Source organism: Podarcis muralis, chromosome 1 (genome assembly GCF_964188315.1).
Source record: "Podarcis muralis chromosome 1, rPodMur119.hap1.1, whole genome shotgun sequence".
Lineage (NCBI taxonomy): Eukaryota > Metazoa > Chordata > Lepidosauria > Squamata > Lacertidae > Podarcis > Podarcis muralis.
The window spans coordinates 89,724,163-90,012,520 of NC_135655.1; the positions used below are offsets into that span (position 1 = coordinate 89,724,163).

Below are 288,358 nucleotides of genomic sequence, written 5' to 3' on the forward strand. Positions count from 1 at the left end.
CCCTCAGAACAAATGGCTAGGCTCAGAATTCTTTGATTCTAAATATTTGTACCAGACTCTGGTTCTAGTAAAAAAGACTGGCCAGAAGCCTTAATCGCCCTTGCTCTAAACTGACAGGCAACAGCTTTCCAGGATTTCGTACAGGTACCTTTCTCAGCCTCCCCTGAAGATGCTGGTAGTTTGATTTGGATGCTTTTGCATGCAGAGACTGGCCTGTGGTCCATTTCATAGAGTTCTGTGGAAAGACCCTTTGCTGGTGCTATTCTGCCATGTTAACCCGGTGAGATTGCTCTGAAAAGTAAGCCTCAAGCAAATAAATCCGAGAGGCGTTTTCTGTAGTAGCCCTGCCTAGCGTGGCCCTTCACCAGTGAGAAGCAACACCAAGAGGTTAAGAAGGTCAGCCCCCTCGGATTCCAGTTGCCAGGTGGGATATGGAGGAACAAATGTTCTGGTTAGGTACACCTCACACTTATTTAGGCCTGCACATGGACTTGGAGCGGCTTCATACTCTCACAAAGGCAGGAATGTAGCACATTGTATCTCTCAAACGAGAGGAGGGAGAGCTGTGACTACTGGTATGTGACCTTCACTGTTGGGCTGCACAGGTCCCACTCACAGGTCTCCCTCTTCAGGATGTGATATGGAAACCAGACTCAAAGGGAAGAGAGAGAGAGAAACGAAACTCAGTCATAAGAAGGCTGCTCTGTTTTTCTCCCCTCTTTATCTCCAGGAACAATTTCCCCTTTGATTTTGCTTGGGTTTGTGGGCTGAGACACTGTTCCCTTTTCAAGGACTTACCCTTGAACTGTGCACCCCCCCCCCTCTTTCCTAAGTGTAGCAGTTGACTCAGTGAAAAAGGAAATGGAGCAATTTGGGGTGTATTTCTGTTTGTTTCCAGCTCATTAACTATATAGCCCAGTGTGGCTCTATGCATTGAAGGCACATATGTCTGCAGCTAATGTATCTACGATATGTGTACTTTGGGCCAAGTCTACATATACAGGTTCATCATCAAGCAAAACAGCCATAAAGGGGATATTTTAGAATCTGTGATCTCCTACACATGACCTGCTTGTTGAGTAGTCATCCTGATTTGCTTACGCAAAGACGAGATTATATCCAGCTTTTATCAAGTCTTCATTCTGATTCATTTGTGTTGGATGCGTGGGTTAATACAACAAAGAGCATTCGTCCTCATTTGCTTGCTTGCATTGATAACCTGTTCATCCCACATTTTCCAGTGCATTTCCATGTCACTTTCCTAACCACAAAAGTCTGTTTCTTTTTTCTTTTTTTAAATAAAATTTGTTGTGCTAGTTCAGCAGAGCTTTTCAATCCACTTTAAGTCACTTTTACTATTAACGGAACAGAAAAGTAGGATATACTGTATTGGCTCAAATATACAGTAAGCCGCACCCGAATATAAGCCACACTTTTAACATTCAAGGTGCGAGGGGAAGGAAAAAAGATAATACCCAAATATAAGCCGCTCCCTTAAAATTCTGCAGGCACTCACGCCCATTCTGTTTTACTGTATGCCTGTTTCAGCAGCGATATCATAAAAGCCAATTTATGTAAGGTTGCGAATTTAAGCGGCACTTTAACTTTTCATGGTCAGAATTTGAAAAGGAAAAAAAAGCGAGGCTTATATTCAGGCCAATACGGTAACTAATGAAGATTTTTTTAAAATCTCAAAATGTATATGCAAAAAAACTAAAGTGGTTCTCACATGTAGGTTGATACCATGATCTAAGTGTAGGGTTGGAACAGTGATCAAACCCTATCGTATTCCTGCTTATTTTCCCCACCCCACCCCAAAGCAAATGGTGCTTATTTGTCATCTTAAGCTTGGACTATCTAAAGGGCTACCTTCTCCCATATCAAGCCACCAATTGCATAGGCTACGATCATCAATGAAGTACCGTATTGGAATTCCCCATTTTGGGGCTTTCTTTTGGCCTTCGCTGGTAAGGATACTATCAACAGAACTGCTGCCTGCACATCTGACAGCTGGCAGGAGGTTGGCTCAGCCAGCAGGGCTGAACACAGGGACACCACCACTCAATTCAAACCCTGCACAGCTGGGTGTAAAGAGGGCTTAGCTTACATTGACTGTCAGGAGAGAGAAGCATGTGAAGTCTGCTCTGCTGATAAAAGATGGAAAGCAGAGAAACCACTTAAAAATCAAATGCATATTCTGGCTAACGTGGCCTTTAAATCCACATCACATATGCAGAAAATCAAACTAGCTGAGAATCAGATGAAAAAAAGCCAGTGGTATCATTATAGTCATTTCACATGTAAAAGGAACTCTCTTATGCATATGTTCCCACTTTCCTATCTCAGTCAAGCTCTGTATCTGAATTGTCCTCAAGTAATTTAAGAAGCAATAAAAATCAGGGCAGGTGTCCTTTTCATCAAGCAAAATTCTCAGGTATGGGTGATGATGACCTGTAAAGATCAATAAAGAAGTAAACAGATTTATTACTCAAGGGGGGGGGTGTCTCCAAACAACTCTCAGCACCCTTAACAAGCTACCATTCCCATGATTATTTGTGGGGAGTCATGATTGTTTAAAGAAGTATTATACTGCTTTAAACGTATAGTGTAGCCAGAGCTATTGAAATATTTATTCCACCACCTTATTCTAAAGATATCACAGTAGCTTATGTAGGATTCTCGAGCAGTCGCTCATCAGACAGTACTTAAGACCACACTTACTAAACTTCAACAGAACTGCATAACTCACCATTGGACCATTCTCAGGCTATCTCCAAAGGCATTGTGCATATTGACAACAAACCCATATATTTGAAGCTGAGCCTGTGGCCATATTTACTACCTGGACTGGTCACATATTAGGTTTGGATCAGGCTGGACTGAATTGATAAAAATTCTAATGTCTCTATAAGCCCTTGATTTTTATTTGTATTTTGTTTTCAACACTGCTCAGTTTTACAGCAATGTACAGCTGTGCCTTGTTTTTAGGACATTTTATTGAATGTTGAATTTGTACTGTTTTTACATAAACTGCTTATATATGTATATATTTATGAAGACTGGTTTACAAACTTGATAAATCAATGATGATTTCTTAGATGGCAGATCTAGCCTCTCAGTCACCCATATTATGCTGCTCTTGACTTAGAACAATAAACAAGATGCATAAAGAGCATCCTGGCAGAAAACAAGATGGTGTCTTTCCTTGACAGCCATTTGGAGTGCACAGCCCCACACTGGTCACACTTAGGGCTCATCTACACTTCTGTTTGCCCTGCCAGGTAAGCTGTGATTTATCTCTGAATTGGAACAAATGGCAATGGGGTTTTCCATGGGTTGCTGTTTGTCCTGATTTAGCACTAAAGAATGGGTTTTCTGGGGGAAAGCACTGGGGCAAAGGCAAAACTATTTGGACCTATACCTAGAAAGCACAGGACAAGTGTCTCTCTCTCTCTCTCTCCTCCACTCTCAATCACACACACACACACACACACACACACACACACCTGCCATATAAATGGGTGTGCGAAAGTACAAGATCAAATTTCTGTCCATTTGGAATTCAGTGAATTATATGCTTACTGGACCCCCTTCCCAATAGCCAAGCATATGTGCCCAAGATATGAGCACAACAGCAATGAAGTAAAGCAGAAATAAAATCTCTCTCAACCACTCCAACAACTAGAACAAGTCTAAATGTGCCAAACTTTCCCCAGGCTTATATAGCTAAGTAGATGGGATTTTTTTAATGGTCCCCAAAAGCCAGCTTACTCTTCTCACTGCCCTGGAAAAGTCTATTTCCTTCCTTGTTGATAATGGCAGTGATGGGTTTTATATAGTCCCATAAAACTCCACTGAGGCCCATGTGTCTTATCTGCATGGAACTTAGATAATAATAGCAATCATAAATACTTCTCCCTTTGACAGTTGGTTCCCTTTCCAAGGCCTCAACAATACACTTGGTCAATTAAGTTTCTCAAAGTTCCCTGAAGGGGGAAGAGAATGAACTATATAGAGTGATTTCTCTAAAGACACACAGGAATTCTGTGACAAAACAAGTAGTAAATAGCTATGGAGCGAAAGCAAATACAGTGTTCGAAATTCACGAGCTGTTCAGTCCCATACAGGTCTATGCAGAGGCAAATCCCAGAGTTTAGTGGGGTTTATTCTCTGGAAATCGAATTTGGGATTGCATCCTAAATTTTCATATTTTGCCAGATTCAGAAAGCGAAGTTGGCAGTCATCAAATCTCACAAGCTAACAACTATCAAACTCTACTGCTGACATATGCTCAATACTGTTACTATCAAACATAATCAAATATTTTCAAAATCAGAGATAAAGTCAAAGAGGGATGAGCCAAACCTCTTAATCCCTATTAAAAAGAAACTCCCTTCATATAGAATAGGGATGGGGCCCTCTGGATGTTGTTGGGGTCCATCAGCCCCAACCAGCATGCCCAATGTTTGGGGCTGATGGGAGCTGGAGGCCCAGAGCTTTGCCACCTGACACAGAAGATGAGCATGTCAGGGAGAAGCCTTCTTTGGGCTGTTTTCTTCCTGATATACAGCTGTGGTATAGTTGAGAGAAAACTTTACTAAATGATTTCTGCCCCTGAGGTCATGTGTGACCATGAACTAAATCTGAATCATGGGAAGTGTGACTGGAATAAGTAGTGGAGGCTACACCTCCCCTGTCCCACCTAGCAGAATCAATTTTGATAGCATGCAGGTCTATTGAAGTGAGGTAAGAAGCTATTATTAAGTTAGGTGTTAAGCAGTGCTGTTTTCCGGTGGGACACAGGGGTACGCATATCCCTAAACATTTTGTGAATCTTTGTACAGTGGTACCTTGGGTTAAGTACTTAATTCGTTCCGGAGGTCCGTTCTTAACCTGAAACTGTTCTTAACCTGAAGCACCACTTTAGCTAATGGGGCCTCCCACTGCTGCCGCCGCGCCGCCGGAGCACGATTTCTGTTCTCATCCTGAAGCAAAGTTCTTAACGTGAAGCACTATTTCTGGGTTAGCGTAGTGTGTAACCTAAAGCGTATGTAACCTGAAGCGTATGTAACCCGAGGTACCACTGTACTTTTGTCCATTTACTGTATTTATTTTTCCCAATTTGAACTATAAAATTGTGATTTTCGTGAGTCAAAATGAGAGTACCCCTAAACATTTTTTAAGAAAAAAAGCACTGGTGTTAAGTATTAAGATATTGTGCTGCCAGTGGCTTAGCTGCATGCTCCAGCACCGGGTGCGGAGAGCAGGCAGGGGCAAGGTGCACATCCCGGGGGCATGGCATGTCGCTCCTTGGGTGCATGGCATGCGTCCCGGGATGGGGCGTGCTGCCCATGGGGGCATGGTACCCGGCACAGTGGGGGGCGGCTTATGTATGGGGGGGCGGCCGCAATGTTACCCCCTCCCCGATGGTGCCGGGGGCGGTGCACTCCCCCCACCCCCCATTCCTCCGCCAGTGTGTGCTGCAGTGCTTAAGGGTACTTTGCAAGTATCCATTGCAAGGGAAGAGGATGGGGGGGGGACCCAAAATTAGTGGGTTCTGCCTGCCATTGGCTTTGGCACCACTTTGCCTACTGTTGGCTCTCCTACCCCCCACTGTGCCAACCCTAATGGGAACCAGCCACTACTGACACAACTGACTTTTTCACCCAATTTCATGCCAGACTGGATGGACAGTGAAATTCCTAGACTGCTCTGTGTGAAGCATCAGTGTTTTTTTTAAGGTTATAGTTAATGTATTTTAGAAGACTTCTGAATGCTACAACTGGTGTACAACTGGGCTCTTCAAACAATCCTTTGCACACTTAAGCAACCAAATCCTACCAAACACACTGGGACTTCCTTGCAAGTAACCCTGCATAGGAATTCTGTCTGTTTATTCTTTGGGTGGGGAAGCAGATACTCAGGAAGGGGCATTGTGTCTGCTTTTTATTTAAAAGAAAATGGCATCACAAGCCCATTCAGCCACGTGGCATTGCTTTTGTGGGGATATAAAGCCTCTACTTGGGGGTCTGGCATGCAAGATCAAAAGCATCTTCAGAACACTTTGATGTTCGGGGTTTTTTTGTGTGTGTTTTTGCTTATGCTGCCTGTGGTAATGTAATGGCACATGAATCATGCAGAATGGCCTGACATTTGCTTATTTTATCAAGTTCATTGTCAAGGTACAAGTGAATGAATCAGTAAGATGTGGGATACTGTAATCTCAGAAAATCCTGTTTAATAACAAAGTTGATATTTCGCATTTCAGAAACACAGTGTACAATGCTTGCCTATATATCTTGTTTCCACTGATGTTTCCCAAAGAAAGAAAAGAGTAAGGGTGTATCTAGGGGAAGGGTGGTGGCGGCTGCATAAAACAGCATACATTCCAAACAGATTATTTTCTGCAGTGAATCCTAGAAACTGTAGTTTACTCCTAAGAAAGTTGCAATTCTTAAAGAACTCCAGTTCCCAGAGTTCTTTGGAGGAAAGAATGTGCTTTAAACGTATGCTGTGGATGTTACTTCCACACCCTACCATTTCTGCATCTGGACTGAGGCTATGCTTGTTAGATGAAGAAGTTTATTTTACTTTCTTTGCTCACACTTATATACAGACTGTATATAATCCTTCCAGAATTCTCCTAAATCCTTAGGTGGAGCAGTCTAAGTTTAGTTCAGAGCATTCTGGAATCCTGGCCTGGATCAACAAATGGATCTAACATAGCTGTTACATCCATCCTCCCCCCCCCCCCCCCAGACATATAAAATGCAAACGTAACTGAAAACTCAGAACAATTTTAAACTCTTCAGCAACTATATAAGAAACCTACAACTACTATAACAAAACCACACAGCGAAAGGAGTAGAACAAGACTGGATGATTGGTATTTGGTTCACAGGTACAGCACTCTATTGACTATCATGCTATTTATCCTTGTGATTTGATATGGTGCAGGATAGAAAGGCACCGAGAATTTGTTGCAAGGCTGGATGTTCTTAACAAGGACTGTGTGTCCCACTTTGAATGGCACTACTATGGCTCACCTGCATGGATTGGGGCCCTGCCTTTTCATAATGTTGGTGCAGGAGGACACCCTTGATTGGTACATCAATTTGATGTAATTGTGTATGTACCTGTCTGCCAAACATGGTAGCTGATGTCATGTCAGTGGAACAACGAGTACTGTAGTTTAAAAACTGCTGGGAAATTGAAGCAATTCTTGTTTTATATTGGCTCCCTCTGCTGTAGCAATCTGTAGGAATTTCTTGAGTTTCGTCATAAATATCTGTTTCCCCATTTGCTTGAGCCCAACGAGGTTTGATTTTTCAGTGTTTGAATCCAAGGTGGTCTGAAAACAGCAAATTGCAGACCTTGAAAAGGTTGGCCATAGTTAATTTTTTGCAATAGCAGGTATGCTATAAGATTGGGGAGGGGGGTCTAATTTTGGGGTGACAGCATTTGTAGTGATGACCATTTTTACCTCTGGATAATAGCTGCAGTCATCAGTAACAATCAAAATATGTCCTCCATTGGGGAGGTTACAGAAATTAATGCTGCCTTCCACCCATGGTGATGAAGGGAAGAAACATGCGGTGCTGCAGAGTGGTTCTGTGGAATTGTTGCTTGGCATAGTGCACAGGATTTTACAGTTTGTCCTGTATGATCATTACTAGCCAGGGAACCAGACTTTCTCCCTCAGCAGAGCTTTAGTTTTAACTTCTCTCTGGTGGCCTTCAAGAGCCAAATTGATTGCATAGTTCCATAGAGAACATGGAATAACAAACGAATGCCACAAAAGAAGAAGGTCCTCGTTAGTACCAGTTGGCTCACTCTTTCTGTTAGCAAATTACTGGATGACCACTTTTGCTTCATCCTAGATTATTCAGGAGGTCTTTGCACCATTCACTGTGGACAGTCTTGATTGTTGTCTGGATGCATGCATCAGCTTGTGTGGCAGCCTTCATGCCCTGCAGAGAAAGAGCTTTAGGAGTGGCCTAGGAGAGCAGGAGGTTGGCATGTGCCCCTGCTTTATTTGTAGATGCATGATCAGCAGCCGTGTCGGATATGGGATGCCTGGAAACACTGTCAGCTGGATTGCCTTTACCTGGTTAACAGATGGTGCTGTAATTTAAGCATCCAGTGCTCAGGTGAACAGGTGGTTTAATAAAGGATGGATTGTGATCGGTTATGATTGCGAATGGGCAGCCGCATGTGTATGAATGAAAATGAAAGCATGCCCAGGCTACTTTATTTTATTTTTAAAATTTCTACACTGCCCTTCACTTGATGTTCATATTTCACTCGATGATCATATTTTATAAAAACACAAAAATGCATATCATAGTAAAAAACAACAACATTACCTTCCACACACACAGTTTAAAAGGCCATAGATAGTTCATTTAGCCATAGGCCTGGGAGAAGACAAATGTTTTTGCCTAGCATCTAAAGTTATGTAATGAATGCACCAGGGAGCCTCCCGGCGAAGAGCATTCCACAAATAGGGAGCCAACACAGACAAGACTTGTCCTTCTGTTGCCGCCATCTAGATGTCTTGCTGAAGAGACACATGAAGGAGGGCCTGAGATGATCTCAGAGTCTGCATAGGTTTATATGGGGAGAGGTGGTCCTTGAGGTATTGCAGTCCTGAACTATTTAAGGCTTTATAGGTCAAAACCAGCACTTTGAATTTGGCCTGGAAACTAATTGGCACCCAGTGCAGTCAGGTCAGTATTGGTGTTATAAGCTCAAACCGTCTTGCCCTGGTGAGCAACCCAGCTGCTGAATTCTGCACAGCTGAAGTTTCTGAGGTAGCCTCATGTATAACACACTGTGGTAATCTAATCTAGAGGCTACCAGATCATGGACATTCTTTCTGTCTAAGAATATCGCTGTTCTGTGGAAGAAAGAGCTTTGCTGGCATATGCAACAGAAACATGGACATCTTGATAGACCTGTGAGAGTACAGGCAACAAGGTCAACAAGGCTGGCATCCACTACAAGTTCAGTTCTCTTGCCTGGATCAAGGTACAACATAACAAGGTTACTCACAAGTGCATTTTTAAACTCTATAAAAGCAGTTTGAAGCTTTTCTGGCCATTCCCATGTTCAATCCGTTTTTGTAAGATCCCAGAGAGGCCGTGAGATTGCAGCCTTGATATAAATTGACCACAATTGTTTGCAATGTCTAACAGGCTTTGAATCTCAGTAGGATTAGTAGGTATTTCAGCATTATGTATAGCTGTTACCTTGTGGGGATTAGCATATTCTTTGGAGAATATGCAGCCAAAAAAATTCAAAAGTAGGTATTTTTGAACTCACATTTGCTTTGGTTTAGTGTCAGATTCTCCTCATGCAGTCATTTTAAGACTGCTTCAAGTTGATTATCATGGTCCTCTGATATGGCAGCAAACACCAAACACTCTAACGTGGTAGAAAACACTGAAATTTTATCACTTACATTTAGAACTGTCATCTACATAGGAGTACTATGTCTCATTTGTTTCTTGGATGAATTAGGGAGGTGAATATTCCTCCCTGGATTTTTCCTGGTAGTTTAGGTATTTGGACCACTACTGTTGGAGAGATCAAAAGGGTAGGGCCTTCTTGTCAATAATTTGGAGCTTCTCTAAATGTTTTGATTCTTCTTTAGCTTATTTTCTGATGCGGAAGGGAATAAGTCTTATGTGGAGGCTCACTGGTTGAACAATGCCATCAATCTGAAATTTTACTTGTTTTCTTTTTAGCTTTCCAGTTCTTTGAAATGTTTCTTCATATGTTTGCAGAGTTTGAGTCAGTCTGTCAGGCTGTGCCTGGATCTCTGTCTTGCAGCTAAGCAATGCATCAATGATATCAGTTACTACATACATTGGACTTGGAACAGATATGCTTCTGTAAAAGTGGGCTCAGAACATCCCAACACTGATATTAACATGGATTTCCATAGGCATATATATTTACTGCTGTGCTCTGTAGTAGTGGCTTCTGAGGGAACGCATCTTTTGCACATTGAGTCGTCACATTCATGGATGCACCCGTGTCAAGTAAAACTTCAGTGTTACATCCTTGAATTTAAATGTGATGACAGTGCAGGCAATTCTGTTTGTAAGCATTTGTTTGTGCGGAGCATACTGTGCAAACATATGTCTCCCCTTTCTCTTTTGCTTGGCTTGTAACTATTTGGTGAATAGCCAAGTTGGTAAGTAGCAATTTCTGACCCCCAAATTGTGGCAGATTGTGCCTGTGACTGGACAAGTGCCTTTATGGGGATACAACCCAGTTGTAGCAGGTTATCTGAGATGTCTTGAAGGACTTCCACTGTGCTTTGGAAGATGGATGGCTAGCTTGAGGATGCACCAACAGCTTCTGAAGCATATGTGCAATTGAGACTTCCTTTCTCAATTTCCATGGCATGTCTTTCTGACATTTTGTTTGCTTGAGCAGAGTCCAGCATTTTGGCGAGCAACATCTGGGTCTTATGGAAAATTTGCTTCTGGAGTATTGCTGAAGAGCATCCTTGCATTATTTGTGCTCTCATCTTAGGACCTGTGTTTGCAAAGTCACCAGATTCTGCAAGGAGGCATAAATGGGTATGACTTTCGCCCTCCTTTTGGTGTGCCTGTCAAAAGCTATGCCTCTCAAAGCCTGTGTTTTTGGGTGGTTTTAAACACTTGCTTTTTCATAATCATCACTGTGTCCTGTGTCAGGGAATGTTTTGAAAGTTTGGTGCGCTTCACCACCGGCAAAGTAAAGACATGGCTCTTTTGGTGGTGAGTTCATTGTCTTTCATCACAAGAATTAAATTTTCCAAATATTCAAGCCAGAGTTCCCATCCAGGCCATATAATATACATGCAACAATATTTGTGTATAGGACAGTCGGGAAAGGTGGGGAACATGATGAAGGCAGGACCTAAACGAATAGGATTGTGAAGAATTAGGAGAATATCTTGCACTCTGAATGAAGGTCTTTAGACAGGGAGCAGGGAAATCCCATGGAAAATGTCTCCTGTCCAACCTCTGCATGCAGGACTAAGATTATGCAGTATGGAAGATGGCTGCTATGATTAGAATAATTGGGTAGCTTAATATGAAAGCTTCATAAGCAGAAAAGCAAATATCTTAGTTGGGAGGTGCTGGCGCTATGGGCACAAAATGTTTGTGTAAGCAGTTGTCAGGGTGATTCTGTTATCTGTTAGGGTTAGGTAATAAGGATTCCCTTTCTTCCTTTCTTTGAACCTGGACTGAGGCTGCACTTGTTAGATGAAGAGGTTTCTTTTATTTGAGAGCTCTTTCCTGCCCCTGTGTGGTGAAATCCATCACATTCAACAAAACGTTAGCTCAGTTGACAAAGGAAAACTGAGCCGCTGCATAAAAGCGGTCTTTTTTATTTCAACAGGAGCTTTAAATATGGGGGGGGGGGAATGTTTCTCACTTAGAGATAGTTTATGTGAGCCAACTACATGCAATGCTAAATTGTTTTGCTGAAGGGTGGGGATGAGGGAGAAATTTGATGCAGTTTGTATTTAAAGGTAAACCTACCAAATTCACACTCTCCCCCCCTCTCCAAAAAAACAAGCAAACACAGCTACCCTGTGAAATTCACACTTCTCTGAATTTTGCCATGCAGATCTCCAGCCAAGTAATGTGTACAAAAATACATTGCCAGTATTGAAATATGCATTGAAATGCATATTTTAATTTATTTTATTATTTTATTAAACGTAATTTTTTATTTTTACAAAAAGTAACTCAACTTCGTGAAAAAGTGCTTGATTATTACTGAAAATAGCATACAAAAATGCATTGTATGAAGGGAAATGTTTAGGAAAATGTGTGTGTGTGTTTTGTGTGTGTTTCTGTTGCTCTAAGGAATCTTCTTACACTTCCAGTGTCAGCAGAAAGTGGTGAACACAATTCTCAAAGCCAAATTTATAAAAGCTTACATATGCTCAAAAATGTTGCAAAAGAGAGTAGTTCGCTTGGCAACTGTGTCAATAGAACATGCCCAGGTTACAGTATCAGCACTTGACCTGAAGGGACTGGTGACAAATTTTGCAAAGGAAAAGGCACACAAAGTGATATTTTGATGTACACCTGAAATTGAAACTTTTAAGAGACTAAACTTTTAAATTTATTCAAAATGATTTGTATGCTAAAACTTTTTATTTTGTATTTGAGAAAGGTAGCCATAGATGGTTGTGTTACTCATTGTTGCAATTTAAAATAAATTTAGCAGTTCCAAGTTTTGTGCTTGTCATTTTTTCTACATCTGTTTTTAAACATTGAAGTTAGCAATTTGTTTTGGCAGAGGGTGCTTGTAGGGCTCTTTGCCTAGGGCACAAAATAGCTTGGCACCTGCACTGACCATACACAGAACCCCGTTTTTGTTTTATCTTTAATCCGCTGAAAAGCTTAATGACCTTTTGGTTAGAATGAAAATTAAGCATGACACTGCATAAGTGAGGCCCCTTTTCTTACCTTTTTCCTCTTTTACTATCAGGTGCTGAAAAGTGCATCTGAACATAAGAATTGTTATGTTGACAGAAAGCACATATGTTGTCGATATCCCCTGATTTTCATCCAAACATTTTGTCTTATATATATATATATATATATATATATATATATATATATATATATGTATATGTATGTATGTATCTGGCTCATTGGGAAATATGCCCCTGTCTAGAAAACTGAGTTTGTATGACGTGGACTCATGTGAGCGGTTACCAGCGGTCACTGTTCAAAAACACAAGGATGAGAGATTAAAAGACTGTCTTAAATGCAGTGAATGAGTTCCAGGAATGGACTCTAACTGCACTTTATCTCAGAAATAAATCGTCTTCTGCAATGCAAGTGCTGACCTGAAATGGTGCAAACTGAAAAAACAAATAACAAAACAGCAGTTCGCTCGAAGATCATTGGGTGAATATTTCCTTTTCACTCACATTCTTCCAACTTTTTCCAGCGTTGCTTCAGAATGAAATGAAGCTGAGGGTGGGCATGGAAACAGATGAATTTCCAAACTGTCTTTGGGGCCTTTTGAAAGCCTTTTGCTATGGGTCATTCATTCTTCTCCCCACCACCACCTCTCTCTGGTATTGCATGGGTTAAATAGCATAAGCAAGAACAAGAAAATGTTGTCAAAGAGAAGTTCTTGGTGAGAATGCTGGACTAGATGCATCAGGGCTCTCTTCTTACATTGTCTGCATGCTCTTATGTGCCCTTTAAGGCTTTCCCTGCAGCTTGGTTCTTAGGGGGATGACAGAAGCAATTAAAAATACAGAAGGAAAAGCAAAGAAATATGTATCACTGGTCTTAACGAGGTTATTTCCATGCACTTTTTGTTTTGACAAGCTTTTCCAGCTGGGTGAAAGAGGTCTCTCTATCTTAGGTTTTAAAACACTACAGAATAATCACCTGTTGTTAGTTGTCATTTTTGGTACTGTTGTTAAAGCTGCTCTTTTCCCCCCTTCTTCTTCTTTTTGGTTACTGTGTAAATTGCCTTGGGAGGCATGTGGAAGGCTATTCATAAATTTAACACACACATACACATATCCCAAGTACGTTTTGTGCATTTTCAGCTGTTATGCAGCCTCTTCAAGTGGCCTCGGGAAATGTGTGTATCATAATAGAATTGTAGAGTTGGAAGGGACCATGAGGGCCATCTAGTCCAACCCCCTGCAATGCAGGAATCATCCACCCAACATGGGGCCCGAAACCATGACCCTGGGATTAAGAGTCTCATTCTCTACCGGCTGAGCTACATCTTGACTACTTCTTTTCATTCTCTGGGCAATATGCATAGTCTCCAAGACACATGTCCTTGTTTTCTACCTCTTGTTCAGAAGTGTGCAAACTGCACCCTGCAGGCTGCTTTGGCCTATTGCATAACATGACCCTGCAAGATACGCCCCCCATGGTAAGCCAACCAGCAGAAAGAAGAAGTGAAGCTCCGTATAAATATTAACTTTTTTCCAGCAGTCTAGCCTCAGAGCCTAGGGCTTGCCGATCAGAAGGTCGGCGGTTTGGGACACAGGTGGCGCTGTGGGTTAAACCACAGAGCCTCGGACTTGCCGATCAGAAGGTCAGTGGTTCGAATCCCCACAACGGGGTGGGCTTCCGTTGCTCGGTCCCTGCTCCTGCCAACCTAGCAGTTCAAAAGCACGTCAAAGTGCAAGTAGATAAATAGGTACTGCTCCAGCGGGAAGGTAAACAGTGTTTCCGTGCACTGCTCTGGTTTGCCAGAAGTGGCTTAGTCATGCTGGCCACATGACCCGGAAGCTGTACGCCGGCTCCCTCGGCCAATAAAGTGGGATGAGCGCCACAACCCCAGAGTCGGTCACCACTGGACCTAATGGTCAGGGGTCCCTTTACCTTTACCTTTAAGCCTATTGAACTCAGTAGGATATACATCTGAGTAAACATGCATAGGCCTGCTATGTAATGTATCGATCAGTTAGAACCGGAGCAGTTAAAAAGTTAACTTCAACAGTAAATGGTTGCACAAACATCAGCTGAAGAACCTTAAAATTGTTGGCAACCTTAATCAGGAAGCCCAAGATCAATCTTACATGATACTCAGTTCCTTTCCTCCATGTTTTGCACTTCTGTTTCATTAATATTTTGTGTTTATATTCAACAATGCTGTGTTAAAGAGGGGGAAAATATGTGCCTCAGGTTCCACCTTTTCTGCCACTGCCTACATCCTTGGGACAAGCAGCTATTTCACACCGTGGAAACATTGGGACAGTTAATTTTGTGGAGTTTAAAGAAAGTCCAAATAGCTGAGCAGGGTACCCGTCCGATGGAGGCTTGACATGGTTGCAGAATCTTTGTACTCAGAGTCAAGTGTTAATACAGTCGCACCTCGGGTTACAAACGCTTCAGGTTAGAAACGCTTTAGGTTACAGATTCCGCTAACCCAGAAGTAGTACCTTGGGTTAAGAACTATACTTCATGATGAGAAATCATGCCGCGGCCCGCGGCAGCAGCGGGAAGCTCCATTAGCTAAATTGGTACCTCAGGTTAAGAACAGTTTCAGGTTAAGAACGGACCTCCGGAACGAATTAAGTTCTTAACCAGAGGTACCACTGTATAACCTTTCTGGACGTAAAAATATGTATGAAACACGTGCACTTCTTTATATTAAAACAACACAGGCTTTCAATAATACTGAAGGAATATATTCATGGAGTCCCCAGGGTCTGACAAAACTGATCTACCAGCAGCTTCACAAATACCAAGGGCTTACATTTGTGTGTCTTTCAGCCTCTGCTTGCTTGAACTAAGGTTCTTCCTTGGGGAGTAACTGAGTGCTGTGCTATTCTGTCCATCTGCTGCTTGAAATTTCTCTTAGGAGCACTCATTTCACTTCCTCATAACTTCCTTAATAACCCTCTCCTGTTGTTACCATTGGGCGTCATAAACTCTTGTGTTACGTTCCATGAAACACTGAGACGAGTGAGTGTCTGTCTCTCTGTGTGCATGTGTGTGCGGTGGTTGTGAATATCTACAGTTTTTGTAGACAGAGGGAGTCTTGAGAGAATCCGAGGGTCAGGAGCCAGGCTGGGAAATGGTATTCATTTTGGCAGTCTGTGGAGCAGCTGCAAAAATAAAAGAAGCCTTTTTAAAAAATAAAATAAAAAGTGCACCTCTCATAGCTCTGCTACGATGCCCAGAATATTCAGGACCTATGAAAGGGCAAGGATGTCCACAGATGGAGGGTGGATGGGGTGGACCACTGACTAAACCAGGGTAGCCAATGTAGCACCCTCCAGAAATTGTTGAACTATATCTCCCATCATCTACTTCATGGATCGCTGCCTTGCTGTGGTGAAGGGGCTTGAATAGCTCAGAGAAGCTATGAGCTATGCCATGCAGGGCCACCCAAGATGGACAGGTCATAGTGGAGAGTTTTGACTAAGCATGATCCACCTGGAGCAGGAACCGGCAAGCCACTTCAGTATCCCTGCCAAGAAAACTCCATGGACAAAGGCTGATTGCCGAACAATTGACGCTTTTGAATTATGGTGCTGGAGGAGACTCTTGAGAGTCCCGTGGACTGCAAGAAGATCAAACCTATCCATTCTTAAGGAAATCAAGCCTGAGTGCTCACTGGAAGGACAGAACCTGAAGCTGAGGCTCCAATACTTTGGCCACCTCATGAGAAGAGAGACTCCTTGGAAAAGACCCTGATGTTGGGAAAGATTTGAGGGCACAAGGAGAAGGGGACGACAGAAGACGAGATGGTTGGACAGTGTTCTCGAAGCTACCAACATGAGTTTGACCAAACTGCGGGAGGCAGTGGAAGACAGGAGTGCCTGGCATGCTCTGGTCCATGGGGTCACGAAGAGTCAGACACGACTAAATGACTAAACAACAACAAATCTCCCATCATCCTGATACTGGAAGGGGCTAATTGGTATTCAAGTTCAACAGCATCTGGATACCTTAGTTGGTTAGAGTGTGGTGCTGAAAACATCAAGGTTGCGGGTTTGATCCCCATATGGGACAACTGCCTATTCCTGCCTTGATGATTCTCAAAGTCCCTTCCAACTCTACAATTCTATGATTCTATGATTCTTTCTTCCACACAGTTAAAATGTAGTAATAATAATAATAGTAGTAGTAGTATTATTACTGGTGTGTTTACAAATCAGTTAACTGGACGGAAGCAAAATTGGGGGCAACATGATGCTTGGGTAGATTCTAGGCAAATGGCCTGCATACCATGACTTTCTCTCTGCATATTTAGTATCCTTTTTGGCATGATTGAATGGTTTTTCTCTGTTCCATACCGGCTCATTTGCTGCTGATGCCCCCCAAAACTTTGAAATAGCCATGCAAATCACAGAGTTCCTAATGTACTTGCAAAGCTTAAAAAAAAAATCATCTCACACTTCTCCTAGCTCCTAAAGTTGCTGGGTAACTCCTAATTCTTCACACGTTTCGCTCTACTTGTGTTAGGCTAGTCATTGCTAAAAACAAAAGTTCCTGCAGGCCATTCTGTTCTCACCTTCAAAGCTGTGTGACTTCCTTTTCTTCCCTATTAAGTTACAAAGCTCAGGTGAGGTATTTGCAAGAGGGAGAGAAAGATCTGGTTCTTTCACTTCTGATCTCAGAAACTCAACTAAGAGAGAGAGAGAGATACCATTTTGAACAGCAAGAACAGCCTGCTGTTTTAAGGAATGCCTTGCAAATGTAAATAGCTTTGTTGTCCTTCAAGCTCCACCTCACCACCCTTCCCGCTTCCGTGGTAACACCTGTGATGGTGCAGGGTTTGGTTCTGGGGTTGAGCCCAAACAACCTTTCTAATGTGCTTCCTACTATGCAATAGGTCATTGGGAAGTATGACCATACCCATAGCCTGAGCAAACTTAAATGTCTTCCACACATGCTCTCAGTGCACACTGGACTACATGGCGAAAGAGCTTCTGTGAGTGCTCTTTCATGTGCAAGTTTTAAAATGGAGCACCCTTGACCCAAATTCAAAGGATAGGGCAACACTGCATGCCCTGCCCTCCCACTTCACCTTTCTCATTAACATTTATTCCTGTTTTTGTTTCGGCCACTATTTGCAGCCAGCCTGTAAGATTAGTTACCTCTTCACTAAGCTTCATAATTATCTTCTAGGGGTTTTTTCCCCTGGAAAAGCTTATTCAAACCACGGCACACCATTTGTCTGCATGCATGGCTATGGGCTGAAATAAGATTTTAGCACACCAATGCAATCCATCCAAAACATGAATGAATTCAACCCATGAAAGCGCAAACAAATTAAATGCATTGCATTCATATTTGCACACATTTATTTTTGAATGAACCTGAGCAGTTAAGGATACTGAAAGCAAACCCTGGTAACCTTTTTTTTAATAAAAAGAAAGAAAGAAAAAAGATGGGTAAAACATCCACTAGACACATTTTCAGCAGACCTTGAGGAAAAGCCAATTCTGCTGTGTAGAAACGTATGCAGAATCTGGAACTAATTCAGTGGTCTGGCTTGGACTCCAAGTGGAGCCTACATGCATGGTGAGGCCTAGATTGTATCTCCACATCACATTAGACCCTACTATGCAAGTAAGGAGACTTCCTTCTCTTGAAAGATCAATAGCCTTTTAGACCCTTTGACGTGTGGGCAGGTGTCTCCATGTTCCTGAGGTCTGCTGGGACATCTTGAAACCCTTCTGGACTTCCGTAGATGAGGTTGCCATTGAATTAACCCAATAACTTCTCCTTAGATTCCTCACAAACATCAAGGGAGAGAGCAGAGCTTGGTCAGGAGAAGGTTAAAGTTCAAACTGCAGACAAAGTTAAACTATGGTGTTTCCAGAGAAAAGGTTTGTGAAATAATTCATTCCCTCTGCTTGCCCACCATACTTAGATTAGAAGCCCTCTGGGGGCAACATCTATGTCAGTTCTATTTTCTAGGTGGGATTCACCTAACAAGCCCCATCAGTGATGGGGTTTTGCTCCCTCTCCTCTCCCCACGCACCCTCACTCCCTGCATGCTGGTGGAGGAGAGGGGGAATTATTCCCATCTGGTAAGCTGCAATGCTTGCACAGATGAAACATTTGCCACAATGTGATGCTGAACTCCACCCACCGTACATATCAGGGGTAGGTTAGTGATGTTGCCAAAATACACAATTTCCTGATCCAGAAGACAATTTTCACTAACTCCTGCTGTTCACTTCCAGCTGTCGGCAAGAATTACAGCCCCATGACAGGATTGTAATTCCAGCTGGCAATGCCTACTTACCTGGCACTGGAGACTTCCATTCCTTCCTCCCTGGAACTTTAAATGGTGCTGCTACAACATTCCAGGGGCTGAAATGCAGCTTTCCCAGGATGACTGAATCCTTTGTCTGTTTGACAGACTCCTTGGAGACCTCTGGTTTCCAGGGTGCCTAATAACCATACAGAGAGCTCAGAAGCCATAGGAAAATGACACTTCCCAAGGTCCCTGGCATCTGGGGCACTGCCATAGCGGTGTTCCAACAGGCACCACGCCAGATATGTGAGAAGGGCATGGCCTGGCAAGGGCAAGGGATAGGGGCATGGGTGCAGCCAAGATTTTTGTTAGCGGGGACAGAACTGACGCGATTCATCGGTTAGTTAAGTATTTCTGTTGTTTTACTTGATCATGGAAGCAGTGCCCCCTGCCCATCCCTTGGCTACGCCCATGGCTTGTGGGCTGGGGCTCACAAATAGCTGTGTGAGCTGCTTATACACTGTCCTGGTCACACTTTCACAGTGATGTAATTGGGAGAACAGGGGGATTAGAGTTATTTATCCGCTTAGCTTGTTTGTCACTTCACACAACTTACAAAATAATAATAAAATAGGCAGTACAAAAATATTTAAAACCAGTGCTTTTTTTTCTAAAAAAAATGTTTAGGGATACTCTCATTTTGACTCAAGAAAACCACCATTTTATAGTTCAAATCAGGAAAAATAAATACCGTATATTGACAAAAGTTCAGATTCACAAAATGTTTAGGGGTTTTCGTACCCCTGTGTGCCCCCAGAAAAGAAGCTCTGCTTAAAACCTATACACAGTGGCAAACCAAACCATAAAAACAATCCTTTTACCCTGCCTCCCACCATCAGATACCACCATCTGCCTACTGCAAAGGAAATTAACACTCAGAAGCTTTGAATAAGAGAAATATCCTCACCTGATTCTGAAATGATATCGGTGTTGGTCCCAGGAAAGTCTCCCTGGGGAGAGCATTCTATAAGTGGGGGCCACCAAGGGAAAGGCCCATTCCCTTGTTGCCATCCTCTACTGCTGGCTGGGGTTGGGCCTCCTTTTGAAAGGAGTTGGGCTTAGAATAAACTATGAGTTATTTGCTGGTTTCCCATTTCCCCCCGCTAAAAGAATAGCTGTTTTCCAAACCCAATTCCATCGGAGGCAGGAGGGAACGCCACCCATTTCTAGTACAGCTGGAGTTAAATTCACGTGAAAGTGTATTAGGGCTTGAGAGTGGCCTGCAGTGGTGTGACTGGTGCCAGTCACTAAGTGGCATTCCGGGGCTTCCCTTGATTAGATCTGCACTGTAGGCTGCATGTGTGTCAGCCCCCATAAGCTACTAGGCAAATCTCAGGGTCATTGGGTCTAAAGGCAACTGTTTTCATGGATTCAAGGGAAGGAACTACCCTGACTCGAATGCACTTTATCCAATGTTAGAAAAAACCCACTTTCCTTTAACTCCCAACGGAAGCAGAAAGTGAGCTGTTTGAAGTAGCAATATAATCACAATGAATAATTCATCTTCATTTTATACTCCCGTCCCCCCGCCAAGGTGCCCAGGGCTGTAAACATTCGTGTGAGCCAACATGAAAACAAGAACACCATATAGTCCCATGAAATTAACTAACGCTGCACCAGTTTTCTTCCATGCAGAAGTTGCCTTGGAAAATGGGAGGAAATAAAAGAAGCTTTCCTTTCTAACTTTTGTACAGGTTTTGACTTTTTAGCCACAGTCTTCCAGATCTTCCATTTTCCAATAAATACTTCAAATGGCTTATTGGATGAGAGAGGCCAGCCAGTCATGGATCACGTAGGGAACACAGGCATCGTAATGAGGTGTAGCCATCAAATGTGGCTGTGATGCCACTGAGGGCCGAACAAAGCTGTCGAGATAGGGTGCATTCCCATTGGTCAGGCAACCCGACTGATGTCATGTTCTGTTGTGCTGATAGTTGCATGGCCTGCCAGCACTGCTCTTTTACCCAGCTGAAAAGATCATCCATATGCCTTACTTTCAATTGGGTGTGCATTGGAATGCATACATTTCCAGCTATATTTTGCCCCACCTAATCAATTGTGCACATCTGGATTGGGGTGAGGGAGTTTCAGCCCAGTTGCCTCAATATTTCCTCCATTATCAACAAACTCCCTGCAAGCAGTTTCATATACTTTCACAACAGGATGCAAAAGGGGGGGGGGGGTCACCAAAAAGGGAAAATACATTTCACTGGAGGTAAAATTGCACACTCTGCCATTTTATCTCAGCACCAGCACACACATTCACCAAAATAAGTATCATGGAGTACAAAATAAAACTGTTGTATTAGATTCTTATAAAAGCCACAATCTATATCACAGCAATCTATATCACAGAGTGTATTTTTTAATGAATTCAAGGTGCTAACCTTTATGTTTAAAGTCCTTCCTGGTTTGGGACTTACAAACCGAGACTGCCACTGCCTCCCTCCCTCCCTTTATGAACCCCTGTGCATTCTCTGCTTCTGGGCTTTCTCTGAGTTCTCACCCAGGACCCCTTAACACCTAGCTCATATGGCTTTAAAAGAGACTGGACTGTGTATTTCCCTGTTCCTACCTCAGGTAATTAGCTACTGGTGTCAAAGGGCACTTGCAGTGATGACATTACATCACTGTATGACTTGCATAAAAGTAAGAAGAAAAGAGATTTGGAACAGTGGCTGCTCATGTTTCCATAACGTCTAGGTAAGGGACTGAATAAACAAGCTTAGAATCACACTGTGTGACTTTTTAAGACAACTGTGATGACTTCTTCTCGGCTAAAATAGGGAAGCTGTGGCCCTCCAGATGTTGCTGAACTTCAATTCCCATCAGCTCTGATTGACATAGTCAGTGATCAGAAACAATGGGAGTTGTGGTCCAAAAACATCCTTAGCTTCCCCATACCTGTCCTACACGCTTAAATTTTGCTTCTTTTCCTGGAATGTTTCCATGTTCCTTTATAGCTATACTTTAGTGCCACCTCATGGTCATTGCAAGGATTTTTGAAAAGAATAATGAGCAAAGTTCCCCCACTTCAGTTTCTGTGGTCTGTAAGAAGAGAATAGCTTCAACATTCAGGAGCTGGCATGAACTTCCAGAAAAGATGCTCATTTAATTTCCATTCCCCCCCCCCCCTCTTTATATTCACTGCTAGGAAGAACATCACAGCATTGCACTGCACTGATTTCCCAATCCACATCTATATAATCTATGTAAACAGTGAAAGGTCAGGTGTAATGTTATGCTGGTTTTATTTGCTCAGAAATCAATAGGAAATATAGGTGTTGATATCAAGCAGGAGTTTATATCAGGCACCTGGAAATGATGGCCAAATCAGCCATGTGCACTGCAGAGTGCCTAGATCTAAGGGAGGTCAGAGGTTTTGCTTGGGAGAGCAAGGGACTTTCTTGGGTCAAACTGGTTTTGCAGAGTCGGGAATGCTTCTCTGCTGCAATTCGCATTCTGCACTGAGATAGAATCATGAAGGGATCTCGAGGGTCATCTAGTCCAACCCCCCGCAATGCAGGAATCCAGGCTGGAGATAGAGCGTGTTTCTGTTTCAGAATGAATAAAAAGTTGGACTGAGCAAGTAGGATCTGCAACAAAGTGTTGCAGTGTGGAGTGCTTCAGTATACTGTTCCAAGCAGGCCGGCACACCTCCCCCATGATACTTCATTCCACCTGATACCCAGGATGTTGCATCACTTTGCAGGTGGTGAGGTAACTGCCAGAAAAACAACTGCAACAAAAACCAGGCAGCCAAGCAACAACACATGAAACAAATGTGGCTTCTGCACGTGGATTAGCAAATTAATGGAGGATCAAAATGAGCAATATTTCTGTGCCTCTTAGGTAAATTGGACTAGAAGCTTGGTTCTATCTGCATTTATTCAGATGTAAGCCCCACAGAATTCGATGCCACTTATTTCCAAATAAGTGTACCTTGGATTTCAAGTTTGGTTTAACACTGGGGAAATCTTGGCTGGTAGTTGTGGGATTTACAGTTTCTCTTTTCCCTGCTGGGTGACTCATTGGAAGTTTATTCTCTGAGGGGACATAAAGAAACTCAGCTGGTTTCTCTAGGGCCACCTGAGGACCAACAACAAACTCTCATCTGCACCCAAGTGCAAAGCTGAGACAAAGAGTGTTTCTTGACAGTGAGATGCTACTGCTGAATCTTTAGAGATATACAAGGAGCCATGAAAGAGAGAGCCAGAGAAAAACAAGCTAATTCTGCCAGGAGATATGCTTGTGTGCATGCGTTAGACTGTAGTGAAATCCTGACACTAAGGCTCTCCTTTCCCCTCCTGTAGCTTCCCTCTCCCAATACATAGCTTTGAACGGAAGAATGAAACACCTGTGCTTGTGAGACTCCCACCTGCCTTTCTACATCCAAGGCGCTGTTCGATCAGAGAACCCAGGCTCAGACTGCGACTCTCTGGAGCTTTGCGCATCATTAATCTGAAAACAGCTCAGAAGCAACAACCAGGAGAGATGCTTCTGGTGCACCAAAGTCTTCCTTAGCCATTCCAGTTCCAGGAAAAAAAGAGGCACAGAGCATGTCTAGATGGTCCTTTCCTCTTGGGCCAAAGAGCATTCCAAATGCAACTTTTGGAACGCAACAGAACTCTTACACGGGGAGAATAATGCCTTTGGAAAAACACCCCCTAACCTTGATGTCTTTGGTGCCAAGTGATACTGTTGTTCCCAGTCCAGCCCACTCTCTAAAGAATTTTTTTCCTAAGGAGGGAGGGAGGATGCAGTCCCATAATTATGTGAAGCACAGGCTATGTGCTATCAAGTCTTCTCTCTTCACTCCATCATCCTCAAGCATGTTCTTCCTAGTAATAAAATCAGCTGTCTTCTCACCACCACCACCACCTCACCCCTGGGGAAGGTATTCATAGGCATCTGATAGCTGCAAAACAAACAGAAGGTGAAGCTGTCCCTATCATTGTATTTGCATGCTGTGTGCCAGAGCAAATAATGTACTGCATTTCCAGTTGTCACACAGCTGCTGAAGGAAGAGGAGGAGCCTGTGTCAGGAATGGAAGCTGGCAACAATAGCCTCTTCTTGACCCGTTTGCATGTTCTCTGGAGTAATGCAGGTCTGTTCTCTGCTAATAGTTCTGCTTTTCTGAATACTGTGAGCAGGATGCTGACTTTGGCATTCTAGGACTGCATAATAATAAGGAGCAGCCAGGAGCGCCATCCTTTTTCCTGTGCGTATAAGACACATTTCACAGAATCGTAGAATTGTATTTGTTGGCTCTCACATCCCAGACCTATATCCCCAGCTACTCACTTTCACATGAGGTTGCTACCACCTTTTAAGTGCCTTAAAGACATGTCTGTGTCCTCAGGGCTTTTTCCCATCCAGAACTTGCTGGAACTCAGTTCTGGCACCTTTCAGGTGAGCACCATTGCCAATCTAAGAGGATGAGGGAGGTGTTCATAGTGAGTTCCGGTACCTCTTTTCCTAGAAAAATAGCACTGTGTGTCTTTAATAAATAGTTTTGTATTGTGCAGAACAACAGCAAAATATTGGGAGTGATGCTAAGTTGATTAGCCATATCCAAACGGGTCCATTAGGGGGCAGAGTGGAATCATTTATTTCTTTTTAATGACTGCCGCTGTAGCTGCAAAACTTAAGGGAGGGTGACATTAATCTCTTAGAATCTTTATTCAGCAAAGAATCATAGAATCTTTATTCAGCAAAGAGAGAGTTACCCATGGAATAACAGAGTGAGGAAATGAAATTGTATAAATTGGCAATGTGTGGATCTGACTCGCCAGATGCAGTAAATTCCAAGCCCACTTTTCATGTTCTGAGTTTTATGAGCTATATCACAAGCCGGGGAAGAACTGCTGCATCTGGACAAAACCAACATTGGATATCTGTGGAGTGCTGGTGGGGGGTGGGGGTATATAAATAATACATTCCCCCAGCACATGACATCCATTCAAAGAATTGGGCTGTGACTGAACTGAGCTGTTAACATCTGGCTGAACTGCTAATGACCCTAATGGGAATCCAAGTGTTGCAAACCCACCTGTGTATTGCAAACAATATATTTATGAAGCACATTGCAAAACAATCACAGTCATGTCATAAAACAAAACAATCAAGCTTAGACCCTTTCCCTCAAACCCGGTCCCTGTCTTGGGACACACCCCAGAGGTCCATTCTGCCTCACCCCCATCTCCTGTGCACCAAGTGCACAAGCCCACCTGTCAGTAGCCAGAAAGGCAACCCTCTTTCCATTTTGCCAAGTACTCAGAGGTCACCAGCACAATTAAAACAGTGGAGAGGGGAGCCAAGTCCTGCACAGTGAAGCAGATGCAACAATTGTGTGGGAGGAAAACCTTGGAAAAACAAACTACCTGTCTCTAAGCCTCCAATCTTTTCAGACCCAGAACCCACATGTAACCCAAACATGCATTTCTTAACCTTTTACCATTTATTTGCATGGTGGTAGTGCTGCTGTCGAGACTCACCTTGGATCAGGGCAGACGACTCATTAGCTATCTGGTAAAGCTTCTGTTCATATGGACTGGACCAGTCCTATCATTAGGCAGACTGAGGCAGTTGCCTCGGGTGGCAGATTTACATAGGCAGGGAGCAATGTTGGCAGGGATGGAAGAATCTATCAGTTTTGATTTCTCTTGGTTTCTCATTTTCCTATCATAAATTCAGTTCTACACATTTCTAAATCATTTTTTGGGGGGTGGAGAATTAAGTTATTGTGAAAATTTGTCAGCCTTCTAGTGCTAATTAATATTAATCTGTATATGCCTAACATGTACATTTTGGGCATGTGTTTCCCCCCTAATACATTTGTTGTGCGTTCCTTCACTAGTATGTGGGTTTTTATGCACATTGCCACTAACAAGTGCATTTTCACACACATTATTTGGTTGGAAGACTGCATTGCGGATTTCAGAAAAGTATGACAGAGAACTGCATTTCATTTTGCCTATTCAGGAAGTTCAGTTTCGGTGGGTTTATAGTAAAATGTGAACCACACTGAGTTTATGCCCCATCCCGCTGTGTGCCCTGTGTCCCGTAAGCTAGTTTTCAGGTGCAGTGGAGAAACTGGTCCCATTACCAGTGCTGGCAGAGAATTAAACTGGCAGCCCGGTTAGCTTTTGTGAATGGAATGGGGGAGGACTCAATCTTGTCAGCCCTCCAGATAGGAAAGCAGTCAGTTTTTAACTTTTGCATCCTTCATAGACAATATTTCTTTCTCTAACAGATACACATAGCTGTAAAGGTACATCCTAGGGGAGGGTCCAGATCAGGATGCTCAGAATGTTCCACTGTTTACCTGGCTTCTGATTGGCTCCAGCAAATCTCACAAGTGGTCAACACACATTGATACATAGATTGAGGGTGGCCACAAGTCCTGCTTTACTGAGGACAGCTCTTTCTTTGAAGGGCTGCCAGACAGAGGGCAGTCCTTCCCTTAAAGAACTGTCCAGTCCAGGTTTGGTTTAAAGATGAAGAACTATGAGATGACACAGGAGGGGCAGTGAAGTTGTCCATCAACAGCTAGCACCAGGAACATCAGACTGAGGTCACCTGGTCGGTCTTGGCAAGATGTATTGCATTTCTGTTTAATCATAGTAATTTCTAATTTTGCATCAATACATATAAGATGATTTTGTGAAAATCTGTGTCCTCTTTCATCCTTTCTGAGTGACCAACTTCATTTTTCAGGCCTTCAATCTGAGATGTCCATATCAATCAAACTTACAAGAATATTTTCATGTGCTAACTGCTGCCTCTGAAGTCATACTTTTCTTTTGACACAGGGAAAGATGCATGTTGTTTGCTTGTTGCTGTAACACTTATAAGTTTTCTGCAAACAACATTTCATTTATTTTTCAAAATACAGTACACTTTTGGAATATTTTGTCTTCTCCACTAGGTGGCAGATTATCATAGTACCTTGATTATTAGACTCTGAAACGTCCAATTACAGTAATACAACCATTTCACGAGTGTAAAGGTAAGAAAGTAAAAACAAAAGTGGAATGGCTTAGCAAACAACATTTTAATCCAAGTAAATCAAATTCCCAGGCTCAAATTAATTGAGAACTAAGCATGACTGCATTTATGTCAGTATTCATCCTTCTCTCTCTCTCTCTCTCTCTCTCTCTCTCTCTCTCTCTCTCTCTCTCACACACACACACACACACACACACACACCTCCATTTACCTAGGAAATACTGAAATATATACAAGTGACTCTCTGCTTATGCTGGAGTTACATTTTGGAGATAGTGCATAAAGCCAAAATGGTGTAAAGTCAAAACACAATGGATGCAATGGGGGGTGGGATTGCCAAAGGTTTTATTATTATTATTATTCCTTGATGCCCCTCTCACTTTCCACTCCCTCTGGGAATAACCATCTAAGTAGGACCAGTACCACTGCAAAGTGGTACCACCCCACCCAACTTGGACAGCTGCTCCTGAAGGATGCCACAGTCGATGGTATCGAAAGGTGCTGAGAGGTTGAGGAGAATTAACAGGGACACATTTCCCCTGTTTCTCTCTCGCAACAGAGGCCATCATATAAGGGGCCCAAAACAGTTTCTGTCCCTAAACCCTGATTGAAATGGATCTAGAAAACCAATTTCCTCCAAGAGTGCTTGGATCTGATCATGTTTTATCATTCATATTTTATGTAAGTCTTGTGTACATTTTGTAAGAAGTTGTGGTATAAATGAAGTCATGATAGTAACAACAACAACAACATATTTCTGTTTCACCAGTGGTCATGGAATACTTCCAACATTTGTTTTACACATAGGACCACATTGTAGCAATCAGAGTATGTTTCAGAATATACTACTAGTGGTATTTGGCCATGTAGCGAACTAAGCAAATGAGAGCAGGAACTTGGATCATTCATTTGCTGCTCCGGCCTGTAGGAGTCATTCCATTCTGCAGAGAGAATCATATGCTTCCCAAGTGTGGCATCCACAGGCTTTCCCTCGCTAAAGTCATGTCCCTTATAGCTTTGTGGGTTAATTGGCAGTGATTTATCATCACTCCCATGACAGGATAGAATTCCTCTCGTCTTTTGATGGCCGGGTAATGAATTTAACAGTTTGCAAGGATGCTAATTAGAATCTCTTTACAGCTTAATTGATCTCCGTTGCTATTAATATGCTATGGAGGCTGTAACAAAGTCTTTCGGGACAGAAGATGTAACGTAACAGACCAACACCCTCAGTTGAATGGAGTGTCAGAATTGGGAAACTCTCAGTTTTTTATGCGTTGCACAGTTGTGAACCATCCCGGAAAGTATTCTCAAAGGCTGGTATATTTTAAAAAAAATTTTAACACACACACACATAGATATATCACCAACATACAAACTTTATGAAGAAAAGGTCCCAAAATAGACACAAAGGAGACCACAGAGCAACAGGATGGAAGAATAGACAGCAGTAATCAGGAGAAACATGTATTTCTCCCAGTTTCACTTTCACTTAAGGGAGAGTCACATGAAACACACACACACACACACACACACACACGAGTAAAGCATAGTAGTTCAGCCAGCGTGCCATTTCCCTTATCAGTTATAGTGGTTCTTATAGGAAGGAAGGACTTCAAAATGCAACTTTTAAGAATAATAACCGTAGAGCAGTGGCGTAGTGTGGGGGGTGCAGGGGGGGCCGGCCACACCGGGCGCAACATTTGGGGTTAGGGCAAATCCACAGGTTAGGGGGCGCAAATCCACGGGTTAGGGGGCGCAAATCCACGGGTTAGGGGGCGCAAATTACTTGCCTTGCCCCGGGTGCTGACAACCCACGCTACGCCACTGCCGTAGAGTACACTCACATGTGAATAATGTAATCACATCGGCTGAGGTATTCATCCCACAGGATGGGGACCTTGTCACATGGTAACGGTCTCTATGCCACATGGGCATGTCTGAAGGGAGCCTCATTTAAGAGGATTAAACGCTAACACACGGAACATAGCAATGTTACCTCATTGGTTTTGCATGCCTGTTGCTTTTATGTTTTCCATGGTGACATCCACACCATACATGTGCTTTAAATTAAAAAAATAACCATGGAAACAGTAGTTTACCTTTCGGAAGTCTACAATTCCAAGCACTCTTAACAAACTACAGTTCCCAGGATTCTTTGAGGGAAGCCATGCACTTTAAATATGCTTTAAACATATGATATGGATGTGAGAAAGGTGAGGATTTGGCTTTCTTGGATACAGAGTTTAATTATTCTTAAGTTGACGTAGAGAATGAGTGGGCGAAATTATAGTGTGTGAGGGTGTGTGTTTTTTAAGTTGGCTTCCAAAAATTCATGAAATGCATTTATGTAACATAATTATAGGAAAAAGAAAAACACAAAGGGCCATGACATACAATTCTGTTTTACATAATTGAAATTTAGGTTAGACTGGCAGCTGTGGTTGAGGTTTATTTGGGAACAGCAGTCTAAGGATGTTTTCACACGTGAAACTTAAATCAGCTCATGCTTCAATCAGCTTGGGAAGTCTTCTGTTGGCAGAACACTGATTCACATTACAAAGCACCACTCTTGCCACATCAACAATGATTGGAAGGTTACAATAATGCTTTAATAAATAACCAGCAGCAGGAAGGGGTTTCAAAGGTGAGTTCAGCCTCATACATAGACACAAAATTCAGCAAAAATAGGGCAGGCAAGGGACAGCCAAACATCAATCCCTTAGGGTAGTGCTTCATAAAAGGAATATTGGACAAAACTGTGGCAGGAAATGAAAGTTTTCTGTAAAGCAGCACTAGTTTGAAAGCAACAAGCAGGCACTTGAACTGTCATCAAAAATATTTAGGTACCCACAGGAGCATCTATTAAAACTCAAGACAATGGAATAAGAACAAAAACCAAGAGAGAAATATTAGACATGCACAGCCAACACATTACAGCTTCTCCTTCCTGACAATAACCCAAAATGTCATTTGCTGATGGAAAAATGGGTTATCATGAAAGGAACTCCAGAAATGACCTGACACCACAATCCCAGTCTTCTGTATCACAAGTTGGTGAGAAATGGCTTCTTTACTGCCTAACAATTCAAGGAATAATGACCTAGCCATGTTCCACTGTGTATTGGGGCCAAGAGAGAGATATATTCTTGCAGGGAGCAACAAATAAGAACAAACGCTCATGAACAGCAAAGATGCGTAAATCCTCCAGCACACCAGAGAATTCCCATGTTGTGACAGAAGCAATCTATAAACAATATAACCAATCTGAAATATATTAGGCATGATTGCAAACATTATTTGTCTCCTTGGCAGAGACAAGCGGAACTCTGATTGGCAGAGGTGCGTTAAGGGCAAAAATAAGTAGGTGACAAGGGGCTTCCTCATGTTTACTGGGCATTGATCCTTGCTCCTTCAAGGAGAACTGGGAGATGGAGTATTGGGCTGAAGGGAGCTTCTTCTGTAAGCACAGCAGTTCCTCAATGAGAGCTAGTGTAATGCAATGGCAAAGAGCCAGGAAGGTCTGGTTCATATCTTCTATTGTGAATTCTATAGGTTGTCCTAGGCATGCTACTAACAACCAGATGGGCAGGGTGTAAATAATAAAATTATTATTATTATAACATTGCAATTATTTACATGTCTGTTCAGATGTAACCACTGGGCTATAGATGTTGAACCACTGGGTTCAATAGGGCTTACTCCATCTCCTAGAAAATGGGTGTAGGAATGATGGCATTCTCATTCTCTTCTACCTGCAGTATAATAAATAGATAGATGAATAGATAGATAGATAGATAGATAATGATAAGAAGAAGAAGAAGAAGAAGAAGAAGAAGAAGAAGAAGAAGAAGAAGAAGAAGAAGAAGATAATATTTTTCCTTTAAGAGTTGTTGTAAGGAACGTCTGTGAAAGAAACGCTCTAAAGCAGAGTTGGGTAGAAGATAGACTGGGTTCACTAGACGATCACTGGACATCCTGCAATAAATCAGCAAGAGTTTCTGAATTCCAATTGTTTTACAACAGCAGTCAGGAAGGGCATTCCCACTTCCCGCCCCCCCCCCCCATGGCAAATTAGTCTGTTAGAATCTTTGGATCAGTATGCAAGGAAAGTGAAGAATTGTATACAAAGACCATTTCATACAACTGGAACCTGCAACACGATGTTGCGGTGTGTAGTGCTCCTGTTCACACCCTCTCCAGGGCATTCTATCCCATTACCCCTCATCCCTGGTTCCCATCCCCCTGCTCCAACCACCAGCCAGTATCCCATGATCACTGTCCTTTGACTGTTTGGGGCCTCCCCTTTTAGTCTACCCCATCCCTTTACTTCAACTTCTGGTATTTTTGCAAACCTAGGGATTTCCCGTATCTTGCAAATGCATTCCTTTTGTGAGTGGATGGTGCCATTTGGGGTACGCAATGATCAACACTCAGAGAATTGAGTTTGTTATTAGTGTAGAGGATGCTGAGTTTCAGAGTACTGTTTGAACTGAATATGCAAAAATATACTGGCTAAAGGCTGACTTATGCCATGATTGCCTTGTCTCTAGGACTGGATTCACATGACGCACACAGAATTGTTTGGGGCATTTCCAAGCATTGCTGGCCCTCAGAGGAGTATGGCACTGGTGGAAGATCCACAACATGTTGACCATGGTTTTAACTATAGAAAGGCGTCATACAGAGAAAATGGTGGTGGTGGTGGTGAAAATGGAAGACCCTACAGGAATAATTTCTCCCAAACGTGTATCATTAGCATAAAGGGTAATATATGTCCTCAGTTAAACATTGCATAACTAAATAACAAAGCAGGTTCTGCATCTCTTTAAAGTTTTGTCTTCAGCTGGTGTTTCTGAACCCAAAAGAGCAGAAGTAGAGCCCTGCAGGGTCAGACCAAAGCCAACCAGAGTCCTCTGGGAAGTTCACAGGAGGGACCTGAGCACAATAGCCCTCTCCCACTTTTATTTTCTAGTCTCTGGCATTTGGAGATCTTCTGCCAGTTCTGGAGCCACTATACAGCCATTGTGACTAGTAGCCATGGATAGCTAGATCCTCCATGAATTTGACTAATTCCATTTTAAAACCATCAAAGATGGCCACCACCACTACATCTTTGGGGAATGAATTCCACAGTTTAAGTAAACTCTGTGTGAATAAGTACTTCCTCTTGTCTTTGCTGAATCTGTCACCATTCAGCTTTATGGGATGATTTGGGGTTCTAATACTATGGAAGAGAGTTTTTTTTAAAAAAAAATCCTCAATTTACTTTATCCATTTCATTCACCTCAGTCATGTGTTCCCAAACGTTGCAGCCTTTCTTCACAGGGGAGTTGCTCCAACCTCCTGATAATCTGAGTTGCCCTTTTCTGCCCTTTTCCGCTCTATAATAACCCTTTTGCCGTCTATTGCTGTTCACAATAGCCACACTATCACCATACAAATATATGGTTAAAAAAATTAAGAGGTGGGTTTTAAATGCGTGTAAGACTAAATATGGTTCCCAAGTCAAATAAACTTCTACACACACACACACACACACACACACACCCAGCAGGAACATTTTGGAAATTATGTAAAATTATTATTATATTGAATTATTTTTGGGGTGTTTTTTTTTTAAAGAAAAGGTTTGTGAAAGGCTCCCCACCACCAGCAGAAACTGTACTTGTAGCAAAATAGATTTTTCTTCAGAATATCACAGTACATATGCCTGCTCCATCATTCTGTCTGATCCTCCTATGCCAATATCCCTGTGACAAGCCTGCTTTTGTTGTTGTTGTTTAGTCGTGTCCGACTCTTCGTGACCCCATGGACCAGAGCACGCCAGGCACCCCTGTCTTCAAGCCTGCTTTAAGTCTACCTAAATGGGCGGGGTATATTTTTTCTCTTAACAGCTTCCTTATCTCGGTCATATTCCAACTACAGTAGCAAAATATGTTCCATGTGGTGGTTCAGATTAGTCTACCAAAGGTAAATGTTGTTGTTTTTCTCTCTCCAATATTTAAATTACACTGATAGATATCAAACTTTCCCGCCCAAGGCCACATTCCTTCTGTACACTATGCATCATCCCCAATAAGAGGGGAGGAATTCAACATCACACACTTCTGGTTGTTCAGCCAGCGCAAGCATTTGGGCTTGCTAGATGGAATGGTTCCCCCTCTTCTCCCCACTGGCGTTCTTCTGACTATCCCCAAACCAATTTTGAGGTGAGGGGGGGCACAGAGAAGAAGGAGAAAAGCCCCATTGCTCAAGTGGAAGTATAACACCCTTCCTCAATCAGGCACAAACCACATCCTATTCTAAGGGATATGAGCTAATGCTTCTTTCAAACCTACCGGTAATTTATTTTGGAGTGAGGGGTTCCTTTGGGTACCAAGGAAGGTCTCTGCAGGAACATGTGTGCCCACAGCTGCCACCCTGGCAGAGGAGAAGGCTAAAGAAACTACTCATTTAAAAAAAACAACACCCAAAAGGTCTGAGTTAAACAGGCTCCCTGCTTTTTTCTACACAGAAGACTGGGTTATACATGCATGAAATAAAATATAAAATAGAAACAAGCCCCATTGGAATGAAGTAAACCTAAAGAGGAAACAACCGTGCTCAGATATTGTTCTTGGCTGTGAATTTACACGCATCCCTTCCGACTCTAGCATTCCGCATGGACAGTATTGGTTGCCGGTTGAGTATTTGTAATGTGGAATGGGAGCTTCATTTACGTGGCAGCTTTAATTTCATGGGGTCTGAGGGTCTGCCCAAATGAACAGGCAGCTCTGGGGCTTAGGGCCAGCATTCTGCCACCAACAGCCATCCATCTCCAAGTAAGTGGTGAAGCTGAAACTAACCTCTGTATGGGATACTATACCACATCCATATTGCCCAAACAGTACATCTGTTGTGAGGGGTGGGAACTTAACAGCTGCAGTTTCCCAGCATTTTGGAACTTGAGTGAATGTGGGAAACCATTAACACTACAGGTAAGACAAAAGCAGTTTTAATTTGTTGGTTAAATTGAACACTATATGGCAGGGACTATGTAAGTGGTGGTTGTTTTTTATTTTCTTCATTTTAGCCTTCTAAAATATTTGGTAATCACTTGAGCCATGGAATAATGGCATAATGGTTGTATATACTTTTATTTTCTCCCTTGTGTTGTTTGCAATCTGATAAATACTTCATTTACAATTTACAATTTTATTTTAAATACACTGGAAATGATGTCTCTAGTCTGTCAATGGCCCCCCTCTGGTCATGTTTAGTTTGTAAATGCGTGTGTGTGTGTGTGTGTGTCACACACACATACAAACACAAACTTATGGCCAGAGAATTCAGCTGCTGTTTTATTTCCTTACCAGTCCTATGAAAATTCAATTTTTAAGAAAAAGGAGAGGCGGGAACAATGTTCCCCTGGAAGCAAATATGCCATTGCACAATATGGAAATGCTTCATTTATCCCCAGAACTGTGTCCTCAGTCAATGGAGCAAGTGGAGGTACAAATGGTCCCATTTACCACTTTTGGGGGCCTCTTTATCTGCGTTTTGTCATAAAAGAAGGGCCTCAGATCAAAGGCCCACCTAGTCCAGTGATCCAGATGCCAATGAGAAGCCCACAAACAAGGCCAGAGTACAAGAACTCTCTCCTCACTTGTGAACCCCAGCAGCTGGCATTATTGATATGCACACTGCCTTCCAACACTAGGGGTAGAACATAGCTATCCTGGCTAGTAGTCACTTATAGGTAGTCACTTATAGGCCTCCGTGAGTTTCTGTCATTCCCCTTTAAATTCATTTTAGAGTTGGCAGCTATCGCTCCATTTCCAATGGTTATTTCCATAGTTTTAACTATCACTGTGTGAAGAAGTACTGCATTTCGTTTGTTCTGAATGTCTCACCATTCAGCTTCATTGGAGGACAATGGATTCTAGCATTATGAGAGAGGGATAAAAAAAAATAATCACCAGACCCAATCACTAGGCATATTCATAGATCCAGTGCGACTCATGCAATATGTTGGCGATTAATATACACAGAATAATAAGTTATACATTCTTTATCAACCTTCTGAGAAAAATACAAAACATTAAACAAAGCCACAGAGACTTGCGAACTACCCAACCTAAGATGAACTTATAATGTCTGGTTTTAATAGATTTTTCAAATGCTTAACTCAGTCTTTTAGATAAGTTCATGAAGATACCAACAAAAGGTAGTGTGTGTGTGTGTGTGTACACATTTCCAGTATGATGCCTTTGTCAAAGAATGTTGACCAACACTCTTTGGTCAAGATAACTCACACTACCAGCCCAAATTGTTGGAGGGTGTGTGGAGGTCTAGGTAGTACATTTCACCACATGTAATGGACCTACCCAATGACTGAGAAGTTTTGGTAGAAGTTTTTTCAGGAGCTCCAATTAATTACAGGGCAGCTGTTGACAACATATACTTATGGCACTGTTGCCCATTTTGGATGATGGAGGCAAATAGATGCTTTATAAGAGTTCATCAGCTTCCTTTAAAAAAATAATTATGGCCCATTTGGTGGTAGCATCAAACTGGGAATTAATAACATTTAATTTGGTGAAGGAGTGGTATTCTCAGATTTGATTGGTGGCCTTATGGGAAAATACATTGCTTGGAAGAATCCAAGGGGAAGAAAAATATGTTTTATGTGAAATTGTGTTGTTTTATTAAATATAATTCAGTCAAAGAGCATGATTGGCTTCCTCCATCAACTGATGCGGCTTTATGGAGTGATATTATAATAGGCTGACTGAGTTAATTCTGTCGTCTTTTTATTGCTTGGCTAGCTGATTATTTCTGTGATGGTTCCCTGATGGCTTCACACAGTATTTATTTGTTTGAGTGTTACGGATTGTATATTTGTGGGAGATTTTCTGATGTCTGCTTGTTTAGCTCTTATGTCTGCTGTAACCAAATGTATATGTGTATATGCTCCGAGTTTATAGTGTTTGTTTGCTTGTTTTTCGTTGATATGAAAAGTCTTAATAAGCTGTTCTTAAAAACAAAAAAGCATGCATATTCATTGGTTTGTAAGGGATTGGAAAGGATTCTAAACCAGCTTGGCCAGTGCTTGTCCTTCATTAGGAAGATATGCCCCATAGTTGGAAAGTTCAAACTCCCCAATATGTTTGTTTATTAGCCAGTGTGAGTTACGAATGGAGTTAAATTAAGGATTGAGGACCTGTGACCATCCAGATGTTGTTGGACTCAGGGATGACAGAATTGTAGCCCAAAAACATCTGGAGGGTCACAGATTTCCCATCCTAGGCCACAGGGATGTGAAACAGGGTCTCGCACTACCAGACCGTGCATCTGTTGAACAGTTAAAGGTAAAGGGACCCCTGACCATTAGGTCCAGTCGTGGCCGACGCTGGGGTTGCAGCACTCATCTCGCTTTCTTGGCCGAGGGAGCCAGCGTACAGCTTCCGGGTCATGTGGCCAGCATGACTAAGCCGCTTCTGGCGAACCAGAGCAGCACACAGAAACGCCGTTTACTTTCCCACCGGAGCGGTACCTATTTATCTACTTGAACTTTGACGTGCTTTTGAACTGCTAGGTTGGCAGGAGGTTGAACAGTTAGACTACAATATATTTCAAAAACTGAAGACCCACTTGGGAGCATTAATGTGCTGAAATGGTCTTTAAAACACAACACATCATCAGGCCTCATTCACAGTAGAAGCTAAACTGAATATTTTTAATGGTTCTGGGTATGAAGCATCATGTCAGCTTAATTTACTTGCTCTGGCTTGAGAGACATCCACAACAATAGGAAAATCAGAATTTTGCAGAAAATAAGGTAACAGTTGGGACGCGGGTGGCGCTGTGGGTAAAACCTCAGTGCCTAGGACTTGCTGATCACATGGTCGGTGGTTCGAATCCCCAAGGCGGGGTGAGCTCCCGTCGTTCGGTCCCAGCTCCTGCCCACCTAGCAGTTCGAAAGCACAATTAAGTGCAAGTAGATAAATAGGTACCGCTTTCAAGCGGGAAGGTAAACGGCGTTTCCGTGTGCTGCTCTGGTGCCGGTTCGCCGGAGCAGCTTCGTCACGCTGGCCACGTGATCCGGAAGTGTCTGCGGACAGCGCTGGCTCCCAGCCTCTAGAGTGAGATGAGCGCACAACCCTAGAGTCTGTCAAGACTGGCCCGTACGGGCAGGGGTACCTTTACCTTTTTAAGGTAACAGTTAACAGGGGGTATTGTGATCTGGGGGCTGAAAACAGGAGATCTGGGTCATATTTACATGTTGGTCCCAAAGCATTCCCTGAAGGCACATGACGCAGCAATTTTGCTGAAGTCAATAGAAGTGGCTGGTGAGGAGGGGTGGCCCTCAGGAACTGGCAATGCAACAGGGGAGGGGCAATGGTAAGGTTTGGTCTCACTGTCAGAAGCATCAGATTGGGTGCATTAGCAAAGCCAATCTGCTCCATCCACACAGTATGTGGCTGTGACCCCAATGCTGGGGGCCAGGTCTGTAGCAGCACCCCTCCCCTCAAGCCGCTACTAAAAGATAAACAGTTTGGAGCCCTGTCAATGCCTGGACAAGAATCTGCTTTGAGCAATATGATGGGGGGAAATAGACAGGGTCTAAACGAAATAAATAAAAGGTTATGAATTTTGCCATATTTTAAATAGTGGATGTCCGATGCCCTTCAGACTCTGATATCCACATTTGCACTCCAATTGAATTTATTTCATCAAATCACAGGGTGTGTACATTATATACCTTTAAAGCACATTCAAAGCACATTTATCCTCTCCCCCCCCAAAAAAAACCCCAAAATATGTACACTGTCGTTTGTTACGGGTTTCTGGGAGTTCTGGTAACTCTGGAAGAGGGAAACTATAGTGCCCAGTATTCTTTGAGGGAAAGAATGTGCTTTGAATATGCTTTACAGGTGTCCGCAGTCATAAATGACATCTAATCCAATCCCTGCTGATGCAGGAAATCCATTCCAACTTCAGCATCCCTCCTAGGTGACCATCTTAGAAACATCTAACAAAAAAGTCTGTTCCACTGTTGGACAGTTCCTTCTCTCAGGTAGTAAATTCTTCTTCCTATTGAGCAAAAAACCCTCTTTCTTGTAATTTGACTCAGTGGTTCGGGTCATACCCTTGAGAACAAGAGGAAATAACTTTGTTCTCATTAAAATATCTGAAGATGGCTATCATATCACTTCTTGGTATTCACTTCTCCAGAGTCTGAAATGTCAATATGCTGTGGTTGAGCTATACGTTGAAGATGTTGGCTTCAGAGATTAACAGGTAGGGAAATTTGCTGAGAGTGGGTGATTTTAGGAAGGAGCTGGTGGGTTGGGGACCTTGACTGGTATTATTTATCTGTATTAAAAACAACCTAACAAACTTGAAAAACAATGGAGTGGGTTGAATTCAATTATATAATAATATTATAGCAATGCTAACCCGATGCGTCCCCTTTCCATCTTTGTTTTAACCTGGCACTGAATGCTAAATAATAGAATCCCGATTAACCAGTAATGGTTAATGAGGGGCAATGGTTAATCAGAATCTTAGAAGAAGAAAGTGGTTCTCCATTTTGGGAACTGCAATTTTGGGTGCTGCTGTTGATTTGGAGCAAAAACTGCTTTGGGACTACTTGTCACTATACGCTTATGCTTCTTACTTGCTCAACCTGTACATCTGTAAATAACCAAAAAAATATAAAACACCATAAACATCCATTGATCTCCCACTAGGCACTGATGCTGTAAAACAACCCCAAGCTTTCTCACTTTTTAGGAAAACACAACATGATATAAAATCCTATTATAAATTGCAGATTTTGAAAATAACAGTAACAACAATGTGTTACCTGCATGGGAATCAGTACTTTCAGCTTTGATCTCAACACTAACATTTCTAATTCAATAGTTCACATCCAACTCAGAAGGCACAGCACTTAGGTTTAAAACAGTTTGATCCAGTTTACAAGAAATAAGATAGAAGTTAAAAGTGGGAAATTTAAAATCTGAAGGGAGGTGGATTTATCTGTCAATAAAATCATTTCCCTCCTATCAATATTCTTTTTCTCTTTTAAAAAAAACCCAGAGTGAGTGATGAATGGTTGATCAAAATGGCAAGATCTGTTGCTCGCTTCTTTTTCAATTCTGACACTCTTTCTCTGATGCCTGCTTGTCTCTAGTCCTCGAAACTTTATCTGCAAATGCTTCAGATCTCCTCTTTGCAGCAGCATTAGACTAGAGGGAGGAGGAACATGGCAGCTCAAGGCTTGCCCAGCCTCATTCCCATGGCACTAAACTATGGCCTAGGATTCTTGCAATAGAAAAGCAACCACCACAACTGTGAAGCTTTTAAATAATCCTTAGAATGGTGCCAGGTCAGCCTGACAATTTAATGAAGCTTGATTTTAATAGTTGCATGGCAATGTATTTTTTTAAAAAAAGAAATCCACTGGGAGACTTCCATGTGTGCTGCCTTTGGGGGAGGGGGGTTGTATTCTAAAACTGGTCCCAGGTGATGATAGGTAAACTCATTTTACATACCTAATCAGGCTCAGTACAAATGCCTTAAGTCAGACATCCCCAAACTTGGCCCTGCAGCTGTTTTGGGACTACAACTTCCATCATCCCTAACAGGACCAGTGGTCAGGGATGATGGAAATTATAGTCCCAAAACAGCTGGAGGGAGGGCTGAGTTTGGGGTTGCCTGCCTTCAGTGGTCAGCACCACTGCAAAAATAAATGAGGTCCACTGAAGGGAACTTTGAACATGTATGGCATCCTTTCCCTTCCACACGATAACCAAGCTCTAAGTGCCTGAGATCAGAAAGAAGAAAGTGTGTTGATTTGACCCATCTTCTTTGATCTGCTTCTGCCTCACAAAGTAATTATGTAAGAGTCAATTCCTATGGCAACTTAGATTCACAAAATGTTTAGGGGTATGCGTACCCCTGCATACCTCACAAAAAAGCACTGGGTTTATATACACCCACCACACACACACACACACACACACACACACACACACACACATCCTCTAGCTAGCAAGAAAAATGCATTTATCACAGGTCAAGCCAGGCAAAAGCACTTAAGGATGGACTGTACAGGGTGTGGTCTGGGGATGAGGAGAGACAGAGGAACCAGAAGGGACACATTTGGCTGCAAACCTGAGGTTCTCCATCCCCGGATTGCATGTTAATTACCCATGCCAACACCGCTGGCTCACCACTGGGAAATTCTGCTTTGATGAGAGTATGGAATAACGGGATCGGCTACTCCTCATGGAAGGCCAATTCACACATTCCGCATGGTGTTCCAGCAACAGAGACATTTTACTACCAAAGGTCAAGATAACACACACACACCCTTCATTCCTTGTATAGAAACTGAATGGATTGGTATTTGACTCTTGAATTGTAGAGCGGGGGAAGCTTCAGAAAAGGAGTACAAAAATGATATGGGCTAGAGCAACTCTGCTACGAGGAAGTGATACAAAGTGTGTGGGCTTTTTAAGAGAAGGAGAGTAAAGCAGAGGACATGATAATGGTGTACAAAACTATTGAGTTTGGATAGAGAAGTTTTTCTCCCTGTCTCATAACACTTTAACCTGGGGCCATTAGCTGAAACCGAATGTTGGAAGATTCTGGACAGGCAAAAGGTAAAGTTAAAGTATGGAATTCCCCCTGCTGCCACTGCCCAAGACAGGCTGGCCACCACATCGGATGACTTTAAAAGTGTTTTAGACAAAAGCATAGAGGATAAGCCTATAAATGGCTACTAGCCATGATAGCTATGTCCTCCTTCAGGTGCCAGAGGCAGTATCATTCTGAATACCAATTGCTGGGTATCATAAGTGGATTCTCCTTACAGGCTCCCCATAGGCCATCTGTTGGTTCAAAATTGGGAAAGGAGTACGACAAGGCTGTATTTTGTCTCCCTGCTTATTTAACTTATATGCAGAATTCATCATGCGAAAGGCTGGGCTGGATGAATCCCAAGCCGGAATTAAGATTGCCGGAAGAAATATCAACAACCTCAGATATGCAGATGACACAACCTTGATGGCAGAAAGTGAGGAGGGATTAAAGAACCTTTTATTGAGGGTGAAAGATGAGAGCGCAAAATATGGTCTGAAGCTCAACATCAAAAAAATGAAGATCATGGCCACTGGTCCCATCACCTGCTGGCAAATAGAAGGGGAAGAAATGGAGGCAGTAAGAGATTTTACTTTCTTGGGCTCCATGATCACTGCAGATGGTGACAGCAGTCACGAAATTAAAAGACGCCTGCTTCTTGGGAGAAAAGCAATGACAAACCTAGACAGCGTCTTAAAAAGTAGAGACATCACCTTGCCAACAAAGGTCCGTATAGTAAAAGCTATGGTTTTCCCAGTAGTGATGTATGGAAGTGAGAGCTGGACCATAAAGAAGGCTGATCGCCAAAGAATTGATGCTTTTGGTGCTGGAGGAGACTCTTGAGAGTCCCATGGACTGCAAGAAGATCAAACGCATCCATTCTTAAGGAAATCAGCCCTGAGTGCTCACTGGAAGGACAGATCGTGAAGCTGAGGCTCCAATACTTTGGCCACCTCATGAGAAGAGAAGACTCCTTGGAAAAGACCCTGATGTTGGGAAAGATGGAGGGCACAAGAAGAAGGGGACGACAGAGGTTGAGATGGTTGGATGGTGTTCTTGAAGCTACCAGCATGAGTTTGATCAAACTGCGGGAGGCAGTGGAGGACAGAAGTGCCTGGCGTGCTCTGGTCCATGGGGTCACGAAGAGTCGGACATGACTAAATGACTAAACAACAACAAAGGTCAGGATGCTGAAGTAGATGGGCCATTGGCCTGATCCAGCTGGGCTTACTTTCATCTGGTGTTCTCCTCTCACTTCAGAAATGGAGGTGGGACAGCATCCTCCGCCATAACTGCAGGTGCAGGGCAAGTGGCACACATGGAATTGCCATCCAGCAGAAGGGAGTACATGGGAGTCAGAAGGAATGGCTGGGCAGGTGATAGTAGCATTGAGAAACAGTGGCAAACAGACTCCCCCGTCCCACACCAGCATTCTCTGCCTGAGCCAGCTGCCCCACTCTGCCTAATGGGAGGGCCTGCCCTGCACAGAATTCATTTCAGCAGTCACTGTGCCACTGCAGGCACGCACCACTTGGTCAGTCTGTTGCCTTTCATATGTTACTCCGTGGTGGGCTCCCAAGTAGCCAGAGCTAATACCTACTTGGGCAGGACCCTTCCTGACACAGGAGCTAAAAGGTGTGCCTGTTTATGGGTTGTGTGCACACGAAGTCTCCAGCTGTGTGTGCTTAACACTCATCACCTGCATCCCTTAGGAGAGATCAACCTGCCCAGCTGTGATCACCTCTCTGCTCCTTCCAATCCAATCCCACTAGCTGCGTCCCGCTTCCAACTTCGGTTATGTGGAAAAGGAAAAAGTAAAAGCGGAAGGAGAGAGAGATCCCAGCCTATCTGGAACAGTTCATGGTGCAATTGACGAAGGGCGGGGAGAAACAGGAGGCGCAGGCGTGGATTAGAATGAAAACAGACCAGTCAATGGATTTGGACTCCGGAGATCATCTGACTTGAGTTAACAAACCCCAACTGGATTTCGAAGTGTGGGAGAGAGAGAGGAAAAGTTTCTTTTCCCCCTCCACCTCCTCTTTCTTTTTTAACTTTCCTCCACTGGCGGCGTCAGTGGTGGTGGGGAAAAGCAGAACCCTCCGCTCTCGCGCGCTCTCCTCCCCCTGCTGCGTTCCTTAATTTCTCCCCGAGCGTGCGCGTCCGGGGATGTCCTACGCTGGGATGATGGATGGCAGGAGGGCAGAAACGCGGCGGCAGCCGAAGAAGCGCCCAGCACTTTTTTGAACTCTCCCTCTCTCCCTTTCCCGGACGATCCTCAATGAGCCTTCGAGAAGGAGGAGGAGAAGAAGGAGAAAGGGGAAGCTTGCGCTCCAGCCGGGATTTTTGGTAGCGGCAGCAGCAGCAGCACCATCAACAGCAGCAACTCCCGCTTTTCAAGAAGGGGTAGAAAAACGACGCACAAAAGGACTGCAAGCGGCAACAACCCTCCCTCCCTCCCTCTCCCCAAGCCCTGAAGTGGACGATGGGGCGCTGGATTCGCAGCCCTCTCCTGGAGCCGGAGCAGCCGCTGGCCCTGTGAAAAAGCAAACAAACTTCTCTTTGGGTAAAGTTGCTTCCCTCCGTTTCCCTCCCCCTCCCCACCCCCCCACATTTTGGAATGCTTTGGAATTCTAAAGAGAGGTGACTGTCCTTCAAGTGTCGATTGCCTCCCCCCCCCCCCGTTAAAGTGTGTTTGTTTGCGTCTTGGAGCAGACGAGGGGGGTCCGCGCGCTCTTTCCCGCCGCCGCCCCCCCCCCTTGGTGGGTGTGACGGTAAAAGTTGGTAACAGGCGGATCGGTACTGCTGTGGATTGATTGATCTGAAGCAGGGAACCTGCGCACGTGTGTCCTCTCTCGCTCTCTCTCTCGCTCTCTCTCTCTGTGTGTGTGTGTGTGTGTGTGTGTGTGTGAGAGAGAGAGAGAGAGAGAGAGAGAGAGGCATTTTCAGGATCTGTGGCGGTGCCTTGACTTTCCTGCTACAACTAGGCAGGAGGGGAGGAGCAGCAGCAGATGAGAGATTGACCAACGTTCGGCTTGGAATGTTGGGAGAATTCCTCCCCCACGGGGGTGCGTGGGTGGTGGGGAAGGTGGGGGCTGCCCCAATACTAGTGAGGCTGCCGCTCCTTCTGGGGAGATCCGTGCTGCTTTCTCTCCGCCTCCCCCCCCCCCAACCTGTGTGTATCTGTTGATTTGAAATCTCCCATCTCCGCGGAAGACGGGCGCGGGGGTGCCTGGGTGGGAGACAGTTCCTTCCACAAGAAGCGGCTTTCCTTGCCCTGCTCCACTCCCTGCCGCTCCCACCCACGCGCCCCAACTTTCCAGGAGTTTGGCGGACATGTGACGGGCGGTGTTGGTTGCTTTTCCCCGCTGCACACCTTTTGGACTTCAAAGCGTGGCGCGGATATTTCATAGCGGTATCTTATGCATAAGCCAGATATCCTACGTTCATCTCCCTCTCTCTCTCTCTCTCTCTGTATATACCAATCCCGCAGGGATCCGTGTATAGGCATTTTCCAGAAACAAGACGGTAAACTGGCGGGGGCTGTGAGCCTGCGATTATAACGGGGAGTGAGTGATTTGCAACTTAAATTTTGGTGTGTGCGCCATTCCCTAAAATCTTTTACAGGGAGAGATGGAGAGGCTCTTGGGTTTGACTTAACCCCTCGCAATTGTCTCCCTCTGGCCACTTATCCACCCCCCCCCCCCACTTTCCCAAAGCAATCTTTCGGCAAGTATATTTGCGAAGGAATTTCAAAAATCCACCCTGCAACTTGATCCCTGTGTGATGGGGAGCGGCATGGAGTGAGCTGGGCGCCAATCCTATTAAGGATTTGGAGAGCTGAAGGGGTGCTTACCCCCCCTCCTCCAAGAACTCAAAGGCTTGAAGACAATTGTGGAAGGAGGGAGGGAATCGTTTCTTCTTGTTTTTCTTGTTGCCCCCCCCAAAGAAACCCTCCACACATACTAAATTGCTGTCATTTGTTGAGATTTTCCAGGTGCACCTTTGCCTAAAATAGTTACCTGAGTTTCAAACTATTATGCTTGTGTGTGTTCAGATTCTGGCATTAAAGATGTGTTGTTTGGCCTGTTGAACACTTTCCATCCAAGTTGCACGGGGAGTCAATGTAGAGGTTTTCAGGCAGCATGATAAAGAATATAGCCAATAACAACTTTGGAAAGGGTGGGAAAAAATGCAGAAGTTTCACATAGGCTATCCCTGGGGTGGGGGGGATTACAGGGACCCTTTGGAGCTGTAGCACTCAACCAGATAGGTGCTGAGGATCTGCAATGTTCTTGCTGCTTATGGTCCTTGAGAGTGTAAAGTTGTTAGGATATTCCTCAGTGTAACTCACTGAGAGCACAAGACGACTTTTAATAGACTGTTGGTCACCTTTTATTGCAAGTGCCACAAAAATAACATTGCACTGGCCCATCAAAACACCACTCTTAAGGGGTGTAGAGACTGGCAAGATAAGTCTTCAGTTGTAGGGGGATTTTAGCTTTGTGTGTGGATGTATGAGAGGGAGATCCCTGTGGCCAAGATCCTCACAAAGAGAAGCACTCTAAATGCATAGGGCATTTGCCTTGTAATGAGAGGTGTGGTGCAACCCAATACATGTTTACTTGAAAGTTAAGTCCCGCTGTGTTCAGTTGGTTTTACTTCCAGAGAAATGTATGTGTAGAACAGCAGCTTAGCAGCACAATCCTATGCATTTTTACTCAGAAGTAAATGAAGTTGTATCCGATGAGAGCTTTGGCTGGATTGTGCCCATTAAATAAAAGTAAAATGCAAATGCATAAAGTAATACATTGGTTCCTTACTCTTTTAAAAAATAATAATCGACAATGCACATAGTCTGTTATGATCTCTCTTATTTTATGTAGTTTTTCAAAACCTGCGCATATTGGGGTACCCTTTCCACAGCTGATGCGTTTTGAAGTTTATGTATTATTGACCGTTACAGATAAAAAGAGCAGTTGTAAAACTTTCTCTCCTTTTTATGCAATAGAGGTCTCTGGGGATGTCCAAGAATTTGAAAGTAAACGTTGCACTCGCATGCTGCATAAAATAGCATTTAAACAAATATTGTATTGGCATGTCCCACGGACCCAGTGCCAAAAGAGTAGAGTAAATAAACGGTGAAATCCAAAATATACAGACGTGGAAAAGACTGATTTCTTGCAAAGACTTACTGATTTGATCTGTTTGTTCTAGCTACCTTAGATTTAAGAGAGAACCTTATGGGGGGGGGGGTTAAAAACAAATTTACGTACCTTTTGCTGCAAGGAAAACAAATTGTGCTGCCTACTTTGACCTGGAAAAGGAAATCTTTTAGATATATAGTACATCATTTACAGCTTTGTAAAATGCATGTTGATTGTTGCATACTGCTCAAGCTGTAGTCGTTGGGGTTTTGTATTAATATATCTATATATATCTTGATATTTGCCTGGAGTTATTTATATTTTGTTCAGAGTGCCAGGAAACTTTGACACCTGTCAAACTTTGACTTGCCCCCAACATAAATGGCATATTGAGTATAACTTCACATCTGGTTTTATATATATATATAATCTCTAACAAATTACCCACAGTGGAACTTTTTGTGGGGCAATTAAAAAATAAGGCAAGTTTCCAATTTGACAACCCACCCATAATTTTGAAAAGACAGAAAATCAGCTTATACTGAACTGTTTCTCTTTGGTGAACTTTTCAATCCTCTGGGGTGTGTTTGTAAAAGAGATAATCTTTAAAGCAAGGTGTGGGGGAAGATTCACTTGATGCTGAATCCTGTTGTTGCCTTAAGCGCATAACTTTGAAGTGCCCAGAAATGTAACCACTGTACTGCATAGGAAAACATATCCCGGGGACTCTTTCCAACTTCCTTTTAATGTCTTTATTTCTTCATGCCTCAAAAGGGTTGTAGGTTTGGGCGGATTCATATGGATGAAAAATGGTTGCAGCTGGACATTTGTGTATATGGTATGTGCGCTGAAGGCTGGGGCATAACACTTACTTAAATCCGATGATGCTGATTTAAAAGTGATCATTCTGATTTAAATCTAGAGGCAACTTGGAGGATATTTCCCATCTTATTATGAAAAGCTGTGCGGGCATATGCTAAGCAACTGGTGTCAAATTCTTAGCCTGTTTTATGTGGGAAGAATCTTGAGAAGCATCCTTATTTGAGCCAACTGGTGCCATTTTAGAAAGGGTGGGGTGTAAATGTTTAAAATAAACCAGGCTAGAATTTATATCTGCTTTTAATTTGACAAATGCTATCATAAATGATTGCAGAAATCAATTTCCTTTTGTTTATGCTAAACAAAATTTGAACAGCAGCAAACGGTATAGAATATACTTTTTGTCAATATAAATTGGAATGAAATATTTGAGATACTTGACAGTATTTCCCCCCTTAATTCAGATTTCTTAAAATTATTTAGTTACTTGTTTAAAAAGCACCTGACGATGGGTTGGGTGCCGTATGTGGGTGAACTCAAAGGAGGGATCTGTCTGCTGATTTATAATCAAACATGGCACAGGTAAAGGGAAGAAGACATTTATTCTGAAAAGCAGAGCCAAGATAAAGAAGTAGGTTTTAAGCCACTGGAAGGAAAGGTAAAGGTGATGGCAGCAGAGATGGAGCTGCACAGCTGGTTCAGTCTGGCCTTTTAAAACCTGAGATGTGCAGCCCAATCCTATGCACGTCCGTTTAAAAGTAAGTATTTGAATTCAAAACAAAAAAATTCCTTCCAGTAGCACCTTAAAGACCAACTAAGTTAGTTCTTGGTATGAGCTTTCGTGTGCATGCACACTTCTTCAGATACACTGTATCTGAAGTGTGTATCTGAAGAAGTGTGCATACAGTGTATCTGAAGAAGTGTGCATGCACACGAAAGCTCATACCAAGAACTAACTTAGTTGGTCTTTAAGGTGCTACTGGAAGGAATTTTTTTGTTTTGACTATGGCAGACCAACACGGCTACCCATCTGTATTTGAATTCAATGTGACTTAGTCCCAAGAAGTCATGGAATAGGACTGCAGCCTTACAGCCCAATCCTATACTTCTTTACTCAGACATCCTACTATGAAGGGCATTGCTCCCAACAAAGAGTGTATACAGCTGCAGTCAAAGGAAATCACTCATAAAGATTGTAAAATAATGTTGTGCTTTTACAGTACTTTATTTTAAAATACTTAATTTCCGGCCCGGCATACTGCACTGCCACATTGTTACCAGTGCCTGATTGCTATTTAGGATCAGGATGTTAGGAAAAAGGCTGTTCCAAGGCATTCTAACTTTAGATTATTTTGGGGTTTGATAGCGTCTTAGAATCACCCTTCACGCATTCCAAGGTGCATCTTTTACACAGACAATCTCTTTCCCAAGCACCTACGAGTTTTCTAGAAAAGTGAATAGACATTGCTACCCCTTGCTCCCTCAATTCCTGGTGGCCTACTGTAAGCCAGTTGTTTGCTCTGCATCCTGAAAGATACACAAATCCTTCAAGCTTTTTGTGCTCTCAGAAGTGCCTTGTTCACAGTGGAGTTTCCAGTACGGATTAGCGAAGAAAGCAAATTCAGCCAGCAATCACACACAAAACTCTATATTTATTTGTGTAGCAAACACCCATCCATTGCTGTCCTTAGAATGAGTACACTTAACAGTCTTACTCAAGTTGAAGTAGAGGGTTAAAAGGAGAAGGAGGTGGTTTTGAATGGTTTGGATTTTGTGTGTGTGGTTTTTTTTTAAATACTCTTATTCCCTAAATACAGCTTCTCTAACACTTCTTTGGACTGTTTGCACTTGAGCTACTTCTTCTGTTATCTGAATTTCTATGAATGAAGTTGACTGCACTGCAGTGTGTTAATTTACTTGAGCAGTGTTTGACATACACTTGAAAGCAGGGTAAATATAGAAAAGAACTGGGGTTTATTTTGTTAGCATTTCGAAGGAAAAGCAGCAACCCAAAATTGAATCTTGAGAGTTAATTACTTCCTTTAGCCACACTGCCACAGTGCAAAAACATCTTATTTAATGGTCTTTGGTTAGATACCTGCACACTTTGTGAATTCCCATTGGACACTTACAGATCTTATATAGGGCAATCATGAAAGCTCGGAACATATGGCTGCATATGTAGAACTCGAGGGTAAATTGCTGGAGATCTCTTCACTTTATTTGGAATACCCAATGAATGGGGAGCCAACAATAATAACAGTTTGGATAATTAACAAAAACTCTGTGTTTTGTCCAGAAATCCACTTGAAGTATACCAGAGTTAAAAGCTTTATTGGAACCTGAAGGAATGGCAGGAAAATGTCCCTGAATCTGTTAATCCTGGTGCAGTTGTTAGGGCTTTCCTTAAATAAATGAAAAAGTGCTAGGAACTGGAAAACGATAAGCCCAAATTGCAGCTGAAAAAGAGGGGCCTGATAATACAATCCTATGCATGTCTACTCAGAAAAAGGTCCCATTGAATTTGATAGGACTTTTCTTCAACCTTAGTTGGTCACCAGGATCTGTATATACTAGGTATCTGGACCTCAGTTCAGAGTCTACTAATGATGGTTAGAAACTTTGTTTCCACACACCGCGTCCCACTCCTTCCCTTCTTGATTTATTACATTTTTTTTAAACTGGCCATTACTATTTAATTTCTTAAAACTGGGTGAAGCAAAATAATACAGGCCAGAGTACTAGACACTTGCTGCTATGTATCACTTCTGCTCCTTTCCCACTTTCAAGGTCTGAAAGGGCATTTAAAAGAAGCCTTAGCCCAGCTCGAGACTTTTCTCCCTGTTCCCTGCTAGAAAGGGGGAGAAATAGAGAACCCACATTAATTTTGTGCATCTGGGAGGATAAGCTTTTAAAGCAGGCTCTGGCGTTTTTGGGTTAACTTGAATAGGTTAATGTTTAAAAAAAAGAGGGGGGTGGACACATTGGTGGGGAGTGGGTTTTAACAGAGTACCCAATCCCATTCATTCATTAGCATAAGAAAACCAGTTTTAGTGCATTTACTATTGTATTGAGTGAAGAGTTCCAACAGTCAGGAGGAGAAAGAAAGTGAAAAGCTGCAAAGAAATGATGGGCTATTCAGATTATTCAGCAAGCCCCCCTCCTCCCCAGCTCCGGTCATCTGCCTTCGAGATCGGGGGATCGGGGATCTCACTTTTATCTCCCCCCTCCACTTTCGCCTTTCTTTTGCCTTTTTCACACGTTCACTTTTGTCAAGGTTTATTGATCACGTTTTTTTCTTCTCCGCAAATCTGTGGAAAATTTAATGAACCAAAAACAACAGTGACATAAAAGGAACTTTTAGCACCAGGGCTGAATTCTCTCTCTCTCTCTCTCTCTCTCTCTCCCCCCACATTTCAGCTAGAAATCTGCCCCTCCTCCTCATTGTGTAGTTACTGTAGGAACATACAGTAGAAACTGGGGGAAACAGCTGCACTGGTAACTGTTCATTGGGGGGGAAAGTTTGTATAATGCGTGTGACCTGACAGAAAGCCCAATTATAAATGCCTTTCTCTCTCCTTTGATACCTTTGTGAGGGTCAGATGCTAGACACTGCTCCTGCTCACAGGACTGCATCTGATAAAGTATTTCCTTTGAGGGGAGAATGAAGCCCATTAGTTGCCTGGCATTTCAACCCAAGTCGCAATGATTGCGGATTACCAGTCCTTATTTACAGCTCCCTCAATTGTTTTAGTGGCCTGCTCTTTGCTCGGCCCACATCTGCCCTGCCTCTGTGCTGTCTTGGCGTGTTTTATGATGCAAATGTTTTTTTGTTGCTTTACAAATAGTTTCAGTATCTGGATGATCTCAGGTGGCGTAGCTGAAAAGCAGCTTCTTTTCTCCCAGTTGGACTCAAACCCTGTAATTAAGCGGGGCTTCCAGGGCGATTATATATTTGGTTCCAGTACCCTTTCGGAGCAATTTCCCTTTAGGAAACCAGTTGAACTTTCGGCTCATTAGGATTCGCTTGTGGTTAATCTGAAAGGCTTTGGACAATAGCAATTCTTAGCCCTCCTTCTCCACCCTACTGCCTTTTCTCTTGATTGCATGAGTACCAGAATAGCGGGGAAATGGAACTGAGCATATTTGTGACAAACCACATTAAGATTCACCTGGATATACTGTAGAGTAGTTCTCTTGGAGCTGTTATCTTGCTTGTTTCACAATAACTTCTGAATTCTTGTTTAACTTCTTACTGTGCTTGGTCTTATACGCTGACTCCCCAAATGTGAACGTATATATTCCACTTGCATACAAGCACATATACTCCTACTGTTACAGATCTAAGCTAGTGAATGCTGGAGAGTGCAGCTATTTGTCAACATTTGCTTCTGCCTCTCTGAGAAGTCTTTTCAAGCATTCACAAAATTCACATGGGGTTGCCTACATAAGGGATGGGTAACCTGTGGCCCTCCATATGTTGTTGGACCTCAACTCTCAACAACTTCAGCCAACATGGTCCCTGTTTGGATGATTGGAGCAAGATTTGAAGGGCCACAGATTTCTTCATCCTTAGTCCACACTCACATGTTACCAGTTTTTTTACATTCACTCTTGTATTAATCAGTTTTCCAGCTGGATTTTAAAAAACCCAATGAAACAAAGGGAGAACACAGGAGCACAGGAAGCTGACTTATACAGAGTCAGAACAATTAGTCCAGCAGTTTTCCAAGGTTTCAGGCAGGAGACATTTCAAGCTCTGCCTGGAGAGGCTGGGGATTAAACCAGAGACTGTATGTGAAACAGGTAGCTAAGAATGGAATGGAGGAATATACTACAGTGGTACCTCGGGTTACAGACACTTCAGGTTACAGACTCCGCTAGCCCAGAAATAGTACCTCAGGTTAACTTTGCTTCAGGATGAGAACAGAAATTCTGTGGTGGCGGCGGCAGCGGGAGGCCCCATTATAGCTAAAGTGGTACCTCAGGTTAAGAACAGTTTCAGGTTAAGAATGGACCTCCAGAACGAATTAAGTTCTTAGCCCGAGGTACCACTGTATTCATTGATGAGCATATGTTGGGGACGGACAAAGGATATAACTCTCTTTACAATGGCCCCACTTCTTAGTTTCCCAGGAGCATCTGGCTGGCTACTGTTGGAATTACCGTGATGGGCCAATAGGTTACCCTTTGGTCTGGTCTAAAAAGGGAATAATTACTATGGACCATGACTTCTTAAGATAAGGGTTTGAAGCCAGAGGCTTCAGAGGTTCAACTTTAAAGCCTACATCACTGGTAACAATTACTTTCAATCCATTCATGAGTGGGGCTAGGATTCTTCCCTGGAACAAATGCATAGCAAGAGAACTGGTACTAGCAAACAAACCTTTCACCACAGATCAGACTAAGGATGGTGGAATCACACCACCATTTTATGAGTGTTTGTATGTTATTTGCATTGATACTGTATGGCAAATTGAACACCCTCCCCCAGGGAACATTGGTTAACTAACCTGTCTTGTTAATGGTCCAGGATATGTTAAGACCAGGATAGCCAACATGGCAGTATCCAGATGTGGATGGACAATTCCCATCTTCCCTGGCCATTGGCCATGTTGTCTGCTGGGAATTTATTTAATTGAGCACCTGAACCAAGCCTGAAGTTCAAACATCTAGAAAACTTTTAAACATGGACTGTGGTGGGAAAGAGGAGCTAGGAAGCTGGCCCAATTTACTGCACCAGAAGCTCAAATTTCCTGATCAATTCACAGTTACCTCCCTACCTAACCACTATATAAATGATGCTGGGGAAAGAACAAAGATGTTAATTTCATAATCACTTTGTTCAGCATTTGAGTATTTCCCTCCTTCCCCCGAGGCCTCAAAAGGTGGCTGTCAAAAGAGACTGAATGTTCTACAGGGCTAGACAAGTGCTGAAGTTGAAAATGAAAAGAAAATACTCTTTTGCCTGCATGTGTGGAAAGGAAAAGAGGCTACAGCTCAAGGAGTAGAGCAGACACTTTGTATGCAAAAGGTTCTGAGGACAATCCAGTTAACAAGAGAATGAGCAGTCCCTGCAAAGCCATGGCTAGATAGAGTAGACCACTGATCACCATATCAGATGCTAGAAGGCATTATTTGCCTAGATTAATTAGGCTATTAATGATGGCTTTTTAGGAGACACCTCTTCCTCTCATAGAGTTACAATTCTCAGAGTGGTTTAATTACTCAGTCCTCCTTCCCGGAGAACTCTGGAAATTGCTGCTTTTTGTCACTAGGGGCTGGGGTCCTTAACACCACTCAGCATTCTGAGCAAATTTTTTAAAGTGGTATGATACTGCTTTAAATGTAAAGTGGAGATGGGGGCATTGGATTCTATGGATGAATGTAAATGCCTCTTTCATCATCCTGCATCTGCCCTTAATATTTATTTTTCTGCATTCATCTGTGAAAGGAGGGATGGGATCAAGCCCACAGGCCTCACCCCTCACTTGCCAAACTTTTACCCAAACGCAAGCAGAGCCTAAGGGCAAGCTGTGTGAGTGTAGGCTCTCCTTAGAGGTTCAGGTGAACACTCTCAAGTGGTGCCAGCAGGCATGATCTTGCTCTCTCAGTATTCATCTTCTACATGAATGAAGATATGGCCCTGTAGCAAATGGTTCTTTGTACCTCCTGCATGGCAGTTCGAGGCATTCAGAGATGTGGTCAGTCTTCACTAATGGCCTATTTGGATCATTTTTTCACCACATAGACTGATGACAAAAAATGTAGGGGTAGTCAAGTAAGTTTTACTCAGAGTAGATGCACTGAAATTAATAGACCTAACCTAGTTGCGCTTATTACTTTAAATGGATATACTTTGACTAAAACTTACTTAAGTGTGACCTTTGTTGTGCTTTTGTAGTGCTGTACATGAAAGTCATCAGAACCGGTAATGAGTGATTTGATTGACTGATGTTTATTTCTGAAGTTCAGGGCAGTTTATGTGGAGAGGCCATCTCCCAGTCCCATCCAGAGACCTTTGATGCTGAAACAATAGGACTGTTCAGAGACAGCCATGTGTTCAGCTAAAGCAGTAGTAGGCAGGGCTTTTTTTCAGCCAGAACTCAGTTCTGGAAACTTTCAGGTGGGCGGCATTGCCATTATAAGTGCAAGGGAGGCATTCATGGTGGGTTCTGGCACCTCTTTTTCTAGAAAAATAACACTGCCGGTAGATGACCATGTTTCTTGGGCATCATTCACCTTTGGAAAAGTGCATGGGCACAACCAAAAGAGGGTGAAGCCACAACACACTTTCCTATGCATACTTTTGCATGCAAACACACACAAAGGCCACAGAGAGCCCCTGATGTAGCAAGTTAGTCTCCCCATGTTAAAGCATGAAGGGGAGCAGGATTAGATTCAGTAGTCATTCCTCCCTGTAGTCTTGGCATTACTTTTCTCAGTGATGAGTGTACAGCTACTAGGCTGTGGTGCATTGGCACAATGGCAAGTGGGCACGATTCTGCTGGATTCACTGAGTGCATGGGAAGCATTCATGTAGATAGCCCTAATGATTGGTCTCATATGCTCACAGACCATACTCTCTTTAGATTGATCGCGAATATTGCATAACACTAAAAAAAACCAAAAGCAACCCCACTAATTTTATTAGGCTTTTATGCTGAAAAGTAGTTTGATGTCACAAATGAAAAAACATTCAAATATCCATTCCACTTACCCCCACTCTACATGAAAAGAAACCACATTAATTAACACACACACACACACACACAAATCTGTGGGGCTTTATTACAGCCCTCCTCTTCTTTTTCTTGGTAGCTGAGAAAAAAGAAAACCCTGTTGATTAAGGACATATCTGTTAAAAGAACATCAGTTTTAAAAGACTGCGGTTCCTTTTCAGAGGGACCCTTAGCGAGCCCTTTTTGTGTGCGGAGGACAATGCAATAAGTCAGACGGGACTTTTCGAGCTGCATCTGTAAGGAACTGTAAGGGCCCCTGAAGTACACTTGTGTTAAGTTGAATTGATTGAGATTTAATGGCCGTTAGTGGCTATGAATGGTAATGATTTTCTTGAGTGTCTTCAGTGCGCTTGACATTAATAACTGGTGGACTTGTATATGTGCATGAACCAACTGCATGATTTACTTATAGAGATGCTTTCGCCCACCCTCCTTTTTCATAATTTAGTTGTTTTGATGGTTTGTTGGGTTTTTTTTTTTTTGTAAAAAACAACAACAACATTGGCTTCAAGGAGCGTGTACATCTTGTCAATTTAATTTTGTCCTCTTGATATTTCACCCCCTTTCCAGCATAAATCAAGCCATTATATAGCCGGGTGTGATGAATTTGTTTTACATACCATCGTGAATTAATGTTATGCAAATGGAAGCTTTACAGGTACCATGATTTACTTAATAACAAGTTCCAATATTTAGGCTCATTCATTTTGTTTTGAAGGTTTATAGGTTGTATGCGTGTGTGCCTATGCGTGTGTGTGTTTGCACACAGGTACATAATTACTTTTTCAAATGTGAGATTTGTGTGTGTTTGCTGTGTAAGCACATATTGCTGGTTGTGAATCATGGTTGTAACATGCTTTGCCTACCAAGGCATTTCAAAGAGAATATTCAAATACTGTGTGTGGGTTTGAGAGAGAGAAAAATGGAACCCGTGATTATTTTAGGTAACATTATGAAGAGGCGTCCCTTGTATATCATTTGAATCTTTTCTTGTAGGTCACTTAGATAAACAGCAGTTTTTTATTCTTCCTATACTCACCATGAAGGCTAGCCTAAGACAATCCATGGAAGTGCCATACATTCAGAATGCTTTGAAAAATCTGCAAGAGCAGTCCAAGGGTGGGTGTCTATATTATTGCAGATTTTCCAACTGATCATACCCCCACCTGTTCTTACTCAAGGTTAAGGACAGTGGAGAGTGACACCTGACACATAAATACACCTCAAATTGCTGAAGATGAGAATAAATTTTTAGCTTTGCTTTCAAAAAATTGAGGTCTTGCAAATCCAATGATTGACAGTCTTTCAGTCTGTCATTTTCCTTCTCCAGATATACAGACACAAGGCACCTTGGCTTGATACATTGGTCGTGTTTGGGCTCGTGACAATATATTCTGGTCTTGATATTTCAGTGGCCTCAGGCTCAAGGTTTTAAGTCTGATTTTCCCTGTCCATCTAGTATTAAGTCTGTGACAGTTTCTAAAACTTGCAATAAAGTTAAGAATACAAATAATGTGAACAGTTTGTAAAATTCAGGACAAGGGTCCAAATCAGTCAGCAACTTGACCAACAGAAGCCCAAGGAAAATGACTGAGGGTTGTCTAACAACACATCTTACCATGTGCTCTGCTTTTGAATGCAGCATTTGTTCCAGGCGATTTGAACAGAAATGGATCCCTGTGCATTTTGTCTGCTGTTAACACATCAACATTGGGCGCATGTGATTATGAATCATACCTATCACCCAGATGCTGGAAGCTTGTCTGGACCTGGAACAGGCAAATGCAAATTGGATGCTGGTGGGATACTTGTAGAGCAGGATACTGTAATAAGGCAGGGAGGGTGATCACTAAATAGCCTTAAAAGTTATACAATAGATTTAATCAAACAATAAGCAAAAGAACGTGCAAAACTTGTGAGGGGGAGGGAGTTGCACCGTTGGAAACTGGCTATTTTTGTGTGAAAGGGAGAGTATAGGAAAACTGGCAGTTCTTAAATACAGCAAAATATTGCTTATCCGTCTAATCCAAACACTTCCTTGTTCTTTATGGACACACTTCACTGCAAACTGTCCTGCTTTATGAACCCTCTTTTGGACATCCCGTTGTAGCAGACAAACTTCATGTTCTCCCCGCTCTCTCCCTCTCCCTCACACACCCCAAGGACATCGGGGATTTCTATTGCAACTTGTTTTGCCCTTCACCTCTGAGGTGACTACCCTAGAGTAGATGTAGTGCCTTATTTTCTTCCGCTGCGTGTCATTACTTGCTAAATTAAAAGCTGTGTTTCCTATACCTTCTGGGTGTACTAAAACCACCCATCCTTAAGAACGGTTGTGTAACTCTTGCTGTGTATGGGCTGGAGGAGCGCTCAACCCCTGGTGGAGAAGTTCAAACAAAGTGCATTGCTGCAGGGGCCGCTGCTTTTATTGGCCAGCTTATGCTCAATGTCACACCTTCTTTGTTCCTTTTTATATCAGTTGCGTGATACCATCACACAGGGGCGTGGTGGGCACCCTGTGCTGCTTCGCCATCTATTTCCTCCTGGCGATTACTCTCTCCTAAGCATATTTGCATCAAAGACACAAGTTGGCATTTTTAGGTTGCAAAACTGCAGCGTATGGCATCCCCATCTTCTCACCGGCTAACTGCATGACAAATTAGGGGTGTCATGTTATCGCATTCTTTGCCCTCCATTGAGTTCTGCTTTAGCATTATGTTTATTCTGGGCACCAAATGATTCCTAAAGGGCTCATGATCTAAGGAATGAATGCACAATTTCCTGCACTTACAAGTAATTGAGGGTCTCAGAGGAATCCTGGGGAACTTAATTCATTATCAACTGATAATACTTTCTAGAGTCAATATGCCCAGGTAGGTCTTACTTGCATCATTACAAATGCATCCCAGTAATCACTCGAAAGAGTTCAAACAGCTGCCGAGTTGGAGGCATCGGGGAAACATGTGGGATCACTGCTGAGCTTAGACTGGCACCATCCAAAGAGCAATGAGAGAAGCTCTCAGGTGCAGTAAAATACCATCCCACCATACACTTGTCATCAGGGCCACCGGAACCCTAGATTTCTATATACTCAGCGGGAAACTGGTTTTATTTTAAAGAGAAGCATGGAAACTGAATAAACCATATTTTTAGTGCATTTGTGAGCTTCTCTCTTCTGATCTGATGCCTGTGCTCCTTTTGTCCAGCATTTGCATTGACGCCATTTGTAAGAAGAACCTGCACTTCTTTCAAGATGCTATCTATATGTGTGATTGAAACAGCTCAAGGTCTGAGCACAGTTGCGGAGGGCATATAAACGCTAATAAGAGATAATTGATTTTCAGACCCTGTTAAGACTTAGTGACTTAAAATACAAGTTACTTCAGGGGCAACTGCTGGTCTTGCAACCACAAGTAAATTTAGAGGTGCCATTTGTGAGAATGGGCACCTGTGCCTCCGTAGGGATACTGTCTTCATCAACACAATCATGGGAATGAACTTGTTCAGCAGGATGGAAAGCCCCCATGAGGATGTTCCGACACCAATTCCACATCTAAATCCTTTTTTAAAAAAATCTCATTAGATGAAATCAGAAATTTTAAGCATATCTATGTACATTTCTCAGATGTGACCCATAACAGACCCTAAATTTAGCGCGCCCCCTTTTGACTACATGAGGTTTTTCTCTTCTGTCAAAATTCACAGTATTCTGTATTGAATTACATGTTTATTAATGAGTAAATAAAAACCTCATTCGAAAAGCCTCGGACTTGAAAAGTGCTCATAGCTTCCAAGTGTTGTTAATTCAGAACGTCTTCACCCAGCTTCCCTTCATTTGCTTGCTGCCTACATTATGCCTCTTGGTTTCTCACACCACCAAGAGCTCCCCAGTCCTCACTGACTTCTTTAGACCTGCCCGTACAGCATTGTCTTTTCAAATGAACCTGCCAGCCTTCAAATCAGCCGAAGATCCTCAGTCCTGCAGCCAATTGTTAAGGACTCATGTGGCAGAAACAGCACATGTTCAGGTTGTGTTTTTGATTAGCTCCTCGGCATTTCTCAGAATGCCCTGCCCATTTCTCAGAATACCCTTGTAGAACATTCCTCCAGGATGGCAAAGGCCATTGTGGATTATGTATATAGGATGTCGGTCAACGTCCGTTGCCTCTGACACATCCACAACTTTACACAGTATTGACTTCTGATTTGGATAAACTGGAGTTCTGTAGATGTGAAAATGAGGTTTTTTATTCAGAGATGCCCTTTCCAGCTAGACAACAAGCTATTCCCAGAACTCCAGGATAATTTGAGAGTGGTCTCTAATGCAGAGTGAGGAAGTGTTGATTGGAACTGGAACTAGGGAGAGGCCTGGTAGGGTCATGTGGGTGGGAAACTGTCATGTGGGTGAGACTCTTGGATCTCTGCAAGCACACAATGAATGAACTTGTATACCTGGGAGAACCAAATGGGACAACTGAGGTTTTAAATGTGCATGTCGGAAAATAGGGTACCATTAAACTGTCCCATTATACCTTTTGTAACTTTATCATGCTGGGCACTCTGCGTATATCAAAGCCACCTGAGTAGTGCTCTTCCCCCCTCCCCTCCCCACTTCCTCAAGTTCTGATGACATCTGCTAGTGACAGATGCTTTTTGATAAAGCCATCAGATCAACATGCCTTTGGAGATACCAGGCAGGCAGGTCTCCATGTTGGTACTTGCAGACTAGAGAGGGATCCAAGAGTCTTTCTTTAATCACCTTCTCAAGTAGAGAATTAAGCTCTGCGTTTCAATCGCTGTGGTGCCAAAAGGCTTCTTACGACAAGATCTAACATAGTCCCTGTGTCTTCTTTTCTTCTCGTTTTAAAGAGCCCGTTTCATTTTAATTATGTGAAAAAAGGAACTGGAGCATAAACTCAAATGAGAACAATGACTAATATCATATATGGTACATAAACTTGGATTTTATAGCCCTTCCCTTCAAATGTTATTTGGAGCTTTTCGGCTCCAGCATTTGTGATGATTTCTCAAATCAAAACCAGAAATCCGAACTTTTGCCAGACCACAGGCTCCTTAGCGCCAGACTTGGGAGACAAGCACCACATGTTTTGGTATGATTTGAAAGCGGAACATGTGTTATTTTTAACCCTCCCCCTTCCCTTCCCATTCCAGCTGCATAATCCCTTCCCCTGCTAATCCAACAGATTAGCTTCAGTGAAAGCTTTGATGATTTTTAACAACCCACTCATGAGCTGCAGTGGCAAAGCAGCCTACGTGCAAGGGACTGGTAGCCTGATTGTATGATATCCCATCAATTGCTCAGGTAAAGATGAAAACTCTCCGTTGGGTTTTCAATCTGCCTTGAGCAGGACGGAGCCTCTTCTGCTATTAATCAGAATGGCGTCAGATTCATGTGGGAGCCCATATTGTGATTTAAGATCAAGAACTCCCAGAGAACTAAATGCATATTATAATTTTCTCTTATGTGATATAATTTGTTCCAGTTTGGCTTTAGATCTGCTGTACTATTGTTTTCTAAGTTCCATGTGAATGTTGCAGTTGGAACGACTATATTGTAGCCCTTGAGGCTGGAATCCTATACACACTGACCTGGCAGTAAGGGCCCTTTGCACCCAGTGGGGCTTCCTTCTGAGTAGGCAAGTAGAGGATTGCTCTGCCCATTGCACTCAGTGGGGATTACTTCTGAACAGGCTTGTCTAGGCTTGCAGTAACAGAATCTGAAGTGTTCATAAAAGGCGCAGGTTGTGTCTAGAGATACTTCTCTACCCACCCACCCCTGTTACTCCATCTGTTGTGAAATAATTAAAAAAGACCCTAAATAAGGAGAAATCCTTGAATATCTCCAGACCCAAAATTTATCCTGAAGCAATGTGGTTACAAAATGCTTCTGCCTAACTTGTACAACAAAGCAAAAGCTTTATATTTTTATGCCAGCATTAAACCCATGCTGAATATTCTCATTTTAGGGCATAAACTGGAAATTTTGGTGGGAGAAACCACCAAAATTGTTCCTGAGGGGAACAAAAACTTAATTTTTCTCAATCCAGTTTACTTCCATTACTCCCCTCTTCTGTTCTATTGGGGCTTCCTTGTGAGTTAGTCACATGAGTGATTCTACCAAGAGGAGGTCATGCAGTACATAAGATGACATCACACAGTTATGTAACCAGTCAGGTTTGTTTACATGATGATGTCACTGTTGGCAAGTGGGCAAGTCAGAATGAGGTCAAGTAAATTAATAAGCAAAAAAAAGGGGGGGAGGCGTTAAAAAATCCCCATGCAAGTAAAATGCTTTTTAGTATTCCCAATGATGTTCCTAAAAACTGAGTAGTTTTGGCTTAGCTTTAACCAATATCGCAGTAGCTTAGAGACCAGTGGTTAAGAAGTTTTGTCTATCACACCTTACTAGTGTTGGGCATCAGATTTATGGGCAACAGTGCCTGCTTCATGTTAGTAAATAATTATAGGCCTGTGGGGGCCAAGTCCCCCCCCCCAATATGTAGTTTGGGCACAAAGGGCAAATGTCATATGTTCTCAGGGAAACAACAAGAGTTCAAAAAGATTGTGATATGTGGCAAGAGGTGGGAGAGAGGAGGGGAAATCTACCAATGTTCTGTGAAAAAAATGGTGGGAGAGGCAGTAGACCCCAAGGCTGAGCACTCTTGGTGGAATTTCACACTGTTGGATGTCCAAGCTGAAAGTGCTGGGCATCCATCGTAGATGATCTCATTCCTTAGCAATGTCAGTCTGGTGCAACCGCTTTCGCACAGCGAGCAATTGTTTAAATTGTGGTTTTACAACTCATGAACTATTTTAAGGACCGTCCCGGTAATATTTGTTCAGATCACTTAATTAAAGCTAACATGTAGCAGGACTTTTCTTTTTAATTATTATTTTTACATGATGGAAAAAGCAGCTAGAGATTTATGACAGGCCAGGTGTTGGACATATTCCAGGTCAGGTTATGAGCTTACATTATGTGCTGTTCTTTTTATTTTTATATGGCCATTAAGCAGTTGCTTAATAAGCAGGTAAGTAATGTAATGAACTGTGTGTGGATCGAAACCTGCACCTGGGGGTTTCATGGCTCTCTTAGTCCACTTTACACATTTGGGGCATTAATAATCGGAATTTTCCTTAGGGCAAATCAGTACTCGGGAATGACTAGGAGTGCATGAAAAGGTGGTTGTGCTTCAGCCTTATCAGTATCAATGGGGCAGGTTAGTAATGATCAACTTAAACCCTATTTAGTTGGATATATGAAACTGCCTTGTACTATATCAGACCATTGGTCCATCTAGCCCAGTATTGTCAACTTTGACTAGTAAGAAGCTCTCCAGAATTTCCAGCAGAGGTTCTTTCCCATCCCTTGCTACCTGTTTTAAGCTGTCAATTTCTAGTCTGCATCAATTTCACATGTGTTCCTTCATGAATCCATTCTGTCTCCTTTTTAGCGTCTCTGTTTTTCTTTTGGAAAATGCACAAAAATTCACATGAGTTTTGTACACATTTGCAAGCAATGCCCTCCCCACAAAATTCACATTTTATATGCTTTTTCAGTACTTTTTTGAGCTGAGAACTGCAAAAATCAAGGGATAATTGTGCTCCGCTCTAGGAGACGTGGATCAGGTTCATTTACTTAAATATGCAGACTGAAAACAATCCTCAGGCATCTGTAGCTGTAGTCCTCTTCCTAATTTCAATGTGCCCTAAATGTGACTAACTTTCTTGGAATCAAAGCCAAAATGTTTTAGTGAGAATGATAATTAGTTGCGTGACAAAACTTGCAACACTACTAGACATTTATTTTTTTGTTAAGCACACAAATATCTTTCCAAATTCTGCTTCTGGATGACTTTTTGAAGACCAGACATCTTCTTTCAGCTAGTTTGGAGCCATTTCATATTAATAACTATAAAGAAATCATCACTGTAATTAATAAGAGACAAGTAATAAGCCAACACCCTAAAATTTGAGAGAAGTTCAAAAAATCTGGATCCATTTGCACTCAGAAACAGGGTTTTTCTTTTCTTTGCGCTTGCTCAAAGCAAGATAGCACATGTCTTATCAGGAATCCACTTTAAAATATTGTTTGACTTTAGGGACTTTGGTTAGAATCCAGGATTATTTTCCCCATCAAAAGTCTGCAGAGACGCAGACAGACCTAAGCGCTCTTGCTGTTGACACTTCAGAGCAGATTTCCTGCCAAAGGCTAATGTATTGCTATCAATATTATGCACTGTTGAGACTTAAAATAATCGGCGGCATTGTGCAGTGGGACTTTTTGTCTTAACGTAGATATATGAAAGGGCATGTCAAATATTGTACATTACTGGCTTCCTTACACTGGCTCTACAGAAGCTGGTGAGAACTGCCCACTGGAATAGACCATAAGAGAAGCTTCTCTAGGCTCACCTAGTCCAGCAACTTGTTCTCATGGTGGCCAACCACATATCTATGAGAAGCCTGCAAGCAGCATCTGTTACCCTGCGTCAATCAGCAGCCATTCAGGATTTCATGGATAGCCAAAGAATGGGCTGAGAAGCTACTATGAACAGCACAAAGCTATAGTAATGCTATACAAAGCTTGCATTACAAAGCTTGTCCAGAGTCCTAAGACTGGGCATGTCTACCATTCTCTAGTCTACCCACTGCTAAAAACTCCCTGTTTGACCTCTATGTAACCTTACATATGTAACCTTCCTGAAAATGTGCCACCTGACAGTCATTGTATGGGCTGTTACTCCCTCATGCAGTACATAATTCAGTGACTTTGACCATATATGACCACTCCTTATTTACAGTGCCAACAGAGCTGCTAAATATGGCATTTAACAGTGGCTTCCCTGCTCCCTCCTAATAAAAAGATTCTCTCTGAGTAGGGGAAATAACAGATGTTGATTGATATGCCGTGCAAATGTGTGTGTGCCTGTTCATCCTGTAAATACACAGGTATGGAAACGGGTGCACTTCCTTACCATGTTTTCCCAATGGAAACCTCTGCATGTTTCCTTTGCCCTTTACTTCAGACAATATGGTGCACATATTTTCCTCAATGGAGCTGAAAGTAACATATGAAGTGACCTCAGCAGAGCAAGTAACACAGATTTCTCAGTGAAGGCGGGAGACAGCATGTGTGGCAAAGCACAGGCAAAGCACTGAAGGAGACAACGTATTTAAAACCCATTATGGAAGACAGTTTTAGCTGTGGATCTAATTTGTGATCTAAGCCAGCCGACACTTTCATGTTTGTTTGCCTGTCTCCCCCCACCTTCCTTTTCATGGAAGAGCCTGAATTACTGGTGTGGATGTTAAGAGCTACGGCTGCATTTGTTTCTCTAATTACATGAATCTCCACCATCCAGCTTGTGCAGAAGATAAACTACCATTTTGCCAGAGATGCTGTAGCTTGATTTAGGTCCCTCTTTTTGCCTCATTTCCTCAATTGAGGTTTTCAAGATACGGAAAAGCAAGGTGCGATCTAGGAGGCACACTTTGGGGCTTCCTGGAATCCAAGAAAGCAGCTCTTCCCTTTGGCCTGCACAAAGGATGTTTTAAAAGGACTGGCAAGGGGTTATGGGCAGCCTGTAAGAGAGTGAGCCTTTGACCTCCGTTTGCATTTCAAGTGGAGCGAAAGGATATTGAAGCAATGGGGGTTTCTGAAGCAAAAGTGAAGGTACTGCATTGTAGGTTTCATAAAAGACGTGGGGCTTGTTTGTCCCCGTTTCTTTGAAGCAAAGTGAAAGATTCCTTAGTCTGAATAAAGAGCAGAATGGTCCACTTTGATTCCTCTTTGCACCAAAAGTGCCAACTGAACTAAACTCAAAATGGCAACGGTAAAATACCCCAGTGGCCAGAAGTGCAATATCTGAAACCTTGAAAGGCCCAGATCATTATGGCTTCCCACTATGTGGCTGAAACTTTTTATAAAGGTGAGGAGGGGAAAGAGCAAACTCTTGGATTCCATTATTTTATTTTATTTTTTAAAAAAACTTTTACCACCAAGTTCTTCTCTTTTTCTCCAGTGTCATGAAATCCTCATTTTATTAGTGATTGTAGTTTACTACCCTTGTTCTCCTGACTACCTCAGGCCAAATGAAGAAAAGAGGCGCCAAGCTTAAACTGAGGAAAGGTATTGATTGTCATTTATGTCATTTTTATCCCACCTTTACTCGAAGCAGCTCAAGGTGGCGTACATGGTGCTTCCCTATACTGCTTTATCCTCACAACAACCCAGTGAGGTAGGCTAGGTTGACCCAAGGCCACCCAGTGAGCTTCATGGCTGAGCGGGAGTTTGAAGCCTGGTCTCCCAGGCCCTAGTCCAAACACTCTAACCACTAAACTAACCACAACTAACCCTTGCTTCAATGGAAGTTGGCTAGAAAAAGCCTGAGTGAGCCAGAAGAGTATTTGACCACTAGGACCATGTGTAGAGCAGGGGTTTTCCAACTGGGTGCTGTAGAATAAATGTGCTTTGAAGTTGCGATAGGGTGGTCATATGTCCTGTTTTACAGAGGATAGTCCTCTATTTGCAGGTGCCCTCTATTTGAGGACTGTCCAGTCCATGTCTGGTATAAATAAGGAACCTATGAAGGGAGAGTGAGCAGGAACCTTGAAGTTGCCCATCAACAGTTACAGGCAACTGGTCAGCAGATAGAGCAAGTACAGAAGTCATCTGGTGACTTCTTCACTGTGATATGACACATTGTATTTCTATTTAAATTATTTCTAAATTTGCATCTATACATAAAAATATTATGCAAATTTTATGCAGTTTGTTTCCATATTTTTTTTTTGCCTCTTTTTGTGGTGCATAACTGGGCACCCTAATTTGAGAGAACCTTGAGAAATCCATCAATTAAAAGCTCTTGGTATCTCTCTTTTCCAGTGAGCTTCGTGTAGAAAGAATGGCTGATGCAGAGGCAATTAAGAATGAGGTGCCCCACAGGCAAGACTACCTACCCATTGTCTCTGTGCATGAGTCACTGCTCGGGGTATGCCTCTTTCCCGTTTTTTGTGTGAGTCAAGTGTGCCTCCAATTTTAATTCCAAGCAGCAGCATGCCTCTGTTTAGGGAACACTCTGGTGTGCAATGGAATCATGTGCTCTGGGAGGGACTTAAGCAGCATCTGGAGAAGCATCTGGCAGGCAAGCTTTAAGTAAGGGATGGGGAATGCACAGCCCACAGGCCAGATCCAGCCTGGGAAGCAATTTTGTCTGGCTCCTAATGAAGCTCAAGTTTTAATCAAGATGTGAAAAGTGTCGTCTGCATTTTCACCCCGCAAAGAAAAGAAAAGAAAAGAAGAAAAAAATATTCTTAAAAAGTTTGTGAGAGATTCAAGTTCATGTACTAATCGTACATCTCCCTGTGATTTTGTGTGCAAGGCTGACATTATGGTGGAGCTTGACTTCTCATTTAAAGGCTGCAATGTGTAGCAAAGACTCCCTTAGTCCCTGGACCACTGTCCAAAGAGCCAAGTGACTCTTGGCTGGGCAGAAGTTGGTTGCCTCTGATTTCCCAGTGCTTTGACCAATTAGAGGGCCATGTGTGTTAGCAGAGGTGAAACAGTGGCACACGTTTGACCCACAGAGATTGGCAGGACTGAAAGAACATTTCTGACCTCCAAAATTACAGCCAATTATAAATGGTTTATAAATGGTTTAAGGGACGCGGATGGCACTGTGGGTTAAACCACAGAGCCTAGGACTTGCTGATCTGAAGGTCGTCGGTTCGAATCCCCGTGATGGGGTGAGCTCCCGTTGCTCAGTCCCTGCTTCTGCCAACCTAGCAGTTCGAAAGCATGTCAAACTGCAAGTAGATAAATAGGTACCACTCCGGCGGGAAGGTAAACGGTGTTTCCGTGCGCTTCTCTGGTTCGCCAGAAGCAGCTTTGTCATGCTGGCCACATGACCCGGAAGCTGTACGCCGGCTCCCTCGGCCAATAAAGCGAGATGAGCACCGCAACCCCAGAGTCGGCCACGACTGGACCTAATGGTCAGGGGTCCCTTTACCTTTACAAATGGTTTATTGATTTGTTTTATGTTTTGCTTTCCTCAACTGCTTCTGTGGTTTTTAAAGAAAATATAGCTATATTGATGGAATTGTTGTTTGTTATTTTTAAATGGGCTGTAACTTGGTTTCTGGAAAAGTGGCATGTAAATATTAAATCAAATTGCCTATCTGGCTTAGCTCAAAATGGCCAGCACGTTAGCCTGTGCCTTGCCATAAAAGTACGTGGGGAATGGAGTGTGGTTGTCCCACTTGTATTTGCCACCCTTTGCTTTGTTTTGATTTGGGGGAGGTCTAATAATAAGATTTTATAAGGTATAGCTAGGTCAGCAGTTCTCAAAGTGGTTGTAGCCTCGTGGCCACAAGTATAGTCAAAGTAAGATCATGGTGGCCACCATTCTGAAAGATGATGTGTTTTCTGTATGCCTGTAATGGGACATTCTTGGCGTTTGGAAGCTTGTGGATTTTGCCGCAACCTGATAACTATCAGCTTGTAGTAAGAGGCTGGCTTTTTCATGGGCGGCACCAGTGTTGTGGAATCCTCTCCCTGCTGAAATATGAGAGCCCTGTTGGTATTGACATTCTCCTGGCTCCTGAGGGTACACACCTGCTTACACAAGCATCCCCCTGATCTCCTGACATGAAGTGCCTGTTTTAATTGTTGTTTTAACTGTTATGCCGTTTTAATGGGCTTGTTTATTATGCCTTTTAATTATGGATGTTTTACTGATGTGATGAAATCGTTTTACTATATATTTTAATTATGGGTAGCTATATTTTTATAATTGGTTTTATACTTTTGGTTTATTTTTTGATGTTAGCTGTTACTTGTTTGGGAATTGCCTTGGTATTTCTTCTCTAAGTGAAAGGTTGTATATAAATCCTAATAATAATGTTATGAGTTTGTGGGTGCCGGCACAATCCTAGCAAGTGTTAAAAGCTATTCAAGCCAGGCTAGCGTCCTGATGAGGTAACCGTCTGGGTGATGGGCCATTAAGAGAACAAGAGGGAGGGGCAGCAAGTTAACTCCTTCTGAAGCTACAGCCCATTCTCTACACTCCATTAATTTGGATGAGATGGGAGAACAGGGGAATACACTGAATACGGGGTGCCAGGGTGTTCCTCACAAGGGTATTTCCCAGTTGTAGGTACCGTATTTTTCGCTCTATAAAATGCACCAGACCACAAAACGCACCTAGTTTTTGGAGGAGGAAAACAAGGAAAAAAATATTCTGAATCTCAGAAGCCAGAACAGCAAAAGGGATCGCTACGCAGTGAAAGCAGCAATCCCTCTTGCTGTTCTGGCTTCTGTGATAGCTGCGCAGCCTGCATTCGCTCCATAAGACACGCACACATTTCCCCTTACTTTTTAGGAGGGAAAAAGTGAGTCTTATAGAGCAAAAAATATGGTAATTCTTTTGCCTGTAAGTCAATAGACCAAATGAAGTCCTCTGGAGATCAGGGGGAAAGGTTTGACATTTGCACGAAATACACCTGGTGAGCACATTTGAGAAATCACTGTCAAGGTTTGAAAGTAGAAGCAAAGATTCACTTACCCCCATTGAGTTTCCTAGTTGCAAACTCCCAGGGCATTGAAATGCCAGCTAAAGTGACTTGTGAGTTGAGGAGACAACCAGGAACAGCTCACCTGGTGGGGTGGAATTGCAGCAATACCATCCCCTCAGAAGCACCGTTTCTGCTTACCAGGAGGAGGAGGGTGGGCAGGAGTGGCAAGACATGGATGCCCTGGTAGAACCAGCCTGGTGCTCCTACTGGTGCATCCATGCAGCCCTGATCTCAGTGTTGCCACATTCCTCCTCCTCCTCCTCCTCATAAACAGCAGCGATGCTACTGCTAGAAGGCTATTGTAACTCTACCCCACCAGGTGAACCACAATCTAGTAACAGCTGGGAGTAAGCACAATTCAGCTCCTAGGAACTTACCTCTGAGCAGACATGTATTGGGATTGTTCTGTGGGTTGTGTTGGAAACCATGGGCCTTAATTTAGTCATGGTCATCTTGTTCCAACAATTTCAGTCCACAGATAACCTTTTAGCTGGGCTGGAACTCCTACCAACAACTCAGATGTGTGATTAATGGGATACTCTTGAGAATAAAACGCTGAAGAATTCAGCACAGATACCATATCCTGGCTCACATCAGATTATTATCTATTTAACACTGACATGATTCCTTATTTGGCAGTGTTATTCATGTTAGTAAGTTCCGCCCCCTGAGTAAAATATTCATGAAACTATTCAGATGTCCAAGTATGATGTGTATCCAGACCTCCCTTGTTCTGAGTAAGATATTTTTTTCCTTCTCCCCCTTCTTCCTGTGGTTTAGACATTATGAAGCCTGAAACCAGTTTAAGCCAAACTTTATGATGTGAAAATTAAGTTTTCTCTTGTAAGCTGCAGTTTGTCAAAACAACAGCATGCATTCCAAGCCAGGGCTGCAATTTGGCAGGCTAGGAAGAGTTCTCCCTCTCCTGCTGAATATCTCTACAAAATGGAAACCTGGTCTCTTAGCTCTTTGTCAGTTTTGATGCATTCCCCTCAACAGCTGGGATCAGCTTCTTGCCATTTCCCCTTTTGGAATTGTGACTCACTGCTTTAACACTGGCCGGTTATCACACAGGATCCTTCCCTGCTTCAAAGCTCCTCTCTTTTGGCTAAAGTCTTTGGGATCTGTTCAAGGACTTTGTGTGTCTCCCAAACAGATTAGATTAGAACATGGTTGCCTTTTGTATCATGGCGGCCAACCCCAAATATTACAAATAGTCACGAATCAGTCACTTTAAGATGATTCATTCAGCTTTTCAGTGGCGTATTTTTTTAATAAACAATTATTATTAATTCTTCTTTATAGTTTGACTTGCACTTCCAAAATAAAAAGAAAATGCTGCATAGTCATGAGGTTTTATCAGTGATCATAAAAACTAGTCTTGCTTGACTTAGTCTCCATCTGCACTATACTTTTTAAGCAGTATGATAGCCCTCTAAACAGTCATACCTTCCCCCTAAAGTTTATTAAGGGTGTTGAGAGGGACCAGGAAGGTCTTATTCTCCACACAGAACTTCAGTTTCTAGATAGACTGATCATTAGAATGCTCTGTGAAACATAACTCTGTGAGAATAGAGCAGTATCCTAAGAATTCTCAGCACCCTTAAGAAGCTACAGTTCCCAGGATTCTTAGGGGGAAGCCATGACAGTTTAAAGTGCTATGATACTGCTTAAACCCTAGGAAGGAATGGTACATTTGTAGAATCATTCAGTGAATAACATCCATGGGCGTTGGGTAGAGAATTGTGTAAGGGCATCAGAGTGGCAGTTCTTTGCAAGCTCAATTTGCCAGGGTGTGATTGAATCCCACCGGCAAAATAACAACAGTCTGGAAGCCCCCTCAGCCTGGATCCAACCCAACATATTTCACATCACACTGGAAACTGTAGTATCGCACAACATGGGAACAGCAGAAACCACAATTTTTACAAGGAACCGCTGCATTCCCATTTGTGCCCCTTGCCATATGCTTAAATATTTTACAGTAGAGTTAGAAAAATGGTCTATTGTGCATTTAGGGAAAGTTACAGGCTTAGCCAGATGAGCTGTCAGCAAAGTCCTCTGTTATTAACATTTCATTGAGACCTGGGAGAAACATGCTATGTCATGTGTAGGAATGAATTACAGGCTGTGGGGCTCAGCAACATGCAAGTTACAGTAGCTTCGTGGTGCTGTTTTACCTTCTTACTATTGTGCGAGGGTTCAGAAGTTCACTGGTTGTGCAGTTTGTGGGGCGAGGGGGGGCGGAGGAGAGAAGAAGGAGAAGTCTGGTCTGACTTATTTGTCCTGTTAATAATGATGTCTGGAGCAGAATAACCCCTGGTGAACTTGTATCCTCCAGCCCAGCTGCAGCTCTTCAACAAAGACCCATCACTAAATCCAGGAAATGGACTGGCGTGTGGGTGAGTTAATGACTCCACAATCACACCCTTTCGACTGTTCCTGAGGGGATGGGGCTCATCCGTTATAGATCACCTGCAAACAAGAGTGTGTGTGTGTGTTGTGTAAGGTGTGTGGGGAGACTTGTCAAAGTTCGTACACATAACTTTTAAAAACATTCCCTTCCTGTTTGGCTATTGTGGAATTTTCTTATTCTTTGATATTTATTCTGTATACAAGCTCAAAGCAAACAGCTGTATATTTTCCTGAAAGCTGTATTTATAGACATAAGAGGACTGCACACACTTTAAAGGAAGCTAATACCAATTTTCAATTTTCAACATCAGCATTTAACTGGAACACTGGGGGGTATATTTCCTTCTCTTTGATGATTCTCAAATATTTAGCTTCTCGGTGCCCATGTGACTGCATCTACACAGTACACACATATCCCCCCCAACATAGAATTATGGGAATTGTAGTTTACCCCTCACATAACTACAATTCCCACCACCCTTAACAAACTACAGTCCCTACAATTCTTGTGGGAAGGTGCTTTAATCATATGGGGATGTATGCAGCCCATGGCACCATCTTTTCTAGCTCTTCTCTCTCTTCGTATGCCTGCTCTCCTATACTGACGAAGATTGAAGGAAGTGTATGCTGAGATGGTGGCTTGGACAACAGTAACTGGATTTATTCTGGCAGAGAAGAAGCTTCTTTTCAGTGTTTGGGAGGGAGGAATATTAGTATTGTTGACTCAAAAATGTCAAAGGATTATGGTCAGTTGTTTCCCCCCTGGGGGGAATGCAGTGAATACCAGAGATGGGTTTCATGGTGGGGAGCTTAATTGGTTTTTGCTTCACCTATCACAGAGTTTCTAAAAAATCCTTCTCCCTTCCTCTAATAAAGCTTAGAATCTCTTCCTTGGCATCTTGACAATGGTTTTTTAAAAGAATGCTCTTGATTCCTGCCCTGTCAGTCAAAGACTGGCCCACCTATTTCTGGTGATTAACTTGTGCTAGTTCTGTGTGGGCCAACTTGTATTAAATCAGTGGTTCACAAACTGGTCTTTGATAGGTGCCCAGGATATTGGTGTGCTACATTTGATTCAATCAGGGATGGGGAACCTATGGCCCATCAGGCGCCAGTTAGCACTGCTTAATAGCCAAGGATGATGGAAGCTGTAATCCAACATATGGAGAACACGAGTTCACCTGGGAAATAGTGATGGGCCCAGGGTCATCCAAGCAGAGCTTCATGGCCTAGCTGGACACCATGGACATGCGGCTGCCACTCTAAAGCATTCACAGCAGGCGTTGTAGGCATCTGCTGCCATCTTGGGATGTGGTTCAGTGGCAGAGTGTCTTCTGTGTGGAAGGTTCCAGGTTCAATCTCTGACATCTCCAAGTAGGGCTGGAAAAACCTGGAGGGCCACTGCTGGTCAGCATAGACAGTACTTAAATAGATGGACCATTGGTCTGACTCAGTAGAAGGTAGCTTATTATACAAATAACTAGTGGCGGAGCAAAAAGGTGTCAGCAGTGGATTTATTTCCAGAAAGTCTGCCTTTAATCTCCCACCCCAAAGAGTAAGCTTTTAAAATAACCTAGCAATTAGAACTCAGGGCAGAAAAGGGTTGCATGTTGGAGGGATTCCCAATACCCACACCTGTATCTGCATTATATCACGTCAAATTCTTTACTGAGTGATGTTTCCTGCCTTGTCACCTTTATCCCAGATTAATGAATCACTTTAGCAGATCAGCTTAGCGCTGAACTGAGCTCAAAGGCCGTATCGGCTTTGAGTCACGCAGGGGCCTGTGCCTCTCTTGGTAGGAGATGCGCTTTGCTGTTGCTGATACTTGATCCACTGCGTTCAATGCCTTGCCACCAGTTTTCCCTCTCCTCCTCCCTTTCCAGATATTAGTGTGTGATTCACCTTGAGTGTTTCATGAGCGGCTTTGCAGGGAGCCTCAAGTATGGAAGTGGCACTGGCACTGAAAAATCTCGGCACCTTGTAATTAATTCAGAGACAAAAGGAAATGGTTTTGTGACAGCTAAATGGAGACCAAGTAATGTGATGCGATGAAAGATAAGTTTAAGTGGGCTGAATCAAAGTTTGTGGAATATTTAGTGCTTTGGGGTAAGATGGATGGTGTGTAAAGAAAGCACTTTGGGGAGTCCAACTCTACCAGAGATCTTTTAAAAAGCAACCTGACATGGGGGTATGATGCAAAAACTGCAAATGGCCAGTTAATTACAGTATAACCTGAATTAGTCAAAGTAGGGCCAAAAGATGCCCAGGAAAAATGTTTTACTAAAACGCTGTAACCCTAGGCTGGAATTTACAATTCACTGGTTCTGGCCCAGAAATCGTTAAGTTTCTCCCAACAATGCTGAAAGATTGGCATCACTGCCTCTTGGGGGGGGGGGAGTAGCTCTAAGCAATTTAGCCCTCAAGGATGCGGGTGGCACTGTGGGTTAAACCACAGAGTCTAGGACTTGCCGATCAGAAGGTTGGTGGTTCGAATCCCCGCGATGGGGTGAGCTCCCATTGCTCGGTCCCTGCTCCTGCCAACCTAGCAGTTCAAAAGCACGTCAAACTGCAAGTAGATAAATAGGCACCGCTCCAGCGGGAAGGTAAACAGTGTTTCCGTGCGCTGCTCTGGTTCACCAGAAGCGGCTTAGTCATGCTGGCCACATGACCCAGAAGCTGTACACCGGCTCCCTCGGCCAATAAAGTGAGATGAGCTCCGCAACCCCAGAGTCGGCCATGACTGGACCTAATGGTCAGGGGTCCCTTTACCTTTCTACCTTAAGGACCACCTGGTTCTTTAGGCTCCACCTAAAACACTGAGATTTTCTTATGGGGTACTTTTGGTGGTTCCCTCCCCCTGCCCCTGAGGTTCAAGAAGGTGCGATGGCCACCAGCTTAGATGACTGAAAGAGGATGAGGCAAATTCATGGAGGATGAGGCTATTGACAACTCCTAGCAGCAATGGCTATGCTCTCCGTCCGCTGCAGCAGTATGCCTCTGAATGCTAATGGCTGGGAATCACAAGTGAGCAGAGTGCTGCTGCGCTCAGGTCCTGCTTGCAAGCTTCTCATAGACATCTGGTTGGCCATTGTGAGAAGAGGATGCTGAACTATTGGCCTGATCCAGCAGGCTCCTCTTATGTTCTTAACACATGCTGTCTTAGAAGCAGCTCATTTGCTGCATTGTTATTTTTATTTTTTGTCCTAGGACAACACAACATCTAGACCAGGAATGGCCAATCTGTGGCCCTCCAGATGTTACTGGGTGACAAATCCCATCATCTTTGGCCATTGGTCATGCTGGATGGGGCTGATGAGAGGTGAATAATACCTGTAGGGCCACCCCTGCTCCAGATTTTCCTCAATGGGATATGGTCTGTTGTGCCACATAAGAGAGGACAGCATCAGTATTTCTAGGAATATAAAAATGATACTGTTGGGATATGTATAATGCAAAATTACAGGAGATGTGGTTTCTTTTCCTAGCCTTGATTTCAGATGTTCCAAGAACCTCTGCTTTTGATTTGCCTGCTTTCCCAGCAGAGATCTTGCAGTGTGGTTTGCTTTGGTCTAGCAAACGCTGGTTTCAATGTAGCAAGTTGACCCTCGGCGATGTGTTATCACAATTGCTAAAAAGAAAATTGTTCAGGAAGATTCCCTTAAGAAATGACACATGCAGGCGCAAACACATATTTACAAGCCCACACACTCCACAGGTAGATTGTGAAAATGTTCGATTGCTAAGCAACATCCCCTGCACACCTGAGATAACAATTGTGTATTGGTTAACCAGTCCTACACAACTTCAGTTGTGTATTTGTTAGGTCAGGCATAGGCAAACGTGGCCCTCCAGATGTTTTGGGACTACAACTCCCACCATCCCTGACCACTGGTCCTGTTAGCTAGGGATGAGGGGAGTTGTAGTCCCAAAACATCTGGAGGGCCGAGTTTGCCTATGCCTGTGTTAGGTGCTTGGTATTACTCTCGGGACTGGCGTCAGGTTTGAGAGGGGCTCTGAGCAAGCCCTTACATATCACTCCAAAGTGGGAATGGGTGGCATGTAAGGGCAGGAACAGAGAAGCAGGGCAACTCCAGACATCTGGCAGTCCTTCTATGGTAATGCTGATGGGGCAGCTGCAGCCATCACCATCTTCATTTCCTCAGAATGTCTCTGGGCTCTGACAGAGTGTGCAACACAAGGCTTGGAGGAACTAGGTAGTAATGAAGATGGCAGCTGCAGCCACCATGTATGGTGATTCTCTTCTCAGTGCTGGACCCTGAATATCTGAAACAAGGAAGAGAAAGAGGAAGGAAGGTCAGCACCACCTGCATTGGGTCCTGGCATTTGACCAACTTAGTCATGAGCAGACTTCAGGCCGGGTTACTCGGTTTGCATGCAGCAAACCTTAGGCTTTGAGAGCCCCTAAAAAATTCTGAGCCAGGGTCCCCAGTTGCACTTACACAATCTCTGTTTGAGATGAAAAGAAGGCTGTGTTCTGCTTCTTCAACTTAACCCCTTCATTGGGTTAACAAATCTGAGAAAGTTCCAAAGCTGCTACCCCATGGCAACAGTCCATATAAATATTTCCAGGGGTGCCAAGTGAGCGGAGGGCCAGCCCCCCCAAATATTTTAAATTAAGGGTCCGGGCCCTCTCAGAGTTCTGCACTGGCTGTGTGCACACACACTGTGGGGTGTGCTCATGTAATGCGGGCAAAGCCACAGGGTGTCTGCATGACACGTCAGCACGCCCCGCAACATGCACACATGACATCAGCACATTCCGCGGCGTGCTGAAGTCACATGGCCCTGGCACCCTCAATTTTTATATATTATTTATTTATTAAATCGATTGAAGGGGGCAAGACAGTGCATGTGAATATTTGTTTTTCTTTTCTCTCCTTTTCTTTTTTGCCAGTTATTTGTATTTCTGTTTCACTTCCACTTTCCCCTTCTGTGTCTGCTGCTGCTTCACTCTTCCAGGCACCTGTAGAAGACAAGGCAGGCTGCTTTTTGAGTTCATCAGCTTTAGCTTCCTGTGATTGAATCTGCTGCAATTTAATTTTAATTGAGACACACACACTGCTTAAACAGGTGCAAGACGGCTCCAGCTCATGCTAATTAATTTTCCTCCAAAAAATGACAACATTTAATAATTATATTCCACATCATTTACATTAGGTATACAAGGTTTAACTCTGGAAATAGTTTTAAGAGGGCATCAGCTGTGAAAGAGTAATATTGCTGTGACTAGATAGGATCTTTATTATGATAGGACTTGTACAGTGTATTTGGCACTAGTTGAGACATCTTGCACGCTACAGGTATAGGTATGTTCCGGGTTCCCAGTGCCATAGACCCACCCAATCAACACAAAAGGGGAGCTTTTTAGCCACCGAGAAGAAGGCATCTTTGTGCTCATTGGAGCTAATCAGAGTGAAAGGACACATCAGACAGTCACTGAGGATTGGCTCCTAGGGTCACTCTGGAGAAGGTGCAGAGGAAAGTGTGGTGTTCCAGCCAGGTTCCTCTTACCAGAACTTCTCATGAGTGGAGCCCAGCTAACATGTAAGAGGTCACCAAGCAAGTGATGTGGTGCACCTCCTCTCCCCTATGCAGGATGCAGTTTTGCCCTCCGGGATGTGTATCTCCTCTTTTCCCCTCCTCAATCTGGCCAAAAGGGTTCTCTGGGCCCACCAAAACACATTCTGAAAAAGGGTGAAGTAGGATCACAGCAGGATCACACCAAAATTAACCAAGTTGCAGACTTCAAGAAATAAGGCAAGCAAAGAAGGAGGCCTGTGGACTTCCTTGGGGAGGTTTTCCCAAAGATGTTGGCTCACCAGAGAAAAGGCCTTGTTTATGAGTAAGACTTTTGAGAGCTCAGTGGTGTGACAAAGCCTAAAGCAGAGGCGGAGCTAGCTGCGCTGGCACATGCTGTGCCCCCAGGGGTGGGGCCATGGGGGTGGGGCGAGTGTCCCAGGGGGTGAGATGCCCGGGGGCGGGGCGGAGTAAGCCACCCATGGCAGGCTGCTTCCTGGGTGTGGGGGGGGGGAGCCGTGCCACTTTGCCAGCAGCCTTCCTCCCTTCCCTCTTCCTTTTGACAGCTCGGGGGATGCACCCCCCCTGGAAGCAGCCTGGGAATGGGGGGCAATGGCATGCCGCCCGTGACTCCCAGGCCTCCCCCGAGCTGTCAAAATGAAGGGGGGAGGGCACTGGATTAGAAAATATGTGGTTATTAGCGGTAATGGATAAGCTAAAGAGGAAAAGTAAGATTAAAATTAAGTTAAAAATAAGGGAAGGATTTGCTGAAAAATTAGTTAGAAATTGGAATACAGAAAGGGGAGGTATGAGGAAGTTGGGAAAGTAAGTTATAAGAAATTAAGGGTTGAATTTATATGTGTTTTTTATATATATTTTTATTTTTGTTTGTCATTTTTATTGTATTGTTTTGTTTTGTCTTTGTTGTTATAAAAAAACTTTTGAAACTCTAATAAAAATTTTATTTAAAAAAAATAATGAAGGGGGGAGGGGGGAAGGTCGCCAGCAAGCGCAGCTCCGCACCTTCTCCCGATGGCTCGGGGTAGGCTTGGGAGTTGCGGGTAGGTGGCATGCCGAATGTCACCCCCTCTCAGTGATGACACCCAGTGCGGACCGTCCCCCGCCCCCTTCCTCTGCCCCGGCTTAAAGTATAGGCATGTGGTGCAGAAGTTCTGACTCGTACTTCCCCCAAGGTGAATGTAGCCCACTAGCGACATGCATTAGCCCACTAGAACTTTAGGAAGTCCCTTCAGTTTTCTTCCTGCCTGAGACTGCAAATAAGAGAGCTTGTCAACCTGATAACATAACTGGAAGGCTGCACTTGACCTGGGAGTTCACAGGTTGCACATTCCCATCCTAAAACTGTTCCCTAATCAGTTACAAATAATGCTGCGGCAAATATGTGGCATTGGCTGTAATTCCAACAGCTTGTTAAGGAGACTTCACAGAAGGGACACAGCCCCTTCCAACTGTGAAATATCTGTTTTTACTATTCTTATTGTCCCCTCTAGAATGCAGGATGAAATGTCTCGTAGGCCAAAGAGGCTCCCTGGGTATTTGACTGGTATGAGGTAAAATGAAGACTAAATGAGGAAGGAGGGAGGGGGCTCAGCTAGTTTGCAATACTGTTATAATGACTTGGGATCAGATGCCAAATGGCTTCTAGCCAACTTTGCTTTAAGTTGGAAAAATGCCCTCCAGGGCTGCTGTTCTGGGTTTTTGTTTGAACAGGGGTATGTATTTATGTGTGAGGGGTGTAATGGAAATACTGACAGAACTCCTAGCCTCAGAACAGAACAGCTCATGAGGTGAACAGATCCAATTACATAATGGGCCAAATTGAGATCTTTTATGAGGGATAATTCTCTGGCCCAATACTCTCCTTTTATGTGCAAGTAAGTGAAGGCACCTGTGTGTGTTTGCTTCTTGAACAATTCTACTGAAAAATAAGCTTTTGGAGCTTATGAAATATGGTGTAATGGACCTCTCCTGCTCCTTCTCTTCTTCCTCCCACTTCTAGACAATTCCTGCTACATCCTCTTCTTCTCTTTTTCCTATGTTAAAACTTTTGTTCAAGCAAAGAATCATCTCTCATTAAGAATACTGAACCCTCCTCTTCATTGGCTTTCCTTCCAGTCCGCTCTTCCCCCATCACTTGATGCCTCAGAACAGCTGTGATAAGATCACCTTTTCCTCCCATTGCTGTAATAATTGTGTAAGATTCATCCATCACAAGATCCCATACTGATTGTGGCTCCCCAGTCATAGATCTTCTCATCCAGGTCATTCTTCTTGCAGTTAGGACTTTCAAGCAGAAGTAGAGCCATTCATGAGGACACAGGAATGTGGTTTGCTGGGTGATGGAAGGTGACTCGGAGGCCTTGGGAGAATCCTCTTCAGTCATACCTCGGGTTGCGAACGCTGCGGGTTGCGCGTTTTTGGGTTACTAACTGCTCCAAACCCAAAAGTACCGGAACGGGTTACTTCCAGGTTTTGGTGCTTGTGCATGCGCAGAAGCACCAAATCGCATCACACACATCACATCACACACAATACTCTGCACTATGTTCTCTGGGGGAGAGCAGGATTGAGGCCTGAGTGCTGAAAGATTTTCTTATGAAGAAACTCTGTTGAGGCATTTATTAACTAATGCATAATCTATATTAAAAACTAGCTTACGGTCCACTGCTATGATGAGCCATGACTTCTGATGGCCCTGAACAACCTTCCTCATTCATGTGTTTTTGTCTTCTATGATTGCCCAGTTTCTCTTGAGGCCATTGGTCCAACATCTCTGATGTCACATAAAGTTTGTATTGGTACATGTGGGAAAGGGCACATTTATAAATGTAGTGTAGTGAAAAGCTTTCTATAACAAATTAAGTGTAGTATTTTGGATGGGAAATGGATGGGAATGGTGACTTCTGCTTACTGTCTGGAAGTGATGAGCAAACTTTTTCTTTCATAAGCACAATTTGCCATTGGGAAGCGGAAAAGGTGCAACTCATTTGTCCCATGCTTTTAAAAACAGTGCTTGATTCCTGTCCCAATTCCTGATAAGCAGGGTGCATGGCGATCTGACAGCATTTTACTGTCTGCAATCTTAAGCTCATTCAGAATGGAATCAATAAGCCCCCTATGCATGTGCGCACACACTCGGCACATGTTGACAATTGCACAGCAGTTAAAATAATGTCAGCACTTCGGTTTGAGGAAACACACACACACACACACACACACGTTTTATACCTGATGGGTGTTCACTTAGGTTCACAAAGTTGCTATTATGCAGCCCCTTGTCGTGGGAATCCTATTAGTGTCAGTAAAACTCCTCTGGGGCAAATGGTTCCATTTCCCAGATGCAGGGAAATCCTTCAGTCCATAGCCCTGAGCAGGTATTCTAGGCAGTTTTGCACAAGCCGAGCAATAAGAGAGAATCCTCCGTTGCCTCTTGTCATCATAATGTAGAGCTTAATGGGAGGTTGGTAATAATGATGCATGGTTTCAGAGGCTAGCTTGCACAGCTTGATGGTAGGAATCCTCTTAAAAGCACACATTATATTAACCATATAAATAAATGACAAACACCAAAGAGCCTGCCCTCCCCATGAATCCCTGCTGGTCTGCTCCCTCAAACAGTAACATAGTGTGGTTGCCATTCACCCACTGCTACACCCAGAACATGGAAAGCAGGGGGGGAAAGCTGTGGCTTCTGGGGTGGGGTGGGGTGGGGAAGCACCAACCACCATGGGTTACAGGCAGAGTATATTCACCACCACTAAGTGAATTGCTGACTTCCTCCTTTAGTTGTACCACAGATTGCTGCCCTTTCCCTCAGAGAGCTGAAAAGTTTTACATCTGTTGAAAGAGAGCAGGATCATGCAAGTTCCTCATCTCCGTGGTTTTCCCAGACTTTACCCAATCCCCTCAAGTTTCAGAGGTGTTAGCATATGGTGCCTTTGCTATCTAGAAAGCTAGATTCCTGCTGTATTTTGGAAATGAAAGCCAAGGTTCTCCAGAAAGTGTGTATAGGTGACAAATATATGGTCCACTTCACCATTCCAAACCAACAGTGAAAGTTGCACACAAGGTACCATTGCATAAGACTGGGAGATGTATCAGGAAGGGACTTATATCTCCCAAAGAGCATATATGTCTTCAGAATACACTCAAGCTTGGCTTCCTGTAGGCACCAGAGAGGAAGGAATTTCATACCTAGGATCTATTGCAGGGAACATTTTCTATATGTGGCATGCCAGTGGTCTTTGATACATCATTTTTGATGTGTCCTAGGCAACACACTGCTGTATCTCTTCAAGGCATCTTGACCTCAGTTCCAAGAAACACACCAGCAACCTTGGCCATCTCTGCTTTGACAGTTGTTCAGCTTGAAAGAATTTTGCAGGGGAAGAATCTTTTATGATTAAGGCATACTTCTAAAAGTACAAGTGTGACTTTGTTTTTCCCCGTGTTCCATCACAAAAGGCCCTTTCCTGCCTCCCTGTTCTCCCTCCTCCCCAACAACCTCTCACCTCTTCCCAAGAAGGGAACAAAGAAACTCCAAAAAGAGAAGCAAAAGTTGTCCCCCCTCCCACCTTCCAAGCCTGCAAGTCTAGGCAAGGACCTTGGCCTAATCTGTGTCTGTCTCTTGAGCCTTTTTATGTCTGCTCATAGGTTGAGATGATTTATTGCTATAGGTTCAAATCAGCATGTGAAATATAATTTAAGATCACAGCTTAATGCCAGCTTCTCAATGGTAGTTGCTGACTCAAGCTTAAGGCGACTTTTCGTTTGTTCTTGGTTGCTTATTCACATAAACTTGCAGATCAATATATGGCTCTAATCTTGTTTACTGTTGTGAGAGACAGATGAGTCAATGAGCATTGAATACTTTACCTTCTTAAATAACAAAGGCTGTAGCTTTCAAACAAATCCCAAATAAGTCAATGAGAACCTTCAGCATACATAAGCATAGTGAGGGTTCAGGGGTGTTGTTGTTGTTGTTGTTTATAAAAAAAAATGGTACCTAAATTTTCTAAGTTAGTTTAGCCGTCTATAAACTTCACTGATTAGGTGTTTGGAAATAAACACTGACAGGTTTACCTGAAGCCATGTGGTCAGTCCCACCATCTCAATCTCTAAATTTTAATTTAATACCTAAATTTCCCAAGTTAAGAACAGTTTTCTATGAGTTTCAAAATCAGCAATATGGAAATAAGCAATGACCACTGAAGCCCATGTGGCTAGCCACTCTCCCACCTAATCAAATTTAATAACACTGTATTTCTGGGATTAGGCATTAGAAAACCAATCTCAAATCACAGCATTTTCCATACTAATCTCCTTGCCAGTCATACGTACTCCAGCACAATGCCTTATTTGTTTCATTTTGCATGAGGAAAAGACCCTGCTGGAGGTTGTCATTCTTCATATATGACTATTGTGCTGGTCACCTTAGGCGGATCCTTTCTCCATCTCAGCATTGCAAGTACACTTTGCTGTTAATATGTAAATAGAAAGAAGAGTCCTGTTTTGAGGAATCCAGTAGACGTTGCTAAGAGAAATCTGTGAGGTACGATGCTGTTAAATTGTACCAAGTTAGATTTGTTTTTACTTCTGCAGTGTAGCTGGCATTGCACAGAAGAGTGAGATGAAGAAACGGATTTGGTTCTGGAACAGGATCTTACGAGTTGCAAAAGATAGCACAGCAGTCACTGTGTTGAGTCAGTGTTAAAACACTTGGCTGGAACTTTGTTTTATTCATAGGAAGCTAGAGAAGTATGGCAAGGCCATTTCCTCTTATCAATAGCCCCTGGAAGAGAACAGATGAAATAGAGACGCCTCATCCTTTCATTTAATTTTTCAATGAAAATGCTGTTTTGGCATCACTGAGAGTTATAGTTAAAACAAAAATTCCCTATTTATTATACTTTTTAATAAATCCACATTGGAGGAAGGAACATGTTTAGTCTTGATACAAGGTGCGATGAGCTAAAAAAAATCACAGAATGTTCACATGTCTTGAAAAAGCTAGATAAAGTTGGCCTGGAATATGTCATATTTTCCAAAATTCACATGAAATTATTGTCAACATGACCTAATGGCTGTAGGAATATAATACCCCAAACCATGGTCTAAAGAACAAGCCCTCCATAGTTTGGAGAATTATATGGATGCAGCCAGTGTATGCTGGTTGAAACGGAAACTCATGGATTCATCCATGCCTAAGCTTTGTTAAAACTTTGTCTCTACAAAAAAGGGACTGTTACTGAGGGATGGGCAGTGTCAGACTAGCTGTACTTCAGCAATAATCAAATTGGTTCTGATTTTGTGTCTATGCTGTGTTTCAGATATCATGGTTCTGTACACTTAGAATATTTTTCATGAATGGGCAGTATGAGAATGTTGTAAACAAATAAAAGACTCCTTTAGCAGGCAGCACATGCTGTTTTGGACAAATCCAAATGACATGCATTCTTCCTGGGATGCTTGTTGCTCCCTAAACCATTATACGCAGACCAAGTGGGATGTGCTTAACACTCTTTTGTTTTCCTCAGAACATGATTCTTAGTTGTTTTCTTTGAAATCCCGTTGGGATATCTCTCTTTCATTATATATGATGCAGCTGTTAAAATAGCTGGGGTCACCCAGGGCAAATCATAAAGCAGTTTCCTTATTGAGATCTTGGGCATTTCTGAATATTTTAGCATCACAACAGATTTATATACTGCAGCTCCAAAATGCCACAATCACTCTTGGTGTCAAGATCAAGTGCCTAGCTTTCTTCCTGCAGAGAAAGTTATGCAGTTGAGCAGGATTGGTAATGTGGTTAAGATTTTTTTATTATTATTTTGAGTAATGGCTGAGGAAAGGGTCGTGTCTGAATACCACACAAGGTCTTCTGCTAGGTAGCTACTTCTGAATTACCTTAACTAGTAAATAAAATGAGGCTTCCTTTTGGAATTTTTTTTTCATGCTTAATGGCTCTCTGTAGGGATAATCCATCAGTGGGTTTATAAATTATGTTTTACATATAGCAGTGGAAAAACTTGAGGACTGAGTGCATAAAAAGCAATGTGTGGGTAGGAGGAGGGGTGTTAGAAAGGTTTTGTTTTTGTTTTAAATAAAACTCCCTCATTAAAAAGATACATTTGGCATCCTCAGAAATGTAGACTGTGGTCTGATTTTGCAAAAGACAACTTTGCACATTCTTCAGTAACAGAGAAATGTAGCCACTGTAATGATTGATAATAAAGCTGCCTTAGTATTTTTATTAATAAAGCCATCACAAATTTAGCGTCAAGATGTCAGGCGAGATGAACAATTTTAAAGTCATTTGATGCGTCCTGCCATGAAAAGGAGAAATGGAAAATCCTTGACATGTCAGCTGGCTGCTCATAAGCAGTGTCTCATCGAAATCTGCATGCTTGTCATGGTGCCACCAATCGTGGGGTTGGGAGGCTTCATCAAACAGTTGGCATGTATTCCTTCTCCTAGTATAAAAAAAGCAAAGCAAGACATGTGTCCAGAATTTGGGTGAGGGAACCTGGTTGTGTGCAGGCTTGTTGTCCTGGGTAGCATTCTGCCGGCAGGTGGACTTTGTTTCAATCAGGTGGTCAGAAAAGCCTATGGAAGTTTCAGTGAGCAGAATTACAGCGGTACCTCGGGTTAAGTACTTAATTCATTCCGGAGGTCCGTTCTTAACCTGAAACTGTTCTTTACCTGAAGCACCACTTTAGCTAATGGGGCCTCCTGCTGCTGCCATGCCGCCGGAGCACGATTTCTGTTCTCATCCTGAAGCAAAGTTCTTAACCCAAGGTAATATTCTGGGTGAGTGGAGTCTGTAACCTGAAGCCTATTTAACTTAAAGCGTATATAACCCGAGGTACCACTGTATATGATTACTGTATCTGAAATCTGAACTCCCATTCTATTCCTTAAGAGACTCTGACATGGATTTGATAGTATTGTTTAGCAAAAAATAATCTCTCACAAATATATCAACTCCACCTCTTCAGGCCGGTATTATAAACTATAATAAATAATTATAGCTTTGGTCAGGATGCTAAAAATTGACTCTTTAAAAAATTGACAGCATAAGCAGGCAACAGACATCTTGACTGATTTTGATATTTCCAAAAGTAATTTCTGAAGCTCCCATTCTTGATATGGTTTTGTGATGAGTGAAATATCAAGGATCATTTCAGCGACACAAACAGGTATGTGGAAGGCCTCCGTGACTGGCTGCTTTCCTTCAGATTGCAGAGTGGCTCAACTTGAGCCTCATTGCAGCTGGGTCACTCCTTGGCCCATCACTCTAATTACTTTCAGTTATTGCTTCTTCGATGGGGCTTGGCTGTCAGTTGGGAAGAACTTTTGGTCATTACTGACTTGCTGACCCCATGACCTAGAGGTGAAAGACCGTGTATTCCCTTTCTAATTCGCTCAGTCAGCCAGTACCCTTAAATCAGCAAATAATTATAGACTTATGTATACTAAGTCGCTTAAATCCCAAAGATTAGGCGACTACATTCTTTATATATATATTTCCTTTCAGTCTAGCACTTGAGAAGGATTTAACTGTTAAATGCAAATATTTAATAATCACTTTATTATTTCTTGATTCACATACCCTGCGCACACTTGCTAAAGTCAGTAAAGACATTTATTTATTTTTGTTTTTTAAAAAACTACCTCACCTCTTTCTCAGAAGAGACTCAAGAGGGCTAACAAAGGATAATGCAAACAGATTAAAATTGTTCTGTTTGTTTTATAACACCAGAAAAACCAGAAGTATATACTCCAATTAATAACTAATTAACAATAGCACTAACAAATAATTCTGTCTATGTGTTAGTAGCTCTGAACAATCAATTCTTTATGGCCCAACCTTGATGGTTTGATTTTCTTCTTATTCAGCATGACTTGAAATAAACTCATTTAGGACTAAACTGAAAGATGCTGCTCTAAGGCAATCTTGCATCCCCTACAGCAGCAGTTGGGGGTGAATCCTGGCAATCACTTGATGGTGAAGGACTTGAAGAAACACAATTGGGGCTGCAGCTCAGTGGTAGAGCATCTGCTTTGCCTTCTGAAGGTCCTAGGTTGCATCTGCAGCATCTTCAGGTAGGACTAGTCATGACAGCAGCCTGGAACCTGCAGGGTAGACAATACTGGACTAGGTGGATGAATGGTCTGATTCAGTATAAGGCAGCTTCTCATGCTCTGGGGCTTGAGATCATTATGCAAGGATTCACCTACCCTGTAACAGCTCTCTCACTTCTTTTCAATTTCCTCCTACAACAAAAAACAAAGAAAGGGGAGTAGGAGGTGAATAAATTTCTCAAGAACCGTATCTTGTATGTTCAGCCTACTAACCACAAATATAGAAGAAGGATGTCATTTAGACAAATATTCAGCTGAGAAGCTTGTGCAATCGTATTTGTGCGCCAACATCTTACGGCTTGTTTAGAAGAGCTGATATCTTTTCATATGGAGGTTAGAATGGCCTCTATGAAGGCTTGCTAATTGTTTAGGAACTAATATCCAGGTGTTAACTCTTCGGATCTTTTTAGGGTTTGTTTGTTGTGGGTATACCAGAAACCACAGAAGATTGCAAAGCCGTGTCATCTTTTTATTGTGCTCTCAAGTTTTGCATCTCTTGACAGTGAAAGTCTCACTTATTACGAGTTACTTTGTGTGCTTTCCAGGAAGCATAATGAGCTCCAGTCCTAAGGATGTCTAATGTACTACTGATGTCCTTGGCTAAAATGTGACTCTTAAGAGTTGTGTGTGAAAAAGGGGGGGAAATGCATGATCCATTTTTGATAAGAAAAAGACGCTTTCTTCTTTATCTCTTCAATATAAGAAAGAGTGAAGTGTTTAACAAATTTGAAGACATGCATGGTTCCTTTGTAATCATGAGTTTTTGATTAAGGAAGTCAGGACAACTCCGCCTTGCTTAGTATATAGTGAATTACTTTGCTTTTTTAAAAATACAATATTTATTAATTTTTCCATTTTAACAATCCAATAAAAACCACATTAAAACATTCCAAATTATAATACAATCAAAAAAGCCAAATATTCAATGCCAAATTATATATCTTTTGGGTGACTTCCCATGCTCTGAAGTTCGGGGGGTGATGATCTAATCTCATACTGCATTTCTTAATTAGTGCAAATAGCCCAAATAAAACATTTCCTATGTTGATCCTTCATTTTATAGTGAATTACTTTGAGTGGTGTGTTTGTTGCTGCTCAGTTGGTAGCTTTTTTTCCTGTTCATGCCAGAAAGGAAGTTAGAACCTCTATGGCATCCACTTTGTGAGCACTCTCTTGCAACTTCATTGAAGTCTTTGTAGTTGGTACAAACTTTGGTAATGAATATGTCCTGTGCTCCTCATACTATTGATTGGGGGAATAAAAGGTAATGACAGCAGAGTATGTTAACCAAGGAGAATATTTCGAAAGCAATGCATAGCAAAATGCTTTTGGACTCATACTATCATGCCTCAAGTCATAACTTTCTGTAGGAGTCCAGCATTGTACAATTCTACCTCGGGTTAAGAACTTAATTCGTTCTGGAGGTCCGTTCTTAACCTGAAACTGTTCTTAACCTGAGGTACCAATTTAGCTAATGGGGCCTCCTGCTGCTGCTGCCACGCCGCCACAACGCGATTTCTGTTCTCATCCTGAAGCAAAGTTTTTAACCTGAGGTACTATTTCTGGGTTAGCGGAGTCTATAACCTGAAGTTTCTGTAACCTGAAGCATCTGTAACCCGAGGTACCACTGTATAAGTTCTTTTGAAGTGTAGTTCCTTATAGCTAGTCTTTTTCTGTCTTTCAAATTGTACAGTGCTGGTAGCTGCCTCGGTATTGTCAGTGGGGATATTCCCATTTCCTGCCCCTGCTTGAACCTAGATACTGTCTCTTTTGAGGTTTACATCATGGTTGCTATTTTAACATTTGCAGAAGCAGCATCATTAGGCAAGAAGAAGAAGCTTCCATCTGGCCCAGGAAGGTTCTCCTTCAGAAAAGTGCAGAGAGTCCAAGTCTGGCAGCCACTCTCAATAAGTGGCCTGAGAGATCACTCTAAGCCTCTTATTTACTTGGTGGATGTGCATGTGTCTGTTAAAATAAAGAAATACATTGAGGATTCCAGGGAGGCAGTATCCCCCACCTGAGACACCCATGAGTTATACTCAAGAAGTTAAATTGCCATTTCTGTTGTGTGTGTGTAAGGTTGTGTTTTCTGGGCAGGATTCACCGGAGGACTCCCATTCCACCTGTGCAGGGGGGTGGGCTTCACCCTGCCCACTCTCCACCCCCTCACGTCTCTTGAAATTGACTCTGAGGGGTTTGGGAAAATTCCCAGAACAGCACACAGTGGGAGGAGAGGCAGGACCAAGCTGGAATGCTTGTGCAGATAAAACATTTGTAATAATAATAATAATAAAATAATAAATTTTATTTATATCCCGCCCTCCCCAGCCGAAGCTGGGCTCAGGGCGGCTAACAACAATCAAAATAATCCGACATTCTAAAACATTCATTATAAAATTAATTAAATCAAATTAAATTAAAATCAAATTAATGGCAACCATCAAGCCAAATTCTGTGCATATTGCCGATTGCCAGAGGAGGGGGTCAGGCTGCGCCCTGACCAAAGGCCTGGTGGAACAGCTCTGTCTTGCAGGCCCTGCGGAAGGATGTCAGGTCCTGCAGGGCCCTAGTCTCTTGTGACAGAGTGTTCCACCAGATTGGAGCCGCGACCGAGAAGGCCCTGGCTCTAGTTGAGGCCAGCCTAACCTCTTTGAATTCCACCCCATGTTGAGATGCGGATTTTTCCCCCCACATTGTATAATAATTTAGTACTGCCATCTCTCTCATATGCTGAAATGTATAAGGCGTGAGGATCCAGCCAAAGTTAAGCAAATTTGTCCTGTCAGGGTTGGCCAGCCCATGAAGCAGGGTGAGGCAATTGCTTCAGGTGGCAGATCTGCCCGGCTGCAATGGATTTGCTACACCACTGCATCCCCACTCACCACTGTCTGTCTCATTTTACTCCCCTGGCTGCCTCATGTGTGCATATATACAGCGGCATTTTTAGTTTTGCCTAGTGTGGTAAAACGTCCCAGGCTGTGTCCTGTTCATTCAGTGGGAAAGTTAAAGTACAGCCTTAGTTGAATTATAAGATCTAAAATGCTTAAAGCTGGCAGAATCATGTGCATTGTTGTTCTCCCTTTAAAGTAAAATAAAAATAACAAAACAAACCGACAGTAAATTTTATTTAAGCTCAAAATCCGTAGACGTGGTTTCCCAGAAGTGTATTTTCTTTACTAATATCATTAATTCCTGCAATTTTATGCAATTGCTATGGCTGTGGAAAGCTTTGAGAATGGACAATTTTCAAAGAATCCCCATTGAAGGATATAAAATGTTTTAAGATTCTTAAGTGATGTTACCTATGCAATTTTTAATAAATAGTCCAGACCAAAAGCTTTTTCTTTTTACCTTGGCTGCTGGCACACAAGGCAACTTTAGATTTACAAAAGTAAAAATAATTCTACTGTTGGCAGGAAGTCAACTCTAAATTATTATTATTATTTTAAAGTTGAAAGCTTGGCACTTTTGGGGATTCGTGCGCTTTCTGGTAATAATTACAATAGCTTAACGAAGACTTGGTGAGCAATTAAACAGATCTATGAATGTTTGTGTTTTTAATTATTTTTTGGAATGGGATCAATCGTCCTCCATGAATCCAATTTTTTTGCATCTTTCACAGAAGAAATGTCTGAACTGCTATTTTTTTCTTTGTTTTTAAGGACTGGGGAGCTGGAATATGTATGTCTAAGATGGAAACATCCACCTCAACTGCTGCTGGAAAGAAAGAAGGGAAAAATGCCCTTCTGGAAGGCAATGGTTTTAATGAAACAACGAAGAAAACAACTCCTTTAGGAGCAGCCGCAGCAGCAGCAGTGACACAAGGAGGTACTTTTTTCCGTTGTTGTTTTGTTTCCCACACTTTGAAAGCAACAGGGGCTCTTTTTCATTAGACTGTTAGGTTTTAATATGAACAGAGGCATATGTTCATGTGTGAATATGCTGAGTTTATTGGGGCTCTTGGTCTTAGAAAGTTAAAGCAACTGGAAGTTGACAGACTGCAGATCCCATGCCTTCACAGAGAGTATATGTTTAACGAAGCAACCTGGACCTGTTTTGAGACGCATGTGGCTTTTGCATTCAAATTAGCTCTAGAGATAGTACTGATTGTCAGTTGTTGCTGTTTCCTGGATGCCTGTGTGGAATGAACAGAGTAATTCATCTTCAGGAGGGGGATGCAAAATGTTCTGTCTTCCAGCAGAGAACACTATAATTTACAGGTTTTGTGGTTTATTTTACTATTGTCCTGTCCTGTCCTGCAGCAAAAATCGAACTATTCACCCAAACAGCTGATTGTTGTTTAATTTAGGTGTGTGTGGTTTTTTTTTTAAAGTTATAGTTAATATAAAAGCATAAAAGGAATTCAGATCATGATGGCCCCATGCTGACTAACGTGAATCAGAAAGAATATGGGGAAAGTGGCTAGCCTGAAAGGACTAAAGACTCTTATTAACAGAGGATTATATCCAAAAGATCCATTGAAGTTAGTCCATTGATTTAAATGGCTCAACTCTGAGTATGACTTACTTCAAGGGGCTCACATTCCCTCAGGAGCAATTTCCCACAGGCTGCATAGAAATAGTTGTCGTAGCAAAAGTGAGTGTAGCCAGACACACAACTCTCCACCTTCCATCCTGGCCAGCAAAAGATACTATGACACTTGAAGGATACATTCCAGCCAGGTAAAATGATTTGAGGGGAATGCAAAGCAGGGCCAGTAATGGTTCTGGCCCAAAAAGAGGGCATAGCCTGGGCAGAGTACGGAGGGCCAGTCTGAGAGGTCTGGGGACTGCATTTGGCCTGTGGGCCTCATTAATTGGGTATCTCCCAGAGAAACCTAACTCTAGTAAAAATAGGGTTTTGCAAACCGGAACTGCCTGGGAATATGCTATGGATTGCTCACTGAACCCTACATTTGTGTACAGCTGACTGGGAACTTGTTGGTATTTGCTGTTGTAAGAGAGAATCACACACAGCAAAATCAGAGAACTGTTGCTTGCTCTGGTTAGACACCAACCACTCCTTGTTTTCCTTGCATGGGACAGAATGACCTCTCACAGCAGGAAATGAAGGAACAAATTAGCTGAGACTTGACCGGTGGAATGTGACAAGTGGCATTTTCAGCTGTATAAACTTTTTCAGCTGATTTTTGGCCTTTCAAAAATATTTCTCATTGCTGGACAAGACTGTGTTTCAGAATATATCTTTGCCTCATTCTTTTGACACTACATAGTCCCCTGAACAGAAGAATGTAGGAAAAGTTCCCCACCCCCCTTGCCATCAGCTTTCTTTGTTTTCTTGGCTATTTGGTAGATAACATGGGCTTGCCAGGGGAAGTGAGAAAGTTTCCCATCTCTCTCTTTATAACTACTTACAATTTCAAAAGGTGTAAGTCTATATTTCACCTGTTCAAAAAGAAACCTCCCAGTTGTTGTTTTCTGTGAAAGCATCAAATATGCAGGACAACGGTTAAGGGGTGGGCAGTGGGGGAAATCTTTTAGAGATCACTGACGAAACAGAACAACAGCAAATGTTACTCATAAGCTCTGGAAAGAACATTATTGAGAGATGTCTCAAATACAAGATAAAACCATTAAAACCAGCCACACAACTGTACACCATGGGTTGTACTCAACATAGTTCTAAGGCGAATGTTCCATCAATGCAAGATTTTCTCCTTGTGAAGCAGAAAGTTTTCCCCCTACGTTACCTGTCCCCTGAATCTGCTCTGGGGTTCCTCCCGTCCTCTGGAGCAGATTTGTGGACAGCGCAGGGGACAAGCAGAGGTGGGAAAAGGAAGGAAATCACCTTGCACTAGCACAAAACATTTGCATAATACCACCCCATATTTTTGAACAACCACATAATACTGCTATGGTACAACAGTGCTGTGCTTACCACCCACTACCCTAAGGGAAAGCCAGGCCCAGCTCATGATGCTTTATATTGGTATAAAAGCACTGAAATGTTTAGTGTGGATTATAAAATGACAGCTTAAAATTTCAGGTACAGTGGTACCTCGGGCTAAGAACTTAATTCGTTCCGGAGGTCTGTTCTTAACGTGAAACTGTTCTTAACCTGAAGCACCACTTTAGCTAATGGGGCCTCCTGCTGCAGCCACGCAATTTTTGTTCTCATCCTGAAGTGAAGTTCTTAACCTGAGGTACTATTTCTGGGTTAGCAGAGTCTGTAACCTGAAGCGTATGTAACCTGAAGCGTCTGTAACCCGAGGTACCACTGTAATTGGAAGTTTAGAAACAGTAGCGTCAAAACACCGATTATGATGGTAGTCAGTCAGCAACATTTCCCAGATCTTAGTTGAGGGCTGTAATATGCCTGAGAGACTCCCACCAAAAGAAGTCAAGAAGAATGGCATCTGATATTGCAGAAGGCATTGCTAGCCCTGCCAATATGATTCTAGGCTTCAAACTTACTTTGAAAGCCATTTGAAAAGGATCACTATGTCATATTCACCAGTATCTGGTTGGTATTTAGTAGTATTTGATGGCTAATATGTAGTAGTAATCAGTATTTGACAGTTCATATGTGAATTCTGTCAAGCTCAAAACAATCAAGAGATACCATATTAAAAGCATTTATATTTTGAAGTGAAAGAACAATCACATTCAAAATATAAATTTGAAATTGAAATGCCTTGTTTTAAAATCTGGCTGGTCAAATTAGAAAATTTAATGAATGTTGAACGTTTGTAAATATTTGTTTCAGCTCTTAATTGAAAGTTAACAGTATGCCCCCCCGAACCCCACAATAATGCACACCCCTCATGACACAAATACCAGCTTGGAGAATTGATGGTGTTTACGTTGGCAGCATTTCCCCCCTGATGTCTAGCTCTGTCAAGACTAATTTTAGCATTTCTAAAGCTGGGTAAAAATATGGCCTCATTACTTTGATGTCAGAGCATGGTTTACTATTAGTATATTCTGGGGTTTATCATTTTAGTCATGTTTAACACGGCTACAGGAGGCATGCACTATTAAATCTGGCTTATTTTACATTCCTGTCCGGGATTATTTATTTGGAACAATTTCCTCTCTATCAAAAGACACAGCTAATGCTGAGTTTTAATGTGTTATTTACACACAAAATAACCTATTTACAACTTGGTATCTGCCGGAGGGAGAATGAATGGGCTGGTGCTCCCTCCATTCTGTTCTATCGGAGTTTAACAATCTGGATTGCTAATAGAACCATTTATCATGGGGTGGTAATTTATTTTATGTTAGTTGCATAGGTCTCACTGCCTCTGATCTATGGAAATACTTCGTGTATAATGAAGTCCAACAAGTCATTTGGTGTAAACATGGGAAAGCCAAGGTTGGAGCCAGTGAAAACCAAGATGTACTCTTTACCCTAGGTAATATTTCTCAGAAATTAATGCCTTGGTTGATTAAATAAAAACCCATCACTTTGCACATGTGCTTTTAAGTACAGAACTGTTGGAATGGAATTTTGTACAGGGTGCATTAATGCTGCAGAACGAAGAATATTCTGTGTGGGGGTTTTTTAATTTGAGGCTCCAATAGACTACTTCTTCAGATCAAGGGTCTAAAAGGCTGTTGTAGATGAGGTCAAGAAAGCATTTTCTCCCCTGTCCAATTGATTTGATATCCCAATTGAGTTGATATCCAATGGCATGCCAACTCCCCCTAATAAAATATTTGAGGGGGCTGGGCCCTCCGAAAGTTGATGGAGATTGTGTGCTGGATATTATATGCATTGGCTGACTTCAGATGCACCATCACTGAGGGGAATGGATGACCAGCATGCCAGTTGGGCAGTGGGAACAGGCACCTCCTAACTCAGCTGCATACAGTGGGTCTGATCTGCCAAAATTATTGTCCAAACCTTTCCCTTTGCTGGGCTGAACAATCAGCCCATAGAAATGGAGTGGGTACCCTAGGAGACTCTGAACACTAATATTGCCTGAGGGGAGGTTGTACATTTCAGGGGGACAGACAAGCTTTATTTCAGAAAACCTTGCCCACCATTACCAAGCTTCTCATCAATGAACCCCTAATGTGCTTCTAAGGAATTATCTAGTTTTGTGGGACACACAGTTGCAAAATGGCTGCAGTAAACTCTCAAAGAGCTTTAAAATTACACCCAATGATAAACAGACCAAGAGAGACACTTAGAATCACCTGTTCAGCCTCAATGATACAGCTGGGGCTAGAAGGAAGCAGCTTTTCCCACTCTGGTTCCCAAGCAGTCTATGTAAGCAACACAGATTGAATCGTCCCCCCAAAAGTCATGAGGATTGACAAGATAGATAGGTGGGTCAGCCATGAGCATGGGAAAGAGAAGGTAGAAGGAAAGGAGAATCCCAGCAGACCTCATATAAACAAACCAATAAAAATGTCAACTGTGTGTGTGTTCCTTAGAATTAAAGGAATAAGAAAATAGAAACTGCCACTTAAAGTCGCCTAACCTATCCTCCTTGGCAAGCCAGTGATGGCTCTAGAGAATTGTTTGCCTGGTTTCGCCAGAAAAGAGCAGCAGAAGAGATACTTATATACTGCAAATTACTTCAAATTCTAGGCCTCTAAAGTTCTTTTCTCCTTAAGCTGTTTTCTGTTGGAGTAGATTGGAATGTGTTAGCCTGAGAAAACTGTGTGAATAAAGTGTTCAGATCTCTCCACAGGGTTCACATTGACTAACATTGTTCAGGCCATCTCCTGGCCTTTCCCCCAACCATCTTTGGGTTCCTGAGACCTCTAATAAGCAGTCTATGCCATCTAAGTTCATTCTTCTCTTATTTTTTCTTATGATGGGACAGCCCAGAGGACCAGGGACTGGGACAAACTACTGAATCAGGTGCTCTCTACCTCCTGCCCTGCCTCTCCCCTGAGAAAATTTCTTCCTCCTACCTCAGTCAAGGTGTCAGTGCAAACATTAATTCAGGTTAACCAGGCCTTCGGAACTAGCTAAAGATCTGCTTTAATTGCAGCACTTGATTGGTTTTAACAATGAATCCCTTAACTGCACTGCAGATCAGAAGGAAATTCATTCTAGCAAAGGAGCACTCAGTCTCATGGCTTGTTCCTAAACTCTTAAACGTAGTTAAGGGAACCCCAGAGTTAACATCAGCACAGGTTCTTTCCCCAATTAACTGCATAACAGATGTAGCTAATCATGGCACACTGTAGAAGAGAGGAAATGGCTACAAATTTAGACCAATTCCTCTGGTGTTGAAGTCATGGAAACAGACTGTAGTGAGAATGCAGGATAAGGAGATACACTTTGTGAATTATTGGCAGGCAGCTGAAATGTTGTTTGAAGCTATCTATGTGGCTGTGAAGTGGTTTAACTGATACCCATCCTAGGTGCATCTCTGAAGGCTGAACAGAAATTTCCATGGCCTTACTAAATGCCTTTTCCATCCATCATCTCTGTTGCTTTTAGTATGTCCATCAGCAGCAACATCCTAAAGTGAAGTTCATTCTGTATGACGCATATTGCAAAACGTGCCCTTGGCAATTTGGAAATGGACACTCCTAAAAAAAGGTGTGTGAAGTCTTGTTCCATGGCCTAGAGACATTCAAAATGTATGATTTCCACTCTAAGGGTTTATAATCTGCAACTGTGCATTGACATGTACTGGATTGCCATAGACATGATGAAGCTTTCAGCCTCCCAGTGGAGGAGAAGCAGATGCCAACACTCTATGGATTGGCTGGGTGTGAAGACATTTTTATTTCAGCATGAATGGGGGGGGCATTAATTTTATTTGATTGCACATAATACTTTCTTGTTGTACCTATGATGTTGTCATGTATTTTAGTTTGTTAGAGATTGTAAGGTAAAGGTAAAGGTACCCCTGCCCGTACGGGCCAGTCTTGACAGACTCTAGGGTTGTGCGCCCATCTCACTTAAGAGGCCGGGAGCCAGCGCTGTCCGAAGACACTTCCGGGTCACGTGGCCAGCGTGACAAGCTGCATCTGGCGAGCCAGCGCAGCACACGGAAACACCGTTTACCTTCCCGCTAGTAAGCGGTCCCTATTTATCTACTTGCACCCGGGGGTGCTTTCGAACTGCTAGGTTGGCAGGCGCTGAGACCGAGCAACGGGAGCACACCCCGCCGCGGGGATTCGAACCGCCGACCTTGCGATCGGCAAGCCCTAGGCACTGAGGCTTTTACCCACAGCGCCACCCGCGTCCCGTTAGAGATTGTAGATGATTCATAAAATGTTGTAAGTTACAGAAATGTTGTAAGTTAAAGAAATAAATTAGAAAAGCCTGGTGTGGAGAAGTGCTATGGCTGCCATATGTCCGGAATACTGCAGCCGCAAGCAAAACTTCTTTTCTGTCCAGAATTTCACTTTTTGAAATATGGCAACCCTAGGATAGACAGAGGTTTTTCTCCTTCTCTTATAAGACTAGAAATGGGGACATGTGATGAAACGGAATGTTGGAAGATCCCAGAAAGGCAGAGGGAAGTTTTACCTCCATTGTCAGAGGCAGTATGCCTGAGTACCAGTTGCTAGGAAAAGCAAGTGAGGAGATTGCTGATGTGCTGCATCTGCTTGGCCATTGGGAGAACAACATGCTGAACTAGGTGGGCCTTTGGGCCTGATTCAGCAGGTTTCTTCTGATATTTTTATTTTTTACTTCCAGGAGAATTCCATTAACAGGTAATTTAGAAGAGGGAAGAGTGTACAGTCATACCTCTTGTTACGTTCGCTTCAGGTTACGTCTTTTCAGGTTGCGTCCCGCAGCGACCCAGAAGTACTAGAAAAGGTTACTTCTGGGTTTTGCCACTTGTGCATGCGCAGACGTGCACAATGACATCACGCGCATGCGCAGAAGCGGTGAAATGCGACCCTCGCATGTGCAGATGCGGGTTGCGTTCTTTTCAGGTTGCAAACGGGGCTCCAGAACAGATCCCATTCGCAACCAGAGGTACCACTGTAATAAGAATGAGTGAGCAGTGAATTTTGCTGTAGATCTATCCTATCTAATAACTACAGTATAGACTTGGGGGGTTCCTTTTCCTTTGCAATTAATCTGAGAGCTTCTAGACCTTGTGAGTCTTTCTTGGTAGAGCACATACTTGTCACATGTAATGTCCTAGGTTCAGTCCCTGGCATCTCCAGTTATTGGATGTTAGGTAACAGAGCTGGCGAAAATCTCTGTCGAAGAACACACAAACCTTCCATCAAATGGAGTATGCAGTATTGAACTACCGTAGGTCAGGGGTCAGCAAACTTTTTCAGCAGGGGGCCAGTCCACTGTTCCTCAGACCTTGTGGGGGGCTGGACTATATGGGGGGGGGAATGAACGAATTCCTATGCCCCACAGAGATGCATTTTAAATAAAAGCACACATTCTATTCATGTAAAAACACGCTGATTCCCGGACCGTCCACGAGCCGGATTTAGAAGGCTATTGGGCTGGATCTGGCCCCTGAGCCTTAGTTTGCCTACTCATGAACTAGGTTGTTCTTCACCAGCATGGTACCCTTCAGGTGTATTGCACTGCAACTCCCATCAGCCCCAGCCAGCATGGTAAAGGATGAAGAAAGTTGCAGTGCAAAGCATCTGACACACACCACGTGGGGGGGATACTGAACATAAGTTAAGACAGCTCACATAATTATATTAATTATGACAAAATCAAAATAGGAAGAGCTCTCACCAACCCTGACCCATGCTATTTCAGCAATACCCCTGGCTGAACATATGAGCTGGAGGCAATTTTATTGAGGACCAGTGAAAGAATCTTATATGGCAAGTTGGTCCTGTTAAAACACCTTCATCTTAAAAAATCACAGGTTACCATGTCCTGGATATCCCGCCCCCCCCCCCCCCGTCTTTAAAGAAAACAGATGCTTTTGTTTTAGTCAGTTTTGCTTCACTGAAGTTTACTACGTTTCTTAGTCTGCAATCCTAAACCCACTTACCTGAATGCAGTAGGACTTACTTCTTAGTAGACACGGGGGCAGATTCAACAAAACCAGTTGCACTGGCAGGAGGTCATCGCAACAAGTCCCACTTCCACCCATGGTTAGGATTCGCACTGTATGTTAAGTTCAAAGTTCAGTTTGGTTTCTAAGAGCGGAACTTAATGGTTTAAAGCATTTTCAGAGGCAGCCCTTCTACAAGCTACAAGTCTTGCAAAACCTGAGCTCCTGGATAAAGTACAGCTCCTTGTAAGACCACAGCTCCTTTGCAAGTTAAGTAGAATAAACTCTCTGAAACCACAATTTCAGGGTTGGGATTTGAGCAAGAATATGGCTTGCTATTCTTTTGGAAGGGCAATTCTGTTATTTCTGTACCGGTAGAGTATAGTCACTGATTACTCCCTTGGATTTTCTCCAGCTGTACCATAATGTTACTTAAGGACTGCTCCAGATGTTCAGAATTTCTTCAGTCTCCAGAACTCTGAAGTTGATGTTATGCAGCAGGACAACTCGGGGGCTCTTTGAGATTAAACGTGTATAAAGAAGATTGACTGTGGAAGTTGCCACAGTTTAAGGAAATTATGGGTGCCTGCCCATACACTGTGTTCTCCATAGCATGTGAAAGACATACTTGCATTTCTTGGGTATGGAGACCCAGGACCAAGTACCAGTTTGCAAGATGTGTTTGGCATCCCTTTTTACCTGCTGTCAAGTATCAGCATGTAGGTAAATGAAATGTCTTATCTGATGCAGACCTTAACATCCACCACCCTATCTATAGATGGATAACTCCCATGCATGGAATAAATATTTTAAGGCAAAGTTTGAATGAGCTGTAAGACTTGCATTCCCCCCCCCTTTAAACAGTGAAGCTTTATTCGGGGGGGGGGGGGATCAATAGGGACTTAGTGGGTTTCCCCTTCTCCTATTTAAAGGCTGCAGCAGATAAAAATAACCGGAGCTGAAGGAAGGCCGCTAACACAAAATAAATAATTACATTATGGAAAAGGCCTGGAGAGATTGCTTGTGTAAATCACTTTTAAACGAGAACAAGCTCCAGATAAAATCCATTCTTTTATCTCACAGATTAAGTCTTTTCCCTTTGACGCTAAATAATTGATAGGGTTTGGCAGAGCGTTCCACAGCTGCCTTTGCGGAGCAGTGGGACTGCTCTCGGGGTCAGGCGAGTGGCAAAGAAGAATGCTCTTAAGAAACGCTGCGCTTCTACTACTGACACCTAGAAATGGGGCTTGAATTCCCCACCCTCCTTAAAGAATGGCCGCTGTGCCTTGAAAAGACAGGGGAGCGCCAACAGAGCAAAGGGAAGGATTGTGTTACTTCCTTGACACCTAACGGCAAAGCCTGAGGTGGATTTGGTGTGGTTCTTTTTACCCAGTGTGTGAGTTTAATTAAGCACAGTGTAACACCTTGCATAGATTTTGTATTTCGTGTTTCTATTAGTGTCGTACCATGTGATCGCGCTCTCTCTCTCTCTCTCTCTCTCTCTCTCTCTCTCTCTCTCTGCTTAATGTGGCTCTAGACAAGGACTTGTGGGACCCTCACTTCAAGGTCAGAACACTTGAGAGGATTTATTGAGAATAAATGCAAGTAAGCCCCTCCCACCCGCCGGCACTTTCCAGTTTCAAAAGTGGCCAGCGTTAACCATTACACAAGCCACACTCCTTCCACTGCCACTGCTTTTGCTACCACTGTCTTCATCACAGCAGTGTGGAAACAAATAACTGAGCAACAAGTCCCAATAAGGGGTGCTTTTTTGACACAACAAAAACTCGTACAGCTGCTACACAGCTCTGTAACTTTGACCCCTTTGCAGTCAACTACAGTGGTACCTCGCAAGACGAATGCCTCGCAAGACGGAAAACTCGCAAGACGAAAGGGTTTTTGGTTTTTTGAGTTGCTTCGCAAGACGATTTTCCCTATGGGCTTGCTTCGCAAGACGGAAACGTCTTGCAAGTTTGTTTCCTTTTTCTTAAAACCGTTAATACAGTTGTGACTTGACTTCGAGGAGCAACTCATAGCATGCGGTGTGGTAGCCTTTTTTGAGGTTTTTGAAGACTTTGGTGATTTTTGAAGGTTTTCCAAAACTTTTCCAAAACCGTGCTTCGCAAGACGAAAAAATCGCAAGACGAAAAAACTCGCGGAACGAATTAATTTCGTCTTGCGAGGCACCACTGTATTCCAAAGTGTGTGCTCACACGCGATACACCAGTTGCCAAAGTGTGGCAGAAAGGAGTTTGCACGGATCTATCTAGGCCTTTGGCCCTCTAGATGTTGGTGGACTGCATCTCCCACTATCCCTGGCCATTGACATGCTTGCTGGCACTGATGGAAGTTGTAGTTCAGCAACATCTAGAGGGCCAAAAGTTTGTCATACCATCTCTAGGCCCAGATAATTCTCATTCTTTCCCGGGTCCTGCTTTCTGTCTTCTCTGGTTAGAAGCCTACACAGACAACTGAGCTACACTGGGGTTGTTGTTGTTGTTTTTTACCTCTCATCAGGTGCAAATGTGTAAAATGAGTGGCAGAATGGACGGTAAAATGGTAATCAGTATACACCCTGCTTCCCCCAACAAACATTCATTTCAGCTTTAGGTAACTCTTTCTCAAAACACCAGATGGTCTTGTTTGTCCTCTAAGCAAAACCTAAGCATTGTTGCCTACAACTGATGGCAAGTGTTTCTTGGAAGATAGAAGGTATTGGGGCCTTCCTGCGTCAGTCAGAAAGCAGCTCTGGGATTTTTGTGACAGACCCTTTTCCTGCGACAAGGAGAAATAAAAGAAGATTCCAGCTCTGACCACTGGCAGAGTCCACCTTTCTCTCTCCACTCAGTAACTACAACCCCATCCTTCACACATCTGAGGTTATGGGGAAAGACTCACAGGCCAGGAATGTCTCAGTAACCTCATTTTACAAATAAGGTGATGCTGTGAGTGATGTGATATTAAACACCCTTTCTGCAAAGAACCAGGTTGACTGAAGAGCCCCTTGTCCCAGTAATAATTTCCTAAGGGTGGGTGGGATGATTGACACTTCAGTGCGTAACATTTTCTCAAAATGGGGAGGGTGGAGAAGAATTTGGTAGACCAACCTTTGCCAGCCTTGTGCCCTCCAGATGCACTGCCTGGGGCTGTTGGGAGTTGTGGTCCAGAACCTCTGGAGCAGTGGTCAGCAAACTTTTTCAGCAGGGGGCCAGTCCACTGTCCCTCAGACCTTGTTGGGGGCCAGACTATATTCTGAAAAATATATATGAATGAAGGCGATTGGGCTGGATCTGGCCCCCGGGCCTTAGTTTGCCTATCCATGTTCTGGAGGCTGGTGAAGGCTGATATATGTAAAGGCTGAATGGCACTCCAGAATGATCCTGAAAGTTTTAGAAAACTGGCAAGAGGCATCCCGTGATCTGGTTCAGTGGAGGCTCTGAGGCGCCTCGTGGCTGTCTGATTGGCGGGCTGCTTATTTATGTAAACAGCTTCAAAACTTTTTAGCATCTTTCTGTTTTCACAGAGTTCCGAGGGGAATTCTGAGCAGGCATTCTCCAAGTAACATCCTGAGGAGATCAGAATGCTGTTTGTAAAAGAGCTTTTCAGTCTGGGGATCCACAACATTTATTCCAAAAGAAGCTTTCTGCCACATGAATTTACTCTCTGCTCTGAAACAGATCCAAGAAATGCTGCTCAGAGCAGATGCGTTTCTAAATAAACAGCTAAAGTCAAGGTTTTGATAACTTCCTTTGTATCACTATAGAAGTCCAAATGTGGAGTTTAAAAACAAAGCATGCCGTAGAGGGCTTTTTCTCTCCCTCTCCTCTTCCCTTGAAGCTTTCACCCTCTTTCTGTTGTGCTGAAGACTAAATGGACTAAAAGGTCATAGAAAGTTAAAACCAGACGTTAGATATTTCTGCACATAATTAAATTATCCGAGCCTAGCTCATGTCTAAAAGGCCCAATGCTGTAAGTGGCTTCGCAGTTTCAGATCGGTTTGTAGACATAAAGGAAATGTCAAATCATAACGATGAAAGAGGTCAAAAGTCATGTAATCCAAAACATACGTGCCACCACTGAAACCAGAGATCCACAAAGCTCTGGATCAGGCTCCTTAGATAACAATGTGCTGCAAACAACCAGTAAGCAAGCTTAGAATCAGGGCCCCAACCGAATGCAGAAATACGTTTTAAGCCCAACTGAAACCAATGGGATTTAAGCGCCTTTAATTCTGTTTTGGCATTTGGCCAGATTCTCTATTAATCTGTGTGTTCTGGAGGAGTGAATAAAGGGAACAGACTGCATTTCTACTGGCCTTTATATTCCTTCAACGGTGTGCCTCTAGCTACAGTCAGGTACAGCATTCTGAGGTAGGCAGGGCTTTACTTGATCTTTTGAATGCGTAAGTTTAAACTAGATCTGTTGAGTGTCCACAAGTCCCAGCTTCTTGGAACTAATTTTTCAATGTAAAATGCAAAGGTTAGGTTTAAATATTCAGCAGAACAGTCCTGACGCCCATAATCCATGCAACTGGGGAAGGGTTAGAATGCAATGGAAGACCTTTGCTGGTCAGGGTCAATACTACTGTGCAGGCTCCCATTTCACTAGAGTGGTGTGAGCTGTTGGCAGCCTGGTGCTACAGATGGTACGTAGACAGTGTAGAGCTGGGCCAACCAAGAATCATTTAGATTAGGGCTTCCCAAACTTGGGTCTCCAGCTGTTTTTGGACTACAACTCCCATCATCCCTAGTTAGCAGGACCAGTGTTCAGGGATGATGGGAATTGTAGTCCAAAACTGCTCAGGACAGAAGTTTGGGAAACCCTGCTTTAGATCCTCAGCTTGCCCAGCTCCTGGAAAGGAGCCTGATCTCAGTCTGCCTCTGCTGCATCAGCCTGGAACTGGTTCATCAAAAATCAAATACTGTCTCCCAGCCACACCATCTTCTATCCTGGCTGGTGCAAATGGCAGTGCTTGGCAGTGCGGCTCCATTCAGCCCTCTTGTTCCTTGAGTTAGGATTGCTTCCTTAGGTTAGGCAATTATCTAAGAATTACAATGGTTCTGAGAACGATTTTGCCCTTGGTTACTTTGTACTGCTAGTTTCATTCACAGATAACTGGAGTGAATTTGTGTGCCCTCATATTTTACGTAGGCTCAACCTGTTTTAACCAAAGTGAGCAACATAATACAAATTGGTCGGTATCCTGTTTTTGCCAATGGGGACTTGATTCCTCCCACTGTTTATTCAGGTAACATGTTGCATCTTGGCGCTGCTATTCATCTTTGCTTCCTTTCGCATACAAGTAGGAATACACTGAGACAGCTTGCTTGCTAGAACAGTACTTGGCACAGGAACTTACCTCTCTAATGCTGGCCTGTAATTAGAGCCACTGGTGCTCTCTCCAAAGTGTTAGCAGCTGGAGAAAGTAGCAAAACAAAACAACACAAAGGTGATGATTTTGCTAAGTGTTGTTTTTTATTGGTGTGTATGTGTGTGTGTGTGTGTGTGTATGTGGGCTTTCGTGAAAGTATTATGACGTACTCTCTCTAGTAAACTTTCCTCCTTTCCAGAAGTTTGCTTTGGGAAAGGAATCAAACTGCATTTGGATCAAACATTGGTGATACTTGTTGTGTTACTTTTTGCAGCTGCAGGATGTGAAGCCTGTTGATTTTCCTGTGTCATCTGTATGCACATGAAAATGTCTTTTTATATATAAAAAAGAAAAGTACAAAAAAGTGCTGTTGGCTCCCTGACAGACTCTTGGTTGTTCAGTCAGGCTCACAATTCGCCAAGCTGAGTGAAATCAAAAGCACTGTTCTGCGTTAACAAAATATGTTTTTTTTAGTTAGTTAGTTGTGATCCACCTTTCCACAAAATGGTACAGAAGGTGGTTAACAATAACAACACTTCCTGTCTGACTTTCTGGACAAATCACATGGGGAATAAGTTTCCAAAGGCCAATCGTGGGATCAGAACAGTGGAACATGTAGCTCTCTTAACACCAGTTTGTTTCCAGTTGTATCATTAATATGAACACTATAAGAGCAAGAAAGATCTGTTGACCTCAACAACAGCAGATGACCAGAACTAAAGGCAGCACATAAGGTCCCTGTATGGAGTTGTTCTTGACGCCTAAGAACTTTTTCTGTAGAGAAGCTCAGCTCCCAGGTTTTGCTTTGGTGGTTTAATTATATACCTGACATTAAAGCTAGGTTCACCAAATGATTTGCTGAGGTTCCTGAATATAGGCAAACCCAGATGAGCATATGGTTTTGGGGTCAAAACCACATATGACTTTAGCTTTTAAATGAGGCAGCATTTAGTGGTTGAACGTGAGTTTTTAGTGGTTAGACAGTCTGAGCAAATGCATTAAGGTGAGCATGTTACTTTGAGGGAGAGATGTTCAGAAGGTCAGACCATGTTCACCTTTTGCCAACTCTTTTCAAAGCCAAGTATGAGCAGCAGCACCTGATACTTTATCTTTCCATAAGGACAAGGACCTGACAGTATTATCCTCCCCTCTCCCCAGAAGACATCTGACAGATTTCATCATTTAAACAATGCCAAGATTTAAGTAGGCCTTAATCCATATTTGAGGATCCTGGAAGAAAGGGCATGCTGCAATGCTGCCACTACTAGTACTGCCCCTATTACAAATATTGTTAATAATTGCTAACACATAATTATGAAAGACCACCTACATCCATACACACCTGTCTTAGCTTTATGCACTGCCCTCTGATACTGTGTTAGGCTAACAAGTACCAAGGACAGGACCTTTTCAGTGATGGCCCCGCACTTAAGGCTCATGCTTCCTCAGGAAATATGACTGAGGAACACAGGGGTGTTTGAATTTTTTTTAAATAAACTTTCAAGCACTTTTAAAAGCACTTTTATTTCAGTCAGCCTCTTACCAATTGCTGTTGCATTTGTTAATTTCTGCTACGGTTCAGCTTTAAGGGATTATAATGTGGTTTTCATTTGATGGTTATTTTATAATTTTTTAGCACCATTATTCTACTTTATGAAATTTTGTACATGACCTTGAAGGAGCAATTGTGTCCAAAAAGGCAGTGTATCAGTCACATAAGTAATAAATGTGTAAGTGGCCCAGGATGGAAGTATCCTGGGAAGCAAGTCTGGGCATCAGATTTTCCAGGGCGAGCTTCTCTCAAGTCACTTACTCCCAGAATCAAGAGACGGAAGGTTGTTTGTAATGAGCACCACAAATTCTTCCACAGGGGAGTGCTCCAGTTTAAAGCCTCATTTTCAAATACTCAGTTAATGCATTAATTAGGACAGTTGTCTGAATGATTGCATTCAGTTCCACAGATAAACAATATTTATAACGAACTGTTTGAATGGAACAGGACAAAGTGTGCTAAGGCCAATTTGATTGCTGCCTTTTATAGAACCAGCTACTAAAACAGTGCCTAAGCAACATCTGGAAGGCAACAGATTGTCACAGAGTCACTAACATCTGAATCAAACCAAATTTATTGCTGGTTGCTAAAAATATATAGAGGAAAGTAAAAGTTCCAAGCATTAACTATGTGCATTGTAAAGATAAGTAACGGCTGCTATAAGATCACTTTAAAAAATTCCCTTTGGGACATGAAAGAGGTCTTTGAAGGGAGCAAGTTTTAATGCAGAAATGTTTGGGTCATAAATATATATTTGAGATGGACGGAGTGGGAAAATATTGTTCTTATTAAAGTGAGGATGGGTTTCCTTTTATGATAGGCAGTAACAGCTCTTTAACCTATGTATCACTCCAACAAGCTAGCCTGGGCATTAGAGTTTTACAGAAGGCCCCATGTCTCTTGTTTCCATCATAGCAAAACTACAAAGTCAGTTACTAAGATGCTTTTCTGTACATTATGCTTTGATATAACCAAAATTTTGCTTACAGGGTATGAAGCTTATTTTGCTTACAGGGTATGAAGTCTTGAATCACTAAGTATTTCAGTTTATTATTAGAAAAGGTGTGTGCATGTGATGTATTTGAATATTTGTGTGAAAAAGCAATAAGCATGCATAAGGACATATTTCAAGTGCACAAAGGTTATCTCATGTATTATCTCAGCTTTAATCTTTACAAGAGCCCTGCAAAATAGATCAGTATTAATATCTCTACTTCTGGAAACATAGCTGCTATGCTCAGCTTAATTACAGTGGTACCTCAGGTTACGTATCCCTTTAGATACATAATCTTCGGGTTGCGAATGCTGCAAACACGGAAGTGTATACTTCCGGGTTTCGTCATGTGTGCGCACACAGAAAGGCGCTTCTGGTTACAGACTTTTCAGGATACGGCCGGGCCTCCGGAATAGATCCCGTACATAACCAGAGGTACCACTGTATATTGTTAGCAAAGAGCAGTAACAGATCTATTGATTTCTGCCTGTGTCATTTTCCTTTCATGAAGAGGACGCTGGGGAAAATAATATTACAATCTGATCATAGACAATGATCCATTCCTCTGTGGTCTTAGGTATCCAACAAACAAGCCAGAGAATGGAAGGGGTGAGCCACATTGGAGCAAAAAATATACAGAGAGCTATATCCACCGAAATAGGAAATGTGAACACACAAATTGAAGAGGAAGAAAGACCACCCTAAAAACAGACTATCAAAAGATATGAGCTGTATATACTGTTATAGAGGGAATCTTTCCAGCTGTTTATATTAAACTCTGTTCAACCTAGAGGACATACTTGCAGGATCAGGACAATATCACTCCTTAAAGAGTTATAAGGGTGGCAACTTCTGCAGTATCTTTAGCCCAGTCCTTATGAAAGTTGCAGCATTGATAGTAGGCAGTCATCTTACACTGTAGGACTTGCTGACTAGTAAATACCTTAGAATAACTTTGTGTTTTGGATTTTAACTCTCTGATTATTGTTTATTTGTTCTGATAACCTTTCTTTCATTCTTCAAATCATCTCTTCAGTGGTCTGTACTCTGCAGCCTCCCTGGGTGCCCACTTTTACTGGGGGGGAAACAATGAACATTCTCATTTTGTCTCAGTGTGTGACTTCAGGGAAATGCTGGCAGCTGGATGGAGGCAGCTGGCAGCCAGAGGTTCCTCACGCCCACTGTAAATCATACCCATAAAACTGCAGTCTGTGCTCATGGTCAGATCATGCCATCTAAACATGTCTGAAAGGACTCAAGTGGGTTCATTCCAGAGCTCATGCCCCTGTTTGGTTAGAACCAGAAACATGCAGAGAAAACAGAAAGGGAACAAAAGAAGCTACCACTGGATCCTGCCCATAGGAAAGGCTACAGAGCAATAACACGGAAAAGCCAATTTACTGACGTGGTTTCTAAGTATATGTTTTCAAATTCTGTTTGTGACTAACAGGATTTTTAAAGAGGATGTCATCTGCTTACGCTGTAACTTCTGTGTGGCCTGCAAGTGGTTTCAGATTCTTAGCCAAAACCAAGTAATCTCTCCTCAAGGAAAATTTAAAAGTATGCTCATGTTGCAAAGAGTCTCAGATTGAAATGACATTTGTTCTCCCTGCCCTGTTCTCTTGCATGATCATGGCACTGTTGTTTTTTTGTTTCTTGTAGACCTTGTAGAGCTGTGGTGTGTCTCTTGGATAGCATTCTAGAACCACGATGTTATGATTTGCACTTAGCTCAGATAAAATATAGACTTCACCAGATTGTTTCCCCCCAAAGTGCTAATGGAGGAAAATGCCCAGATATATGTTATGTTTTGGAACGTAACAGGGTGCTTGTAAAAAACAACCCAAAAACCCCCATAATATTTCACATCAGAAAAATAACAGAATGGAGCAAACTTTCTAAAAGGAATGAACATAAAGATAAAGTTGAAATTTATGATAGTAAGGCAGATTTCCAGTGTAAAGCTTTGATGCAGGGATGGGGAACCTGTGGCCCAACAAATGTTGTTGGATTTCTATCATCCTTGGTCATTTGCCATGCTGGCTGGGGTTGATGGGGACTGGTCCAACCACATCTGGAGGGCCACAGCTTCCCCATCCCTGCTTAATGCCTAATCCACCTTCATGCCAACAAGTTTATACATCTTGTTTGGGTTGACTAGCACATTTAGGTACTTGTTATATACTCCAAGTTTCATATTATAAAAATCGCAGCAGCTAGCAGGCTCTGATTGCTATTTGGACCTTTGATTCTAAATATTTTAGTAAATAAATTGCTCCACAGAATATTGTCTTTTCTCAGAACCTAGCTATGAGATCTTTGTAGTGTTCTGTTTTGGGTGCTGCACAGCAAGGAAACAGACACACTCTGAGATTGCTGAGGAACAAAGATTAGAGAATAAGGAGAGGGCTATCAATGACTACAGGAGGGGAGAGACCTCTTGTGCTTGAATCCTGCTTGCACAGGCATCTGGTTGACCACTGTGATAACAGGATGCTGGACTAGATGGGCCATTGGCCTGATCCAGGAGGCTCTTCTTAGGTTCTTACGTTCACAGTTATTGAAAGCTAAGAAAATGGGCTGGTCCACAAAAAACCAACCAACCAAACTAGTCTCCTTAATATGACAAGGTTTGCAAATGGATGTCCCATCCCATATTCTTCCCAAATGACTCAAGTTATTTATATTCCAGGTGTATCACTTTTTCAAAAGCTGTAGTTTTGCCTGTGTAATCTTTTCGGTATGCCATGTAATCCCCAGAGTTAATGAGTTCCGCAGGGATGCACCACGGTGGCTAAAGATCATTTACCTGAATTGCTTTTTAATTTCTAGAATGTGAAGTCACTTGTGCAGCAGTATAATTATAATATAATTTACAGCAATCCTGAATCTATAAATTTAGTCATAATGGGGCAGTGGAGGAGGGTGAAAAAAATCCCCCTTTATTAAATTATCTCACATTCTGAGGTTGATGTTCCAAGAACTTGACAATAAAGTGAGGGCAGTAGGAGGGATGGAGAGGCATTCCTTTAGAAATCCTGCGTAATAAATCATTCCATGCAGCCAAAGAGCTTTTGCAGTGTGGCTGACAATGCAAAGAAACAAATGTTGCAAAGAACTGAATCTACACATCCATATTGAGGTAATACACAGAAATCACAGCAATGATTGGGTGAAGGTCCAGAAATGGTTGGAGAACCCTTAAACAATGTGAAGGGTGGTGCAGGGGGAAGCGGGAAGTCAAGAACTGCACCCCCATCTGTTACATTGGTGAACTTCTCTACTAGATCAAAAGCCATTCTACAAGAAGAATCGTAGCATTTGATCTCAGAGGCTGTTGAGTAGTGTGGGAACGACGACGTAGATGCTACCTATGACAAACTCACTGGGCATTCAACCACCGTAAATCTGTTTCCAGAATTGCGCAAATCAGACAAACTTCACATATACATCCTGGCGCACCATGCTAAGTCTTCACAAAGGCTCTGGTGTATGCCAATGATCTCATGTCAGGACCTGGAGCTTAGTGGAGGGCGGGTAAGCAGTTTCCTAAAATGTTATCACTGCACATCATGCTTACTTAACTCATGGTGCCAAGAAGAACTAAAAAAATATACCACAGGCATGTGCTTGTAGACTCCCTCCCTTGAAAGTAACATGTCTGAAATGAAATGCATAGAACGAAGGTATGGCAGCTCAGCAGTGCATGATGGCAATTTCATCTGAGCAGCGCTTCAGGAATTGAGCCATGAGTGCCCACACAAGTGAACAATGCATTCTCTGGCTGCTTTAGGAAGGACTGGCATTGCCGCCTGCTCCTACGAAGACAGGACTTTGTGGTTATGGCTGTGAACAAGAAAGATCATGACGGCAACAGAAATGTTTAATTGCACGTTCTAATACCAAGCACAGGTGGTACGTGCCAACAAATGAGGTCAAACTGGGTCACTGGGAAACAGGAAGAATTGGCATGATGAAGCAAACTCTGAATACTGAAAACTTCTTTTAAAAAGACCCAGAGGAGGCAGATTGCGCACACCTATATATGTACCTGCATGCACACAATCTATGGATGTTTGAGCACACTCACTAGCCACATAATGTTGCGGGGGGGGGGACGGGACCTTCTCTGCTTAGAAGGAAAACTAGTTGAAACCCCAAAGAGCAGCACTCCTGTTAGGAGGTGAGGATACCCTCTAATATGTTCCTTGCAGCTATTAAGGAAGACCTTAGATGAATTCACTATGTTGCCTTTTTGATTTGTCATTCAGCTTTGAGCTTTCTTAGATGTCAAGGCAAATGAAAGAAGCTAATCTTGTGGCTCTGCAGAGTACAACAAGGGCACGTTCCTACACCAAAGCACAGCAGGCAGTTGCCTAGGGCAGCAAAAAAGGTTTAATGAATGTGGCCAAAGCAGGCTGTGCCTTTTCCGGTATGTCTAGAGAAGCAAAACTATACAGCCAACACTGGCTGCTGATGACTCTTTGGCATCTGTTCCTTATTCAGCTCTTTACAACAAGAGACCAGTGTTGGAGATGCCACAAACCTCACTCATCCTGGAATTTTGAAGCCTGATCCCTTGTTAAATAGAGACTTGGACTTCTGTTGATGTTTTTCTTGCTTGATGATCCTTTGGTAGAACATTTGTTTCTACTCCCCCACTGTTACTTGGCAGAGTCGCCAACTCCTGGCCCTGAAGGATGTACCTGGACCACGAATAAGTTAATATGGTGCTGCTTTCCCCCATCACTTCAGTTCTTTTGCTGAATGTGCTGCACCTGTTGAACTTCTCCCATCTTATACCTAAAAGGGAGATGTCTTTTATTAGAATTTGATACAGTCTGCCAATAAAGGTCTGGTTGGCTGGGGAGGAGGGGTCCTCTGTTTTTGCAGAAGACTGTACTAAGTGTTGGCAAATTCCAAAAAAGAGAAGCTTTCTACAAGAGACAACAAAAGCCAGTGTGATGTAGTGTTTAAAATATTGGATTAGGAATGGGCAGATCCAAGTTCAAATCCCCATCTCAAAGTTAATTAATTTGCTGCCTGGGGCAAAATGGCTCTCCTATTCCATGTGCAAAAGCTGACTCAGTTGGTAGCTGAATCTTATTTCAACACTGGCAACAGGACAGCATCCTCCACTGCACCATAGGAGGATATCTAGGAAAGTGTAGGTCATACTATCCCTGTCCACCAACACCTCACCACTGTTCCCCACCATTCAGCATATGCAGCCTGAGAAGGTTGTCTCACTCTGCCAAATGGTAGAGCCTGCCCTGGTTGCGATGATAATATGAACGGGAGAACAACGTACACTGATGTGGCTACTTTGAGAAAGGCTGGGATAAAATGATGTTTGCGATCATTCACACTTATACCAGCATTATATGTACTAGTTTAATTCTCATGATTTTCCTAAAGAATCTTGGAAATGTGTAGGTTTTTTGGAGAACGGATTGCCTTCACTCCCTGTATGAAAAGTGTAAACATACTTGCCTCTTTACTCACCTGCGTACATGCTCCATAATGTCTGAACATTGGCCATGCTGACTGGGAGGGCCACAGATCCCCCGCTCTCTGTACAGAATGCTGATGCTGGTTTCTGCATTTCTTGGAATCTGGAGGATTTAGTGAAACTGCTACAGTTCTTAACAGGCACTTAACAAAAATTGCAATAGGATTGGTGCTCCAGGAGTGGGGTGGGATCCTGTGAACCTTTGCATCAACCCTCTTTGGAATTCTAACAAAACACACACTGGTGAAACTGTTACATCTCTCTTTCAGGACAAGCGAGAGGCCAAATAATTCAAACACACTTATATGTCGTCCCTTCATTTGTTACATCTCTTCCTTGTTTTTGTTACCCTCTATTCATCTCACAGGAAGGAACTGCGCTTCAGTGTACATTTTTTAGTTTTTCAAAAGCCGTGCCCACCTTAAAACTCAACAGCATTTATTTTTCCTTTCAACCACAGCTACACCCATGATTTCATTGTTTTGAAACGAAATCACTTTGTTGTATTTGAGAAGGATTACGCTCTAGCATGAGCTCATGAGGGCATATGTAGAAATACCAATTAAATCCTCTCCCAGTCTTAAGTGCCTCAGCAGCATGGGTGAGGTTTGTCAAGTCCACTTCTGCTTTTTGAGAGAAGTAGCATTTTTACCCAGGTGTTGTCACTTGTACTAATAATGAGAGACCTGTTAAACTAATGAGACCTTTAACGTGATGAAGCAGGATTTATATTAGCCTTTCCCAAGCTGCTGTTCTACAGATGTTTTAGACTCCCAACTTCCATCAACCTTGACCAGCACGGCCTAGAGTCAGAGATGATGAGAGTTATAATCCAAAACTTCTTGAGGGCACCAGAAGGACGGCTGCTTTAGATGTACAAAATGTGGAGATGTTCAGCGGTATATTACCATCTGGTTGTGATACAGATTTAGTGTTGCCAATTTCATAACTATTGTTAAGAAATCTAGAGCAAACCAGGGTCTTGTGCTGGTTTAGGGTTACTTCTGCAGTAACAACAGCCACTGTCAGTGATACTAACCAAGGCACTGATCAATGGTTTGGTCTGTGCAACCTCTTAAATTTGACCCTCTTGTGCAGAACTTCCCCTGTGTATCAGTTCTCCTGCCCCCCTGGTGGTGGGTTAAACGGGTGCATATGGGGCATTAGGGTATACTGCAAAGTACAATGGTGTCAGAACCCCAGACAATCATCTTAATTTTCAATTTTTTGTGCCCCTAGTCCTTTAAGTATCTAGCAACACCTCTGAATTGTATTTACCAATTATACCTAGTCCTTTGAATTATCATATGTTAGGGTTTGTTTGTTTGTTTTAAAGGTACTCTTTTCAGACAAAATAAAATAAATGAAATGAAATAATTAAAAAATTCCTTCCAGTATCACCTTAGAGACCAACTAAGTTAGTTATTGGTATGAGCTTTCGTGTGCATGCACACTTCTTCACATACTAGTCTTTTCAGACAGACTTTTTTGTTCTGACCTGAATATGAAGTGCAGGACTTCAGAAAAAGGCTCTGAGGCAATCTACACATCTCGATAGCCGTGTGTGACAGCAAACTCCAAAGCCAAAAGTGCTGGCAATACATGAAGACTACCCATACTTATTAATGGCTCTATTGCATCGCTGCAAGTTATGCTTAAAGTTATGCTTAAACTATAAGTGCATAAGCAATAATGAGAGTCAGGGAATGCAAGTCTGCAATTTTTATAAAGGATCACTGAAAATAACCTGCAGCTCGCTGAACTATTAACAATGACCAAATAGTTTATTCAGAAGCAATGGCATGGAGTTGTTAGCGAGAATGAAAACTAGGCTCATTCATTTTGGTTTTCATATTCTTTTAACCTCTAAGTGCTATACCTTCTGATCCACCAACATTTAGAATAAAAGGTTCATTATTTTTTTTAATTGTGTATGCCAGAATGCTGAAAAATGTAATAAAACTGATGATGATGGGGGGGAGGGTCAGGAGACAGGATTTAGTAAAAGACCAAAAGTGATTCACTGATTTTAAAAAATGAAAGTCCCATTCCTCTCGAACCAGGCAGAAATTACTGCATGCCGCCAGCCTTTGAAATGAAGCCTGCCTTGCTTCCTTAACGTCCAGATGGGGAATTCCAAGGGTTTAGCCTAATCCAGGCAAATCTGAAATCTAACCCTGTTGGGAGGAAACAATGTGGGAAACAGATTCATATTGAGAACTGCTTTTGTGCCTTGAAAAGTGATTAAGATAAACTGTTGAGTGTCTTTCAATAGAGTTTGCAAACTCAACAGTGCTTATATTTCAGTTTGGTCACAGCCCCTGAAATATCAGATGGAGCTGATCTGGTTACACTGCTAACAGTACCGTCTCCCCCACCGCAATCTAATAGTCATTGTTGAAAATGCTGTTGATTTAGATTTGCAGATCATGGAATTACAGAATTATAGAGTCGGAAGGTACTCCAACAGTCATCTAGTCCAGCCCCCTGCAATGCAAGAATCTCCCCCCCCCCCCCCGGCGTGGGGCTGAAACACAGGACCCTGAGATTAAGAGTCTCATGCTCTGCCAACTGAGCTATCTTGACCTAATTCCAACCCCTGCTATGTTACTTCAACCTTATCAATCCCTTCTGAGATACGATGGGAGCAAGTCATCCTCCTTAACCATTGCAACACTGATGTGGCCGTCCCATGGTAATTTGCATTACAAATGGACAAGCACAAAACATTTTGCTTTCTAAAGTGTTTATACTGCAACTCACTGACCACAAATTGGCAGCCAGCAGATTGAATGGGGACAGGCACAGGTTCCCCATTCTCTTTATACTTTAAAAAAAAAAAGACATGGGGGATGTCTTTAAAGGGATGTTGTAGTTTCAAAAAAAAATCTATATCAAGTTAGTGTAAGCTATCTATTAATTTCTGGTAGCATAAGACTCATTATCTTAGGGTTGAATGAAATATTAATTGCACATCTAAGGAATGGTTTTAATTGTTTTTAGAGTTTGTTGGGATGGTTTTAATTGTTTTTAGAATTAGTATCATAATTTTCTTCTGTTGTGTTCCATTTGGATGTTCAAAGCCCACATTGGGTGGAAGATTCCTGCATTGCAGGGGTTGGACCAGATGATCCTCATGGTTCCTTCCAACTCTACAGTTCTACAAACTGAAACGTTGGATATGTACTTAAATATCTTAGCTTAGATGGGCCATTGGTCTGATCCAGCAGGCTCTTTCAGTGTTAATGCAGCACACATGGTTCTCTCCTCTAACAACATCTGCTCCTCGTGCTACCTAATGGTAAGGCCAAGCCTGTCTCCGCACAATCAGTGACCCTACCTTCCCAGTTGTGCAGAGAGAGGTCTCCCCCTGTACACCTTTACATACAGGGGCTCTCAATAGATGCTCTAATGAATGTGAATAGGTGTGGGGGGAGTCCGCTGGTGCTGCAGTAGCACTTCTCTCACCCCCCCTGCACATCTGTCGAACCCAGTTAAGGGTGTCTCTAAGGAGCTATTATGTGTGCTGTTCTCAACTAGTTCCTGTTCTGTGTGACACTCAATGAACGAAAATCAATGACAGGAGAGTGGCGTTTTATGAAGCAGTTCAGCAGTGTCACAACTCCATGATGAGGCTAGCGGTGTCTGCCACAAAAGAGCTATGCATACACAGTACACAAAGAGTTGAACAGTAAGTGGCAGAGAGCTTTAAAAATATTTCTTGTACACTGTTTACTGAGCCAGCGAGAGCAGGGGGAGACTGAAGGGCCAACTAACTTCTCTTGCCCTCTTGACTCCCCTCTGACCATCTAACTTCTCACAAATGATTTTTTAAAAAGAAAAACATGGTGTGATTTGCTTGCCAAATCTTATAGCTACATTGGGATCAGTAGACATTTATTTATTTAAAACATTTCTACATGACCTTACATTAAAACAAATAAATTCCAGGCTCTTCACAAACACTAGAATAAAATCTGAATAAAATCAACACATAGCAAGCCATAAATACAACTACACCCACAATAAGGATTACATATAGTGATTTCACTGTAAGTCTGCTTTTGTTCTGTTTGGATGCAGACTCCAATTATATTGCCTACAGACAAATATGTAAGCCTCCTGTTAATGTTGATGCCTTTCCTTTTAACAGAAAGTGGTTTCATGAGATGTTCAGTCTATCCACCCACCCCAAATGGAATCTCAAGCAGAATATGAGGACTGGTTTCCCTCTATATTATATTTGGACTAGTCTGCTATCACACTGTTTTCATTGACTGTTTCCCAAGGTTCTAAAGGGGGGGCAGGAAGAAAAACGGGGAGACTTGTGTGTAGCAAATGACTGTGGTATGATTAAGGGAAGGTTTTGGTGTTGGGGGGAAAGGGTCTGTCTCTCTGTGTAAGTCCTCCAATGACAGGGGGAAAGGCAGGTGGAATTGGTGAAGGGGCAGGCGAAATATGAAATATGTGTGGGAATATGGGAAGTAGGGAGGAAGATAGGTTTGTGTGTGTGTGTGTGTGAGAGAGAGAGAGAGAGAGAGAGAGAGAGAGAGAGAGAGAGAGAGAGTGTGTTTTGGGACATGTGATGGGGGAGAAGAAATCTGGAGAGGAGCTGGAATTTGGGGGGGAGGTGGAAATGGATGGGGTTAAAAGGGGCACTTGTAGTGCTGTGGAGGAGAAGTCCTGTTGGGAGAATAGGCCAGAATATCAGTGTCCCTCCATTCTCCTTCTCAGCTGCCTCATATGAGAGTAATAAAGGGTACAGAGCTCTCAAATATTCCATAATACTTTCACAATGTATTTCACTCCTGGTACTATGTGTTGTCTTCAAAATGAAGTTCCAAATTCTATGTAGTGGCTTACAGTGGTTATTTTATTAACAAGTAAACATCCATGTATGTACACCATTCATCAGCTGAAATTGATGTTCTCTAAGAGTACAGATTCTATTCATCTTAAACATACAGTAACATAGGGTGTGTGTACAAAGGGGGCTGCACAATAGGAGAGAGAAGGAGCATGGAAATAAGGCTGGTCTATGTGCAAAGGAGGGACGTGGGTGGTGTTGTGGGTTAAACCACAGAGCCTAGGACTTGCCGATCAGAAGGTCGGCGGTTCGAATCCCCGCGACGGGGTGAGCTCCCATTGCTCAGTCCCTGCTCCTGCCAACCTAGCAGTTCGAAGGCACGTCAAAGTGCAAGTAGATAAATAGATGCCGCTCTGGCAGGAAGGTAAACGGTATTTCCGTGTGCTGCTCTGGTTCGCCAACTGGACCTAATGGTCAGGGGTCCCTTTACCATTTACCTTTATGTGCAAAGAAGAGTTGAAAGGAGGAGAAAGTAGGAAAAAGTGGGTGCTGGTGATAATGATGTGTGTCATAAAGGGAGGGCTGCAGAATAAGGGAAAGGAGTCAGCATGGAAATGGAGGTGTTTCTACAAGGGGGAGTTAAGAAAAAAGGACCCTTGAGAAAAAGGGTGAAGATGAAGCTGGAGGTGCAAGAAAGGAGGGAGAGGAAAGTGTGGGTGCAAAGGGGGATGCAGAATAGGAGGTGGTGGCGGCTTCATAAATGGCCAGAAGGTGAAAAGGGTGTTTAGTAGGTATAATGTGTGGGAGGAGGTAACTGGGATGTGTGTGGCCTGTATGTCCGGGTGGGGTTGTGAAAAAGGAGGGTGAGGAAGAGACATGGGGATGGGGTGCAAAGGTGAAGGTGAAAATGGGCGCAAAGGGGGATTGCAGAATAGAACAGAGAAGTAGCTTCAAAAAAACAGAATTGGAAATTTGACAAGGGGGTTCATGAGGTGGGAAGTGGGGTGTGTGAGAGAGAGAAAAGCAAGCAGGTGACAGAGTCCTGCCTAGTAAAGACCATGCAAACAGAGTAAAAACGAATGATCGCAGCCAACAGTTACATATACAATAGTTACAAATCTATTTAATCCTTGTCACTCTTATCTTTATTACCCCGGATAATTAGGGCTGCCTGCAGGTGGTAGAAATGTCTGTCAGTTTGTGTTCTGCAATTTTGCAGTCTGCAGTATGAAAAGCCTTTGCAACAGCTGCGCAACCCCAGCTGTACCACCATGGAAATCCAACGCTTAACCCAATTAGACTGGAATGCTTAGATTTAAATTGGTTATGGTCCCACTTACTTCAGTGGGAGCAAATCAGTTTAAACCTGAGGGTTAACTGGATGCTGACTTGTTTAAGAAAAGCATAACTTATGGATATGGTTAACCCAATGCAGAAATAGCCCCAAACCAATTTTATCTGTCTAATTCTTTATTAAAATATTCTTAGTATGCATGTTTCCTGGGAAGATCATTTCATAAGCAGGGGGGCCACCACTGAAAAGGCCCACTCTCATTTTGCCACCCTCCAAAACATCCATGGAGGGGGCACACGAAGAAGGGCCTCATATGATGATATTGGGGTCCTGGTTGGTTCATGTGGGGTGAGATGATCCTTGAGGCATATTTCCCAACTGTCTCTACTTTTCAGAAAATAATATTGTCAGCTTATTGGTTTATACAACCAGCCTTTATTGCCCCAAAAATATCACATCACACTTTGGGCTGTTGAATTGTTATGTATTTAAACAGTTGCATGTATCAATCTTTTTTCCTCAGAGAGCCTATAACAAAGTTCCGCTTCCAACCAAGGCAAATTAAGCACTGGCAAATTGAAAGCCAGATTTTATTTTCCCCTCTGAAAGCAAATTTTCATTTTTACATATAAATTAGCATATGCATATTTTATGCAAATTTGTGCTGTGGGCCTGTGTTACGTTCCCTGCCCTGAAGACTCTTCCATTGGTGGAAACCAAAGACCTGCACCCGGAATTACCCTGAATTATGTTGTCAGTTTCAACTGGATTCTGCTGAACCACACCTCACACATTTCAGCTGGAGATGTGCTGGCACCATGCTTTGAAACTAGAGCATCCTGCTGCTATGGAGCCTTTAGAAACTTCCCTTAAATGTTGGAATGTTTTCAGAAAATAAAATGAGCAGCATTGCTTGTGCACGCACTGTAAAAACATGTCATGGTTCTTTGAAGAGCATCTGTGTACCACATTGCTCACATTCCTATGTATGTTTTTCCCCCTCTTATATTAAGGACTTGATTTGCACAGAAGGCGGCATAGTAGCCATTTGCATTTAATGTGCTTCCACAGAATCCATCTTATTCCCACAGTACATGGTTTATATGGCTGGTTCTTTCATCTGGAGAACCCGCTTGGCTGGATGGCGTTCAGGTTCACAGAGTTCTGAATTTTGCAGAGCAGAATCCCACCCCTTACATGGTAAGAACTTCAGAATGCGACCTATTTGTTCTATACAAGATTTGTTTCACTTGCAGTTGCACATCTTGCCCATCAATTGCTGCGGGATCATTGAAAGCAAATCCTTATGAAGAAGACTTTAGGCTTTTCATGCAAAGTCAGCTTAGCGGTTTTATTAGTTGTTTTCTACCACGAATGACTCCTATAAAGTTCATACTTCCTTTTCTTCTTTAGGTGGAGGAGGGTGGGGAACTGGGAATCAAATATATATTCCAGAATATATCATTCCAGCGTGTAATACTTTAGAACTCACCAAAGGGACTCATTTGTCAGGATTACGATCCACATAAAATTGGAAATCAACACCAGCCTCTTCAGAAGCTATTCATACAGACTTCCATCTTTCCTCAGAGTGGATTCATCGTTAAAGTTAACATAAAGGGGGGAAACCATATTACCACCTGTGAGGACATCACCTCTGAGTGCAAAACAGTGTAAGTGGAGGTGTTGGAAATAAAATGTTGTAGTAGGATAAAAACATCCCTCTCCATAACTATTTGCACCGTGCCTGAATCTCCTCCTCCTCTTCTTCTTCTTCTTCTTCTTCTTCTTCTTCTTTTAAATAAAGCCTTTCAGCTTTTACAAGGCTTATAGAGCTACGAACAACAAGAAAATCTAATAGCCAATAAAAGAACAACTGAGGTCTAGAGCTTTCCACATCTCTGACATGTACCATTCATGCCATGAATGAATGCAACAAACAGCAGCCCTTCCACACATCCCCCGTCTCCAATGCTGCGGATTTGTTCTACCCACCTCTGAAGCACATGGCAATTTAATGTAGACCAGAGTTGAAATACTAGGTACCTATTTCTGCCTAGTCTGACTCATCATCAAAGCAGCAGAGCTGTTGGCCTGGTGATGCTGGAACTGGAGAAGTACTGCAACCTAAACAAAATAAAGAGCCAGAGGCTGCAAGTGGGGAAAACCACCCTCTGACCTGACTTGGCAAATCCCTCTATAAGAAACCTCTCTCCCCACCACTGCCGCAGCTCAAGCCACAAGGCCTCCCAGACTCAAAAGCAAGAGCAGTGTTACGAGAACACTCGGTTGTTGTTTCCTTTCAACATGATCCAAGTGGGACCGTAAAAAAATATGCAGATTATAGCTAAAAACTAAAGCATAATGTAATTTTAATTTTGCTTTGCTGTCAGCTTGCCTATTATGACCTTTTACACTGCATACTTGCAGTCTGAGGTTACGTTTTCTATTGCCATATTGGCATAGATTTCTGGCAGTATGTCATCCATTCTCAAGAGTATCTACTGATCTGGGAGTCAATTGTCCTCACTAAATGTTACTGTATGTCAAGAAGCCATACCTGTGAGCTTTCAGGTGTGGTATTTATTCTCACAATGAGGACTAGGCTTTTCATATTGCTACTTTGAGCTGAAGTACAAAGGGATGAAGAGTGGCCAGCCAATCAGGACTACTTTATAATATGACTACTATAGGTCAGCTGGTAGCTCAGAGTCAGAGCTGATATTGGCCAAGAACCCTTTTTCAGCAAACTGCAACCTTCCTCTGACTATCAATATTTATCAATTCATCCTGGCAGGTTTAGGAGGATGAGGGAATGGAATGGAATGGAATGGAATGGAATGGAATGGAATGGAAAGGAAAGGAAAGGAAAGGAAAGGAAAGGAAAGGAAAGGAAAGGAAAGGAAAGGAAAGGAAATTGAAAGGAAAATAAAGTTAAGTTTAACTTCATAAACCTTTTCAGCACCATTGATGACAGTTGCCTCATGGGGCATAAGAGTTTCCTGGATCAAGTCAATGGTCCATCTAGTCCAGCATCGTCATCTTCTCACAGTTGCCAACCAGATGTCTGTGTGAAACCAGCAAACTGGCGTGGGATTATTCTTAGTAGTCTTAATGAGATATCTAGCTGCTGGGCATTGCAAAAGCTTGCGCACTTGCAATACCACTTACAGCAGGTAAGCTAGCCAACCTAACAGAGTTGTTTCCCTGCACAGTCTGGAGTCAAGGTTTTTTGACCCAATAGTTTTCATATTAAGAATTGTTTTACACTGTCCAAGATATTACCGATGGCAAATATTCTTATAAACAAGAAAATTAACACAGTGAGAAGCCAAAGGAATCATCTACTCTGGATTGTGGAACCACAGCTCACAGTCATCTGCTCCTGAGACTGGTTTGCTGAGTGCTTAAAAAATATGCTTGGCAGAAAATAAGTTCCCAGGTAGGACCGGCCTGAGGCTGATTTGGCCCTGTATTATTTGGCCAAGATTGCACATCTATGCTGGAGGTGGAGAGAGGGAAGAAATTTTTTTTTTATGCTGTTACAACGAAAATCGGGACGCGGGTGGCGCTGTGGGTAAAAGCCTCAGCGCCTAGGGCTTGCCGATCGAAAGGTCGTTGGTTCAAATCCCCGCGGCGGGGTGCACTCCCGCTGCTCGGTCCCAGCGCCTGCCAACCTAGCAGTTCGAAAGCATGCCCAAAGTGCAAGTAGATAAATAGGGACCGCTTACTAGCGGGAAGGTAAACGCCGTTTCCGTGTGCGGCTCCGGCTCACCAGAGCAGCGATGTCACGCTGGCCACGTGACCCGGAAGTGCCTTCGGACAGCGCTGGCCCCCGGCCTCTTGAGATGGGCGCACAACCCTAGAGTCTGTCAAGACTGGCCTGTACGGGTACAACGAAAATCACAATTGCAATGAACATCTGAAGTAATACTTCTATCTCAAACCTCCAGATGCACATCACTGCAATCCAATTTTCCAAGCGTTCTTCAGTGCTGGGATGTGTCTGTCTCCTTCAGCTAATTTTATTTAAAGCAGCTCTGGCCAGAAACTAGCAAGATCTGTTTGGCTTGCAACTGCATTGCCTTGTAGGTCCTCTTTTTAGTGTAAAAAAAGAGGAGGAAGTGAAAGAATCAGTAGGTGTTGTTTATCTCGTATTTCCTGGAGATATTTATACAGGGCAGGTCACCATAGCTTTTGCGCAGAAGATCCAAAGAGCAGCAGGTTTTACTAACCAGAGGAAAGCAATATGAATAATGCAGTATTCTCTGTATATTTATTGACAATGTCTAGGCAACTCCCACCAGTCCATTTAAGGAATAAAAGAAGAGGCTTTGAATTTCTTCCTGTTTGCAGCTTGTTATAATTCAGGTTCTAGAGCAACTTGCAGACTTCTCTCACATGTTAGTGAAGCTCCAACCTTTGTCGTAATTCACCTATGACTGGACCACAGCACCTGGACCTCCAGATTTTCCACCTCATTCATTGCGATATTTGCCACCTTCCTTTGGGATATCAATTCCCAAGTTGTAATGCATCCAAGTTGCGAAAACAGAGAGCAGCTGCAACCTCAGTGCAAGCCACTGGCTATAATGGCTTCTTCACAGAGTGTAAGCAGTTACTGGATAGCTAAATGCTTCTTACATTTGCAGTAGCAGTGGGCACTAACAACACTGAAACCTTGCAAGAAAACCTAAAGGAGAAAGTTCCTGTGATGGGAAACACTGATCTAATTGGTTGATTCCAAAGTATTTGCCTGAGCTCCTTCTGCTGTCTGGCCCATCTTTTTTTCTTGTCAGCTTTCAAGTCTCATTTTTCTTTTCAGCCAGAATATTGTCCTTTTACCATACTCGCTCTCTCTTTCATATACCTCTTCCGCGTGTTGTCATTTATTCTCTTAATTGTGTGAAGCATTTTAGTCTTCAGTTTGCATGGAGGAAACACTTGCCAAATAAAGTTTGTGTCGTATATGTGACATTGTGGTCTGTAATTTGTATTTCCTTTGCCGTAAAACTCCCAAGATTTATTCAGATAAGGGAGGCATGTTGCCTAGCAGAATTATTAATATCAAGTAGACACTGCAATTTGTTTTTTTATGAGTTCCCCTTGCCAATCCCTCTTTATTACTTCTCTATCTCCCTGGTGATACGGAATGCCTGATTAATTGCATTGTGAGTATTGTAGATATCTGTCCAGTCTATAGTAGTGAGAAGCAGTTTAGACAGATCATTGCCAAACATTTATTGCCCTGACTAGCCAGCTCCTGGTGGAAAAGCTCTGGGGAAAGCCCCCCCCCCGCCCCCACCACCTCTGCAGCTTTCCCTCTCCTTTTAATTTGCCTTAAATATTCAGACATTCTGTATTTCTGAAATGGTCTTAGGTGGCATGACGAGTTGGGAATGTGATGGCCCATAGAGCTCATTGCTATGGCATGCTGAAGCAACTTTTGTTTCCTGGGGCATTCTTATGACTTGGTGACCCTGACGGTACCCCCGCTAAGGCCTCTGATCCCTGTTCTTTGTTAATGCGGTCGGGGAAGTCATTAAAATTAAAGTCATATAACTGTAATGAAAAGGTTATTTCCTCCTCATGCAAGTTAAGCTCTATTCACTCTTCCTTTTGTCCTCTCTATGTAGAAGCTTCATTATTTGCCTGACCACAGAGGAATTGGGGGGGGGGAGGGGGGAGAGAAAGAGGAGGAGGAAAAGGAGTGAGGGACTGGACGGGATAGGGTATTTTTTGAGAGGCAGATATTCTGGCATGAGCTATTTCACCTCAATCATATTTTGTCAATTTTTATTGATGAACAGTACCTAATTCAATATAGATCTGTGGGTCAAGCTCAGGCAGTAACAACGGGGACTGCATCTGTTGTTAAAAAGACCCCTTTCTGCCCCCCTCTTTCCCATCTTAATGTTTTAACGATTTCTCTTAGAAGACATACTCTTTGACACAGAAGAGGGGACAACTAGGTATGAACAGGAGTCCAGTACATACCACATACAATTCACAAATACCTAGAAGCAAAACAGAATCATAGATGTTATTATCCAGCTCTCTGGCTGTCAGTTTAATGTCCAAAAGTCTGAAGCTTGGAGCTGTTTTCTCCCCTGTGAGCCATGGGAAGGATTCAGAAATCACTAGCAGATGGGTAAACCAGGGTCATAAGAACTTGGAATACAAAGAGGGATTAGGACTTTGTCCTGCTGTTGGCCTCTGAGATGGTCCAGACACAAAGTTGAAATGTGTTTCCATTCCAGGGAAGGCTTCGGTGGCACAACTGTACCAGGCCTGCAAAGAATTCTCCATAAATGGAAGCTGGCATGGGAAACCATCAGGAGCAAGAGCCATTAAGGGCACTGCCAGCCTGTCACTATTTTGTGGGAGGGATTCAAGGGTATACTGAGAAGTATAGGTTTGCACAAGTAGATTAAAGCCCTCTGTCGACCTAACACTACAAATTCATTTTTATGGGCTTTTTGCAGTTAGGAATGTGATGGGGAAATGCATGGAAAAGTGTAGAATGAACAAATGATTAATGAGAACATGTATAAGAATCCCCACTAAGCAAATGAGAATGAATTCTCATTGTCGTATAAGCTCCCTGCAAGCAGATCAGAATGAGCGCTCAATATCTAGGTCATCTGGAGGAGTCCCTCAAAGATGCATAATGAGGTAGGGAGCATCAGAAGGAGGGATTCACTCTCTTTAGGTATCAAGGAATAAAACCAGAATAGTTTGGTATTAGCTTTTCTTCCAGATCCCACAAGCCAGGGTGACCCAGGTGGAGAGGCAAGCGGCCACAGCTGTGGAAGTCTTGTGCAACATTTAAGTTGGTGTTATTGACAAATAGTCCTGGGTAGTATACAAGTTTGTCAATAGGTCTCCAATTCAAGCAGTACAAAGTTTAAGCATGCCCCATATTAATATAACCAGTAATTTATCAAGCAGTGGGGTATCTTCAGAGCTATAAGCTATTTTCTATAATGTTTGGTTTGCTCCATGTTGCCTGTTTTGTCCAAATGACTTGTAATGTGCACCCCGTAATGATCACCAAAAATCTTCGTTAGACCAGAAGATTATCTCTGAATGCCTGGTTCTGCGATCTTTCTGGCTGTTGTTTTGAAGTTTGCTCCCTTATGAGAAAGTGGGAACTTCTGATGACAAAAAAAGTGGTGTTGAAAGTGTTGAAACAGTCAGTCAAAAAGCAATCTTGTCGCCCCTTGTAAAAATATGCAGTAAGCACAACAACACAATATTCCTGAAGTCAAGGTCTCCTTTACGTTAGTGAGTGTGCTGTTCCTAAAGCTTTAGCTAGCCTAATAAATGATTCATAATAGCCACACCTTTGTGCACAGACATCCACTTGATGTTCAGTCCATCCTGCTACATCAAGAAGGCGTGTGCATGTGCTCTACAGTTCCAGTTCAGCCACATCTTCCCAGTAACTGTAACAGAGTGAGAGGCGTTGGGGTAACAAATGAGAAGTCAGAGAAAAGGTTTCTCTCCTGTCTCTTAAAAGTGCAAATTAGCAATGCTCCTTTGTACTTTCTATATAGCCAGAGCAAGATGCAAGCTCATGAGAATTGGGATTTTGGAGGGGAGGCGGCAGCTCAGCTTATCCTCGGAGAATTCTAAAAGTTATGGAAAATAACCCTTCTGTTTCCCCTACTGCCTTGAAAAGCACATGACAGGATTTTCAGCAAATAGATTTGCCAGATAAGGCTGTTGCCAAACTCCAACTGTCTGTTTCATTCCCCTCCTCGACTGCTGCCATTACGGTCTTCTAATAGGCAAAGTGTTTTGGGATCTGTACAAAACACGGGAGCTGTTTTACAACCCACAGTGAGCAAATACAACAGAGATGAAACAGGAAATCTGTAGGTATACCCATGGCAGGAAATATGAGAAAATCGTGGTTGTTAATGAATCTTCCTGATATCACTGGGAGATGAAAAAGGAAAAAGCATATTCCACCAACCTGATGCCCACTGGGTGTTTTGGACTACAATTCCCATCAGCCCCAACCATAGCTAATAGTCAATAATAGCTTGGAGAGCACCAGTTTGGGGAATGCTGTTCTACAATTTGACCAGACAAAGCCCAGCCCCGTGATCATTTCCTGAACGAAACGTCCTCCAGGCAAGCGTACACAGGATTTTGGCTTACAGTGCAATCCCATAGAGGGTGACTCAGAAGTCCCACTGAGTTCAGTGGGGTTTACTTCCAGTTAAGTGGGTGTAGGATTGTCAGCTGTATCAATGCACAGGGACACAATTTCCCACAGCATTTTTGAAGGGCATGTGAGAGAACTTTTGCCAGCACATTCAGGGCAGCGAGGTTGGAGGGCTGAATTCTAAAATGCTCCTCTGTTGCTTTTTTCCATCTATTTATTCATTCATGAATTGTAAGCATAATATAGTTTTACAAGGACAGGTATAGAAAAGTCATTAGAGACTGCCATGCATAAGAGGCATAGCTCAGACTTAGGTGCTTCCAGTTTAAAACCAAAAACAATTTTCAACTACGGAAAGTATATATAATTTTTTTCTTCCTTGCAAGACCAATCACAAACTTTTGAAGCATGAAATGATTTTCACTGGCCCTTGGCAATAAGATTCTTCCCCCTGATACTGTCTTTTTCTGAAATGGCTATAATATTTTGCAAGTATTGTATGAAAGCCTCCTTTGCAGTCCCACCTAACATTCTTCTTACTGACTGATGGCGTATTGGTTTTGAAAAGTAAACCAATAGTGATTGTGAAGTAGCGATCAAATAAGTCATTCTGGGATGATGTGTCTTAAGCGGTTAAACAAAAACAAAAAACCAGGAGGGGAAAGGTTTGCAACTGATCCGGTGTGACATCCAAAAATAGTGAAGATTCTATAAAATCCTTGTTAAATTTAATTGAACATTGAACATTTATTTTTGTGCATAATTAAATATTCATCTTGCAAGTTTGGAGCCTACCTTTCAAACCTTTCCATTTTACTTCCTTTTAAAGATATATTATTCAGCCTTCCTTGTGGCACTTGGATGGGGAACCTGTGGCCCTCCAGAGGCTGTTGGACTCCAACTCCCATTAGCCCCAGACAGAATGGTCAGTGACTTGGGATAATGGGAGTTGTAGTCTAACATAGTCATGGGTTTCTCATCCCTTCTTTTGTCTCAGGTGAGTTATAAAATAAGTGTGTATCTTGCTCCCTTGACATTTGGTGGTCTCCCCGTCCCGTCCCACCGCTCCTTCCAGAAGCCTCATGTGGGATTTTCACAAACGAAATACACCTGTGAAAGAGGAGTATTGTGGCAAATGCACTTTACCTCCCCTTCCAAAAATGGGGAAGAAAAGTCAGAGAACCAGAATTTGAAGTTTGATGTGCCTGACACTTCATTTTGTTAGTGAAAACTTTGAATTTGTTATTTATATAGCACCATGAGGGTACTCTGGCACCATACAAAAAAAAACCAAAAAACAAGAGAGTAATGGCTGGTCCAGATGATCATCTGTCTATTGTGATGATAGCACTTATTACAAATTCCAAAAGCAGTTGTCTTGCAAGCTACTAAGATGCAATGTGGTGTAACCACCCACGACTTTGATGCTGACCATCTGAATTGCCCAAAGCAGAGTAGACAAGATCTAGTTTTATTAATTCCTGATACAGGTGGTAATTCCTTATTCAAGTGGTGTCATCAATAATACCATAAAGACCACTGCGTCTTGTTTATTTCAGTAGCCCAATGGGCCAATTGGCTTGAAATGTGTAAGAGATTGCAGGGCTAGTCCCCAGGTGCTAAGCATTTCTTGGCGATCCTGTAGTTAGTCAATCACCAGGGTAATGCGATACCCCCTCTACTTGCAATTCAAAGTGAGATTCGTTGGGCAAAGCCTTTGTTGTCTTGTCTTATAATGAACCTTTCTCTTCCTGGCCTGGATTTGGTGCTAATCTTCACACCGTCAAGCCAGCCCTGATTGGTGGGAGTTTGCAAAGGGCCCCTTTTGTTCTCGTTGAGTATCTAACCTCTAAATCTATTTAATACTCTTTCCGTGGTTGTCCATCATTATGACACATGATTTTCCAAAGGATTTACTATTAGTTAGCGGCACGGGGCTTTCTCCCTGGGGTAGCAGCTCCATGCAGTGAAGAAAATGCATGTTCAATGTAGCAATTTGTCTTTTTTATATATTTATTATAAGAGTAAATGAGTTATCATGGGGGGACTTCAATATTATTGCAAATTAGGTGCTACAAACTGAGCTGCACACATTTGTTATGTCTCTAGACATACGCAGCTTGCATAGTCGCTCAAAAATCAGCCGTTGTGAGCAGTGTAGGTCCCTTCCTCAGAAACTATGCAGGTATCTGTGGAGCGGTGTTCATTTTAAAACCTGTCAGAGCTCCAAATAGGGGAGGAACAGGGTTTATAGAATCACAGAAGGGAAACCGAGAGTTATCTAGCCCAACCCCCGGCAACATGGGAATATCAACTAAATCATACATGACAGATGGCTATCCAACCTCTGTTTAAAAACCTCCAAGGAAGGAGAGTCCAACACTTCTTGTGGGAGTCTGTTCCACTGTTGAACAGCACCTACTGTCAGAAAGTTCTTCCTGATGTGTAGTCAGAATCTCCTTTCTTGTAAATTGAATCCTTCGGTTTGGGTGCTGGCTTCCGGAGCAGGAGAAAACAAGCTTGTTCCATCCCCCATGTGACAGCCCTTTAGATATTTGAAGTTGGCTATCGTGTCTCCTATCAGTCTTCTCTTTTCCAAACTAAACATACCCAACTTTTCCTCATAAGGCTTCGTTTCCAGACCCTTTTTAATCTTGGTCAGTGAGAGTACACTAATGTACATCATGCTGTCTTATCATCATCATGGTTTTATTAATTCTTTTCTGCTTTGCACCTTCTCCAACCGATCCACTCTTAATTGTCATGATTATTTTCTTTCTTTCTTCAAGTGGTCTGCATTCCTCTTATCTTTTTCAGCATTATTGTTTTCAGTACAAGAGGACAGTTGCCAGTTCCAGATGGTTAAAAGGGTAACCATTATCTAGTGTTGGCAGTGATGAAGGTAACCTATTTAAACCAGTCAACTGGAAAAATTTGCTTGCACCAGTGCATTCAGTAATAACATTAGTTCATCCCTGAACTCTTCACTTTATGACTCTGGCATCAGGTGATACTATGCATGTGTGAAGGAACCATCATGGATCAAACGGAAAAGACAAGAATCTACTTCTACATCGCCTCATACACAATGACTGGAATCCAGTTTGTGGTCTTGCACTCAGGTAAGGGCTTTTGATCCAGTGGAAACATCTGCAGATAGAACAGGAGAAGTGGTTTTTGTTGATTTTCCTTCCAGCCTCCACCCTGGACTACTTTTTCATCCTGTCCTGTAGAGTTCCCCAATAATCAGGAACTGGTTTTCAGGGAAAGAAGAAAGGGGAACTGACAAAAATTACTTCTCCGTGTCTTCTATTAGTGGACATCTTCACTAGACCAAAAGAGCACTAATTGGATTCCACCCAATGCCTATCAGTCAAATCAGTTAATACGCTTAGTTATGACAAATCAAATGATGGAAAAGCATGTGATGCATGTGCATATGTAAACTAGCCCTAAGTACCACTCATTATTTGGGCAGTATTCAACTACCACATCCCATCAGTGCAAGGAGGAGCGGAGGATAATACTCTGTTGCACAAGTAAAAATCCTTGCACTGACCGAACGTTGAGTTGGATTCAACCCTTTACTAATTGTTTTCTGATATTCTAGGAGTCCTTGAGCTGGTTTCGAGCTAGCCACAATAACACCCCCTTGTTTCAGGTGGTATATTGCTATCTGACAAAAATCTGGAGTGTATTGAGATTTCCCTCTTGCTCTTATTCCTCAATTACATCCATCTTTCAGAACTCTGCATTTTATCCATCTCATTTGAAATACATATCTTCTTATTTAGTCCACTTCCTCACCATTAAATATAAAAACTGATTAATATTTTGCATGGGAGAAGGCATTTAGTGGAACTGAAATCTGTTGGGTCTCTCAAGCAATAGACTGATTCATTGCAAAAGCCCACTTCTTCTTGTCTATTTCACTCTCCTCCTCCTCCTTTTCCTTTTCCTTTTTTAAAGCCTGGGTATTGTATCTCATATTTCATGTAACACTACTTACATTTATCATAGATGACCTGTATCATTTGTACTTGTTTTTTATTGTCTCCTGACGTGCATTGTTTTCTCAGCGTTGAAATATAGTGCATGTAATGAGGCAGCTATCTCTTCAGATATAGTCAATCAGTTCATGAAAGATGCTTCTGTAAGCCTTGGACTAGTTTGTTTTAAAAAGCCAGCGTTTTGTCAGGTCTTGTTCTACAAGGACTACATTAAACACACACAAATACAAATCTACCTTTTTGTAGCCAAAGAACACAACTTTTGCAAAACTTAGGTAAAGGTAAAGGTAAAGGTACCCCTGCCCGTACGGGCCAGTCTTGACAGACTCTGGGGTTGTGCGCCCATCTCACTCAAGAGGCCGGGGGCCAGCGCTGTCCGGAGACACTTCCGGGTCACGTGGCCAGCGTGACAAAGCTGCATCTGGCGAGCCAGCGCAGCACACAGAACGCCGTTTACCTTCCCGCTGGTAAGCGGTCCCTATTTATCTACTTGCACTTTGGGCATGCTTTCGAACTGCTAGGTTGGCAGGCGCTGGGACCGAGCAGCGGGAGCGCACCCCGCCGCGGGGATTCGAACCAACGACCTTTCGATCGGCAAGCCCTAGGCGCTGAGGCTTTTACCCACAGCGCCACCCGCGTCCCTTGCAAAACTTAGGCTGCTCTAAACACATGTAGTAGAGGGTCCCCTCTCTGCTGTGTTTTGGGGGGTTTCTTCTGACTAGTGCCAGCATGAACACTGACACTGGTGGCTTCTGCCTGGCCACCCCTCGGATGGGTGCACTGGTATTCTCTTTGCTGGTGAGACTTGCTTGCTGGTCACTGCTTCCTTACAATAGAGGCTGGCAGCAACAGCCAGGAAATAGGGACACCCCGCCTCATCCAAACCTCCTCCAGCATGGCGAGAAGCAGAGGTGTTAGATTGCTCTTCCTGCCCTACTGAGCACAGACTTACTTCTGAGTAAGCATGCATAGGATGGCTCTGTTAGTGTGTCTGTTCTGAACACGATGAATTTGAGCAGCAATGTTGGTCATTTCAGCTGCACCTAAAATTAGTATGTCTTTATTTCAGTTAAAGGAGCAAGAAATAGAAAACATAGCCTGCTGGTTTGTTTAGGATTTGGGGATTGATTTCATTTTGCACAGTTGTGGCCCAGAGCCATGCACTTCTGAGGTCCACGGATTTCAGTGGAACTGTTACTCCTGAAGACTGCCCAGAAGCTGAAGTTTAGGACCCAGGTACATAAAACAGCACGTGCCACCTCATGTTCTAAGATCAGCAGAGGGGATTCTACTTCTCAGCAGGCATTTATCTTTATTTAATTTCTATACTGTGCTTCATCTGAAGATCTCAGGGTGGTTTATATTATAAAAACACAAAAATATATAGCATAATAACAGTAACACCACCTGGCCTGACTAGTACATGGAGACATGGGGCAGGACCTTCTCTGTGACTGTGCTTGATTGTGGAATTCCATCCTAGAGGTAGTATGTCTGTCCCTTATATTGTTCACTTTCAGATGTCAGGTGAAGGCATGTCTCTTCTCCTAGGCATTTGGGAGATGGATCTGAATCCAGCAGTATCAATAGTGTGCTGTTGTACTATACTGGTCATTTAAGTTGTGTAGCTTCAAATATTTTAATTGCTGTAAATGTTTTTTACTGAATTGTGCAGTGCCATAGGCTCCTCTTGGAGGAAGGGTGACATCAACATCATCATCATTCATTTGCTGTTGTTTTTCTACATTTTGTTCATTCTTTCAACAACTATTATCAATAACCAACAAAGCTCCAATACAAATTCACTCCATATCACAATATTATGCAAATAAATGCAAATTAGCACATTACAATATTTCTTCTAAAAATATTCAAAATTGGCTTTTGCAGGAGGAAATTATTTTCATGGCAGTATTGCACAAAGGGCAACCAAATTCCCCAGAATTTATTTCTCTATGCATTTGCCATTCTTGCTCTGAAATAAGATTTTTATTTTTTATTTTGCCATTAGAGTCAAATCCCACTCTTTATTAAGCCATTATTTCCAGTGAGGGAGCAATGTAACTTTCCATAAATTATACCATACCGCACTGGTCCAAAGGTCTCTTCCTTTGGCTGCATTACCACTCGGGTTGCTTTTCCCCTTTTAGGGCAGTGCAGTTCTGAAGATGGGGAGAGGGATAAGGAAGCTGCATTTGTCACATTCTTCTATTGACACAAGATGATGGATACGGCATAGCTGAATAAAGCAGTTGATGCTGAAGTGACAGGATTGATATGTTCAGTAAGAGGAGCTTCAAAGAGCAGCAGCCGGGAAGAAAAATGAAAGGGCAGCGAACAGCCTTGAAAGGCGGCTCTATAGTATTGTTTCAGTATTGTTTCAGCTGAGATCTTAAGAAGGCAAAGGCTCACCGGCCCAGAGAAAGAGAGTGAGTTTGTACAGTCTGTCAACCTCCCAGTACTAGCATGTGAAACACCTCTGCGGCTTTTATTTCCCAGTGGGGTAGGGACTAAACTGCGCAGTACACAGGGCCTAAGACTGCAGCTGCCGGCAGTGTTAGCTCAGTTGCTGCTTCTCTGTTGCAAGGCACCTCCAGGACGAGAAGGGGGCATTTTGTGGCACAGAAGCAGCGGTTATATAGAACCCCTCTCAGCTGAGAGGCTGCATACCCTCTGGTTGAGGCCAGAGGGGGAAATGGGCAGAGCAGTGGATGTGACGCTTCACCTTTCTGTGTAGCCTTCATTTTAACAACACCAAAGTCAGGGGGTTGTGCGCGCGCGCACACACACACACACACACACAGCGGTGCCAACTTGTGAGGGAGATTGGGGGGCTGACGTTGCGTATGTGGCGCCGTGGCATTGGAGGAGCCAGGGAGTGGGACACAACAGCAACACAGCTTCAATGGCCAGCGGCTCCTTGTTGTTGTCCTTCTGCTGCTGCCACCTTCTGCGACAGGCCCTGATTTTTTTTAACATTGGATGGCCAGCCCCCTCCCAAATATTAGCCCCCCCCAAAAAAGGGTTGGGCCCCCAGGAGTTGACGCCCATGCACATAAACCTCGCTTCACCCTCCATCCAGAAAAGAAAGAGGCATTGCCACAGTTCAAGGACACTTTCCAGCTAGGCAATTTTTTTTCAGAGGGTTGTCTCTGCCATTGCACCCTCACCACTTTATGCTGCCACACCCCTGTTGAGAGGTAAGCAGCTTGGCACCACCCCACTGCGCTGGCTTCTCCTGGATGACGGGCTTCCCAGAGGATGGTGGACTAGATGTCCTTTGGTTTCACCAAGCAAAGTTATTCTTGTGCTGTCAAGTAATTATTCTACTTCTCATTCCTTACCTTCCATTAGACCAGTGGTGGCCAGACTTTGCCCACCAGCTGTTTTGCGGCTACAGTTCCCATCATCCCTGACCACTGGTCCTGTTAGCTAGGGATGATGGGAGTTGTAGTCCAAAAACAGCTGGAGGGCCAAGTTTGGCCACCACTGTCTTAGACTCAACATTTAAACAGGAAACTTTCTCAAAGACACTTCTTTTTAGAATGGTCATTTGGACCCAGGGTTTTTAAAAATTATTTTCATAATGTGAAAGGCAGGGAAAGTATATTTGTTCCCCCAAGGAGTTTAGGTTCACACTGTGAGGTTGGCCACCCTAGCCTTAATCCTCAATTAGTACAGTCAAACCTCGGTTGTCAAACATAATCCGTTCCGGAAGTCCATTCAGCTTCCGAAATGTTCGACAACTGAGGCACAGCTTCCAATTGGTTGCAGAAACTTCCTGCACTCAAGCGGAAGCCACGTTGGACGGTCGGCTTCTGAAGAACATTCAGAAACTGGAGCATTTACTTCCGGGTTTTCGGCCTTCGAGACCCTAAACATTCCAAAATGGAGGTTTTTGGGATCCGACGTTTGACTGTAACTTCTGTAGTTGAATGGGGATTTGACCCTTGTTTTCTCATACATCTAAGCCCAACCATCTAGTCACTGCACCACATTTTGCTGACTCTTTTACTGGAAAAAATAATCTGTTGCATAAAAGTTATTGCTAGATAATTTGAAGGTTGTGGGTTAAGCAATCACAAAAGAGCACGGCTCATTCAAAACATTGATCTTTAAGTTGAAGGGACTGACTGACTCTCATGTAATTACTGCTCTCAAATACTCTCAAGTATTTCTCTAGACTGTCTAAAGGCCAATGTTGTTCAGTTCTGTAAGTAATTTATCAGTCAGTTGTAATTAAAAGGTTTTGCTCTTCATTTATGGCAACTCATTTTGCAATGTTGAACCTATCTTTTTGTCAGTAGATCAAACAAAATCTGTCACATATTATACAATAGGCTCTATGTAGCCACTTCCCTCCATTCTGAAATCCACTTTGTGGATATATACTTTGCCCTTAAATAATTACATTTTCTTAATTTCTTTTAACTTGTTCATACTTCTTACTGTGGAAGTTGTGATATTATTGATCTTAAAGGAATTACTCTATATAGCAAAGTAAGTGGAGAATAAAAAACTGAAATACCATATTGTAATTTCTTTACCAAATGTCATAATTTGTAAAATATGCAGTAACAATTTAATTCCTGTGGTTATTGTGAAAGTATTAGGAACTCCCAGTATTCTATATTATCCCAGTCTGTTATTTCATCCTTTGTAATGGACAAAACATGAAGAGCTGCCTTCAGTCAACCCAATATGTTGCTGGGAAGCACCTGAAATAATAGAGTGGTTCTTTAGACATAAATGGCTTTTCATTCAGGTTCCTGACTTTCCAGAGAAATCTGACACTCTGCTTATAATTAGCAGCAAGGAATGTTGCCCCATAATCAGTTTGTCACTCTGAAGTCCACTTAGCTTTCTGAACAAAGGGAATATTCATCCCTGTGAAAACACTTTGCAGTTTGATGTGAATTGCTCAAAACCAATGTTATTGTACAATAAAGGATCATCCCCAACTACAAATAAAGTATCCCCACTATCATCACCAAGATGACCAAAGAGAAATGTGTCCTATTTATGGATTCAGGAAGGCAGATAATAGGAAATCTAGGATCATGCATATTTGGTTTCTAGTGTAGTGAACATGATTTAATAGATAATCAGTTCTCAGAATACAGAAACTGTTGGCATAAAAGTAACTCTAAAGTTCCCGTATATTCACATTTATATAGGTAGACTAAAAATATGGTATATACATTAATATTATACATCTGCATCTAAGGTGGGGGTTATTACTAGCTTAAAATGTTTAGAGCTCAAATTACTGGGGTCTTGTTTATAATGCAAGTTAGTGTGGTTCAGTGGGTAGAGCATGAATGGGGAAGCTATGGCTATGCAGATGTTGTTGGACTACAAGCCCCATCATCCCTGGACCCATTATCCAAAACCCATGCTGGCTGAGGCTGATGGAAGTTAGAGTACAACATAATCTGAAGGGCCATAGGTTCCTCATCCCCAGGGCAGAGGGCCATGCTTAAATGTGGAAGCACAGCCCCCCAGAAAAACCCTGTGCTTCTGGTTGTACCAAATATGTTCAAAGGGGAATTGTCATGGATTCCCAAGCTTTAGATGCCCATCCAGCAAAAGTAAGTAGTGTAACAGCTGGAAGGTTGGGCTTTTGGATGGGCTGCACTGGGCAACATCTGAAGTAGGGTGGCCACATGTCCTACTTTGCAGGGTAGAGCCAGTATTTGAACAGCTGTCAGAGGACAGTCCTCTATTTGAGGGAATCCTCTACTTGAAGGGCCAACAGGTCTGGTCTAGGTCTGCGTTAAAGGTAAAGAACCACCTGGGCAGCAGACTGAGCAAGTATGAAACACACCTTGTAACAGTCTTCCTCGCTATGATGAAATGTATTTCTGTTCTTTTTTAAAAAATTCTCAGTTGGCATCTATGCATATAAATCAGCATGTGGAAATGTTTTGCAAAGCTCTGTCATTTACTCTCCTATTTTTGGTGGTACATTCCTCCTCAGTCTCTCAAAGGGAGTGGTGGATACCCATATGTGTAAGTGTCTGGCCTTACTTTTGAGGCTCAGCTGGCTGCTCTCAGCCCAGTTTTCTGTCTGAGAAACAGCACTTATAGCAACCTACTTCACCCAGTGTTGTGAGGATAAGCTTCTTCTTCCTCTTTAGTTCTTACAATATTAATAATATAAATTCCCTTGCAACATGGAAATTGTTGTATCATTTTCGTGTTTCAGATTATCCCTTTACCTTTCTGTCTCTTCAGAAGGCAGCAAATAGAGATTTTGGGAGCTTTTTCACCCTATGAAAGAGAGAGCTTCAATAGGTCATACATATTCCATTTTCTTTGGACCAGATCCAGGCTGTCTAGTCTGCTTTCATGAAGGTTATGCCCCTGGGCATGGATTTTACTGACTGGCATGTGGAATATGCATTCTTGCTTTTAATCACACCCTCCTCTCACTACAAGTTGCCTTGTGCAATCACACCCCAAGGCCTAATGCTATGTTCTGGAACATTTGTTAGCCAGACCTAGTAATGATTCTCTTGTCATAGCAAGTTTGCTGGAAACAGAAAAGAAACAGGAAATTAATTTACTGTCCGTTTTTTTCTGAACTTCAGAAAGTTGTGGCCCTGTAGATCTCAAGTGGCATTTAATTTGGATTGTGGAGGACTGTTTATTCATTTTTGTCACCCTTACATATCTAGGCAGACCTTTACAACCCATCTAGTAAAATCATTAGTAGTAGTAGTATTTATTGCTATATCACTTAATGCCCAGATGGCTTCTAAGTGGTTTACAAAACATATAAACCAGTTCCACAACATAGTTAAAATACAGAAGTGTTGAAAAAATAAGCCAAAATTAAAATACACACTTAAAAAACCCCAGTAGAACTTTAAAATATAAATGACCATGATAAAATACGTTATGGAGCACATTACTCAAGCATGGACACCCATGTTCCTTCCCAGTTTGGGGAATGGGGAGGTTATTATACCTGCCTATTAACCTGTATTTGATTTCCTGGATCACAAGTTCTACATGCCCAACAGAGAGGGGTTCCTTCAGTCTTGGAGGCAGTTTGCAGTTTCTGAATACCAGTTGCTGGAAACCAGAAGAGGGGAGAGTGCTCTTCAGCTTGGGTCCTCCTTAGGGGTTCCCATAAACGTTTGGTCACTGGGAGAACAGGATGCTGGGCTAGATGGGCCATGGGCTTGATCCTGCAAGGGGTCTTCCTGTTGGCTCTTTTCAAGTGTTCACTGGAAACATAAAGTCTGGGTGACATGGGTGTGTCTTTCAGTACTTGTGTACACAGAGTGGAGAGCCAAAACCCTGTGAAGATTCTCAGGTGAATATAATACACAAGTTTGTAAAGAAGTTGTTGTGTGCACCCTCTACATGTTTGCTGAAGGAAATGCCAGTGCAACAGTCATACTGATCTTTCTCCAAACTAGAATCTTCCAGTTGTTGGACTCCAACTCCCATCATCCCTGACCATTGTCCACACTGGCGGGTGGTTCTGATGGGAGTTGGTGTCCCAACAATAACTGAAGGGACTTGCCATTCGGACTACTAGATGTTGGTCTGGTCCTACTGTGGGTGTTGGGCATGCAGAATTTGCATGACTAGCCCAATGGGGGGGGGGGGACTCCATCTGAGAGCACCGTTAGCAGACAGAATGCTTTAGTCAATGGGAAGTGCTTGGTGATTCATTTTCTCCAGGACCTCTCCGCGCACCACATGCAAACAAGATGAAATTCCCTCTACCCCCATCGCTTTGGAGAATAAAAGAACTTAATTGCACTGAGGTTTAAGGGGTGTGTGTGGCTAATTTCACAATCTCCTTTGACTTTGAAAGCTCCCTTCCACTTTGTTCAGATCTTCGTGGCTTTCACCCAGAGACTTAGCTCTCATTCCAAAAGCATCCTTTTAATTAAGATCCATCTCCCACATAAACAAGAATCCCCCCCTCCTCTCTTAAAGCCCAAATTAAAACAAAGCCTAATTTCATTTCTGCGTTTCATCTGCTCACCCCTCCTTCAGTTCAGTTTATGGCTTTGGTTTCGTGATTTACTTCGGTGGGGGGGGGGGATGTTGCAATTATTCTCATATTCCTCAGACATGTGATGCTGGGAGGCAACGTGAAGCAAAGCAAGGGAAAGGAGATCCTTCTGTTACAGGAAAATGGCGCCAGGTTTTGTCCTTTTGAAACTGGCATCGTGTGCAGAGCACTTAAAAGCAGTGCATCATAGCGGAGGTGTTGTGGGGTTCAAAAATTCCTATACGCAACCAGGGTTAATAGATCTGCAAAAACAGTTTTAATGGGAAGTGTTTAAATGATTAAATAATCCTGCGTTTTGCACACACACAGAGACACACACATAGTGCACATTTGATTTGCAAAGTACAAGGACCATAGTTTAATCATAGAGCACATGCTTTTCGTGCAAGAAGACTCTGGCATTTCTAGGTAGGGCTGGGAAAGACCCTGGAGGTTGAAGACCCTGGAGAGTCACTGCCAGTCAGGGTAGACCGGGGTGGAGAACCAGTAGCCATCCAGATGTTGTTAAACTACAATCTAGCAACATCTGGAGGCCCATGGCTTCCTCACCCCAGCAGTGCTTTAGATCAGGGACGAGGAACCTCAGGCCCGGGGCCAAAAGTGATGATCTAGAACTCTATCTGGCACTTGGGACTCCCCTTATGCCACACACCCCTCTCCAGGTTGCATCTCTTACCAGCCCTGCTTTGTCTGTTTTCAGGGGAAGACATGCAACACTTTATAATGCCTCACTCCATCTTGAATGATAAATTTACTCAAGAAGCCAAGAAGAGGTGAAACTTCCATGGAGATTGGCTATAGCTTAGTGGCTGAGCATCTGTTTTGCGTGCAGTAGGTCCCGGCATCAGGGAGAGAACCTATTCTGAAATCCAGGAGAACAGCTGTCTATCTGTGTAGTCAATACTAAATGTGATGAATCAATGGCTTGACTTTGTATAAGGTTACTTCTTATATTCCCAGTGACCTCCCTGTTTTTCATGACACAGAAAAGGACTATTGCAAATCAGTGATTTCCTGTGTTCTCATTCTGTCTCAGCATACCTGCCTCCAAACTCTGTTTGACTATTCAGTTTCACACTCTTGAATTCCTCTTTATTGCTTAGCAGAACTTAGCCATCACTTCAGCTATTTAGTTCTTGATTCAGTATGCTTTCTTAACAATGCCTCCTGCTTCCTAGGTCACGACTGAAGTTCTGCTACACTTCGGAATGGAACATTATACCTACTATTAAAATATCGAAAAGTCCCCAAAGAGGGCTTTTTGAAGAAGAAGAAAGGAAATAGTATTAAATACTTCCCCCCTAAAAATGTTTAATTTTATCTCCGCATTCTCTATTCATCTGCAGTTTGCACACTTTCCCACAGCAGTAAAATGTACTGTAATGATCACCAGGTTTCCTGAATCTGAGACCACCAATTCTTGTCTCCCTGCTCAACGTGATAATGAAATCAAAATGGTTCTGTCTGGGGAGCTCTGCAACACAATAGTCATAGCACTGCAAGTATTGCCTCCTTATTAGCTACATGGTTGAAAAGATGACACAGATGAAATACTTGAATACTCCCCTTCATCATTTGAACCTCCTTTCAGGCTGCAACTGGTTCCAAGATGTTTTTTGGTGTGTGGGAGACATGAACATAGCCAGGGGGGCAGCTGGCCCCCCCTCCCAGATCAAGCAAAACAATAGAAATACTTAACTAACTGACCAATCGAGTCAGTTCTGCCCCCCTAACAAAAGTCTCCCCCCTCAACAAAAATCCTGGCTACGCCCATGGTGGGGGGTGTTATTTTTAAACTCCGCTCTTAACTTGGACTCCTTTAGAATATCTCCTTGAAAGGGTTTCAAATTGGGATGCAGTTGCCTAGGTACTCCTGCGACTAATTATTAGTATACTATTATAATTGGGTTGGTTGCCCTCGTGATTGTTATCATTTATAACAACTGCATTTGTTAGCATCTCAATGTATCCATGGGTTGAAGAGCCCAAGCACTTGGCAATATAATGTGCTGCCTGATATTCAGCCGCCGTCCTGGTGTTGCTAAAGGATTCTGTGTCCAAGGAGAAAATAAAAAAGGAGGATGGGTCAAAAGCCCCTTTCAGGTGTTCACTGCAAAACACAGAACGGAGCTTTTCTGGGAACGTGCAGGGTTGACTCTGCCCCCTGGAGTGGGAAACAGATGTGCAGGCAATGCTCCCAGCATGATCCGCCAAGTCTAAAGTGGGCTACAAATGGTTTAGACTCGGCAGATCACTGGCTCTTGGGCTTCATTGGGTATTGCGCATCTCCTACTACCTTTACACTCTAAAGGGCTCAGATTGTAGCTGAGAGTCTTGTCAGCCTTTACCAAAGGTGTCATGGGCTTTGAAGACACTTGAACTCAGGATGCAAGGGAGAAACGTGCTAGGAGGAAGGCACGCTTGGCAAATCCACACCGTGATCAACTCCCGCCCGGAAACCAATGTCCCCACTGTGGAAGGACTTGCGGATGCAGAACTGGCCTCCACAATCACTTACAGACTCATTGTTAAAACCGTGTTTATGGAAGACAATCTTACTCGGCTACGAGTGATCACCAAAGAAGAAGCTGATGACTGCTGCATTCATTACCAAGGTCTGCTGTACCACATTTTTATGCTATATAATTGTGGAATATGCAACGTTTGGTTACATTTACTCCAGGACATGAATATGTCAAGAGGGTTTAATTTTTTTCTTTCATCGGTGGTCCCTCCTCCCTGCAAAAAAAAGGGGCTTTTATATAAAAAAATTGTTGGTCTCTCTGAATATCTTTTTCTTTTTTTTAAGCCTGCTGTTTGAGGCTAGCTCTGAGTCAACTTTTTACCGTTTACTTTGGAGCATTTCAAAGGGAGCACACACACCAGAACAAGACTGAAGGAGAAGTTTGAATGTGTACACAACAATCATTATTGAGGAAGTCCTTCTCCTTGGGAGTACATTATTCCTAAGCAGCATCGCTGTTTGCCTTGTTTTGTCTAGTCCACAATTTGCATTCACTTGATGGATTGCCAGGGTCGGAGGTGCAGCGCTTGGAAATGCTGAAGTGCCGTCTCAGCAAACTCTTAAGAGGAAGGGAACACTGATACAAGCCTTTGCCCAAACTCTTGAATCTTCTTAGGCTGTGCTAGATCAATATGACAGTTTGCTAAGAAGCCTGGACACACATCCATAAGTGCGCTCTGCTGGATTACCTGATGTGTGATTCAGAAGGCAGCCGTCCACTGCCAAGGGCTCATTCACCTGCAGAGCCGCTAAGGCCATATATATAGCTATTGCCTGCTAGTTATCAAATGCCTTCAGAGATTTACAGTGGCTGCATAAGAGAGAGGACACAATACGGACAATGGGTATTCTGTAATTATTTATAGGAAACCCACTGAGAGAGCATTTCTGAGCACCAGGGAAATACCTTGGGTGACCTTATGGTAACTAATTAAAACAGCACAATTTAAAACAGAAGTGGGGAGAGGGGTTTTTTTGCTATTAGAGGCTGCATTTCCTTGGACAATGATTGTTGGAGGATTCCAATCCTTTCTCCTGGAATCCCTATTCCCAACTAGTAGTGTAGGGCATGGGTAGACAAACTAAGGCCCGGGGGCCGGATACAGCCCAATCGCCTTCTAAATCCGGCTCGCCGATGGTCCCGGAATCAGCGTGTCTTTAAATGAGTAGAATGTGTGCTTTTATTTAAAATATATCTCTGAGTTATTTGTGGGGCCTGCCTGGTGTTTTTACATGAGTAGAATGTGTGCTTTTATTTAAAATGCATGTCTGAGTTATTTGTGGGGCATAGGAATTTGTTCATTTTTATTTTTATTTTTTCAAAATATAGTCCGGCCCCCAAAAGGTATGAGGGACAGTGGACCTGCTGAAAAAGTTTGCTGACCCCTGGTGTAGGGGCCATATAGCTTCGGTGGAACTTCAGGATCCTTGAAAATACTCTATTTTTTTCCTAATTCGTGGTGATTTCGCTCAAAAGCGCCCACAAGCGCATTGTGACAGTACTACGTTAACACAAGTTGCAAGCCGCCACCTAAGGTTCCTCATGGAGTTGGTTTTCGACATATTATTTAAAACTTTGAATAACTCCAGTGAAACATTTCCTCTGCAACCATATAAGCAGTCACATGCACACTATACATTTGAAGCACGTGGCCTCCATTAAAGAATCCTGGGAACTGTAGTCCCCCCATCCCCCAGATTTCCAGCACCCTTAACAAGAATTATTTCAGGGGAGCCATATGCTTTAAATGTGTGGTACATGTGATCAGGGTCCTACTAAACTTATGCCTTGATCTACATTCAAGGTTTTTGGTGGAGTTTTTCTCTTACCAATTATGTGCTAGTACTTAAGTATTAAGGAAAGTGCTTTGAGCTCTGTTGGGAGGGGGGATGTGCATAGACAGAAAGAGAGACCGAAAACTCTTCATCAGACATAGCTCTTTTAAATGCTAGCAGTGTTTCTTAGCCCAGCAACAGAGAGGCTACCTCCTTCCTATTCCTAACGCTCTTCAGCAAATACTTCGGCATTTATGTGACTTTGTGGGCATTTGGCATGAAATATTTGGGGCACCGTAAAAACCATTCCGCATTGTATCAGCCCTGCCAAGGTCTAAGCACATGTTGAATAAATTCTGAGGTGGTGGCTGCGGTGTATGTACCTTGGCTATCATACATGTGCTTGCTTTTGCTTTTTTAACGTTTTATATCTCTGAGGAGGGTACCAGCTGTGGAGAATAGCTCTCCTTCCATATGGCAGGAGGAATTTGAAAAGTTGTTTTAAATCATGGCTGGCTGCCTGTGGCTGAGTTCGCAAGGAGGCATTTTCAATCAGAGGTCAGGGCTGTGGTCAAACTTCTACAGTTGTTGTTTTTTCTCCTTTTTTTAGTTTGCTGTAATTTTCCCTCAGACCATGCCCTCCGTCAGGCTCAAAAGTATCCAGACACTCTCTGCACCTAACCTTTCAGGGCCTTTTAGCAAACTGTCACATTTTCCATTTGAACTTGCAGCTAGACTGTGGATGAAGAAGCAGTATCTTAAGTGTGTGTGTGTGTGTGTGTGTGTGTACGCGCGCGCTGAGCTGAGCTGAAAAATAATTTGTCCTGTAAGTCTTGTCTTACCTTACTCTTACCTATCATTTCCTTCAAAATATAATTACAAAGAGATTTTTTTTTTACCAGAATTCTTCAGCATTCAGTTTCGAAGACAAATATATTTATCAGATTAAACTAGTCTCAACATTTTGAGTTTTACAGTATTCATGATCAGATTAAAGGATACGGGAAATATCTATTTTCTCATTCAGATTGTACATTCTGGATTCCTAGGATGTGGAACCGCAGGCAATCTTTCTTATGTGGTCAGAGACACAGCAACCGCTTCCCATAGCTGAGATTGTTTACTACTTTGTCCAAAAATGGGCAAATCTATTAATTGATTAGGATAGCACAGTTAGTCAAGTCAGCAAAGGAACTGGAAGACTTACTTGAAATCAGTGAATTTCATTTCCCACCTGTGGGAAACCCCAATCTAATTCCAGGTGATTTTCAGAGATCCACTTTTCAATTCATCAGAGTTAGTGCTTGGTGTCGGGTCCAGAAAGGCCAGATTTGGGCAGGCAAGGCAGAGTTTTTTAATGATTTTAAAGCCCCTGCATTGCACTTTGCCTGTCATAGGAGACACTTGAAGCATACTTGACAAAATGGCATTAATTAAAGGTGAGTCCTTTTTTCTTTTCTTTTTCATCAGAAAGGAAGAAAAATCAAGGCTAACAATATCCCAGTGACATTCCTTGAGGGATTTAATCCATGTCTTTCATATTGTTCTGGATGAGCAAGAAATCATAAAGAAGACTAAAAAAAATCTGTTTTATTTTAGTATGGATGTGTGTGAGAGGGTTTTAAATCTAAACTATTAAAAACAGATATTATTCAATTGGGGTTTCTTGGCAACTACAACCAATTTATATTAACTGGACTTTGCCATTCAGAACATTGTTATTAACACCAACACCTTCATGATAAATAACCTTAAGAAGAGAGATAAGGGACCTTGAGGTTACCCATCAGCAGTTTGCACCAAGACAGCAGACTGGGCAGGTGCACAGAAATAATAATAATGATAATATACCAGCCCATCTGAGTGGGTTGTCCCAGCCACTCTAGCCATTTCCAACATATATAAAAACATAATAGAACAGTACACATTAGGATATTACCTGCTGTGACAAAGTACACTGTATCTCTGTTTCTACTTTCATATTTTTGTAAACTGATTAGAATGGGATGGTTGTTGTCCCCCCCCCCCCAATCAAGCAGTACCTAAATTGTGTTTAAATAAATAAATAAAACTTGCTATATCTAAATCTGCAGATATACATCTAAATTAGAATACACAGATTTTCTGCAAATCTTTTTCTTCTGATATAGGCCAGAAAACGAAGAATCCAATTTTTTTACAGTGCAGGAATGTAACGTCCTATATCCGAAAGGATGGTTCTCTTGAATACGTGTGATGCTTGTGCCTCTGGAGGCAGAGGCAGGAACAAGTGCTAGACTGAGGCATAGAAATAGCTAGTAAACAGAGACAGCATCCACAGTTGGCCTCTTTTGGCAGCTGCCAGGGCCCAAAATTCAGGCAGGACCCATGCGTCTCTTGGGCCTTCCTTAATTCATTTTTCTAGACAGGTGCTCCATGCAGCACCAAGGCAGTTGGATCTAGTCACCCTTTTCACTTCCTGCAATGCCCCTTACCCAGCAACACCCATGGGCACTGTGATCCAGCTGCCCAGTGCTGTTTGGAGTGCTGCTACTGCAACCAGGTAAGCCCATGAAGCGCCACAGACAAAGGAGGAGGATGCTCACCAGAGGTCATTTTTTCCCAGTGCCCCTTTAAACCTGGAGCTGACCCTGCTATTAAGGACCTCGATTTACCTGTTGCAGCTGCCACAAAGAACTTCCACATGCCCACAGCTAATGCGTGCACCTTCCTGCAATTAACTTTTCCCCCCTCCTGTGCTAAGAAGCTTGTTCTGCCCTCTCTCCCCAAACCTCTGTATATACGTCTTGAGGGAGGCCCCCGAGAGCTTGTGTTTCTGTGGGAGGCAGATACATTATAAGAGATTTCTTATGCCTGACTTCACCTGTAGAAAAGAGAACTTGCTAGCCAATGTAGTTCGAGGAAGAAACTGAATTAGCAGGAGCAAGTACAGGCTAAAGGTGGTTGGAGAGGCTGAGAATATGGCCTTGCTGATTAAAAACAACCCACAGAAATATTGAATTGCTACAATTCAGAAAACTATGCTGGGGGAAGGGGCTGGAGTCTCCTGGGTCCTGATGGTTTGCTCCAATTTTCCTGTCTTCTTCACATACACACACACACCCCAATTCCCCTGCAACTGGAATCTATTTTTTCCTTTGGTCAAGTTGTTAGTTTTGCATAAGCCGCCCAAGTAATAACCCAGCCTTGGGCGAAAAAGAAGCTCAAGAGTGGAGGACAGCGGTTTGATTTAACGATTAGCCACCTGACCCGATGACACCTTTTGGAGCCTTAACTGAAGAATAAATTCCCATTCTTCTCTAAACACACGGCCTGCATGTTAATCACTTGGAGAAAGGCAGGAGGGCCGGGGGTAGGGGGGTGGGAAGGAGATTGCAATAGGGCCATTGTTTGCAAGACAGGGCGAAGTCTTGAAAAGAAAACTGGCCGTCCCTGCTGTTTTGTGCTGGCTTCACGCTGAGTTTTGGACACTCGAGTTTCTTTTGCTGGGCCTCTGTGCCCCTATTGATGCACTGCTTTCCAGTCAGCGAAAGTCTCTTGAGCGCCTTCGTGTCCCCTTTAATTATGATTATATAGATTTCCATATGCATGGTTGAGTTACTGCTAAAAACCGCTGCTTCATGTCAAATGTAGGGTTTTCTCGGGGGGGGGTACACACACACACACACACACACACACACACTTATTTTTCTTGTAAAGTCATGCCTTTCCACACAGAAAGCAGCATTTTTTTAAAAATCATTTCATTTTTAAGAGGGCTGCTGCATCAGCATAGGGATTTTGAAGGGAATTGTGTCAATTAGAGGAAGCTCATGCTGCTTTGCCCCTTTCCCCAAAGCGTGGCATTGTGTTAGTTCTGTAATCGTACAACTGTCTCCGCCACTCGCTTTCTGAATATTAACTGTAATCATAGCTCAGGAGAGCTTCTTGATATATCTAAGGAAGGAGAATTACAGCAGACCTGTGAGGGCATTTAGCAAACACCAGAACAAGCATCCTGGTGCTTTGAAAGTATTAAACATGGATCAGACTTGTCCAAAGAAACTAACCTTCTGGTCTTAAATTTGAAGGTGGCAGTAACTAGAATTGTTCAGTTATAAGAGAAATGCACTCTGCACATGCTCAGAAATACTTTATTATAGTTGCATTCAGTTGTGGAACTCCTTTTCTTTGAAGGCCCGTGCGCCTGTTCTCCCATCAGCATTCAGTCTCCGTCCAGTGTGGCAAAGCTGTTTAGATCTCAGCCATCTTGAGCTAATTTATGAGGAAATTTGTAACGAGCTCACAGCAACTTGGACATTTCCTTTCCAATTTTGACATGGCAAGTCCAGTGAATGTTTCGAAATGTGGCAGGATCTCAATTTATTGCACAACCTCATTAAAACTAGTTTTCTAACAAGCTGCATTTCCAGACTGTTGCTGTTTTCAGGTGAGATTCAATCACATGCCAGGAAATTCAGGTTGAACAATTGCTTTTGAAGTTTTGTGCAAGAAGCCCGCTTGCCCCAAATATTAAACTTTTGCAACCAGGAAAGTGACTGGGAACCGCGCTGAAAAATGTGGGATAACATTTGCTTGATGCAACATTCTGCAACACCCTTGCAAAAAAAACAAAAAAAAACCAAAACAAAACGAATGCTTGATTAATATACAACGTTGGCTAACTTCTCTACAAACAAATCAAGACAAATGTTCAATAAACAGGTTGTCTGCATATGACCAAGGTTCCATAAAGGGATGAATGGCAATATCTTCTCATTCATAAATTCACCATTAAAAACCCTACAGAATAATACATTTTGTGATTATTCCACCGCGTCAACATTTTGGGTCCTACCCTCCAGAGCAGGTGAAAACTGGTTTGCACCATCTTCCATATGACAGCCCTTTAGATATTTGAAGATGGCTATCATATCTCCTCTCAGTTTCCCCTTTTTTGAGCTAAACATACCCAACTTCCTCAACTGTTCCTCATAAGGCTTCATTTCTAGACCCTTTATCATCTTGGTCACCCACCTCTGCACACCTCCAGCTTGTCCATGTCCTTCTTAAACTGTGGCACCCAGATCTGGACACAGTATTCCAGGTGTGATCTAACCAAGGCAGAATAGAAAGGGACTATTACTTCCCTTGATCAGGACACCATCCTTCTGTTGATGCAGCCTAGAATAGCTTTTTTTGCTGTTACATCACACGGTTGCCTCATGTTAAGCTTGTGGTCTACTAAGACGCCTAGATCCTTTTCACATGTACCGCTAGTAAGCCAGGTGTCCCCCATCCATCCTATATTTGTGCGTCTGGTTCTTCCTGCCTAAGTGCAGAACCCCTATTGAAATTCATTTTGTTAGCTTGCACCCAATTCTCCAACCTGTTAAGGTCATTTTGAATTCCGATTCTGTCTTTTGCAGCATTAGCTACCCCTCCCAATTTGGTGCCATTTGCAAATTTGATGAGCATCCCCTTGATTCCTTCATCCAAGTCATTTATTTTTTTAAAAATAGAATTGTCCGTTCCTCTGTTTTGAGCATATTGGCTCTATGTCACACACTAGTGTATTGCAGTGAGAAATTCAACAGGGGCAGATTTTCACAGGCTGGAGATGTCTTACTCCAAGGAGTTCAAGGAGCTGAGGCAAGGCATACATTGCACTCCCCCATCTGACCTGCACAGCAACCCCGTAAGGTGGATTAGACTAAACAATATTGGGGCCAAGGGAGGATTTGAACCTGAGTCTCCCCAATCTTGGTCCACAGTCAAAAGCATCACACAATATTGCTTTGGGGGGGGGGGGGAATCTGAAAAAGGGAAGAAATGCACTTGGCAGTGGGTGAAAGTAAGAAATGCCTTCTAGTCTAAATGGCCATCCTATTTCAGACATTTTAGGTTCATACTGGATTAACTTTTTGAACCAATAAACCAGGTCACCAGACTGCAAATATCAGGTTGCAAAACTCAAGTAGAATGGAATCTTTTGGGGGAAATGCAAACTTCACATATCCCCTACTTCTTTCATTTTTGAAATGTTTGCAGTAATTTGAGTGCAAATATTTAAAGGGGCAGTAACCTTTATGTCCTTTTCTGCCCCACAGGTGCAGGCAGGATATAGAAGACAAGAAGTGGCCATAATAAAATGGTTAAAAGATGGCTAGAATGCTGTGACTTGCACCTGCTGCTGATTTCTCAGATGAAATTGTTAGCAGCTGTACTCACAAATGGCTCAGTTGTGTATGTCAAGGTCCTGGGTTATTGGCATGCTTTGAAGCAGTGATGGGGGGGACGTTTGGCTGTCCATATGTTATTGGACTGCAACTCCCATCATCCTTGACCATTGCCGATACTGGCTGAGGCTGCTGGGAGTTGGAGTCCAACAACATCTGGAGGTTCCCCACTATTGCTCTCCAGAAGTTCTAGAGGAATCCAGTGTTGGTAATGAATGTGCACAGTGAGCTGAAGAAAATGTCCTCTGCAAGTGCACATGGCTGTCATAATAAGGAGGAAGGGAGAGTCAAAATTAAATATCTATACAACCATACGCGGGTGGCGCTGTGGGTTAAACCACAGAGCCTAGGACTTGCCGATCAGAAGGTCAGTGGTTTGAATCCCGCGACGGGGTGAGCTCCCGTTTCTCGGTCCCTGCTCCTGCCAACCTAGCAGTTTGAAAGCACATCAAAGTGCAAGTAGATAAATAGGTACCGCTCTGGCGGGAAGGTAAACAGCGTTTCCGTGTGCTGCTCTGGTTCGCCAGAAGCGGCTTAGTCATGCTGGCCACATGACCCGGAAGCTGTACGCCGGCTCCCTTGGTCAATAAAGCGAGATGAGTGCCGCAACCCCAGAGTCGGCCACGACTGGACCTAATGGTCAGGGGTCCTTTTACCTTTACCCTTTTACAACCATAGAGCTTCAGAACTGTTCCCATTCCCTCTTCCCCCTGAAGTCTATTCTGCCAATGGAGTACTTGACCAGGGAAACAGTTGATTGGTGGGAACCATCAAAGACCATCATTTAACTTACACTTCTTCCCCCAAAGTGCTGTGCTGAATACTTACCCTATGTCTTGTGCCACAAAATCATCTAGTAGACAAATGCCACCACCATCAGAGGATCACAGGGCAGTTCACAATATAAAAACACAAAAATACATAGCATAGTAACAAACAAAAACAATACCCCCACACAGTTTAAAATGCCGTGGATTGTTTAATTAGCCAAAGGCCTGGGAGAAGAGGAATGTTTTTACCTGGCGCCTAAAGATCTGTAATGTAGGCGCCAGACGAGCCTCCCTGAGGAGAATATTCCACAAATGGGGGGATCCACGACATGCCATTAGGACATCAGGTTTATTGTAAGTTCATTTCATATGAATTTATGTTTTTTTGGTGGGGAAAACCCTTTGTCCCCCCCCCCCCAAAAAAATACAATGGAGGGGTTCAGGATCAATGTGATTTTTGTGATCTTGTTGATACAGGGCAGAAGTGGGGAACCTTTCTTAGCCCAGAAGCCGCATTCTATCATGGGCATCCTTCTGGGGCCACATACCAATGTTGGGTGTGGCCAAAGTAGGTGTGGCCAGTCCCACACTGCTCTCCATCCTCCATCAAGGCAAGTGAGAAGGATTATCACAGTTTGAGGACGCATTCCAGGCAAAATCACAAGAGGAGGGTGCAGTGCAGGGTCAGCAAGAAGTGTAGCCTAGGCAGAGTCCTGAGGACCAGATAGCAATGACTGGAGAGCTGGATTTGACCCCGGGATTTGAGGGTCACATGGAATGTTTTCCTTTGTGCTCCTTTGCAAATCATAGCTGTTGTTTCCTGTTAGAACTGGGCATTAGAAACATGGGAGGGGGTTGTTGTTCAGGTGTGTTAAGCAGATGAGCAAAATCTCTTGGAAAGGTTTCCAGTTCCTGACGTCATATTAGGTCCATTGTTTATTTACGGACAGTGTCTTCATGGCTTTGCTTAGGTCATCACATATCACTTAGGTTCTTCTTCTCAGGTGGTCTTCATATGGACACACACATGGAATTCTGGGCCTGCACTTGGGCTAGGTCAATCTGTCAATTTCACTTTCAGTTTTTCTTTGTTTCAATCTTAAATTCGCTTTACCACATTTCCATAAAAGGTTGCAATTTTTATTTCTAGCCTTAAAAAAGATGGATATTTCAGCCTGGTTCACTAAATGTCTGTGCACCTTCTAGAATAGTGCCTAGTGCTTTCATCCTGTTCTTTGACTTCCAACAGGCTTAATGGTTTGTCACATTTCCTCATAGTTTGGAATCAGTTTAAAGAGTTAACCTGCTGTTTTGAATAGGGTAACAGCACCTACAGGTCCACAACAGAACATAAGACACATTCCTCTCACTCCAATACCCACTGTATCTTTTCCTGACTAAGGCTAAGTGGAAATTATAGCAGGGATGGCCAACTTTGAAACATTCCATACAAACCAATATTGGTGGACTTTAACTCCCCTCAGCTCCCCTCAGCATGGCCAGTGGTCTGGGATGATGGGAAATGTGGTACAGCAACATTAAAAAGTTGCCATTTTAGCTACCATTGATTTATAGGAATAGCCTGGAGGTGTGTCCCCCTCCCCCTTTACAATCCATAGTTTATTATGCAGACCCAGACGTTATGATAACAGTTATATTTCACTGCTGAAATTATTGCAAGACTTTTCTGTTGGCTAAAACTATAGGACTTGCAGCATCTTTCCTATACGGAAAAAGTTAAAGATCTCCGATGGCAATCCCAGAGAGGGAATCCCACATAAACTGGCAGAATGTTGCTTCTCATTCATTCTGTGCTGGATTAAGAACAGTTGGGATAACAGTGAAGTAGGAAATCCTCTCCTTCCATCAAGCAAAGAGGTTCCACACAGGCTGAACAAACAACAGTTGTTTGTTTTGAGATTCATGATTTCAGTAGCATTGTGTGTGAGTGTTAACCTCCATGATCTGATAGCACATTTGGTTTGTTTAGCCAGCTTGCTTGTAGGCTACACACTCATGCTGAAGCCACGGGCCTGTCCAACATCCATGATCCAAAAAACAACAACACAATTTGCCACTGGGGGAGGGGGGGAATGGCCAAAGCTACATTCATTCATTCATTCTCAAACTGGTGTTTTGTTCCAGTGAGATCCCTTCAAAGGGGAAACAGGTCTGTCATGGTTCAGTGGGGTTTTTTGTGTGAAGTGCATTAAATTTGCATGGAATTCCCTTAATCTGTCTTTACAGGAAAATGCCACCTTTTTTCTTGAGGGAAAGGACCCTTTCGTGGGTGTAACCAGAGGGGGCCAGCCCCCCCCCCATCAAGTCAATAAAGAAAAATACTTAACTAACTAAACAACTGAGTCACAGATAACTCGGTTCTTGCCCCCTAACATAAAGCCTGCTCCCCCCCCAAAAAAAAAATCCTGGCTATGCCAGTGGACCCTTTGGTGCTTCAATTGTTAATGGGAACATTCTTTAAACTTGGATATCATTTATTATAAAAGATCATAGAGTAGGGCAAACCAAAGGTATCTTAACTCAGATCAAGGTTATGGATTCCTGATAACTTGTGATAAAAAGCGAAATATGGAGAACTTTTTCCGTTTAATTTAAGCAGGAGCTACAGCTGGCAAATAGATACCCTCCAAGCGCCCCAATTTAAGCAGAACAACATGGATTGACACAGAAGCTGCCATGGCTACTGATCCCAATCCTGTATGTGCCATTTTGGATCCCATGCTCTGACCGTGCCGGAGCGCAGGACCAAAAGATGAGCATTTTTTGATTCTGCACTTTGGCGCGAATCTCTGGACTCACACCAGAGCACAGGACCAAGAAATGGAAGGGAAACCTCACACATCGCCACTCTTTTTCCTTCATCCATCACGCTGTGTGTGTGTGTGTGTGTGTGTGTGTGTGACCTAAATTGCCCTCCCAAAATGTCTGCAGTGCCAGAGGAAGAGGAGCAGCAGGCCAGCACAGCGTCTCCCGATGCCAAACAGGCCAACGCAGCCTCACACCAGGCACTGCCAGTCCCTGTTGCGTCTTCTGGTGTTGTGCAGGTTGGTGCAGCCTTCTGCTAGGCCACGCCAGTCTGCACAGCATCTCCTGATGTTGCATAGGCTGGTATGACCTTGTGCCAGGTCATACTAGTCCTGCGATGTCTGCAGACGCGGTGGAGGCCGGTGCAGACATTCAACTAGGCCACGCCAGTGTGCAGGCTGAGTATGTGCTCCTTAATTCTGTGTTCCCTGAGCTGCTATTTTGCACCTGCCTTTGATTGTTGTGTATCCTCAGGGATCTAGTGAAAAAAGCAAAGCAGTTTTCACAGACCTGCAGTCTAAATGTCGAGTTGCTATGATTCTAAAAAGTTACCTTGAATCCCATTGTGGCAGAGAGGTGGGATATCCATGCAATAAAACAAATAGTAATAAAACAAATGGCATGCATTTGTGAAATGAGAATATTAAAAAAGCCTGCCAATGCCCCATCTAATCCAGCATCTTGCTTTCACAATGGCCACCCAGATCCCTATAGGAAATCTGCAAGCAGGAGCTGAACACAGGAGCCCTCTCCCTTCCTGTGGTTTCTAGCAACTGGTGTTCAGAATATGGAAGCAGAACACAGCCATTATGGCTAGCAGCCATTGACAGCCTTATCCTTCGTACAACAATACCTCTTGAGATCATCAGAATTTGGGAACAGAGGCTGGATCTTCAATAAGATAGGATACTGCGCCAGTTAGATCAGTGGTCTCAAATTCCTATGGTAGTATACACATTCTTAAAAGGATTTGTCTGGTCTTTTGCTTTACATACACTCAACAAATCCCAACTGCTTGCTGTTAGCCTGACCAAACAAACTCATTCCAGACCTAACTTGGTGAATGTGGTTTTGCGTGGTTCAAACCCCGCTCACCACACTAAAAAAAGGGGGGGAGCATTTGTATCCAGCCTAAGAGTCAAGGCCCCAGGAGAAGCCTCAGCTGCATATCAGAGAATGTGGTGAAGGAGCTGCATGAATCATCTGCTGTCTGTGGCTGGGCTTGGTACCAAGCTGTGCTAGGATAGGAGGCGTTATCAGTCACAACTGAAGATAGGGGGTTTGGAGGGGGGGAGGTTTTTTTGAGCCCGAGCTGGGAAGTGAGGAAATGTGCTGTGTGCACTCAGCTCATAAAAGCCGCCTTGGTGTCAAAAGGTTTCTGGCAAAATGTGTGATGTTGCTTGCAGCAGACTCCCAGCCCAAGACGATGGGATGTTTGTTTGTTTTTTTAAAAAAGGGTGGATGTTTATAAGTTTACAAAAGGATGCAAGATGGAAGAATCTGGGAGTTGTTTTTTAGGATGCTGACGAAACAAGCAACCACACACTCTTCAAAGCATAGCCCTATAATTGCTTAATAGACTCCTTGCAGTTGGGCCGAGCAAATGCAACCCGAGCCACATTTTCTCTTTAGGAACTTTGAGACAATAACGGCACAAGTAATTTCTCTTTCTCTTTCTCTCTCTCTCTCTCTCTCTCTCTCTCTCTCTCTCTCTCTCTCCACTAGCCCTATTTAGTATAAAGTATCTAATCCCCATTAACAGATAATCTTCTTCACCTGCAATTCAGGGTACTTCACCTAGTCTCCCTATTTCCAGTGAAGAGTTCTGCTGCTTCATGGTATGGATTGTTTTCAGGGATAGGGAACTTGTGCACATTCAAATGATGTTGGTTTACAGCTCCATTCATCCCTGATTATTGGCCATGTTGGCTGGGTCTGATGGGAGTTGGAGTCCAACAACATCTGGAGGGCCACAGCTCCCCCATCCATACTTTAAAGGCAATGGTATACACATTAAAAAAAAATCTTGCTTAACTAGAGTTCCTGCAAGCTGTGTGTCCCCTTCTCCTTGTGCCCTCAATCTTTCCTAGCATCATTGTCTTTTCCAGGGAGTCTTCTCTTCTCATGAGGTGGCCAAAGTATTGGAGTCTCAGCTTCAGGATCTGTCCTTCCAGTGAGCACTCAGGGCTGATTTCCTTAAGAATGGATAGGTTTGATCTTCTTGCAGTCCATGGGACTCTCAAGAGTCTCCTCCAGCACCATAACTCGAAAGCATCAATTCTTCAGCAATCAGCCTTCTTTATGGTCCAGCTCTCACTTCCATACATCCCTTTTCTGCAAATCTGTGCCCTCTTTTGGCTTCTTCTTTGGCAATGCATAACTGACTATTGATGCATTATAAGGGCATGTGGTTCTGGTAGGGTAAACATTCACACACACACACACACACACACACACACACACACACACAGTCCTAAGAGAGATTTTGTATATCTGATCACATCTCAGTGACAGGAAAGCAATCCATCTCTACAAGTGCCAACCTGCTTCCCTCCCTCAGAAGGGGCTCTTAGGTGTCTAGCTTCATGGCACCAAAGATTACATCCACCTTACAAAGAATAATATTCGTGAGTCATATGCCACAGAAAACCGTTTCAGCAGTTTTCTCATGGGAACAAAATATCCCTACCAATTCAGGCAACATTGAAAGCAGGTTGCATTTCTCCCCAGCAGCCTGATACCACTTGATGTAGTAACTGGGATGACAATAAACAAGTCTTGTTCTGGGTAAGGGCTGGTTGGAAGACCACCTATGCAGCCATGGATGCTTTCTTCGGAAACAAAGGTGGGATACAAATGTAATAAATGGATAAGAACAATAGGTTAGTGGCTCTTCTGACTTGATGGCTCTAACAGGATTTTTGTTTCAAGAGTTGTAGTCTGCCCCCTCCCTGTTAAAGAGATAGGCACAATCTCTGGGTTGATACCTGAGAAATGTACCCCGATCCAGATTTGAGGGGGCCCCCTGTCTTCTGATGAACCCTCTCCTCTGTCACTAGGTGAGCTTACATGGCTGCTCTTACAGCAGACCACACGTTTTTCACAAAGCCCAGAGCAACACTTGGCCAGAGGCACTGTGGGAAATTGAAAGGATGGCTAATTCCAAACAGATCAGCATCAAGTGCAGACACAGGCTGTGGCAGTCTGCTTGTAACAGCACAACTGAAGACGTTAATGAGCCAGGTAAGGCCGCTGTGAAACTCAGTAGGACCTTTTCAGGGCCTGTGGGCTGAGTTTTTTAGTAGAACATAAATCAAAGGGTTAAACAGATAAAATATTGTGCAACTGTAGCTGTGAGGGTCGTAGGAAAATTGACCCAGGTCAGCAAGGCTCTTAATGGACTTAATAGTCTAGTCTTCTTATAAATCTCTTGCAGGCCTTGTTGGCTGCTCTCAGAATTGTCTAATCTTTCACAGAACACATTCTTTCACTTAAAAACTTCAGCATGCACTATCCTCTGCCATATTATGCATATGCTGAGGGGTAATATGAGCATGTGTTACAGCAGCCTAGTGACAAATGCCAATAAAGTGATTTTGCATGTCAGTATTTGGCTGCATACACACCATACATTTCACACACACACACACACACACACACACACCCCTTGGGAATCCTCACAGAGCTACAATTCCCAGCACCCTTAACAAGCTACAGTTCTCAGGTTTCTTTGGTAGGGGGATGTACTTTATATGTATGGTGTGTACACAGCCTTAGAATAAAAGCTTGGTTTAATTCAGGACTAGGTTGCATGGCCAGCTTTTGAACTGTAAGACTGTGCTGAAGCAACCCCAATTGGCATTTGTAGTCCAGTTTGGAAGAGAGGGTTCGCCAGATTTTGCCTGTGCAGTTTGAGATCAATTTCATCTTTCAGGAATACTCTTGCTCTGCATGCAAAAACGGACAACAAAGGGCATTTTTCTATCTCTGTACATTGATCAATTTGTAACTAATAGACCACCTTCTGGATTAGTGCTACAGGACTTCAGTTTTTTGACAAACTTGCTAAGTTGATATGCTCCTGCTCTCTGTGACTTTATTTATTAGTCCTTTCAAAGAGGGTTGCAATCACTGAACCTTTTGCATATGAATTTAGCACTTGGCAAAATAAATAAACCAGCAGGGAGTCACAAACTTCTACAGTGGCCCAAGTAATGTGATCTCTATTCAGCCTGTTGTGTGTGGATTCCAGCACAGTTCCCAGGCATCTCTTTTTTTAAAAGTGTTGTTCAAGTTGCCATTTAGGAGAAAACAAGTGGAAGTCTGTGAGAAATTGCAGATGGGATTGTATACATATGCCTGTGTGATGGGAGGGGGAGTTAGTGAAGGTTGGAGAGGCAACGTGGAAGGAGATGGCAGCCTGGGCTGCTGAGGTTCATTCATTTGCCATAGCTACAAAAACTAAAACTGAACCAAACACGCAACATCAGATGGCAACAGGAGATGTCTTGAATGTGTGAACCTCCCCCCACTCTTTGAATGTACCAGACGGAGCTCTATTTCCACCTTACATAATCTCAGACATGAGTCCTTTCAACAGAAGGTTCATCCACTCTTACTTTTTCTCCACACTTTTTAGGCATAGGTCTGGGCTTTCCAAGTTCTGAGTAGTTTTGTTGTTGTTGTTTTTCCAGCATTTATGCTGGGAAAACCTGCCTTTCACCACTGAATTTAAGCAAACTGCAAACTGCAACCTGCAGAAAATCCAATTGCTGTTTGCTCTGATTCAACGGTAAAATGTGGGTTTTTCCAGGGAAAGCGCTAGGACATAAACAAACAAACCCACTTGGACTCAGACCTGGAAAGCCCAGGCCTGTGCCTAAAAACGCAGCACAAAGGGAACTGTGGGTGAGCCTTGAGACAGTTTATACAGTCAGACCTGTGCTACACACTCAGCAGAGTCCTTCCTAGAGTGCACATACTGCAAAACTCATTTCTCATAGCTCTTCAGTTTTCAAAGCTCCTTAAGAAAACTGGAACATTAGGAGAAAGGTGACCCTGATGTGCTAATTTTCAACAAGCAGAGAGAATTTTGTGCTTGTTTTCTGGAACGATATCATTCACAAAGGAATCTAGCAGGTGATTTTTGCACAGCGTGTTTTGCACAGTCGACAGCTGCAAGTCAGAAAATGATATCAACACGTGATGATACACGTATGTGAAACACAAATTGACCACAGTTCAGAAGTGGGGAATTTGTGGCCTTCCAAATGTTCCTGGACTCCTCCATCCTTGATCCATGGCCATGCTTGCTTGGGCTGATGGGAAGTGGAGGGCCGCAGGTTCTCTATCCCTGTTTCAATCGCAACAAAGTGCTTGCAAAGTATATGGAACCATAGTAACAATAGAAGCAACAGTTTGTGCTGCCACTAGCTGTTCATGAGCTATATGCCTCCTTTTGCAATTAACTCTATCATGTTTTTAAAACCTCATTCCAACAATGTTTTTGTTTTTAAAGTGTGTGTGTGTGTGTGTGTGTGTGTCTGTGTGTGCGCGCATGATGGGAGAGAAATCTCAGATGATCTATTACATGATTTCTCCAGCACCCATTCATTCATCAGCAAAAGACTTAAAGATAATAATTTTTTTTTTGTTTAAGGCAATTACTTAATCTCAGCAAACTCCTGTGTTAAGCACGGCTATTAACAGAGCAGGCCATAAATCAACGCCCAACCAGGTGGGTGATTATTCTGAACTGCAATCACTCTTCGGGACCTTCTCAAGACCCCTCGCAGTCTTAAGCACCCTAATTGCATTGCACAGGCAGCATGCTAACAACCGGCACTTTGCATGAGCAGCAAGGAGGATGTGCTGTAAAAGGCGCCAGGCCCATTTTTAATACCAGTCAGAACATTTACTTACCAAGGCAGGATGATACATGGGGGTGATTAGCTAGCACCAAAACCACAGCTGGGTGCAACTGATAACTCCCTCATTCTCTCCTCTACGCCAAGACCATCCTGGCTGTCTTATGCTCATTATAAAATGGCCACAACTCCCTGTTCTTAAGATTTGCATGTACTTCCTGGGGGTGGGGTGGTAGGGAGAAACAACATGGCCTTTACCATGTGGCTTCAGCAAAATGAAGTGGTTCCCTATGTGGGGTGATCCCAGGCCCAATCTCGTGCCCTTTCTATTGAGTACAGCAGTACATGTGAGTCAGTGATGTGGTGCGTAGGGAAAACTGGATACCAAAAATCCTATTGTCCCATGCAACTCTCTGAATATGATATCAGCCTTTCCCAACCTGGTGCCCTCCAGATGTTTTGAACTACAATTTCCATCTGTTGGGGAATGCTGTATTATATCTATTGCACCTTTGAATTTTTATTAATTATGCCCCTTCAACATTTATGGTCTGTTAACAGCTCTTAGCTGTAATAGCTTTGGGGTGTCATCATGTGCAGAGCCATTGCAGCTTTGAGTACCAGGGGATCAGCAAACAATATTGTAGGAATTGGGGCAAAGGCACTGTTGCTTTCATGTTCTGCTTTGGGCTTTCTGAAAGGATCTGTTTGGCTACTGGTGGAAATAGGATTGTGGACTGGGTGAGCCTTGATCTGATCCAGCAGAGCTGTTCTTACTGTATCAATAACGCAGGAAACTGCCATATACCCTATGGGTTTGTCTAACTCAGTATGGCAGTGGCTGTCCTGGATTTTAGACAAGATTCTCTCCCAGCCTTACCTGGAGATTGAAACTGGGGTACTTAGCCCGCAAAACAGATGCTCTTTCACTGAACTATGCCCCTTATATGCTCTTACCTTTCATGTGCTCCTATTAAGCTGGACAAAGGTTAGGTTGCATACACACACACACACACACACACACACACACACACACACACACACTTACGCTGCTGCTTTGAATGGTGGCATTCCCTTTGCAGTTTGGGACAGATTGCCCGAGGAGAATGATGTCATTTCTTTGTCTAACATTGTTCCCAGGGACATTCTTGGGACTAGGAGATGGCTTCTCCCATTGACCAATGGACCTTGCTTGATGCAACAGTAAAGTTTTCTCTCTTTTTTCTTTTTTTGGTAAACTTTATAAACTTAGTTTATATATATAAGCAATAAGTTTATAGATAAGCAATAGCAGAGATCATTCCATGTGTAACTTAAAGATTAATTCAATTCTTGGCAATAGTCAACTAGCCAAGGCAGCAGTGGGTGGAGGTGTTCCTTAGCAGCCAGCCAGAGTGGCAGGATCTTCACTGAGGTAATAGGGATCCAATTGCCCTAGAAACAGACAACAAGCGTCTATCAATTATTCAGAACAGAATGGATTCCTTCCATTGATAATGCTATTATGAGCATGAATTATGAATCTCTTTCTCCATCTTCCATGACATATTTGACTTCAAAAGTGGTGCTAGGGCTTGTAATATCTCTATGCCAAACCACAGCAAGTAAGTTTGCTTTTTGTATGACTACAGCATATAGCCCAAGTCTAGTAAAAGATACCAAAACAAACTCAAATCAAAGTTTCTGCTATAGACATTGGCCTTCATATGTTCTCCTACAGTAGAAACCTCTTTTATATTTTCTTTAGTATGAAAGAAAATGAGAAAGCATGCTTGAAATCCTACCTTGCTTGAAGTTGTGCCATTGACACGGAGTGTGTGAATTCCTTCATAGATTCATCGGTGGTAATGAGTGAAATGCCTTCATAGACCTAAAGAACTGGACCATTTACTTTTAATATACAGGGAGTCAGTATGTTTTTCTTTTGGTTCAGTTCAGATTGTTTCAGCTCTAGTCAAACACTGGTGTGATTCCCTAGCTGAAAAGAGCTACAACCTATCCGCGCTGTAAGTAGTATTCTGTGGCATTTGGTTTGACGTTGTCTTGTGGTCGTTATAATGCAGCCCTCATTCCAGGTGATCTTGGCACTTTATGGAGTCAGGCCTTGCGAACAAGGAGGGCATCTGCACAAGGATGAATTTATTCCACATGTCTACAATTGCACCGTGGAAATATAAAATGTAATACATGGCCCCGTGGAATTTAGCACCCTCAGTTTGCTTTTCAAACAAGACATAGATTTTAAAAAAAAGTTTAAGACATAAAGGAAAAATCTGGTGAAACTTCAGAATCTTAGGGAGCCTGAACATTCCAGTTACTCACAACACTCAGGGGTGGATTCCAAAGCTCTCAACAGCAGCTGTGTATAAATATTAAAAAGAACCAGCAGCCAAAAAGAAACAAGTAGTACCTTATATAAGAGTGGTAGCCAACAGGGTTCCCTCCAGATGTTGACTGCACTACAACTCCTATCATCCTTGACTGTACACTTTGCTGACTGGAGCTAATGGGTGTTAAAACCTATAGTACTTGAAGGCACCATGCTGGCTGCAAGGAGTAGAGTAACTGTGGGCTGAGGCCTATCATGTGGAAGCAACACTACTGCCAATGAGACCTCCCCAGCTGTTACACATCTCAGGAGTTCTATAAGGATTTGATGGTAGGATGCATCACAGCAGCATATTGAACCTGAACAGTTAAACTATCCCTGTCCATCTCTACATGTGGATTGCTGACAAGGTAGAACAATATGTTTTCAATCTTAAACCCATTTTTTTCTGGCATGGGTCCAAAAAAACCCACCTCGCCCCAGAATTCCTAGAGCTGTGCCACCACAAGGGTAGACGATTTTGGGCTATAATTCCCATCATCCCTGGCCATGGTCCATGCTGGCTGAGGCTGATGGGAGTTAGAGTCCAACATCACTGGGAAGGCCACAGGGTGTACTCCAAACATTTTGTCCATGAAACAGACCAGTAAGTATTTTCTTCTGTTTTACCAGTGGCTCTGCAAGGAAGTGTGGAATCATTTCCCTGCATTGACAAATTGCATTGACAAATGGCTGTACTGGCAAAAATGGGGAGTTTGCAGGGAATGTTTGAAAAGGTGCCCTCAAAGTGGGTGAGCCAGTCATGGTAATGAGTGAAATTTCTACACTCCTCTATTCATTAAGTTATGCTTGGCTCTAGGGCATCTCTGCAAGAATGTATTCCTTGGCTGCCCATGCTTCTCCACTGTAAAAGCCATGCTAAATCCTTTATAAGCAGGTCATTGATTTCAACCAAAATGAGAATAAGAAGGGGATTGTGGCTTAGCCCATCTGAAGAGGCCCATTGCAGGATGCAGACTAGGTGCGACTCTTGCTTTGATCCATACATGCAGCCCATTTGCAAGTGGATTCCAGGAATGCAGCTTCCACCATGAAAAGCACTTGGCTGTGCAACCCCAGGAGACTGCCAGTTAAGGCCTTGATCCTTTGGACTTCACTGAGCAGTTGTTGTTTTATTTCAACAGTACCGCTGGTCTGGGCCATATTCATACCGTACATTAAAGCACAGTTATAGCCCTTATTCCCTTGCAGAGCTACAAGTCCCAGAGTCCCCCATGAAGAAGGATTCATTGTTAACCACTCTGGAAACTGTAGCACTGTGAGGGTTTCCTAACAACTCTCAACACCTATAACAAACTACAACATCCAGAATTCTTCAGAGGACGCCTTCACTGTAAAGAGGTGTAACAGTGCTCTAAATATATGGTGTGAATATGGACCTAGAAGCATCTGCCAGAAATGCAAGCACTAAGGCCTCACACAAAATGTTTGTAATTCTGGGACCCCAGAGTTGCACTTCACCTACCTATTGAGGACGGTGCTTTGAAACAATTCATTTTGCTTATTGAATGGACACAACGGAACAAACATTCATCAGGTTCCATATAGATCTGTGCCATAAGATGGCGCTCTGAAGAATCACCATTTGTGATGGGTAGATACCAATGGTCATTTGAACTGGCCTTATGACCTGATAAGCTTAACATTTGATCAATATTTTTTGAATGTAATAATATGTTCAGAAGCAGCACCATGATGGCACATGCCTTCTGTCTGTCTGGTGGCCAATTGTGTTTTGATGCTATATGCTTGCGATGGTAGAGGACAGAGTGGGGTTCTTTGTTTTGATAGTTTAAAACATGAGGAAATATAAATACTGTATTATATTGCAGATATTCCCTCTCACATTGCACCAGAGAGAGAGAGAGAGAGAGAGAGAGAGAGAGAGAGAGAGAGAGATACTCCATATGGAAACCTTTCCTGTCAACCTAAATTCAGCAAGGGCTGCTTTAAAAGTACAAATTCAAGCTTTTTTATGTTGCCACAATAACCCATTCCGTGAACAAAAAAAAGGTTGATAGTAAATCTATATAAAGTGATTTTACAAACTCTGATGGAAACAAAAAAGAAAAAGAAAGAAGCGCTTTCCTTTTTTATTCTTTTTCTTTTTGGGGAGGATAAAATCAATCTTCTTCCTTCAATATTTTTGATTCTTCAATGAAGGGATTTGATCCACTTCCCCCATTATCCAGCACACTCTTAAACCTCCACTAACATTTGCCTGATTTTGACAACCACCTGCTTTCCCTTTTCATCTTCTCTTCTACCTTGGTTCACTCCAGGAGTTTTGCTAGCCAGTTGGAACTTCTTTCTTATTATTTCGAAGCAGCTGTTGGACGAATGAGCCCTGGATTCCATCTGGTTCTTTAAGTTCAATAGTCTTCCACACTAGCTTTCTACACTAAAAGACAGCAACCTCTCTTTACACAATGGCCACATTATATAACAGTGACTTCCCCGCAAAGCAAACTTCCTTTTATTCGATTGTGTCTCCCTTCTCTCTTTTAGAATTGCCTCAGCAGTCAAGCTCACAATATGTTTTCAGATCTGAGCTAGTCTAGAGGGCCTCCCCCAACACCCCTCCAATTGCTTTCTGGAGGGATTGGCAGGGGCCTGTATTATTAGGACAGCAGCCAACTTGTTCTAGTGGAATTTCCTGTCTGATTTTAATCCTACCCACCCCCCAGCTTTCATTTTTTTCCCCTCCCCTCCTTCAAAGTGAGCCGAGGAAAGCTTTTTTAATTACACTGCCGTGGGTTACTCTTTCAGGATATTATTATTCTTATTAAGTACTTCCTCTTGGGAAGAAGCAAAAGAGCGGAGCCTAACAAGGATGGTGGTACAGTCAAGACTTGTGGCCTTATTGTTCCTTAATAACTTTCAGATTGGAGGGGTGCTTAGACATACGTCTTGGCATGACAGCCAAGCAATGGAAGTGATTTCCAAGGCCCTTAGCACTCTGCAGCTCTGGACTTGTGCAATTAGCAAGCTGCTGATTTAAAACCCTCCAGGTCGACTTTCCAGCTTCTCTGGGTTTGCAGTTCCTTAACAGCTCAAGAAGCCATCCTAGGCATGTTTGCTAAGTCCCATGGTATTCAGTAGGGCTTACTCCCAGGTACATGTGCACAGGATTGCAGCCTTGGATCCAGTACTACAACCAGAAGTGAATTTAAGATGTTCTTGTGGCATCCCATGGGTTTAGGAAGTGTACTCCCTGTGCGAGAAAACCTCACAGTGAGTCTGCCCTAATACTAGGAGGCAGCAGAGGAGTCAAGAGAACTTCAATATTTATGAACAGAAAAGAAACTCAACATAGCAGCTAGGACTTGTTACCCAGGCAAGACTGAGGTTCAAACTAGTTCCCACTGAGCTATGAAGGGAACCACACCCAGAGAGGGGAGGGGAATTTCTATTACAGACTAGGAATCTTGGTTAAAGATACAGGCCATACACACATAGGATTTCCAGGTCATCAGCCAGAACTCATGCTGTCTCTTTAATAACCTGGCAACCACATCATGAGGATGAAACAGCTGCTTCTCCTCCAAAATCCCATCTTCAACATTCCCCTCTTGCCAGTTGCAATGAGCAGGACTCACTTCTTGCCCCTACAGCAGTTGGAGAAGGGTGGCCTAGGAAGTTCAAAGACAATGCCTGGCGGGGGAAGGTGTGGCCCTCTAGATGTTGCTGGACTACAACTCCCATCATCCATGACCATTGGCCAGGCTGGTTGGGCTGATGGGAGCTGGAGTCCAGCAACATCTGGAGGGTGGCACTTTCCCCACTTCTGATCTAGATTGTAACTTCCTTACAGAAGGGTCAGTTCTTGCTCTGTAAAGCCTTGTGCACATTGATGGCACTATATAAACAATAGATACATAATGTAAGAAAACCAAAGCTCCATCATGATTCATAAGAGCTGTTGCTTCTCCAAAGGCTTCACCTTCCGCTATGCTTCAAGAAGTGTGCTGATACTGCACTGCACCATTATAAATTATTTAGCTTCATGGGGCTAGAACAAATTCAGGGACACCTTTGCATCCTTTCCTAGCCCTCCCCATAACTGAAAGCATCCAGAACCTCTGGTAGAACAATAGTCTTTCTGCCTAGACTTTTACCAGGGGGTGTTCAAGCAGATTATAGGCCAGAGCTAAATTTCACCGCACCTCCAGTGAAGGTTTTATGACTGCTAGTTTTGCAGTGAGTCAATGGCACAGTTGAGGAATAAAACCTAGGGGTTCAACAGAAAAGATCCAATTTTTAAAAGAGAGTAATAACACTTCAATTTGCAGTAAGTGGGTCTGAATTAAAGTGTATCACTGACCCTCAACCGCAGGGGATGTTAGGAAACTGTGTAATAGGGACATTATTCTCTCATTATTCATGCTGGCATTTCCTGTGTGTCCATCAGAAGCACTGGCTACCAGGGCAGAACGATGCCTGCTTAAGCTGTCTCACAGTGATGTCTTATGGAACAAACATCCTTTGCTTACAATTTCAGTCGTCTTCTTCTTTGGCGATCACTCATAGCCGAGTAAGATTGTCTTGCATAAACACAGTTTTAACAATGAGTCCATAAGTGACTGTGGAGGCCAGTTCTGGATCCACACATCCTTCCACAATGGGAACAATAGTTTCCGAGCGGAAGTTGATCATGGTGTGGATTTGCCAAGCGTGCCTTCCTCTTAGCATGTTTCTCCCTTGCGTCCTGATTTTGAGTGTCTTTGAAGCCCATGACACCTTTGGTAAAGGCTGTTCTCCAACTGGAGCGCTCGCAGGCCAGTGTTTCCCAGTTGTCCATGTTTATACTACTTTTTTTAGATTTGCCTTGAGACAGTCTTTAAACGTCTTTTGTTGACCACCAGCATTACGCTTTCCATTTTTAAGTTCAGAATAGAGTAGTTGCTTTGGAAGACAATCATCAGGCACCTGCACAACATGACCAGTCCAACGAAGCTGATGCTGAAGAATCATTGCTTCATACTGGTGATCTTTGCTTCTTTAACACTGATATTAGTTTGCCTGTCTTCCCAAGTGATGTGTAAAAATTTTTGGAGACACCTTTGATGGAATCTTTCGAGGAGCTGGAGATGACATTTATAAGTGGTCCATGTTTCACAAGCATGGTAGTACAATAGCTTTGTAAACAAGCATTTTGTTTTCCCTGCGAATGTCCCAGTCCTCAAACACTCTGCACTTCAATCGGGAGAAAGCCACACTCACAGAGCTCAGGCGATGCTGGATTTTGGCATCAATGTTGGCCCTTGTGGAAAGATAACTGCCTAGGTAGGAGAAGTGATCGACATTTTCCAACGTTACACCATTGAGTTGGATATGTGGTGCTGCAGAGGGGTTGTTTTGTACTTGATCATAGACTCTGGTGTGTGGAGCTACCTGAGTCCCCTTGCTCACTTTTCAGATCTGTTCCAACTGTTCCAACACAAGCCTTAGAGTGGTAGCTAAAAGGCAGCATGGGTAAATTATGTCTGCGTGGATTATGCATTCGCATCTAATTTACAGCCCCATATAAGGCAAATCCTTAGGGCAGCTCCAAATATTATAATTATTGTGGGTAAACACTGATGTGTCCTGGAGCAAATACATGAAGTGTGTCCGTCTCTCACATGCATACATATGTTTGCACCCCTAAGCAGCAGTGAATGAATACAAGTTCCACAACTCTCAGCACCCTTAACAAACCACAGTCCCTGGGATTCTTTGGGAGAAAGCCATGACTGTTAAAGTGGTATAAGAGTGCTTTGAGTGTTCAGTGTGGATGTGACTTAAGGTTATGGAATATGATGACATCAGTATATGGGTGACATCCACACTTGTTTATCCTTTCCTTCAGAACCCTTCAGATTGTCTAAAATATCCTTTGAGGAGCCAGCCATTTTCATGATTGCTTTCTGTTGCTTTTAATTGTTCTTATGATGCTGTACACTGCTCTGATGGTTTGTGGGAGGGTGAGATATAAATACTTTTTGAAAAATAAATATAAATCCAGTTGAGCACCCTGAGTCAGTGCTTGCAGTCAGTGATGAACTGGATTAGGGAAACTAAACTGAAATCCAATCCAAAGAAAATAGAGATAATGATGGTAAATGGTGATGGATGCTGAGATTAAAATGGAACAGGCCTGTCCTGACCCTTAAGGATCAGGTTTACAGTTTGGGAATAGGCCTGCGCCAAGCATTTCTCCTGAGCTCCCAGAAATTTGCTGTGGCCCAGAGTACTTTTTCCAACTGAGGTTGGAAGGACTTAGTAGAATTTGAAGGCAGTCCTTGACTTCCTCCCTCCAGGACCCATTCTTCCATTATCTCAGTGGGTGAATGCAAAAGTGGTACCTTATCACACTCTCCCTGCCCTCCTATGGTAAACTGGTTCTCTGTAGCATCCTGCCAAGGTGCAAGGGGAATTTCACAACCTATTTATTTATTTATTTAAAAAACCTCTCTACTTGGATGACAGGCTTATCAAGTGATTGGATTCACATCAAAGTAAGTTACCATTTATAGTTGCCTATAGTCACCCAAGAAATAGGGAGAAGTGGGAAAGTAGTGTATTTCAACATTTCTCTTGGCAAGCAAATACAGCCGAACACTTATTTACTAAGTTCTTACAAGCACACTCTGGTAAGCTTACCACTAGGTAAATTATTACCTGTAGTCATCCTGGATTTGTTCCCTTCTGCTCCCTCAGACCTACTCACACCCTCCTACTGCTTCTCTACTCTTCTTCCCCTGAAGCCCTCCCTGGGCACTTCTTGGCTTTTAAATTTCGCTGTCCATGGTGGCACCTAGAAGGGCTGGAAGGGGAAGAACTACTGCAAGGATTGCATCTTCAGCTGTGAGAGAAATAAGAGGTCAAAATGCTGTAAAGCTTTGTGAAAAGCTAACAGTTGCAACCCCCAGTTTCTTGTCCTGCCGTGCCATTTTAATTTTTGGGTCTATGCAGCTGAACATTTATCAGGTAGTAACTTGCCACTTAGCCCATATCATCTCCATCTCAATGAAGTACCCTTGCTGGGATGCAGCAGGTGCCCTTGCACTCACAGGTGGGCTTTTGTTCCACTGGAAGCACCCACTAAGAGAAGAAGAAGGGAGGGGATTCCCCCCCCCCATTTCCCCTCCACCTTGCAACCCTCAACATTCCCTGAAAATCAACTCCAGAAAAAGGGTGGGAAGTGGCATGGGAGACAGTGATGGAAAGTGGGAATTTGTATTTTTTTAAAAAAAACAACAACAACCATCTCCTCCTCTTCCACTAGTGATGCCTCACTGGATCAAAAGCCCATCCCTTCATGCAAGGAAACCAACTGCATTCCACCCATAGCTTAAAAATAATGCAACAGGAGGCGATGCAAATCTCCAGATGGTTAAAAAAAAAACAGCAACAGTAGTTTTCTCCAACATCTTTTTGTCATGGATGATTAAAGCATGAATGATCTGTAGAAAGCAATGCTGAGAGTGTGGAATGCATCACACATGGTTCTCTGTGTACCTGTATCCTCTTTTGTTTTGCTAGGAGGGTGGGGGTGGGAATGAGGGGGGAGATAATTCCTGCCACTGATGCAGCAGCGCAGGGAGGAGGGAACTATAGCAGCAATTTGAATGAGGCTTTGTTTTATAGCTCAAGTTACACATTCACCTCTGGCTTTAAAATGTGCAGACAAAGTGTAATTAGCAACCACATAATTACCTTCTTTGGCACAGAGTGCATTCGTTCTGCACTGGGCGTATTTTGTAAACTGCTTCAAATAAGTCATCTTACTTGAAGCGCTATTAAATGTAAGCCCTTAATGGAGTTTTGATTGCAGGTTAAGTCAGAGCTACTGTAAGTTTGGCTTTCTGCTCTGCTTCTCACCCACCCCCTTAGTTGGATGGGGCTCCTGCAGATGACTTTCCCAGCACGTTCCAATTCTGTGTGGTAGCTGTGACTTCATCTGCGGAGAATCCCACCGGCGTACCCATAGGATATGCTCTGTCATGCTTGCTGTGACCCAGTTCCCCCCACCCCCCGCTCTTTTGTCTCAGACCTTCTCTGACCCCTTCCCTATTCTCTCCTCTGATAATTCACCCCAGTCTATTATTAACGGTGCATTAAGCTGGAGGTTGTGGCGCTTTCAGGCAAGAGATCTTTCTTCTGCCCATTCAACTCCCTTAAACAGCAAGATCATTATTCAGATGACATCATAAAAACACTGATAACCTGGGGGCAGTTTGCTATCTAGGATTCTGATTGAATCACAAGTTCCTGAACTCTAAGGGACATCAAATGAAAATGAGGCCCGTGCCACCAGCTATAACTGCTTAAAGAGGAAGGGGTGTGTTTCCATTTTGTTCCTCACAGCAAAACTAGATGTTATAAAGTGAAATCTCTTCTCCTCCCCGCCCTCCATAACGTCTGTAAGTTTATCCCACGCCTTGCATTTGATGTCATTAGACTTTTGTGTTTGTCCACCCACACCACCAGCAGCCAGTAATGCGGACGGAGAGTGGACAGCCCCCTTCTTGCATTAATTACATAAAGGAGCTCCACACAATTAAAGCGGCAGTGGGGCCATGAACCCAATGTTGTGCAACTCCAACAGCCATGTACTGAGCATAAGCATCTGCAGTGGGGAAGGACTGCACACACAGACTCTGTTGATGTTGAAACTCTGTTAGCACAGAGTTACAGCTGCCATGGCTTCCACACATGTACTGGTGTCAGCTTAAACCACTGCACTCAACACATGGATGTGGGAAATGTGGAAATTATCCAACACCAAGGGGGCAATATCAGGGTAGTAGTTCAACTGCCCCTTTAATCTCATGGAGCTTTTGAGTTCATTCACTTTTAGTATTAATCTGCATGTCCTGCTTAGCAACCTGTAAATTATTGTGCTGGGTCTCCAAACCTATGCCCACCTAGCTGGGAGTAAGGACCATTGAACTCAGTGGGACTTACATTGGAGCAGACGTGTATAGGATTTTGTTGTAAGATGTCCAGCCTGGTTCCTATTCATTGCAGTAATATGATGTGTATTATACAATATTCTAGATAGGAAAAGGCAAAATGTGTAAATAAGCTTAAAGCAGGACTACCCAAATGGTGCTCTGTGGACCACTTGGGGGTCAGTGAGCTTCATTTGGGGAGTCTGTAAGTATGTCTGTAAAAATACAATTGAAAAGCACACAGCATGTAGCACAGCAGATTACAATTGCTAAAACTGGCAGAAAAGTCATTACTCTGTCTACCAAGACCCTTAGCCATTTTCAAGTGGTCCATGGGGGGGGGGGGGGAGTTTGGGAACCACTGGTTTAAAGCTCTCCACTTCAGTCTTGTCTTATCCCTCATTTATTTGAATTCAACATTCAAGGAAGAGACACCAACAAGGGCAACTAAAGAAATTGCATTTTCTGTTTAGACTGCTGAAAGAGATTTCTCTCTCTCTCTCTTGAAATGTATGCTTACCCTTCGAGAAATCAGGCAATTGTTTCTGTCTCCAGAAAACAAAAATAAAAATGCTGATTCTGATAGGGATTCCCATTCTGTGATTGGTAGTGCATGGAGATCATCTTTATATTTACTTTGTTCTATATCCCTTCTTTGCCTAAGGCTAGTGTTTACATGCCCCCTGGAAAGTTACAGGTAACAAGGTTGCAATCTTCCTAATACACGAAATATTAATAATCTGCCCAGGCAACCAAGGACAAGAAGAAGAGGCTTTTCTACAGTCAGAGAAAATGTCCACATTTTCAAGAAAAATATGAGATCCTGTGCTTCTGTTGTTTGATTTCTTAAGTACAATCTCTCTGTATTCTCCTTCCTTTAATGCAGAGGTAGCCAGATGTTGTTGGACAACCACTCCCATCAGCCCCAGCTAGCAGGGCTATTGGTCAAGGGTGATGGGATTGGTCATCCAACAACATCTGGAGTGAACAAGGTTGGGTCTTCCCATTTAATTATTATGGGCTCCTGTAAACTCAATGTCCATGCTACAGTACAATTTATTTTGTCCTCTTTATCCACGTGACCTCATACATCATCCCACACACCAATACCAGGTTTCTAATTATAATATCCCATATTTGTTTGTTTGTTTGTTTGCTTGCTTGTTTGGTAGTTAGTTTAATTAAATTTAGATTTAATTGTTTTAGATATAATCTTGCTCTTCAAATGATCCCAGGGCCATTTATATACTAAACCACAATAAAATCATTTCATACACAGTTCATCAACATCAACAAAAGATCAGCAATCACACTAATAGGCAGAAATACGCAGTGAATGACCATAGCAGAACCATACTAAAGGGTCAGACCCATCATTTCATAAATACACTTGTGGGGAAGTAAGTCTAGACGGATTTCTTGGGAGCTTGCTTCCATGTAAGTCTTTAGTTCTTTATGTACACTGGCTAGAGGACAAGCAAAAAATGTCGTTAATAACTAATAATTAAACATTCCAAGGATGTCCACCTCTTTTAACCCCTGTGTGTATAACTATGTAACTGCCTCACACCCGGTAAGAATACTTGTCCATTGAGTAGTTATCATGAAAGGCTTAGTGAAAATGCCAGCCAAGAAGCTAGACAAGAACTTTATTGTCACTTTCACTGCAGCAAGAGCAGAACAGTGACAAGAAACTCCTGGCTCCTTCCTGATCCAACTAATGACTAATGACATGATCCACATAGCAGCATCTATCCAGGGTTTTACCTGAAGCCATTCTCATCACCTCCTACCTCTTATCCTTTTGACTGGAGGTGTCAGGGATTCAACCTGAGTTCTAATGGCTACAACACATGTTATGTTTTAAAATGCATACTAAAGCAACAAATGGATGTTTGCAAACATGTGTGATAAAGGTTCTTTCAGCATGTATATGGAGTATGTAACAGGTGTTTGCCAATACGTCATCATGCGTGAGCGAGCTCTTACCTCCATTTCCCCATTGGGACTTAAGCGTCAAAGTTTGCCTTGACAGATACAAAAGATGGGCCAGTTTCTTTGGGACGCGGGTGGCGCTGTGGGTAAAAGCCTCAGCGCCTAGGGCTTGCCGATCGAAAGGTCGGCGGTTCGAATCCCCGCGGCAGGGTGCGCTCCTGCTGCTCGGTCCCAGCGCCTGCCAACCTAGCAGTTCGAAAGCACCCCCGGGTGCAAGTAGATAAATAGGGACCGCTTACCAGTGGGAAGGTAAACGGCGTTTCCGTGTGCTGCGCTGGCTTGCCAGATGCAGCTTTGTCACGCTGGCCACGTGACCCGGAAGTGTCTCCGGACAGCGCTGGCCCCCGGCCTATAGAGTGAGATGGGCGCACAACCCCAGAGTCTGTCAAGACTGGCCCGTACGGGCAGGGGTACCTTTACCCTTTACCTTTTACCAAGTTAGGCATGGTGCTGGCCACATGTTAGCGTCCCCTAAATCAGTGTGCTGGAGTTTAGCTTTCCAAAGCTGGGTGTACCACTGAAGTGGTCACCCAGTATGAGACAAAGGCCTTGTTTGCACAACTCTTTCCAGCGAAGGACTCGCCAGCTCACTTCAGTTGGAAAGGAAGTACATTCTACACATGTTCTCTATTGTTGATTCTCTCAGGGTTAAGCCTTGGCACTGAAAACTGTTAAGTGCTTGTGGACTTGGCATCGAGTTGGACAGAGGTTGGCACTGAAGAGTCTAGTGGCTATAAAACTGGAGTGTGAATGAGATTTTGTTTTCATCTGAGACCAAACAGGGTCAGGATGCCCTTTCCACTTGGGCAGACACGAGCTGCATCTTTATTTAAAAGATTCCTACTACACAGGCCCTTTGAGCAGTGTCAAATCAATGTTTACATAGAACCTGGAATGGCTGGGGTTGGGGAGGTGGTAGTGGACCCATAATTCATTCATATTAACTCCATAGTTGTTGTTGTTTTTCTCTTTGGAGGTTTAACAGTTACTCTACTGTGTGCTGACATTGGCCAGGCTGCAAAATAGCTGCCAGGATTCCCCTGCGACTCTTAGAACAAGGCTGCTATGGAACCTTGAACTCTTTCTACACCATCATCTCTGATTTTACTCCTCTCTCAACAGCCCTGGCAGCCAGGTGGTTTTCAGAGGGATGGAGATGATAGATGCTAGATAGATAGATGCTAGATAGATAGATGATAGATGATAGATAGATAGATAGATAGATAGATAGATAGATGATAGATAGATAGATAGATAGATAGATAGATAGATAGATAGATGATGATAGATAGATAGATAGATAGATAGATAGATAGATAGATAGATATAGATAGATAGATAGATAGATAGATAGATAGATAGATAGATGATAGATAGATAGATAGATGATAGATAGATAGATAGATAGATAGATAGATAGATGATAGATAGATAGATAGATAGATAGATAGATAGATGATAGATAGATAGATAGATAGATAGATAGATAGATAGATGATAGATAGATGATAGATAGATAGATAATGATGATAGATAGATAGATAGATGATAGATATAGATAGATAGATGATGATAGATAGATAGATAGATAGATAGATAGATAGATAGATAGATAGATAGATAGATGATAGATAGATAATAGATAGATATAGAGATATAAATCTTCTGTATTCTTTCGCTTTTGTTCACTGTGCAGTTCAAGCAGTTTCCAAATATTCCTCTTGTGCTGACAAGACCACAGTGAAAAGAAGGGTTGGGGATGTTCTATAGCTAAGTTTTTATTCCTCCTAATAAAGTCAAAAGGGTCAGGGAGTGCCCAATCCCTCTTGCATTTTTATTTACATTGCCTGGACCCACCTTTAATAATAATAATGAATGCATTCAGGGACCCATTTCCTAATTTTGCACCATATTATATTTATATTTATTATATTTGTATGGTGGTATGGCTTCTCTTGCAACCCAACTTAGATCAGACTGTGACCTGGTCGTGAGTTCCAACCCACCAATGGAAGACTGGTGTTCTAGGGCATGGTTTGAGGGCATTAGGCTACCATCTTGTTGAAGCTAAGCAGGTCTGGGTCAGGTTGGTTCAATGCCTGTGAACCACATATATGCTGCTTTGGGTTTCATGGCGGAAGGAAAGCAGGATCTAAATGTAGAGTTGAGAGGTCATACAAATGCATTAGTCAGTTTATCATTTGTGTGCAGTGAATTTCCCAACTGCTTTACAGCTCTCAGATAATCACACTGTTAACTTTGGGGACGGGCAATAAATACCAAGGCTTGTAGCTTTCAGCCACTGTAGGTGTTCTGCGGTCTTTGCAGACCTCTTTAATGAAGTGGGGGGAAATGCACATCAGTGGGGCCACAAATGATGATAAGTAAGGCCAATTAAGTCTCTTTCAGTGGGACCACAGCCACATATCCTTTCCAGTTCTTACTCCTTAAAGAGTTCACATTGGTTCTCACCCCAACTAAAGAATCATGGCAAGAAAAATTGATGGACTTTGCAGAACTGGCAAAACTGACATATAAGCTATGGGACAAGGATAACTGTGACTTTAAAGATGAATGGGAACCCTTTACAAAGTATTTGAAGACGCAACAAAGCGAACTGGACTCCTTGGCTGGCTTTGAATAAACATTCACAAACTTTTTATTGATAATAATCAGCTAAATAGTTTGAGGATCTATACAACTTTGTAACATGCAGAAAACAGCATTCCCAGAGAAACCAAAGACTGGAACTAAGGGAAGCCGGGGGGTGGAGCTGGGTGGGTTTTGTGTGGGAGGGTGGGGGGAGGGAGGAAAAATGGGGGGGGAATAAGGATGATTTGTTTTTGGATAATATGTTTTGTTTTAATTTTGAATTTTTTTATTTTTTTTTAAAGAGTTCACATTGGTGCTTTGCTTGCCTGTTCCACTCTTAGATAAATATTTCCAAGTTGGGATGTTTGTGTATATACCTTAGGGAAAGGTGCTGCTACTGCTGACAGTGGAAGCAGTTCTGGTCTGGGTTCCGCCAAGCTCTGTCGACTCTGATTTGCACTGGGATCCGAGTATTCCTTGGTGCTTCCTATAATCTCCCTGAGTTCAAAGAGCGCTTAGCTGCTTGTCTTTGTCAAAAACCCTGTTGGAGATCTTTTATGTCGAAGATGTAGGATTTCTCCAAATGGCTTTGATTATTTATTCATTCTCCTTCTCTGGTGTACGATAGTACAGATATCTCGAAGACCCCCTTGTTTGGCTCTGCACTTGCTCTGAAATGCATGGAGCTTTAGTGCTTTTGAAACTGTTTTGTGGGGCTTTCCCCCCCTTCTTTTTAATAAAATGAAGGAAGTTTTTTGAAGCCGTTTTTCTTCTTTTTCCTTCCACAGTGCCACAGCATCTTTTCCCAGCCTTCCATGCTCCTTTGCCAATTGACATGCGTCACCAGGAAGGAAGATACCATTATGAACCTCACTCTATCCATGCCATTCATGGGTAAGTTTTACCAGTTTGCTCTGGTGCTGTAGCCTCCTCCTTCCTGTGTTGGACTTTAATGACAGGAAAAAGAAAGAAATATGCTACAGCATATATAGCAAGGCCTTTCTGCAAGGGTAAGCATTCTATTCTTAGCTTCCTCAGAATCTATCTCTTTTGTCCTCTGTATAAATTTGTTAACTGGAATATTGACGACTCTACAGGTGTTATCAAATCGCAGAAATCACAGAGGTGTGTGTATCTTTATAGTTTGCCATTCAGCTGTGTAAATAGTTCCATTGCTGATTGCCACAGCTCTATAAGGTCCTTAATTTGCTCTTTCCACTTTCCAACAGAAATGGAATAAATCATACAGAAATATGCCAGAGAGATGGTGTGCTACAGCACATGCAACAATTCTACTCGCTTACTTGGGAGTATGTCCCATTGGTCTCAATAGGACTTACTTAGTAGACATGTGTAGAATGCTGTTAGTTGGCTTTCTTTCCAGCTTCTCAGATTCCAGGAGGTGCTGCTAAAGACTAGAAATCCGCAAAAGAAAGAAAGAAATTTGCCAAAGAAAGGCAGAAAACTGAAATTCTCAGGAAACTGAGTCCTGTGCTTTGGTACCACATTCTGCTATGTTTTCTAATCCCAGCTCAGGAGAAAGGTGGGAGATAAATAAATATAATGATAATGCTAGTAATAAAATGTTTTTCTGCTCTGCTGCTGCAGATTCTTGGCACATACACACGGGCATCTTTGTTCCTCCACTTCCAGTCAAATACAGGGCTTCACTGCCTTTCATAAGTTTTTTCAGTAGGCCCTCCTCTGTGTGCACCCCAGAGGCACAGCTACACTTTTAGGTGTTCATACTTTTGAAACTTACTCAGCAGCCAGTGATAGACAGCAAGTTACTCACTAGAGATGAAAATAAGACTTTGGAGAAAGAGGAGAAAATGTCTCTAGAGAGGGGTCAAAATCCTACTCTGGCTGTTTCCAAATCCAGCTGCAATCAGTGAAGAGAAAAATATGCCGTCTCCTAAGGACGTGATGAAGAGCAGCACAGCTGACAGTTTCCTCCCCCTTTCCTCTTCTGGAATGCCCTGTTTCCGGATATCCCCCTTTTTAAGCAGGAGAAGAACTGCTGTGAGGATGAAGGCGAGTCTGAAGGTCTGACAGCTGGGCAATTTCATGCAATGGGGAGTTGCGGAGGTCTTTGAAAAGGGTATTAACTGCTTCATTGTTGCCAAAAAATACCAGGCACAGCGCCTGGGACAAAATGTGCCTCCCTAGCTGGCCTGGAATATCCCTCACTGGATTTATCACTGCATGGTCAGCATGTTGATCACTGTAGGGAAATGCCCCCATCAAGAGGAGCTGAGGGGAGCAGTTCAATAATAAGACACCTCTATCATGTCAGTCAGTTTTAATGCAAGTCACTTTGAGTTCCCTTGGAAGCAACCGGCAAATCCAGTAAATAATAACAACAACATCCATGGCTTCTGAAACTAAAACCTAGGGGTTTCATAGTAATGGATTTGGAGCGGCAACAGGAAATGCTCTGATCTTTCAACTGTTTAAAACAAAGCAAAAACTATACATTGCTCTGGAGTTTCATTCCTTCCATGCAAAATGAAGCATCTAGGGTGGTAGTCAACTAAGAGTGGTCCCACTGAAATGAAGAAACATGACTAAGTTTGGTCCATTACATTCAGTGGCTCTCATTTGAGCAAATCTTAGTCAAATACCAATCATAGCATTCTAGGATAGCTCTCTGCTAGTGGGAATTGCAGGTTCTACAGCATGACGGTGAATTAACAGGTGTAACCCCTCATGGAGTCAAATGAGACTTACTCCCAGGTGAATAAGCATAGGCTTGCCACCTAGGTACTTGTAGATTGGGAACCACTCTGAGCTTGGATCTGCCCATCCTCTGGATCATTCAAAAGAGCAAGGTAACACGTTCATATCTAACCCAAGCTGAGCCAATGCATAGTACTAAAAAACAAGATGCATGCATCAACCTTGGGTCTTGTATTCAGTATAAATAACTCCTGTCTTGAGTTTGCCCTACTGCCAAGAAATGCCCTCATATTAACCTCTGTACCTAAGACTGTCTTAGACCAAGGTCATCTAAAGCAAAGAGATGGATGCTGTCCTCCAGTATCTTCATCTGATTGGGATCTTAGACTTTGGTTTCCTTTTTGCTGCTCTTTCCCCCAGCATCCCAGGGGTCAAGGATGCTACTAGATCCCCTGCATCCCAGGGGACAAGGATACCCTAGATTAGAGGGTTAAGTTATTCCATCATTACCACTTGGACTAAATCACCCTATAATTGAGCAGTTGTTTTTCCACATGCTGGATTATTGAGCTGTGTGGACTCTTTACCACCAAAAACATTGGGGCCTGCTAAATCAGGCCAGTGGCCCATCTAGTCCAGCATTGTGTTCTCACAGTGGGCAGCCAGATGCCCAAGGGAAGCCCATACATAATCAGGACCTGAGCACAACAGCACTCTCCCCACCTGCGATTCCAGCAATTTGTGTCCAGAGGCATAGTGCCTCAGACTCTGTGAAATCAGCAGCAAGATCTACCTGGGTTACATCAGTGATAATCCTACCAGCTGCCAGCCTCTGACCCTAACCCAACTCCCCAGAGGATTATACTGTACTCTTTCGTAGTAACTGACTTGGTTGAACGAACAATCAAAGGCATTAATGTCGGGTAAGATCAGTCTTTGCTCTCTGAAATCAAAACACAAAGGTTTGTTTAAACAAGTTTATTATTTTGCAGACTTAAAATTGCAGCCTTTTTCTTTTTTTAGCAACATGTTGTTTCTAACTTAATACTTCCCTACGTGACATAGAAGTTTACAGTTTATTTTGCTACTGGACAATCCATAACAAGAAGCAGTGCTTCCGGAGTTTGAAGTCAGAGGCCTTCTCTGTTTCCTTGGCAGAAACCTCTGGTGGAAGTGAGGGAGTGTAGCCTTTCTGGTTTCACATTGAAAACAAGAAGAACAGACTTATGGGCAAGGGTGGCTATCCTGTGGCCCTTCAGATGTTGTTGGACTACAGCTCCTTTAAATAGTGGGTTTCAGCTCTTTTTTTTACTGATAATTATATTCTTTTTTCCTTGAGGGTTTATTATGATCGAGCATTATATAAATCTTGTGAAATACATATCTCCACAAGTGCATTTCTAAATCCCGAAGCACCAATTTTTTAATGCACCGTGGTATGTTTTGTGAGCCAAGAACTGCCCTATAGAATTCAGGCTAGTTTTAACATTCCAATATGCACATTGGTCTGGGGTGTGTGGATCAGGTCAGCCTGAATCAGAATTCACTGAAATGTAATTCCACAAACCTCCATAGCCACAAATGGCACAGGCAGAAGGCTCTGGTGGTGACTTAGGCCTTGCATAGTCATATGGAAGGCCTTCTCCGTGGTCAGAGATGGTTTAAAAGTAGTGCGACCACACTGGGCACCAGCACCACAGGGGGCAACACAACAATGATGTAGAACAGAGCAAGAGAGGCGGGGCACCAAATTTTAGTGGTAGTTCCCTTGTGAAATTATCTCCTTTTGGAGGTGCAGTAGGCAAGTGCTGCCTTGCTGTTTCACCACTGGCTAAAAGCACATGCGTTTACTCAGGCATTCTCAGACGGTCAATCCTGAGTATCAAATTTTACTAAACCTTTGGATATCTTTTTCTAAATTTTAATTTGTTACAACTGTATCCGCTTATTTTTGTAAACTTGCTAGTTATAATTCCGATGAAAAGTTGTAGATAAGCGATTTCAAATAGGCTATCAGTGAAATAAATTAGCGGTTGTGCCTGTTTTTGCAGTGTCGTGTCACTGTCTGCGCAGGAGAAACCTCCTTACAGTATGTGCAGGAAGGAAAGAGGGCTTCCTATCTATTATAGTGTACACTGATACCATCCTGTGCTTTAGATCAGATTGGTAAACAGAGTGGCCACCACTGTGTAGGTTTTATGGATGCTACAGTAGGGGCTATTCTTGTTTCCTGGTGCCATGAGAGACAATAGAATTCTGCTGCAGAATTGATAGGGCTATCCTGTGCTTATACAGTGTACAAGAAAATCTCCTTATTCAAACAAAAGGAATATTTCTTATGATTATTCTACTTTAAACACAACAAGTGTGTGTGTGTGTGTGTGTGTGTGTGTGTGTGTGTGTGTGTGTGTGTGTGTTTACACAAGAATTCTAGTTCAAAACTAGCATATTTTCCCTGTGGAAAAGAAAGTAACAGTGCATACTCGGAAGAAAAATTGAGTCACCAAGCTTTGGCCTTATGATTAATATGATCAGAGCCTGACAGAGGGCCCCCCAATTCATCATGACCATATTCTAGCTGTCTACTTCCTTGCCTGTACCAAATGTATCTAATTACATGAACACTGCACAGCAAATTAAGTGTAGTCTCATTTGTTGTCAACCACAGAGTCTTATTATCTGCCTGCTGCTTTGTGTCAAAGGTTTGTTTTCTGACTGCTCAACGTGACACGGCTCTACATTCCCTTTCATCACTGTTTGCATATAACCTAATGAGCACAGGAGTTAGTTCATCACAGCTGTTGGGGACAGGAGCAGCGGGGTTCCGACAAGCGAGTCTGGTCGGGACAGAGCATAAGCATAGAAAGTTGCTGTCTGGGCTTTTGTGTATCTCTAAAGTGACCCTAAACTGGGACAGTCAACGTGGGACACATTTCTTAGTGTGCAGTATGGGGTATGAAGTTAACAGATTTGCAAAGCAGTATCTTCAGCTGAGAGGGAGAGAGAGAGAGAGAGAGAGTTTCCAGAAAGCATCTCTTAGGCAGGAGAAAACTATGAAGTGACTAATTCTGTGCCCAATGAGCTGGGCAAATGAATGTCTCTCTTCAGACATTGTTCTATGCAGGCAAGTAAACACACATGGGGAACAGCAGTGGAGAGTTCCTTCATGCATCCAGTTGAATGCATTGTAATAAGTTTCACTGTGAATAAGTTTTGCACACTCCTCTGCTGGCTATAAGTAAATTCCCGTGTCACAAATGCTTTTCAGACCCATCTAAAGAGGAGACCGCTGAAAACGGTAGGCTTGGTGGAGGATGTTAATAGAAGAACCAACACAAGGGTTCCTCCCTTGACAGATACTCTCTTGACAGTATCATGCCCATTTAATTCTGTGGGACTGCCAATCTAAAATTCACCCTAGACAATTTAGAATTAAATGCCTCCCAAAAGCGTGAAATTATATCAGGATCTGCCGAGGTAGCCTTGGGAGCTCTGTTCTGTCCCTCACTTTTAGTTTGCGTTTCTTACTCAATTTCATTTGTTCTCCTGGCCCACCCACTCCCCAAAAAACTTCTGAAGAAAAACCCCTAACTCAGCTATTTAAAGAAAAAGAAAAAAGTCTGCTGACAATCCTGGAGCCCTGAGGGCTCAGGCGTCTAAGCTCCATGCTAGAGCTTGACTTAGCAAGAGACTTCTTCAAAGCAGCTTCTTTCCTGTGGTTAAAAGTTGTCAGACACTATGAAATGTAACAAGAAAGATAGCATTGTGTTTTTTTGGGGGGAGCAGGTGGGAATTGATACCCTGGCATGTTTTAGGATGCAGCCTCAGCACTGTTGTTTTTATTCAGACGGAATTACAAAGATGCAGGGGTACATACCTGGTAGAAATCCTCATTCGGTGGCGGTGGGGGGGGGAGTCCCTCAAATTTCCCCATAGTTTTTCCTCTGTTCCACCCCACCCCAGTCAATAAAACAGCTGTGTAAGTCAATTAATATAAAAAGAAAACAGACAGGGATTCGTCTTCGAACCTGTTACCTTGGCTTTGTGCAGGAGAAAAGTGGAAATGGGGAGGTTACAGTGGTACCTCGGGTTACATACGCTTCAGGTTACAGACTCTGTTAACCCAGAAATAGTGCTTCAGGTTAAGCACTTTGCTTCAAGATGAGAACAGAAATCATGCTCTGGCGGCGCGGCAGCAGCAGGAGGCCCCATTAGCTAGAGTGGTGCTTCAGGTTAAGAACAGTTTCAGGTTAAGTACAGACCTCCGGAATGAATTAAGCACTTAACCTGAGGTACCACTGTATATGCTTTTAACAGGGACTTTGGGGGTCAGTGTCTTCTGCATGACAATGTTTTACACACACACACACACACACACACACCAGCTGTAAAGAAGAGCAGAGCCAGCCCAAAGGCTCCTCCAAGTAACATGTTTATTAAGCATTCTCCCTGATTTACCTGCCCAAAGCTTGCACATAGCTTAGGAGATATTTGCTCTTTATTGAGCATTCAGATTTGTTTGCAGGGATGTTGTACAACAGTGAGCGTTCATCTAGATTCGTTTGTACAGAGGCCATACATCTCCCATCAATTTATCATTATCTCAAACATCTTAGTGCATTTTGCCACCAGTTCCTAACCACAGAAAAATCTATTTTTTAAAGTGCAAAAGAAGATTTAATCTAAATTTCTCCTCAAAAGAAAGTGACAGCCCTGAGGTAACCTGAGACATTTTGCTGCCTGAGACTGCAGCACAAATGGCTGCTCCCTCCCAGCTAAGTCAAGGTGTTTGGCATGCAAGGCCAGCCACTTCCCACAAAGACCTCTTCCTTTCCCTGGAAGCAACAATTTTTAATAATAATAATAATAGTAATAAATAAAATTACTAATAATTTACTACAATGTCACGACATCCAAAATCAGCCACCCGAGGCAGCTGCCTCACTCTGCCTAATAGTAGGGCCAGTGCTAGAGAAGAGCAAACAGCAGAGCAGATGAGTTGGAGTGATCCAAGAAGGCCATGGGATTCAAATCTCAATAAAAGACTGTGCAGTTTGGGGATGAGCCATAAGTGTGAGCAAGCCCTAATGTTAGACTGCTGAAGAGTGCCGGGGGGGGAGGGAATTGTGGGTTATTCTCTAAATGTTACATTCCCTAAATAAGTTTTGGGTGTGGTTTTTTTCTGTACACAGTCTCTACAAACTGAGTAGCTGAGGAAAGGGGGAAGGTTACTCTATATAATTTCTGAATAGTTGAACTCTGTGTGTCAGATTTACACCTGAGCCATTATAGTTTCTATCTGCAGTTACAATAAGAGTACAGCAGTGTATTGCCCCAAGCAGTCTACTGAACTTTGATCTGAGGGAGGATTAAGATGCAGCCCTGTGCACTGACTAAAGGAATAAGCTCCATTGAAGACTGTAAGTGAATAATATTCTACTGCCTAACACAAAGACATGGATCTGTAAACATGAAGTGGGCACACACTACTTTGAATGCCCAAGAATTTAGAGATACACAGCTACCTTTCATGTCCAATGGGAAGTAAAAAATTCCTGCTGTATGGGTGATAGATATGACTACCTGTAAAAATGTGCAATATAAAGTGTGATTCCCAGGGTGAATGCTATCTCCAGATACTGTAAACTGTCCTGCCATTGTTGTCTTGTCCCAGTGTGGCAATCTGTGACCAGATTCAGATGTAATTCTAAACCATAGTTTTGTGGCAGATGAACAAACCTCAGGCTTTCATATTCCCGCCCTTTCTTCTCCAGGGTGGCCGCAAGGAAGAGATCAGAAACAACCACTTCTATATTCAACTGACCACTGAATGTTGTTTTGACCAAAGTGAGGCTGCTGTTAGTTTTAATAAACCACAGTTTGATCTTGGATTGTTTGGACAAACCATTGTTTAAACTAACCATAGCTTTTCCCATTCAGTCAAATCACAAACTGTGGTTAGTTGAAAGTGGAAACAGTTGCTTTCAACTTCCTCTTCATGACTATTCCAGAGGAGGAGGTGATCGGAAGCATCTGTTGCTCCTTGGGGCTACAACAGAGAAAGAGTAGGGAGATGTATTGCACACAAATCACTAAACTATGGTTTAATGTTATGTCCGATTGCAATTACGTTGTTTAAATATATTTGATGGAAAAGATATTTGTCATAGGGAAAATGAACATAATTCAAAGCAGCTTCTGATGTTAATTTTTGTCATATTGATCTTTAAAAACCTCTCTTCAAATCTTAAGCTGTTTTCCAGGCTTCTCTGAATAAATGCCCCAAAATATGGAATTAGCACAACTAACATATATGTATCTTATGGTAATGACATTGGCTAGGCTCTTATGACACCTCTTACGATCTATATCAGCAAAAGTTAATTTAGAAGCACTCACTGTTGAATTATTTTTCTTGATATTGATTCAGTGTTTTATCCAACTAAGATATACTCAGAGTAGATTCATTGATATCAATGGACTTAAACTAATCTTGTCCATTAATTCCAACCGGTCTACTTTGAGTCAGATACAGCCTTTGAAATAGTTTCCAAATTATATCCTACGTATTCTGAATTTTGTGTGTGTGTGTCTTATATGGGTGATCCAATTGTACACTTGATTTCCATTGTGTGAGGGAGAGTGGGAGGTGTGCTGCCAAGACTGCCTCTCCCGCCCCACCTCTCCCAAGCCTCCTCCTCCTCTCTTCTCAGTCCTCATGTATTGGAAAGCAAAGGTCTGAAGCAAGGGGCCTTATTGTATAGAAAGGGATTTAAGCAACGGTCAGCAAAGTTTTTGTGGCTTGGGCCGGTTCATGGTCCCGCAGACACCGCAGTGGGCCAGAGTGTGTGTGTGCATGTGCATGCACAAACACTATTTCGAGTGCGGAGGAGTCGTGCACAGCTTCCCATTGGCTGCAGGAGCTTCCCACAGCCAATGGGAAGCCAGCCAGCATCGCGGAAGGCGGTCCCCGCTCTGCTCCGCGCCGGTTTAGTGCTGTGCACAGGAGCCGACCAAGCAGGCGGCAGGGGTCCCCGGGCGGGCAGCGGGGGTCCACGGGCTGGTTAAATGACCCCCATGGGCCGCTTGTGGCCCATGGGCCTTAGGTTGCTGACCTCTGGATTAAAGAGTAGGCTCCCTACTGCACACATTCAGACTTATGGAGAATGAGCAAAAAGAAGACTGGGAGACAGGGCTTGACAGCACTTTCACTGGTGAAAACAAAAACTCACATACAAGCTGAACACCCAAGTAGGGCTATGACATCTACCCTCCCCTTTTTAAAGCCAAGCAATTGGCGTGATGTGAAGTACTTTCCAACCTTATTGATTTCAGCAGCAACTTTCCACACTCCTCCAAGCTGAAATCAATTGCTGTAACAGGATCCTTATGATCTTTGCTTATCTACAATTATATCTGCATCTGCATGTTAAATTGGCTAAGTAATTTGTATTTTGAAATAAATTTCCAGGACAGAAAAAGTCCCTCCCCCAGCATACTAGACAGGCGCTTATTCTTACTGTGTTTGTTGTATCACCGTATCACTTTCAACCTCTAGTGGGAACTTTACGTTACACCAGTCTTCCTTTCTAGCTGCCTCTGTTCATTTTATAGGTCTCTTTTCCCTTCCATATGTTGGGTGTACATTACTGCTATCAGTTTATCGAATGGTATAACTATTAATTGGGCAGCATTCCCTATTATGATCTCCCAGATTTGGTCTGTGGGGACAAACCTTATATTTGGCAAATTAGGTTACAGTTAGCACATAACCTTGTACACACAGGCTTTCCTTGGGAAAAATCTGTTTGGAGTTTTTTGTGTCTAGTCCATTACATCAAAAGGACATATTTCTGTCAAAAAAATATGACTTATCTAGTATCCACAGGCAGATAAAAAAGGAACACACCTGTCTTTAAAGTCACTTTTTATAAAATGAAACTTATAAGCCAGTTTAACTTCATAACGCACATTTTGACGACGCCACAGTGCTCACTCTTATGTACCTTTCTACAGGATTTGCTTTTAAGTCTTTGGCTTTTTTGATCGATGTTTCTTTGCTTCTTTAGAGCTGGAAGTTCATCCAAACTCAAAGTTAGCAATTGAATGTGCAAAGAGTTGTTTTCTTGTAGCTGTTTGGTCAATCTCATGACATTTGGTAAAATCTACACCACTCACTAGGGCTTTCTATGAAGCTGCCATTAGATAATGTAGACTTAAACTAGTTCTGCTACCAGTTTCTCCCCCTAGGGACCCCTGGAAATTGTAGTCCTGAGAGAGAGAGAGAGAGAGAGAGAGAGAGAGAGAGAGAGAGAGAGAGAGCGCGCAGGGGTCTTTAAGAGATAATTTTTTGCTCCATGTCGTCAAACTACTATTCTTAAGCTTTTTGAGGGGAAGCCTCAGCCATTACAATGGTATAAATGTTATCTAAGGCTTCACACCTCACACTTACCTGGAAGTAAGTCCCATTGAATGCAAAGAGACCTACTTCTGAATAGACATGCATACTGTAAGTCTGCTGTAAGTCTGTATGATAAATAGGCCCATTATCACTGTTGTTTAATCTTTGTTTACATTACTCATTTAGTAAGGGCGAGAGTAATGGAGAACAGAAGTTAGATGACCGATAAAACCAGGGAAGTACCTTGTGACCTACATACAAATATCATTGTACAGTGGTGCCTCACAAGACAAAATTAATCCATTCCGCGAGTCTCTTCGTCTTGCGGTTTTTTCATCTTGCGAAGCACGGCTATTAGCGGCTATTAGCGGCTTAGCGGCTATTAACGGCTTAGCGGCTATTAACGGCTTAGCAGCTTTAAGAAAAAGGAAACAAACTCGCATCTTGCGAAGCAAGCCCATAGGGAAATTCGTCTTGCGGAACGACTCAAAAAACGGAAAACCCTTTCGTCTAGCGAGTTTTTCGTCTTGCGAGGCATTCGTCTTGCGGGGCACCACTGTATGTACTGCATTTCTTGAGAGATGGAGTAAAAGGAAATAAATTGTTTATGTGTATTTCATTGTTATGTGATCTCTATTGAGCTCTGTTCCATCTCTGACTTAGTGCTAGTAGCTATTTGGTAATCCACTGGAGGACATCTTTTTTATTATTTCTTTCCATTTATAGCTCTCTCTAAAAGCACAAGTTCAGAGTGGCTTACATTTTTTTCAAAAAGTAAAACAGTAAGATAAAATATACTAGAGGTATAAATATACAGCTAAAATGACCCTTAACATATGTCAGTACACTAGAACGTAGTCTAAATAACAGCCATTTGCGTTATTGTACAGGCTGATTTGATGGCTGCAAAGTGTGTGTGTGTGTGTGTGTGTGTGTGTGTGTGTGTGTATATATATATTTATAGGAACTCAAACACTGAGATCCTGCTCTGTTCCAGTAACAAGAAGCCGAAAGCACCAGCCTGAAGATGACGAGTGAGACCTCGTCGAAACGTCGCCTAGACACCCCAACTTTTACACGGGAAGACACCCGAGGACACCAAAACCTGCATATATATATATATATATATATATATATATATATATATATATATGAGAAAGAGAAAAGATGACAGCCAACCTTCCAGTGATAGGAGAAAAAACATTCATAGCTACTGCCACTGCCTACATGGGATGTTGCTGTGGTTCTCATGGTATAATCAACACATATAGTTCTAGCTGCCCATGTTTTTTGTTCTGTGATCAAAAATATAATGCTCAAAACAGCTTACAACCATTAATATATTTTTTTAAAGATATTTATTGTAGTTTTACAAAAGGAAAACATAGGTTTACAAAATAGAGAAAATTATAACAAAGATTAACAGACTAAAAAACACACATAGAAAAACAAGAGAATAAAAAAAGATACAAAATACAAAAAGCAAATAGCTGAGGAAAAAAAAGAAATTTAAAAAGAAAATATATCCATTTTTCAATATCTTTGGGCTCATTTACTTGTTTCCTTGACCTCCTCACACCTCCCCTTTTTGTATTCCCATTTACAAAAACATTTCAGCAAATCCTTACCCTCTTTTATTTATCTTTACTCTATATCTTAGCTTATAATAACTGTATATTTTCATCCATTATCCATCCAAATTTGCATGTTCTTATTACACTTGTAGTCAATACCACTTATTTTCAATCCAACATCATATTAACATGACTCTTCTCCCTGGTCTCGGATTCTGCCAGTCATTTCTGCCAATTCCATATAGTCTATCACCTTCGTCTGCCATTCTTCCAGTGTGGGTAAATCTTGTGTCTTCCAATACTTTGCAATCAGTATTCTTGCTGCTGTTGTTGCATACATAAAATAAGTTCTATCCTTCTTTGGCACCAATTGGCCGACTATGCCCAAGAGGAAGGCCTCTGGTTTCTTCAGGAAGGTATATTTAAATACCTTTTTCATTTCATTATAGATCATTAATAAATCACAAAATCACAATCATAATTTCACAATAACCGCAATAACAAAGCAGCAACATATAGCAAATGTAACAGCATACAAAAAAACAACAACAAAAAACAACCCACCATACCCATACTATAAATGTAGCAACATTACATATCCTGGCAGTAGCAGAAATATAAGGGAGTCTGAAGAGTTTGATTTTCATCTCAGGCAATCAAGATTCTGTTCAGGGAAGCACAGAAAAGTTTCCCCCACTTCAAACATCATGTTGACCACAGTGATAGTATTAGAAGGGCAGGGGTAACTGGGCATCCCCAGGCCAACACACTTTCCCTCTGTACACAAGTAATGTGCCAAGAGGAGTTCATGTCAGGCCACAAACCAAAGCAGACATGTTAATTTGTGTGACATCAGAGCTCATGTAGACCTGTGTGGTATTAAGTTCTGTGTCCTTCAACTATACTTCTTTAATGGATACAGTGTCTGTTTTCTATGTATGTGTACAGATTGCTGATTTGTATTTTTGTGTGTGCCAAATACTGAAGCTTATTTGCCTTCTGCACATATTTCTGCAGAACAAAGTTTGTTTTGAGAGAGGGAAAGCTCACAATTTGATTTAGTATGACTTAGTTGGGTTTTTTAAAAACAAAATTGTTTTAGAATGAGATGTTGCTTGACAATTAGAAATATACAATTAGAATGTGAAACTAAAACACAATATTTAGTCTGTGTTTTAGATTTGCAAAGATGCTGTGTTGGAATTTGGTGGAGTTATACCAACAGAACCAACAGAAATGGTGAAGTCACTGGAACCCATGGTTCAGTCAATAAGTGTGCAGTCAGTCACAAACAGAAGAACGTGGTCTTCTCCAGAAGATCCCCATGCAGTTCCATGCTGCAAAACATCTGAAAGGAGGAAGAGATGAGTCAATCCAATTAGACTATGTGGCTTGAAAGATCCTACAGGCTGCAGTCTAGTGCTGGGCCACCCAAGTGGTTGTGGTTAAAAGCAGGCCTGATTTGGCAGAGGTCTGGCTCTGAATGCTCTGCCAGAATTTCATTGAACAAAACATGCTCTTGGGGAAAAAATTAAAAACAGAGTTGGGTGCCCATCAGGCTAATCGTCTCCATATCTGCACTATGTTTTGGCTCTTCCAAATGATTTCAAGTGGGTGTCTGGAGGCCTCTAATTTGATGCCAAGCCAGAGGTACATCATTGTACATTCCATGCACCAGATACTGATTAGGCACAAGATAGTGCCTTGAACTAGGTACTCGATTGCTATTTTAAGAATTGATATGAAAATGGGCTAATAACACAAAACATGACACATTTAGACTGCACTCATAAGCATGCTTACTTGGGAATACATTTCATTGAAGTCAGCAGAACTTATGATAATTGGTCTGAGATTGCTCTGCCGTTCTATTTCTTCTGATATGGTCTCCTGTACATAGTTGGCAACCTTCCCTTTTTTTGCGGGAAATTCCCTTATTCCAGCGCTGCTTCCCGCTGCTATCCCGGATTGTTAGATATCCCGTAGACTGTCCCCAGGACAGGTGAGGCTGCTGGTCCCTTATTTTCGAGGCTGCTGATCCCTTATTTTCAAATCTGAAAGTTGACAGCTATGCTCCTGTAACAGCTGCTGCATCTATTTAAGCAATCTTCCTCAATATGGTTTCTTAAAGTTCTTTAGATGCTTGTTCTGTACAAGCCAAATGAGGGCTAGGGAGCGGCTGACCAAGTACCTCACTTAAAAAACCTCTAATAAGATCCCACAGGGTGACCACATGTGCCAAATGATTGCTGGTAGAGCAAGGGATGCAAACTTGTGGTTAATAAACAAATAACATAAAAAGGGCCACTTTTGAAGTTAGTTTTTTACTTCACAGCTAAACTTTAAAATCTGTCTCTTTGCTTCTTCATCATTGTGCTTGCATCTCCTCTTAGCTTCATGGGACTCTACCATGTGTTAAATTTCAGATTTAACAACTTTAAGGATGCTTTTGTCACTGTATGCTTTGAGGCATAAAATAACTCATCATGAATATTTCTCATGACAATCATAAGAGAAATGCATTGCAAAAGAAGGCCATAAGAGTAACCATGCCCATCAGACCAGCATATTCTCTGTCTCTCTCTCTGACTCTCTCTGTCTCTGACAGTGGCAAGAACCGGGTACATTAAATTAGAAGGTGTTTCAAAAGACCTAGCTGGCTTATCCTGCCAATTTGGGCCTGCAGAATATAGTCTGCAATGAATCCCCTCCACAAATGATGATTAGTGCAGAGGAACTCCATGCACAGTGGGCAGGAAATCAGCAGAACAAGGAATGAATGAGAAGAGACGGGTGTGGGGGGTGTTGATTGGCCAGCCTGGCTGCCTAATTTACTCCACTTCCTCTTCCCCCAGCTCATTCACGTCATTTGATGGGCGTGCTCCTCCCCTGAGCAATCCAGTGGCCCAGACCCTACAGGCAGCCTTTTCACCCTAGGACCAGATTGTTAAATGCAGCCAAGGAATCAGCACATGCACCCAACATGCGTCATAACTAAGGAAGGTGAGGGTTATTGTGGAGTAGGGCAAAAAAAGCCAGCCATCTCATTCCTCCTTACTTGCCTTCATTCTACCCTCCAGGCACAGGAGAGATGGATCATAATATGGTTTTATTATCGTTTTCTTTCACTGGACACAATCCAGCCTTGGTGAAGCATTTTAAGTTCCATTGGTTTAAACTGTAGGCGGGAAGCCTGTGGGGCTCCAGATGTTGCTGGATTGCAGCTCCTATCATTCCTGACCCTTGGCCATGCAGCCTGGGCTTGATGGGAACTGCTGTCCAGGAACATCTGGAGGGCTACAGGTTTCCCACTCACTGTTTAAATTAAGTGCAAAGCATGTTCTCAGTGGGAAAAGCAGCCCTGAGAGTTGAGGGGGGAAATCCGCTGATGAAAAATGGTTATGCACACGCTAGGAGGGTGCAACAGTTCTCTGTGTGGGCTGAATAATGAAGTGAATTGGGGTTATTCAGGGGTCTCTCACCTCCTCCCTGTGTGAAAGTAAATTGTCAATAGCCACTCCCCTCCAGCTCAGATCAGGGATGCCATGAAGCCTCGTGTCACTCTGTTTCTGTGCTTTTCTGTGACATTTCCTATACACTGCTATGTTTCTGTAGGTCTTTGGGCTATGTAATAAGTGAGGCTGTCCAAAATGTTGCTTGAAGAACACTGAAAAGCTGTGGATGATGATGATGATGATGATTTATTATTTGAAGCCCAGCAGCAAAGGATTTTTCTACAAGTTAAAAGCTTCATTTTTCAAAAAAAATCCTATGTTGCTCTGCTTTGACAAAACAAAATTCAGAACTCTTCAAAACTCTTCAACCAGTGTTCTAAACAGCCTCATATTGTAAGTTCTCTTGGAGGACACCAACAACCTTTCACTGGAAAGAAGGGCTGGCATGAAGCTGCAAAGTTTTTCTCCCCCTTTCTTAAAAAAAAAAAAAAAGAATATGCATCACTCAGATACTCATAATTGTTTTAAGGTAAGAATGAGACAAGGCCTTGTTCCCTACTACTCAGAAAAGAGATAAAGGAGGGAAGAGAAACCATTTAACTTCCCCTGACCTATTTGAAATTAATTTGGGAGGCTTTATCCACTCTGAAGGGCCTTATGTGCCTGTAAATTTCATGCACTTTGACCAAAAAGGGAAAAGTTTATAGCCATTTCTCAGTCCCTCGTGATAACAGGAATCAGGAACACAGAGCTTCCTTTTATACAGAGCAACTCAGAACCCAAAACACAGATCAAAGTTGAAAGAGAATAGAAATAATCAGAAACAGAACACAAATTTTAAAAATGCAGTTACAAGACAAATCTTGGGACTCATGCACTCTCTCACACATGAATGCATTAACCACCCCTCAGTTTTATAGGTTAAAAAGAGGGGGGGGCCTAAAATAAAATACTGCATTTTTATTTAAAGGCTCTGTATTCCACCCTTGTATGTTCCTCAAGGCCTTTGTGCAATCTGATTATTCATTAAGAATCCTTTGAACTTTATCCTTTGACTTCTCATACAACTATTCATGGAAAATCTGATCTAAGTTCAACTTCCTAGCCATAAGTTTGCAAATAATCTGATGATGCTAAATGTGTTTGCTTGTTTTCTCTCGAGACAGGGGAAAAATGTAAGGGCATCCAAGTTCAGCATTCTTTAAGAAATGCTCCCAAGGTGATTGCAGAAAATTGTACTGTGGAAGAAGAAAATGGTGCAACGAATGCACCCTACGATTCTAATTTTGGCTGGTTTCTCCCAACCCAAAGCCAAATCTCTCATTCAGTGTGGACTTTAGTACTATGCCAGGGGTGACAAACCTGGTGCTTTCCAGATGTTGCTAGACTCCAGCTCACATCAACTCTAGCTAGCATGGCCAATGGTAAGAGATTATGGGAGCTGAAGTCAAACAACATCTGGAGGGCCACAGGTTCCCCACATCTGTCCTTGGCAATACAGTGTTGTGGTCCTCATGTGCACCAAGCCATAAAGGCTGCTCCCATCTCCATGGTTCACTATGGGCTTGTGTGCCTATGTACAAGGTTTTCCTGCATTTAAGAGTTTCAGGTTCCCCAATTTAATTTCCGCCGCCCATGATCACTCTTGGTAGATATAAGCTACACACAAAAAGTAATCTTCCTGGAGTTTATCAAGTGCTAAGCACTCTTTGATTGGATTAGAGTTTCAAGTTAGTGCTGAACTGAAATGTAAGAGTTCATTTCATGAGCATTGTCCCTGTCTGTGAAAGGCGCCACCTTTTTTTGGTGCCTACAATGGCATTTCCTCCGACTGCAAAAGTGTAAAATAAACAAAAGAACCAAATGTTGCAAAATATTTGCTGTCTTTTCAGTGACTAAAAAATGTGGCCTTTGGGATGCAGTCCAATACCAGTAACCAGTGGTCCAGACCTAACTTTATGCAGCCCTCAGACCAACTGCATAAATTGTCTGCATGCTATCAGTCTCAACCTCTGGCAAGAGGGATCTACCCCTCACCAGCAGCCTACTGGATGGGAAGAAAGAAAGTGAGAGAATGAGGTGGCAGAAAGAAAAATAAAATGGAGTTGCTCCAACCACTCACATGTGGCCTCCAGCAGATTTCCTCCACGGGAATGCGGCCCTCAATAGAAAAAAGGTTGCCCACCTTAGCTATACCCACTTACCTGGGTTGAAGTCAATTGTATCCAGTGAAATTTTACACAGAGTATACCCTCTGAACTTAATGGGCCTAAGTTAATCATGCCTATTCATTTAAATGGGTCTCCTCAAATTATTACTAAGATTGAATACAACCTATTGTATTCAACCAGGGTTACTCCTGGATTGACATCTATAGGATTGCCCAGTTAAATTCAGAACTCTGGTGGATTCCATAAAGAGACCCCTGTTCTTTATAATTTAATAGCCAGCAACCCACTAGTATTTAACGCTCTATTCCTTATAAACATTGATTGGGTTAATGGCTTCATTCCAACAACCTCATTTAGGGAGCTCCAGCTGGCCTCCTAGCCCTGTTTCCTGGTATGTAAATGTGGGTTTAGGGCTGATCCTCACCAATCTGCCTAAAGGCAGACAGGCACCTTGTTAGGCTTTTGTTCATGGGGGGGGGGGGGGAGTTTCCCATGGCAGTAGTATTCCACTTTATGGTTCTTGGAATCCAGCACAGCCTTATTATTTTCATTTTTTAAAGAAAAAAAACCAAGCCGGAGAGAATGATTGAATAAGAATGGTATGCATAGGGGTTAAAAGTAATTATAAACAGGTTTGCAAAACTCCAGTTACTTAGTTGCCATGGATGCCTTTACGATTCGGCCCGGCAACCAGACTGCGCTAGTTGGAAGGGAACAGCGCCAGCTCCACAGATCGAAGTGGCCAAGTGGCCATATACTGGGGTAAGGTGGCCCTGCCAGTAAACGGCTGTCAAGGTTTTGGGTTAATAGTAGCACTTGGTGCAGTGGCAGATTGGCAGCCAGTACAGATCTCTGAGCAGAGGTGTCGTATGCTGATAGGGTCTCACTCTAACATGCCGCAGAGGAAAATTGGGACCTGTGTGGCTTGCGTCTTTCGCTAAGAGAATCATAGACTTACAGAACCATAAATTTGGAAGGTCTCCTGAGGGTCTACGCCCTGCAAGGCCAGAATCTCCAAGTTGCAGGTTTCCTGGAGACTGAGAGTGCACACTTTCTCCTTAAAGCCAGTTGCCAGTGAGGAAAGCAGCCAATCAGGAGGCAGAGAGGAGACATTGAGGGAGCTGGAACCTGCCTTCTTCTCCTCTAACATTGGACAGAGGTAGTGGCTCTTTAGGCACCGCCGCCACTACCACTCAGGGACTGTGGGCACCCACTGGGCCTCTCACCTGCCAGACAGGATAGGGTGCACATCCCAGCCGAGCACAGTTTGCACCACTGTTTGCACCACACTCCTCTCTGCTCACCCAGCATGCACCCCAACACCATGCTGAGGTGGTTGGCACACTGCGCTCTCAAGGGTGCAAGGGGACCCAGGTGCCCAGCAGTGTGCTGAGGAGTTTGGCGGTATCTGCCAACATCCAAAATTCAGGGTGTCCTGATTAAATCGAGACAGTTGGCAAGTATGTGGCTGCAACTTCTGAATCAAGTGCAAGGGAAGTCTCACACAAAGTGCCCGTGTTCCGAAATATACCAGCAAGAGGATTGAAGAGGAATCTTTCTATACTCCGGTTTCCATCTCTCCCTCTCTCTGAGCTGGCTGCTCAGAAATCTGGCTGGCTCTTACGTTCTGTAAAACTGTAATACATATAAAGTCTTTTATTTATATAAGTACTCTTTATATAGAATTTAAATAGGATGGTTTTCAGTAACTGGCAAATGGCTAAGCTGTTAGGATTGCAGCCAAATGTCTCTTTTTAAAATGAGTCATATTTTACTTTAAATTAGCAAAAAATGAATGTATTTTCTTTGCACTCTAGACTAAGCATGCCTTTTTCAAAGAAAAAACTTGCTGAATGCTTTATGTATAGAACAAATAATATCTATTTGGCTAGCACTGGGACTTACGTCATGCTACATGCTGACAGCCTACTGTAAACATTGTACTGTGTATAAGTAAGCCTTCTGTCCACTGCTAAATGGTAAAAATCATATGCCATACATTGCAGAAATCTCAGATCATAAAAAGAGCCTTAGATTTGGCCAGTTTTCCACTACTCTTTCAAGCATACACAGTCTTAAGCGCACAGATTCAGGAATGAACACAAAAGACTCATTCTCCTCCAACAGGTCAAAAGATCTCTTTTCTTTCAGTTTCCGTGTTCAGACATAACGATAAACCAGAGGGTGGCATCCAATTGGTGTATTTACACGGATGGAATACATCCATCCGTGAAATGGGGAATGAAACCATTTTCAGCAATATCCCCTCACTCTTACAGTTCCTCACCCTCACTGAATCTTCTCAGAATGATTGGAAGATCCCCAGAGCAGATAGAGGGGCAAGAGGTTGCAGGGGAGAGGAGGAATCACTGAAAATTGCACACCAATTGGACATCACCCTGTGGTTTATTGTCATGGTCAAACAGGGACACTGAGAGAAAATACAGTCATACCTCATGTTGCGTCCGCTTCAGGTTGTGGACTGCTTAAACCCAGAAGTACCGGAACGGGTTACTTCTGGGTTTCGGCAGTCGTGCATGCGCAGAAATGCTAAATTGCACATAAGCGCTGAATCGCAACCCGCGTGTGAGCAGAGGCGGGTTGCGAACGTGCATCCCACACAGATCATGTTCGCAACCCGAGTGTCCACTGTATTGGCTCACACACTCCACCTCTCTGGTACACCCAAGCATTTCATATTGCAACCAAAGCAGGCCATCTAGCCTTATAAAAGCAACACCACATCTATCTATCTTATCTATCTATATCTATCATCTATCTATCTATCATCTATCTATCTGTCTGTCTATATCTGTCTATATAATCAACTAACTAACTACCCACCTATCGAACTCACAATTCACCTGTGTGGATGGTACCAGATTGTAGTGTCTTAACAAAGTCCATCTGTATGAGTCAGTTTCTCTTTCTAGAAACAATTCTATAACTTAATTTCCCTACCAAAACACCAGTGTTTACTCAGTACGAAATCTGTTCTTTGTCAGCTTAAAACAGCGATTTCTTTATTACTGCTCCGCAAAGGGAATGGCATTCTAGGCCTGGCACTGAAGCAAGTCTGGTTCAGCCTACAACAATGTTGTAATGGAAGCAGGGTGATCTTGGGGTCAAGCAGAATGGGATTTGTGTACAGATATGTGTCTGCATAAGAAACAGAGGCATGTGCTGAGAGAATGAGAGATGAGGCCTGGCGGAAGCCTCTGCTTAGACAATGGAAAGCTGTTACCTTTATAATGGAAAGCTGTGGTTGGCTGGTAGGTAGGTTGCTTTTATCCTATTGATTGCTGCAATCCAGCCACAGATAAGCATTTTTTTAAAAAAAGTTCTGTTGATTTCAATGAGAGAGTTAAGCACATAATTATAAGTATGCCTCTCTGGGGGTGCATTAATTTCTGCACAATCGTTTTAGGCAGTCTTGGCACTTACAGAAGCATTTCAACATTACACAGGGACATGATAAGAGAGCCCAGTCACTGCTGCCTAGTCTTTTCTTTTAATGATTTGCAACTACAATGGTCACTTACGTATTTGACAGGCCCAGAGCTGTTGCTCCTAGGTTGAAGACGTGTTTCATGATACATGATGTATGCTTAGTCTAATGCCCCCTTTCCTCCTGCACCTTTCTCAAAACATTCTTTTATAAATTCATTTTGCCAAAAGCCTATAAGTCCAAATGGTATTTTACTGCCATTAGCCCATCTAGCTCAGTATTGTCTGCATTCACTGGCAGAAGTCTCTCCCAGCCCTACCTAGAGATAATGGGGATTGAACTTGGAATATATTGCATGCAAAAGAGATGTTCTACTACTGAGCTTTGGCCCTTCCAAAGTGCGGAGGTCCTGAATTCACAAGCACCCCTTGGTGGGGACCACGTGCTCTCTGTACATTAGGGGGGTGGGGTGAACAGAGTCCATCACTACCATTTTCAGAGACGGGCACACATACAGTAATCTAAACAAGATTACCAGAGCATGGATACAGATACAACTTGAGTTCTCCTGTATAAGTAAAAGGTTGTCATTCATTCCTCTGGAGAAGATATAAAATGCTTCACTTGGGGACACTGTCATAATATGGTGACACCTGTCTTCCTGTCCTCCTTTGGGGTGGCCCAGTCCCAGAAGCGCCAACTTCTCCACAATCTCGCCGGGTTATGAGTACAGCCTTAATCATTCTCGTGTGACAGAATCTTGGGAGCTGGCTTTAAAATGTACTTACAACTTCTATGGATTAAAAAAGAAAAACATTCTGCTAAGAGGAACTTGTGAGCCGTCAGCTCAACTCTCATTGTTGCAGAAAGGTTTGTTCCAAAAAAAGTTAGGGCTTGCTGGACTTAAAACAGAAAGAACATGTAAGTACGATAATTAGATAAAAAAAAGGATATTAGGACCTGAAGCAGAATGTTTACTTCCTTTGATGTAGCATAGAAACATATGCCTGTAAAAGTGGGTTGTGAGGCATGTTAAACAGCAACAAAAATCACCATTATTAAGTTTGAATCAAAGTTCTGTCTTTACCGCATTAATTTAATTTGGTTTCAGAGGTCCCCATCTCAATTCTAATTTCTGCCTTTGATGTTTGCCTAGGAGGGGCAGGGGCTACGTATTTGAGGTTCACCTTCTTTATTTCAATGGTTTAGCCATACACTATTGGTTATAGCAGTTAGGCCTGTCACTGCCTGTTGAATTTCATGTGCTAAGTTTGATGAGGGACAAAGCACAATCCTATATATGTCGACCCAGAAGTAAGTCCCATTGTGCTCCATGGGGCTTCCTCACTGGTATAGGATTGCAGCAAAATTTGCTATCTTGAAAGAGTTTACAAGTACAGTGGTACCTCAGGTTACATACGCTTCAGGTTACAGACTCCGCTAACCCAGAAATAGTACCTCGGGTTAAGAACTTTGCTTCAGGATGAGAACAGAAATTGTGCTCCGGCGGCGCGGCGGCAGCATGAGGCCCCATTAGCTAAAGTGGTGCTTCAGGTTAAGAGCAGTTTCAGGTTAAGAACGGACCTCCGGAACGAATTAAGTACTTAACCTGAGGTACCACTGTATGGGTACACATAAGACCACACAAATTGTCACCCATGGTCCACCAAGGCCTCAGTAAATCTGTTTTGTTGTTTACCTTTGACAGCAAAAATAAAGGGGCTTTCAAGCACCTATCTGGTACATGCCTGGTGGGCTGCAATCAGCATGTTGGAACACAAGTTTCCCCAGGCCAAAATAAGACCATGCACTCATCACACTAACTTAACTTCGTGTGATGTGAAAAAAATGGCTCTTAGGTATGGTCTGCCCAAACAGCAGAATGAAGTGGGAATGAGATGGTAGTGATCTGAGCTAGGAGAATGGATTTTCCCATTTTGGATTGCAGGTGGTGGGCAATATTTTAAAATATTACTTCATGTAAAAACAACAATTTTCTGCAAACAAAAAAGTAGCACAGCAGTGAATGAGTGGGGCTACCTTTCCCTATTGTGTAATTCTTTCTTTCAGGGTTTTTGATGGAGGACCATTCAGAACTGGTGGTCCCCTACTTCTCATCTAAAAAAAGGTATAGCCTACTATAACCATCTCAGGATTGTTATCACCATAATGCTTAGGTGCACAAGTAGACCAAGCTGGAATTCAAACTGCAAATGGCAGAAGGACAAAATCAAAATTCACATTAAAAGTCGCGTGCCTGTTAAAAACTTAATCCTGCCAAACTAAAAAGCCTTACAATGATTTTTGTGTTGAGCTCTGGTGCAGTGAAGGGCGTTCCATATTTTGGGAGCAGACAGCAGAACACTTTTCTACATGTTCTCAAAGAGTTTCCTTGATTTAAAAAATAGTATCATTTGTAAAGGCACAAGGCAAGCTGAGGAGGATCACTATGTCCACATCTGTATGTCCCAGGATCAGCAGTGGTGTTTCCTTCCAGTAACTGTGCTTCCATCTATTGCTCTTGGTGTTGTTGCATTTAATTTTCTGAGCCAGGAAGCAGTTTTGACCTGCTCTATTTCAGCATATTTGATATTAATTAAAACATTGGTTGTATCCAGCAAAGTCATTCTGTTCGCTCAAGGACTTCTACTTGCACAGCAGAACTTCCTCTGCTCCCTGCATGCATCCCCCAAATCTGTTCTGGAAGTTCCCTCAATCCTCCAGAACAGCGTGGGGTGGGCAGGGACAGAAGAGGGGGGGAAGTGATGTCACACAAATGAAAGTCTGCGCAAGCAAGGATGGACACAACCCCATACATTTACTCTGGTTTTCCTTGTGCCCCATCAAAGAATCCACAGCTGTTGAGAAAATTAAGCTTGGCCTTAGCGCACAAGGATGCGGGAATTGATTGCACTCCTGGAAACAACTGACATTCCTGAGGTCCTGCTGATTATATGTGTCAGGTGTCGGGTCCTAATATATCTTACTGGCAGTAGTACACTGTTCCTACACCCCACCACATCCCAACTGCTGAGATCCCGCTCTTCCCTGTGTCTGTGGAGGAATGTACATCAAACCTTAAGATAGCAGGGTGGCTTTCAACATTGACAGGTAGCTCAGAATATGGCACCAACAAGGGGAACTATTGACAGCTGGTGAAATAATCTGAGATCTCTTCATGGCTGCAAATTATGCTCCAAGAAAGATTGCTCCTTTCTGCTTGTGATCCTTCTCCCGCTCTTCAGTTCCCAGGTACCTCATCTCTCCCCATCATAGATGCTCCAAGGAGACTAAAATAAGCACTGGTGATTGATGGGGGGTGGGGGGAATTGGTAAAATTTGCCAAAAAACATCCACAACTGGTGCTGATCCTCACTTCCTAGTGAAAATGTAAAATCTGGTTATTAGGTTGTGTCTAGTGGTGGCATTGCACTTCCACTCAAGCACTCCAGTCCCCATGTACCCCTGAAAAGCTGTTTCTGAAGGTAGGAACTTGGGAAATGTATGAGATATGGCACAGAGGGCTGTAGTAAGTAGATGGGGGAAAGGGGTTGGTGTAAATTAGGACTCTGGTTTGTACAAGCAGAAGCATTTATTCTAGCACAAAATTGCCTTTGGACGGAACTCAGTGCATTTTATTGTAACAGGCAGTTTTCTGGAAAAGACTGTTATTGGGATCCAAGCCAATATTTGCAAGTTTGAATCACTGGTCATCAGAGACAGGCATCCAGCACCACAGCCGTAGCCATATAAAATTAAAACAAGGTTCTGATTCCTTAAGTGATCGTTCAATTTGTTTACCATAAAACAATTTCTTTCTGTCATTACAAATACATACTTCACGCTTAATAAGAGTTTTATATCAGTAAGATTGTCATGGCTCCCCCTGCCAAGAATCATGGGAATTGTAGTTTGTGAGGTACAAAGTATTATCTGTTAGAAATCTTCATAGAACTACAGTTCTCAGCATTATGCCTGGGGCATGAATGACCAGTTGAATTCTATAGTATAGGCATATCCTTCATTAGATTTAGTTGTACCATATGAGCTTAGCCAGACTTCCTTTTCGGGAAAAGAAAAGACTTAAGTAAACACCCAAAGAGTAGGTGCTCTTAAATTTTCTCCAGTTGTTCTATAGTTTGTTCTTCACTGGCATCCTTCCCTTAAGAAGACCCCAGGTGTTGTAGGTGGGAGGTGAAGTGGCAGCCGGTAAATGATCCATAAATACTTAGGCTTGGGAGCAATTTGGTTCAACAGTGGAAATGGTTTAGGCAGTAATTACATATTAAACTTACTGATGCTATTAAAATGGGTCTGCTTATGACAGCAGAGACAGAGATTAACTCCATGGTACACCTCTCCTTTTCACATGAAACTATAAGCAATAATTATATGAAAGTGGTTTTCAGTTGTATTAGTTTGTGCTGTTCACACACCTCCTGCTCATTTTGTTGGAATGCCTTAGCGGGAAGGGCTTTAACCCAGTGGTAGAACATCTGTCTTACAAGCAGAAGGTTCCAGGTTCAATCTGGTTTTTCCAGGTAAGTTTGGGAAAGACCCCTGTCTGAAACCTGAAGAGCTGACTTCAGTCAGCTTAGACAATACAGTGGTACCTCTGGTTACAAACTTAATTCGTTCCAGAGGTCCATTCTTAACCTGAGGTGCCACTTCAGCTAATGGGGCCTCCTGCTGCTGCCCCGCCGCCACCGCACAATTTCTGTTCTCATCCTGAGGTAAAGTTCTTAACCCGAGGTACTACTTCCGGGTTAGTGGAGTTTGTAACCCAAAGTGTTTGTAACCCAAGGTACCACTGTACTGAGCTAGACGGTCTGACTTGATATAAGGCACCTTCCTATGTTCAGTAACGGCCAGTGTAGATTGTTTTATTACATCCTTGGTGGTGCTCTCCCTTTTGAGGACAGAGTATTCACAGTCCTTTTTGTAAATAAATTATCTGGTGGGGTCATCTTGATTTTTCAGATGTTGTTGCATTCTCCATCTGTGCTGCATGTTGAGGTGTTGAGCAGGTGCTTCCAATTTCAGTGTAAACAATGACCTTCCAAAGTGACAACAAAATATTTAGGTGATGACACCCCCCCCTCCCCTTATACACACCTATTACTTTCCCTAATGTAGCACACATTCCAGCTAAAACCTTGATGCTGTCATCTTGCATCCCCATTTTTAGCCAATGCAAAAAAAGTTTCAGTGAAGGACTCCCACTTCCCCATATAAGCTTTGGGCAAAAATGAAAAGCAAGCCCTGGGTATTGTTAATAGGCTTTAGATGTTGGCCTCCTAGTTTGATCAGAATGGACTCAAAAGAGTCATAAACCAAGTAATACATAGTTCCAAGCCGGCATCAAAGGCATTCACAATCCTGTTGGGAGAAACTGAGTATTGATGAAAGGGGAAGCTTATTGTGTATGTAAGAGAATTTCTTTCGAGGCTTATGCATGAAGGCAGGCTCCGTGGGTCAGGGTAGTCTGGGACTGCTTTTAATTTACCTCCCTCCCCCTCCTACTCCCACCTCCCCAATGTAGTCACACACACTTGAATTTAGCTTCCTCAGCATTAAAATGTCAGATGTTTTCTTAATGACATCACTCCTTTTATTTTTAATCCTGTTTCATTTTTTCCAGATGGGGCTAGAGATTATTTGTAACGATCTCAAGCCAAATCTGAAACACAGGCTTTGATTCGCTTTTCTCTTCCCCTGCCAGCCCTTTCTACCAATATGAATTGAATTGGTACATTTTGCACAGTTGCCTCATTATCTCCAACCTTTCCTGAGACAGGAAGCTTGCACCCTCACAGAGCTTTGCACACACAGATCACTGGGGTGGGTGATGTCATCACAGCCGAAATCCCAGAGATGCTAGCAAGCTGGCATAAGCAGGCCCCAAGTAGGGAAGCCTTGTTCTATTCCCCATGTTGGGAATCATTATATAATGATAATGTCTGTCCCCCGCCTCAAAAAATGTTATTTTAGAATTAGGGCTCCATTTGTCCTATTGGACCTAGCAGGACCCTGTAGAAACATACAAGTAGCCTGCTGGATCAGGCCAAAGGCCCATCAAGTCCAGCATCCTACTTGTCACTGTGGCTAACCAGAGACCTAATCAAAGGCAATGTGGTGTAGTGGTTAGAGTGTTGGACTAGGATCCAATAGACCAGGGTTCAAATCCCCACTGGGTGACCTTGGGCCTGTCACTTACTCTCAGCTTAACTTTCCTCAGCGTGTTTTTGTAAAGATAAATGGGGGGGAGTGGTATGCCACCTTGAGCAACTTGCAGGAAAAGTGGGATATAAATGTAATAAAAAAGATACCTTCTGGGAACCCACAACAATGCTTGAAAGCAATAACTGTTTTCTCTAGTGGGCACTCGGACATCACCAGGTGTACTGTCATCCCCAAGTTGTCTGAAGGAGAAGTAGTTTAAACAGGAGGTTGCTCAAGCATGGAGCACAGCAGCCATGTTGTCCCTGCCCATGAATGGCTGTAGCCAGTGGGTTTTTTCTATTTAAAAAAAGTTTAGGGGGTACTCTCGTTTTCCTACTCATATTGAAATATTACCCTTCAATGAGGCCAAACTTAGATTTACAAAATGTTTAGGGGTATGCGTACCCCTGCATACCCCCAGGAAAAAAAGCACTGGCTATAGCTAATATGCAGAAGTATGTGCATGTAGCCACTTAACTAACTAATCAGCTGAAAGGCATTTAAATAACATGTATTCAATTTACAGCCCTTGGTCTGTACTGTGTAGAAATAAGACACCTCGGTTTTTCTCTGCCTCAACAGATGATCCTGTGGCCGTGAAAAAAGGTGGCGTCAGCTAGATTTGAGAATGTTTAAGCTAGCTTAAATGTTCTGTCTTAACTAATATTTGTTTTGGTGTTTCACAGTATGCTAATATACCCAAAATATGCTGAACAAAACTCCCCACTGACGGGACTTCTTTCTAACTCCTTTGCAGACCTCCTACTCTGAGTGGCAGCCCTGTCATCTCCGACATCTCTCTCATCCGCCTTTCTCCACACCCTGCGGGGCCTGCAGAGTCGCCTTTCAACCACCCTCACGCGTACATGAACCCCCATATGGAGCACTACCTCCGCTCCATGCACGGCAGCCCGACCCTCTCTATGATCTCAGCAGCTCGAGGCCTCAGCCCAGCTGATGGTAAGTGGGAACACAGGCTTGGCTGAGCTGCCAGCTGAAACCTGTTCCTGGGTATCGATGCACCTCAAGGATAGTCTCCACGGTGGGAGCTGCCAATAGGCAAGGGCAGTTCTGGATGAAGTAAACTCTCCATTTGAAGCATTTGAAAGGGACGTGTCTTATGTTATTAGAGGAGAGGAGAGGTACAACACCCATGCTGTGTGCTAGGTTGGAGGAGAAGAGAAATAGGATCAGATTGAAGGGAAAGGTTGATTTTTAAAAAGAAAAAGAAAAAGATGCTTGGGAACGCTGCTGGCCTTAATATTCCTGGGCGCTCTTGGTCCTCATTATCTATTCATGTCAATGGTAAATAGGAAAAGACACTATTAGTTAAAAACCAAGTTCAGTAGGTAGCAGCCACCTGCCCAAATACCTACATGCAAATGCTCAGATGACAGCTGTATGGCCCATAGTCTGTAATAATTGTCCACATGTATTATACATTTGGTGAAGCCCAGGATCCAGGCTGTGCAGAATCAGAACTAGAATCCAGCCTGGCAGACTTAGCCAATCTGGTAACGCCTGGCTTTTCTGTTGCTGCTGATTTGGTTTTGCTGGTCCCAGAGGCCTCTCCCTCTAGCAAGTGTTAAGATTCCAAGTCTCTGCTCTAAGCAAACTACAGATGCATTTTATTGCTCTTGTAGTCTTTCTCCCTCTTGCTACTCCCAAGCCTCCTTCCTGCCGGCAAAAGAAAAATTCTTATTACTTGGCGTTAGAAAGGGGCCTTTGTGCTGGCTTTCGTTTTTCTTTCTTTCTCCCTCCCCCTCTCCTTCAAGCCACAATAAATAAGTTAATGGAGAGCGGACAGAGAAGCAGGTTTGAAAATTCACAAATGGGCAAAAGTGAGGATAATTGGTTCTGGCAAGCCAAATGGTTTTCTACTGCCAGGCACTAAACACACAACGCCCCCCCCCCCCCCACTCTGCGTATTAGAACCCTGCTTTAATTTTCTTATGCTGCTTCTCGTTAACTGGGCCGTGTTTGTCTTTTTCTTTCATAATAGCCTGGGATGTTAATTCTGACAGCGTTACTGCGCTTGGATCCCTCACCACCTCCCCTCCTTTCCTCCATTTCTCTCTTTCTTTCTTTCTCTCTCTCTCTCTCTCTCTCTCTCTCTCTCTCTCTTGCTCTCGCTGGTGAACTCTGTGTTCATACAGAGGGATTATTAGAAGGGGGTTGGAAATGAGAGATTGTTTATAAATTTGCGGAAATGGAGGAATGTGGAGGGCCCCAGCCTGGTGTCTTTTGTCCACAGAGAGCACACACGTCCTAAGCATACGTCAGAGTCGTAACTGCAACCTTTTGGCAGGGAGAGGGGGAGATTCTAGTGTCACGGCAGCGGTTTTACTCTCCGGAAATATTTTATCCTTGTTGTTTCTTTCTCCCTCTCCCTCCTCTTCCCCCTTCGCTCTTTCTCCCATGCAGTAGCTCACGAGCATCTGAAAGAACGAGGTCTCTTTGGCCTGCCCCCTCCTCCTCCAGGAGCCAACCCTGCGGACTACTATCACCAGATGACGCTCATGGCCAGCCATCCAAATCCTTACGGGGACCTCCTTATGCAGAGTGCGGGAGCAGCCGGTGCAACGCACCTTCATGATTACCTCAGCCCTGTAGATGGTGAGTAAGGAAGCAGAAGCCTTCCCAAGGGCTCACCCAGACTTCCCCTTGCCCGGCCACTTTCTTCTGAGGAAATTTGGTCTTCACCCCTGAATCGGAGCAAACGTCAATCGGGCTTTCTTCTGGTTGACGTTTGCTCCGATTTATTGCTAAAGAGTGGCTTTCCAAAGGAAATCAGCGGGGCAAGGACAAAACCACTTGAAAGCGTGGGGCAAGCGGAAAACCGTCCGGACCCATGCTTTCCAGGCACGGGGCAAGCGCAAGTCTGGGCGAGCCCTTGGTTGTGTACACCCTGAGGACATTTTAGTCCCAAGGACTGTTCCTAGAGCAGCCATCATGCTCCTGATGACTACAGGGAGCACACTTAGCACCTGTAATTAGTAGTGGATTTCACGATAGTGTCCTCGCTGTAAAAGAGTGTGTGTGTGTGTGTGTGTGTGTGTGTGTGTTTATATTTTTGTAACAGGAAGCTTTGTACAGGGTGATGGATTATCCAGCCAGGCCTCTCTAGTTTTTGTGCTTGACTGTAGGTCCTTTTTTTGTGACAGACACAGATGGTGAAACCAGGGCAGCAAAGGGCCCCACCCTCATTTTATTTTGAGATTGTCTATCAAAAGCATGCAGCATACATTGCAAACACTCCGGTGCTGTTGCTAACAAAGCACCCTTCATTAGACTCGTCAGGTGCTGTGAGGCTTCAGAGTATGAGTTGTAAGAACTTTGTACTGCTAATGAGGGAAGGCCCCCATCAGGCTTTACAATATGCAAACCAACACAGGACAACCTCCTCTCACAGAGAGAGGGGGTGGAAATAGTTGTAGTCCAACATTTTGCCTGCTTTGCCTATTTAGGTTGCCTGCTTTGAAGCAGTGATGGCCCTTCAGAACAGTTAAGAGGGTGAAGAATTAATTCGCCGGTTTTGTCATAAGTGTTTTCTCCAGTTATTGAAGTCAGTGGGGTTTTGTTTGCCTGCTTGCTTCCTTGAGCACAATATAGCCTAAGTTGAAGCACTTGTAATCTGGGTCCTGTTGATTTCAGCACATGCTTTATGCTTCCAATGAAAGAAATGGGACTTAAACGTACTTAACCTTGGCTGGATTGGGCACTTGGTATTCCTGCTTTTTTTACAGAAGCAGAAGAGGTGGTTCTGACTGAAAAATGAGACAACAGAAAGAAAGAAATGTTTGGGGCTGGAACTGTTCACCTCTGAAACTTGAGTAGCTTGTATCCTGAGTTGCTAAGTGATTACCATATTTGGTCTTGGGTGGAAGAATGTTTACCACAGATTAGCCAGTCAAACTGAGTAAAAATACCACAGCAGTCATTGCATTGCCATAGCTGTGTGGTGCATTTGATGGAGTCCTTTAGGGAAAAGTCTTTGTTGAACAAGATGTTTTCTGTGGATTTATTGGTACATAGGGGCAAATTGTGGCAGAGTGACTATATTGTGGCATGTGTTTTGGTAGGCACTCCATCAGTTCCATGAAGTGAACTGGAAAGATGGTGACTATATATGCACATATACAGGTTCAGTGCACATGATGTTTAATAGAGGAGAAAAACACAACACTTTGTTTTTGATGTTCCAGATTGTTGAATAGCCAGCCTTATGTTTTCTTCCTGCATCTGTGTGCGCGCCACCGCTTCATTTCACATTGCACATCTGTTGAAGCCAGATCTTGTCTACTGACGCTCATGCCCACAATAAACTAGTCAGCCTTCAACATGACTCTTCTCAGGAGGCAGCTCTGGAGTAAAATTTCCAGTTCCTCACAGCTGCATTTATGTTAATGTCACGCAGAAGGACAGAACTTTGGCAACCTCCGGAGAATGAGATCAGCTTTTAAGACTGCTCCTCTGAGGAAGCTCTTCTGTAACCTTTCATGGACTATTAGCAGCTACAATAGGCTGCCAGGATCACTGCCTTTCTATTCTCCCTTTTCTCAATTGTTCAGTTCCACGCCATACATTTAAAGCACTCTTCTACCACATTCAACCATCCTTGAGAATCCTGGGAACTGTAGTTTGTGAAGGGCACTGGAAATAGCGGCACCTTTAACAAATTGCAGCTCCCACTCCATCCAGCTCCCATGTCAGTCATCCAGAAGGGCAGCAGTTGGGTCGCTGTCATACGGCACTGGCCTAAAACATTTTCATATCTGAAGCAAACAAGCAAACAAAAGTATATTTATGTCTCTTTCCCAGTGGACTAAAGTTTATTTGCAAAGGACCTAGAAGAGAGTACCTGAAAAAGAAAGGGTGATTCAAAGAAGGAAAAAAGTCCTTCCATGAAAAAACACATTATTTCATTTTGATCCTGCCTTCAAGTTGCTCATGGTGGCACACATGGTTCTCTTGTGTCAGTTTTGCGCTCACCATCACCCTGTGGGCTAAGTCTGGCTGTGTGTGGGTGAACCGAGGTTTGAGTGATCCAAAGTCACCCTGTGAGCTTCATGCCTGAGTGGAGACTTGTACCATGGACTTCTCGATTTATGCAGGGGTCACGTTCTGGGGGAAATAGCATGTACAGTGGTACCTTGGGTTACAAACACTTCAGGTTACAGACTCCGCTAACCCGGAAGTAGTACCTCAAGTTAAGAGCTTTACCTCAGGATGAGAACAGAAATCGCACGGTGGCAGCGGGAGGCCCCATTAGCGAAAGTGGTACCTCAGGTTAAGAACAGTTTCAGGTTAAGAACGGACCTCCAGAACGAATTAAGTTTGTAACCAGAGGTACCACTGTAAAGCCAAAAGTGTACATAGTCAAAACACACTGAGTAGTCTTTCTTCCCAGACAACTACTGTGATTGCTTTACTACCCCTTTTATTTATTTTTTCGCCAAGTGTATAAAGCTGAATGCATGCAACTTAAATGTCTGCAAGTTGTGAGTTGGCTCACTAACCAAGACACCAATCTGACTTAAAAGAGTACCCTTTATGGGGGGGTTGGTGGAAAGGTATATTTGGAGATCTATGGGACGCTTAAGTGGCCAGTCACCAAGTCCTGTTTCCACAGCTGTCAAAAAAACAACACACACACACCCTTGGATTGGCATCTGGAATCAGATGACACACTTCAAGGGTCAAAATGCCTCCAATCACCACAAGCTGCAGATCCTTACCCTATGTCATCATATGTGTGGAGAGAGAGAGAGCAGTCTGTAGAAAGTGTCCTGTGCAAGTTTTATCTCAGCTTGGCAGGTGCAAAACCCCTTGGGAGATTTCACTAGTCTTGCCAAAATTCATTTGCCTTTTCTTGAAATCCCTCAGATGTTTCATCTGAGGAAGAACCAAAAATTTTGCTTCAGATTTTATTTGAAGCTAAACCTTCAGGGATGTACAGAAGTCCCTTTAGAAACTTCACAAGCCTCAACAAAATTCCGCAGCTAAAGTTTCGCTTTCAGTAAAAAGTTCACTTTCATCTTTCCTGCTTTATCTTATACTTGCTGGGGACAACGTAAGCCCTCAAAGGGGACCGTAGTCCCAAGATGCAAGTAAAAAACACACATTATGGGCATCATTGTTCATGCATGTGATTTTAAAATATGACTTGGTTCTTATCAAATTCAATGGATTTTTCCTGTGCTCATTTGAAAACAAGATTTACAAACTGAAGAGATAGCCCCTGTCTGCAAGAGCTCTTCCCTCAGATCTTTTGACTAAACTTGTGCTGAATCCCAGGTTCCAAACAATCCCATTTACTTATGCTGGTTTAGGGACTCCTAGACAACCACTTTTGTGGATTGTGGAACAGAAAGCAGCTTTCTTGTCTCCCAGCAAGGATCTTAAATATCTTGAAATGCAAAGCTGAAGGGGCCCTCTGTGCCGTAAGAAATAAGGCGTCTAGGACATCACCTGGTGCCAGCACAAATGCTTGGCATTTGCAGCAGTGTAAACAAGACATGAGGAGATGCCACAGTACAGAAAAATGCTAATAAGGAAACAGTCCAGTGAGGTTGGTGGCAGCTATTTGCTGCTTAGTGATAAGGGGGCTGCCTTGTGCCCAACAAAACTCCCTTTGACGATATATATTTGCCACTTTTGCATATGAGTGGATGTCAGAAAGATACACTTCTGGCTCTGCATCCTTTGTATATTTTTAAATAAAGGTGGGGTGTGGGGTGGAGTGGAGTGGAAAATAGAATATGTTCTATGGTTATTCTAGATTCCTTTTCCAATTCAATCACCAGGAAAGCTGGGGCAGGGCTGAATAACAGCAGGTGGCTGATGTGCTTACCTTGAAAAATTCCATGGTTCATTTCATTTCCTCACTATGGAAAGTAAAGTCTTTTAGGAGCAGGACGGTCAGAAATTGGAGATGGGAGCATAAGGGGAACGGGGTGTTGGGTGGAAGAAAAGGCATAAGTCAGTCTGAATCAGCAGAAGGTGTAATATAAGTAGGCTAGGTTGCTCAAACCTACTTAATTTTTTGTTTATATTATTAGTGAAAAGGGAGGGATTAAGTACCAAACACCGTCAGTTTGGAACAAGGTTGCTTTCTTTTTGTATATCTGAAATCAAAACAAAAGCAAGCAGTTCACAGAGTACTGAAGCCTCACCTAGCATGGATTCAAATGGGGAAGTGATGTGTGGAAACCCCATTAGAGGAATACTTCCAAGATTTATGTTAAGCTGATTGTAACTTCAGGTGTTCTGCTGCTGAACATGGTCAGGAAATAGACTTCCTGCTCCTCTGCACAATGTCATTTTGCAAACCCACATTCCCACACTACCGTTCCCTGCACTCCACGTCTCTCTCTGAGGAACCTGAACATCTCTCAGGAGACGGAAATGCAAAGGCTGCGTTCCTGCCTTGATATTGTTGCAGAGGGACAGGAAGCATGAGGAAGCAGGCGCTCTCTGGGAACCAAACCTTTAAAGCCACCTTAAATGCAGAAAGACCCAAGAGGAAAGCTTTTAAACTTCCTCTATTTGCTCACCTCTCACCACGACAAGCAGCCTGACATTGCTTGTTGCCTCTTCAGCTGTCCAGCCATCGCAAGGCAAACCTGAGAATGTTCCATTAAAAGGGGTTGGAAGCAACTTACTAGTCATTAAGCCTGTGTGTGCAAAATGAAGATTGTCTTGGAAATGAGGAATGAGAGCACTAAACAGAAACCTAAAAGAAAAAGAAACACTAGCAGATATCCCCCAAAAGCAAAATTATCCAAACTTTCTAATTTGCATACTTTTCATAACAAAGAATAATTTAGCTTTGGGGGTGGGAAAGTTTTTAAAGTGTAGAGAGAATATAGGCTGTTTTAGGCTGTGAGACTTTATTCACATTTTGAATATTAGGCTGTTTTAGGCTGTGAGACTTTATTCACATTTTGAGCCTTTCTCAAAGGCTCTTTATATGGTACTGTGGAAGATAAAGTGATAAATATTTGTAATCCAAATTGGCATTTTGGCCAACATGGTTTGTACCACATTAGAAAGTTGATATGATACAAGAACCTCATGTGGGGGGGGGGGGGAGGGGGGAGAACTCAGAACTATGTTCAGATTTTATGTGAAGGAAAACAAAGCAACCTTCCTATTAGCTTCCCTTCTTCCTTCCTGAAAGAAAAACAGAACCAAGAAAGAAGAAGTAATTAATCTGTAGAATAATCTGAGGGCAGCCTTGTGATTTCAGCACACACATGAACTCATCATAACAGAGAGACCCATGTGGAGATGCTGCATTGAAAACAGAAACAGAAACCCCCGTCCCTGCAGAAATATCAGAAGGATTTAAATTAGAGCAGGCAGTAATAAAAGGCATATTACTATATTTGTACCGGAAGAGTCCCAGGCCAGCCTGCAGAATCTGACAGCTTCCAGCAGAGTTTTACACCGGGGGGAGGGGAATTACTTGTGTGTGTAGCAAAGGGGTGTGTTAGACGGCTGCACCAGGCTGCTGTTGGACATCAAGACTTCTTCCTTCATCAAATTAATGGGGACCAATGGCAGAGCTGACACTGCGGGCATAAATCACAGGAAAGAGCAACGAGGAATGAGTACAAGGCTTTTCTTTCTATTTAGTAATTTATCAAGGGAAGTGGCACATTAATAAACAGATCTCCCTTGAGGTGTGGGAGTAACAGAGACAAATATGACTGTCAAACCCAGTCTGCTTCCTCCTCTTAGCAAGATAGGCGAGTGGACACAGAGAAAACTCTCTCTCTCTCTCTCTCTCTCTCTCTCTCTCTCTCTCTCTCTGTGTGTGTGTGTGTGTGTGTGTGTGTGTGTGTGTGTGTAGTTATAATCAAAATCAGGCCTCTTTGGTGCAAGACGCTTCACAGTGCCTCATTAGCTCATAACCACTGTTACCCAAGGGCACATTCACACCAAAGCTTTGAAGGGGGGGGGGGCAGATATACACTGGAAGCTCTCCAACCTCTGCAGCTTCCTGAGATGCTTGTACTGTACTGCTGTGGCCCACAGAACCATGCCACAGATGGAAGTGATTGCTGGATTTGCTACAATGGTATTAGCAGCCTACACTGATCAAATTTGTTAGCATGGGAAATCAAGGGGGAAATGAATGCCTAGTTTTTAAAAGGAGATAGCTGCTTTAGTACTGTTGGTTCAAGGGAAAAAATGGGTATAGATATTTGGAAGTTCCTTCCAAAGTTTCCCATTTGCCCTAGCATAGAAAAAGGCCACACTTTTGGTAAGTTAAAAATGGTTTACTTACCAACTTTTCATGTGCTTTTCTGTACAATAGTAAGAATGCACAGGCAGTGGTGAAAGTTCCTAAATTATTGGTATAGAAGCACAATAATGAATTGTGAGAGCCATGTGGCTAAGCTGGAGCAACCAGCTTAGCTTCCTCACATGCTGAGTTTATCAGGCGGACTGGAGACTTGATTACTCATTTCCTGCCAAGGTAAGGGGAAGTGACCTTGCTAAGCCTGGCAGGACAACTTACTCTATGGTATTAACCTATCCATGCATTAATTAGACTTAAGCATGTAGATTATATGAGGCTGGCTATTCTACAAGCCCTTCCATGGCCGATTAGGTGAACTCAGCCATACTCCATGTTTCTTCCATGCTGCCGTTTACCAATCAGTCCCATGTAAATAGCACCCCCATTGACACAAGTAATAATCAAATCAAATGTTCTGATGCCCTGTAGGGCATTTCTAATAAATCATGATTTGTTACTGCCTTAAATCAGCCAGAGTGTATAATTGTAAATCCAGTGTTTTGAATTTTTATCATACTTATGTATATATACATAAGTGTATTAGGTTCAAATGTTTGAGGGTGTCTGAGCAGTGGGTAACCTGTGAGCCTCCTTTGTGGACTGATTTCTGTCTAAGAGGGCCCCTTTTTTAATTGCAGAGGTGATGAAAGAGTCTGATCGACAGCTCTGCCAAATGAATGTCTCTATTCTGTAAAAGTGGTATAATCTTTCTTCTTTAATAACAAGTATTATATCCTTTCCCCCCCCCCTTCCCCACAACATGAAATTTCCCCTACTTGAAGGGAATCCCTTCCTGAGGATCAAAATGCAGTCCAGCAAAATGGATGACCAGTCTAGCTAGACATGAACATTTTCTTTAATAAGCAAAGCAAACACCCCAACTATTAATTAAATACCAAACGCTTACTGCATGGAGTGAACAGAGAAAGACGGGCCCAAAACGAAGGGTTTTACACTACCTGCCTCCTATGACTTTGCTTATTTTCAAAACAGGAAAATTCTTTGAAGAGCGTTAAACAGCCCCTTTGAGAACGGTAGATTTGCACATACCTGCCAGAAAGCAAAGAGTCTGGCCTGCTGCACAAATAGCCCCTGACTGCTACCAGCCTTGATGCTTTTTTAAATCTTGGGTTTGCCCCTAACAATCAGGCGTCTGACCCTACGAAGCTGGTTTCCTTCAGCACCTGGGCTGCTTGGTTCCTCTAGCATACTCCCATGCCACTTAGATTGCCAGTTCAGCTTCACTATGGAGGAAGAAGCAGTTGCTAGAGAGGAAGGCATGCCCTCTCCCTCATGCACACGCAGACACAACCTAGTCCAGATTCAGTGTGTATGTTGACTAGAGTCCATTGAGTTCAGTGGGTCTGTTCTGAGTATGACTCAACATTGGATATCACCCTTACAGTGTACTTCTGTGCCTATTTACTCGGACGTAACCCCCAGCACGTTCCTTGTGTGTTTCCAATTACAGCCAAAATGTTTTTAGTTTCCTTTAATTATGCTAAAATAACAACATAAAACAAACATTTCCAGCTGGATCCACAGCATTTCCCTTTTATTTCCCTTTCATATAGTGTCAAGATTCTCCAGTCCACGAGTGACTCCAAGACTAAGTCGAAAGCGAGCGCTTTCTATATCTCCGTTGTCCGATGCCAGCATTGATCTTCAGACAATGATCCGGACCTCGCCAAATTCATTGGTGGCTTATATAAATAACTCCAGGAGTAGTTCTGCAGCAAGTGGCTCTTATGGGCATTTATCAGCGGGGGCAATAAGGTAAGGGAGGAGAGCAGCTCATGCTGAAACCTTCAGTTCGGGGGGGGGGGGGGGGGCGGGGGCGGAATTCATTACCAGGAGTGGTAATGAAACAAGTTTGCAGCCATTGAAAGAGATGTGGGTCCCTAGTTGTACATAATGACCTAGAGTAACCCGTGACTCCCAAGATGCCTCAGCAGTATATGAACAGTTAGCTTTGGTTCACTCTGAGTTTTGGACCTGCCAATGGGTAATTCGTACTCTGGCAGTGCAGCACAGGCAACAATGAAAGGCCAGGCCTAGTGAGGCTGTCGGGTCTCATAAGAAAATAAAAGAAACTGCAAAAGAGGGGCACTTGCTCTGTATGGACCTCATGGGAAAACCAGCAAGAGGGGAATGTAATAATCTAGAGTTGAGATGCACCTTTGGAAGTCCCCCCCCCCCCAATCTTTTAAAACCACAACTCCCTCTCCCAGCTTTGTTGTGTTTTCAGAAGGCATACTCATGAAACAGCATCCCTTGAACACATCTCATAAGAGGAGAAAGAAACTAAGCAATATTGACCTTGTCCTGGTTGCTTCATTATCCGGCTGCTTTGCCCTTAACTAGCCATTTGGAGCATCCCGAATGTTCTCACTGCATGCTGCTATATTTTCTCCTTCTGATGTTCTCTCTCTCCAGCCCAGCATTCACTTTCCCTCACCCAATCAACCCAGTGACGTACCAGCAAATTTTGAATCAGCAGAGAAGCTTGAGCTCAGCATTTGGACATACGCCTCCCTTCATCCAGCCATCGCCGACGTTTCCTTCGCGGCAGCATGTGGCCGTCATCTCTGTCAATTCCACTCCGGCTCAGATCAGCAGCAACTGTGTCTCTGATTCCAACCAGGTAGGACCCACGTCTGCTTCTGGCAGGATTTTAACTGGGCTGGTTGCAGACACCTTTACAAAGGCCCACTGTGCCCATTGCAGCTAATCTGTTTCAGTTCCCCTGTCAGTTTCCCTCTAAGGATTCATTGCAAGGTTGGGTGTTCACTTTAAACACACAGAAGGCCACGGCTGTGAAACAGCAGTCTTCACATCTCTGCTCATTTGATTGCACTGATCTCTCTTAAGCCAATGTCTCCAAGACCATGACACACACACATCATGCAGCAAGAGCTATATGATCAGTGTGCTTAGCTGAAACTTGGTCTTCCACATAATTCAGATGATCAAGGAAAATTAATATAATCTGCGTATTTGCCCTATGAGATAGCATTCAGATAAGACAGGGCCCTCTCCCCCCCCTTCTTTTTTCTTACTTGTGAGAACTATTTGAAACTATGCATATTTGCACCCATTGCACAAATGACTCAAACACTATGAGCTCGGATTGCCATCTTGAGTTCCGTGAACTGGGTGGGGAAATCCACAGAGCTTAGTCTAATCAGCAATTTGTGCATGAAACAGCTGGTTCAAATGATGAGGTTTCCATGTGCACATTTATCAAATGAAGAATGTGGAAATAAACCTTGAAAATGATTGTGTGAATCTGCAGGGTGTTTTTTTAAAAAAACAAAAAAACTGGGAAGCAAATTCACTCCTCAGTAACTATCAGTAGCAGTCCACCGACAGAACAGTGATTCCTTTTTGGGAAGCGCCACAGTATACAGATGAACAAACAAGGATGGAAACACATAAGTAAACAAATAATGGCAAAAAGCACTACATTTTAATACTTTAAATATTTATTAAATGTGTTCCAACTAAGATCTCAAGTTTTAAATCACGAAGAGTGAATTTGCTTCTCAGGTTTAAAGAAACAGAAAAGAAGTTTTCCATCCCCATGTCACTTTGTCCTTCAAATGTTTATCCCCACTGTGATACACATATGAACATACATGTACCTTTTGCTAATATGGCTCGAAGTGGATTGCATTCTTCAGCATGGCCCAGTTTGCAAAACTGACATCTTTTTCAAAGGCAAAAAATGAACATTCTCTCTTAATTAATTCTTACTCTGATCTAAACTGTGTCTCCTGCTGTTTAGTTGCTGCTGCATTGTAAGTAAAAAAAAATTAAAATGCTGCTTTTCCTTTAAAACACTGATATAACCTCCCCACCTCCCCACTGCCCCTTTTTGTTTCCTCAGAGCAAGCAGAGCAGCGAGTCAGCTGTTAGCAGCACGGTCAACCCAGTCATTAATAAACGCAGCAAAGTCAAGACTGAAATGGAGACTCTACCACCAGCTTCCCCGCCCACTCAGGTAACTCCTTGGTGCAAACCTGTCTTGAACACTTGAGCTGATGGACTCCAAAATTTTACCAACAAGAACAGAACTAATTATGAAGACTCTTAAGAGAGTAACAGGGCAGCAGTTTCTAATGCTATTATTATTATTATTATTATTATTATTATTATTATTATTATTAGCTTTGGAAAGATGGAAGGCCACAACTGTGTCTTCACATCTGTGTCCATTTGGATGCTTTTCTTTTAGGGCATTAGGTAGCTTGTGCCCCAAGGACATTTCATTTGGGGAAGATTTGGTGAATTGGATTTTGCTGGTTCTAAGCTGTACCCTTACATATTATCTCTGTGGCCTGGTACATTCCCCTGAGGTCAGTTCCACATGTCTCGTCAATAATATCTGAAGTGCTTAGATCACATGGGTTCTTCCTTTGCCAGAACCACACATCAGACAAGGCTATTTTTGCCTGGGCAGTAGCAATATGCTATAAAAATGAATGGCAACCACACTGTAAGGGTAAAGGGTAAAGGGACCCCTGACCATTAGGTCCAGTCGTGGCCGACTCTGGGGTTGTGGCACTCATCTCGCTTTATTGGCTGAGGGAGCCGGCGTACAGCTTCCGGGTCATGTGGCCAGCATGACTAAGCCGCTTCTGGCGAACCAGAGCAGCACACGGAAACGCCGTTTACCTTCCTGCCAGAGCGGTACCTATTTATCTACTTGTACTTTGAGTGCTTCCGAACTGCTAGGTTGGCAGGAGCAGAGACCGAGCAACGGGAGCTCACCCCGTCGCAGGGATTCGAACTGCCGACCTTCTGACCAGCAAGTCCTAGGCTCTGTGGTTTAACCCACAGCGCTACCCACGTCCCCCACTGTAAAGATAGTAAGGTGTAAATTAGACATAAGAGGTTTCTACTGGATCATTAGGCAAAACGTTTTGCTTAACTCTGCAACATGTGGTTTGGCTTCTTTGCCTGAGCCACCTGAAGCTGATCAGACAACTTATGGTGCTATCTTATATTTATGTACTCGGGTAAAAGCCCAACTAAGTTCAATGGGACTTGCTGTCTCTGTTAAGTTTGTTAAAGTTGCAGCCTCAATAGCTTCAGCTGCACTTGCCCTCCAGTGGAAGTGAGGAAACTGTAGTCTGATTTGCCCAGACAGGTTCATCTGAAGAGAGGTCTGTGAACAGATTATTCTGCCATGCAAAGGGAGAGGGAGAGAAAATGAGAGTAAATTTGGGGGTCTCTTCCGACCAAGAAAAGAATGCTAACACTGGGGGAAAAGGGGAGGCTCAAATTTCTCTGCCACATGAAGATCAAATGGGAGCATGCACACCTAGAACAGCTCCAGCACATGACCAAATCTGCAGTTCACAATTTGTAAATTATAATGAAAAGAAAATTTAAACAAGGCTGCTGTGTTCCACTTTGAAAGATGCATGGGTTTGGGGGTGGGTGGGTTGTTGGACAAAACAGATGAGCGGGAGTGTTTGGAGGTTATAGATTGCCTACTCTTAAGTCCCAGCATGATGGGTAGGTGCTGGTTTTTCATGAGTGATTGGACTGAGACACGCTGTGGGTTCCTGGGTCATGGAATCCTCCTGCTGGCTTAGGCAGAAATGCCATATTTCAGCCAGATGCCTTTAAAAATGATGTTTGCCACTTGTAGACTGCAAAGCAAGCAGTAATGGTGTCTCAGAGCAAACATAGATTACAAGGAGATCTTGTGCGCAGCTAGGAAGCTCTCCAGCAAGGAGCTGCCCCTATTCAGGGAGGAATTGCTCACAGCAGCATCCTTTACCTCAATGACACCACATTTGACACCCACAAGAGCCCACCGGCTTCTGTGCTCTTGTCGGAGCCGCACACTTCCAAACTGTTTAATGGCTGGCAGTATCTATCTGACCGTTCTTTATCACAACTGTAAACTATTGGGAGTGCTCTGGGCACTTCATTTTCATGAAATATGAGGCGATGCTATTGTCAAGCCAACAGAAGAGTTTATGACAAATTTCTCTTTCAGCTCCAGTTCAGAAGCGGGTTTTGGCATGATGCATGGGGACAGCAACATGTGCAATCATCAGGGGGCTGGTAAAATTGATGAAGATAGCATATCTGGGAAAGATAAACATGCTGTAGTCAGCACGATTAGGGCAAAGAGGCATCTCTCCAGAGCTTTGGGTTTAGGAACACCTCAGCACACAATGGCAGGAAGCAGCACATGACGTAGAATAACCAGCCTGCTTTACTCCCAGCTTAATCAGGTCACGGATTGTGGTCTCTTACCTGGAGAGAGTGCAAAGGGGGATTTCCTGAGGTTAGGAATGGGGCAATATTAATCTAAGTGTCTTTTAGGTAATTCCGTGTATATCTCTAAATTTTGCCCTCCTAAAACCCCATACCTAAGATTTAAAATTTATTTCAATGTAAAGCCTTCTTCACTTATGGTTGTTGTTGTTGGTGTTGGTGGTGGTTTATAGCTCACCCTTCACCATAAGGTCTCAGGGTGGGTCACAGAAATGTTAAAATACCAGGTAGAAGTCAATGTGCTACAGGAATTTCTCCCTCTTCCAAATGTTCTGTCTGTGCAAGCAATGATTCCCCACCCCCTGCTCCTCCCTCTGTGTGCTGTTTTGGGGGTTCTCCACCCCCAGCCAATTTTAGGAGACAGGCAAGAGGAGGAGAGGGGGAGAAATCCCTGTTGCACAAATGGAAGTGCTTACGCCATCCTTCCATTGACAGGGTTGGTTTGGTGAATTCTGCCCACAATATTTTAAAAAATGGTTTAAGATTATGTTTCCAGCTGTACACTCACAATATTCTTTATGTACACCTATGTAATTTTCTGACCATGGCACACACCGCAAAAGCATGTTTCACACAGGTACATTTTTGGGGGAAGACGTGATTGTCTGAGGTTCCGTGTTTGAGTGCAAACTTAGCAGATTTGCCACTTTTTGACATGCGGAACGGTCCCAAGTCCCAGTTGAGTTGAGGCTGGGTGTGTTTGTGGATGGGTGTGGCACAGAGAGCAAGAGAAAGTAGGCAGGAGGGGGGGATCTGGGCTGTGAGTGAGTTGATACAGACTCTACTCTATGCAGTAAAAAACATGGAAATCATGCAAATCTCTTCTAGCCTCTATGGCAGAGGAAACAGGTGGCCATCCCGATATTGGACTCCAGCTTCCATCAGCCCTCCGATAGAGGTGGCATTGGGGAGGACTGGAAGAGAAACCAGCTTATAAAACATATCAGAAACTTAAAACAGGACAAAATCAACCGTTCAGCCAACACAGAATTAAATTCAGTACTGCAAAAGGAATAACCTGGACTTAACTGCTTAAGCACAATGCAAAAAGAAACTTAACACAGCAATAAATAAAGATCTAGGTACTGGCCATACTGGACTCCAAGGAGCCTCAACAGTGTGGCTTAAACACAGTTTAGAGGGGTAAGGGACTGGTTCCCACCAGGCTAGACAATTTGCAGCTGGATTCCTCATCTCTTCCTCCCAGGAGGCTAACAGCAGCAAAATGGAAATCTCGTGGGGGATCAATGAGGGTGAGTCCTCTTCCCCAGCTTCCCAGAGGTTCCAGCTGCTGGTGCTGTCCTTTCCTCATTTTGCTGGCAAGGCAAAAATGTTCTTATTTACCTAGGCATTTTCAATCATTTTTTTTCACCATCTGAAATACTTTTTAAAACTCTCTGCCTTAAAAGGGGGGGGGGGACTGTGCCAGTTGTTTTCTAAGCATTTATTGTTGTTTTTATTTATGCAAACTGTGTCAAAATCACCAATCAAAAAATCCTGCAAGGGTCTTGAGGTCATCAGTGAAAAGTGGTACACAAGTAAGGCCAGTTGTTTGGCTGCAGGGTAGCAGAGGTGGCTTGCGGCACAAGTCAGACACCCAGGGTGCTTTACTGCGGGGTCAGTGCTCATCATACAATGAAGGGTTTTTATTATTAATAATATTTTTTGCAGTTTCTACGGAGTGTTGTTGGCAACAAAATGCCAGCCTGCATTTCCCACCTCCCATCGGATTCAGAGTCCTTCCAGACAGGGGAAGCCTGATAAGTAAAACAGGGGGGGGGGGGACCACAACTACTGCCAGAGACCTGTCTGTAGTATCTCAGTGACCCCTTGGCACACAAAGCCCCTGTCTGGAAGCACCCCAGATTTCTATATTCAGTCACCTGGTCTGCGCGTAATGCTCAGCTCCTCACTTAGATGCCATTTCTGGGCAGGCCCTTCTGTGACTCGCCAGCAATGCTGTCGCTGTTGCCGTTGCAATGGTGCTTTTCTGTCTTCCACGAGCACCTGCTGTGTAATCTATGGGTGACTGAGGAGTTCAGGCAAAACCAGTCCATCTTACGCAGAGTGCTTTGTATCTTGCAGGAGCATCTGACGGACTTGAAAGAGGAACTTGATAAGGACGAATGCAAACAGGAGCCCGAAGTTATTTATGAGACCAACTGTCACTGGGAAAGTTGTGCGAAGGAGTATGATACTCAGGAGCAGCTTGTCCATGTAAGTGGTGTCAGGGAAGAGACACTAGTCATAAATTTCAGGGGAAGGGGGTGTCGTCCTCCCTTCCTATCATGATGCTGTGCAGCCAGAAGTCATGCAGTGAGCTACTGAAAGGGGCCGGCCAGGGCACAGCATATGTAAACCCTGCCAAATCAGGTCAAACTCCCAGAAGGACCGAGCTACTGACTAGCTTTTGATGGATTATTTTGTATTTTTCTCAGCATTCCAGCTGCTAAGACTGAGAAACCCTGGTAACGATAAACAACCTGCCTAGATAATTATAAACAACTGTTGCCTGATGTTGAGGCATTCCCAACCCTTATTGTTAACTTGGAAACACTTGTCTTGCTTTGTCTGTTCCCTACAAAATGATGCTCAGGCTGAGGAAGTACATTGGATCTTGGAGCTTTGTCAGCATAGCTTTGGCTCTCTGAGATCATGCAGGACCTGGATGATTTCTGGGCTAGAGTATTGGTTGCCCAGCTCCTACAGACTGTGGTTTCCTTCTTTGACCTGGACCACAGGGTTTAAGCCCTGGGCCCCCTGTTGTATTCATGTCAAAAATATTCTCTGTGGAAACAACAAAGTGAGATAAAACTGTCATTTTTCCTTCTCTCCATTTAGCAGAGATTTTGGGTTCGTCGGCTTTGCAAACTGACAGTTATCATCAATTTTAATAATGGGTGTAATGGTAAGAGGAATGGGGGTGGGGATAGGATGCACATCCGAAACATGACTGGCTTTTCTATTCTTTTTAAATCTGGCAAGATAAATCAGCATTAAAGCTAGTCTGCTTAGGGTGAACAGGCAGCCCTGTTCAGGGAAGTTTTTAATGTATGATATTTTAGTGTTTTTTGGTTTCTATGGAAGCCGCCCAGAGTGGCTGGGGAAATCCAGCCAGATGGGCGGGGTACAAATAATAAATTATTATTATTATTATTATTATTATTATTATTATTATTATTATTATTATCTATTCTACACACACACACACACACACCACTTAAATTCAGCTTCCCCATTCACCACCTCACTGTGGAAACAATCTATGGTCTTTTAAACCAAGGGAGGGCAATTGTTTTTCTTTGTTACTATGGTATGCATTTCTGTGTTTTTATATTGTAAGCTGCTCCATGATCCGCAGATGAAGGCTGGTGTGGAAATTTAATAAATAAAAATAGCCTGCATTTCCATTGTTGTTGCTATAGAAAATGTGAAGTCATCATGGAAAAACAGTCCATTAAGCACTTTTAGGAGGCTAGGTAATAGAAAATAAGCAGACTTGACCCCTTTTCTCCACCAGTCTGCTTGGTTTCCATTTTGGTTGCTGAGGAAGATACTTTTCTTTCTTTGTGGCTAGCATGGAAACAGTCATCCTTTGGGCTGGCAGAGAAGAGACAGAGAGAGATCAATCAGTCCACTCACAGAACTGCTTGGAATTCCATGTATTTGCCGGAATGAAGCGAGATGAGCCACTGTTCTTTAATGCCCTTTCCCAGTAATATGTATTCTGTGGGTCTTATTGATGGAAGGTTAGAACTAAGAAGAGCTCTTCTGGATCAGGCCAGTATCCTGGCAAGTGGGATGTGAGCAGAACAGCCCTCTCCCCCCGCCCCTTGTGCTCCCTGTTCTCTACCAACTGGCGTGAAGAGGCACATTGCCTGGGATATTACCAGTAATATGTAGCCTTTGATAGCCTTTTCGTCCAGCAAGAAAGTGGCGCTGTCGTCCTTCTTCTTTTTTTAACAGCCTGACTTCTTCCTCTTCTTTCCTCTCCTTCCAGCATATCAATAATGATCACATTCATGGGGAGAAGAAGGAGTTTGTCTGCCGTTGGCAAGAGTGTACGCGGGAGCAGAAGCCATTCAAAGCACAGTACATGCTGGTAGTGCATATGCGAAGGCACACTGGGGAAAAGCCACACAAGTGCACGGTAAGATACTGACACCATCAACATGCACACAGATTGATGTGTTGGACTGGTCACATCATGCCCATTTAAGCACAGAGTAGAAATCAAGACATATATACCTGCTTGGTAAAATGTATAAAGCCTATGTGTGCTGGTCTAAACCCTGCCTTCCCCATGTTTGCATACATAGCATGTAGATTCCTGCACATGCATGCCCAATATCTTACCTACAGAGGATGTGTGTGTGTAAAAAAATTGTTTATTGGATGTACACTACACTATGCCCATGCGTAGTGCAGGCTTGAGCAACACAACAAGCACTGAACTCCTGCAGACCCACATAACACAATTCAGACCACAGATTCCACAAGCAGAGAGCAAATTGAATTGTGAAAGGAGTGTGCAGCACAAACATCACCCAATGAGCAGGACTCCAAAACTGCCCTTCTCCTGTTCTGGTGGATGAGCAAGCTAGTTCTGTCTCTGATTTACTTCACCCACAAGGTATGGTGTTTCCTTGAAAGCCCCTCTGAGTAATTTAATCTAGGGATGGAGGCAATCTCCTTCTGCATTCTGGAAAGTTGCAGTCTAGCCAGGTTATCACCTCATAATCACTTGGCTACTACTCCTAACTCCCGAGTGAAGAACTCATTCCATATAGTGCCGTAATGTAAGTTAAAACCTCATCTGGTGGAGAGTTTGCTGTCCAGCTTCATTGTGTAGTGATTTCTCAATGTGTGCTTGGTCTTTAAAAGCAAACTGAGATGCGGAACCTGATTCAAACTGGACCAGAGACTAGGCTGGGGTGTAGTTTTTTAGAAACATCCTTTTTGAGAGAATTTGTGATGGGGTGAAGGAGATGCCTAACAACTTTTCAGATCTCAAATTTTGGGTACTTAGATTAAGATCAGAGCTGCCATTCATCCATATTTCTGCTCAGAGTTGTTGTGTACTGCTTCAAAATAGCTAAACTACTAGTTATCTCTATCCAGTAAGATACATTTTTCAATGCAAAGAAATGGTACCTCAATGCACATAGAATGCCAGGGCAGCTCCACAGTTAAAGTGGCAGGATCTGTTGCCACTGCTGCACTAGGGATGTACTGGTGTTTATTGCAAACACATGAAGCATAGATAAAATACTTGTGTCACTAAATTAGGGCCTTCAGGTGCACGTGCATGGCAGTTCAAAGATACAAGTGTGTTTACTATAGGAAACCCTGGTGTCTCCACAACTGTCATGCCTGCCGTGTAGAGAGTGCCTTAAGATAGCCATACAGAGTGGGCTGTGACTAAACATTCAGGCCCTCTGCTTTAAATCAGCTGCCCAGATTATGTGCAATGGGGGGTGGGGAAGCCCTTTACCCCCACAGCCTGCTCTGGAAAGATTTGCCTAGGAAATAACGTTCTTCAAGGAAGTGAAGATTGAAACCAGATGAGATGGAAAAATGCCTCCAGCTGATTAACACTCCTCTTTTGTTTTAGTTTGAGGGTTGCTCCAAAGCCTATTCTCGGCTAGAGAACTTGAAGACACACCTGAGGTCTCACACCGGTGAAAAACCTTACGTCTGTGAACATGAGGGCTGCAATAAGGCCTTTTCTAATGCTTCTGACCGAGCAAAACACCAGAACAGGACGCATTCCAATGAGGTAGGTGAAAGCCTTCAGCAAAACAGGTAAAGGTGTTTTGTTTTTATTCAAATGCTGCTAATAATATATTCTTTACACACTTGGAATTTTTTTTGTGTGTACACACACACACACACACACACACACACACACACACACACAGCAAATTACTACCATAATGATACACAGCTCTTTTAATATTTGCTGAGCTGCAAATGTAGACTATGCTAGTTTGATATTTATGAATGTCAGCCTAGAAACCACCACACCGTTGAGCAGACATCCTCCCTAGCTTTGAGCCCACAGGCTGGTTTTTGCCACATCCCAAGCCCTTCTTAATCCGAGCAGCTCCTCGTGTTTGCTGTTTTGGAATGAAGCCCCACGGAGCTAGGATCCAAGCCTAATGCAGTTCCTGCCTTGTGGACACGCAAGGCTAGAGCACAAGGCAAATGCTTTGTTAAGCCTTGCTAATGAAGATCCGTTATTAGGAGCTGGGGGAGGGCAGGAAATTGCATTTATTGTAAAGCATGTGATGGTCTACTGCAAAAGGCTAATGCCGAGGTTGAAATTTATATTACCACTAATTAAGAAAATGGCAGGAAGGTGGGGTGCTCCAAAGTTCTGAAAACAGCTGTGACCGGGCCAGGTTTAGCCTCTAGCCTCATTTGTAATGATTAATATGAATTACTATGAGTAAGTAGACTGGTATGGGTACAGGACTTTTAAAGTGACAACCTCAGCCTAGCCATCTTTGGGTGGCATCATGTTAGGGATCTCAGACTAATATGCCTCTCCATCTATTTTTAATCTCCTCTGCAAACGCAAGAGTTTCCTTTCGTACAAATATGGCAATGTGCTTGTTTCATTGCACAGGAGGGCTTGGAGGCAAGGTAGAGGAAGGATGGTTTAGAGAAAGAAAAGGGTTACAATGGTACTGGTAAGAAACGTGGCATACACTGTGCCAGTATGAGGAGGGGGAACTGAGGTCTGTCTTTATTTTGAAAAATTAAGGTTGCAAAGTGATATGGCCATTTCAGAAACAGAACATATAATTTGCTTCATTAAGTAGTGCTGCATTTGTATGGAATGGATTTGTTCCAGGCATGGCAAAAAATGTTGTTTGAAGTTTCTACCCAAATAATTTGTATTGGTTTTCATGTAAATACAAGAAGTTTGAATGGGTGGAAGGGGAATTAGAGACGCTGCAGGTTAGAAGTCAAGGGTAGGCAGTGGGGAGCTCTGTGTGAGCACGTTTTGTATTTGTCAAACCAGCACACACACACACCCCAAAACCCATTGTGTATTACTTCTGGTCAGCATCTACTTTTGCAATGTTGTGGGGAACCTCCAGGCTGCAAACCCAATGCTGTCCTCTCTGCCTCTCTATTGGGGCCCCAGAATTCTCTCTAGGGCACTGCCCCCTTCCCCATGCCTCCTCTCTCCATCCCTACCTCTCAGCCACCCTCCTCCATGCACTCTTTGAATGTGGCCTTGAGATGCAATAATGCCTCTTACTTGTCTGGATGGAGAGAAATCTGCATTGCAGGGCATGTAGAAATCTCTGGGTTTTCCATAAATGGAACGCAACCTACTATACAAAAGTCACATCCATTGCTCATCATTGCCTTTTGGCTCTGGAGCCCATGAAGGAATGCAGCCCTCAGATTCCCCACTCGGGTTTACAAGATGGCCACACTGATGAAGAAACAGGGTGGCTGGCCAGAGCGTCATCTGTTCTCCACAAAAGAGTGCCAGGTAAAATTCTTCCTCTTGACAATTGGCTGGACAGCAACTGTTACTCATCAGGGGAACTTCGATACTCAGTTCCCAAAAAGACCAGATGTAATGGTCAGAACTAACTCTGGAGGACTCTGCAGAGGGGAAAGTTCAGGAACTTTCTGGAAGGAGTGGGGGTGAATTGTTTTTGGCAGAATTCCCAAGGTTGGCCCTAATGATGTGGTGTATGAGTGACTAATGAAGTCCTTTATTTCTTGCTTCCGATGCAAACCATTCTTCAGGCTTCAATCTGTTACCCTCCACTGATCTTCCCCTCCACTGTTCAAGCCAAACTGTGCAGCAGCCCACCTAACGTAGGAGGAGATAATAGCGCACATGAATTATTCTGGGTAAAAAAACATAGGAAGCTGCCTTATACAGAATCAGACCACTCACCCATCTCAGTATTGTCTGCACTGACTGGCAGCAGCTGTCCAGGATTTCAGGCAGAGGACATACCCAGTCCTACCTGGAGATGGTGAGGATTTAACCTGGGGCCTTCTGAATGAAAAGCACAATGCTCTGCATCTACCAGGCAAAGAGATACATAGGAAAAAGTAAATGCTCACTTCTTGCTAAAAGTGGAAGAATGTATACCTGCTTATTCTTTGGATGGACCGCTTCCAAGGTCCCAGTGGAAAAGTACTTTAAGCAGCTAGTTAGCCTGAAATGGCATTTTAAAATATGAATTCAGCCCTTCAGAAACAGTATCTCAGGGGCTATCCTGCTCTAACCGCATTTGTGCAAACGCACTCTGGATTTGGGAATGGATAAATTGCTGGCAGGGAGGTGAGGGGCAGGATACCTTCCTGTTTTCTTACTTCTCTTTCCAGCTGTGCAGTCCTTAACTTTGTTTGTGTTGTGGTTATCGGTGACTCATAGCTCCAATAGTTACAGCATTATCCTCTTCAAAAGCACTGCACGTCTGTGGATTCCACCGTGCAGCAGTAACGGCTTACCCGCCTGACAGGTGATGGAGATGTAAGGGAGATCTGATGGCTTGTAAATCCAGTCTGGCTTGTCTCTCTGGCTCTCTGTAAAATAGGGTGCCTCTTTCCCTCCTGCTGGCCTCCCAGGCTACCATATTTCAGCAGAAAGGTTTCCTTGAAGAGATTCCCTGTGCATCTCAGCCATATCCCATGCTAATCCTTGTTAACATTCCTGCGGCAACTGGAACAAATGCAAATCAAGCAAAATACTATTAGGCAAGGCGTTAGAATATTTTGGGTTGGCACCCCAGGACAATTTCATCTATCCATCTGTACACACACACACACACACACACACACACACACACACCCTTCCTTACCAGCAGCCCAGGACATATCAGTCCTAAGCAACTCAGAGAAAGACACTACATCTGGGGTATGAGAAAAGTTTTTCAGCACAACTGCATTTCAGTTGATTTTTTTCAATGGTTTTTTTTTTCAGACCCAGACTAAGTAATGTTAAAACTAGCCCCAGTGAGATTAATGGAACTTAAGTTGGTCACTCACAACCGAGTTCATTATTGATTTTGGTGACCTGCTTTAACCATGACTAAGCCCAAACCAATGAAACTAGTCTGTCAGAGGGAGATCTGCACACAGCAGTCACAGAATCTGCTGTATGTTGGATCAGTGCTTGCAAAAATCACTGCCTATTGAGAAACAGCACATTCAAGCCGCTCCCATGTCCGCTCCAAATTCACACCAACGTTGTCATTCAAGCAAAATTGTCATTGAACTGTGTCTCGTATATTTCTGTCTGCTTCAGGTGTCTAACTTTAGATGTGTTCCCATTGGCAGAAACCCTACGTCTGTAAAATTCCAGGCTGCACAAAGAGATACACAGACCCCAGTTCCCTCAGGAAACATGTGAAGACTGTGCACGGGCCAGAGGCCCATGTCACCAAGAAACAACGCAATGATGTTCACCTGAGACCGCCTGCACTGAAGGAAAACAGCGACAATGAAGCAAGTGCCAAGCAGAGCGGAAAGGCTTCAGACGAGCGGGCTGAGGCAAACAGCACCACCAGAGGCATGGAGGACTGCTTACAAGTCAAAACAATAAAGACGGAGAACTCTGTGGTAAGAGATGCACTTGCTTTGAATTGCTGGTGATGTCATTTAATGTGCCAAGTGGCAAATGAAGTTGCCCACTTTCCCCTACCACCACCTTTTCAAATCTCCCAGCTCAGATTTCACTAAGGCCCACCTACGATCCTATGCATATTTTCTTCTCTATGTGAAATATTCCAAAGGGTTGCAGCAATGTTGCATTAACTGCTGTAAGCATTTAGAAAAGCATTCTCTCACACTCTCTCTCCAGCTGGGTTTTAACTTTTGACAACAGAATTCATTCAAGATTTGCCTACATGTCCTTTTTCCATAAATCAGAGCTTGCTCTTAATAGACGGCACTCTCAATACCTTGCATTCAAGCAAAATATACCGTACCCAAAACATCCTTGTGATATGACCTCTTGCACTCTGTAAAGTACTGTGCACACTGATGATGCAATAGAAATTAGCCATGTCTATGTATTGTATTTTAAGAGGCCAAACGTTCATTTACCTGTGTCGTGGATGTTGCTAATCTGCCATTATTTTTTGGTTCTCTCCATTGCTCCATCCGTACCCTTGGCCCTTTCCTTTTGTGCTGTCTGTGTTCTAACAACCTGTTCTTTCTCCTCTCTTAACTTTCTCTACTCTACTTCACAAGGACAGTCGGTACTAAGGTGAGCAAACACACTGTCTTTGTCATAGTCTCTGTACAAAAGACATAAAATGTGCATATCTGTCCAGGTGCCAAAGTAGAATGTGTGGGTGAAATAGCCATGGTCCATATTTCTTTCTACTTCATCCTTTCCATATTGGCATTTCACTAATTACTCCTTTTTATGGCTTACTTTCAATTGAGGGGGCAGGGTTAGGATAAAGCACAGGCTGGAGCCAAATTTATCCAGGCACAAGGCAAAGCTGATCCGTTTAATATTCCAAGCAGTGGCAGCAATTATTAAATAAGACTTGTGTCGCACCATTAGCCTGTGTTGCAAACATAGCTGTTCTAGTGTACTCTGTGGCATTACAAGTCATAGATTTCATGCATGATGACAGTCCTATGCTGTTGTGCCTGTTTGAGTTTACTTTGCTACAGATGGCATTGCCAACATCTCCTGGGTAGCATCCCACCACTTCTCTAGTAAATGTGGGGCTCTATGGAGCCCTGTGACCTTCTCTTTTCACAGCAAATCTATTGTTCTTAGGTGGGCAATGGAAAGAACTGTCCACCCACTCACTCTGCTGTATTCTGTAGAACTGAGATGTTGTGAAAAAGAAGGAAACCTTTAAACCAAGTGTCATCTGGCATTCCAGCTCTGCAGCCATCTAGGATCAGCAATCGTAAATCATCATTCCATAGCCTGGACAGCAAAGAGCCTTTCCTTTGAGCCAGCAGAAAACATTTAACCTTTATTGCAAATAAATTACTTAATGTGAAATATACCTCCTAATAAAAAAAACATTTACCAAACCTAAGCCTGCAAATCATGCCCTTATCTGTCTATAAAGACTGTCGGACAAGCATGTAAGGGTCCTTTGAACCACGAGTCGTACACTGTGCCTGAAGCTTTTTGGGCTTGATTCTGCTGCAGACAAACAGGCACACTGTAGAGTTTGTGGAGCGGGGAAGATCTTCTAATGTTCCAGGTTTATCTCAGAAAAGCATCAAGAGCTTAAGTTTCTTGAATGAGCACATAAAGTTCTTCCAAGTTAACAGAAAAGAAAATCCACCCTCAGGGCTTTTAGCTCCCTGATGTTTACATACCCGTGCTTGAAAAAGGCATAAAAATTAGCTTAATCACTTATCTTATGGAAAACCTGTGTCCACACTACAGTGCCATCACACTTGTGGGCAATAATGAACACATTGGCTTTATCACCTAATGAGGATTTGTTTACACAGAAAACAGACCTGGCTTAGTTAAGTTTGATTGAAGCCTGGGGCTGGGGTGACTGCTTGGTATGGCTTTTAATTCTTTTAATGTACAAAATTCCAGTGATGCAAGATAGACACTAAAAAGTTCTACAACTGTTTCAAAACTGATGATTGCTAAGTTAAACATTACCATGAGCATCCCGTTTTGTAGTACTAGTTGTATAAATAAATACAGTACAAAAGATACTGGAATGAATAATACACATTTTAAGTATATGCCAATCCACAAAGCCCTTTGTATAGGCCAAGTGGTGAAAACAGGTTACCCAGCTAAAAGAACCAGTCCCAATCCCTTCAGTCATGGGGAGCCTGAGCAACAACAAAAATAAAACAAATTTTCACAATGAAATTATGCTCTTTAAAAAATAAAATAAATGCAGGATTAAGTTGTACAAGTTTGCCTTTTAAAAGGTTTGTTTTCATAAATCCCCCCAAGTGCCTCTTATTTTTAAGTACTTTTTGATGCTGTTCATTTCAACACTATTTTTCTTATTCGTATTTGAGTAATTTTGTCTCACTGGAGGGAGACTGGAATATTACATTATGGAAGTTATGAAGGCCTTTTATCTTTCTTCCTGTAATATTGATTCATTATTACAGTAGTACCTCGCGTTACATACACTTCAGGTTACATACACTTCAGGTTACAGACTCCGCTAACCCAGAAATAGTATCTCGGGTTAAGAACTTTGCTTCAGGATGAGAACAGAAATCGTGCTCTGGTGGCGCAGTGGCAGTGGGAAGCCCTATTAGCTAAAGTGGTGCTTCAGGTTAAGAACAGTTTCAGGTTAAGAACGGACCTCCAGAACGAATTAAGTACTTAACCCAAGGTACCACTGTATTATCATTATCATCAGAAGCTGCTTTGGATGAGTTCTGCCCCCAAAAAGCACCATATAAATATTTTAAAATAAATATTTCTTCCCTTTGCTGTGATCTAATCCAATAGGTTTAGATCTTGTGGTTTTTGCCAGCAACATTGCAAGATCACATCTGATGCAATGATGTCATGGACACCTCTAAACAAAACCATGCTGGTCACCATGGCTAATCGGAGTAACGATGTGGGCAGAATATGGCAGAAGGCAGGGGTGAAAAGGAAGAGAGTGCTAAAATGGTGCAGAGAAGGAGGAGCAACCACAGGAAGGAAAGGGTGGTGGAACAACGGAAGTTTTCAGCAAGCTTATGCATTTTTCCCCCAGTAATTTGCTTGCCTTGCCTTGATCCTGCTAGTTTTGTGGATGTGAACTGTGAAATGAGAAAATTCGGTGCAGCCGTAATAGATGTTAGCAAAGCAAAGCTGATACTGGGGAAGAACCATCACATTGATGCAAACCTCCTCCTCTTTCTTTGTTTTCTCTAAGATGTATCAGTCCAGTCCTGGTGGCCAATCCTCATGCAGCAGTGAACCATCACCACTTGGGAGCACCAACAACAATGACAGTGGAGTCGAAATGAACATGCACAGTGGGGGAAGTCTGGGGGACCTGACCGCGTTGGAGGATGGCACTCCTGTTGTAGACTCGACGGTCTCATCTGGCAATTCAACCGTCAGTCTGCAGCTGAGGAAACAAATGACAACCATGCAACGCCTTGAGCAGCTCAAGAAAGAGAAACTCAGGACAGTGAAGGATTCTTGCTCGTGGGTGAATCCGGCCCCACAAGTCAGAAATACCAAGCTGCCTCCCATCCCAGGCAATGGTAAGTCTGGCCACTGTCTGAGATCTGTCCATAAGCATTAACTCAGCTGAGTTGGTTAGAGCATGGTGCTGATAACGCCAAGGTTGCAGGTTCAATCCCTGTATGGGACAGCTGCATATTCCTGCATTGCAAGGGGTTGGATTAGATGATCCTTAGGGTCCCTTCCAACTCTACAATTCTAACACAGCTTACCTTGCTAGTGTTTCAAGGGCCTGCCATTATCATCCCCTGCACTTCCTTCCTCCCCACTTTAAAACAAGGGATCCAAACCCAAACATAGAACATGCAAGCAGACTTTCATTAGTTTCCTGAACTCTCCAACTCAGATATCATATTTCAAGGTGGTTGTATCCACTTCCTTGTCTCCCTGAGAAACTGCTGCTGAACCTGACACTGCCATACTACAAGAAGGCTCTTGCCTTCCCAGGCAAATTTCCTTCCTCTCGCTCTCAGTTTTTTCTCCTAGAGTACCCTGGGCTCAGAGGGGAAATCTAAATGATCTATGAGGAACTGTTTCTTTCACCATGAAAATGGCATTGTTACATTTTTGTGGCGTATATTTACAGACTCGGTAAGTGTGGAGTCCCAGGAGTATGCTAAGTCAATAGGAAAGACTGGACGTGGGAGGTCCAGTTGAATAGCACTGCATTATAATCATCTCTGGGTAGGAAGTGACTCCTCTTTGTAAATCTTTGAAATCATTCTTTATAGCTGATTGATGGTACTTGTTTAAAGGAAGCTGTGCCCATCATATTTTTCATTCTGACACAGTATAGCCCTAAGACATTCTCTCATAGCTGTTTCGGTGGTAATTTAATGTGTGACTCTGCAACAGTCACTGTATTGCTTTTTGATGCCCAGGTGCCTGTTCTCCTTTGCAATCTACATTTCCTTTTGCTGGGGAGAGACTGTTGTTTCCCTCCCCACCCCCTTTCCAAGAGCTAAAGCTGATATGACAGAGTCATCCTATGTGCATTATCACAGATCAAACCTAATTGCTAGCACTTCAAAAACCTGCAAAACCTATTTGACCAAACTTGGAAGCCAAGCAAAGGATATGTGTGTGTACAGCAATGGGCAACAGTGGCTCTGTCACACCATCTTCAGATGTTTTCAATACTATTTGCTGTCCCCAGCACATGGTAAGCAACCCTGATAACAGCCTGAATACGTTGCACGTGGTAGATGCTTGGTAATATGGGGAAACGGGGAGGTAAGATGAGTTCAAGTAACGAAGTACTAGCAACCAAGTTGCCCTCTCCACTATCATCACTGAATAACAAGCCTCTTTTCTCTACCACTCTTCACCAGGCTGTCTACTGGACAACATGGGTGGTGGTGGTTCTTCTGCAGCGCTGCCTAACCCAAGGATAACAGACCTGTCCATCAACGAGGTCACAATGCTGAACCAACTAGCAGAACGTCGCGACAGCTCAACCAGCACCATCAGCTCTGCCTACAGCGTCAGCCGCAGGTCATCAGGGATATCCCCTTACTTCTCCAGCCGCCGTTCCAGCGAAGCATCACCGTTTGGAACCCGGCCAAACAACACAAGCTCTGCTGACTCCTATGACCCCATTTCCACGGATGCCTCTCGCAGATCGAGCGACGCCAGCCAGTGCAGCGGAATCCCAGGTCTTCTGAACCTCACACCGGTGCAGCACTACAGGCTTAAAGCCAAGTACGCTGCTGCCACAGGGGGCCCTCCACCTACCCCCCTGCCTAACATGGAAAGGATGACCCTGAGGAATAAAATTTCCCTTCTGGATGGGCCAGAGCCTGCTCTGCCTTCTTTTCGCCTTCCTCCTGGGCCACGGCGTTGCAGTGACAGCAACGCTTATGGGTATGGTGCGTCCCTGGGATTTGCTCACGATGGGCCTGGCAACAATGCAAGACGCGCAAGTGATCCGGTGAGGAGACCTGCTGGAGAGCCAGTTTCCCTCCCTAGAGTCCATCGTTTCAACAGCACCAACAGTATGAACCCACTCCACCCTCCTGCAGACAGAAGGAGCTTCGGCCTCCCAAACTTTGCACGTTCCGACGGAAGCCTCGCCAGGCACATCTATTCTCCACGGCCTCCGAGTATCACCGAGAACGTTGCCATGGAAGCGATGTCTGGCGAGGCCGATGGCTCCATTGGAGATGATGACATTGTGCTACCCGATGACGTAGTGCAATACATCAAATCGCAAAACGGTGTCATGGCCGCAGACAACTCTTCCGCAGGCTATGGCAATGAAATGCAGAACTTCCAAGTGAATGCAAAAGTGCAACACAGCAACCTGGGAAGCCAACTCAGCAGGGTGGCTGCTCCAGATGTGGGTATGAATCATGCAGCTCCAGCGATGAGTGAGTGTCACATGAACTTTGGAGCAGATTCTGACTTGAGCAAGAACAACATGCCCGTCCAGTGGAATGAAGTCAGCTCAGGTACGGTGGACACATCCTCTGCTCAAGCAAAGCAGCAGTTCCCTCCACGTAACTTAGCTGTGGTTCATCAAAAGCACAACTTTGGCCAGTATCAGAACTTTAGCCATCAGCAGATGCAGGTGGGTCAAAACAATATGAATGGAAACCTGCAACAGTTTGTGCAGAAAAACACAAGCATAGATGGACAAAGGTTAAACTGCATGCACTTAAGGCAGCAACAGGTGAATCCGGGACCCAGTAACAATCCAGATTTGAACTCACATGAAGCGTACCATCAGGTTCATCAAATGCTGAGCCCAAACACAATGGGGGGTGACCTCAACCAGCTTTCTCCTCCCTGTAACAACATGATATTGAAGCCTGCATCCCATGCTCATCCTCAGCAGATAGATATTATGGCTGATCCCACTTCAATGGTTGACAGTAGCAGAGAATGCATAATGCACAGTCAGGTCACACAGGAACCAGGACATCAGCAGGGCTTTTCGTCTCAGCCAAATCACATGAACTTTCCCATGACACAGGAGGTCTTCCATCAACCTTCTGCATTAATGACCTCCGGTCAGCAAGACTTTGAGCCACAACAGGATATGATAGGTACCGTTGCACAGAGCTTCCCTTCTGGTCTGGTTCAGCCTCATCCTCCACCTAATCCCAGCCCAGCAAACAGGCACCGAGGGACGTGTGCTATGCAACACTTGGGCTACATGAGAATATCTCACCCAGCCAATGATGTGAGCCCAGGGCAGGAAAGGGTAGAGTTCACCCCCAAGAGAACAACTGGTGTAGCATCTTCGCAGCCACAGCAATACAATAACAGCATGGGGGGAAACCATTTGATGCACTATTATGGCCAAATACATATGTATGAACAAAATGGGAATTTTAATACCCATGCAGACTGTAGTGTAAGACAACAGCAGTGTGCACTGAACATCAAGCCAGCCACAATGCCATCTCCTGGGGCTAATCAAGTATCAAGCACTGTGGACTCACAGGTTCTGGAGCCTCCTCAGATAGATTTTGATGCCATCATGGACGATGGGGACCATTCAAGTCTGATGTCAGGGACCCTGAGCCCTAGCATCCTACAGAATCTCTCCCAGAACTCTTCCCGCCTTACAACTCCCCGGAACTCTCTGACACTGCCATCCATACCAGCTGGAATTAGTAATATGGCAATAGGGGACATGAGCTCTATGTTGACAACCCTAGCAGAAGAAAGTAAATTTCTGAACATGATGTCTTAACGCTTAAAGCATAACTGTCTAGAAGTATCCAAGAGATTACATGCTAAGCAATTTTATGATTCTTTTTTTAAAAAAAAATAAAAAACAGGTTTCCGTAGAGTAGACCTTTTTTTTTTTTTACAAGTATTAAATACATTAAAGGGATTCCAAACACAGGGAAAACGTCTTTGTACAAACATGTATAAACCTCATAAAAGAAGTACTGAAAGGGTGCACCTCTTGCAATATTTTTGTGCTTGTTTTTCAAAAACATTTATCTAAAGTGTCCATCTTTGTAAAACAATGGCACATTTGGCATCATTTTTTAAAAATCTGACCATCGCTTCCACTATTTTCCCTTATCATAGGCTGAAAGTCTCATAGGTTGCAATCGAATGTCGCAAGCCACACTCAGCTCAGCTTACTTCTGAGTAGGCATCTATTAGGATTGCTTCAGTAGTTTCTCAGCCCTTCAGCTACAGAAAAAGAAATGGGACTTGTCCAGATGTGGAACACTAGAGAGTTATGGGCAAAAATACTGAAAAGCATTGTTTCATATGAAGCTCTGCTTTGAAACTGCACCTGTTTTGCCATCTCCTTTTGGTTTCCCCTTAATTATCACTGCAAAAATGCGGTTTCTTGCCCACTTCGGTCACAAATGGATGGGTGCAGTTTTGACCCAAACCCAAAAGCCATACTGTGTATGCTTAACGCTTTGCTTTGTGACCAGATGGTGCAGGCATGCACACACATGCGTGTGTGAATGCACACATACACAGCATTGTTTATGCAGCCAATATAGCTCTTTGTAGCTTGCAGCTTAGCCAAGAAGCATCAGCTCCTGAACAGTTTTGCAGCAAAGTGCCTTACTGTGCGTTAGTTGCTGAGTCGTCAAGGCATCTCTTGTCCATTAACGTCAACTAAAGTGTATCTTAAAGCATATATAAAATAAAGATGCATTAACGTAAGGCACTGCAGTCTATATAATAAGACATTTGAGAGGGACACATTGATGGGGAGGAGATGTGAAAGATGGATGCCCTGTGTGGAATTGTTTGTTTTTTAATCAGAGGGTAATTTTTACAAGTTGGTTTATATCACAGAGAATTTAGTGGAGGTTTGAAAACGCCACTAATTTAAAATCATTTCTACGCTAGTAGGATAAAGTTCCCTGCCGTGCATAACACAAAATGGTTATTAATGACTGCGAATCACTTTCTAAACATTGAAATTGAAAGCACAAAGGGGATGGACACATCAGAGCCACATTTATCACTTTGGGGTACTTTTTGATTATGTTATAGGCAGAAGGTGTTTGCCCTCCATTCACTAGTCTCTCCAGGTCTGGTATATGATGCCACTGAAAAGGAGTACAGTTCTCCTTACAAGTTTTTGGGTGGCAGAGTTTTCAAGGGGTAGATTTTCAGATCAGTTTTGCATTGGTTACCCTTCCCCCTTATTATGGTGGAACTCCCATACATCCTAAATGCTAAATCTAATCGTACAGGAGCAGAATCAGCATGCCAAAATGTCAGGAAAAGATCACTTTGGTTGTGACTTTAATCACATCAAAAAAATTAAGATGAGAATTAGGCATGAAGTCCCACTGAAATTAGTGAAAGATTTCAAAATTGCATTCTTTATTATTTTCTCATTCGCAAAGGCTAAATACAATACCTTGGGGGGGGAGGCAGAGAATAAAATCCACAGGATTTTCTGGGTTTTGCAGTATCATGTGTTCCGTCATTGCCTATCTAACTGTGAAACCAGAATGTAATCAAAAATTGTGAATGAACTTTGATCAAGTGAATTTGATGTTCATCCTTTATTTCAAGCTGCAGTGTAACCTGTTGGCCTAGTCAAGACTGGTGAGCCTCCTCACAGGGACGACCTTCAAGGGATAATTATAAAAGGGTCGCAGAATGGCTTGGTTGTGTGAATCATGATCATTGAACTTTTCGTGGAATTACAATAATCAAGAGTGTTAGTGGGCCAAGTCCATTCTGGATGCCCCTTGAATTAATGGATCAGAACTTTGCCTGGTGGCAAGCTGCCATCTTCCATGGATACATGGGGGTGGGGGAGTCACCCACTTAGTCGTTGCTTTCTTCAGCTTTACAAAGTGGTCTTCCTGCCTTTACTGTAATAGTATTATAACAACAATACTGGCTTTGTATATATATTCTGTATATTAATAAGAGTACTGTAGCTGAATTGTTCTGTCTTTATACCTTCAGGACCTTTTTAGCTGTTTTCTACATCATAAGGATTGCAGTCACATGCTGTAACTGTATATAAATGTTTTTGTACATTAAAAAAGTAATTTTTTTCATAATTTCCATTTGTTATTACTTTTTTCCTATCCAGGCTGCAGTCACAGCAGAAGCCTTGCTTAAAGCACAGTGCAGATTCCTTGATGGGCCACTTCACACACTATAGAGTTAAGTGCATAGGCAAGATGTTAAAGTTGTACACCTAAAAATGTAAAGTGTGAATATGACAAACATCTTTGCAGAGCAGGGGGCTGTGATTAGCTACAGCTTACTAATGAGTGGACTCTTGGAGAAATTGGCATGAGGTGTGAGATCATGGCCTTGATTCTTCTGGGTCAAATCCTGACCATCAGAGGCTACAGCCAATGCAAGGAAAACTGTACTCCCTGTTCCCTGATGAATGAATGGCTGCTCAGTTAAGAAAGGGTGCCACAGCTGTATCCCTTAAATGGGCTAATATACGGTATGCTTGCAAGCTCTATAAATGGTGCAAATGGTTTGGCACTAGCAGCTTCATCCTCAGTGTTGCTTGGGAATTCTAAGAAATTTAAAAAAAAAACCCAGTGCAGTTTAGGAAGGTTCTGTCCTCCATCTTGATTCAAAATGGCACGCAACTATATCCTAACATTGATGAAAACCTGCTCAGGAACCACAATGCAAAATTTGATTACACTCTCTTAAGAGATGTCCAAATGAATAGCAAACAAACAGCTTTGCATACCATACTTCCCATGCATATTTCTTTTGTCTGACTATTGTTGCTCCTTGCTGGAACAGACTCCTGGTTTTTTTAAACCTGCAAAAACCAGTTTCTCAGAGTGGCTACACCACCAGAAGTGATCCCTCTCATACATTATACTTTCACTATACACATTTGGTTAAAATCTGTACAATTTTAAAGGTTCTGTCCATTACCTTGGATTCAGATGGCACACAGTTCAAACGTAGATGAAAAGCTGCTCCTTGATCTCAGGAAGTTTGTAGCCATTTTTCGGTCCTCGGGAAGGGTGAATTATCCTGTTTCTGGAGTGACCAGATGCAAAGAAAAGGAAAGAAAGATCAGCTGCACTGGGGATTTCAGCAGGTGCAGAATATCTTACTGCTGCTTGACAAGCTGTAGTTGCAAAAAAAAAAAAAAGTCTTCTACAAAACCATTAAAAGGTTCAGGAGTCCTTTTCTCCTGTGCCTCTTGTCATCCTGAGAGTAGCAAATTCTGTATCTGCATAATATGAATGTGAAATTATGGTGTATGCACAGCTCTTCTTTGTTCCTTTTGATGTCAGCAGAAACAAATGACCTAGGCAGCAGGCATTTTACTCATCTGGACAGAAGCAGCAGGAGGACACTGGACTTGGCTGCCCAAGCCTCTAGTCTTGCTTGTCTCTCCATTGGTGGGAGCACTGCTGATACCAAGCTAGTTCAACAAGTTAGCAACCAAAGCAACCACAAGGCATGGGGGAGGAGGTAGTTGAGGAGCATACAAAGCTGCCTATTACTGAGTGAGATCATTGGTCCACAATCTTGTCCTGTGTCCTTTGCCTCTCCTGATTGGCAGCAGCTCTCCAGAATTTCTAGCAGAGGTTAACTGATAAGTTTAATTGGAAGTACCAAGGATTTCACTCGATACCTTCTTCATGCAAAGAAGATGCTCTACCACTGAGCTAAGGCTCCTCCCCAAAGAGGAACTGCCATCTCAGATTTTAGATTTGACATGTAGCCCACGTTGCAATGATAGAAGAGTTTAGAGACATCCTAGCAAAGCATGTTGCCAGGATGTTAAGGCTTGCAGGATGTACCATTACCAGAAATTGAAAGTTGATAAGCCAACATCCACACAAGAATCTCTTCTTTGTATTAAAGTTATTCTTTCTCATTCATTTACTGGTTCTCATTTGAAACCTAAAATCAGGACAACACATTAGCCAAAAACACTAGCCACTGCCCTAAAAGTGGGACATTGTCACGCTCTATCCATTCCAGTGCCCCCCTGAATGGTCTCAATCTTCTACCAGGAGTGCTTTTGTTCTTTAGGGACTGTTGGATCCATTTGGAAGACAAGCTGTATTATAAATCAACAGAGCAGTCTGTATTATTGGGATTGCAATTTATGACCAACCAAGGCCTCTTGCTGACAGCTATTTAACGTGTGAGTAAAATGGCCTAACAAAACAAACCTGTCCCTGTAATGGTAATTTCTCCCTCCAAGATTTATGTTTCATGTAAACCTGCAAACTGCCACTTTAAATACGTGGCTGTAAATGTAAGATAAAACAAACAAGACCAAAGTTAAGCTCTTAAACTTGGGGTTGATCTTGACTCCTTGGGCTGCATCTGCAAGGCACATCAACTCCCCCTGTTTACATACCCTCTCTTCCAGTCCCTTGTTTTGCCTTCTGGGTAGATGCTGTGGAAGCATTTTGAAAGTTGCAGTGGCTTGCAGATAAAGGACTTTTGCAGCTGCATCTGGAGATCCCAGGGACTGAGCCTGGGGCATTCTGCAAGAAGAGCATGTGCCCTACTAATGAGCAGCAACACTCTTCTGCAAAGTGCACTGCTTACCTTCCACCACTAGCACCCAGAAAACCAATGCAAATAAGAAGGGTGATATTTCAATTACAGCATGCATATCTATCTATCTATCATCTATCTATCTGTCTATCTATCTATCTATCTATCATCTATCTATCTGTCTATCTATCTATCTATCTAATAAGTTATGAGATTAACCAATTAAGCATTCTATTAAACTTCTTTAAGTGTTCTGAAGGGAACTACTATTATGGTAAATTACTAACAGTCCATCCTTTAGAAATCCTCCAAGACAAGCTAAGCATTGTAGAGTAAATGAATACTGTGCACATGATGCACCAAAGTGCCTCCAGCAATGTGTAGTGGGGGGAACTGATGAAGATAGTGATTCTTAGTGTGAGAATAGAGTATCAGTTTATTTCCATTGTGTGTCACTTTGCATGTATTCATAAATCTAGTCTATCCATGAATCCACATTAATTGAGCTTTCTTTTTTTAAAAAAAAAAACCAGTATGAAACTTTGTACTCAAATGCATGGTTTTATTACAAAATTTTAATTCTACCCAAGGAAGTCATCCCATTAGCACATGGACTTGCACCTGTGCAACTGGACTACATCTCCCTTGCCTCTCCCCACATGCTCTCATGCTCCCCCCATCTACTCCAGGGGATTGGGGGAAACCCAGAGCAGATGGGGGACATGGGGGAACACAAGGAGATGGAGAGGAAGTCCCATTGCATAGGTTGTTGCACCAATGGGACAACCTCACTAGATTCAGCCCAGTGTTTTAAAATACATACTTTATCTCAGTGTCTGCACTTCTAATCCCATTTTATCTTTTTTAAAAAAACAACACATTCTTGCATGTTTTTTGAAACAAGGATGTTATTGCAAAATTCACAGAAGTGAGCAGTCCAAAAGATCTGAGCTGTGTATTAGTGTGGGAGGTTAAAATTGGGTTTGCATAAAAAATGTAGACTACATGAAATTCTCTCCCATCCTTAGCTGTGAGTACTCAAGAGTGTTCCGATTTTCACCCATGAAATATTGGCTGGTATGGTAAAAGTAGTAGAAAATTAGATCCACCAAGCAATGGGAAAAGTGGCTTCTAGACTGATGCTACTGTGAAGGCACTGTAGGAAATTAAATCAGTGGTTTCTTGGCACTCTTGATTGGAAGAGGGCCCTAGCCATTGGGTGAGCTTAGTAGGGAGGTTCACCGGTGTAGGAGGGCTCAACTCTTCCAAGGGCCTCCCCAGGCCTTAAGCTGGCCCTGTGTCCTCACAACCTATTCTAGGAAATTCCAAAACTCATTCAAACCATCTCTCTCTACTGCCCACAGTCACACTGTACAACGTGAATCCCAGTGTATTGGCCACTATCTAGTGCCTGACTATATTAAAATCTACAGGGTGCAACCCACGTTGAATATTTCCCCCACTCAAAAAAAAAAAAAGTTCACACCCCTCCAAAAACAAAAATCAAAGTTTACAACAGTCACATCATTTTTTTTCATACCATAAATATATGATGTCAGTATGACTGAGCTACAAGCTAACACTGAAAACACCAAAATCTGGAGCTCCAAAGGTTCTCCACCCCTGCTTTACACCTTTACCAGAGGTGAAATCCTATTATTTATTATTTAATGAGAGTGAAAGAGGAGAGCGCAAAATATGGTCTGAAGCTCAACATCAAAAAAACTAAAATCATGGCCACTGGTCCCATCACCTCCTGGAAAGTAGAAGGGGAAGAAATGGAGGCAGTGAGCGATTTTACTTCTTGGGCTCCATGATCACTGCAGATGGTGACAGCAGTCACAAAATTGAAAGACGCCTGCTTCTTGGGACAAAAGTAATGACAAACCTAGACAGCACCTTAAAAAGCAGAGACATCACCTTGCCAACAAAGGTCCGTATAGTTAAAGCTATGGTTTACCCAGTAGTGATGTATGGAAGTGAGAGCTGGACCATAAAGAAGGCTGATCGCCGAAGAATTGATGCTTTTGAATTATGGTGCTGGAGGAGACTCTTGAGAGTCCCATGGACTGCAAGAAGATCAAACCTATCCATTCTGAAGGAAATCAGCCCCGAGTGCTCACTGGAAGGACAGATCGTGAAGCTGAGGCTCCAATACTTTGGCCACCTCATAAGAAGAGAAGACTCTATAGAAAAGATCCTGATGTTGGGAAAGATTGAGGACACAAGGAGAAGGGGACGACAGAGGACGAGATGGTTGGACAGTGTTCTTGAAGCTACCAGCATGAGTTTGACCAAACTGCGGGAGGCAGTGGAAGACAGGAGTGCCTGGCGTGCTCTGGTCCATGGGGTCACAAAGAGTCGGACATGACTAAACGACGTGTGTGTGTGTGTGTGCGCGCGCGCGCGCGCGCAATACCCCACAAATTTTCAAAGAAACTCATACAACTCAGTAGGGCTTACTTCTGAGTAGACATGCATAAGATTGCTCTGTTAGACAAGTTCCTAAGCGGACTCCTATCAAAGCATTAACCAGGCTGAAACCTGTCTCAACTCAACAATGTAATTACAACCAATGCTTTCAGACCATTGTCAGAATTAGAAGTCTTTCAGAAACATAGAAGCTTGACCACTGGTCCACATAGATCAGTATGGTCTATATTGACTGACAGTGGCTTTCCAAGTTTTCAGACTGCAGTTTCTCCCAGCCCCACATGAAGATTCCATGGTATTGAACCTCAGGCCTTCTGCATGCCAAGCAGATGCTCTGTCACTGAGCTATTTCCCCTGCAAAGTCATATAGAGCCAAAATTGGAACGCCTCATAATCTTTCTCATTCTGCTTCCAGTTTGCTAGGCAGAAAATGACACTGGTAAGGATGGAGATCAATCTAGAGAAAATATGTCAAAAGGGAGGGGGTTGTTCCAAACAAACGCACACCAAATCCTACTTCTGCAGAGGCAATTTATTAACCTTTTACTTATAAATTAAGCTCTGATTTGAAAATTAAGGCATTGTAATTTAATATTAACCCATATGTCATAAAGTAATGAGACAAACTGCAGGGGAAATTGCATTCCATATTGCAAAAGACCCTTGTTATTTATAATGACCAGGATTACAAGTTATGCCAACATTGATGGATCATACTCTAAAAATCTTGATAGCTCATTCATTTCTCTAATTGCATTTATTACAAATTAAATAAGTTGTGCACACCCTCGGTATACAAAGAGACAAAATTAATTTGCAAATCAGTATGAATCTGCCATCAAACTAAGCAAACTGGTAGCTACTTGAGTACAATATGGTGTGCAAAGGATTTTGCAGCATGTGTGTGTAGCACAGAGGCATTTAAATCAGGGTGGCTAACCTGAGCCCCTCCTCCCAACGTTGTTGGTCTCCGGTTCCTATCAGTCCCAGCCATCCTAGCCAATGGTCAGGGATGATGGGAGTTGCGTCTGGAAGGACACAAGTGAGCCACCCCTGATTTAAATGAAGATCTTTTCATCCTGCGAAAAGAGAGAAGTTCTCAGAAGGGACAAAGGCTTCAGTGTATGAAGTCAGGTGTTTTACCTTTTAAATTAGCACAAATATTACTTTTCATTTGCATTAGCAGAGGAGTGTTGCCTTTTTCCTAGCCTCATACAAACTTGAAAAAGGATTAGACCACACAGCATGAAGAGCAAATCAACGCTGGACGAAAGCACTTTCTTTTTTCGAGCCCAAAAGAGATGGGAACTGTCCAATAATGATGATTTTCCAAAGAGGAAGATGAAATTGAGAGGCTCACAGATGTGAAATGAAAAGGAGGTCAAGGCAGAAAGATGGTATAGAGCGAAAGTCTTGAAGAGTCATGACGTTGATGACTGCAGCTGCGTGCAAGACTGATCATTGCACTTTGGCAACCATTGTGAATTGGCACAAGCTCTTTGGTGACAGGGGAGTTACTGAAAAGAATCCCCTAGCTTTTTCAAAGGACACACGCAACCCAGCATGATCTTATATGGCAATCTTCTACAGCATCCTAATAGTTTTGTGCATCTCAGGGGCAGTTCTAGGGGCAGCTATTTACATGGGTAGTTGTCCTCGTATGGAGACAGTGGTGGAGCAGTAGCAGCAGTACAGAGGCAGAGAACTATATTAGCCCCAGACATCACATGGCCAGTGGTCAGGGATGGTGAGAGTTATAGTTCAGCAACATCTGGAGGGCCAAAGTTCCCCACACCTCCAGTAGCATTTATTCACCTATAAATATGGACCTAAGCACAGAGGAAGAGGAAGTCAACTTGACAAACAGTGCTAATTTACCCAATAAGGTAAAGGTAAAAGGACACCTGACCATTAGGTCCAGTCGTGACCAACTCTGGGGTTGCGGCACTCATCTCGCTTTATTGGCCGAGGGAGCCGGCGTACAGTCATGTGGCCAGCATGACTAAGCCGCTTCTGGCGAACCAGAGCAGCGCATGGAAACGCCGTTTACCTTCCCGCTGGACCTATTTATCTACTTGCACTTTGATGTGCTTTCAAACTGCTAGGTTGGCAGGAGCAAGGACCGAGCAACGGTAGCTCACCCCGTCGCGGGGATTCGAACCGCCGACCTTCTGATCAACAAGTCCTAGGCTCTGTGGTTTAACCCACAGCGCCACCCGCGTCCCTTACAATTTACCCAATAGTATACCCATTAAGCCCCACAAGGTTCCTTGGCCATCAACAGCAAAAGCCAGATTTGGGTCCCCTTCACTCACTGCATCTGGCTGCCAAACATTTTCTAAGACCCCCATCCAAGCAGATGAGGTTTGATCAGCAGCTACTAGTCAAAACGCTGCACTCAAACATGCATCTTCTAATCACTGAGGAAGCATTGAAGAAATGTCCTTAGCTATTAACAACACAAAAGGCTAGAGAAAAGGTCTTAGGACTATTCCGTCCTTGAACAAGGGTGTGACTCTTTATAAAGCAGTGAACATTTTTTCTTTCTCGGCTGATCTTTAAGACATTCACCGGATGCAGAACTTTCATCCTTCAAAATGTGTTCAAACATACTGAGTTTTGCTTTTTTAAAGAAGAAATATGTGTGGGTTTTTTATAATTAAAAAAAAGTGTTTGAATTACTGTGCTTTATTTAACTTTGCAAAAGAGTCAAGCAATGTGGCTTCCATTCTTGAACAATCTAGGAAAGGAAGTAAATCCAGATGTGATTCCCACTTGCACATTTAGTGACATTCTATGCATAAGTAGAATAGTCGCCAAAGAGACATGCCATGCTTTTGTACAATCTCACACACACTTTATGCTATGTATTGTCTCCTCAAAAGAAAGATGCAATTCTATTATTTTGGATCCAACACAGATACCAATTATTATTAAGAATCTCCACTTAAAAGGTTTGTTGAAAGTTTCATTCATTTCATTACGCTGCTTCATTCTTTATATTCAAAAGGCAGAAGCATAAATAACTATTCTGATTTTCCTGGCAAGAACTGTAGCTTTCCAATGTGTAACATGCTGTCCCTTCGGTCAGCTTAAACTATATGTCCATCTGTTATAGTCTATTCTGCCCATTTCATTCAAAGCAATATACGGAGTGATCAATCGCAGGTAACATACTGGAAGCAAACCAATGCCATACAACATCACCAACAAACAGATTTTCAGCATGCTGGTAAATGCATGGAGATAGTTTCAAAAGTTTCATTTTGCCCAATGTTTACTACTGTTTCAAAACATCGTATTTGGCCCCAGAAGATGACAGTGGAAAGCCTGCAATGTAATTGCATAGTAGGTGACACGAAGCTACAGTGAATTTTTGTACAATTTTGAATATGAGCAAAATTTCAGTATTTGGATCTTAATGAAGTTGTCATTAATAAATTGAATTACTATAATATAAAAAATTCAAATGGTAACCATATTGCAAATATTGCCCAAAACTGAAATTAAGATCATATACATTAGAATTATTGGAAGCAAAGTTATGTATTCTTGCGACTGTCTCCCACATAACTGCCCAGTGATCCTCAGATGAAGGGAAGTATATAAATTTAATAAACAAACAAAATTTACCTATAACATGCAATAAACATGAGATTACTAACACTGACGCACCTAAAGTAGAATCACCAGAAGCAAGAAAATAGTTTAGTGCTCATATCCTTTGTTCCCAAACAAAAGATTGCTAATTCCACATGCAGCAGATTGCCAGTGATAACCTACACAGAAACAAAAGCTTACTTAGGGTTGCCATACATCTGATATACACCAACAACTGGGAAACACTGGCCTGTGAGCGCTCCAATTGGAGAAGAGCCTTTACCAAAGGTGTCACGGACTTTGAAGATGCTCGAATTCAGAATGAAAGGGAGAAATGTGCTAAGAGGAAGGCACGTTTGGCAAACCCTCACCATGATCAACTCCCACCCGGAAACCTATGTCCCCACTGTGGAAAGATGTGTAGATCCAGAATTGGCCTCCATGGTCACTTATGGACTCACTGTTAAAACCGTGTTTATGGAAGACAGTCTTACTCAGCTACGAATGATCACCAGAGAAGAAGAATACATAGCTGGTATTCAGCCCATGTAAACAGTGCCCGGGTGGAAATCGCAGGAGTGTCCTGGAAAATCCAGACATATGGCAACCCATACATATGTCAGAAGCATAGATTTTGGCGAATTTCATTAAAAGTAGCTCAAAAATTCATTTTATTTTTTGGAGATTTTTAAGAGATTTTTTTGTGGGGGAAGCTCAACAACTTTGCCAAAAGAACACAACTTTTGTGTTCAGGTTTTCTGGTTGAACTACTTGAGAAAAAAGTCTTTTCTCAGACTGCACTTTGATTGTGGAGCTCCCTACCACAGAGGGAAAGCAATGATATAAAGAGGATTGGGGGAGGGGGAACCCTCATGGGCTAAAACTGTGTGAAATGGAGCAATTCTGTGTAGCCTTGTCCTGTTTTCCCACATGTACACCCCAGTCACATGTAACAGCTGTTGGTGCAAAGAAATAATAATAATCACAAAGTATGCAAAAAAGTAAAGCATGGAAATATAGATTGTCAGACCTTTAAAATATGTTTCTCCAAGTGAGTTCCAAAATGTTCCCTTAAAAAGTTCATTTCCACACGTTTGGCAAGTTTAAAAATGATTTACTTACAAACTCCCCAAAGGTCAGATTCATGTGCTTCAGAAAAGTTGCATAGGCAGTAAAACATAGCTTTGTAAATGGAAAGTGGTAAAAGTTTCTAGATTATTGGTACAGGAATTTAAGTGTGGCTTGTGAGAACTATGCAGTTGAGCTGGTGCAACCAGCTCAAACCTCTTCACATACTGAGCTTTTCAGGTGGGCTAGGGGGGAAACAATAGGTTTGATTGACCTATTTCCTCCCAAAGAAAAGGAAGTGACATAGCCAAGCCTGGTAGGGCAGCTTACTCTATTAACCCCTTCGTGTTCTAATTAGATTTAAGCATGTTGGTTATATGAGGCTGGTTATCCCACAACAGCTGCATGTTCAGAAAGCTTAAGAAGAGACCTTATCCACATGCCAAGATATGCACAAAGAGCAAATGTGGGTGATGCAGATCCTGTTGGCCCAGAATCCCTCATTGCATACGGGGAAAACATTGGCATAGGGCCCTTTCTCCTGCTCATCAAATGCGCAGTCAGCAGGGGGCATAAGAACATAAGAAGAGCTCTGCTGGATTAGAGCAAAGGCCCATCTAGTCTAGCATCCTATTCTCACAGCAGCCAACCAGATGCCCATGGAAAGTCCACAAGCAGAATCTGAGTGCAAGAGCACTCTCCCCACTCATAATTCCCAGCAACTGGAATTCAGAGACATACTGCTTCCAATGGTGGAAGTAGAGCATGGCATGACAACATGCATGATCATGGCAGGTGCAACCCCATTCTCCCCCTCCATAGTTATGAACTACCCTAGCAATAGCAACAGCAATTCTCAATGTTGCTACCTTGGTAAAAGGCCAGACTGAAACCATGTGGGCAGAAGATGTTACCAGACGAGCGTGAGAGCAACTCAGCAGGGGAACAACCATACCAGAGCTTTTAATATGGAAAAGGTGTCTTAGACTCACCCAGCAACTCTCTCTTGCTAGCAATAATACCAAGAAGGCTTGTTGATTCCAGTCTCAGCCTGTCTCAATAAGTGCCATTTTATCTCCTTTGCAGATGAAGCAAAGTCTTTAAGGCATCAACTGAAAATGGCCTGTCATTGATTACAAAGTTATTTAGTTACGGGTATGTAACTCTAAACTGCAGAGCTACGTATTGCACTTTATTAGTGAATGCCGGCTGCTGAAGGATATGGAGAGATCAATAGGATATGACAGGGTGGCTGGGGCGATTTTGCTTTCATTCAACATGTTGCAGAGTTATGGATTTGCAAAATGCTTCCCAGATGTTATTAAGATTTGCATCTGCTGTGGAAGAGGCTGGGCACTAAAAAAAACCAAAAAGGGGGAGGGATATTAGTTTTTCTGCATTTTCACAAAATGATAGAGGACAAAGAAAGCATTAACAGTGATTAATTTCTTTAAAATATATATAAAAAAATTGTCCAGTAGCACCTTAGAGACCAACTAAGTTAGAGACCTTAGAGTTGGTCTCTAAGGTGCTAGTGGACAATTTTTTAATTTTTTTATATATTTTGACTGCATCAGACCAACATGGCTACCTACCTGAATCTACCGTAATTTCTTTAATGTAAATGTGTTCAAAATATTCACATTATTGAAGGGTGGGGACAGAGAAGCCCAGGATCTGGGGGCTGCTGCTGCAGAAGGCATATTGCTTTGGTTGTTCTGAAAATGTTTGTAAGGGGTTTCAGGATGGCAAGCACATAACAGGGAAAAGCAGAGCCACACATTCTCTGTTAAAGGGTAAGGTGTGAAGGAATAGCTTTTCAAGGAACCAAGAAACTTGGTCTAAAGTCACAAGAAGCAGACACATGACTGAAACTAAGGAAGCCTGAATTTGATCCAGTCCTAGATGGGAATACACCTGGGGAATTGCCTTGAATTTGATGGAGGAAAGGTGGAATTTAAATGAACTAAGATTGCAAACCTACACATATTTAACTAGGGAGTGAAACCCAGTTCAACACACTGGGACACAATTCCAGCTAATCATGCACTACACATCCATAAATAGGGAAGGAGGAGGGAGGGAGACTTGAGAGAAGCGCCCTCCTACTCAGAGCAGAGGATTGTTGGGAGGGAAGGAGGAGCCAGGTCTGGTGGAAAGCACAGAAACAGGAAGCAGTGGGGTAGTGAGGGAGAGGGAATCTCTGTTAGCACAGTCAGTGAAAAGAATATTGGGTACTATCATGGCAAATATGGGATCTGGGCATCTGGCAGTGACCTGGGACAGGAATAAAGAGCACAGGACTAATTGGCAGGGACTGTGCATGACAACAAAAAGTAGAATCTGTAAGCAAAGGCGGTCAGAGACAGATTCTTCAGAACCCTGGACAGGACCCAGGGAAGAGACAACTTGTTCCAGAGAAATGTTTAAGGGCTCGGGAAACTTTGGCCCTCCAAATGTTTGCTGGACCATAACCCTCCATCATCTCTGACTGTAAGCCTGGGACTGATGGCAGCTGGATTCCAGCAACATCTGGAGAGCCACAGGTTCCCCCAAACTTGCCTATGAGTCCTCAGCCTAGCCAGGCCTCCTCAAACCCACCTCCTTACTGGAAAGTGGAGATCTTTAAAGTGGTAGTCCTCTGGCCTGGAACTTGGAGCCTGGCATACCATAATCTCGAACCAGGCACACTGCTGGCTGAGATGAGAAGCCCTGGTGGCACATGAGGCCTTGGTGGCCTAGCCCCTCATTGGGTTTCAGCTCAGGGGCTGAAGTCATTCATGGTAATGGGCCAAGGTCTCTGATTCTTTCAGTAATCTGTCAACATTTTGGTAAACTGTGCTCCTGGACTTTGACTCTGCAGACTCCTTTCCTTCAAGTAATTGTTCAAATTGCTACTATTAGCCTGGGCCATGTTATGGAGCTTATGGAAAGGAAAGAGTTTTACTTGAGGGTTTAAATCCCTCAGAATATTTTTTTTGTAGGGGGATGGTAACTGTTACCTGCTTCAAGTGTTCAGAATACCATTTCCTATATAAGATTGTCTGTCTGTCTGTCTGTCTGTCTGTCTGTCTGTCTGTCTGTCTCTCTCTCTCTCTCTCTCTCTCTCTCTCTCTCTCTCTCTCTGTGTGTGTGTGTGTGTGTGTGTGTGTGTGTGTGATGTCTCTCGGTTTTGTAGTTGGGAGTCACTGAAAACATGGGAAAGTGGAGGGAAGGAACAACCTATTGGGAATGCCAAAGGACATTTTAGCTTTGCACAGAAGAGGTCTAACACCTCATAACTCATGGGAGTATGCCAAGAAAGCCAGAAGTAAACCCTGAAATACCTTTCCTTAATGTGTAAGACAAAAACCAACCCAAAGCACATTACCCTTGGCTCATGTCTCTCTTGGAACTTCTCAGGTTTGGGACAATGAATGGCAGCAAATGCAGAACGGGGATGATGGGGCCTCCCTTCCCTCAGGAAGGCCACGTGAACTACATCTAAGTTGCCAATAAGTTGTTTTTAATTCACCTTTCTGGAGCATTTCCTTCAAAAGAAGTGAAACACGTACATTCCTGTTGAAGCAGACTAATGCAGCCCAGACAATAATACCCTATAAATATTCATTATTTTGTTTTAACATTAAGATAACATCTGTTTGAAAACATCTGCAATCTGTTTTCAATGCTTCAGTAACATTTAAATTAAGTGTAACTAATACAATAAAGCTCTATTAGGGATAATGATAATGAAAGATGCCCATTAAGAGACATGAATAACATGGACTGCAGGCCACAGCAGGGGAGCAGGAAACAGACTCAGGCAAACTTAAGCTCAATCATTATCAAGGCTCTTCTCCACCACCACCACCACCACCACCACCACCACCACCACCACGGTGGATTACTGGTTAGAATGGTCTTTGGCAGCTTTTCAGTTATCTTGAGATGGCAAGAACATAGACACACCTTATACTGATCAGGTACTGATCAGATCTGCATTCCCATTCTGACAATATTCACTTGGAAGGGGCCCTGTGCATTTCAATGGAATGATTTCCAAAGTAGGAGGCTTGAGGCAGACCTCCGCAACTTGCGACTTGCCACAATGAAAATCAGCCCACCAGCCATTCATGGCAACCCACCTTGATGGTCATTGCTCCCCAATATGATTGTAAAAGCCCACAAAATAATGGATTTGTCAAGCGCTCAGCAGCTCAAAACACCTGGCTAGTAGGGTTTGATTTGGTTTGGTTTGGTGTGCCACCAGTTGTGTAGGGCTGCTTTAGATTCTTAGCCTTACTGTATTTAGCTCAGGCTCAACTGTGATCTTTGAACATCTTCCTGAAGTAGAGCCTCTGTATCAGAAGCCTGGGACCCTAATATCGCACAAGGCACATTTATGTACTACGTCATAGGGCTAAACAATATAGTTGCTGCTCCCTCTAGTGGCCAGACATAATTTGATTTCCCCTTAGGAGTGGTCGCTTGTACCAACCTCTCATCTCTACGATTTTTGTGATGCATGGCTCTCTTGATGCATTACGGTATTTTAATAATTTGTTGGAAGCCGCCCAGAGTGGCTGGGGAAGCCCAGCCAGATGGGTGGGGTATAAATAATAAATTATTATTATTATTATTATTATTATTATTATTATTATTATTATTATTATTATTATTTAGAGTTCCCCAGTAAGCAAGGGATATGTGTAAATATGTTTTTGTTGTTTTACAAGTAGGGTGGAAAATAAAACTGGATTATAAACAACACAAGTAATCACAAAGGGATTGCCAACGGGTAGGTGTTCCTTATTTCAATTGTGTTTGTTTGCAAGCAATGGCCACAGTCCAACTTTTTTTGTAGAAAGAAAGAAAGAAAGAAAGAAAGAAAGAAAGAAAGAAAGAAAGAAAGAAAGAAAGAAAATTCCAATTTCAAACCTCTCTTGAGGTTCCCAGAAGCTCAAAATGCAGGCTGAAGTTCAGAAGCAAGAGCAAGGAGAGATTTTAGCAGCAACAGCAAGTTGTATATAATTTATTATATATTATCACAATAATTTTTAAAAACAAATGTTTAGAAGAGCAAAGAGAGCTATGCAAACACCTGCACCAGGTTTCCTTTTAAAGTCTCCAAACTGCTTATTTTATGTTCAGGTGCGTTGAAAGAGAAGTTTGGCAGCTCTGAAGGACACCTTCTGAAAAAAAGTGTCAGATCAAAGTCTGAAGACCACTAGCAGAGTAGAAAGCCATCTGAGATCAGCACAGATTAAATGTGATGCAGCTATTAAAGTGTGTTCTCATGCCCACCTGGAGATGTAAAGCACTCCCTTTTCAAGTACAGTGTTCCATGTGAAAGCAGAGCTCTAACCAAGTGATGGAAGTCTACATAGGAATAGACTCAACTGTAAACCCGTAAGCCTTGGGTCAGAAACATTAATGCTACCTGTGAGTTCTGCACAGAGCCAGGAGCGCTTGGTTTAGTGGGAGGCAGAATCATGCTGCAAGATTCCAGCCAAACAGGTGCAGAAAAGAAAAGCATTGGTGGAATCTGAGTTTGTAAAGGTTTATTAATCTAGATTTCATATTATTTATAGCACACTCCTCATGGACACATGTGAAAAAACAGTACTAACAATGCACAGTCCTCCAAGCATTGTAGACAAGCCACAGCAATCCCAGTTGCACCACTGTGCCCAACTCTACTTAAACTAAGCAAAGTCAAGTCGCAGGCAGTAAATTGCTCCTTTTTCTTTTGTGTGCGTGTTTGCATGTGTGCGCATGTGTGGTGATGTTTCACAGTTTGATTATCAGTCATGAAAAGACATTACTTAAAGCAGCAGTGACACTGTCTAATCATTCTTGTGAAATATAGACTTCTCTCTCCCCTTCAGACAGAGCCGGCATTAATACACATTTATGCAAAGCAGAGACAGATCTGTCACAGGCTAATCTTTGCAAGTATGATAGATGATGTTTATTTTCAGTGATGGAATGAAACACCCCGGCTGACAATAATTGTAATAAAAAGGACAGATCAACTTCTATAAAATGATTGAATTACCAAGTCTATTGCATTAATGCCTTCTCTCAGCTGTGTCATAAACCTGCTTTAGGTTTGTTCCAAGTTACGGTACACTGGGAAGCGTCCACCTTCAGCGAGACATCCTGCCCTTGACCTGCACTAATCAGAGGGCAGCCGTGTTTGGATGCCGTTTCTGGCCGTGGCTATTTGTATTCATTTAGAGCATGAAACAATGTTTCCCAGTCCCTGGCAGAAAGTAAGAAAAGAGCACTATACTCAAACTTACAGGGGTTAGACCAGAGAGTCCGGAGGTGATTAATAAGGTGCCCAAATTCCATACATTATTTGAACTCTAATAGGACATCTTGCACTGTGTCAAATGGGGGGAAAGGGGGGTTATCAATAGTCATCTCTGCCTGCTAGCTATCAAGCCAAGTGCAAGGTTGTACTGCTGGCATTTAAAGCCTGAATCAACTCGGGACTAGCAGACCACCTCCCTTAGTACAGATCAATCTTTAAGATCTTCCACTGAGACCCTGCTGGCTGTTCCATGGCCAACTTGATGACAATGTGGAAGGGGATGTTTCTCAGTGATAGCACCCACCTTCCAGAATGCCCTCCCATGAATAATAAGCAAGACAGAGACAGGAAAGACCTTTAAACACCTCCTAAAAGCAAATACCCATATTTTTAACTCTGTCTTGTACAGTGCCCAGTTCTATCACACACACACACGCACACATGCACATGGAAAGAGAGGGAGGGAAGGGGAGAGGAGAGGAGGGGCATTCTCAATCTGCCAACCCAAGGGCTATTGCGGTAGCAAATGGGACAGTTCTATTGCTGCACAACGGAAGAACACAACACAACAGTTGCGCTAGCAGAAACATATTTCGTGGGAAGAAGGGCTGCTTGCTAAACCACTGCTGCTCTCGGAGGGAAATAGGAGGTCTCCTAAATACTCTCAGCAAACTACAGTTCCCAGGATTCTTCTGTCACTGTTTAAAGTGGTATCATAATCTGAACCTGACCTTAATCAGATTCAGCTCATATATGTCAGAAGCAACATGCCTTTATGGATTTTATAGCATTTTTAATGTTTTGTTGAGGAACTGTTTCATTTAGCATTTTGTATAACCCATCTGTGCATCTCTACTATGTGGACGTCAACACAATCTCACTCCCACCCACCCCATCTGTCCCTGGATGCAGCAGTGACACAGGCAACCAGAAATCAGGTGACACCTGCTGCCCCACCCCACCACCCACAACAGTATGGGGTAGAGCAATCGATTGATTGATTGATTGATTGATTGATTGATTGATTGATTGATTGATTGAGTGATTGAGTGATTGATCAATAGATAGGCAGATCTGTTATCTTACCCAATATTAACGTGAGGGTTGCATTTGCAGTGTTGCTCATAGTACTACTGTTTTTAAAAGTGGTGATCATTCATACCAAAGTTACAACTATTACTTAAGAGATGAAATGACCCACTACTGGAAGGGGTTGGCATGAACATGTTTAAAGGGAGAAATTACATAATTTTTACATAACAAAAATCCATCGAAAAAGTCTCTAAGCCTTTTGCCTCATATATCCTTGAATGTTTTTCCCCCTCCTCACATAACATTTCTAAGGCATTCCTCCAAACATTTCATAAATATTGCAGAAGTAATTGGGGTTATAATAAAGGCAGAGGAAGCCTGAGCTCTTCAGCTGGCCTGCATATGCTAGCCTGGATTTCTCCAGTGTCATTTGCTTTCCAGCCAGTTGTTTAAACCCGATACAGCCTCGCCTTTGAACACACAAAAACTTCCAAGTGCCTTGAAGTGCGATGAGAGGCTTGGAGCACTTAGAGATTCAGGCATCTGTGAGACATTTTGATGTCTTCCCCAAGCACTGGGGTGCTGTTTGTTTCTCTGTTTGTTGTCACCACTTTCATTAAACTTGCATTAGATCTGAAAGTGCAGTGGACTCTACCTGAGATTTTTCAGAACTATGTTATCATACCTTCCTTGAGTTCTTCATGAAGAACCTTGGCAGACTCGTGTCTTCCAAAGTCCCTGTAGACCCATGCATAAGAGGCTGGCATGAGAAACCTCCAAGCAATCCTGTTTGCGTTCCGCACCCCTGTGGATAAAAAAAGGCATGTATTATTTTTTCTGGAAGCTGAATGTTATGAAAATTAAGTGCGTAGGTTGTAGGAAGCCACATGTAGACAGTGCTGGGGAAAGAACTTGGGACTAAGGACCTTTCAAATGTTTGAGAATGTGCAGTTGGTTTAGTCTGGGTCCAGGGAAAGGTTGTGTGAGGTCTGGTGTCAGCAAAAGGGGTTCCTATGAACCAGAAGAGTGAAGAGAAATAGGAACACTATCAGGAAACTTCAGTGGAATAAGTTTTGTTTACCTTGCATGCTGAGAGGTTTGCACCTGCCCTAGAAGATAAATCAGATTTTCCATCTTGTGTTCCTCACACTTCAGTCTGAAACTAGTTCACTGGTCTCTTAGAGCTAAAGTATATATCAACTTCACTACTACTCCAATTAGAGGAGGCCTATGAAAAGCTCCATTCTATTCTCTCACCACTTTGATGGCAAGTGTGTTTTCATGGGTCTTAACAACATAAGAAAGAAAACATATCTTAAAGTGTCAGGAAAAATGTGTGGTATTCATTGATTTTTTAAAAAAATAAAATAAAATGCCCAGCTTGTTTTCATTGGGTGTTGACACAGACAGAAAGTTTCCCTGTCCCACTCCAGGAAATTGGGGCAGGGTTGTTTTCTTTCCCATTTGCTGGCTAACATATATAATTTTTTAACTTTTGGCATTCTGAAACCTGCGAAGACAGTTTGGAGGCCAACACATTTTCCTCTTATAAGTCGGGGCATTCCTGTTAGCTTGCTTCTTTGAGTTAAACACACCTGCTGTGTTGTTGTCAAAGGGGTGGGGGGTAGGTCTTCCAGAGGAAGCACCGCAAGTGGGTTGGTTGCTAAGATGGTGTGAATGGCTCTCAGATTCAACCTCCAGCCCAGTTCTTGAATGCATGTTGATTGGCTGATTGACACAAAGTGTGTACAGAGGAGTGGAGTAACATTTTCATACCAATGGGCAGCCTCCCTGGGACCACATGACAGCGGTGAGTGAGGACAGAGGCAAAAATGGGTGGATCAAGAGATCCGTTGTATGATAGGCCACATTCCATCCAGGCAAAAGCCCAAAGCTTCCATACACAGAGAGACAAACACATATCTCTCAATCCTCCATATGGTGTGGGGAGGGGTATTTTTACAGTACTGTACAAGGACACATTTCAGCCTGGCAAAAGTACTTGAGGGGTTGCACAGCAAGCTCAATGGGCAGTGTGGTCGGAGAGGAAAGGGTGAAAACTTGGGAAAGTCCTAAGGGCCAGACAGAAATATCTGGAGGGTCACATTTGATGTTCAGGCCCAAGATTCACCAATTCACTTTGATATTACCTTACCCTGTTAACCATGCCTTAGGCCCAGGCTTCCAGTGTTCTAGATCCAAACTCCCAAGAGCTGACTGGCTTTCCCAGCTGGCTTTCCCATGGGCCTTTGCCATGAGTGTCTCTGCATGTTGGGCTTTTGGTCTTGTTTTAAATGCATTTTTTGTTTTTTATTATCTTCTGTGTAAATTGCCCTGATAGCGGTTTAGAAGGTGATGATAAAACAGTGGTAAAATAAAATAATAACCCTAACCTCATGGTGAGTTTTCACCCATATTTTCAACTTTTAGAAACACTCACTTTTCAATTTACACAATGCCCATTCAAGATTAATGGTGGGTGCCAGTGAGTGGAAGGAAACAATGTGATTACTTTTGCTTCACACGGCGAGATTTGTTGCTATTGCAGTGCATGAATGGAAACTCACCACAAAGAAACAGTCTGAGTACAGAGTAGGTAACAGCTAGACCAGGAGGCCTTGCTTAGCTTATTTAGTCGAATCCTGAGGAGGGAACTCCTAGGGAGATTCCCCCCGGAGTACCCGTGGCTTTCTGTTTGTAGGATATAGAGCCTGGATTGCACAGACTGATCTGTGGGACTAATGAGAGACTGGTTCCACCTTTGACTCAGTGGCCTTTCATTTCTTTCCAGCTCCTTAAGTATACCGGTGAGGGACTGCAGGCTGAATTCTCCTTTGTTTGGAAAGAGCCCTGCTTGTAAGAAGCTAGCTTGCCCATTAATGAGGGCTCAAGCCATGACTTCTCTCTGATGTGCCAGCTTTCTAGGTGCAGAGAGAGAGGACATAGACATACAGAGAAGAGTAAGAGAAACATGTGGTTTTCTGACCCATATGGTTGTACCATATGATGTTCCATGTTTGTAACTTGGCACTGAAGGCTTGATTTATGAGATGCAAAACTGCCACTCTCCATGTGTCTCACCCTGCTCTTACTTGCAAATATGTTGCAGGACATGGTGTCAAGCCAGCTATGCATTGTCCCACCTCCAGTGTTCGAAACTCCCACTGTTCTAGGCACATTTTGCAACAGGGAATTTCATTAGCGCAAGCAGTTTCTGAGCTCTGGGCACAGTACTCCGCCTAAGATTTCAGATTAAAACTGGAAGGAAAGGAGGACCTTTTTCTGCCTCCCCACTTCCAGCTACTCTCTGAAGACAGGAGAAGAGACCCTCTTAAGAATATTAGGGGGGTGGGTAGGGGAAGGACTAGACCATGTGAAAAATGAACCTAATATTTTAGCTGCAGTTCATTCATTTTCAGCTTTGAATTCTTGTTATTAAAAAGTGTGCCTAGACATTCCGTTGTTGTGTCCATAACCTAGGCTTAAGTTGCCATTTAGCTCCTGGCTTTCATATCTCAGTTCCTAACACTGCCCACCTCACATTACTGTCTGACAGCAGTCAGAGTGAGGCAATGACATGGCCTGTATTGTGCTTGTCTAGACATTGCTCAGAGGAAGGATGGGGGAGGCGACATGAACAAAAAGAAGTTCCACGCATTTATAATATCAAGTAAAGCCCCATGACGCATGGACTGTGTGCCTCCTGCTTGTTGAATAGTCAGCGCTATAACTTCTACGGAACAAAGCATATTCCTATGGTTCTAAAGGAGACCCACAATGGGCTCTTGCTGAAAAAACAAACTACTGTATGTTCTGCTAGCCCTTAGTCTTGCGTTCATGATTGTGTACAGCCTTAAACAGATTAAAGTTTCCCCCATCACCGCTAGAATCAATTATCTGGGCCCCAAGAATGACCCTGTTAATATGATACAAAACCTAACCCATATTAAATTTACAACACATAAAAGAAAGCAATGCTATACCACAGTTATAATGAGGATGCAGAATGGCTAATGGAGGCGGGGGACATGTTCTATTGTAAGCACACAGACCAGCACAAAGTAATGGATACTTAAACTCCATTTATGCCATTGGGTCATAAGCACATGTAACTAGGCTGGCTGCTTGAACTGGATTGCTGAAGTGGGCCAGTGCATACGGAACAGGTTGTTATACTCCAGTTGTCCCGAGTGGCTGGGGCAAACCCAGTCAGATGGGTGGGGTACAAATAATAAAATTATTTGTACCCCACCCATCTGACTGGGTTATAATAATATAAATTATATATTATTACTGGCAGGCACTTGCTGTGTCTAACACAAACTCTTGTTTCACTGATCCCATGCACTTTGTACTAGTGGGGAAACATGGCTAATTTGTTTTGGTCTATTACAGATGCTGTAAAAAGGTAAAGGTAAAGGACCCCTGACAGTTAAGTCCAGTCGCCAACAACTCTGGGGTTGTGGTGCTCATCTCGCTTTACTGACTGAGGGAGATGATGTTTGTCTGCAGACAGTTTTTCCGGGTCATGTGGCCAGCATGACTAATCCGCTTCTGGTGAAACCAGAGCAGCTCACTAAAACGTCATCTACCTTCCTGCCAGAGCGGTACCTATTTATCAGTACAGATTTATCAGTACAGATGCTGTACTGATACACAAAAGGTGAGAGCACATAAGCATCCCCATGTCTTGGGGTCTGAAGATGACTGAGCTGATGTCCTAGGCTAGGAAAGTTCATCAGCAAGGCAAAATAGCAGTAGCAATTCCCATTTATTCCCAACATTTGGGTGGATAGGGGTCCACCCTTTCTAAATATGGAGCCTGCATTTCATGTTATTACAGTGAAAAAGACTCAATATAATTTTATTTCATTCAAAGGCCTCGTTTTTCGCCCGCTTCTTAAAACAAGCATTGTCAGCACAGAAAACGAATCGCAAAAATATCAGCTGCCCAAAACATTCTTTTGTAAAAAGAAAAGTAAATGTTTGGCGATCCTGCTTGAGGGATTCACATAGGCATCTGGTTGGCCACTGTGAGAACAGGATGCTGGACCAAATGGGTGACTGACCTGATCCAGCAGAGCTCTTCTTATGTTCTTAAATTTATGTTAATGTGAGTATTATCAAAAACACTCACATGGAAGAAAATGTTACAGACCCTGACCCAAACCAAGGTGAATGATGTTGTGGCTGCCCCCTCTTAAACCTCCTTCTCTTTCCCCCTTCCTCCCTCTGGTAGCATAAAGGGAAATTAGGTCCTCAGTTTCCAGCCTACCCACAAAGTCCTTGAACTAGCAAGAAACGTTAGCAGATGTTCATTAACGCACAGGCAACTGGAGGATTGGAGGCGTTTGCTAGTGATCCATGTTATGAATAAATGTTTGAAAGTCTCTACAGGGGAATAGCAATTCTGGTTCACAGCCAGTTGGCTACATATTACCGAAGGGCTGGGTGGGAAAGGGGTTAGGCTGAACAGCTTTGGTTTTGTAATTGTAATTGTTATTATTATAAATCTGAAAAGTAAACTGCCTAAAACATATGGAAATTTACATGCATTAACCCCCCAGCCGCCCTGAACATATGAAAGGGAAATACTTGCGTGAGAACAATGATTTCAGGTTAAAAGGGGGGATTTTGTAAAGGTAAAGAGTTTCCGATCCCACTCTAAATTTGTTGTCAATTTGCCCTGTTGACTCAAAGGCTATGCCTTATTTAAAAACACTACCAGCGCAATCATAAGATTCACCTTTACACGTGGCAGCCTTAACTTGTGAGTGAGGAAGAAACATTACTTATTTACCCCCTAATTAGAACAACAATAAGAACTTTTTGAAGGCCGCTTTGCCTAATGTAAGTGGCAAGAGTTTGGAAAGAGGTGAAAAGCAGATGGTTATGTCTGAGGAGATTGCAACTAGTAGCTTCTCCTTTTTTACACCTATAGGTTTAAGAGACCTAGGTAGATTCATCCTTAATGAAGATCAAAATAAGCTGATGGATGTAAAACATTCCCACCCAGCCACCTTACAAGGAAGTACGGTACATAGCCCTTAGGCAGATCACCTCCATTCTAAGAGCCATTGCATCATCATGGTTAGTGTTGGACTAAGACTTGGGAGACCAGGGTTCAAATCTCCACTGAGCCATGAAGCTCACTGGGTGGCCTTGCGCAAGTCACTGCCTCTCAGCCTATTCTACCTCACAGGGTTGTTGTGGAGATTGCTAAAGGAGACTTGCATCCCTAATTAACATTTGCCTAAGCAAGATGTGAATTGAACCACAGTCATCCTTCAAAACTTGCACCTCTCCAAGTTTTGCAATTTTCCAGTGAAGTTATATGTGCAAAATTGCACATATGAGTGTAAAATGTGCATAATAAATACATATATTAGTAGAAATAACACACCAAATTTCATAATATAACAGAAAAATGCTTTGCACAAATGTGTATATTAGGCAAAACTGCACACATAAATGTGCATTAGAAGAAATTCACGCTAAAATATTACAGTTTTTCATGAAGACTTTTATTTTTTTAGATTGCAAACTGATGTGGAAATTTGCAGAACTAAACTTAAGATTGGAAAAATGGGGAAAATGAGAAACAGAGAAACTGAAACTGACATATTTCCCCATCCCTAGTTATTTCCTCATATCCCTGACATGGGTGGATCTGAGGTCAACAAGAAGAAAAATGCAATCCCAACCAAACTGACATTTGGCTGACCTCGACCAACCCAAATCAGCATGGCAATGTAGGAATCAGTATTTTGCTCCACCCAGAGAGCATTCTTTCCCACCATATGCTATATTGGACGGCAACTTGGATAGCTGGACACTTACCTTTTAAAGCTTGTCCATGCAGCATTTTGGACTTGTATCTGCCTCCTTCAGAAAGGGCCCTGAAGGCTTGGCTCGTATTATGGACTAGGGAGAGAAAGAGACAGAGAGAATCAAAATGATGCTATACAAAAGCAAAGACCAACAAACAAGCAAACAACCTTTTCACTTTCCTGTTTTAATTATCACAGTTGCCTGTAAAATATAAGAGAGATGTACCATGGGGGAGCTGTGGGAGTCTGCTTTTAACTTGTAGCTCAAGGCTATAACTTAAGCTCACCGTCTGCTTAGAGTAAAGTGATAGATTTTGACTGTGAGATGTGATTTTTACACACCAAAAGAATGCGTAGATTAAATTAGCGTAAGCTAGGGCAGGCTGAATGCCACATCCGATCAATGCATATGGTTAAACTGATTGCAGTCAGATGAGCAGGCCATAGAGGAGGGGTGGGATTTTACATGGAAAATCCTCAGCAGCACCATTTTTTAAAAAACTGCAACAAGAAAAATAAATGAAAGAATGTAAACTGAAATAAATTGGGACATTTGGAATAAGCTTATGCAAATGTGTGTGGCTTTGAATTGCAAAATGCATTTCCGGGTATGCTATTGCTATTGTTTCAGAACAGGGTCCCAGTTCAAAAACTCTTGACACAATGAATAAAGCGCATGCACACAATCACACTTTCCTATCCTGGAAATATTTTACGCTGGATCGTTACATTCAATGCTGATACAAATGGATGGAAATGGGTTTTGTAGTATGGTTATTTTCCAGTTGTGCGGGGCAAGGAATTTACATGGGGAATTTACAGCTGAAAGATACTTGGAAACCTTTTGGTTTCTTGAAGTTCCACACACAACACTGTAGTATTAAACTTCACTGGGTGGACATAATGTTCATAGGAATATACTTGTTCATTCTCGCACTGCTCTGCATTTCCTGTTTGCAGCTGGGATCATCCCCTGAAGAAGCTGTCCTTGTGGTCTTTCTGGCTAGGAGGGAAGCATAGCACAAATTTCCTTCCAAGTTTATTTTCCAGAAGCAGGCTCAAGAGAGCTGGAGGGGTCAGAGATGAATCCAAATGTTTGCAAGCTTGCCTAAAGCCATGCTGCAGCTGCCTGGACATTTCCAAGGTCAGACATGGCCATTTCCTATTGAACACATGGCTCCACTCTAGTCAGAATGCTCTGCCTAAATGACCCAAGTTTCATCATGAGGTTCAAGATGAGAAGCTAAGCTGTTGGTGAGAGAACACATGTAATTTCTGGCAGGAGGTGAGTTATGGGGGCCAACATGTCCCACCATAGCTCCTATGGTGCCTGTGAAAGTCTTGGTAAATATCCCCTCAAAATTCCACAATACTCAAGAGACCTTTCTGTTTAGTTCCTGTTTGCACTACCTCAAGCCTTTCCTGCATGAAATTCACACCCTTAAACATGCCTATTTTTCATTGGATGCCAGAATTGGATACCCACCCTCCGATCCATTTTGAAGAGAGAAGAGCTGTAAAGAGCTTTTCTCTGTGAAAAGTGGAACCTTTTCCCCCCCATTGATGGAGAAGCTGCTGGGAAAGCACGGGAGAGCATTTAATCTCTGCTTATTTCTGCTTTTCAGAGGTGGCAGCCATTTTGCATTATGCCACACCCCATAGCAGTCTCTTTTGTTTGTTTGTTTTTAATGTTTTTTAACCGAGTTTGCAAACATGACAAAAAGAAAGAAAAGAATAAAAATGTAAACCCACAGAACGTCACAGTCTGAAAGGACAAAAGTACAAAGATACAGAGCAGCTCCAAAGGCATACTAAATTATTGACTCATGCAAAGATTTCCTTTACAAATGATAAAAGTATATAAAAATATTCACCAACGGCGAGTTCCATCATTATTGAAAATAAAGGTTCTATAAAGTCTTAGATGAGCCACATGTTTGCATATTTTGGTGACAATGAGCAACCGTGTGCCTCAATATTCATGTAAGAAATAAAATCATCCCATAAAGCAAAGTAACAGCAATCCAGATTATTAATATTGAACATAGCAGCTATTTTGTGACTGGTGCCCACAGCGCTTTATCAAAATTCCAGATGTGCCCACCGGCCCCCAAAGGTTGGTGAACCTTGAGTTATAAGGAAATCTGCTAATAGAGACTAAATCTGCTAACAGCTGACTAAAGACCAATCATGCAACCAGATTGGTATGTTATTTATTTATTTATTTATTTATTTATTTATTTAATAAATGAATGAATGAATGAATGAATGAATACATAAATAAATAAATACCAGGGATGGAGAGCCTGTAGCCCTCCTGCTGTTGCTGGACTACAACTTCCATCATCCTTGACTTTTGAACATGTTGGTTGGGGCTGATGGGAGCTGAAGGGCCACAGGTTCCCCATCTCTGTTTTATATGAAGATTTCTATCCTGCCTTTCTCAAGTTCATAGCCCGTTCAGGGCAACAGACAACAATGAAAGCCAACTATATGATGCAATGCATGTATACAAAGATACCCTGTAATATAATCAGAGGTAACATACAAAACAAAGGCATCAGATTAAAAAAAAATATCTGAGAAACCAAAAGGCCTGCCTAAACAAAGAGGGTTTTGCCATATGGTAAAACAGTATAAGCCTCTCTGAGCTAACCTTGACTTGTGTTTTTTATGATTGACTGTAGTTCAAACTGTATTTTTCATTCCATCAACACCCTACTTTTGAGAAATTTATAGTGCATGAGGGCCGAGTTATGATCTGGACTCACAGACACAATCACATGACCACATTTCCGTGAGGCCATCAGCTTTGATATAAATCCACTCAATGTCCCTGAATGTCAGGGCTGCCGTCCCAAATGCTATGACACAGACTCTTATGTACAAGCAAGAGAGAATGCTTTATTCAAGGCTTAGAACCAAACAGGTTAGCCCATGGAATGGCTAGAGAGAATTTAAGAACGGCATCAGGGATCAGAGACCAGACAAAAGCTTCAAATATGTCCCAACAAATGGTCATGCCCATTTTCCCAGCTTTAAAAGGTGAGGCATAACATACTCACTCATGAACCTCTCCCTACAAGACTGGTGCACTTGAAGATGTGGGTCTGTTGCCAATGGCAGAGGTGCTGAGTTCTTGATGATAGAAGTCAGCCCCCAGCTCCTCCTCCTCCAGCTGTCCAACCACTCCTCCTGGATGGTTGACACTCTCCTATGTTGCTAGGGAATCTCTCCACTCCATGGAAGAGGCAGGACCGAGAGCTGGTGGAACTTCTCCCTCTTCCTCAGCATCTAAAGGCAAAGGAGCAAGGTCTCTTCCTCCCTCTCAGGTTGTTTCCCACCACTGGGGTCTTCCACACCCTACTTCCTCATCTGAAAGCAACTGGCACACCAACCCTGTGCCATTCTGGAACATAGGCCTCACAGCTCTGAATGCCAATTTGATTGTACCAGCCTTTTGAAAATTGTACAGGCAGCTATACAAGGGCCAGTTTTGCCAGTAAGGAAATAAAGGACTGGATAAATGAGCAGTGTTAGGTAGAGATGCAACAAGTCTGATACATCTTTTGATCATCACCCCAGCCTGCCCCGCAATGACCGTTCTGTAAGCAAAACAATCAAAACCATTTTGAAACTGCAAATTGCTTTATAAAGTGAAAATGGAAGTGAGGCAGTCGAGGGAAAGAAGTTAATTTCAGGGGGAAATTATAAATGCAATGAAGCATGCGAAATGAGCAAGTTGGATGTAATGCCATTATGCACCATGAGTGAAGCCATAGGTGTTACGTCTTCAGGAATCTGGAAACCGTTTTGAGTTTGCAGTCACTCTTTGCAAAGTGTGTGCGTGTGTGTGTGCACGCGCAAAGTATTTATAATGCATGTGCAATTAAGAGGCAAAGCCTAGTTCCACAGCATTTACTGAGACGACTCAGAAAAGGCCATAAAATACTCACAGGTGACAAGACAAATGAGCAACTTGCCTCTTTTAATGTCTGCATAAAGAGTTGATATTGCAGACAGAAACTGCTGCTGGCATGACAGTTTAGCCAAGTAAGAAGATTAGAATTGCATGATAGTGAGATGCTGATGCCCACGTTCCTGCAATCGTCGTCCCCCCCCCCCCCGCAGTAGAGATGATGCATATGACAAACAGCCGTTCCCCATGGAATCTCCTCCAGAATGCTCCCCATGTGGAAAACAAGAGCAGATCCATTGCTCTGCCTTCTGCAGGCTGATGAAATCCACAAAGCATTCCACCCAAGGCAACCCATTTGGGCTGGCAAACAGAACCTGCCGTTCCATTTCCATATGTGCAAGGTTCCCCCGCCATATGTTGTGCACGTCAAAATGAGTGCAGTGCTGGGCGGTTTGCCCTCCAGTCAAAGAATCATGAGCAATATATTTTTGCATGTGGGTGTCTCAAGTTCTCAGTGGCAGAGAGCTCCTACTTTGCATGTCCCAGTTTCAGTCCTTGGCATCTCCAGGAAAGGCAGCTAAAGACCTCCTTCTGAAAACCTGGAGGTCCACTGCCAGTCAGTATAGAAAATATTGAGCTGGATGGCCTGATTCAGTATAAGGCACTTTCCTATGTTACCAGAAACACATGTTATGCTAAGAACATTCCATCTAAATATTGAATACAGTGGTACCTCAGGTTACATATGCTTCAGGTTACATACGCTTCAGGTTACAGACTCCGCTAACCTAGAAATAGTGCTTCAGAACTTTGCTTCAGGATAAGAACAGAAATCGTGCTCCGGCAGCGCAGCAGCAGCAGGAGGCCCCATTAGCTAAAGTGGTGCTTCAGGTTAAGAACAGTTTCAGGTTAAGAACCTCCGGAACGAATTAAGTACTTAACCCGAGGTACCACTGTAATTAACTCCAGATGCAATTGGACTACAACTCCCATCAGCCCTGAATATTTGTCATGCTGGCTGTAGCTAATGGGAAGTGGAGTCCAACTATATCTGGAAGATCACAGGTTAACCACTCCTTTTTCATCTCCAGGCAAATGTGTGTACTGAAAATGTTAAGAACACAACAAGACCTGCTGGGTGAGGCCAATAGCCCATCTAGTCCAGCATTCTTTTCTTATAGTGGACAACCTGATGCCTGCAAGCAGGACTTGCATACAGCAGCGCTCCCCCCCCCCACCGCCCCACTTGTGATTTCCATCAACTGGTATTCAGAGGCATACTGCCTCCAACAGTGGAAGCAGAACACGGCCATCGTGGGTAGTAGTCTCCGAAAAATTTTACACATCACTTGGGAAGACAGGCAAACTAATATCAGTGTACTGGAAGAAGCAAAGATCACCAGTTTTGAAGCAGTGATTCTTCAACACCAACTTCATTGGGCTGATCATGTTGTGCAGATGCCTGATGATCGTCTTCCAAAGCAACTACTCTATTCCGAACTTAAAAATGGAAAGCATAATGCTGGTGGTCAACAAAAGAGGTTTAAAGACTGTCTCAAGGCAAATCTTAAAAAATATAGTATAATCACTGACAACTGGGAAACACTGGCCTGCGAGCGCTCCAGTTGGAGAACAGCCTTTACCAAAGGTGTCATGGGCTTTGAAGACACTTGAACTCAGGACGCAAGGGAGAAATGTGCTAAGAGGAAGGCACGCTTGGCAAATCCACACTGTGATCAACTCACGCCTGGAAACCAATGTCCCCACTGTGGAAGGACGTGTGGATCCAGAATTGGCCTCCACAGTCACTTACGGACTCATTGTTAAAACCGTGTTTATGGAAGACAATCTTACTCGGCTACGAGTGATCGCCAAAGAAGAAAAAGAAGAAGTATCTTGCATAAAATTTGTCTTATCCTCTTTTAAAGCCATCCAGGTTGGTGGCCATCACTACATCTCATGCACACAAATTCTATAGTTTAAATGTGTGCTGTGTGAAGTACTTTCTTTTGTCTATCCTGAAGCCTCCAATACTCACTGTATGACCCTGAGTTCTATTAAATATTGAGTTCTATTAAATATTCCAAGACAGCAACCATCTCCTTTCACTTCCTTGCTGCCCAAACCTGAGCTGCTTGCTTGCTTAACATGACATAACTGCCTCTGGCATCCCATGTATGACTGAAGGGACAGTGACCAGAAAGAATGGGGTGGTGTTGCCTTTATTCCCTTACTTGTGTCTAAAGCAGTAGGAGAAAAATTATCTTCAAATAAGCTTCTTAGTGCCACCTTGTGGGGACATGCCATTTTTAACCTTATGCTAAAACTACAGAAAACTTCCATTACTTTCCAAAGTTTGCAAAGAACAGGTCACATAGCACTCATATCACAAAAGAGCTCCAAGAGCTGCATCCACCATGCCCAAGTTTCCCCTTGGCCATGTAATATCTGAATATCAGTTCAAACAATCCTGAGACAGCTCAACTCTCATAAATAATCATTGATTGTGGAAGTGTTCAGACTGAATGGGTGAGTTGAGGAAGGTGAATTGCTTGAGATGGCAGTAGGTCCACCTCTCTGGGCTTAGAAAGAGTGAATATGTCTATTCTAATATTACACTATTGTTATTTGCAAAAGTTGGGCTGGTGTGGAGGATTTTGTTCCATCTGAACTGGGCCTGAAGCAGACATTTTAGTGCCTGGTACACATAATGAACAAAGTGATAACTGACAGCCTTTTGTGTTTAGCCCTCTAATCTGGCATCTTAACTGAGACAGACCACGTCAGTCTACCTATTGGTAGGGCTGGCCCTGATGAGATTTTCCTCACGAAAAGAGGCACTTGAAAGCAGTGCCCCATGAATTTCTGGGAATGTAAGTTGACTGCTATTCATACCGTGGTCACTGTGAATCAGTGTTTGTGCATTCGGCTGTGCCATCATTTACAACACGTCTCCACTGGCTCTGCCTTATCATTCCATCGAGGCTCATTCTCAGCGCAGCTTTACCACATCGAAGAACAACACAACCAAAAACAAATACAGCTAAAATCACACCAGACCAGCAGAAACATACAACAGCAGAGCTCATCAAAATCTTGTGACCTAGTGAAGTCGGTACAAGAGCAGAAGACCTGGTCAAAATCCTTGCAGCTGCATTTTATTTATTCAGTAAATTATCAAAACAGAAAAGAATTTATAAGCACAGGATACAGAGGAATTTATATGCCCATGAAAACACAAAAGGATACTAAAAAGAAGGTGAAACAAATGCTCGCCTTACAAAGAAAAAGTGTTCAGCTGAAGATAAAAATTATCAGTGAAGGGGTAATATAAACCCCTCAGGGCACTGAGCTCCTTAATTTGGGTGTTTCCATAGAAAAGGCCCTTACCTTTGTTGCCACTGGCCTCATCTTAGTCAGTGATGGGGCACAAAAAATTATTATTATTTAGTAAACAAAATGTATATACCACTGGATTCTTTTTTTAAAAAACCTCTAAGAGGTTTACAAAAAATATAAAACAAAAGTTTAAAATTATATTAAAAACCAGTATTTAAAATATTCAGAAGACTGCAGTACTTTTTATTAATAATATTAAGTCGATTAATTGATTAGCCTTCTATCCTACTCCAAAAGGAACCCAGGGTAGGAAACAGCCAAACAATGCAGTTTATACAATAATAAAATATACATTTTAAAACATCTGAAAACTTTTTTAAAAACCATCTCATCTTCACAGCTAATAAATTCAAGGTGCCAGAATGCTTATATTTCATTCAGCCCTACTATTAGACAGGGTGAGATGACCACCTCAGACGGCAAGGATGAGGACGTGGCAGTGGCAACCCCCTACCTGTTCCCCTCTCTTGGAGAATAGAACTGCCACATGGTCTAACCTGGGTCCCTACTGCCTCAGGTGCAGCGGAGGATGCTATCTCCAGTTTTGAAGAAAGATTCAACTGCCACTCAGGTTGGCTTTTGTACATGGAATGGGCATGGGGCACCATTTTGTTCTTCAACTCAGGCAGCAGAGGCCTTATATACCTCTGGAAAAAGAGTCAATTGGAGAAGTACCTTAGCAGAAGTTATTAAAGCATGGGCAGGCTGGAGTGAAAACAGCTCCTCCATCTGGTCCTTCAAGAAGTTAGAAGCTCAGATACATAAACTAGGAGCCAGATGGCACCTCAAACCTGGGTTATGGTAACCACAGCAGAATGTCTATTTGCCAGGGGCTTGGGCTAGATGACCCTCAGAGTCCCTTCCAACATTACAATTCTATGATCTCAACTATATTGCTTGACTGAAGCTTGCTTTTACTATTCACTTGCCCCAGTATGCAAGAAGGAGAAACACACACATGGTATTAACAATGGACTAAGGCAGAGGTTTTTAAACTGGCTTGATGGAGATGTCAATCGCCAGCCTGGTGCCCAGAATTCTCCACGTAGTCGCAATTGGACCCATGCCAGTAGCAAAATGTGCCTGGCACCCCAGGAATTTCTAACGCTGCCTTCAAGTATTTGACATTTTGAATCCAATGAAGTTTTTGAATGTGCTGAGGGGGCCCACAGTGGGAGCGCCTCCTGTCTCCTACCTTGCCACTTTTAAAACAGCTCTGCTTCAGTGATACAAAATGCACCATTTTAAATGTGCATATTTTCAAACGAATTCACATACATGTATAGCATGCCGCTTTAGGGAGATCCCCTGAGCTTTCAGCCAGTGACTAAATACTTCAGAGAAAACACTCTGGTCTGGTTCTACAGACAGTCAGGCAATTATCTTACATGGCAGATGATGACCGTCAGGAAGAAGTGAAACCCCCCCCCCCCACAACCTGTCCTCCCTCCAAACATGGATGGGGTCAGGCTCCAAAACAAATTCCTCATGTGTAAATGCAGCAAAAAATGTGGGATAAAATAGAGGATTATACTGTCTTTTATATTTCAGTGTTTGGGTTTAAGGGGGCACATTTTAGGAAGGAAGGCAAGGTGCATATTAGTATAAAATGTGCCTTGTAAGTGCTTAATGGGGATGATGGGGATTTTTGCTTCCCCTAATACTCTGAAATAAAATGTTCCTTTCAAGTCAAGTCTGCTCATGTACTAGACGCCATGACTTTGTGAGTGGGGGCACCATTTGCTGCTCTGACTCAGCCACATCACATTCATGCCATACATTTAAAGTGCAGGATTTCCTTCAAAGGATCCGGAGGAACATAGCTCTTGGGAGGGGTGAACTACAGTTAACAGGATACTTTGTGGGGTGCCATGTGCTTTCAATGTATACCATGGATGTGGACTCGTTGAGCAAAATGGTTTCGGCTGGGTCTGGACATCCTGGGCAACAGGAAGATGTCGCAATTCCAAAATTGTCAGGCTTAAGCCTTCTGCAGGCTAGGTCATGATCCCAGAGGGGTCTCCAAGCACTGCTGAGGAATACTGCAGATCAGAGTCAAAGTCCCTGATGAACCAATCTCTATGTGCCAGGGCAAGGGCAGACTGTGGTGCAGAAAATTCTCAAAAAATTTTTTTTGGAGGTGTGCCTACATGACTTCTGGGGTTCTGCCCCAAATCCCATCCAGGCCATAAAATCCTGCATTAAGTGGGGGGGGCACCTCCTGAAAGATACAGCAAACTTAATTTCCTGCCCTGAACTCTGGGCACAGAATTGCCAGCCATTTCCCCCCACTAAACAACTACCGCTGGCCACCCCTGAGAGAGAGAGCTCCATTGCTCAGGTAGGTCGATGTGAGGTCTGTATTCACTCTGTACAGCACTTATGAGTAAATACACTAAGCATGCAGTATGGATTATTCTGTCTGCTTCACTTTGTACAGTTGTTTAGGGGTTCCTGGTAACCTGCCAGCACTGCTCTTCTACAAGCAGTCATGTCCTATCACTAGCAATAACTGAACGTCCCCAGACTGTAAACCTAGAGGCAGCGGCTGGAGGTCATTTACCCAAAGGGTTAATGATAGGGCTGCAAGGCATTCTCTTTGCAGTCTTGGCATGCCTGTAAACTGGTGGTTGTTAGTTTTATAGGGGGTGGAAATAGGATTTTCTTTATGGCTTTGACAGGAACTCCCATCATGGCATAATTATAGAAGTAAAAGAAGGTTGAGAGTAATGAATACCATATGCTCCAGTAAAAATGAAAAGCCAAGAGGTGTGTGTGTGTGTGTGTGTGTGTGTGTGAGAGAGAGAGAGAGAGAGAGAGAGAGAGAGAGAGAGAGAGAGAGAGAGAGAGCTGTGTGTATCCATGTCATAGACAGGCAATCATGGAATTATATTTGAAATTTTAAATCATGGCTGCATAGCAAAAATTAATAATGAAGGGTTGGGTATTTAAACAAATGTAAGATGCTTTAGGGAAAGGCTGTAGCTCAGCGGTAGAGCATCTGCCTTGTGAAAGGTCCCAAATTCAATCCCCAGCATCCTGCCAAAAGAAGAAGATGCCCTGCAAAGCTCGCAAAAGATACAGCAAAAAAGTTGAAATTCTAGGACAACAGACTGTATCTGATGACAAGAAGGTGGGGGAAAGGGGAGAAAAGAATCGGTCAAGAATATATACATGGCATTTCATTTAGAAATGTACATAGGATAATATGTATAACCTGTATAACTTACTTTTTTTAAAAAAATAAGGACTTACTAGAGAAAAATAATTGCTTATGTCTTCATTACCTATATACACTTGGCACCAGCAGGCATTTAAAGGTTAAAAAAGAAGGAACATGCTGAATCTCTATTGGCAGAGCATCCCACAAGACTGGGCTGATGACAGGCTCAGTTTCTTGTGGCTGTCAGATGAGACAGATTCCTCCTATATTCCTAGGTGGCAGCTATGACGCTCGCTCAAAATTCTAAATATGCCCACAGCCCGGAAAGGTTAGTGACCTTTGCTCTAGGGATAGCGCAAGTCAGAAACTGGCAATTAAACATCAGACAGAGAAGGCTGCAATGGCAATGCGCCAAGTGTATGAAAAAGGTCTAGATTAGAGAACAACAAGCATGTTGTAGGACAGAGAGCTAGCATCAAATCTGAAAGCAAGTAGTTTCTGAAGTCTAGTGGCAGAAACAGGAGTCCTCAGAGTAACTAAGGAATAGGTTTCAACTTCCAATGAGGTACACACATGCTCCAGAACATGGACATAGAAAATGACAGGAAGCCTGGAAGAAACACATTCTCCAGCATTCCCCCCCCCCCACATGATCAAAAATGCTAAATTTGGATAATAGTTAAAAGGCAGCCAGTAATTTTTCCAGCAGTGGACACTTCTGTTTATATAAAAATGCATCAATCACTTTCCCAAAAAGCTCAAAATAGTAAACAAAAATAAGTGGAATCTAAAAACATGATAAAAAAACAATACTTAAAAAAATGAAATTGTTTAACTTGTGATGCAAACATAATTTAAACTGATTAATCATCACACATAAGCATAGCAGGCCAACACATGTAATCATCATCATCATTCAGCATAATTTTTCATTGAACTCTCTGTCTGGTATCAAAAAACAGAGATGATGTAGGCTTCTTTTTAGGAAACAGCTCAATAGTTTCAGCACCACCAATGGAAAATGTACAAACACAGACCAAGCTTCTCCCAAATGAATCAAGAAACAGAAGGATAACATGAACAAATAATATTTTACATAATGCAAATCTTTCTCATACCATGGTATAGTCTGGAGGTACATGAGGTCACCAGCTTGCTACAGCTAAGCAAATCCAGGTCTGGTCAATGTTTGCATGGGCGACTGCCTGAGAACCTCATGTGCACCAGCTTGGGTTCCATGAGCGAAGAAAGGTGTGTGCATGTACAGTGGTACCTTGGTTTAAGAACAGCTTAGTTTATGAACAACTTGGATTAAGAACGCTGCAAACCCGAAAGTAGGTGTTTTGGTTTGTGAACTTTGCCTTGGAAGCAAAGTTCCGCTTCCTGCTGAGTGTAAATTGAGTCCCCCGCTGCTATGGGAAAGTACGCCTTGGTTTAAGAACGGACTTCTGGAACAGATTAAGGTACCACTGTAATTACTAAAGTGCATTGCCTCCTCATCTGCAACCTGCACAAGAGGAGAGCATCTCTGATGGCTATTCTCCTAATATAATCATGCAAAGTTCAAAATTATCCCACCTCAAACCTCCAAAACTGGATCTGGCCATGGATGTTAATGCATACTTTCCTTGCTGTTGAGATATTCCCCTCAGTGTAAAGACACTACCTCTGGAGCAGGGAGAGGTAGTCAATAGTATCAACTGAGTAGGAAATGAGTACAGCGTGTTTCTCTCAGAACAGAACTATTTTCTTTATGTTTATACTGCCCTACACACACGTTTACAGGTCTAGTTCTGTCTACTGCAGGCAATGGAGATACCAAACCAATTTGCAACCCTTTCCATCTGATGCCTGCTCCATTTTACAGGGGCAGGCTGCCAGGATTTGTGATGCGATGAGAAACAGCGCTGAGAAGCAGCACAGTGGGGGACGTGACGTAGGGAATTTTCATGGGCTCCCATAAACATCTGAAGATTTGCCTTGTGGAAGATAGCTGTCATGCTGAGGCATAGCACAGGTGCGAAACACAGGCACTGCTCCGCAGGACATGGCATGTGTGCAAAAGTGACCTCTTCCCTTTGCTGGTGTCTGCTAAAATCCATGCTTCCCATCATGCACATGGTGTGTCATTTCCCATGAGTGCCTGCCTGTTTCTGCCATCTGCTGTGATTTATTGAAAATGGGCAATGATTAATAGCTTAGTCAATGCCGAATGAAGCCATTTTCTTTCATTTACCTGCTCCCTGACCTCCCTCTGCAGTCCCAGACAGGAGCTAGGGAAGTGTATTAATCATGCACTTAAAAATATTTAGAAAGGGAGATTGGCTTGGAGCCCAGTCCTCTCCCCCCACATACTTCCCTTAATGGACTTGCTTTCTACTGAGGGCGTATGCTAATTGTCAGGTACCAAAAAAAAGGACTCTTTGAAATGTAAACGAGTCACTGGAGGTATTGCTTTTTTGATGGTCTAAATCCAAGCTCACTCTGGGACTCTCTGCAAAATATATGTTTTAAAAACAGTGCAAACAGTGGGAGGCAGTCAAATACAAACATGCATACGGAGTTTGAGACTATTGGGAGGTATTCCAAAAAAGTGGGGGCAAAGACCAACGAGGGTGGTTACGTATGGGATAAAGCTGGAGTTGATTGAAAAAAGGCTTTGAGGTTGTTGTGGATAATCAAAGTGAAGTACGTGATGCTGTGTATTAAATGGAAGATCCAGAGTTATTACACTTCTCTCCCCAATGCCAAAGAAACTCTCCCTGCAAAAAAAAAAAAGTACCATTGGGGCTGTATTATTTATTTATTTATTTTTTAATTATTATTATTATTATTATTATTATTATTATTATTATTATTATTATTATTATTAATACCCTACTCATCTGGCTGGGTTGTCCCAAACACTCTGGGCAGCTTCCAACAAAATATTAAAAACTCAATAAAACCTCAAACATGTCTTCTTAAAGTCATATAGTTGTGTATCTGTTTGGCATCTGATGGAAGAGTATCCCACAGGGCACAACTACCAAGAAGGCCCTCTGCCTGGTTCTCTGTAACTTCACTTCTAGCAGTGAGGGAACTATCAGAAGGCCTTTGAAGCTGGACCTCAGTGTCTGGGCTGAACAGTGGGGGTGGAAATGCCTACCAAATGTTCTGCAGGAGTCAGGCCTATTTTAACTGCCAAGTATATGGTTCCATAAAGTTGCTTTCAAAAATTAAACTGCAAGGAAAATGGAATTTTGCCTCTTTAAAAAACAAAAAATGACTGCAGAGCAATAGCATTGGTGGATGAGTTGAAATGCAAAGTTTCCTCTTGTTACTCACATCTTTAACAGCAATAATGATGGAGCAGCCATATTGGTTTAAGCAGGGCTGTTTCTCTGCCTGAGGTGAAATGGGAAGGTGCCAGGCCCTTCCTGCCACCTGCCCAAACCAAAAACCTCATTTATTGGGATTTTACAGCAGTGGCTTCCAGTGAGATCTCATGAACTCTTGCAAGATCTTGCCGGAAGCATGTCCTAAATGAAAATACTTTCCCCCGTCTGCATTAGAATTGTTTTTACAATGTTTTTAGGATTTTGTTTTAAATATATTTTTTATTGTTTCATAACTTGTTTGTCAGCCTGGGCTTCTTTGAAAGGAAGGGTGGGATAGAAATTTAATAAATAACAAATGCATATCAAGGATTTGATACATAATCTTCTCCCTGTTTTGTTTCCTGGGTCTACAGATAGGGAGTTCATCTGATCTTCCAATGCGTTTCAGTGTGATTGCCTTGCCTTTTTCTTCAGAGTTGATAACCACTGGAGGGCTACTGGACTAGTCTTTTGTAAGGTGTGCCTGTGTCCACATGTCCATTTCTCAATGGCAGACTCCATATCAGCCACAGGAGCGGGGGGAGAACACCACAGAATATTCCCTGCTTGTTGGAGACCAAAGCTTTGTTGACAGCTTAATTAACTGTGTTCGTAATGAATTTTTTAGCCACATGTGACTGAGTAATTATCAAACAAGCCCTAATCTCTTTCCCAACACATCAAAGTAGTACGAGCTCAAATAACTGTTTAGACCTATCTTAGATAGCATTCTTTGCATGCTAATTCTAATATAATTAAAAATAAGTCAGGGCTCAGGTAATTATGGAAGGTGCTTACGCAGCATAGCAATACAACATGAGCCTATGTTTTTCATGATTAAGGCATTAAGATCTTAGTTAATCAAGAAAGTTTCCAAACACTTTTTTGGGGGGAGGGGGATAATAATAATACAGCCTCTCAGCGGACTCTTGAAAGGTTGTCAATTGCCCAAAGTCAGTATTCCCAAATTTGTCACTTCATCTAAACTCATAAAATGTTTCTGAAAGGGGAGAGGGAAAGGTACTACATTTTTCTAATATTGCTATGGAGGCTGACCAATTTTGCAAAGACCTGACTGGTCTAACACTGCTTTGCGGTATGTCTCCTTTGACGAAACCACACGGGACCAGATCAAACATCTCAGAGAAGACACACACAAAGCCCAGTATCAGAGTTCTCAGGTTGCATCATAATGAGCACTCTTAAACTGAAGAAGCAGCAACCCATATTTCTGTAAATGTAAAGTGGTTAGCTTTACCATGTCATTAAAAGGGGGGGGGCATGATCCAGCCCAAAGTCAAGTACCTGGGGAGCCTCAATTATTTCAATAACAGAGAGGGAATTGTGTGCTTAAATCTCTCACAATGAAATCAGTGGGGCTTAGAAGTGCTTAACGTCCCCAGGATTCAAGCGTAGTTCATTGGCCCTCATCCAGTCCATCACTGCATTCGGACACCAATCCACAGCTTCCACATGTGCCACTGGCCTGATCCAGCAAGCTCTTCTTACATTCTTATGCTTGCAGGCAGAATATATTTTATTTATTTTATAAAATGTATAATTTTATAAATTTATAAAACTACTTTACTGCCTGAAAGCCCAGAAGCAATGCACAAGATAGAAATGAGATACAAAAAGCTGCAAGTTCTAAAAGCAATTAAAACTGTTCCTTCAAATTCTAGAAAGCATAACACCATTTCTACGGATGTACAATAAATGTTCCATAAGTAACTCATTCTGCCATCATCAGTACTCGAGGGTCACTTCCGACAAATTCCGCTTGAAAAACAATTACAGTATGTCCACGTGGAGACGGCAGTATCAAATCTGCAGCGCATGTACTCCTAGCTTGCTCTCTTTATAAAGATCTGCGTAACAAGGTTATTACCCCTCTTCTATCATCCATACCAGGTTGTTCATCCACTGCCACAGTGTCCTCCCTTCTTGCAGACCAAGATTACCAGGTGACAGCAAACATGGCAAAAAAATCAGATGGGGCAATTAGAATTAGATCTACCATCTGACTAACCCGTTTAATGCCTAGTAAAGAAACCCACTTGTTCATATTTTTTACTTGTGGTCAAGGACAGTTATTAACTCCCTTATTTGTAAAGTTGTAAACTTTCAGAACGCATTTTGTATAGCCAACCATCTAGCTATATCTGTATCTGATTGTATTTGATTCCTTTGCTATGGGCTCATGGCTTGTTAAATTAATTTGAAAGCCTGTAGTCCAAGTCAATGCCACAAAGTAGAACCATTGTTCATAATGCCACACACTTAATGAAAGTGATGTGATAGTCAGTCTGCAGGTAACTGGCAACTGGAGCCAATCATTACTTCTGATAGGCTGGGGCAGGGGAGACAGGGTCCCTGTAGCTGCTGCTTCCCAGGCCAATGGGTGGGATCAGGCTCGCCTTCCCCTTGCTCTGATGTTCTACGCGGAAAGCAAAAGGCAAAACCTACCGTTGGCTTTGGTCCCTTGACAAGGGCCTGGAATGAGTACTTCTGGTGTTTTTGAATCACAGTATGAAACATTTCCTTATTTTAATTTTTTATTTGCAATGTATTTTTTGCAAAATGTATACCCTCTGCCACTTCATCAATATACTACTTCATTGTGCCAATTTTTTGCCCTTTGCTGCTTTAACAGTTCCTCTTATGACCAAAAAAAAAAAAATCAACACCCCCCCCCCAAAAAAATAGATAGAATTAGGAAATAGTTAAATACACTCCTTTTTGAGGCAGCAGACACATTTGGAATTTAAAGAGAATGCCATAAACACCAGTCACAAAATGGCTGCCATGGAGGCAAGGCATAACACAAAATGGCTGCCACATCCTAAAGAGCAGAAAGAGGGCCATGATGACAAAATAATGCAGGCATGCCTCCACCATAACACCCACACCCACACACACACACACACACACACACACACACACACAATGAATGAAAAGGGGGCACCTACATGAACCACCACCACAATCATTCCCAGACAAAAACAATGGGCATCCAATCCTGGCATACAGTGAAATGTTTTAAGGCAACATGTTCAATGTACGAGAGGTCAGGTCAGTGCATGAAGGAACTGAGCAGGAAGAGCAAATGTATTGTTAACTTTTGAGGGGATATTTACTGATACCTTTGGCAGACTCCATATGTGGTACAGTGGTGGCCCGCAAGATGAATGCCTCGCAAGACGAAAAACTCGCTAGACGAAAGGGTTTTCCGTTTTTTGAGTCGTTCCGCAAGGCGAATTTCCCTATGGGCTTGCTTCGCAAGACGAAACGTCTTGCAAGTTCTTGCGAGTTTGTTTCCTTTTTCTTAAAGCCGCTAAGCCGTTAATAGCTGCTAAGCCGCTAAGCTGTTAATAGCCGCTAAGCCGCTAATAGCCGCTAAGCTGCTAAGCCGCTAATAGCCGTGCTTCGCAAGACGAAAAAACCGCAAGACGAAGAGACTCTTGCGAGGCACCACTGTATTGGCAAGCACAGTAGTCCTGAGGGAGACTTTTATAGGAAATGGCAACAAATAGAACAGTCTGAATGCTTATAGTGCATGCACTGTACTTAGCAACTTTAGCCCTAAGGTACCCAATGACTGAATAACATAGGAGCTGTCGATCAACTTAGCTGGGCATAAAGCTTACTGTGATCTCCCACCTATACAATATATCAAGCTCCCTGGATAGCAGCAACTTTGTCTCATTTTGTGTAAGTCTTTGCAGGTGCCTTCAACCTATTTTCCTTCCACATCTGTCTTCAACAACTACATGTAGGGACACTTAAATTCTAAACCATGCCCAAATCAAAACCTGGTAGGCAACCAAGAACAGCATTTTTATTTTTATTTTTGGTCTTCACCTTCTTTCAGGTTGCAGGATTTGTTTATTTGATTGGAACGGAAAGTGTCCAAGGCAAAAATTCTGGTCTACGTGGCTTTCCTAAACGATTGGGACTATTTCTCCCTCTTTCCCTGCATGAAAAGGGGATAACACAGTCATCATTCTGCTGAAGCCTGCGAGAAAGCAGGGGGTTAACCTGTATTGGAAAGAGGGCACTTCCACAGATGTCAGGGCATATGCTCCTTTTCCCTCCCAGCTGCTGTAACTCCACTCTTTCCTGCGGCCTTTCGAGCCATTTGCCAACAGAGAAGCTGTGTCTGAACAGATTTCTGCTATGGCTTGACTTCATTAATCAAATCATTCCCTGACATGAAACCATTCAGGACTTGGTGGAGGTGTGAGGCCAACAAGCTTGGGATTCGCTGAATGGTTCCATGGGATGCGTCAAAAGTGACACAGAGGCACAACTTCTGTGAGAGAGCTGGGCTTCTATACTTACTATTAAACTATATCGCAAACGGAAGGGGTAGAACAGAGAACCGTGACTGTGCTCCACTGTTTCTGTTAACCTCTGCCTTCCTCAGCTTTTGGCCCCGGCAGCTAAAATGCGTGGAACATAAACAACCATTTACTCAGCACCCAACCTACCATGGTATAACATGCAATTGTTAGGTCAGCTGTATCATCCTACCAAGTGCTGAGGAGGATTTTACCACATGATTCCTCGTCTGGTTGGAAATCTGGAGACACGGACCAGTAAGGTTCATTTGGTATAACAGCACAAACAAGTGGCTTTCAAAGTAGTCAGGTGAACACAGTGGTCATGCACAACTGGCAAATTTCAAAATACAATTTACTGCACTGGTTTGTAATCTATTCCTGAGCTCTTTTCAAAGTGATGGCACTTACCTGGGTCCCCAGCTATGTGGCACTTTTTAGGCCTTTGAAAGAACGCCTTCTCCCATATTAATCTGCCCATGTATTTCCAGTCATTGGTTGAGGAAGACTTTCAAGTGCCCAAACCATTGGTAGGAAGACAGGTGGCCCTGGTAAACAGGGAGATGGCTTGTTGTTGTTGTTGTTGTTGTGGCGGCACTATAGCTGTAAAACTCTGCTAGGCTCACAGAGGAAACAGGTAGCATCCAAGGAAGTCAAGTCAAAGCAGGTCAAGGCCAATCAAGAAAGACAAGACTTTTAATCTCAGAGTTGTGGGTTCAAAAGATGGACGAAAGATTCCTGCATTGCAGGGTGTTGAGTTAGATGGTCCTTGTGGTCCCTTCCAGTTCTACAATTCTACGATTCTAAACAAGCCAGAAACTTTCTAACAGAGAGAACAGACCAGTACCTTGGATAGTTCCAGGTAGCCCTGCCTGAAGCTTTCTCCCAATGCGAGCTGTAGGAAGCTGTTGTCTTAGCAGGGAGCTAAAATCAACTGTAGGCTTATGTAGGCTGGCAAGCCCTGTAATGTGGTTAGCTCTGCCTCCCTATAGGGGGTGATTTTGTTAACCGCCCTGGAAGGTGAAAGACAGCATATAAATAAATTGAATTACTGAGGTGTTATGGGCTATGGGTTTGGGGCATAATATTCAGTACAATTCTTGGTTAAAATTATGGATCCAGAATTTAAAATATACAGCATGTATGGCCTTAAAAGAAAATGTAATGAAAATGATGTATAGGTGGTATTTGACCCCAAAATGTACAGGATGAAAAATAAATTATGTTGGAAGTGTAATGATAAAGATGGAGATTTTTACCATATGTGAGTGAACTTGTGATAAGGTAAAATCATTTTGGGAATTGATCTACAATGAACTAAAAAAGATGTTAGGATATACTTTCCCCCAAAAAAACGGAAGCATTTTTGCTCGCATTGATGGAAGAAGAGATAGCAAAAGTAGATCAAAAACTATTTATGTATGCTACCACTGCAGCAAGAACTTTGTTAGCCCAAAGGTGGAAATACTAGGAATTACCAACGATTGAGGAGTGGCAGATGAAAATGACGGACTATGCGGAGTTGGCCAAACTGACTGAGGATCCGGAACCAAAGTGACCAGAAATTCCAAAAAGATTGGAGTAAATTTATTGAGTATTTGAAAGATCATTGTAAGAATGTGAAGACACTAGCAGGATTGATATGAATCCTGCAACTTAACGTAAAATTGTATCTGGCCATGGATAATAAAAGGACTTGAAATATATGAAGGACAGAAACTGGCAGCTGAAATGCACATGTACGTAATTTATTAGGAAATGAGAAACAAGTTGAAGAGAGGGAGGGAAGTCACGAGCTCGGGGGAGCAAATGCAAGTGATTTGTTATTGTAATATTGTTATATTATATTTTTGGTTTTGTTTTGTTTTTGATTAAAGAAAATAATAAAAATTATATTTTTTAAAAAAGGTTTTACTGAGGTGTTAGAATCACTCAGCAGCCATAGAACCCTCTCTGTTGAGGAGAGACTGCTTTCTTGAAAAAACAAAAGGATTTAGAAAGCATCTCCTAGGCTCTGTGTATAGTGGGCAATGTAGCAAATCATGAGGAATATCTTTTACCCGTACTTGTGTTTGCCCACAAATACAGAGTCTGTCTGTGGATGGGATCTTACTATACCACCCGTCCAGAACAGCTGAGGGCATTGCTTGGAAATGTTTAGACAAATAACTGGATCAAACATGTGCCGTTTTTAAGAAAACTATAGAAAACATTTGGAGGATTTAGATCCCGTTCGGACTCTGTCCCTAGACTGATAAGTAGGAAGGCAGGCAGGTTTGCTGAGGGCAGACTGAGTTTGGTGGGGCAGTGCCCCACTCAACCTAATAGGACAGCCTCTAATGGGGGCAAGAGTGGGGGCCCAGCATCTGGAACTTTAGTTTGTCCACTACTGCATTAAACCTACTTTATTATTTTTACCCTATAATAAAGATAGTATTTCTAGTAATTCAGTTATTAAAGGGACTCTGTAGAGTGGTTTATATTGTTCAGAGTGACGTGATGACTTACAAGTAACATGACTTTTGGGAGGAGTCTTTTGCAGAGGTCAAGGGTGCTTTAGGAACTGAGTTGATGTTAAGATCTGAGAGTGGGCAACAGCTAACCTGATCAATACACAGGCAGCTTAAAGAGGAGCAATCTGCTCTGCCTTAGGGCCCTCTGGTGGCAAGAAGATTGAAAGCATCAGCAAATGAGACAGGACAGCAAATTAAAATCCAGTCTTCTCAAAGTCAATACAAAGTGTTTGTCTCTCCTTCCAGCATAACATTGACATGGGTTAGAATTTAACTGGTGGGCACCACTGAACAGAAAGCCTCCCCCATAAGGAACATCTTGTACATGCAGTGGAAATGTCACTAAAATAAATCAAGGAGCAAATTTGCAAACTTTAGAATCCTTCCCATGCAGATTTTGAACAATAGCATGGAACTGATTTGTTCACAAACAATACATTCTGGCTTGAAGACACAACAACATTGAGTGGGACAAAATTAAAATAATCAAAAAGAGCATTGATCCTAGACTGATCTTTTAGTTCAATTGCAGGTAACATCTCAGCAAACATTCCTTATAATATATTTAGTCATTTTACTTATTGTAGAGGGAAAATGTGGGTCCTATTATCATCAGTTAGTTGTACTATGCTTATCACTATACTAGAAACCATCCAAATGGTAATGGAGACATGTCCCTTCCTCAATAATAAGACATACAAAGAAAGAGGGAAGAGGGAGAATATGCCAAATGTTAGTCAAGAAAAACAAGAAGAGTCGTGTAGATTTCCTACACAAATTGTAGGGAATGTGAATACCACTTTTGGATTATTTTAATAATTATTTTGGCAAGTTATACACACTTGCCAAAGATACAAATGAGGCTCCAACTCACATAATTTGTTGAAGGATATGAATGTTGACTCCTTTCCTTCCCCTGCTTTATCTCCCTCTTTTAAGTCTGCATTTGCAACAGCTGCCCTGTAGTGCTGTGGTTGGATGGAGACGAGGAAGAATGATGTAAAATTAGTAATGTGTTAAATAGGATTCTGAGACACATCAAGACAGCAACAGTAGGTGGTGCTGCAGACTAAGGATTGTAAGGATGAGACCCTGGAAGGCAAGATGTTGTTAAACCACATCTGTTTTCAAAGAGTAAAGTTAAAATGGATTGAGTAAGAATTGTCTGCCATATCCAGATATAGTTAAAAAGCATTATACATATCTATGTCACTAAGGGGAGAGATCACATAAAGACAGGGTTGGAAAGGACAATTAACACCACACAGATTAACCCACACAACCCAGGCCTTAGTCATCAAAATACTTTTCACTAGGTGCCATACAGGTGAATTTCATTCAGGGTCAACACTGACTTTTGGTGAGCATGTGATGGCTGCTTACAAAGCAATACACAACAGCTCAGTTCTCTTTCTCTTCCAGTCACATGTCTCCTGGTAGGGGTAGCCCTACCATCATCTTTACACCTATATATGGCAAGGTCATCCCAACTGCACATCATCTTGCTGCTGATCATTCTGTTGATTTGGTAATGGAAGCCTGTTGCAATGGCCTATTCTGAGGGATGATAGCATGTAGGAAGAAGCACCATGGAAAATCGAAACAGAAAGAAGAATAGGATCTGGTGCTTACTGTATAAGACTTTTATTTTAGTTCTACGTGCTTCAGAGTGAAATACTCCTTCGGGAGCTTGATACGCTTGCAAGTTCAGAAGAGCCACCTTGCTCTGAAAATCTGATCTTAGGAACCGCCTTTGAACAAGTTGCAAGGCAAAGTTTTCTTTACTCCATATATCTCTGCCATATTTTGAGGATCTCTCTTCTCTACAGCCATATTCCTATAAACCTGGGGTGGCCAGGGGCTAATTGTGGCCTCTCTTCCTGGCCCTTGGGACTCTCCACAGCTGCCACACTCCAGTGGGTGCACTCAGGGGCTAAGGTTCCAGCCACAAGCCTCTCACCAGAGTACTCACCAACTTAGGCAGGACTTCTGGAGCAATGCAGACCAAACAAGCCAAGGTGAAGGACAGCAAATCAATTTAGGTTCAAACATGATCCAGAAGCAAGGTCAGGAAATGGTTCAAGGTCAGTATCACAGGAAGTTCCACAAGAAACACCACAGCAAAGCCTGGGAACAAGACCACAAGGGGCCAGAGACCTATGCCATGTCCAGCACCTGGAAGGCTCAAGAGTGAGACCTTATATACCATGGTCTCCTAGAACACACCCTAAAACCCCAGCTTCTGTTATTAAAACAGTTAGAGGGATTGCTTACTCATAAGGACACTCCTTACACATGAGCAGCATGTTCATTCTGGTTCCACAGATACATGTTTTGTGGTCACTCTTCTGGGCTTGAGCATTGGTTTTGAGCTATACACCTCATATAGGTGATGCCAACTGAAGGGAAGGAAGGTCAGCCAACTGAATGACCTCCTAGGTCTTCTTCCATCCCCAGAGACTCTGGAGATTCTCTCACCTGCCCACAAGGCCAATTCAGCTGCTGCTGTTCATGCTGTGTTAGTCACTTCAGACAGCAGGTAGGAACTCACATGACTTCTCCATCCTCCATGGAGTGAGGGTGGCATTCATTCTTTTCAAGTTGTGCCAGCCTTGTACACAAAATGTTTTAAACTGAAACACTTTGTATGCAAAGGTTCTGGAATCAAGACTCTTATTAAGAATCATAGTGTTGTTTACGCTGATTCAAAAGTTTTCAGAACGTGCATTTTCCATTAGGGTTTGTGAGGCAACCATAATTATTTGAGGCTTGAGTAATGCATAAATAAGAACACAGTGCATCATGATGTGAGGTCTGAGGGAGGAAGCAGCCCACCTTTAGGGGGGGAAGCAGATGCTCTTGCTACAAAGTCATTCAACGACCCACTTCACTGTTCCTTTTATGCTGGCAATACAGCACTTTCCCAGAACTGGCTTTATTCTTTCTTTTTTAATGCTTGAGCTTCTTTTTTTAAAACTCAGGGAAATCTAAAGACAGCCGCAGGCCCCACTTGTACTAAACCCTGCACACTATTTGAGTTACAGTTTAACTCCCACCTGAAAGTAGGGGCCAACAGGTGAAGCGTGCAGGCTGGAGAGCAGCAGTCCCCGTAGATGGAATGCCATTAGCTGCCATGCTACATAAACCACCATTCTTCTCTGAATGAAAGCTTATGACCTCACACACACACACACACACAAATGGCAAGTGGTAAATGACATCCCATGGGGATGGTAGTACAAAATGTGGTCTCTTAACTCCACATGGAGAGATCCTTGTATTTTGTTTTGTTTCCAGACACTGCTCAGGGGAAGCAGTAGTACTAAAGAGTAGCTGATCTGTCAACCTGAGTCAAGGACTGCCAGGATCCTCAAATCAGATGCCGTGTGATTTAAGGTAGTTTAAAGTCAGCCGATATAACCAGGTTGCAATTCTGTGAATGATCCCTTGGAAGCCCCGCTGAGCAAAGTGGGACTGACTTTTGCAAACACTTTAATAGGCTCAGGCTGCATGTCAATTTATTCCACCTTAACTTTGGAAAGAATCTAGCTGCACCAAATTTCCAATTATTTTTGTTTCCTAATGCTGTATCAGCCCCATGGGGTTGTCAACTACGAAGGTAAAATAATGACTGCTAGGGGATTAGGGATGTTATGCTGATGCTAGAAGTCAGGGTCAGGACTGGACCAAACACCCATTGCAACCTTTAGCACGCTGCAGCCTTTGCCTGGCTTGTTGAGTGATAACAAGCAGCTATTGCACCTCTAAGTGGGAGGGGAAACCACTCTTCCCCACACAAAAAGACTGCAAAGAAGTATTAAATGACCTTTTGTGTGAATTATATGAATGCTTGATCATTTCTTTTCAATTTTAGTAATCACAAATAATATTTATACTATTGTTGTTATTATATTTACACCCTGCTTTTCAGCAAGTTGGACTCCCAAAAGAGCATACCATTTTACAATTTTTAAAAAGCATACAATGAGCTGGATCCAGTTGTTATACACAAAGAAGGCTCACATAAATTAATAAATTTAAATTAGTCATGTCTATTATTTCAGTGTGTATGACTCAGTCAGGCATATTGTTTATGTATGTTTAGCATTTATTTATTCAAGCAGTATTAGCTTCATACTCATATTCCTTCATTAGTCCTGAACTATCTTATATAATTTAGAAGTTAATAATATTTTTCTCTCTTTATACCACTTTGATCTTGTAAAAAATTACAAGATTTTTTTTACAAAATTACATCACCTGATATTTCTCTGAACCAGATTAAGTTTTAGTGTATCAAAATAATAACAGAATTGAGTGAAGAATAATCTGAAATGCACTAGAGTAGGCTAGAGGCTGTGTGGTGTAGTGGTTAAGAGCGGTAGTCACGTAATCTGGGTAACTGGGTTCGCATCTCCGCTCCTCCACATGCAGCTGCTGGGTGACCTTGGGCCAGTCACACTTCTTTGAAGTCTCTCAGCCCCACTTACCTCACAGAGTGTTTGTTGTGGGGGAGGAAGGGAAAGGAGATTGTTAGCCGCTTTGAGACTCCTGAAGGGGAGTGAAAGGTGGGATATCAAATCCAAACTCTTCTCTTCTTCTTAGCTTCATAGTGGATTCTGAACCACTAGCTGAAGACCAATTTATTTTATTTATTATGTTTACATCCCACCTTTCCTCTGAAGAGCTCAGGGTGGCGTACAGAGCTCCTCACGTCCATTTTATCCTTGCAAGCACCCTGCGAGGTATGTGAGTTAGCCTAAGAGACTATGAGTGGTCCAAGGTCACCCAGTAAGCTTCATGGCCAAGTGGGACTTGAACCCTGTTCTCCCAAATCCTAGTCTGACACTTTCACCATTACACCATGCTGGGTCTCCATGATTTAGATCCAACTGCATCATTTTTCCAAGGGCTATGAAATTCACTGTGCATGCTAGCTAAGAACTCTGTGTTTCTGATGCAACGTGAAGTTATTTGTTATGAATGTCAGAGGAAAATACTGGGGATGAATACATGAGATTAACTCCCTGCTCAAGATTTTTCCTTTTCTTTTCTGAAGAGTAATGTTAGATGAGAGCAGATATGGTCTAAGGCCTGCACTGCCGCTGAGGGGGACAAAGAGAGGGCATGGCTTCCTGAAGTGCTGATCTATTTTAAGAAAAGAAACCCTGCGGTCAGATTGCCTATCCTCCCTTTCTCTTTTCAGATCTCAAACTTTTCGGCCGCTGTAGGCAAGGGAAAGGAAAGTAGATATAATTAGTACATACCATGACTAATATGAAGATAGATCTCTCTTGAGTTTTATAGGTCATCAAGATACTTTTGATAGTGCTTTGCCCCTGAGTTCAAATACCATAGGAGGATCACACCATACATGCTAAGGTCACCTTCTCAGCAATCACCATGCAACAACCTCTTCCTGAGTTTTAAACCATTTTAAAACAGCTCATTTCATCTAAGATCCCAATTCAACCGCCTTTGACAACCTGGTGCCCTCTAGATGTTTTAAATTACAACTTTTCACTGTGTCATTGGTGCATAGGAGACAGCAAGCTCATCTATAGTGTTGGTATTCATTAATGTGTGGTTCCAATCAAACACATCTATGTCTCAGAAAGGACTGCATTTTCCCCCCATGTGCAAGGTTATCAACTAGAATGGGGAAGAACTCACACAGGAAGGTCCCCCATTTCTACATAAAGATTCTGATTGATGTGGAAGAGGTTGCAACCCTGCCAAGATTTCCAATCAGTGTGCACATGCTAGAGTTCATTTAGCCCTGGAATGCAAAAGAACCAGTTACAAGGAGGCACCTGGGGGATATTTTGGTTCCTTGAACCAAGAAATGGCACATGAAAAGGAATGCCATTCACTGGATAGATATCTTTGAACAGGGCTATGGGTGCAAACAGGGTAGTTAACAAAACAGATTCCCATGATTTAGGAAGCATATTTTTTAAAAAACACACACACACTTGTTTTAGGACACATAAATGGCCATGACTGTTTAGCAGGGGCAGAGGAAGGGGTGCGGCGGGAGCGGTCCTCTCCGGGTGTCACCACAGAGGGGGTGACAAAATGCCGGACGGCACTCACTGTGGGGCCTGCAATGCGCTCGAGCCATGTGTTTCTCCTGGGAGAGACATATGGCTTGGGTGTGTGCAGGCTACGCACTGCCCAAACGGTCTGCCCGCTGCCTCCCCCCCAGCTGTAGGGTGGCTGAGTGGGAGGAGGCAGGCAGACTCCAGTGGCCCCGTGGTGCGCCCTGCCCCTATGAGCGGCTTGCCCTGCCCTCACCCCTAGGGGAGGATCGCTCCGCCCCTATGGGCGTGTTGCCCCAGGCACCCGAGTGGTTTCCTCCACTGCTATTGTTTAGGTTGTGCTTCTCCATCCTGGAGACACAGCCATAGCTGCTGATTGCTTGTACATATTTCATCTCTTCATGGATGAAAAACAAGTAACTATCAGCTTATAAGGATAAGCTGTTTATTAATTGCTAAAGGTAGAAAAGGAAAGAAACAAACAAAAATATCTTCCACATGCTTGCAATCAGGAGGGCTGGGTAGAAGGTGAAACATATTGCCCACATGTTATTGATGTATGTTCATGGGGCAGCTGATACTGGCCGGCTAAAACCGCATGTGTGCCTGCTGCTAGGTAAATCTGCCAGTGAGGGCCACTAATGGAAAGGCACCACCAGCAGGTGCTTTGCCCAAGAGTCCCCTTGAGCTTGAAAACTTTTCAGCAGAAACCAGAGGTGATAAGAGTATATATGATCCATTTCTCTATATATGTCACTGCTGACCTCCAGCCAAAGGAGGAACACACCTTGGAGGAACAGTACAGATAGAATGCAACAGGCCTTGCCCAATACCCACTCCAAGAAGTGTCTGGTCAAGCATCTCTCTTCCCTGTAAGGAATTCAACTGTCCTCCATTTTCTTTTCTCCTCTGCCACTTTATCTTCCCCCCTCCCCCTGGCACTGGCAGCAAACCATGGCTCATATCTCCACTCACGAGGCATGGACCCTATGTGATATATCAGCAAGATAAAGTTGTGCATGAAAACCAAAATAATGATTATTCCTTTCCATGGTGGGACCATGGACAGTTGAGCACTGTGATGGATGATATGATAGGGCCTAACCAACTTTTTATAGGAGAACTGGTTTAACCGTAGCTGTAGATCAGCCAGGTGCAAATATAAATCACCTGCTTCAATGTACTTCTGTATATATAAAGGTTTAAAGGTGCATTAAATTCTCATAAAAGGAGGTGCTTTTCAAGTAAACTTTTGCATGTTCTCTAAGCAGTTTGGTTAAGCATGATTGATGGGTTATTTATTTTTTATGGCCTTCGGCTTGGAAGACAATGTTCAGGAACCTTTTTTCACAAGGCAATAGCACTGCAGGAACCTTGGCAATCAATATCCAATGCAAATAAAAGTTTCAAACACCTCCAGAGGACAATTTTCACGGTATTTGTTCTGCGACTGAAACACATGTGTAAAGATTCCTGGAAACATTTGCTTCCTGGAATTCATTCTGTTCATCACTTTGCTTATGCACGTGCTTAGTTCTTCTAAATACTCTTTCTCCAACCTTAGAACTTCATAATTCCCAGCCAGCATGGCCAGGAACAATGAGTGTTGCAGTGTTCTGTAACTCAGGGTTACAGAAGACAACTCCAGAGGCAGATGTCATGGGTGCCATGTTGTCATGAATTCTAATTTGAACCTAGTAGGATGTGCTGGGGCTTTACAGCATTTGTTATGAGGCTAGGGGTTGAAAAATTAGCTACTTTCTCTACTTGGTGGGACATAATGTGGGACAAATTATTTTCAATGAAACTGGGGACACTTTTCAGCTTCAATGGATTTTGTCAGGAGACTGATTTGTAAATCCGGGAACTGTCCCCAGGAAACGGAGACATCTGGTAACCTTAGCATGATGTTTCCCTGGGAATGTTAGGAAGCACCCCTAAACTATCAGTTTTTGCTGTGGTAGCCTGCACCTGAGAAGGAAGCTTGATTTTGGCCTGGAGAGACTTCATTACAGGGAGTTGGGCAGACCACATCCCAAGCAAGCTGAGTTGCAATCCCTTCTTATAAATCCTTCTCTCTCTCTCTCTTCACTGTAAATCTCTGCTGTCCTCCCTTCTCATTTGTAAATTTAAAACAAATAAAATAGCATCACATTTCTTCTGGAATTGTGAAACTGAGATATAATCATCAGCTTGTCACTCCTTTCAGTTCATCCCTCCCCATAATTACAATGGCCTGAAGCTCCTTCTATTGGCACCCCAAATATATGATCATCTCTTTCCCCTTTACTCACCAGGGTAAGATCTGTTTTTAGAGGCTATTTGTAGAATATATTAGACAAACTGTTCTTGACTAGCACCAATTATAAAACTTTTAACACCCATTCACTGCCAGGAAGACAACATTTGTGATCTTTGTTTGTATGTTAATTTTCAAGCCCAAATTGAAAATTGTAAGAAGTGAGGCATTAGTAAATTTGCTAATTCCCCCTTTGATATAATCAAAATTACTTTTGATGAATCTCTTTTTTTTCCCCTGTCAACCCTTGGGGTGCCAGATTCTGAAGGGTATCCGGGTATCAGTGCCAAAAGAGCCCTAGAACTGCACATGAGAACTACAGGCTTGCCAGCAAACTGCACATGTCAGAACAGAAGCATTTATGCCAAACTGGCAAACACTGATTTCCCCCACCAGGAACATCAGGGTTACCAGATCGCCATCTTGCTCAA

General features: G+C 42.8%; 1 protein-coding gene across 4 annotated transcripts; it reads left to right on the plus strand.

Annotated features, from left to right (window-relative positions):
- Positions 1-42,340: 42,340 nt before the first annotated feature.
- Positions 42,341-235,184, plus strand: GLI2 (GLI family zinc finger 2). Of its 4 annotated transcripts, XM_028742935.2 has the most exons (14): positions 42,341-42,986; positions 88,508-88,673; positions 173,210-173,315; positions 201,129-201,331; positions 202,796-202,987; positions 211,256-211,457; positions 212,118-212,325; positions 213,571-213,684; positions 218,064-218,195; positions 219,979-220,128; positions 221,593-221,757; positions 225,300-225,581; positions 228,854-229,190; positions 230,502-235,184. In XM_028742935.2, exons 2-14 carry the CDS (start codon positions 88,529-88,531, stop codon positions 232,868-232,870), a joined length of 4,605 nt encoding a protein of 1,534 aa, XP_028598768.2. In that variant the 5' UTR covers positions 42,341-42,986; positions 88,508-88,528; the 3' UTR covers positions 232,871-235,184. The 4 variants fall into 4 exon arrangements, with proteins under 4 accessions (XP_028598768.2, XP_077790813.1, XP_028598784.2 ...); XM_077934687.1 differs by lacking the exons at positions 42,341-42,986; positions 173,210-173,315 and having other exon boundaries at positions 88,583-88,673; XM_028742951.2 differs by lacking the exons at positions 42,341-42,986; positions 88,508-88,673; positions 173,210-173,315 and adding an exon at positions 173,335-173,431.
- Positions 235,185-288,358: the final 53,174 nt, after the last annotated feature.

Excerpts from the sequence above, each read along its gene's own strand:
- GLI2 (XM_028742935.2), top strand. The coding sequence starts at position 88,529 with ATGTCTAAGATGGAAACATCCACCTCAACTGCTGCTGGAAAGAAAGAA. Across the intron at positions 212,326-213,570 it reads GTGTCTCTGATTCCAACCAG|AGCAAGCAGAGCAGCGAGTC; the intron begins GTAGGACCCACG and ends TTGTTTCCTCAG. Across the intron at positions 225,582-228,853 it reads TAAAGACGGAGAACTCTGTG|ATGTATCAGTCCAGTCCTGG; the intron begins GTAAGAGATGCA and ends GTTTTCTCTAAG.